Here is a 241705-nt window from a genome sequence, read left to right as displayed (position 1 = left end):
CTCCTGCGCCCTGGAGATCACCGTGCGAGCTCAGTGAACCCAGTTCCTGTTCAGAACCCACCGTTGTGATCCCCATCCTCTTCCCTGCTGTCTTTTTCTGGGGTGTTAGGACGTGGGGTGTGGCACGCCATCCAATCTCCCGAGCGCTCACAATTGCTTCATCGTAAATTCTACCCCAGACTTGGGGACGTTCTTCTCACCTGCGCTCCAAAGCCCTTGCAGGGCTCGCCAGGAAAATGTGTTGAGCAACCGCGCCACCTAGCTCACTCTCTGCCCCCTCTCCAACAATTAGGGAGAGTAGGGACAAAAAGGGCTGCGGGAGAGGCAACTGGACAGAGAAGTATTTAAAGGTGGACTTGTTGCCCGTAGTTTTTCAGTGTGTCTTGTTTAGTGGTTCAGGCTGCATTAACAGGGATTTGCCACGCTCTGGATGAGGAAACTCAATGTTTTGGGCTGTCCTCTTGTTGTAGTAGCTGATCACTTTAAAATGGTAGATTTTTGAGGGAAGTTAGATGTCATAAGTCATTTTTGGATTTAAAAAATCATGTGTCACAATAAAGGACTCTTATGTCCAACTTGTAGCTGTCAGTTTAATAATGTTTGCAGAATTTTGGTACATTTATCAAGTTAGGCTAACCAAAAGGACTTTGGTATTTGTCTTGGGTTTTAAAGTGTGGTTCGTTCAGAGACTACCAGATTCAACATCATTCTAATTCAGTAAAAACACAAATTCTTGGGCCCCTCTTCAGGATACTGATTCAGAAATGGGAGGGGGTGAAGAGATTTATGTTTTAACAAGTGACACTCCAGTTTGAGAATTGCTGCTCTGTGTGTATTCAAACTGGTGGTTAAATTACGCTCATCCAGGATAGGCCGGCACTCTATAAAGCCGGAGGTGCTATTGCTATTTGTCACCCCCAAAGTACCAGTGCTATATAGTTTGTCATACTAACACACTAAAACCAAACTCTCCATATGCTTGTGCAAAGTAGAATCTATGTTCTGAGCGGTCACTTGGAATGCCAAATGCAGACCTGAGGGGACCCTGGTAAAAAATACAGAAGAAAAGCTTAGGGTGTCTCGATGCCCACTGTACCGAAAACATCAGGATTTCCTTAGTTTTTTTAGGTGTATTCATGTTTTTGTTGGGAAATAAATTGTTCCAGACTAATAACTCATAGAAGACAGAAAAGCTAATTTGAGTATGTCATTACAGTTCCAAATTTGCCAAATAGTTCTAAAAGAAATGAAAATTGTAAAAAATTATGGTATCAGCTTACACAACCACAAAAACAAGTACAAAAAATTACGCACCACATTGGTGTTGTAGTAAGTGTGCCTGGTCTGTAATCCATTTGATAAAGCAGTGCCTGAATCATTCATCCCAAAATACCATTTCCATCAGGTCATTCCCTTTCTTAAAATCTTTTCAACTACTCCCTATGGCTACTTAAGAAATTCTAAAATCTGTGCATAGCATCTGAAGTCATCTAAAATATGCGTTCACACACTGGTAATCCCAGCACTCAGGAGGCTGAGGCAAGAGCATTGCTTGAGTTGGAGCCCAGCCTGGATTACACAGTGAGTTCAAGGCCAGCCTGAACTACTGAGACACTGTCTCAAAAACAAAACCAAACCCCAAAAATAAAAAACTCCCCAAATATGCATCAACTCATTTTTGCCCATACAGCTTTCTTCTGAAATGCCTTTCCGATACTGACAGTTGTTAAGTCCTACTTATTTTTCAAGCCTCAGTGTCTCCTTTTGTTCATCCTTTTCAATTCCCAGGTAGAATTAATTGTGTATTCTCAGCACTCGAGTTTCACTTTTATTAACAACTTTTTATTCACAGATTTATTGATTTAGTTGTGTCTCTTACTGATTGTAGCATTCTGGACAGGAATTGTGTAGGACTAGTTTTCATTCTAGGGCATAATACCTTGGACTTGGCAAATATGCGATATTTATGGTGTTACTGATTCTAGGAAGGGAGATATTTAAATAGCAAAATCCATGTAGCTTCATGGAATAGCACTTGCGTTGTATGCGCAAAGCCCTGGCTTGATCCCCAACGTCACAAAAACAAAAACCTTCAACCTAAAGAATATAGATTGGAATCCAAGAAGGAATTTCCTGGCATAGGTTTTTTTTGGAATAGGTTTTTATTTTTTTTTGGGGGGGGTAGTAAACTTTAAACAAAGATTTTAGCCATATGTAAATGATGGCAATATACCTGGTAACTTTTTAACCTTTTATGTTTCCTTGAGAATGACTGTTTCTTGGCAACTAGATACTGTATAAAATTTTGTCTGATTACTGCCTACTTATCACTTAAGCTCTTCAATGCTGCCCTGACTAAAAAATAATAAAATGTGCGTCCATGAGAATTCTCAGACCCAAGAGGTTTAAAAATGTGAATCCGGGAAGGTCTTCCTTAGTCCTGCTCTCTCACCTGTAGGGTGTTTATGGGCGGAATTTCTTGGTCATGATCTTTCCCTCTTCTGTCTTCAACCCCAAAGGGAAGCTAATGACCCTTGAACAAGTTTCTTGTTTGTTATACCTGAAACTCTAGAAGGCATAAGATACTTTATTTACCTTTGTGTTCCTGGTAAAATGCATGACAAAATAGTTACTGAGGGAATTCATCAATTATTTCTATATACGTAAAACTCCTGGGTGTTGGAAGCAACTTCCAGTGATTATCAAAAAACCAGGCCGATTGCTCATCTGCAAGTTAGAAAATACCTTATAGGTCATTGTCCATAAGTGCCTCCTGGGTACTGAATCTATATTCTGATGGGCCTTCAGAAAGCTAATAAAAAGACACTGATAGTACACTGAAATCTTGTTCAGCTTTTCTCCCCGGCCTTTGTGTCCAGCTTTCCTCACCTGTGAAAACAGAATAATAACAGTACCCATCTTGAATGGCTATACTGAAGATTGTACAGCTTAGTACCTGTAAAACTCTGGGAACAGTGTCTAGTGTTTCTGTAAGCATTCAGTGAGCATGAACAATTATTTCTGCTACTCAAGATCTCTACTTCTGCCAAAGATGAGGGAGAAAAATCAAGAGCACACAAATCTAAGTGGTTTATCTTTTATTCATACAAACAGTACATACACAAGACTGTATATTGTTTGAAGACTGAAATAATTTTCTAGTGTAACAACTCTGTAACAAAATTTAACTAAATGTAACATTTATGAAAATATAAATCTCTGATTGGGTAATTCTTCCCAACAATACAAAGTTTACATAAAAACATTCCATATGAGCTATCAGTTGCAAACAAGTTAGGAAAAATCATTCAAGTCACTTGTTATACTCTATTGGCTTTTACATAGAACATTCACACACTACATTTAATCCATCTAGGAATTTAATTCTTAGAAATGTATGGCATGTAGGTCCAACTGATAACGATAGAAATAAGAATATGTTGCCTGAAGAGCTAAAAAGCATTGAATCATACAAGCCACTTGGAGTGATTCTTACATAGGTCGGAGCTCTCTCTGAGCAATCACCCCGCTGGCTGGTAGCTAAACCAGGAGGAACATACTGAGAAAAGTCTTTTAACTGTGCAGTGGGGTGTTTATATCTGAATCACATCTTTGAATAGTTACACATTAAACTGCTTTCTAAAATGAAGTACAATTGATTTGGATTCTCTATATGCTATATCACTTTTTTTTCCCATTAGCATCAGCAGTCAAAATGTCACTGTGTTTTTCTTACATTATCCCAAATATCCCTAACAGGGCTATAGCAGAACCTATCACTACCTTTATTTTGCAGTTCACAAAAACAATACGCTGGTGAGGTTAAAGAGGTGGCAGGGACATACTAATTCATGGCAGAACTGGACCAAAAATAGTTCCCTCATTTTTCTTATTAAAGTGATGCCACTTTCAAAGAAAACCAAACCAAACCACAACTAGAAAACTCCATGAAAAGTTATTCAAGGACAATGCCATGTGGAAAATACTAAAGGAAGAAAATCACTTTTACTTTCTGAGTTGTAATATTTTCTTTTAAATAGATAAAGTAGGGTTTAAAAAATATTTGACATCATTTCTTCTGCTTTTGCTTTGAAATAGGTAAGACTATAAAAGTCCAGAAGAGTCCTCAGCCTGGAAGTGTAACAGATAAGGAAGCATACATACAGTGCAGCGAAGTAAGAAAGTGATTACAAACAGGGACGATAAAGAACCTTTGGACATCGTTAAGATTTATGGAATATTTTAGCACAAAGACAGGCATATTCAGTTTGTCCCAGAGTATTTGGTTATCTATCTGCGTGTTACACAGGAAAAAAGAGAGATGAGAGTAAGGCAAATGTCATCAGTATTTCTGAGATGGCATGTTAAGAAAACTTGCTTTCTATTAAGAGATACTTCAGGGATTTAGGAAATAATTTATGCTTCCATACAACTGACTGAATAGTACATGTTTTTTATTAGTACAATGATAGAAACGACCAGGTGTTTTGACCAAATTTGTAATGCCCATTCTGTAATTCTTCTTTACACTCAGCACAAATACGCATTTCAAAAAAGATGTGAAAAAATTGTGGTTTCTTATTAAATGTGTTCTTCTGCAGCCCCAGAAATAAAAAAGTTTAAAAATCATATATTCCATGATACAGAAACCCTTGCATGCAACTCTTGCAACTGTACTTTAATGAAGATTGACTCTCCATGTTCGGTAGCCCTATGATAGCAGTAGTTCTTGTCCAGTCCAGTTTACGGTCTCACATTTCATGTCGTGTCTCTTGGGAACCTGGGAATATATCTGGATATTTTTGTTACATGGTTTTGCACCGTTAGACCTTTCCTCTGCAGACTAGGTTTACACAGTTGTCAGGATCAGGAAATGTAAAGAGAGATTAAGGCTGTGTTTTAACTTATCACACAATCATTTGGAGTCAAGCAGCAGTTTGTCTCCATGACTTCAACTGTTTTTTTGTAGAACTAATTCCAATCTAAATCGTATACATGTAACTGTAGCCTCGCTCATCCGAACTAAGAAAATCAACTATACTGCTTCTTATCACACAGCTAATTTTAAAACTTTTATCCTCTCTCTTCTAGGTGAAATAGCCATTTATATACCACTTCGCAAATTCTCTGACAAAAAGACTGCACTCAAAACTAATCTCACATTTCTGTCTGTTTCACGAACATGTTAATAAAACACTGCAATTCCAGCATCTTTGCTGTCTTCTAAACAAATGAGTACTTTATCATTTGTGATCCAGAAGACATACTTTATTTGTTCCTTATGTATGTGGATCACATGTTTCCACTGATCAGGGTAGACATTTTGTCAGTTATCAGGGGTGTAGCTGTGGCCCCTGGATTCGAGGGCAGAGCATATCCTGTCATAGCAAGAGTTGTGTTTCTTTGAGGGTGTTGCTTCACTGGACTCTGAAGAGTCACTCACTGTGATAGGGCTGTCTCTTGCGAAGACTTCAGTGGACTCTCTCCATAAGCAATCTATAGACACTTTAAAACTGTAACTGTTAGATTTTGGCCTGGATGTCTGGGCTGCACTGTTGAAAATCTGTCTGCTGTTTGAAGTGGCAATCTTAATTTTCAGTGCAGCATCTACACGGTCCACTACTGTGTATATCCCTATACTCCCATCGTCAAATCCCACAATGATGTTCAGGTGCCTCTGAGAGAGTGCAAGGAAAGTTGGTGTTTTGTACAGGGAACAAGCACCAATATTTTTGCCATCTGCCAGCCTCATTACAATTAAGCTGGATATTGCACCATTTTCGTCCTCCTCCTCCCCATTTCGGAAACAAATATATACCAGGTAGCGACCATCACGAGACAACCTCTGCCGCCAGATGACCCCAGAGGCATGAACTACCCGTAATTTACCACTGTGTAAATCCAGCACATTGATATTTTCATCTCCCCTAGATATAATGCCTAGCTTTCCATTGGGAGAAATTTCAAAATCCTCTAGATTTTTCAAAAAGTTGTTTGGGAGTTGCACGCGTCGACAGATCACCTCATCTGTCAGGTTCCAGATGTTCACAGTCTCAGCTGATGTGATAAACACGATGATGTCGGGACAGTCAGGGATCAACTTAAAATTCACAATGGTGGTACCATCTTCGCAGCAAAATTTCTTGGTGATACTTCCTGTCCAGAGACTGACTGCCAATACTTTGCTTTTAGTCATCCCCACCACGAAGGTGTTTGCCGAGGTAATGAAGGCATTCTGCAAAGTGGTTAGGATGTTGCAGACCCTGTGGCCTGTGGCTAGTCTCCAAACCCTGGAGGCATTTTCCTCACAGAGGGAAACCACAAACTGGTCATTGTGTGTAATCAGCAGCTGAGAGATTCTCTGCCCATTGATTCGGAAGAGGTTTTCCCCGCTGCTGGTGTGCCAGACATACTGGCTGCTTTTGTCATCTGATGTCACCATTATGTCTCCAGCAGATGTTAACACACAGTGTTCAACTATTCCTTCGTGCTTAAATACTGCTTCGATGAACCCACTGCTGAAGTTCCACTTATGAACACAATCGGAGCCATCAAGTGAGTAAATTATTTCCCCTCTGGCAGGCAACACCAGGCTTTGGATGGGTTTTCCAGTCTTATCTATGTTGGACATAGCTGTGATTATATCTATATCCCAAATAGAAAGAACACCACTAGTTGATAAAGACAGTAACATATTGTGGTGACTGGATTTCACCAACTTAACTATAGTACCTGAGATTTCCTGTAGGCTTGCCATGCATTGCCCTGTGTCCCGCCTCCAGAAAAACACGGCTGGGGTGTTCTCCATGGTAGCTATGATGCAGTCTCCATTTTTTGACAGCACAGCAGATATAAAGCGTTCGTTGTGCTTGGCTCTGAACTTTTCAGCCACCTTCCACATGCGAGTATCTAAGAGCTCAATGCTGAGAGCCTTACAGATCAGAATTGCACTCTGGTCCTCTGAAAGTTCTATGGTGACCACCTCGCTGTCTTCTCTTCGGCAGTCAAAGTCATCAGTCAGCTGGGGATTGGAAATGTCTTCAGTATTCCAGATTGAAAGACTTCCCTCACTATCTACCACTACCATCTCCTGAGCTGTATCCAAAATAAGAAGAAACTTCACAAACCCTCCTGAAAACTCAGATGTTACCGTACATAACTTTTCTCCACTCCCTAAATGAAATATAGTGGTAGTGTTCAGGTACTGTCCACAGAAAGCATACACCCCATCTAGAGTGCACTGGACACAGGTCACTTCATACCAGCAGTGGAACTGGTAAAGGGGCCATCCATAGAGCAGATCAATGACAGTGACATCTTTGCTGGCCTCGAGCCATGCAAGGGCATGGTTGACCGACAGTGTAAATCCATTGATGTAGGTAGAGCTGCCTCCATGCTTGGTCCCTTTGATTTCTACTTCAGAAAGCAGGCAAGAATTGACATTATCATAAATCAACAAGGTGTTATTTGTTGTAGCCACCACAAGGTACTTTTCGTCACTTGTGAGCTTCATGCCTAGGATGACAGACTGGGCTGTAGTAATTTGCCTGAGGAGTTGGCGAGTTTCTACATCCCATGTGCTGATGGAACCATTTTCTAAAGCTGTGAGGACAGTACTAGGGTTACGGGTGGGCAGAATCTCTGTGACATGCAGGTGACTGGATGATAAGGGAAGACGTTCGGGACTGTACGTCACATCCATGGATGAATGAAGTGGCACAATGGAGCAATACTTGGGCCCATCTTTGTCACATTCTAAAAGAAGGTGTCTAAGTTTGGGCAGGGAACTTACAACAGGCAGCAGTCTTTGCTGCAGCTCTGCTGACAGGGAGCTGGGAAATGCAATGACCTTGTTTTTGATGCTGCGGAGGGTGCTGGCCAGGAACTTCAGCTCCTTCTCTTGCGAATAATTATAAGCCAGCTCGATGTCTGAAAGCACTTTGTCAAACTGGCCAATTTTGATCATGGTATAAAGCCAGCTGAAGTTCATGATGATGCCATAAAGCAGGTCATCAGTTTTTCCACACCTTGTCAAGTGGTGCAAAAGCTCCGACATTTTCCGGTGATTGACGAAAAAGATGTCAGGCTCCAGCGGATTACATTGGAAAACCCAGGGCTGGTCTGGGGCCTGCCTGTCAAAGGAGGCCTGTTCCATGAAGTGCTTTTCTTCCTCAAGTAGGCTTCTACTTTCCAAGTCAAGGCAGCCATTCAAGTAGGCATCTTCAAGGCAGAAAGCTTTCCTCCTCCCCCCTGACCAGACCCCCAGAAAATAATCTGCCAGGATGGTGTGCATTTCTCGCAGGTCACCATCGTGCTGCAGATACAACTTCTGGGCTATAAGCTGCAGGTGTCTGTTGGCCCAGACCAGGAGTGTGACATTCTTCACATGTCTTTCTATTAAGCATCCTGTGAGAGCCTCCTTGAGCCTTGCGATGTACAGGTAAGGGACTCTCAGGGGGTTGCTGGGCCTGTTGTTTTCATTGAGTTCGTTCATGACACTGTTGTCTAGGGCTAACACGTCCTCCAGTTCCATTTCACTCAAACCCACTTTGGCCATGGTGATGTAACCAAGAGCCCTGGAGACCAGTTTCTGACCACACTTCTTCTCCAGGGACCAGAATAACTGCTCTATACTTTCATGAACGGTGACACAGAGCGAGGATTCATCAACGTCTTTGTGAGATCGCCAATGTCTCACCTCCCTGAAGGTCAGGTTCACAAACATTGGCAGCGTGCACTTGGAGAAGGCGTTGTTCACATAAATCTGCTGGCCTGATGTGACCTTCCTTTTGACGCGCAGCAGCTGGTGTTTGAGGACCTGGCTGCACATCTTCCTGTCCCGGGGAATCAGCTCGATGTAGTTGTCTTCTTCATGGCTAAGGCACCTGAGTTTCTGCAGGATCCCGTGTTTGTTGGGCAGTGTGGAGAGGACTATCCGCACGAAGCGGGGAAGGTGAGCTGGGAGCCACCAGAGCTTCCTGGCATCATCATTCTCTGAGAGCTGCTCTAGGGCATCGAATATTATTACCAGAGGTCTCTGCAGTGAAGACTCATTCAAAAGGTTTATGAATAAGTCACGGAGGTCATGGATCTTCTTAGGGTAGCTTTGAACCAGACACCGGTAGTTAACTGCCAGTTGCTCACAAACACTTAGAAGTAGAGTTCTAAGGTCCGTACTCGTGTCTGTCATTCCAAGAAACCTCACCACTATTACTGGGTCAGATTCTGGTCCCGTGTCCTCATGCAGCCAGCCGTAAGCCTAAAATATACAAGCAGAGTTTAGAACAGGGCTATGAATTCACACGGTCATAATCCAACATTACCTCTTTACAGAATGGTCCAAAGACCTCTGGTAACACCTACCATGAGGAAAGCAGCCAAGAACCAAGAAACAGAAAGACCCTCTGGGAAGGCCAAAGAGGTGCCAGTAAGCTTGTGCCCTAAAAACTACAGGTGACATCCTGAGGTAGTAAAATAGTAATGAGTATTATCTGAATGTAAGGAAACATTTAGCTCATAGTCTAAAAATTGGTAAGTATTCCATAAATCTGTAAATCGGAATATCTAATGTGGTCAGTTTTTCATCATCAAATCTCTATTTCTTAGCCCAGTCATGGCACACAGTAAGCACTTAGTGTTTAACGGCTGAGTTAAGTAACGATTTATAAGCTAGATTGAGTTAAATATTTTCATTAATCAAGAGCACATAATGCCATATATAGCTGATCAATTTTCTAGTTAATTAGAAAGCAAAAAAATTTCAGTATTAAAATTATAGTTAATATAATTTTTATAATTCAGACATTTTTGTGGTGCTATCGAGTCATGATTATGATTATTATTTTTCTTATAAAATCTTCACAGTGATGGTGAAGAGACCTTTTTTAGAGCGTGTGATTTGCAACAATGGTTTGATGTATTAGCATGAAGTCATCTGTCCTCATATTATCTCTCTGAAAGACAGATGTGATTACAATGCTATTTAATAAAAGGGGAAACAGAGGACTGGGCTGGATAAAGGACTTGTTCTGAGTTTAACAGTCACCATGAGACAAAGGTGGAGTAGAAATCATATCTCATTTTCATTTTCATGCACTTTTTTTTCTTTTTTAAACCGTGGAGTTAGAGATAAGATATATAATATATAAAGGATATACTAAATTTAGTACTTTTTCTGTCAAAAAGTCACAGATGAGAAGGTATATGATCAAATGAGTATTTTTAAGAAGATAGTCTTTTAGCAATCCTAGGAATTTAAGAAGAAAAGATACTTTTTAGAAAAGAAAGTATTTTATACATCAGGAAGTAAATTTATTAAATTGTATTCCTGCAGAGAGTGTTCATGTTAAGAAATAAATGAGAAGATTATTGGATGTCAATTTCATAATGAGCTATTAAGAAAAATAAGCATTTTGTTGGTGTTTACCCCCAACCTTGGAAGCTGGTTTCAAGAAAGATAATCTTGTCATGCCACAACTGTTCATTGGTGGCAAATCAGAAACAAAAGTTTGTTCCTACACTGATTGATCATGGTGATTATATGCATCCTCCCCTCTCTGGCCCATCCCAGGCTGCTGCATGTGTGATGTCTGTGGAGAACAGCCCTACACTCGTGAGCTGGCATGCGTAGAAATGCGAGTAACACAAGAGACAAACACATGTCTGTCTGTGTCCTTACAAGGGACACCATGTCACAGGAGAATGGAAGTTATTCTTGATGGCAGGCCAATGATTCCCCTAGAAGGGAGGCAAGCAGGGTGTAGGAGGGGACCTAGAATCAGGTGAGGTTCCTTGAACAACCAGAACCCTGGACTGTGGATAGAGGTAGGTAATTGGACAAAATATCCAGAGGGCAGGGAACTCAGAAAGTTATTTCCCAAGTTGATCGACTTTGTGCTGCTAGCACACTCTGTCCTGCAGGAACTACTTCTCTGCACAGGCAAATACGTACATCCCATGTAATCCCTCCAGAGCATGGTAGGTCACATGGAGATGCATCATATGGACACTCACTTGGTCAAATTAACAATATTTGTTCCTTCTGGCTAGTCCACAATGAGAAAAGCCCTGGAGTGAGGGTGAAATAGCACGTGTGAATACTGACTCATTCAAGTTCAGTTCTCTTGTATCACTTATGGTGTCACCATCAGGCTTGCGTGGAATAATCCTAAAGTTCAAAGATACACACACCAGTGTGCAGCAGCACACACACATATAGACACAATTTATTCTGATGTAATGTGATTCCTAAGTACAAGCTTACTGCCTCAGTTGGTCCTTAACTAAAGATGGGGCCGTATTTTATAACACAAGAATAAATACCAACTGGGCTTGACATGCTGAGATGTGGTAAATTAGCACACTTAAGGGCTTTTGAAGGGCAAGTGTGATATACCTGGTTTTCACCTATAAGCTTATTTGGAACCTAATCCTCACCACAAGGTATAACGGAGCTGTTCCTATTTTTGTCCTCACAATGACCAATTGGAGAGTGTGTAGGATATGACAGATTACAAAAATGTAGAGTTAAAGAAAATTGTTCATAGGAGAGTAACTACAGAATAATAATGTGAAGATTCTGAATTAATGCTAGAATAACAGAAACCAGCATACCAGGAGTTATCAGGAAGTTAAAAATGAAGCCAGTTCAGCTCAGCATAGGTGGAGGAGGCAAAATAATAGGTATCATCTTCCAAAGTAAGGTTCCAGACCTTCATGCAGGACTGGAAAAGGAGGTTCTGAAGACCAGTTTAGTGGAGACTGGAGATGAGGATGCCAAGGGTCCTATTTCTCACTGCTTCATCTCAGAAGGGGAGGTCAGAATGATGCCCACCCTTCACTTCTAGCCCAGGGGGAGGGGCTTCAGTGGACTCCTTTCAAAGTGTCTTCTAAAGCCTGGGGGACACAGACACCTGAGAAACATGAAGGTCATGTGGCAGGCTGGCTGGCTGCTCCAATGCACAAGTGAAGCAGAGCTGGTGTCCTGGGCCTGGCCTGTAGGTTTCTCACGGTGGCTCCTATGTAACTAATCTAGGCCATCAGCACAAGAGAGACAAGGGTCTCTGCTTGCTTGCTGTCCTTTCTAGTTCCTGTCTAAGAAGCGTGCCGGGCTGTGGGGAGGATCTTAGCAGAAAGGCATTGGAAGTGTGTTGCTGGTTGTCTAGGAGCTGGGGAAGTAAAAGAGCTAGAAAAAAAATGCACTGTCTTGTAGTGAGAGGTGTTCCATGGGGCTTGGGTGGGATTTTCAAGAGGGGAAGAATGTCCAGAAAACCATGAAAATGCCTCAGAAGAGATGGGAGGTGGCTTTCAACCCTGCATAAGGACATGGAATTCAGAGCTCAGTTCACAATAATACTGGTCATGTAAGAACTTTCTGATCACTTTCCCTTCTCTACAACCCCTACTCTACAAACTGATAGGATCATCAGCATGGTACAGGTTAGGAGAGGAGGAAAGAAAGTGCTACGTGGACAAAGAAAGAAGCTGGCCAGGTTCCCATTACTATTGTTGGTGCCCGGCTTACGGCAGGCCTCAGCTGGGGGCAGAAATGCAGACGGAAGTTTTAATTATCACCTTAGACTGAAATAGCTATCAGAAACAGACAGAAGGCTAGTCTCCTTGAGAGGGATGAGAAGAGGTCTTGGGATCTGTCCTAGTTTTGATTTAATTTGGGTGGAGGAACTAACTATACAACAGGAGTTAGAACAGTAAGAGAAAAAAAAACTAAGTGGATTTATAGCTGTACCTACGAGTATTGTTCTCCTAATATAGCTACTATGGCAAGGAAAAAGAAACACAAAAGTATTCATTCCAAAGAATAATAATAATAATCCAAGTAGTAAACACAGAAAATGGAAATGAGTTGGATCAATTTATTCTTTTCTCCTAAGAAAGAGATTTTGCAAATAATTGTAAATGGGAAAGAGCAGACTTTTACCTTCTTTGCTACTTCGGCTAGCAGAAGGGTCTTTCCAGTGCATGGTCCTCCATATATGATAAGAGGGTTGATGTGCCCCGTCTTGCTTGGAAGGATGTACTTATGCACAATGTTCAGCGCTTCACATTTGTATTCATAGAATGAGGCGTATGTTTTACAGAGCGATGAATGCTGAAGGATCTCATCATAGAGTGTATCAGTTTCTGTATCAAAATTCTGTTGTACCGTTGCCTGAATTATATCAATCATGTCCTCATAAAATTGCTTACCAAGTCCTTCTATGTAATGATTTTCTATTTCTTGGGAATAGCCCAGTTTCATGTCACAATGAGTAACAGATGTGTACACTCTCAGATTAGATGATGCAACTATGGTAGGAATAAATTCATCCCTGAGTTTGATCAGCTTCTCTTGAGCTTCTGGGTCACGAATAATCCTTGGTTCTGTTCCAGTTATATCCATGTATTTGCCCATCTCTGGGATTTTCACAAAGCGCTCAATGTTAGCGATTTTCCTAATGTAGCAAACACACTTCTTTAGGAAAGCAGGGGTCTGCTTGCCAAGAGCAAAGTCAAACTCATCCTCAATAGCTGGAAGAGAGTAAGACAAGGAGTTGATTGCCACAAGCAAAGGAGCAATGTACTTGCTATCCCAATACACAGTTCTCAGTCACTGGTGGTAGGCCATTTTGCATATAAACTCTACTGGAGTAATCGCTTTTCTTTTATTCCCTCAGTAATGGGGATCAAACCCTTAAGGGCCTTGTGCATGCCAGGCAAGTGACGGATCACTGAGCTACATCACCAGCCCTTAAAATAATTTCTGAATTTTTAAATTTCTGATTTGTCTTTTCTTAAACAGCCCGGAAGCCAGAAGAATGGATTTTTTTGTAAGATTAATTCCCTCCCTAATGGAAGGAAGAGGTCAAACACCAGCATAAGAGAAAAAGCATGCAAGTTACACTTGATACTTTTAAGTTGTGTGTTACTCTCCCTCTTATTTTAGCTGTTCTAAGAGTGAAAAAAGAGCAGGGTCCAATTTGGACCAGGAAAGAAAAAGGAAGAGGCTGAATTACAACAGCCCTTTTGCTTATACCTCTTTATTTATAATTTGGCTTCTCCATTTTGCTTGAGGTATATTGTACCCGGAACCCTATATGTTCAAATATAAATATAAAAGCATATTTTAAAACAAAATATAAACTGAATGCGGTGGTACATGCCTATAATCCCAGCATCCAGAAGGCTGAGGTAGGAAGATTGTAAGTTTGGGACCAGCCTGGGCTACCTAGTGAGACTCTGTTCAAAAAAACAACAGCAACAACATTTTCTGAATACTGATTGAACTGAATTACCTGTGTCACTGTTAAATTCTGTAACATTCATCAGAAAAGGCACAGAAAAATAACCAGGCACAGAGTGTTATTTCTTCTAAATTAAGCCCTATGTGGCTTCAACAATATGCTTACACACAGGGAAATTTACATTATAAATCATTTGAGGCCCCTGAAGAACATTAAAGCCAGGATAAAATCATCATTCTATAGGGGAAAAAAAGAACTAAACACATGGGAATGAACTTTAAAGCGAGCAGTCTTTCCAAACTGGCTGCTGCCCTCCCTCCTTTCCTGTCCCTTTCTTCTTCCCTTCATTCAGTTGGTCTTCACTGAATGCAGACCCTGTGCCAGCATACTTCTGGTTGCTTAGGATACAATGGAGAGACAAAAAAGACGATTCTGAGGGAAGAGGCAGTCTGGATCACCACAGACTGAATATCTGTGATTCCCCTGCAAAACTGTGCTGTAATCTATATCCCCAGATACTAATCCAAGTGGGGCCCTTGCTAGGTGATGACATCATGGAGGTGGGTCCTTCATAAATGAGGTCAGTGCCCGTATAAAAGAGGCCTCAGGGACCTCCCTGTCTCTCCCTGTGAGGAGGCAGTGAAGACACATCATCTATCAACCAGGAAGTGGAACCTCCCCAGACATCAAACATGCAGGTGCCTTAGTCTTTAACTTCCAGCCTTTAAAAATTCCAGTTGTTAACAAGCAGCAGTTTATGGTGTTCATTTAGGGCAGCCCCAGAGAAGTAACATATGGAGTTCAGTGGAGGATGATGGATATCACTCCTAGATTCCCACAAATATTATGATTGTCCTTAGTTCTGCAGCAGGGGAGAACATGGTGCAAGAGAGCAAACAGAGGAGACTCCTGGTTGGGATCTGATGGAAGCAAGGTGGGGAGAGGGCTCTGAATACACAGGGCTGGTCTGGCAAGAAACTTAATTCATATCAATGTAATAATGGCCACAACTCCAATGTCAAGCAAAGCCCAAAATATACACATATCTATTCAATGAAGTCATTATTAAGGAAGGTATTAAAAATGGCTTTTAGTAGAACATGTAATATAACCCATAAAAATTTCTTAGTCAAGTGAAAAAGCTATGTTTATAGCCAACAGTGCTCAGTAAGTTGTGCCATGCACATCAGTATATTTTATGTGATTTTTTTTTTTTTTTGGTACCAGGGATCAAACTCGGGTCCTTGCGCTTGCGCAGTAGGCAGCAAAATCACTGAGCTAAATCCCCGGCCCGCATCAGTATATTTGATAAGGGGTTTTTATCAGGCAAGCTAAGAAGGCTTTACCAGGGCTTATACAACATGTGTCTACCTTTCTTTTTATAGACGAATAAGTATTTGTTATGAGGTAATGACAGATGAGAGAAATATGGACATAACGAGCTAGTGCAGAAAGCAACTTCAGTCCACCTCTTTTCCAGTAATCTGGAAGCACACTGGATTTGCTGATTGCCTCATTCTCCAATGGCCAGGGAGAGAAAGGAAGAGGCAAACTGTGTATCTGGCCACGATGCTTGATGGTCAGAGACAGATGGTGCCACTGGGACTCCCAGCAAACGACTCAACTGTAGTCTCACATGTGTCAATCAGGAGTGTGGGAACATAAAAAGAGACAGAGATGAATTAGAAGAGTCCATCTAAGCTTGGCTTGGGGTGAGGGGAAAGAAGCTTTACACAGAGTGCCTAGAATGATTCACATTTAGTAAATGAACCTGACTGAGTGATACGATGTCGTTAACTCTATATAGTGATGTTTGGAGGTGAGGTGCATCCTCATGATTTGGGGGACTTGTCATAACTGCGGCTACAGTTTGGATCTGGAACATTCTTCAACGGCCAAGGTGTTAAAGACTTCCTCCCACGGGGGTGTTGTTGGGATGTGGTGAAAGGTGGCAGAGTATGGCCTGGTGGGAAGTTTTAAGTCATTAGGGCTTGCTTTCAAATGGAACAGTGGGAGCCCCCTGTTCCTCTTTCTCTCTTTTGTTCCTGGCCATGAGGTGAACTGTTTTGCCACTTGCTGTCACCAGGATGTGCTGCCTCAGCACGGACCCAAAAGCAATGGGACCAACTGATCATGCACTGAAAGCTCCATAACCGTGAGACAACATAATTCTTTTGTCTCCTTAAGTTTATGACCTCAAGTGTTTGGTACAGTATCAGAAGACTAATGCAATTCTTGATATTTTTGTATAAATATTACAATTTCCCCCTCCCCTTACTAAAACAGTACATTTATTTACTGTCTTTGTACTTTCCTTAATATATAGCAGTTTAGTAAGTCACAGCACCTGATGAAGGTAACACTGGGGACAGATTTCTGGCCCTGCTATCATCTATGCGATATTACTCTATTGTTTCCAAAGCCACTCGACTTTGACATCCACAGATGGGTACCAGTTTCAAGTCTCATCTATTTCTCTTCTCCTATTGTTTAAACAGGAAAAACCAGAAGAAAAATTGTATTCAAATGAAAAATAATGTACTTTTATAGTTCTTTCTCCGGTTCTAATTTTCAAGATTTCTGAAACTATTGAATACATCTATTTGAAACAGTTGGCACTTCAACAATTTTGATTATGATACAAATTTGACCTAATCTCAAAATAAATTTGAAATGCACAAGAAATAAAATAATCACGAGTATGTATATTTTTAGGAAATGCAATTCCAAGGGGGAGAATAGTCAATTTGCAGTAGTTCATATGAATGATTAATCTTTGCATGGCTCTCCATGTGGACAAGTTCTTTGAATGGATAAAATTACGGGAAAGTGCTTGCCAATGAAGTACTTGCACACTTGTCTGTATGACTGTAAGAGGATGCCTTCCTCAGATGGGTGTTTTTTACGGAAAAAACAGTAAAGCTTTGCTCTGAGCACTTTTCAAATCCAGTATATTTTTAGAACAAGGTTGTTTTATCCTTCAAAAAGATGAAGAACCAAGGCCTGGAAAATGGATCAAAAGGTACCAAGCGAAGAAGGATAACGATGATCCTGTATATTCTAAAGATATATGCTACTTATTTCTGACAATTTTAGTGTTTTTAGGGAGATAAAATAATGTGCAGCTTTTGATAACTTCTTTTTGGAATATGCCAAAATAATGGAAATACATGTGAGCATGGTTCAAGTACATTTATGTTTTTACAATGCTTTGCCACATCATTCAAAAAGCTAACCTGAGAATGCATCTACTGTTGTTTCCCCTCAATAATCCTTTGCTATCAACTTTCAAAATAAATGCTATACTGCACGCCTGACTGCTTGTGTTACTTGTTCTCTAGAAACTGTGACTCCTTCAGGTCTGTGGTTTTCTCTGCAACTTCTAATACGAAGCTTCCTCTCCAAGGCTGAGAAAGGCTGACAAGTGAGTCTCTGCTCAGAAGCTGGGGAAATTCTTGTGTTAATGTTAAAGCACCTCCTGCCACTCTTTGCTCACACCCTCCCATGTCATCTAGAATACAAGATGAAGTTCTCTTCTGATGGCCTTTACTCACCTTAATGCCTCATCATCTTTCCCTCCCTGAACCTGGCTACCTGTACTTTCTTCCTCTCCTGGAATTGGCTAAGCACAGTCCAGTCTCAGTGACCTTGAATCTGTTGGTCTGACTGGAAATCTCTACCCCAGACAGGCAAGGCCTAGCCAGCTCTGATTCCCTCTGCCATTCAGCTCAAAGATCATCTCCTTATTGCCCACCCAGATCCCAGCATTCTTCAACAGTCACTATAATCTATTACTGTGCTTTATTTTATTCAGACTACTTATCATTTCTGAAGTGATCTTGTTCATTTACTGGTTGACTTGACTATCATTTATTTTCCCCCACCAAAAAAAAAGTCCCAGGAGAGCACAGAGATCTCGCTTTTTTATTCACTGTCCTCTCCCAGTGCTTGGCACAAAGTAGGTCATTGATGCGTGGTGGGCACCTGGGTGAATGAATGAACAGCTCACTGAAGAAACAGGGTAGAATCTGGTCTGTCATATCCAGCCACTTCTGACTTGTTTTAGAATCATAATCCCCAGAGAAGCCTTCAAGTTAAGGCTTTTCTATGAGCTGAAACAAGGGAACACTTGCTTCCTCAGGACATGGAAACGTTTAGAAAAATTAGATTTGCCAGGCAGTAAATGAGATTAAATTTATAGAACCCTAAAAGGGAAGCAGTGAACTCATCTATTATTTGTCTATTCCTTAGTTTACTGAGGATGTGTGAAAATTACCTGAGAACAGGTACCTCTTAGCTTGGTTGTGTTTCATTTTACCCTTTTCATGTAACAGTTTGACCGCAGCCTTAAATATCATCTTAATCTCATCTGATATCTCTTGCCATGGCTTCTCATTTTCAGCGTTGGCAGGAGGCTGTGTCTATGAAAAGGTAAAAGTGAGCAGTCAGTTATAAAGTCATCAAAGAAAATACAGTATTTAAGAGGAAGAGAATTCCTATTATTTGAGGCCTACTGTGTGCTGATATGATAGCAGGTGCTCTATGGTGTCTCATTTTGTCCCTCTAATCCTGACCCTAACCACCTGAAACATTCTGAAATAAACCTCTTCTGTTTTACATTGCAGCTGTCAGGTATTTTATCCCTTTGATGGGGGAGTGACTAATTGTTTTTAGTTGCTTTTGCCTCACTGGTTTTGATAATCTACCAGAAAATAAAATGAGAGGCCTGCCTACCAGAAAAGAAACATTTATATAGTCTTGATGATAACTGTATTCATACATTCATTTATACAACAACAAATTATGCAGAAATAGCATTTGGGGTTTGGGGAATAATTTACATTTCCCTCAAGGATTACAGAGATAAATGAAGATGGAACAAATAAGGCCAATTAAATAGGAACACATGAGCAAGTGCCTCCCCCCAACCACTGTGCAAACCAGTGTCTTGAGCTTTCACACTCTTTGCTCTCTACATTGACTCCTAGTATATTCAACTGGGGAATGGTTTGAGCTCACCCTAATATATCTCTCCAGAGAAATAATATTTTTATAGACAACTATTTTGAACAATTCATGTGAGGAGAAGAAAAAAATTAAGAATACTGATGTGGTTTCACACTGCACAGAGCACATGCTTTATTTTGACTATGTGAAAGACAAATAAATACACAAGATTCTGAAACGAGGACCTGGTGCCAACCAATTACTCTTGCCCTCTTGAAGCTGCTGAGGGGCTGACTGTATCAAGAATGCTGTCTTTTAGAAGAAGGATAGATATTTATGGATTTTAATCTCTCTAAACATTCTATGCAACAAATTCTTCTTCACTTCCTCCTTCATTCGGTTTTAGGGTATACATAGTAGATACACCTGGGAACCAAGTTGGAGGGAAAGCAACAATAATGTTTCCATCATATTTAGCCATGAATCAATCTCACAGCATGACTCAATGTAAGATACAAGAACATAAATTAATTGTTTGAAACATTTAAGGAGACATATCAAATTTTAAAAAGAGACCATAAAATAGCTAGGTAGATTTTAAAAAGGATTATTCCCTACAAAATACCCCCTAAAAAACCACAATAAATAAAACCACACACAAAACCATTTACAAAATAAAAATTCTAACTGTTGAATTTGGAAACTCACTGTATGGACAGAGTATATACACTTAAAAAGTGTTGGTGAACTGGAAAAACACTTGAGATAATCTGGAAAATAGCACACATAGTAAGGATACTGATAATATAGAAGATAATGGAGGAATGTGAAGGACAGACTGAGACTGTCTCATGTACATCTAATTAAAGAGCAAAAAGGAAAGAAAACAGGAGAGGAGAAACATTTGATAAGATGGGGGCTAAAAGTTTTGGAAACTCATAGAATATGTGAATTCACAGAGAGAAGCATGACATGCTAATCAGAGTAAATAAAAACATTGTTTAGAAAAATGAGCCAAATAATAATATTTCAGATAAATAAATACTGAGACAGTTTATCCTTGTAGGCTTTTATTAGTAGGATTTCGAAAAGATATACTTCAGGAAAAAGGAAAATGACCCTAGAAAGCAAGTCAGAGATGCTAAAAAGAGGTGAACCAAAAATGCGGAAGTTTCTTAGCTTTAGACTTAACTTTCATAAACATGTTAAAGTATATAATGCAATGTTTTGATATATGTATACACTGTGAAATGATTACCACTGTCAAGCTAGCTGACAAATTCATCACCTCATATAGTTACTTTTTGTGTGGTAAGAACACTTAAGATATACTTACTTATCTCATAACCAGAAGTTTGTGCCCTTAGACCAACACCTCTCCATTTCTTCACACCTCAACCTTGAGTAAACACTTCTTTACTATTACCCTGAGTTAAACTGCTCTAGAGTCTACATAGAAGTGAGATCGTATAGTCTCTGTCATTCTGTGTTTGGCTTATTACACTTAGCAAAATGTTTTCTGGGTTAATTCACACTGTTACTAATGCTAGGATTTTCTTCTTTTTAAAGTGTAAACAATGTTCCATTGTGTGTGTGTGGGGATGCGTGTGCACGTGTGCATCACTGTGAGTACTGCTGCAATGAACATGGGCATGCAGATGCATGTTCGAAGTGGTGATTTCATTTCCCTTGCATGTATACCCACAGTGGGACTGCTGTGTCAGAAGGTAGCTGTCACCAAACAGCCTTTCAAGCCCTGAAAACAACCCATTCTGCAAAACACTGTTCTGTTTCAGACCAGATACCCACCTAGCCTGCGACAAAGACATCCAGGACTTCAGTGGATGCTGTAAAACCACACACAGTATGGACGTGGACAAAACTTCTGTCAGTCCTAAGGACATCCTGCTGGCCTGCTGTTCACTCATTACCTTCTCATAAAGCACACTGGCCAGTGCTGTCTTGGTCTGCTCCATGTGACCCAAACTGAAACTGGCCCGTGTAAGGATTAAAAGGGAGCAGTTACACGTGTCCTGGGTGGATCCAACCCCTTCCCCAGAAAAAGTCATGATGAATCCTTCTGCTCATTAACAAATATCCTTTCCTTTCTCCCCTTTCTCTTATAGGGACCTGCATCCTTTGTTCAAGTGGAAAGTTATTTGTGAGAATTATTCCCGCCCCCCACTTTTCCTTCTGTGGACAAATAAAATTTCCTTTTTCTGTATAATCAACTCTGTTTTGTTATTGGTTTCACAATTCGGAGAAGGAGAAAGGATGCTATTTGGGTCAGAAATTCGTACAGTTCAATTTTACTCTCTGTGTGAGTGAAGGAGTGTGTGTGTGTGCGAATGTGTGGGCATATGTGTGGTGCTGGGCATTGAACCCAAGGCCTTGTGATTGCTAGGTAAACACTCTACCACTGAGCTGCATCTCTAGCCCGTTCCTCCCCCGCCCTTTTTTGGAGGAACTGCTGTACTGTTTGCTGTGGTGGCTGCACGAATTTATCATCCCACTTCCTTACCAACATTTACCTTTTGACTTTGAGGGTGGATTTGATTTTCATTTCCTCAATGATTAGTGTGGATCTAGTTGTTAAAACAAAATTTAGCAGCTATCGCAGAGCAGACTTCCCATCTACTGTATGTCTTTTCAGGAAGAAACCTAACCCTGGATGACAGGGGTAGTTTAGAGAGATGGAGAGAAGGGGGCTTACTGCATTTTTATTGCTTCTCAGCATTTCCGATTTGGGTCTGAGGTAATAAGCTGCTGGCACGGAGTTCTCATCCCGACAGTACCACTCTTCCAGTAACTTGGTCTCCAACTTTGCCTCTATGGCAGCATCCAAAATCATTTCAAACTCTGAGGCTTCAACTTCTCCGGGAATTCGGATGTTTCCATATTTTTCACCTAATAGTCCCTGTGTATGACCAAGAAAGTTCAGTTTAGTGTATCACCAAGAAAGTTCATTTCTGCGCTCACATTATGTGATCACTCAATAAATAATAAGAAATGTGGCTGTGCTGGCTTTCTCTTTTAATCACAGTGGATACTTGATTTCATAAGTAAAATGAGATCAGTTATAATTATAACAAATTATTCAACATATTGATAAACTTGTGTCTCACCAGAAAATGTAAATACAGAATTTTTGTAGCAATTTTACTTTCTCAAATGTTATGTGACACAACGAAAGCTATGCTATACTGAGATTTGTTTGTTACAAATAAAAATGACATGCTGGATCTTACAAAATATTAAACATGTAAAGCTTAAAAGATTGCTCTTGCAAAAGTTGATGATATGGAGCTCAGTGAGGTGGTACAGTCCCAGCACTCAGAAGGGTGAGGCAGGAGGATCTGGAGTTCAAAGCTAGCCTGGGCTATATAGCAAGATCTTGTCTCAAAAAGGGGGAATGGAGAGGAGAGGGAGTAACAGCATTTCAAGTTCCAGATTCACACAGGTACAAGGGCAGAAGTGTGCTATCACTGAATAAGTGTCACTACTAACCCTACTGACAACTGAAAACAAAAGTATAAACAAGATAGCATATATTAAATTGGCAGCCCCACAAACAAACAAATTCAAAAACCACTCTCTCAGTGCTACATGGAAGTATGAAAAGATAACTGTATACTGTTTGTGGGCATGTGAAATGATCCAGTATTTTCTGTACAGGGTATTCTAGCAATACCCTAAGAGCTTCACAAATCTATATAAATTTTGACTTGGCAGTTTTTCTTCTGAAAATTTGACTTTAGAAAATAATAAGAATGTGAATGTGAATGAAGATTTATGGAATATTTTTGCTAATCCTGCTTGAGCAGGAAAAAAAATGATATGACAACTTAAGTGCATGGCAAAGGGGAACATTTGAATAATTATGATTCATTCATTTAAATGATGTACCAAATTAGTTTTTAGAACTACGATGACTTGGAAAGATGCTTGTAAAGTATTATAAAGCAAAAAGGGTAACTTACATAGCACTCCATATGATTCCAATGATTTATATAGAGAGAATATTTATATATGTAGACACCAAAATACATATACATGAGAAATTTTATAAGAACACAGAGCAAGGTTATTAACAGCGATGCATCCAAGACAGTTCTACATGTTTGCTTAAGCCAGAGGTTCTCAAATGTGTTCTGAGACCAGTAGCAAGTGCTATACCTTGGACTTGTTAGACATGCAAATCTCAGGTTCCAGCCCAGAGGCCCTACATCAGACACTTCCACTATGGAGCTGAGTGGTCTGCTTCAGCAAGCCAGCCAGTTGGCTGAACTTCTAGTTCAGTTTTACTGGCTTATCTACTAGTACCTGGTATACCAATTATTCTTAAACCTTTTATATAGTAGAAACAAGGAGGGAACACAAACTGAAGCATTCAAGGCAATTCTGCCTCCTTTATAGTCAGTGTAAGAAGCTTTCTGTTTAATCTGTGGGCTTCTTTCTTCCTATTGATTTCTACCTTTAATGTAAACAGTTAAGATTCGTGTAGCTACTGGCATATGAATTGCTGTTTTGGTGTTCCTAATGGGCAGTTCTTACTACTTCTATTGCCTATAGTTTCCATATCACAGTGTTCTTTTCATCTGATAGAGACAAGTGAGAAAATAAGAATTCTGTCCAAATAAAATTAATGACCTAAACTCTACTGCCAGATGGAAAGTCCCATGAGGGTAGGCCAGAGCTCTTTACTCCTAGCATATAGACAGTAAAAACCTATTTGTTTAGGAAGTGAATGAACCAATACAGAAAAAGAAATCATTAAAGCTTGTTTTATTCTTTCCTGAAGCTTTTTCTTATATCCAAACATAATAGTTCAGCTCTCAAGAGGCACAGCTACCATGTAGGAAGGGGCTGGTTTGTCAGCAAAATGCCCTTCAGTCCATATTCTTGAAGCAGGCACTGTGTAAACACATCTCTGGTGGGCCTTTGCCCTCTCCAGCTCCTTTACATATGAGCCATTGCATCTGACTCACAGTGACTGTGCTCAATGGAATGCACCATTCCAAGCTCAGGACAGCTCAGCACCAGTCTCAACCAGAAGGCAGGACGTAGATAAACACTGTTCTCTTTGGCTACAAAATTCCCTTAGGAAGGGACCTGCATGGAGGCTCTTCACTTTATTAATATCCATTATTTTAACACACGATACCAAGGTTTTATGGACAGTTCTTTTTCGTGATAAGAGTATTAGCATGCCAACTTATTGTAGTAGTCTGAAGGCCAATGAAAACTACTTCTTTTAATCTGCATCAACTTTGGGCTATTTTTGATGACAGGCTGTATGTAAGAAAAATTATGTGTTTTAACTTGTTTCGCAACTTTTAATAGTTCCTTTGCCAAACAAGCAGTTATGATCGTCCATTTTACCACCGACACAAAGAGATGATCTTTTTAAGGTAACTTACCTAGTGATTATTCTATTACTTTTGGCTAATTCTGGATAAGAATTGTCAGTCTGTCAGTCAGGACTGCATGTCACAAGGAGTGAGGTTTTGATGTTGGGATGAGTCATTTAGAAATCGCATATAGGCAAGATAGGGAATAAAAGGATGTCCAACCAGCAGGCACCAAAGAAATTCAAACAGGCAAACAGATGTAGTTTAGTCCTGGGTGGAGGAGCAGGTAGGTAGGAAAAACATTAAATATGGGATTTAGAATTTGACAAATCTCCACCTCTCTAGAAGGCGGTGCAGTCCAGAAGTATCATGGAATCAGCTACTATGGTGCAAGGCAAGACCAGCTGGATTTTGGGCATGAAGTGGGGAAGTGGACAACATAATGACTAGCGTGATAAGATCTTGTCTCAGGGCAGAACCACCATCATTGTACTAGCAAGGTACTAACTTTTGATTCTTTATCTTCTTTTTGCTCTGAATAAAGTCTGTCCCCGACACTAGGGTGGTGTCAAATTTATAAATCAGTTTCTAAAATGTACCCCCTCCATTGTCTGTACTTCCATCATCCAGGATGCTTGTTAAAATGTAGGTTCCTAGGACCTTTCTCAGATCTGAAGAACAAAGCAGGCAGGGAAGCCCAGGAACTTGCATTTAAAAATGAAGTTCCAAATCAATCTAGAATTTGATATCCACTAATAAAGGCAGTGAATCCATTGCCCACAGTCTCATGAATAATGATTAGCAAGCAATGAAGAGGTAGAGCTGGGAATGTAGCAGATCATTACAAAAATCGAAAGCTATTTAAAAATAATTATTTCTTTGAGTAGAACACTTGGCACCAAATACTATAATTAGTTGATCAATATAGTAAGGGCAAATGTTCCTTAAAGATTACTAAAGAAGAAAAAATATCCTTATTCAATTCAAACAACAAATATATATAGAGTGCCTACTATATATAAAGTGGTGTAGAACTCTAGAAAAGTAATAATGTGCTGTATAAGTTTAAAGTTACTTATTGGATTGTTCTCCCTTCATCTTTTTCTTCTCTCTATTGATTCTTCCTTTAGGTGGAAGGCTCATAAATCATGAATTAGTTATTTTTTAGGAGTCCAAGACAGGATTCTACCTTCATCTTATCTTCTGATTTGAGAAACAGCAAAAGAAATTTGCTATCAGTTTTTGAGGAAGCCTTTTTGGGGTTCTTTGTGAGTACAGTTCTAATGTCACACTTAAATTGTTCGTAACATACAACTATTTACAAATATTGGTGAAAGCTGGAGAGAGTCAATTTAGAGAGTACCAGCCAACTCAGTTGCAAAGTCCAGCTCATGTGGTCAATGGGTCAGAGGAGGGGTACAGAGAGGAGACTAAGGCCAAGGGGCCAGCAGGAAGACTCTAGATTGCAAGATGCAGTTCACTGTTGTTTCCTAAGTAGATGATTTCCTAGCTCTGCATCCATGGAAAGTATCTGTGAATGACCTTCCAACAGTTAAAAAAACAGAGCAAGAAGACAGACTCTTCTTTCCACTGGCACTTTCACCAATGAAGGACAGACAGATTTTCCACATCCTTCTGACCCCAGTATTCCAGAGATGTTTTCTATTTAGTTTAACCAACCTTTCCAGTATTTTATTAGCATATGCTGGCAGTACATAATGTTTACATCCTTTTTGTAGAGTCGGTATGGTGCATAACACAAAGGAATTCTTTTTCGTCTTCTTTCCCGTCCCTCGCTCCATCCTTTGATCCCTTTCCCCTTGGAGAAAGATCTATCTCCTCACTTCCTATTATCTTTTATTTTGATGTTTATTTATAATTTAAATTTCTTATATAACAGAAACTGTGTGATATTTAAGCTTGTTTGTTCGATTTATTTCACTTAACATTATGGTCTCAAGGTATACCCATTTCCTACAAATGACTCAAGTTTATCTTTCTTTATGGCAAAGTAGTATTCTATTGCATGTAAATATCACATTTTCTTTTATTTATTCATCTGTTGATGAGCATAGAGGCTGCTTCCAAGATTTAGCTATTATGAACTGTGCTGCTATAAATGTGGACCTTGAGCACTTGTTGGGAGGTTCTAGCAGAGTAGTGCAGCTACTTATATAACCTTGACCGAGGAAATGGTCCTCCTCTATCTGGGGTCATCCTCTTCAACCCAGTGGCACAGCTTCGGGAGAGACACCATGGAGCAGCGAGGGAGGAAGGGGACCCCTGCCTCACCAGCCGGATCAGCAGAGTCAACACCGCGATCAATCGAGTGACTAATGTCACAGCCAGATCGCCCTCACATCCAACATGGATACACAGGTATTACTGTAATATGATGTCTTTAACTCTTGAGGGAAGGTACCTAGAAGGGGAATAGCTGCGTCAAATGGAATTTCTAGTTTTTATTTTTCTGAGGTATCTCCCTACTGATTTCCATAGTGATAGTACTAGTTTACATTCCCGTCAACACTGTAGAAGTGTTCCTTTTCTCTCCACAGCCTTGCCAGCATTTGTTATTTGACTCCTTGATGATGGCCACTCTTTCTGGGGTAAAATGTAATCTGTTTTGTTTTAATTTGCATTCCTCTAATGGCCAGCTATGTTGAGCATTTCATCATGGTTTATTGTCCAGCTGTACTACTGTGAATTAATTATTCATTTTACTTACCCATTTTTGATTGAGCCCTTTTAGGGGACCTAATTTTTTTGAGTTCTTTATATATTCTAGACATTAGTCTTCTGCCAAATAGTTGTCAATTTTTTTCCCATTCTGTACGTTTTCTTTTTTTTTTTGTACCGGGGATCGAACTCGGGTCCTTGCACTTGCACAGCAGGCAGTGAAACCACTGAGCTAAATCCCCGTCCATGTACGTTTTCTTTTCACTCTGTTAGTTGCTTCTTTTGCTGTGTAGAAGCTTTTAAATTTGATATTATCCCATTTGCTATTCTTGGTACTATGTCTTGTGCAACCCGTTTGCCAGTTTATAGTGGAAAATTTGGCGAGGATCTGAAGGATTACATTCAGTTTTGCATCTAGGACCACTTTTATTAGCTAAGCCATTGATTAATCTGCCAGGGACCCTAGACAGAAGAAATACATATGTCCAAGATAATTTTCAACTTTTTACTGAATTGCTTGAACATATTGTCCACACATATATGGGTAAAAACTTATGAGATTGTGCCTGTCTGTAGAAAAACTATTTAAATTTGCCCATTCTTAAACACAGAAAGTATATCAAGTGGTAAGCAACAAACCATTTTAGTGTTCAAATACAATCTAGAGAGTTACATCTACAGGACTGAAAAGTCTAAGGACAACATTTTAATACTTTTATCTGTAGCTTCTATATGTACAACTATAGCATAAGAAATACTTCTTGATGCTTTGGCTCTAGATGAGATGGCAACCGTACAACACTGTAAATGCATAAAATGCTACTGAATTTCACCGCAATTAAAAAAAAAAGAAAATGCTTTCTGAACAACCAAGCTCTTCAAAACTAGGAGCTCAAATGTAACATATTTTATTTTCCCCTCCTCTTTTCTTCTTTATATGCCAATAATGGATACATTTAAGCCTCTGCTTTCAAAAGCTTAGAGATAACATTTTCGTTCCCAATTGAGTTTTCTTTTCCATTGGGCAAATACTGATTTTTCTCCCCGCTCTGCTCATTATGTGCAGTTAGATCTGCCAGGGCTTGCAACTCAGAACCTTTGGGGTCTGATAATATGTGGCTTTTATTGTAGTAAATAGTAGAGAGGAACTGAAGTATTCTTGAAGGTGCTAGTGAGCTCAGTGCTTCAGGTGAGATAGCAGCGGAGGGGCTATCTGGGACTGTGGTGGAAAGTGTGCTCTGAAGGGAGCTGGGCAGGTGCTCCTGGGCTGTTCTTCCCCACCTGTCACTCCTGGGGACAGCTAGAAGGGAAAATAATGATCTCCACCCACGAGGAACTGCTGTAAGGGACCAAAGCTCACACCCAGCCCAATCACCAAAACAAGGCAGGTGTGATTATGGCTCCCACTCAAAGACTTTCCCTTTTATTTATGAAAGTAAAATCCACATCTTATGCGTAATGTTCCCTCATTGGTGATCTCATTTAACACCTGAGAGTCTGTGAACTAGGGAAGATCTGCTAAAGAGGACCCAGACGCTCACAGACTGGCTCAACTGGTTCACCCAAGACCACTTCTCTGAGAAGACATAGTAGTAGTAGTGCATAAATGAGACTTTTAATTCAATAACCTCATTCTTTTTAGTTTCCCTTAGAGTGCTACTCTCCCTTATCAGAGTGCTGCTTTGGATGGCTCGTTTGCTTATGATGTCTCTTCCAACCAGTGCCACCTGTGCAGCTGCGCATTGCAGAACTCTAGGGGGAGCGAGTCACAGGACAATGGCACATTCCATATTATGCCACTGGATGTGGGTATTCTCATACTCCAATTTAATGGGTGGAGAGACAGAGGCAGTTATGATATATTCCCTGGGGCTCACAGACAGTGCTCATATTCAGAGCTCTACTGTGCAGTGTGAAAAACCAAAACCAAATCCTATCAAAGAGGAAGTGGGAGGGGTAGGGGAAAGGAAAGAAGGGAACAGAATTAATGAGAAAATGAAAAAATGGAAACAAAGTCTTTGTAAATAGGGAGGGATGGAGGGGTTGAAGGGAGGGCAGGGGAATGAAGGAAAAATAAGAACCAAGAGAGATTATGCAAAGGTGCAAATTTCCAATGATGAATGTCATTATATTGTATACCTAAAACGCACCAATAAAATTAATTTAAAAAAAGAGGCAGCTGCACTATATTTACACACTTAAGATTTTTTTTCAATATTTTGGAAGTCGGAAAGTACCTTCATGCCCATTTAAATTTTAAATAGGAATAAAGTATTTTATTTCCAAGTAAATTACAACTCAATCAACTTTTTTCAAGTGTCACAAGAAGAAAGAGTAAATAGGTGGTTAATTTTATATGTCAACTTGACTGGATCACAGGGTGCCCAGGTATTGGGCTAACCATTATCTCACAGTGTTATGGGAGGTATTTGTGGATGAGATTAGTATCTGAACGGGTTGACTGAATAAAGCAGTCTAGGGGTGGAGCCTCCCTCCTTTGAGAGCCAGAACAGAACACAATGGCAAAGGAAGGGAGAATTTGTTCACTTTGCCCAAATGCAGAGCTGAGGCATCACCTTCCCCTGCCCAGGTCCAGACCTTGTGCAGCTGGGTGTTCCTGGTTCTCAGGCCTTCAGATTGAGCCTGGAATTATACTCCCAGCTTTGAGCCTCCAGCTCATGGAAGCAAGACTGTGGGACTTCTCAGGCACCATAATCACATGAGCTAGTTCCTTATACTAAATCATACACACACACACACACACACACACACACACACTCATGATTCTAGTTTTCTGGACAACTCTAATATAGAGTTGATGAGAAAATGACAATAAATCAAGATACAATAATGATAAGTGACTAAAACCTCATCTGTTAGAACTAAAAGTGTCCATATTAAGGATAATCTAGATAAGTTCTTTTAAAGAGGTCTGGTTTTGGTGCCAACAGACATCAGGGTAAGATATTTAGAAAACTGTTCATCTGTCAATTATTAGAGATATGTTCTTGTATGTAGGTTGCCAAGAATGGACATTAGCAGATATATTTAGCATATAAAGTTAAGCATTTTTCATTTCAAAGCATTCGATTGTCCAGATTTTCATGATGGACTCGATAGTTACAATAATTATTTACTGGCATCTGTATATGGGCAAAAAAGATCTATTTCTCACAATTTCTACACAGCATGCCTGTGTTTCACATACCACAGAAGTGAGTCTTTGAAGCATACAGAGACCAAAGGATACACTCATGCACACAGATGCTTAATCCAGAGACAAATAAAGCGTATTTTGAGGTTAGTAGAAGGCAGCATTAGTAATGACATTGCTAAGTTCTTTTTGTTCTCTGAGTGTCAGCTTTTATATTTGTTAATGAAGAAAAAACTGCACCTTCATATACTTATCTGCCCACATGTCTGCTCTGGTTTATTGTAAGAATCCAATTATCTAATTATTATGAGTGAAAGCACTCTGTGAAGTGTAAAGCACTTGGCACTGGATAGGGTATCACTAATTAAACATCATTTGTAGAGAAACATACTTCTTGACATATATATACACATAACAGAAATACGTACTGGGAGGTACAGCTGGATAGGCAGAAAAAGGAAAGAAATATTTCTCTACTGAAAGCACAATTGGAATAGAAAGGAGAAAATGCACAGGCCGTTGCTTAGAGGTGTATGAAGGTGAGAAGGTAAATAGTCAGACAAAGAAAACCTTGTCTCCCTACTCTTCGGGGGGGGCGGGCAAAGGAGGCATCTGAGGACTAAGCTAGGTGAACTGCACTAGTAGCTGGAGCCACAGCAACAGGTGTGTGGTGTGACCCTCCCAGATCTCAGCAACAGCACAGGGAGGATGCCAGGGGCACATAATCCACATACAAGCCAGGTGTGGTGGCAGAGGCCCGTAATCCCAGCACTCTGTGAGACCTAGGCAGGAAGATCACAAGTTGGAGCCCAGTATGGGCAACGTAGTAAATTTACTGAGACACTATCCCCCAAAAAGTTTGTGTTATAGTCTCTGTGCTAATAACTGTTTGCAGGAATTGACTTAAATGAAATTCTTCTAGAAAAGAAAGACTAGCATTGCTGTAGAGTGCAGTATGTCCCCCCAAAATTTATATGTTAAAGCCCTACTCCCCCATGGAAATTGGGCCTTTGAGGAGGTGACAAAGGGTAAATGAGTGCATAAGAGTGGAGTCCAGATCTGATGAAAAGATACACCAGTGCCATCTCTGTCATGTGTGAACACAGGGAGAAGTAGCTGTCCACAGCCAGGAAGGCAGCCCTCACCACACCCTTGCCAGGACAGTACCCCGACAGCCTCCTTATCTGTCAGAAAGTAAATCTCTACACCAGTCTCTAGTCTTTGGTCATAGCATTGCAGGCTGAGGAATACAGGTATAAAGATGAACACAATGCATCGGATTTTACCAACATAAGATCAGGTGTGTTTGGCAATTGTCATAAATTGATGGAATAAAATCAAAGATGAAATAATTTACCAATTCATTTAATGTAACAAATAACTAAATCGATGCTTCAATTAAGTTTCTTTGAGAGCTGACAATTCTCAGCTTTCCCATAATCACATTATATCTTCTTTCTTGAAAATGACATTCATGATTTAATTATGGCTATAAAACTTACATACTTAAACCCACTGCTGAACTACTTGTATCAATAAATTTGCTACTTTTTAACTTTTGCAACTTGATTCTGCCTGTAAGGAAGTTTCATTACCTGGAAAATCCTGAACACAACCATTATTCTTTAGAAACATTGGAACAAAGGCAGCAGCCATAACTTAATTTAGATCAGTTTCTGCAGGAGACAGCAGTACTGATTATGCCCAAAGCATGCTGTAAGCAGTGCAGGGTGTAAAGAGTTAACCCCACAATTGGCTTGTTTTGAGAAGTGAGTCCAGCAGAAGCCTGAATGCTGAGGTCAGAGTCAGAGTAACTCTCACCCAAATTCCATTACCACAATTAAAACCTTCTTACTAGAAGGATGATGTTCTAATTACAACCATATATTTTGTCTATTCTGTTCCTAATTCAAGAATGCTTTCTCTTGTCTTTTATGAAGCTTGCTTACATTAATTTCCATAGTAACTGCATGACTGTGCATCCTCACATGTAGTACCTTGGTCGTAGCTCACCTTTACCTCAATTGATTACTAAAAAAATCAGTGGCTTGGACTGGCCAGCACTTTTGTTGGTTGTACTGGCATTGGTCAACCTGGTGCCCTGCTTTCTGTCTAAGTTCTGTCTTTTAGTTCTTTTTCCTCAGGCCTGTGCTGTACACTGGGCTAAAGACTGGAGCCTACTGTAGAAGTTTCTGGTAATGTTTCAGTGCTCCATAGTAATTCACTTAGATCTTGTAGTTAACTCAGATCTGTTCCAAAGTACAGACTACAACCTTAACACTTGGCCCACTGCCTTATAAAACTGAGAATTGCAAAGTGTGTAAAAACTACTGAAATCCTAAAATGCTACAGAAATAATTCTCTGACAAAGTGAATACAGAAGAGCAACAGAGTTTTTTGAGGAGTAATGAATAGAGTTTTGGACATATTAGAAATGAGGTGTCTGCCTGTATTCCTGTGCTGCATGTCCATGAAGAAATTAAAAATATGGAGCTGCAGGTCAAAAAAGAAATAATTTGGCTGGAAAAGTAGTCATTCATTCAACCAGCACTGAGCATCTAACCTACTTTCGAAATGAAACCATTTCAGTCCACTCAAGGCTATCCTAGTTTGAACACTGAAAATCTAGGAACTTTCTCAGTCCATGGTAAGCTGGGATTAACAAGACCATAAAGATCTCTGTTTCTGTTGGATTTTCATTTTAACAGAACACACAGATACCCATGTAGATTAGTTAGTTCGCAGGGGAATTATGGCATGGAAGCAGGACTGAATGCCACCAACCCCTTTGGTGTGGTCACTGGAGTCAGGGAGGAGTAGAAGAATAGTCTCATAGAAGTCAAGAGAGAAGAGAATGATAAATGCAAAACACTGATACAGAATTGTTACAAAGCAATTCAAATATGGGCATATGACATAAACGGAATATATACAAACAGAAAAAAGCCAGTAAGCATGAAAGATAATAATGCTCAACTCTATTCACAACCAACAACCATAAATGAAAACACAAGTGGCCCTGCTGCAGACAGGCAGGTCTGCCCATGCCCTACAGAGGTCCTGAGTCGCACAGAACACGCCAAATCAGCCTGCTGCACACAGGAAGGTCTGTGCACGCCCTAGCGAGGTCCTGAGTTGCAAGGAAGACACCGAATCACCCCGCTGCAGACAGGCAGCTACCTGGTTTCACACTACAAAGTTGCAGAGGACACCAGACAACCAGACCAAGGTACTGAGTCCTGCTGTTCCCGGCCCAGAGGTAGGGGCTTCTGAGCCACCATCCCACTGCTACTGGTCCAGAGGAAGGGGCTTCCCGGTCACCATCCCTCACGCTGCTCCCAGTCCACAGGAAAGGGCTTTTGGGTCACCATCCCTACCGCTGCTCCCGGCCCCTGGCCCACCTCACCCAGCTCAGAGGAGGTAATCCGTGCAGGCGCTAACCGTCCCCTGCCCCAGTCGAAATGAGAAAACACATAAATAAGTCTCAAAACCAGATTTCCAGATCACCTACAGCAACCCCAAAGGGAAATGAGATGGAACACTCTGATACTCAACCACCTGGACCCACTGAACTGGCAACAAAAGGGGATCTGGAAAAAATGAAATCAGAAATAATTTCTCAGATAACAGGAGAAATTGTGCCCCTAGTGCAAGACATGATTAATAAATCTAGAGAGGAGCTCAGGAACATGATTGAATCCCAACATAAGAAACAAATGGAATCCATAAAACAGATGCAAACAGATTTCCAGGACATGAAAAACTCCACTGAAAGTCTACACAGCAGAATGAGCCAATATGAGGACAGAATTTCAGATATAGAAGATAAGATTGCAATTAGTGACCAGGAAAAGAAAAATTGCTTCAAAATTATAAGGGAACATGAGAAATCAATCCAGCAGCTGCTAGATGATGCAAAAAAGAATAACATAAGACTGATTGGGCTCAATGAAGAAACAGGAGAGAGTGCAGATGACATAAAAAATCTCTTCACAGAAATAATGGCAGAAAACTTCCCAAGCAGGGGAAAAGAGCGTGACATACAGATAAGTGAGGCATATAGGACTCCAAATAGCCTTGATCAAAAAAAATCTACACATAGGCATATAATTGTTAAGATTCCAGAAACACAACAGAAGAACAAAGTTCTCCAAGCAGTCAGAGAAAAGAAACAAATCACATACAAAGGAAAGCCCATCAGAATCACAGCAGACTTCTCAACACAAACCATCAAGGCAAGAAGAGCTTGGAGTGACATAGTCCAAGCCCTAAAAGAAAACAGCCTCCAACCCAGATTGATGGATCCTGCAAAACTATCTTTCAAAATGGATGGAGAAATAAGATACTTTCATGACAAAGAGCACCTTAGGAACTTCGTGAATACCAAACCAGCAATCCAAAGAATTTTACACAGTATCCTAGGAACAGACATTGTGGATCACAACCCCAGGAAGCAAAGCAGAATGAACCCATCTGGCATGACATGAAACTAAATGTAAAGGGGGAGAACCCAACAAAAAGAAGAAGTCATAGTAATGACAAGTCAATACGTTTCAGTTATAACCATCAACGTTAATGGTCTCAATTCACCAATCAAAAGAAATAGACTGGCAGAATGGGTCAAGAAGCAAAATCCAACAATATGCTGCATATAAGAAACACACTTAATTCAAAAGGAAACTCATAGACTGAAAGTTAAAGGGTAGAAAACAATACTCCATGTGACAGGAACCCGAAAAAAAGCAGGAGTAGCTATCCTCTTGGCAGATCAAGTAGATTTCAAACCAACACTGATTAAGAGACACGAAGAAGGACACTACATCCTCGTAAAGGGAAGAATCCAAGAGGAAGAGATGACAATCATAAATATCTATGCAACAAACACTAGTGCATCCAACTATATAAAACAAATACTAACGGACATGAAAAGTCATATATGCACTAATACAATTGTACTGGGGGACCTCAACACCCCACTGTCACAAATAGATAGATCAACTAGACAAAAAATAAGTAATGAAATACTAGAACTCAATCGAACTCTTGAACAAATGAACTTAACAGATGTTTACAGAGTCTTCCACCCCACAAAATCAGAATACACATTCTTCTCAGCTGCACATGGGTCATTCTCAAAAATAGACTACATATTCACACATAGAACATGTTTAAGTTAAGTGCAAAGGAATTGAAGTTATCCCCTGTATATTATCAGACCATAGTGCGATGAAACTGGAGATGCAGAGCAAAAGAAACTGGAAAAATATCATAAACACGTGGAAATTGAACAACACACTTCTGAGTAACCAATGGGTCACAGAGGAAATTAAAGAAGAAATCAGACAGTTCCTTCAATTAAATGACAATGACAATACAAAATATCGGAATCTATGGGACACAATGAAAGCAGTCTTATGAGGGAAATTCATAGCAGTGAATACGCATATTAGGAAAACAGAAGGAGCCCAATTAAACAACCTGATGCTGAACCTCAAACTTCTAGAAAAAGAAGAGCAGGACAATCCCAGAGCTCATACAAGGGAGGAAATTATAAAGATCAGAGGAGAAATCAATGCAATGGAGACTAAGAGAACGATACAAAAAAATCAATGAAGCCAAGAGTTGGTTCTTCGAAAGAATCAACAAAATTGACAAACCTTTAGCCAACCTTGTCAGAAAAAGGAAAGAAAAGGTCCAAATCCATGCAATTAGGAATGAAAAGGGTGAAATGACAACAGACCCAGCAGAAATCCAGAGGATCATCAATACCTACTTCCAGAACCTATACGCCAATAAGATGGACAACACAGAAGAAATGGATAGATTCCTAGATACATATGAATTTTCAAAGTTGAACAAAGACCTAAAAATTCTGAACAACCCAATATCAAGCAATGAAATTGAAAATGTAATTAAAAACTTAACAACTAAGAAAAGCCCGGGCCCTCATGGCTTCACTGCTGAATTCTACAAGACATTTAGAGAGGAAATGCTCCCACTACTGTTTAAACTCTTCAGTGAAATTGAAAGGGAAGCAATACTCCCAAATTCATTCCTGGAAGCAAGCATCACCTTGATCCCAAAGCAGAGAAAGATCCAACAAAAAAAGAGAACTATAGGACAATCTCACTAATGAACATAGATGCAAAAATCCTTAATAAGATAATGGCAAACAGAATGCAGAAGATCATCAAGAAGATCATACACCCTGATCAAGTGGGATTCATCCCAGGGATGCAGGGATGGTTCAATATACGAAAATCAATCAATGTAATACACTATATCAATAGAGCCAAGGACAAAACCATATGATTCTCTCCATAGACGCAGAAAAAGCATTTGACAAAATCCAACATGCATTTATGATAAAAACCCTCCAAAAATTGGAATAGATGGTCTCTACCTCAAACTGATAGTAGCCGTCTATGAAATTCCACTTCACTCCAGAAAGAATGGCTGCTATCATGAAATCAACCGATAACAAATGCTGGCAGGGGTGTGAGGAAAGAGGAACCCTGCTCCACTGCTGGTGGGAGTGTAGACTGGTGCAACCACTGTGGAAATCAGTATGGAGATACCTCAAAGAACAAGGACTGGAAGTCCCATTTGACCCAGCTATTCCACTGCTGGGGATCTTCCCCAAAGAATTAAAAGAATCATACCACAGTGATATAGTGCATCCATGTTCATAGCAGCACAGTTTGTGATAGCTAAAACTTGGAAACAGCCCAAATGCCAATCAACTGGAGACTGGATCAAGGAAATGTGGTATTTTAAAAAAATGGAGTACTACTCAGCCATAAAATATGAGAAGTTAGAGACATTTATAGCTAAGTGGATGCACATTGAGGCAATACTCTTAAGTGAAATAAATAGGTCACACATGTATAAATACCGAATAGTTTCTCTGGTGTGAGAAACTGAAAGTGTAAATATGGACTAAATGTATAATAGGTAATGTGAAATAGGAAGAAAAGGGACAAATGGGAAGGAAGTGGGAGGGCTAGGGGAAAGGATAGAAGGGAATGGGATTAATATGTGAAAATGGAAAAATAGGAACAAAATCTTTGTAAATAGGGAGGACTGGAGGGATTGAAGGGAGGGCTGGGCAAGGGTGAAAAATAAGAACCAAGAGAGACTATGTAAAGGTGCAAATTTCCAATGATGAATGTCATTATATGATATACGTAAAATGTATCAATGTTTAAAATGAATAATTGATAATGCAAAATAGGAAGAAAAGGTCCAAAGGGGTAAGGGTAGTGGGAGGGTCAGGGGAAAGGAAAGAAGGGAAAGCAAAAATGCTGAGAGATGGAAAAAATGGAAAGAAAGTCTTTGTAAATAAGGAAGGGTGGAGGAGGTGAAGGGAGGGCTAGGAATGGGGAAAACATAAGAGCCAAGATGCGTTATGTAAAGGTACAATACCCAATGAGAAATGTAATTGTGTTGTATACCTACAAGGTACCAATAAAAGGATTTAATTAAAAAAAAAAAAGAAAAACCAACAGCCAATATCATACTAAATGGTCAAAAACTGAAATCCTTCACACTCAAATCAGGAACAAGACAAGGATGTCCACTATCATCACTCTTGTTCAATATAGTTCTGGAAACATTAGCCACGGCAATTAGACAAGAGAAAGAAATAAAAGGAATAAAGATAGGAAATGAAGAAGTCAAACTGTCATTATTTGCAGTTGATATGATACTCTATATATATAACACCCCAAGAACTCCACCAAAAGTCTTCTAGCCTTAATAACCAAATTCAGTCAAGTAGCTGGTTACAAGGTCAACACACAAAAATCAATAGCTTTCCTCTACACCAATGACAGACTCACTGAGAGAGAAATAGGGCAAATAATTCCTTTCACAATAGCATCCAAAAATCTGAAATACCTAGGAACCAACCTAACGAAAGAAATCAAAGACCTCTTCTCTGAAAACTATGGCACTCTGAAAAGAGAGATTGAAGATGATATCAGAAAATGGATAGACATCCCCTGCTCCTGGGTAGGAAGGATTAATATAGTGAAAATGGCCATACTTCCAAAACTGCTATACAGATTTAATGCAGTTCCAATTGAGATCCCAGCAGCATACTTCATGGACCTTGAGAAAACAATCCAAAAATTCATTTGGAACAAGAAGTGACCCAGAATAGCAAAAGCAATTCTAGGTAACAGAGACATGGCAGGGGGTATCACAATCCCCAACCTGCAACTATACTACAAAGCTACTGTGACAAAAACAGCATGGTACCGGCAAAGAAACAGACTTGAGGACCAGTGGAACAGATTAGAAGATGCAGAAACAGTGCCAGACACACTCAGGCATCTCATCTTCAATAAAGGAGCCAAACACCCTCACTGGAGGAAAGATAGCCTCTTTAATAAATGGTGCTGGAAAAATTGGGCTTCAGCTTCCCAAAGATAAAAACTAGACCTGTATCTCTCACCATGCACTAAACTAAAATCAAAATGGATTAAAGATCTAAATATTAAAATAGAAACTCTGAACCAGTTGGAACAGAGGTTAGGTAGAACCCTTGAAGACATTGGTGTAGGAAAAGATTTTATGAACAAAACCTCAGTTGCCCGTGAACTAGCACAATCAACAAATGGGATCTCTTCTTATTAAAAGGCTTCTGCACAGCAAGAGAAACCACCAGCAGTGTGAAGAGACAACCCACAATGTGGGAAAAAATCTTCACCTGCTCTTCCTCAGACAAAGGTCTACTATCTCGAATCTATAAAGAACTTAAAACGATCAGACCTCCCAAATTTAAAGACCCAATCCGAAAATGGGCATCTGAAATGAACAGACATTTCTCAGACAAAGAAGTAGAAATAGCAAATAAATACATGAAAAATGGTTCAACATCACTGGTCATTCGAGAGATGCAAATGAAAACAACGCTGAGATTCCACTTCACTCCAGAAAGAATGGCTGCTATTATGAAATCAACCGATAACAAATGCTGGTGGGGCTGTGGGGAAAGAGGAAACCTGTTCCACTGCTGGTGGGAGTGTAGACTGGTGCAACCACTGTGGAAATCAGTATGGAGATACCTCAAAGAACAAGGACTGGAAGTCCCATTTGACCCTGTTTTCCCCTGCTGGGGATCTTCCCCAAAGAATTAAAAGAATCATACTACAGTGATACAGTGCGCCCATGTTCATAGCAGCACAGTTTGTGATAGCTAAAACTTGGAAACAGCCCAAATGCCCATCAACTGGAGACTGGATAAAGAAAATGTGGTTTTTTAATAAAATGGAGTACTACTCAGCCATAAAATATGAGAAGTTAGAGACATATATAGCTAAGTGGATGCACATTGAGGTGATACTCTTAAGTGAAATAAATAGAACACACATGTATAAATACCAAATAGTTTCTCTGGTGTGAGAAACTGAAAGTGTAAATAAGGACTAAATGTATAATAGGTAATGTGAAATAGGAAGAAAAGGGTCAAAGGGGAAGGAAGTGGGAGGGCTAGGGGAAAGGATAGAAGGGAATGGGATTAATATGAGAAAATGGAAAAATAGGAACAAAATCTTTGTAAGCAGGGAGGAATGGAGGGGTTGAAGGCAGGGCTGGGCAAGGGTGAAAAATAAGAACCAAGAGAGACTATGTAAAGGTGCAAATTTCCAATGATGAATGTCATTATATTGTGTACCTAAAATGCACCAATGATTAGAATGAATAATCGATAATCCCAAATAGGAAGAAAAGGTCCAAAGGAGTAGGGGTAGTGGGAGGGGCAGTGGAAAGGAAAGAAGGGAAAGGAAAAATGATGAGAAATGGAAAAAATGGAAATAAAGTCTTTGTAAACAGGAAAGGGTGGAGGGCATGAAGGGAGGGCTAGGAATGGGGAAAAAATAAGAACCAAGATGCATTATGTAAAGGTACAATTCCCAATGAGAAATGTAATTGTGCTGTATACCTACAATGTACCAATAAAAGAATTTAATTAAAAAAACACAAGGCTGCAAGAGTAGCTTTAGATGGATAAAAAACTGAATAAATAGTACACAACGTTTTCATATACCATACTCTTCTCATAACTTTTCCTATTTTTAACATCTTGCATTAGTACTGTGCATTAATTGTAATTAATTTGTCAATGTTAAAGATCCAATGTTTTTATGAACTAAAGCTCACAGTAGTTTATGAAGATTTCCTTAACTTTTACTTAATGTTCCTCTCCCGTCCCAGGATACTATGCAGTATAGCACATTACATTTGCTTGTCATTTTTCCCATACTCCTCTTGGCTGTGACATTTTCTATTTTTTTCCCCCAGTACTGAGAATGGAATTCAGGACATTGCATTTGTCAGGCAGTCATGGCGCCACTGAACTAAATCCCTGGCCTTCTATTTTTTTTTTTTATAACTTTGTTGGTTTTGAAAGTAGTGGTCACATAATTTGTAGGATGCTCTTCTACTAGAATTTGCCTAATATTTTTCTCATTATTAAACTAGAGTTACTGGTTTGGGGGAGGAAGATTACAGAGGTAAAGTGGCATTTTCATCCTATCAGAGGTACTTAGCATCAACATAAATTTATGAGTGTTGATATTGATCTTGTTCACCTGGCTGACTCAGTATGGGCTGGCTTTCTCTGCTCTAAATTATTTCACTTTCTTCCCTAGCCCTCCATTTTCATACTGGGCTCACTGGCAGGAAGTCATTATGTACAGAACACACTTAAGGGGTGGGAGCTATCGCTCCTCTTTTAGGGCAAAGTATCTGTATTATTACATAATGTACATTCTTTAGTTATTCTGCACAAGAGATTTGTCTCTTCCCTCCCTTTTATTAACTTAATCACTTCTTTGTATTAGCATGGATATTCTTTTTATGTGGTAGGCTATCATTCCAACTTTACTTTGTTGGGCCGGGGATTTAGTTCAGTGGTTTCCCCACCTGCTGCGCAAAAGCAAGGACCCAAGTTGGATCCATGGTACCAAAAAAAAAGCCCCCCAAAACCCCAATTCTACTTTGTTTTTGGTGGCCAAATTATCCTAGCTTTAATTGCTGAGAACTCTTTCATTTTGCTCCTATCTCGTTGTTCTTGCCAATGCATCTTTTATTGTAACAAGTTTTTTAAACAAGCATAAATATTCACAGCACCTTTCCCTTTTATATTAAATTAAACATGAATTCTTCATAAACAAATGAGTCTAACTCAGTCCCACTACATCATACATCATTCTGTTCTCAGCTTCTTGCTGATCTTCATATTTCAATTCCAGTGGAGCAAAACCTGGATCCCACTCTCTGCCCTTTAGTCGTTTACTTTATGTACATGTGTATGACAGTATGAGAACTGCTAGCCTCTGCCTCACTGGGAAATGATTTTTACCAATAGGAGTGCGGTATTTATGTGGGGTTCTTTTTGCTTTTAGTTTTCCAGACTCTATTCATTTCCAACAGATCCCTTTAAAATAAAATACAGGACATAAAACACATACAAAGTTGAATTTATTTTTGACCTGCAAATCCAGGTTTACTCCTTTCCCCAGATGCAACTATTTTTTTTTTGGTACCAGGGATCAAACTTGGGTCCTTGAGCTTGCACAGCAGGCGGCGAAACCACTGAGCTAAATCCCTGGCCCCAGATGCAACTATTTTTATAAATTTGTCATATAACTTTCAGTCTATCTGTATATTCCATATATACAAATATAAATCTGCATGTTTTCTATTTTAAAATTAATATAGATTACATATGGGTCATCCATGCACTTTGTTTCCATTCTTTTATTTTTGGTTGCCATGATTCTATATTGATAAATTTGGATTTAATTTATTCCTTTGTATAGCTGTTGTATTCCATCCTAAGAATATTCCCACATTTTATCAATTTTCTTACCTGATGAATACTTAGATTCTTCCAAGTTCTTTTCTTCCTGAATCAAAAATAACATACTAACTATCCCATCATTAAGTCACTAATTATTTAGAGCACTGTACAATGACATCAATTTAAAATATATAAATCTTAAGCTCAGATCTGTCTTCTAAAGCCATATTTAAAGACATGGAATTCCAGTGCCTGTGAACCCTGGTTCGTCCATTTCTGGCTGGTATACCCTGCAGTGCTCTGGGCCCACAGGAGGCTCTCACTGCTCATCCTGTACAGATCTGCCATGGTCAGTGCATCTAAGGGTTCTTTTAAATGTGTGTGTGTGTGTGCGTGTGTGTGTGTAGATCCCGCTGGGCCCTTTCAAAAGCCTTACAAAAAGCTGAACGCATTTAACTTGATCCACAGTTCCAAGGCCAACTTCTTTTCAACTGAGGACAGAGTAGATGGACTTTGGAGGAAGCTTGGCGTGTGCACCTCTGAATGAAGGGAAAGGGGGCTTGCTAAGTGTTAATCAATGATGACACAGTTTTAATAGGCACCCATTACTATGGCCTTGGCTCATAAAGATGTACTGTGAGTTACAAGTAATCCCTTTAGTATATACCTAGTCTTTAATTGTAATTTCACATTTATAAGTTCTGGATGTTGGCATTTTTATCCATTTATAAGTAAAAACTCATTTATTTATGACCAAAAGTATTATGGCATATATCTGGATGTTTCCCCAAAACTTCATGAGCTTATAGGTATGGATTTGGGGAGGTGATTGGATAATGGGTGTGAGATACTGGATTAGTCCACTGATTGGTTTAGCATAGTGCTGGGTGTGGATGATGGATTTACTGAAGAGGAAAGACCCACCTGGGTGTGGGTAGCACAATCTATAGGCTTGTAGCCTGGATAGGATAAAAAGGGAAAGGAGGAATCTGGGCTGCTTCCTACCTTCTATACCATAGACTGTTTCTCTTCTACCACGCCTATCTGCTATGCTACATTGCCTTGGAGCCAGTTGACTATGGACTGAAACCTCTACAAACTGTGAGCTAAAATAAATCTTTCCTCTTTTAACTTGTGGGTGCTGGGTATTTTTTCCCAGCAATGAGAAAGTAAGACCAGCAGCTTTTCCACATCAAGGGAAATATTTACTTCTATACCATCCACTCATTTGAACTGTGTAACAATGTTGTGACTTACTGTTTCCACTTTAAACTGAGAAACCCTAGGATCAAAACCAAATTTTGTCTAAGAACCTACAGCTGGTTCAAGATGCACCCAGATGCTGAGTCAGGTAATTCCAAAATCCATGCTTTTTTCTCCCAAGGCAGGCTTTCTTTAGGGAAGCTTCCAAATAGCCAGTGAATCCCTTTAGGCACCTCAATAGAAAAAAAATGCCTAAACTGTCTTCCATAGTCCCATTTAACTCCAACATAGGATACTGGTTAACATTTATTAATGAGGCAGTAGTGAGAGTAGTTAAGCGCACAACTCTCTGCTGTGTGATCTCAGGTGAGTTGCTTAACCTCTTCATGATCCAGTCCCCTTTCTGTGTAGCTTACAACAGTGTCAAGCTCTGTAGGTTGACATGTGGATAAATAACATCAATATAAATAAGAGAACGAAATGGTAACTCACACATAAATGCTCTATAAATGGTAACACTTTATAATTTATTGTGTGAGTTGATCCAATTCTTTGGAATTTTTTTTTATTCTTTAAATGTCAAGCTGTGAGATGTCATTTTTCCTGCTGTCACTGTATCCACTTCCAGCATTCTTCCTTTATTAGATCAAATGCAGAATGAGAAACTCAAAATGCAAACTTATAAATCAGTATGTTAAGTAAGTCTAAATGACACCTGAGGAGGTAAGATTCATGGCTTCAGGATAGTTTTGTTACAGTTAGTTCTGGAGTATAAAGGTAATTTACTCTTATTTCTCAGTGTTGGGTTTTTATTTTTTGAAGGGCTGGTGGAGGCTACTGGAAGGCTGATCTCCAGTTGAGGAAAGTGTCATGTGAAGAAGCCTGGTGCAAGCAGAGATCATTTCTTTAAAAAATTATTATCAGGAAAACTTTCAAATGTATCCCAAAGCAGAGAAACTAGCATAAGAAGCCCTTAGATACATACTGCCAACAATTATCATCATCTGGATAATCTCATCATTCATATTTAGAAACACTGTCATTTGACAAAAATATTTCTGTGTGAATTTTTAACCCAAAAATGTTTGACATTATCATGATATCACTATACTCAGCAGAACTGAGTGTAACCTCTTAATTTAATCTCACATTCAGTCCATATTTAGATTTTCTCCGTTGCTTCAACCATTTCTTTATCAGTTGGTTTGAACTAAGGTCCAGACAAAGCCTATGCATTGGATTAGTTTTGTATACCTTTTAAATTTATTTTATGTTCAACCCCCTGCCCCCACCCCATGTGACTGAGTGGCTACTGGAAGGCAGACTATTGGTCCAGTAAACCAGTGGTTTTCAAAGTAGTATGGTCCCTCAACCAGCCACTGCAGTATTTCCTGGGAATTGTTAGAAATACAAGTTTTCTTCTTAGGCTCCAACCAATCCTACTGAGGCAGAAGCTTTGGCAGTGGGGCTCAGTGGTTTTTTGTTTGTTTTATTTTTGTGACACTGAATACTGAACTCAGGGCATTCACACTGAGCTACAACCTCAGCTCTTTTCATTATTTTTATTTTGAGACAGGGTCTCAGTAAGTTGCCAAGTTGCCCAGGCTGGCCTCAAACTCATGATCATTCTACCCCAGTCTCCTAGAGTGCTGGGACTACAGTTGTGCACAACCCGGCCTGTCTAGTTTTCTGCTGTAGTAAGACCTCCAAGGGACCTTGATTTGGCACCACTGTTGCTGACTATCCTGTAGAGTAGCAGACTTGGCTGACTGCCACCTCCTTTTGCTACTTTCCTGCTCCAATTAGCCTCTGTCCTTCCTGTAAGCTGGCAGTTAGGTTGAGAACCTTCAGTGTGTTCAGGTTAAATTTTGTTTAGGCAAGAATTCTTCACAGATGGCCTTGTCCCTTTTTCCTGGTTAGTAATGTGGAGACTGACACCCAGGGGCCTGTTTTACCCAATGGTTTTACTATCTATTGACGATTACTGCCTAGGCCAGTGATGGCAAATCTTTTAGAGCTTTCAGTGATAACAAATAGCCAACTGCAGCATGCAGCCATGGGTTTGCCACCACTGGCCTACTCCTATTATCTCCTTGGAGATTGCAAGATGATGACTTTCTAATAGCGTTCATTCTGCATTTATTAATCATTTTCACCTTTTTTTTTTTTTTTTTGCTGCTGTTGTTATTGCTTATTGTGAGACCATGAAAGCCTCCATGGCAGATTCACAGTATAAAAGCAGCAGGAATCAATGTGAAGTTGTGTTTACATATTTTAAAAAGCCTTTAGAAAAATTTTGACAACCTCTATGAAAAACTCTGAGTGGCTTAGAAATTACTCATTTAATTAGTACAGAAATTACAATTGAACAATTTTTGTTGGGAGCAATGCTACATAATTCTAGGGATAAATCATTTGGTTAGCCTAGTTCTCTTGCCTACAGCCCAGCTACAGAATAACTCCAGTTTGGCCTCCGGTCACAACTGAGATTTCAGTGATCCAGTGATGCTGTGATTCTCCAGGACAAGAAACATCCTGGGAGAACAAACATCTGCTCAGTTCCTCATTGTTCTTGGACTGATTAACATCTTGTTTGCCGGAGATGTACTGAACTCTCTGCAAGCCTTCCGTTACACCTTGTTTATCCCAATATGAACTATTGAACTCTCTGCAAGTCATCTGTTACATTTGTTTCTCCCGATGTACTGAATAAAAGGTGTGGTAAGCTGGGGGCTTTTGTCTTTGCCACCCAGAGCAGCACTGATCAGACCCAAAGCTCAGCTTCTTCTCGGTCTCATTTTTCTACCTTTCCTGTAATTCGCCGTGTGCTGCCGTGGCTCGCAGGAGACCAGGACTAACTACAGAGGTTCTGGTAACGTCCCCTTCCCCTGTCCCCTACAAATTTTGAATCTGGGTTCTGGTTTTGAGTCACTCACTGTCTTATTTGTGTGCCTATGTTAAGTCAAACAATTTGGTCTACAAAGATCTATTCATTAGATTTGTCTCTACATGCCTGGGTCCCCTTTATCATGCCAAAACTATCACATATTCATACCTATCTTAAGGGGATGTTAAAATAGACTGTCATGAAATATGACAGAGCACTTTGGAACAATTATAAAAATGTGTTCCTTAGATGTGTTTCTCTAATCTGAGGTAGAGCAATGCTTCTCAAACTGTTTTGACTGAGATCCTCAGTAAGAAATGCATTTGGTAAGTGACCCTGTTCAAATGCATGCATACCTATGTGTGTACACTCACACCCCACACCCCTACACGCATGCGCGTTAGAAATAGAAAGTCTTAAGTCTCCACAGCAGATCTATAGAATCAAGAGTGGGTCCAATGATTTGTTCTACCAAATAATTGTCAACTGTGTTGCATGCCACTCATTCTGATATCTCCAGTTTTATTTCATCTTACCCAGTAAAATTTGGTGGTGGCAAATGGCTAGACATAGAATGACTGCTTCATCCACTATTAGACTCCAATACATATGTTTAAAATGTGTAATCCTGCAAAGAAAAGGTTCTTTGTTACAGAGCTATTGTCCAAAGGTTTGGTTCTTATAATTTGGTCCCCTTTAGCAGGTGTTCCTGATCTCAAGTACACTGCTAACTGTAGTGCAAGGTGGTGCTATTATAAAATCATACAATGAGTTTCCAGAGAAGGGTGCCATTGATTGGAAGTACAGGGACAGGGAAAGGCTACACACCAAGAAGAGGAATTTATTCATCATTTAAGATAAAAAGAAGGTACAATAAATGGAGGTCAAGATCATTTCCCTTTCTGGGGTCATAGGCTGAATGAGAAAGAAAAGGAGGCTATGGGATAGGCAAGCAGGCAAGGGTCAGTAAGAGCTCACAGACTTCAAAGAAGATGGAACTAGGCAGAAGTTTAGGAATGAAGAAGAGAGCAAAACTTGAACTGGCCACTTCTGGACAAAAAAGAATTTAAATGAGCAAATTAAGAGTAGGGATTGCAAAGGACCTTTTAAATGAAGACAGCAGCCAAGAAAATGCTCATAGTTATGCATGAGAAGTGGTGCTTATAAGAGCCTACTACCTGAAATCTGGAAATAACAACAACAAAGCTTCTATTTCATCAACAATAACACGCAATGAGCATGTCTTGTGACTCCTACAAGTTAGGTGTTATTGCTCCCAAGGCTGAGAAGGTCTAACTATCTTGGTCTAGCAGCAGGTATGTGGCAGAATGGGGATCTGAGCTCAAGTGTGCAGAAGGTTGAAGTCCACAGTCTTATCCACTATGCTGTAGAGCATCACTGGGAGATAGCTTAGGTTGAGAGCCAGTATGCGATGGAATGTAATGCGATTTAAGGGAAGAGTAGTTCCAGTAGGAAATGACTGAGGAATGTGGACCTAATTATACAGACCTGTTTTTATGACTCAGTCAACTACATAATGTCAACTGTTACTGTAGTTTGTGAATGAAAATCTGATTACGAGTATTAAGTATCATTCTTATTAGGATCCACATTCTGGAATGAGTCTAAAAGGACTTCAAGTTCTGCAAACTGCACATAACCTGAAGCCTATCTCTTTTATGCCCCAGGACATAATATCTGTCCATAGGAGTGTTTTACAAGTTGGATCCCCTCTCCAGGTGTGTATACTGGAGAAACAAGCACAGAGAGACTGGTCTCAGCTATCAAAGATGAGCAATGGCCTCTAGCTCTGCCCTAGAGAGTATTTTAGTTTTCAAATGGGTATGAATGTTACAGAAGTCACCTCCAGTGGGAAAATAGAATTGACCTCTGGGTGTCTGTTTTCCCCTATAAAAAGTCCCTGCTTATAGTTGGGTAGATTGCCAGATGCCCCCAGATCTTCACATATGTGACTACTTTAATTCTTTTTCTTTCAGCTCCATGTTACCTCCTCAGTTGGTCCCTTTCTGACCAATGCCTTCAATGACCTATTATAAACCTTTCATTGTTTCTCTGATCCCTATCACCGACTAAAAATGACTATTCTAAAACTTACTTTCTTGTTCATTATCTGCTTCTCTTCTGCCATAAGCTCCAAGAATAGAAGGGTCATTGCTTGTAAGTATTCTCATGCCTCTAACAGTACTGGACACATAAAAAAATATTGGATGAAGAGAGGGGAGCCCTTGGGAATAACATGCAGTGAGTCTGGCAGTCTTCCCAGTACCTTTTCTTCTGGTAGACTTTGTTCTTTGTGACTCGATGGAAAGATTAGGATGAGGGGAATTGCCTAGCTTGGCCAGGAGCTTAATTACCTAGGTTGAGACCTCCCAGACATCAAGAATTCCTCACAGCATTCGAAGTCTTATATACTTAGCAGTTCATCAACCTCAGCAACTAGTAGATTTTATATAACAGAAGTTGATATAAGGTAATGGTGAGGGTTAAAACAACAAAATCTTATATTTGGTAGAGACCTCACATAGAATATACTACTGACCCTTCATTTTACAGATTAGGAAATTGAGTCTTCCCCAAAAGGCTACATGATTTGACAGAAGTCAGGAAGCTGGGTTTGTGGGGAACGGCCTGGACTAAAACTTGGAATTTCTAATTCCACCCTAAATTTTATATATATATATATATATATATGTCTTTTTTATATGATAATTTCCAATAAGAATTTAATTCATCAACAGTAAAATTCTAGATATGAGTGAAATACACTGCGCTGAATGTTGCATAAAATGTCTAACGAAAATGAATTAACCTCCTTTTGTTCACTATAATACCTCTGTGATTATTCATTTGGTTAACAGCACACAATTTAATTCAGTGCTTCAACATTTAATTTTGGTAGCTCACCATGTTTGAAACTTGGAATGATTTAAAAAATGAAAAGGACACTGTCCCTGATCTCAGGCACGAACAGCTACTTCTCATGAAAGGTAGCCCCATGACAAAAGTGTAAGATGGGTACACGGAGGTGGGCCACAATTTGAACTGCAGTGGAGGGGAAGGCAGTGCTTTAAGGACAAGAATTTCAACAAGCAGAAAAAGACAAAGCAGATGGGAAGATGGCAAGAGTCGAAGTTTAGAGGCCTGGAAATGGGCACAATGCTTGACAAACCAGAGAAGCATCTATGGACAGCCTGGAAAGGAAAGTACAAAACCATGAGATAAATATGGAGGATGCTGAGACTCATATTAAGTTTTCTTTCTAATTCTTTTTGTATGTTCTCCTTTTTTGAGGATAATCAGATAAGTCTTTTACCAAGACAATTCTGGTATAAAATTCTGGGAAGAAAGAAGCTGTGGTTGGAGGGACTAGTAAATACCCACATAAGAGAAGATAAGGGTCTGAACCCTGGGAGGTTCCCAAAGAAAGGAAATGAGAGTGATGGATGAGAAAGACTGCATGGATTTGAAATCATGTAGAAACACTAGGGGACAGGGAGAGGTTGAAAGTACAAGAGGCAAAGAGATACCTGCCAGAGATCTGGGGTCAGATGAGGCTGAAGTGGTATCTTTGGAGAGTACCTTTTCTTGCCGAAACTGTCACCAAACTGGGCTAAATGGAAGTGAGGACACATGCTCAAGAGGAGATGAGCAGGATTGGTTAAGGTGTTCATGGCAGATGTCCTCTGATCTCAGTGAAGAGGAAAATAAGACTTTCTGGCTGCTGTGGTTTGTTTTCACCAAAACTCATGCTGAGGCCTGGTATCCAAACTGATGGTGTTGAGAGTTGGTGGGTCCTTGAAGAGGCGTTTTCAGCCACGGGGCACCACTCAACAAAGAGACTGATGCCCATGCTGCAGGAGTGAGGTAGGTCTCTTGAGACTGGAGTAGTTACTATAAGAGTAGTTTGTTATACAGCAAGGCCATCCCATGTTTGGTCTTTTTGCACAATACAACTTCTGCTTCTCTGCCATGTGACAATGCAGCCGGGGGGACCCTCATCAGACACCAGCACAAAGCTGTCTGGGCTTCCCAGCCACCAGAACTGCATTGGAGAAGTGAGAAAAGAGTTAAGAAGTAGTCATTCGGGGCTCTTCCAGGAGACATGGCCCCAATGAATGCGTAGCTTATTGAGTTACCTTATCCATATATATATATTTTCAATATGTGTGTTAGCCTCATTTATTCTGCATGACAAGTATCAGTGCCTTGGACAAAATGACCATATAGCATCAATTAATGGTAGTACAGGTCACTGAATTCTTTATTTTTTATTTGCCAACTACAACCCACTTAAGTCCATATTTAAGCACAACTATGGGAGCCATAAAAAAGCTACAATTCTTTGAGAATGGCTGAGTTTTCCAACTCTCATTTCAAGAAATGCGAATTAAGTGAGATTAAAATGTATGCATTTTCCATTTTGTTTATGATGCATTACAGTCACAATAAAAGTAAAATACTACATCATGACTGCCATAAAATCCCCATTTGTTGCCCACTTGTCAAGAAGAGGTACACAAGGAAATTAGTCACAAAGTTGAAGAATTTGAGGTTTCTTAGCTGACTTTCTAAACCCTGGCAAGAATCAGGAATATTTTTATTTAAAAAATGGTCCTTCTAAATGAATTGATGGTAACTGGGAACTCTGTATCATTTGAGGGAGAAAATAAATGCCACAACTTCAATTTTCTCACTATGGATGGGCAATTCCTCCCCACTGCAGTTTGGTCTACAGCCACAGGCAAATGGAAAAATATGTATGGAATGAGCCTGATACCCCAAAACACAACTCAGACAGGTAATTTTGTTTTATTTTCCCGCTGAAAGACTGCTAGGGAAATTGAGTTGTTAGCTCTGGGGTTCTTCATTACTTAAGATGTACAGGACAGACAGCAACACATTTGAACACTAACACTAGGGATATTAGAGGGAATGGAAAGGCAAACAAATAAGGGGTTTTACAAGAAGCAATTTACCCATGTGTATCTGTTCAGATTCAGACTATTTCTAAGGTTGTTGAAGCCTTAAATTTTGAGATGCTTGAGGATACAGAGTCTGCAATCTCGCTTAGCTCCAGTTACTTGGTACTTACTGAATTAGAAACTGTAAGAGCAAAGAAATGCTCAAAGCTTGAGAAAGGCCAACTAGCCAAATGAAAGGCAAATGGAAGGCTGCATCAGAATCACCTGTAGAACTAGTCACAGCACTGATCTCTACTCCTACCATCTCGTGAGATTTTGCTTCTCTGGTTCAGTGATAGGAGCAGGGAATCTACATTTCTAAGGTTACAATCCTATGTAAAAGCATGGAGCCTAGGCCTTAATGAAAGAGTAAGAGAATTAAGTTATCCTGGAGAAAGACAAGAGACACTATATTACCACTCTAAGGGGTTGGATGCCAAATCACTTCCCATCAATAATAGGAAGAAGTAGAGAAAGTGGCCTTAATTAGCAAGGAGGTACACTTGAAGGTTAGGCACAGAGAAATATTTGACTATCAAATTAAATGAGGAATTTCAAAAATAAGAGATCTCAAAGGGGAATCCATCATTTTAATTTAAAATATGAAGTAACTTTAAGATTTGTAGTTAATAAAATAAGTGAATTTGCAAGAAACAAAATCAACTTAAAATATTTATGTTAACCAAACTATTTGGAATTAAAAAAAATAGAATCTGGCCTTAATACACTCATAATGGGGCCACAATGCACATGTCTTGCTGCCTGGTGGCTCAGGCAACATGGGACAATCCCTTTGGGTGGTACAAGCTTCCTGATGGGAGAGTCTTGCAACTGTGGTTCAAGCTGGCTAGCATGTGTTAAGGAGTTCCTGCTGGATGAATCCAGGCCTTTTCCTACTCTAGTCCTTGGAGCCAGAGGCTTAATCAGACAGTCCCATGGCCTTAGCTACCTATGAAATGAAAATTAGACTGGCTGTTCTTGTGTGACAAACTATCTCAGTCTTTCTTGAGGGAGCTGTGTAGGAAACTTACACAGAAAAGAAATAGAAAAGCTTCACTTCTCATTGACCTTCAAATGTGGAAGTCATCTGCACTGTCTCTGGAAGTAGAATTGAAAACAAATCATCTTTTACTTTTTGTAAAGAGGTAATAAATATTTGCAAAATATGAGTCTTGTATTAGTCACTTTCTCATTACTGGGATTCCTAACACTTGCAATTTAAATGGAAAGGTTTATTTTGGCTCATGGTTTCAGATGGTTCAGTCTATTCATAGTTGGCTAGCCCCAAGGCAGAAACAACATGGTAGAAGGGCATGGGGAAGGAAAGCTGTTCAACCCCAGCCAGGAAGCAAAGAGAGAGAAGGGAGAAGCCAGAAACAAGAATATACCCTTTCAGGTCACAGGGATCCACCTCCAATCACCTCCACCTCCCAACAGCACATTCACTTACTAACTCATCAATGGGTTAATCCCCTGACTACTATAGCACCCTCATGATCCATTTCCCTTCCAAATCTCACAGATAAACACATGAGGCTTTTGGGGGCTAGTTTATATCTAAACCATAACAAGTCTATTTATAAAGACTAATGCTCAGGCAAGGTGTTCTTTTTGAAGAGCAAAGAACTGTGGCAAAGAACATAGGCATTGAAAGTAGACTTCTGGGACTTAAAGCCCACCCCTGCCATCTGAAGTGTGGCCCTGAATGAGTCAGTTAACCTTTGTGTCCCAGCTCTCACCAATAAAATGGGTTTATTATTGTACCAACCTCTCAAAACTTGTAAGGATTAGTTAGTGTTTTGGATGGAGTGCTTTGAACAAGATCTGGTCAATAGCAAGCATTCAGTAAATGTTAGCCATTTTAATTAGAGATAGTGGTGATAAAATTGTGCAACCCACTCAATTAAGGAGTTAAATGGTACAATCACAGGTGCCATGCTTCTGGGCAATGGGAGATCTATTTTCAATTTGGAATTAATTTGGAAGATATGCTTCCAGCAAATGAATGCTTATGATGAGATCCTTCAGTGATCATAATGTGGCTGATTCAGAACTCACAGAGAGTAGACAGAGAACAACAGAAACACGCAGTATGGGGGCGGGGTGAAGGGAGGGAGGGAAGGAGAGAGAGAATACTGTTCCTAGAGTAACCAGTTGCTAGAGGCAAGCATTTGGCAAAGAGTACTAGGGAAACACAATTTCTTTGAAAAACATCTAATGAAAATACTGTACTTACAATGAGCTTTATTCAAGTATGAACAGACTCTAAGAATGTGGGAAGTTGGTAATAAGAATTCTGAAGTCACTCTTACTCCAGAATGGGCTACTTTCTGGCAAGTACAATATGGGCACACAATAGAACACCAAGTCTGGCTGACATTAGAGAAAATTTGTAGTTGACTATGATAGATCCAATTTCCTACTCGGGGGAAGACAGTTCGGAAACTCATATTGCAATCAGATGGACAGTGCATGTGGGTGCATAAAATTCTCATTTCATCATATGATTTATTGTGATTTATTTATCCAGTTCTGAGTCGAAGATGTATCCCAGGTACTGATATTAGATGTTTCTGATGGATGAAATACATTGATACTGGAGATAAATAATGGTGTATACAGCGAACAAAGAAAATTTGACATAAGCCCGTGCAGAACTGAAGTGTCAGACAGGGCTGCATTAGTTAGAGTTCTCTAGAGAAACAAAAAATAGGACATGTTCATTTGTGTATTTTAAAACATCTCAAAAAGAAATTGGCTCATGTGATTGTGGGACAATCCACATTGGCTTTTGCAAAGCCGAAATCTGCAGGGAAGGCTGATAGGCTAGAAAACCAGGGAAAGCTGAAGTTGCAGCTTGAATGTGAATGCATCTTGAGAAAAAATTCCTTCTTCCTCAGGGGACCTGAGTCTTTCTTCCTTTAAGGCCTTCAAATGATTGGATGATGCCCACCTACCTTATGGAAGGTAACTTGTTTTACTTGAAGTCTACTGATTTAATCTACTCTAAAAAATACTTCATAACAACATGTAGATTATTGTTTGGGCAAATACCTGGGTATTCCAGCCTAGCCAATTTGACACATAAAATTAGCTACCACAGGGGCTCTTCCTTAAGCCCTAAGAATTTTCACTGAAATCCAAAGCAAATGAAATAAGTCTTTGAAACATGGTAAAGAGGAGCTTCTAGGAACACTTACTCCACCAAATAAAAAGTGGCTACTCTATTTTTGAGGTTCTTGTCTCCCTTACGTATCTTCAACTTGCTTAACTGAAGACTGGAGTGTGGAAAGAGATTTGCTGGGAGGAAATGGAAGACTTGGTTTGCTTTTTCCTTTCCTGAGATTGACTGATTCTTCCCTATCCCCATCACTATCAAGGGAAGACAGTTCTGTCTGATGGAGGAGATCACATTTCATAGTCTGTTGACCTCAAGGAGCTTATGGAGTCCTTGGAAGTGAACACAGAGCGCAACACACTTAAGAGATTTCTTGAGTAAATCCAAGATGTGGCCCCAGTAGCTTTTAAAGGCTTGCAAGTCTGAAGATGGATTCCCACTTCCTTCTTAAGAGTGTTGCCAGTGAAGATAGGGTAAGCACAGAGCAGCCGGTGCTTTCAGAGACTGGCAGGAGAAGGATGTAGGAATTCCCCATGGAATAATTTAGCCAAACAGCTGTGACAAATTATCCAGGTTCTGGGCATTTGGATGGAACTTCACCTAAGGAGGCCTGCCTTTCAGGGCGGGGACTTCCCACCTAGTAGGAGGAAATGAGGTAGACTGCAGGGACAGGAGTGGAGTTGGAACGGAAGTCCCCAGAGGACAATCAGATATCGTTTGTGTCAAGACAGAGACTCCCACAGAGAGCCTCCTCATAATGAGCAACACAAAAAGCCTGGATTCCTCGCTAGACATGATGGAATCCAAGATGACAAGCACAGAGGACCAAGATTTTCTTAGGGTTTGTTCCCTTTCCTCAATTTCTTCTACTTTGACCGGAAGGACCCAGAAGCGGTATTTTTGTTGTTGTTGTTGTTCTTTTATTGGTACATTTTAGGTATACAATTCATTTACATTTATCATTGGGTGCTTGTACCTGTACATGATGTATCTTGGTTCTTATTTTTTCCTCATTACCTGTGCGCCCTTCACCCCCTCCGCCCTTCCCCATTTACATAGATTTCATTTCCTTTTTTTTCTTTTCTCATAGTTTTTCCTTTCCCTCTTTTCCTTTCCCCTTCCCCTCCCTTCACTGCTTTGTCTTTGGACCTTTTTTCCTATTTCAAATTATCAATTATTCATTTTAATCATTTTAACCCTTGTTTACACTATCAGTTTCTCACACTAGAGAAACTATTTGGTATTTACATATGTGTGTCCTATTTATTTCAGTTAAAAGTATGGCCTTGATATGCATTCATTTAGCTATAAATGACTTTAGTTTTTCATTCTTTATGGCTGAGTAGTACTCCGTTTTATAAAAAAAACACATTTTCTTTATCCAGTTTCCAGCTGATGGGCACTTGGGTTGCTTCCAAGCTTTAGCTATTACAAACTGTGCTGCTATGAACATGGGTGCGCATATATCACTGCGGTATGATTCTTTTAATTCTTTTGGGAAGATACCCAGCAGAGGAATAGCTGGGTCAAATGGGACTTCCAGTCCTAGTTCTTTGAGGTATCTCCATACTGACTTCCACAGCGGTGGCACCAGTCTGCACTTCCACCAACAATGGAGAAGGGTTCCTTTCTCCCCACAACCCCACCAGTATTTATTATTTGTTGATTTCTTTTTTCTTTTTTTTTTGTATTAAATTCTTTTATTGGTATACTGTAGGTATACAACACAATTACATTTCTCATTGGGAATTGTACCTTTATATAATGCATCTTGGTTCTTATTTTTTCCCCGTTCCTAGCCCTCCCTTCACGCCCTCCACCCTTTCCTATTTAAATAGACTTTATTTCTATTTTTTCCATTTCTCATCATTTTTCCTTTCCCTTCTTTCCTTTCCCCTGCCCCTCCCACTACCCCTACCCCTTTGGACCTTTTCTTCCTATTTTACATTATTGATTATTCATTCTAATCATTGGTACATTTTAGGTATACAATATAATGACATTCATCATTGGAAATTTGCACCTTTACATAGTCTCTCTTGGTTCTTATTTTTCACCCTTGCCCAGCCCTCCCTTCAATCCCTCCAGTCCTCCCTATTTACAAAGATTTTGTTCCTATTTTTCCATTTCTCATATTAATCCCATTCCCTTCTATCCTTGCCCCTAGCCCTCCCACTTCCTTCCCCTTTGACCCTTTTCTTCCTATTTCACATTACCTATTATACATTTAGTCCTTATTTACACTTTCAGTTTCTCACACCAGAGAAACTATTCGGTATTTACACACGTGTGTCCTATTTATTTCACTTAAGAATATTGCCTCAATGTGCATCTATTTAGCTATAAATGTCTCTAATTTCTCATTTTTTATGGCTGAGTAGTACTCCATTTTATAAAAAAGCCACATTTTCTTCATCCAGTCTCCAGTTGATGGGCATTTGGGCTGTTTCCAAGTTTTAGCTATCACAAACTGTGCTGCTATGAACATGGGTGCACATATATCATTGTGGTATGACTCTTTTAATTCTTTGGGGAAGATCCCCAGCAGTGGAATAGTGCGGTCAAATGGGACTTCCATTCCTAGTTCTTTGAGGTATCTCCATGCTGATTTCCACAGTGGTTGCACCAGTCTACACTCCCACCAGCAGTGGAGCAGGGTTCCTCTTTCCCCACAGCCCTGCCAGCATTTGTTATTGGTTGATTTCATGATAGCAGCCATTCTTTCTGGAGTGAAGTGGAATCTCAGCATTGTTTTCATTTGCATCTCTCGAATGACCAGTGATGTTGAACATTTTTTCATGTATTTATTTGCTATTTCTACTTCTTTGTCTGAGAAATGTCTGTTCATTTCAGATGCCCATTTTCGGATTGGGTCTTTAAATTTGGGAGGTCTGATCTTTTTAAGTTCTTTATCAATTCGAGATAGTAGACCTTTGTCTGAGGAAGAGCAGGTGAAGATTTTTTCCCACATTGTGGATTGTCTCTTCACACTGCTGGTGGTTTCTCTTGCTGTGCAGAAGCTTTTTAATAAGAAGAGATCCCATTTGTTGATTGTTTGTGCTAGTTCACGGGCAACTGAGGTTTTGTTCATAAAATCTTTTCCTACATTGATGTCTTCAAGGGTTCTACCTAACCTCTGTTCCAACTGGTTCAGAGTTTCTATTTTAATATTTAGATCTTTAATCCGTTTTGATTTTAGTTTAGTGCATGGTGAGAGATACAGGTCTAGTTTTAATCTTTAGCAAGTTGAAGCCCAATTTTTCCAGCACCATTTATTAAAGAGGCTATCTTTCCTCCAGTGAGGGTATTTGGCTCCTTTGTCGAAGATGAGATGGCTGAGTGTGTCTGGAGTTGTTTCTGCATCTTCTAATCTGTTCCACTGGTCCTCAAGTCTGTTTCTTTGCCAGTACCATGCTGTTTTTATCACAGTAGTTTTGTAGAACAGTTGCAGGTTGGGGATTGTGATACCCCCTGCCATGTCTCTGTTACCTAGAACTGCTTTTGCTCTTCTGGGTCTCTTCTTGCTCCAAATGAATTTTTGGATAGTTTTCTCGAGGTCTATGAAGTATGCTGCTGGGATCTCAATTGGAACTGCATTAAATCTGTATAGCAGTTTTGGAAGTATGGCCATTTTCACTCTGTTAATCCTTCCTACCCAGGAGCAGGGGATGTCTGTCCATTTTCTGATGTCATCTTCAATCTCTCTTTTCAGAGTGCCATAGTTTTCAGAGAAGAGGTCTATGATTTCTTTCGTTAGGATGATTCCTAGCTATTTCAGTTTTTTGGATGCTATTGTGAAAGAAATTATTTGCCCTATTTCTCTCTCAGTGAGTCTGTCATTCGTGTAGAGGAAAGCTATTGATTTTTGTGTGTTGACCTTGTAACCAGCTACTTGATTGAATTTGGTTATTAAGTCTAGAAGACTTTTGGTGGAGTTCTTGGGGTGTTATATATATAGAGTATCATATCAACTGCAAATAATGACAGTTTGACTTCTTCATTTCCTATCTTTATTCCTTTTATTTCTTTCTCTTGTCTAATTGCCGTGGCTAATGTTTTCAGAACTATATTGAACAAGAGTGGTGATAGTGGCCATCCTTGTCTTGTTCCTGATTTGAGTGTGAAGGATTTCAGTTTTTGACCATTTAGTATGATATTGGCTGTTGGTTTTTCATAGATGGCTTCTATCAGTTTGAGGTAGAGACCATCTATTCCAATTTTTTTGAGGGTTTTTATCATAAATGCATGTTGGATTTTGTCAAATGCTTTTTCTGCGTCTATGGAGAGAATCATATGGTTTTTGTCCTTGGCTCTATTGATATAGTGTATTACATTAATTGATTTTCGTATATTGAACCATCCCTGCATCCCTGGGATGAATCCCACTTGATCAGGGTGTATGATCTTCTTGATGATCTTCTGCATTCTGTTTGCCATTATCTTATTAAGGATTTTTGCATCTATGTTCATTAGTGAGATTGGCCTATAGTTCTCTTTTTCAGTTGGGTCTTTCTCTGCTTTGGGGATCAAGGTGATGCTTGCTTCCAGCCATGAATTTGGGAGTACTGCTTCCCTTTCAATTTCACTGGAGAGTTTAAACATTAGTGGCAGCAGTTCCTCTCTAAATGTCTTGTAGAATTCAGTAGTGAAGCCATCAGGGCCTGGGCTTTTCTTAGTTGATAAGTTTTTAATTACATTTTCAATTTCATTGCTTGATATTGGGTTGTTCAAATTTTTAGGTCTTCTTCGTTCAACTTTGGTAATTCATATGTATCTAGGAATCTATTCATTTCTTCTGTGTTGTCCATCTTATTGGTGTATAGGTTCTGGAAGTAGGTATTAATGATCCTCTGGATTTCTTCTGGGTCTGTTGTAGTTTCACCCTTTTCATTCCTAATTCCATGGATTTGGGCCTTTTCTTTCCTTTTTCTGACAAGGTTGGCTAAGGATTTGTCAATTTTATTGATTCTTTTGAAGAACCAACTCTTGGCTTCATTGATTTTTTGTATTATTCTCTTAGTCTCCATTGCATTGATTTCTCCTCTGACCTTTATAATTTCCTCCCTTGTATGAGCTCTGGGGTTGTCCTGCTCTTCTTTTTCTAGAAGCTTGAGGTGCAGCATCAGGTTGTTTAATTGTGCTCATTCTGTTTTCCTAATATGCATGTTCACTGCTATGAATTTCCCTCGTAAGACTGCTTTCATTGTGTCCCATAGATTCCGATATGTTGTATTGTCATTGTCATTTAATTGAAGGAACTGTCTGATTTCTTCTTTAATTTCCTCTGTGACCCATAGGTCATTCAGAAGTGTGTTGTTCAATTTCCACGTGTTTATGAAGTTTTTGGAGTTTCTTTTGCTATGGATCTTCAGTTTCATCGCACTATGGTCTGATAATATACAGGAGATAACTTCAATTCTTCGCACTTACTTAAACATGTTCTATGTGTGAGTATGTGGTCTATTTTTGAGAATGACCCATGTGCAGCTGAGAAGAATGTGTATTCTGATTTTGTGGGGTGGAAGACTCTGTAAACATCTGTTAAGTTCATTTGTTCAAGAGTTCGATTGAGTTCTAGTATTTCATTACTTATTTTTTGTCTGGTTGATCTATCTATTTGTGACAGTGGGGTGTTGAGGTCCCCCAGTACAATTGTATTAGTGCATATATGACTTTTCATGTCTGTTAGTATTTGTTTTATATAGTTGGGTGCACTAGTGTTTGTTGCATAGATATTTATGATTGTCATCTCTTCCTCTTGGATTCTTCCCTTTACAAGGATGTAGTGTCCTTCTTCATGTCTCTTAATCAGTGTTGGTTTGAAATCTACTTGATCTGCCAAGAGGATAGCTACTCCCTTTTTTTCTGGTTCCTGTCACATGGAGTATTGTTTTCCACCCTTTAACTTTCAGTCTATGAGTTTCCTTTTGAATGAAGTGTGTTTCTTGTATGTAGCATATTGTTGGATTTTGCTTCTTGACCCATTCTGCCAGTCTATTTCTTTTGATTGGTGAATTGAGACCATTAATGTTGATGGTTATAACTGAAGTGTACTGAGTTGTCATTGCCATGACTTTTTCTTTTTGTTGGGTTCTTCCTCTTTATATTTAATTTCATGTCATGCCAGATGGGTTCATTCTGCTTTGCTTCCTGGGGTTGTGATCCTCAATGTCTGTTCCTAGGATATTGTGTAAAATTCTTTGGAGTGCTGGTTTGGTATTCACGAAGTTCCTAAGGTTCTGTTTGTCATGAAAATATCTTATTTCTCCATCCATTTTGAAAGATAGTTTTGCAGGGTCCATCAATCTGGGTTGGAGGCTGTTTTCTTTTAGGGCTTGGAACATGTCACTCCAAGCTCTTCTTGCCTTGATGGTTTGTGTTGAGAAGTCTGCTGTGATTCTGATGGGCTTTCCTTTGTATGTGATTTGTTTCTTTTCTCTGACTGCTTGGAGAACTTTGTTCTTCTGTTCAGTTTCTGGAATCTTAACAATTATATGCCTATGTGTAGGTTTGTTTTGATCAAGGCTATTTGGAGTCCTATATGCCTCACTTATCTGTATGTCAAGCTCTTTTCCCCTGCTTGGGAAGTTTTCTGCCATTATTTCTGTGAAGAGATTTTTTATGTCATCTGCACTCTCTCCTGTTTCTTCATTGAGCCCAATCAGTCTTATGTTATTCTTTTTTGCATCATCTAGCAGCTGCTGGATTGATTTCTCATGTTCCCTAATAATTTTGAAGCAATTTTTCTTTTCCTGGTCACTAATTGCAATCTTACCTTCTATATGTGAAATTCTGTCCTCACATTGGCTCATTCTGCTGTGTAGACTTTCAATGGAGTTTTTCATGTCCTAGAAATCTATTTGCATCTGTTTTATGGATTCCATTTGTTTCCTATGTTGGGATTCCATCATGTTCCTGAGCTCCTCTCTAATTTTATTTATCATGTCTTGTACTAGGGGCACAATTTCTCCTGTTATGTGAGAAATTATTTCTGATTTCATTTTTTCCAGATGCCCTTTTGTTGCCAGTTCAGTGGGTCCAGGTGGTTGAGTATCAGAGTGTTCCATCTCATTTCCCTTTGGGGTTGCTGTAGATGATCTGGAAGTCTGGTTTTGAGACTTATTTACGTGTTTTCTCATTTTGACTGGGGCAGGGGGCTGTTAGCACCTGCACGGATTACCTCCTCTGAGCTGGGTGAGGTGGGCCAGGGGCCGCGAGCAGCGGTAGGGATGGTGACCCAAAAGCCCTTTCCTGTGGGCTGGGAGCAGCCGGAGGGATGGTGGCTAGGAAACCCCTTCCTCTGTACCAGGAGCAGTGGGATGGTGGCTCAGAAGCCCCTCCCTCTGGGCCAGGAGTGGTGGGAGGCATGGTGGCCTGGAAGGCCCTTCCTCTGGGCCAGGAGCAGCGGGACAGAAGGTGGGCCAAAAGCCCTTTCCTCTTGGCTAGGAGCAGTGGGAGGGATGGTGAACGGGAAGCCCCTTCCTCTGGACCAGGAACAGTGGGACGATGGCTCAGAAGCCCCTACCTCTGGGCCGGGAACAGTGGGACTCAGTACCTTGGTCTGGTGTCCTCTGTGTCTGTAGTGTGGAATCAGGTGGCTGCCTGTCTGCAGTGGGGTGATTCGGTGTCTTCCGGGCGACTCAGGACCTCGGTAGGGCATGCACAGACCTGTCTGTCTGCAGCGGGCTGATTCGGCGTGTTTTGTGCGACTCAGGACCTAGATAGAGCATGGGCAGACCTGCCTGTCTGCAGTGGGGTGATTCGGTGTCTTCCAAGCCTGTTGATTTTTTGGTAGTAGCCATTCTTTCTGGGGTGAGGTGGACCTCAGGGTTGTTTTCATCTGCATCTCTCGAATGACCAGTGATGTTGAATATTTTTTAATATATTTGTTTGCTCCTTTTACTTCTTTGTCTGAGAAATGTCTGCTCATTTCAGATGCCCATTTTTGAATTGGGTCTTTGAATTTGGGGGGCTCTTTTTTTTTCAATTCTTTATATATTCCAGATAGTAGTTCTTTGTCTGAGGTACAGCTGATAAAATTTTTTTCCCATATTGTAGGCTGTCTGTTAGCTCTGTTGGTGGTTTCTTTTGCAGTGCAGAAGCTTTTTAATAAGATGAGATCCCAGTTGTTGATTCTTTCTGCTAGTTCTCGTGCTGCTGAGGTTTTGTTCATGAAGCCTTTTCCTATGCCAATGTCTTCAAGAGTTCTACCTAACTTATCTTCCAGCAAGTTTAGTGCTTCTGTCTTAATATTTATATCTTTAATCCACTACGATCTTAGTTTAGTGCATGGTGATAGGTATGGGTCTAGTTTTAATCTTTGGCAGGCTGAAATCCAGTTTTTCCAACACCATTTATTAAATAGGCTATCTTTTCTCCAATGATGGTGGTTGGCTCCTCTATCAAAATGAGGTGGCTGAACATGTCTGGAGTTGTTTCTGCATCTTCTAATTTATTCCACTGATCCTCAGGTCTGTTCCTTTGCCAGTACCATGCTGATTTTATCACAGTAGCTTTGTAGTATAGTTTCAAGTTGGGGATTGTGATACCCCCAGCCATGTCTCTGTTGCTTAGAATTGCTTTAGCTATCTAGGTCTTTTATGGTTCCAAATGAATTTTTGGATTGTTTTCTCTAGTTCTGTGAAGTATATTGTTGGAATTTCAATCAGCATTGCATTAAATCTATATAATAGTTTCTGAAGTATGGCCATTTTCACTATATTGGTTCCTCCTACTCAGGAGCAAGGGATGTCTTTCCATTTTCTTGTATCCTCTTTGATCTCTTTTTCAGAGTGCTGTAGTTTTCAGTGTAGAGGTCTTTTGCTTCCTTTGTTAGATTGATTCCTAGATATCTCATTTTTTGGATGCTGTTGTAAAAGGAATTGTTTCCCTAATTTCTCTCTCAGTGAGTCTGCTATTTGTGTACAAGAAGGCTATTGTTTTTTGAGTGTTGACCTTGTATCCAGCTACTCTACTGAATCTGTCAATTAAGTCTAGAAGTCTTCTGGCGGAGTTTTTTGGGTCTTCTACCTAAAGTATCATATCATCAGCAAATAATGACAGTTTAACTTCTTCTTTTCCTGTCTTTATTCCTTTTATTTCTTTGTCTTTTCTAATTGCTGTGGCTAATGTTTCCAGAACTATATTGAACAGGAGTGGTGATAGTGGGCATCCTTGTCTTGTTCCTGATTTTAGTGTGAAAGTTTTCAGTTTCTGACCATTTAGTATGATGTTGGCTGTTGGTTTTTCATAGATAGCCTTAATCAGGTTTTGATAAAGACCTTCTATTCCAATTTTCTGTAGGGTTTTTATTATGAATGGGTGCTGGATTTTGTCCAATGCTTTTTGTGCATCTATTGAGATGATCATATGGTTTTTGTCCTTGACTCTGTTAATATGGTGTATTACATTTATTGATTTACGCATGTTGAACCATCCTTGCATCCTTGGGATAAATCTGACTTGGTCAGGGTGTATGATCTTCTTGATGACCCTCTGTATTCTGTCAGTATCTTGTTGAGGATTTTTCCATCTATGTTCATTAGGAAGATTGGCCTGTAGTTCTCTTTTTGGGTTGGGTCTTTCCTTGGTTTTGGAATCAAAGTAACACTTGCAGAAGCAGTATTTTGAGGGACAGAGGGCTTGACATGTGGTGGTGGGCCAAGGAGGAGCAGCACAGAACTGACCAGGACCCTTCCCTGACAGCTGAGAGCTTGGAGTAAGCAGAACAAGACTCTTTAAACTAGATTTGAGGATGATACTTTCATTTAGACAGGCTTGGACTTCTTAATACTTGAAAGTGGATCCTGATAGTGGCTGTCTGAGTCAGCTCCCAGGGCATTTTTATAGGCAGTGATACTACAAAACAACAACAATCAAATTCTTTTTTCTTACGCAACCTCAATTTAGTTCTGCTTCTTCAATTTGGTATGTATGCAAAATTTAAAAGACTGCTCCAACCAAATTTTGTGTTTTCCCTCACTGCTCTGGTTAATCATACACTTAGGAGTCCCTTGTGAACTTTCATGGGTTTTGTCACAATATCTCTATCTACTGAAGACCAAGACAATGGTGAAGTTCTCATGAATTTAAGTAAAACCTTTTGAGACAGAAGCAAGGTCAAACTTGGGTATGTTCTGAGTAAAGGAGCCAATTAACAGAGACATTTGAATTCCCATGTACATGGTTATGTCTCTTGAAATCACCAGTTCAAAAACTTCCTGTTCCTAGGGTTAGACCAGCTTTCAGGTGAATGACAGAGACAAATGGATTTGTGATGACTGAGAACATACATACTACTAGTATGATGACTAAGTGTCGTCCTCTTTAAACTATATGGGGAGAATCTACCCCTCTCAGTTTATTACCTAACTTATAATTATTCTCAGTAAATGCCTTTCTGGTGATCACTTGCACAGAGTTAATTTTTCAGATTGCATGAATCAGTAACTCTATATCTAGTATCTATTCTGAGCTAACCTAGTGTTAACTAACTTTACTATCTCCCTTGTAGTGCACCATGGTCTCACCTTATTGAGACTTCTTATATAACAAAAGGGAATAGATAAGGAAAATACCAATGGGGGAGGATCTCAGAATGAAAACAGATGCTAAACAGGTAATAATGAAGTGAGCTTATACATTTACTTTAAGCGCTTAGTGCTTATGTTAAGGGCTGCAAAATATTAGGTAGATTAGAACTACAAAGGCTTCTGCATTCACATTTCTAGTCCCAATTTAATTTTTCTTTTTCCTTAGAGGCTGTCTGAAGAGAAAAATACATTTGGAAGACTATTCCTTTTACAATTCTTTACCAAAGTAAAGCATTATTTTTCAAATATTAATTTTCAAAGTTTACCCTTCTTTCCCCATTGGGGGACCAATCAAGAATCAGACCAGTACAAGAACCTTGAGGCATGAATCTAGGCCTTAAGGAGCAGGGAGTTTTGGTAGGAGGAAGGGATGTTGACTAAAATGAAAACCACAGAAGTAAAAGCTGATAAAGCCTGTCATATCATGAGCTGTGAAGACTGTAGACAGAGAGAAGTCAGGAAGCCAGGAATTCCAAAGTCAAGCCTGCAGAGTGCTAGCTGTGCTACAGAGTTCAGCTAATTCATTTTAAAAGAAAGACTAAAGTAGTGGCCCCTACTAGGAGATTCAAGAGTCCATTATGTTGTTTGCAGTAGTATTTGCATCCAGTTTTGCAATTTTTTTTATACGCCTGGACTATCATTTCTGGAAAATTTAAAATTATACTGATTAAAGATTTCCTCCACTTTTTAATCACATGTTTAGACATTTCATTTCATGACAACATAGAGACCAGGAAATAATGAAGAGAGATGATTTAAAAAATGATTGAAAATCCTGGAGACCCTCTTCCAAAAAGTTGCTTTGAGGGTCATCAACTACTTCTCTTGTATAATTTCTGACAGAAAAATAGCAGGATGAAAGACTCAACAAATGATGATTTTTCATAGCATGAAAGAGAGTTTTCTCTGAATCTCACCTTTTATTTTATTATAATCATGGTCAGAGTTTTCTTTTCTTCATGTTTCCTGCTAGCCTAAAGTGGGGCCTTTGTTTTCTAAGAAAAGAGCCCAACCTTCTGGAATTGGCCTCTCTGCTTGCGCCTTTTCATTTCCTATGGCTGCCTGGGTCAGAGCCAAGGCTTTCAGAGCAGGGAATCCAATGCCTGCCTGCTCCAGCCTGCTGTTCACTTGAGGATGGCTGGAAATGATTTCATGACACAGTGAGAGAGGGGTCAAGAGAATTCTGATGAGTCCACAAGGTTCACAGACATCTTGGGGAGAAAGATAGACTTCCTTGGGACTTGAAAATTCTCCAAGAGCAAGACTACTTCATCTAGTTGTAAGACTTGAGAAGGGTCAGACAACTCTGACTGGTGAAGACAGTGCTAAGGTGAATAAATTGCCACCTGTAGAGGTGTTTACAGAGTGTCCTGGTGAACACAGGGTTCTGAAGAAGCAATTTGAAAAAGCCACTATCAAGCTGTATGAAGCTGAGATGTCGCAGTGCAGGGAGGTACACTGCAGGCTGTTCCTAGCACACTTCTAACCATCTCCTCTTGGCCTAAGTACCTAGACTCCAAAATTTCCTTACACCATCTGCATCCAAAATTTTCAGGAGGAGGGGTGGACTGATCCCCAGGAGACATTTCTTGGTTGTTTCATATGGGGGCAGTGGTTGAGGGGTGCTATTGGTATTCAGGGCTGCTAAATATCCTACAGTGCACCAAACAGTTCCTCAACAAGAATTATGTAGCCTAAAAGGTCAATAGAATGCAAAATTTCATCTGCATGATCCAGCTTAAGCTACTGAATGATTATGTTTTATTATGCTATAGTCTTCAGTTTTTATGGGAGCTTGTTAGACTCAAGCCTATGCAATACTATTAGGTATATGGTGTATGGGATTCCTTTTGTTTCTATTTATTCGTATTTTAAAGTACTAAATGAACACTTGTGCAGAACAGTGTAATCGTCTTAATTATCTCTCAAATTCAGCGAAGGGAAGCAGCCTCCTATAGCTGAGGGCAGAAGGAAAGGAGACCCTGTAGGGTAAATGGAGCCACCTTGGCAAGGCCTCCATCCGTTGGTTTCCTCATCTGACGAGCAGGACGGGGTTTAGGTCCGGTGCCTTTTGGGCTCTGACATTCAACAGGTAAGAAATGCTAGTAGGGAAACCCGTGTTTCCACTTCTTCCTCTTTCTCCCACTCACCAAAACACCTCCTCAGAGATTCTCGTTTTCCATTACAAAAGGTGTTGACTCTATTTTAAATAAGATCATTATTCACTTTCTTTCAAGCTTTTATTTATATCTAAATGCTTCCATTGCTCCCTAAAGATCATCATCTTGGATCTGTTCATGACCCTAAACATACCCACCACACCAATACATGTATATTATCCTATCAGCTGCATGTGGCGCCTTTACATATGATTGATATGCTTTACACATGTGCTCAAGGATACAGCACATGACCCCCAATGCATGCTTGAAAACGAGCTTACAGATGCTATGGTTTTTTATATATATATATATATATATATATATATATATACACACACACACACACACATATATATAGTTTAATTTATGCATTAGGCACAGTAAGAGGTTAATGATAATAAAATACAACAATAAAATTACATGAATATGTTCTCTTTCTTGAAAGGATCAAGACAAATATTAATATTTTCCAACCAGAGTTGACTGCAGGTAACCAAACTCCCAGGAAAGTGCAACTGTAAGGGAGGTCTATGGTACCTTCTAGCTGCTCTGTTTTTTATGACCTTATCATCCTAAAACTGTGTCTTTGTTCTCAGCAGACAGCAGAGTTCTTGTGTATGGGAACCATGTCACTAATTAATCATCACAATTTTGGGGTGTGGAATTTCTGATGAACTGCCACAAGTGCAGGCATTACCAACCCCCACACGGTTTCTGAGTGAAAAAGAAATGTCAAGATAAAATTATCTTATTGTGTTCAGAAATCTAGTAGTAAGTGCTCCCAAACTGTTTGTTAAAACAAAACAAAAAATCAGTGATGTTGACATACATCATCTAATTTTAATTAACTCTGTAAATTAAAATTTAACAGTCCCACAAAATTATTTTTTTGAAATCTAAAAAAGCAACTTACCAGACTGGGGAAACAGATTAGACCAACATTATATATTCTCCATTTTGTCTCTGCTTCCCCTTGAAAAAGCTCTCCAAAAACTGAAATGAAATATTTAGTGACCCTGTAGCAGGTTCTGAAATATCCACCAAAGGACTTGAAGAAGATTTCCTGCTGATCACCAGTATGATGACTGGCAAATCATTTAAATTCTTCCGATCTCAGTTCTCTCATGTATAAAGATGGTCAGAGAAGTGACCATCACCTCTAAGGTCTTTTCTGGCTCTCAGGTTTGATGGCTTTAAGACTGTAAGTTCCACCCTGAGTTGCACAGAGGACCACCTGAGTATGTTTTGAAACTCATGATGCTCAGAGTAAATAAATCAGAATCTCTGGGGGGAGCGGTGTACAAAACAGCAGTCGTTCCTAAAGTTCCTCAGGAAACTGCACTTAAATACAATTAAATACAGTGTTCATCCCTACTTCCCATAAACCAAAATTCCTAAAACAGTGACTTCCTGAATGTTTCAAAAATTGCCCACTATCAGGAAGAACATTTTATATTGTGTCCAACTATATACTCATCAATACAATTTAATATTTTAATGAAGTCATTTTGTGGAAAGTAATTGTCAAATTTTATTAAAAAATTCACATACACTCTGATACAGTCTCTCTGTACTATATTATGTTTATGTTATAATACAGATATATCTATATATATGTCTGTATACACTTAATTTCAGCACCCACAGTTTGAGAAACGCTGCTCTGGTCACAAGTAGGTCCTACCATCTGGCCACTAGGTGGAGACCTCACATTTAAAGAACCAAAAGAGGCATTCTAGAGTCCAAAGTCTGTACAACAAATTAGAACTGAATATGTGTATGATTAAATATTAATTTTATATGTGGAAAAAAGTTATTTTATAGGAAAAGGAGCATGGCCTTTGGAAAATAATATTTATAAAAATAACAGCTGACAAGGAGGAAGGGGGAGACACTGTTGGGGATCTCTGCTGACTGCACCATACCTGACCAGGTAGGTATTCCATCTCTTTGCAAAGTAAAGACACAGACCCAGAATGCCTTGGTGGCATGAGCAGCACTCAGTACCTGGCAACCCTTGTCACTGTGGAGCCAGTACATGGGAGGGATGGGTTTGAAATCTAATCACCAAATACCAAAGAGGCAGAAACAGAAGTTAAGTCCACTGCTTCTAGTTATGATAAAATATAAATGTTTAGGGCCAGGGATTTAGCTCAGTGGTCCCGCTATCTGCCTCGCAAGTGCAAGGTCCTGAGTTCGATCCCCGGTACCAAAATAAATTAATAAAATAAATGCTTAAAGTTCATTATATTAATATATGTTAACTCTGTACAAAGTGGAAACACATTGGAATTTTTCTCTTTCCCATGAATTTAGGCTTCAAAGTACAAACATTTAAAGGAAAAAAGAAATTAACAGAAGGGAGAAGTGGGGCAGCCTGAGGCTGGGGCTCTGCTAAGAATAGTCTGGTTTTTTTTGGAAATACAAGGATTCCGTTGAGGGTTTCAATACAGGAAGGACATAATGGGGCTTCCACAGGGCCAGTCCTTCACTTCTGCCCGCTCTGGGGGCAAATACCTTCCTCAGAGAGGTCTGTCTTGATCATTTGTAACAGCATCACCATCCTTCTTCCCCTGTGTGGTTTTGCTCTTTCACTGGTGTTTATCATTAGCAAATATTTGGTTATATATCCTTTTATTTACTGACTCAGACTCTTTGTAAATACATGTAGACCCCTAACAGAATTTAGCAAGTCAGTAGTCCATATCAGAGGCAAGTGGGGCATTATACTTCATGTGTACAGAATTTCTTTTTGGGATGATGCAAATATTTTTGAAATAGCTGGTGGTGCTGATTGCACATCAGTGTGAATGTAATTAATGTCACTAAATTGTACAATGACTAAAATGGCAAATTTTATTATATATTATGTCACATAAATTCTCATATATTATCATAATATAAAAGTCAGAATGCTCTAAAAAAAGAAGTGGTCAATCCAAACCTGCAGAGCAACTTAAAAACAAACAAACAAACAAGCCAGCCACCTCCTGCTGAGAGTTATATACCAAGCACTTCTAGAAATTCAGGAAGTGAATCCTCATGGCAATCCATAAGGAAGAAAATATTATTGGTTTATTTACAGATAAAGAAAATAAAATGGCTTTAGCAACTTGTCCAAGGTTATTGAATTGGTAAGCAGCAGAAGCAAGATTTCAACCTGACACATTCTCATTTGGTAACTATTTGCTGCAAGAATAAATATTTCAAAGGGGTCACTCTGGTTGCTGCCTGGCGAAGAAACTAGAGGGAACGAGGATCTGTGAGGAACAGAAAGGAAGTCTAGAATCGAAGGTGAAAGATGGAGAAGGTGGTGGCAGTGTAGATAAGCAGGTTTATATAAATTTAAGAGATAGAGAAAACAGGACAAGCTGATGAATCTGTTTTGCAGTATTGGAGATGAGTATTCCAAGAGTGCACTATCCACAATGGCATTCATTAGATCCATACTGCTGCTGGGCACTTGAAATGTGGCTAGTAAGAGATGAAAGGATACTACTGAATGCAGCATACATTGTAGATTTTAAGGACTTGGTATACAAAAAGGCAAAATATCTCAATTTCTATACTGATGTAGAAATGTGATTTTTTGGGGGGATTGAAAAAGGTATACTATTAAATTAATTCCATCTTTTTCTTTTTACCTCTAGAAAGTACTAAGATGAACATATATGGCTCATTTCTGCTGAATGGTGCTGATCCAGAATAATGTAATAGTTTCTTACTTAAATAGTGTAATTATTGTCAGGGCATTTACTGAACAGGAAAAAATAAGATGGATAAGGAAAAGGTTTCTACTCTGGACATACAGAGTCTGAGATGTTTGTTAAATACTGAAGCTGACACGAGGGGCTCAGAGCAGAGGCCAAGTTGGAACTACACATTTAGAGGACATCAGCTCAGGATTTAACACAGGACAGTGGCGACAAACCTATGGCACGTGTACTGCAAATCATCTGTTTATGTCACTGAAAGCTCTAAAAGGCTCTCCATCACTGGCATAGGAGAATCCTCTGGGGAGTCTCCATTTAGGGGACATAAACATCAGGACTAAATAAACTCTGGGACACTCCAGCAATCAGATTTAGGGCAGAAATAAAGGCCAGATATTTCAGAAACCACACTACATTTCTTTGTTCAATTTGCTAGCTAGGAAAATCCCTATAAACTTACTATATTTTCATGTTAATATATTTTTCCTTCATATGTTTTTAGTTTTTTTTGTGAACTGCAGTTTATTTTAATGCACACTTAGGATTGGTTTTTTATTCTTCTAGACAACATTAGCAGAGTTAAGCTTCAGAAATCCCTGGAAAGCTTTCTTTATACAGAAATAACAAAACTCAGTACGACGAACAAGTATCGTAGATAAATCTCACAAATCCCTAAATATCCAACATCAAGAGAAGAAACAAAGCCTGTCTTGAGCTCTCATGTGGCAACATCTCCATGGCAACCTCTTTGGTGGGACAAGGCTCAGAGGGAGATGTGCGTTTTTAGATATTTTAAAAACTTAATTTAATCCCTAAACTATTGCTTTCTGGAATTCAGCTTTAGGCATACCGAATGGAGGTGCAGTTAAGAGTGCTCACCCTGGGTTCAGGCACATGTGGGTTAATGAGTGTATGGAGGCCCTGGCATGTGGTGAGCACTTTGTCATCATTACTTCTTTTGATATTGTTAATAATAACAGAAATCTCTCCCAGAAAACCCATGTCCATTAATTTCTATATTTTAAGTGTGTATGTCATAACATTTCGCCAAACCCCTTTCTTTGTTTCCCATGCTTATCCTCATGATGTAGGTTATGATTTGTTGGTAGGTATGACTCTTCACTTAGTATTATGGTAGGATTCCTTCTTTTTATTATTTTTTATTGGTACATGGTTTTAGTATATTATGATTACATTCACCATGTGGTATTGGTACATGTACATGAGATTCTTCCATTCTTTTTAACCCCTCCCCTCTCCCTGAAGCTCAGTACTCAGAGGACTTGGTACATGTACACAGTCCTTCACCCCCCCTTTAAATCTCTGTTCTCTTCCCTCCCTCTCCACTTCTTCTGTCTTTCTGTTCCCTTCCCATATGCCGAAGATCCATTTTGCTATTTCCTACTCTCTATTCTTCATTTTGGGAATTTTCTTTCTGCTCCTGAGTTTTACGTACAGAAAGACACTTTCTGAAGTAGTACAGTACTTCTGGTTTCTCACTCTTCAAGGCTTTGAGAGATGGAGCTGAGCATCTATTTTTGGTATCTACCTGCGGACAGATGGGACATATTCTGCTCTACTCTTCAGAGCAGCACACTTCATAGACAGGACCCTTTCCAGGATGCCTGAGGCTGTCCAGCTAAGGACAGGCAAGTGAGAGTTTCGAACTTTTAGTAAATCCACTGTCTTGAAGAGTTCTAACAGCTAGTGCCACAGAAAAGGTGAGTTTCTTAATTGTCATTGTCTGATGTCTATGTTTCTCTCTCTGGATCAAAACTTAGCGAGGGGAAAGAGTGATATTAACTGAGCCCTTTACATTATCAACACCTAGTGCATTCATCTGATAACGTAGAGTAGAGAGGCTTTTAGTGGACTCTTCAGGTTGTGGGCAGGGGTCATGGGTTTCCACCTGGGTAGGTGGCATATATCTACACCGTGCTATGTCTTTGGGCCTTACTGTTGGCTTTTGACTGGAGAGGCTGAGGAGGCTTTGGAGTTTGGCAAACGTGTCCTGTAGGATTCCTACTCTTACTGTGGCTGGCTTTATCTACTGGTGAATAGCCTTTTTGTACAGGCAAGATGTAGGTTGGCTGTAGTTATGAGCCTTGGAAGATAGAAAAGACTCAGGAAAACCACATAAAATCCTCAAAGAATTTCTAGGTGAGATTACAGGTGACAGAGCTATTGCAGGTGACACACAAACTTCTTCCTATGCCCCAAGAGATCTGCCTGAGAAATTTAAGAGATAAAAATTTTAAGAAAAGGCAATGACAAGATGAGATACATTATATGTGAACAGAAAGGGCAACAATGGGTCAAGTCTAAGTCTAGGTTGGATGCTATTCTGATGGGAGAATATGACTTAGGTGAACTCTCTAATTAAGAGACAGATGCATCTTATCCAAGAACTAGTCTCTGGGTTATCAGGAACTGAATATTTCTCATCACAGAAGACCCAAGATGATGAAATATAAAGAGATTCCAGGAAATCAATTATTTGGGTTATAAATTCAAAAAGAGGGCCCGTAATTTAGTTAATGGAACCAGTCCCATATGCATTAGCAAAGGAAATAAATCAAGTTAAGGATTAGGTTTAGCTGTCGGAAATGTCCCAGAGTCTTCCTAAAAGACTGTGACTACAGAGAAAGATTTCACACAGAAATGGTCCTTAGCTTTCATCAGTCACAAGCTGAGGGAAGGCAGTGTGGTAAGGGGAACATGGTTAGAGACACGACTCTGTGTAGGCTTCCGAGACAGCACCTAGGGCCATTATCCACTTGGAACAAATTTTTGATTCAGTGAAAAATTTTTTCACAGAGCAGCACTGGAGTGCTAGAAACACGGGCTCCAGGAGAAAAGAGAATGAAGAGGTATGAATATCTCACAAAAGCGAGATAATTTTCAACTTCAATCATTTTGAAATTTGACTAAACTGCTCTGTACTTTCTTGGAACACTTAAACTCCTGATTTCTCCTTGTGTAAAAGTGGGATGAGATTTATATTCAAATGTATGTTTATAGCATTAGCATTTCATTATTGTAACAGATACTGTCACTTAATCTTATTACAGAACCTCTCCATAAGGCTGTTGGTCAGTGTGGCTGCACACGATCTTGGGTGGGAGACAGAATATCGATTGAATTTCAGATTTAGTTACAGAGCAGCTTTGGTATTAATAACTGTATATTTCCATCCTGTTTGGAGCTTTCTGGGAACAAAGTAAACACTGTTGAGCTATAGTTCAGGGAGGATACCAAACAAGCAGTAATTGGTACTGGGGGCATGGTTTCACAAAATTGAGGGTAGCCCTGTCTGACACATGTCAATCTCCTGTGCCGAGCAGGGCAGCCTTCTACCAGGATGACCTGCAATTTCAATGGGTGAACCTGATGAAGCTGAGAGAACACATCATGGGATGTTAAATGGGATTCCTACATTCTGCTTGAGTATTTTTGTTCTTCGGAGGAACTTGGTTAGAGCAATTTGCCTGGCTTCTCCCCAACTACATTCATTTCCTCCGCGGAAGGAGCAGTCATTTATCCAAGTGGTGATGTGGAAGAAAGGATAGCATCTTGAGCCATTCAGCCGCAAGCTCTCTTGCTCTCTCTTTCTCCCTCCCTCCCTCCCTCTCTCCCTCTGTCTGTTTGCAGAAAGTATCCACGCTGCTCAAACACTTCACAGGGCACATTTTAGGCCTCTCAGGTGGGGGTAAATCATTCTCTCTTGAAAGATTTAATGCTCTTGCTTGATGTTGGACCTACGCCATTTTCTTCAACAGCTTTTATTTTTTATCATGGGAAGAAATCATTTAAATCTCCATCTACCTGATTTCTACAGCCACCTCTCAGCTGATTCTGAACCTAAGCAGGGGAAAGAAGGGTATTTATTACTTTGCTAAGCCTCTTCTAACTCTTGAGCTCCATCCAGACCTGGGGAAATGTCTATCTGAGCTAGTTTGTGGGAATGGATGCAGAATGTTGACAAAAGTTTCGAATTCCACCTGCCTGGACTCATATTCTAACCCTATCATTTACTGGCTTGAGAGTTTTTTTAAAGCTCCAAAAATTATCATTTATAAAATTGGGATAATGTAGTATCTACCACATACAAGTTTTGGTGAAATAAAATGAGATAATGTAAGCTATTTATAAAACCTACTTTTTTGGCTTCCTGTCTTCCTGTCCATGGTTCTTTTTCTTTCCCCCAGGACTTCTGATTGAATGCAGGACCGGATTCCCAATGAGTTACTTCCAGCCCATTTTTATTTTAAGATAGGGTCTCTCTGAGTCACTAAATTGTCCAGGCTGGGCTCAAATGTGCCATCCTCCTGCTTTAGCTCCTCAGGGTGCTGGGATTAAGGGCAGACACTATCATACCTGGCTCTATCCACTATTTCTTAGTATAGAGTTTTTAGTAGTAATAATCATATCTAGTGCTTATTTAATGCATACTATGAACAAGGCCCTATGCTAAGCAACTGAAACACAGAATCTCATTTGAACTTTATAAAACCAGTGTAGGAGGTACTAATCTTCCAATTTTATAAACAAAGTAATTAAAGACTAAGAGATGTTTAAAATTTTGTCCAGGATGATACTTCACATGAACAATGGAGTAGAAATTGAACCCCATCGGTCAAATTCCAGAGCTCATATTCTTAAATAATATTTATTCTCCCCAAAATGACATCTACTATTTATTGGCTACCTTTTATGTGTCTGGCATATATTAGGGGCTTTGTCTAATAAATCCCCCCCAATCCTATGTAGCTTAAGGGCAGAAATGTTAAATAGATGTGGTTTTAAATTCCAACTCCACAATTTTCTAGTCCAGCCAACTTGAGAAATTTAGCTAATCTCTCTGAATCTCAATTTTTCATCTTTAAATTGGGATAATAATACTTACACCTCACAGATTTGCCATAAGGATTTACTGAGAGAATACTTAGCACTTGGGCCACTGAGAGCAATTAATGAAATACACCAAGTTTTACTTCTGTTTTATAGATGAATGACAGCCTAAATAAAACTCAATTAGCCCACAAGTGGCAGAGCCAAGATGAAATCCTGTTTAATCAAATGAAAACAGCTTGCTTTTTCGTTCATGCTAATCCTGTTTCAAGTAATCTTGGTCTCTCTAGTCTACTCTTCCTTTATACTATTCAGTTCCTGGGAAGAACACATTTCTTCTTTACCACTCTGAAAGATATCAAGGGGCCAAGCAATAGATTTTTAGTTGTGTTCCATGGAACTCCTTTAGGGCTTCTGGGAGTGGATCAGAAACAGGTACACGTGGGAGAGAAGACTGCACACCCCATCTACCTGGCCTCGCTCACGCAATTCTGCCTTTGTATCATACAGAGAATATAGAAGCTTTAATTTAACGAAAGTATTTCTTGGCAAAACAAAATCAAACAAAACTTCCCTTGAGAGCCACAGGCTTGTAGTCAGGGCTGGGGGTTGAGATTACTTCATCATTTACTCGTGTACAGGATTTGTAAATGTAATACATTTATTAATGTTTTATTTCATTATTTGCTCATGTACTCTTACCTCATGGTTCTGTCTCAGTTTACCCAAATGAACAGAGTAACAAATCCTTAATATCTCCTGGGACTATTAAGAGGCTTATGTAATAAAATGCATGAAATGTGCTTTGCAAACCACAAATGCATGGAACAAATGAATGGAACTTGAAGTTAGACTGTCAGGGTTGGAATTCTGGTTTCTGTGCTTACTGCTTGACTGACAAGTTATTCAGCGTCTCTGTGTTTCAGTTTGTCTTATGAAATGGAGACAAGGGTACTATCCTCATCATGCTGTTAGGTGACATCATCAGGGTGGGGACCCCGTGACACCATCAGTGGTTTTATAAAAGGAAGAGAGTTTCAAGCCGACACACATTTGCTCTGCTTGTCTTACGATGCCCTCTGCTATATTATGATGAAGAAAGCCCTGGCCAGGTGCTGAGCAGACGCCACTGACATCCTCTTGGGCTTTCCAGCATCCAGAACTACGAGTCAAACACATGTTTATTCTTTGTACATTACTTGGGTCTCAGGTATTTTTATAAAATGGTCTAAAAGGACTAAATGGTTTAAACCATGTAAGCACTGCCATGTAAGAGTTTATTGCAGCTATTCTTATGCTTAAAATTCACTGGCTATGCTAGCGCTGCTCATCACAGTTCTTCCTGCAAAAAGCTTGTGCAACAGCCAAGAAACGCTGCCCTTTCTTCTCTGAGCCTTAAATACAACCATAAACTGGGCACATTTGTGAACTCTGTCACGTGGTTTTCCACTGAATGATGCAGACAACCAAAATGAAAGAGTGTTTTTCTGGAGGGTAGGATGAGATAGAAAGCCCAGAGGAAATCAAATTATCAAGCAGCTGCCAAACTTCATCTTTCCTTCATACAATAACCTGAAAATCCAGCTATAAAATGTGAACTGAAAAAACTAAGATGGGGTAGGCAGCTTTCTAACCTCAAAACAAGTAAAATCAAACTATCAGTCTTATTGTTTCTAATTATAAAGCTATAAAACAAATGTTTGCTCTCAAAGCCACTGTTAAACACAAGTCCTTGTGAATGTCAGCAAAGAGCCCGATTCTTTAAATTCCTTGATTTTAAAAGAAATCAGTTGTTGAGCCCAGCATTACAGAAAGCAGTTTTCTTATTTTTATTATTTATAAAATTACATGCAGAGAGGACATATGGGGGGTATACTGAAATAAGCACTTTTCTAAGAGACTCCAAATTATGAGTTCCTCTGACTCAAAGGTCACTCGAAAAAAAAAATATTCAGGGAAATAAAACAAAATACAAGAGCCAGAAAAAGGTAACTGCATAACAGGTCAGGAAATTGTCCTAAGATTCTGGCAAAATCAGGCTAGAATTTGGCTGGCATGGGGCAGGGGAAAATGGAGTCACCTTTAAGGTCCTTGAAATTGTGGACCACAGTCCAAAAGGAGAGGCAACCACATGGACTGTCCTGGTGGTCACTTGCTTAGCAGTGAGCCTCACTGATATTGTATTATTATTGAGGGAGTTGTCTTGTTTTTCCTTTGAGAAAGCTTAGATAATAAAAAGGAACTTAAACTTGTCCATAGAGATGACTGTTTCCTAAGTCCTACATTTCAATGGAGACATCATTATAGAAAAGCATAACGATAGGCCACTTAAAATTCTCCAAACAAAGTCACATGATTAGTGTTTTATGAAATGGGTGTTAACAGAGCTGTGGCACAAACATAGGCCTATGAGTTAGAGAGGGCGGGTTGGGGTACAGGAAGGATAGAGAGAGCCATAGAATATATATTTTCTCAACCATCATAACACAACTAGGCTTCTATGTTTATGTTTTTATTATAAAATGATGTTCTAGCCAGACCTTGGTGGCCCATGCCTATAAAACCAGTAATTTGGGAGGCTGAGGCAGGAGGGTCGTAAGGTCAAGCTCAGCCTATGCAACTTAGAGATTTAGTGAAACCCTGTCTCAAAATGTGAAGGTCCTAGGTTTAATCCCCAATCCTACAGAAAGAAAGTTCTAGCCAAAAATGTTTTGGGTAAGTATTTTTTTTCTCCTGAGCTTTTATAACTTTGGCTTGATAGTGAAAATAACTGTTTAAATAGGTGACATTTGCAGGTCTTCATAAAATCTTACCAGAAAATTTCACTTTTTGTTTTAATACAGAAAAGACTGGGATGTATTTTTGAAAACATTTGTGTTCCATTTCAATGGAAAGAGGAGGAAGAAAGGACGGGAGCACATCTCCATTTGCCAAAGCCCATGCTGTGGGTCCTCCTTCTCTGCTCATCAAACCACACTGCTGTTGGGGTGCTGGGTACTCCTGAACCTGCCCTGGACTCTGCCTGTGTGACACTGGCTGGCACCCTAAGCAATGTGCGCATCAAACAATTAAAACCCTAAAAGCTGCCTTTGAGAAACTACATTTGAGTATTTCTATTTTAAAAATTCTGAAATAAGAAAATAGGCAAAATTCTCCAACAGGAAAATGCCATAATGTTGTCGAGGCTAGCTAAAGAAAATCATATTTTATATCATAAAAATGTCCTTCGGAAGTTGAGCAATTTTACATTAAGTCCGGTACAGTGGGTAGACAGTCCTAATACATATCGAGCTTTAGTTTAGGGACTAGGGACAGAGGACAAAGGTGACTGCTCTTTTGAGATTTCATGATCTATTGTGGAAGAATGGTAAGTGCACTGAGAACTCTATTCTCAGTCTAAGTGGAGCTCTAAGTGACAGAAAATCATGGAACAGCGTTTAAAAGTACTTACTATATGGAGGCTCTATTTGTGCACTAACCATTTCACATGCATCCCCATTTAATACGGATAATAAACTAATGAAGTATTATGACCATCCTCATTTAAATATAAGGATGCTGAGGCTCAGGCTCAGTGAGATCAAAGTTTGTGGGATCAGGAAGAACCTAGATTTCTGTGAGTAATTTTTCATGTCAATCTTCATGTTGAGAACAATATACCAATATAGTGACTGACTTTCTACTTCTAAAAAGTTCAACACATTCATCTTATTCCAGAGCCTCTGATGAAAAAAGTGAGTGTTCTCAACCATTAGCCCTGCTGTTTTGTCTGAGGCAGGAATTAATAGGTAAATTATAAAATAAATTTCAATAGCTAATAAATGTATAGAAATGTTTTAAAACATTACAGGTAGCCAAAGACATAAAATAAAGATACTCCCTTTTCACTAATCGAATTTACAAAAGCTTTAAATAATGATACTATTGAAAAAGAGCTGTTGAGTTTACTATGAAATAGATAGTTATTTTTTTAAGTAGGAGCACAAATTGCAAAATATTTTTGGAAAACAGGTAGAAACATCAAAATCAAGACTGGTTCACAAATATTTATAACCTTCCAAGGTAGGGGGCAGAACAACTGAGCTAAATCCCCAGCCCCGACAAATATTTACAACCTTTAACCTAGTAATTTTGCATCTCAGAATTCCTCTTCAAAGATCTCAGAATTCAATCCCAGAATTTATCTCAGAATTCAATCCACAGGAAGGGTTGAAGGGATGCAAGAGGAACGGGGAAAAAAAAGATTTAAGATATATTATGTACAGGTACAAATTCTCAACGATGCATGTGATCATTATGTGTGATAAACATGTACCAATAAAAAATAAAAAAAGTTAGGCAATTTAAATTGATATGAAAATATTAAATGTATTATTTATGCTAAGGAATCAGAAATGATCTACGTATTTAAGAATAAGGCAATGTTTAGCATATACAACAGTTACTTTATATGCTAGAACATTACACAATTGTGAAAATCATGATTTCAAAGCATTATATATAACTTGATAATATAATACTGGGGAAAAGTTCTGTAAAGAAAGCTTAACACAACAGTTTAAGGGAGCAAATTCTTGAATAGGATCATCTAGGTTTATAGCTCATAGGTGGCTATTTGCTGGGCAGCCTTGGGCAGGTAACTTAACCTTTCTCTGAATCAATCTCATCACAATGACGAGGGGGACTACAACAGGCTTATCTATGGCATAAGATTCTTCACAAAACGAAGTGAAAACATGCAGATGAGCACTTGGTGCAGGGCCTGGCTCATGTTTAAAATATAAGTTAAAATATTAATGGTGATCATCTATGGGTGGTGAGATTATGGGTGGTTTATATGTATATATGCTTCCTTTTCTGTCATCTGCAAGTTCTATTTCTCAAAAAGTAAGCATTAATATTATAGCAAGCATGCCTATAGTAATCACAAAGCTGGTTATTAACATACAACATTCCTGAGGTACTGAGAGAATTCTGCTAGATTTACAGAATTTATCTATAGGTTTTGAATGTTATTAAATACCATTTTAAAGATTAACGTTAGTTAAGATTAGTATATTTTTCTCATTGATTTACTTATTGATTGACTCTGTTTTTCTGAGACAGGGTTTCACTACATTGCCCAGGTTGTTCTCAAATTCTAGAGCTGAAGCAATCCTACTACCTCAGCCTCTTGAATTTCTGGGACTAGAGGCTGGGTCACCATGCCAATTTTACAGATAAATCTTTCTTACGATTCTGGGGTAAATCCTAAATATTGCAGACACTATTTTAATCTGTTTTTAATTTAGCTTCATAATTACTTTGTAAAGAACATTTAAATCTGTATTCAAATTGAGAAGGGGCATGGTTGTTTTGTGTGTTCAATTCAGTTTGGAAGTTGGGATATGCTAACTTAGAAAACAAACAAGAAGGTTTGTACTTTTTTGTCTATCCTTATAGTGGAAAATTTCATTTGAAATGGGAATATGTCCCTTGAAAACCTTGAAGAATACACAAGTAAAAGTACCTTGCCTACTTTTGGAAGTCAAAAGGGAGCTAATATTTAAAAGTTATGTTTTGGTAAACTTTCTTTTTATATAACTAACAATTTATCCAAATTTTCTTGAATCTACTTTGATGATTAATATTTCTCAGGAAAGCATTTATATCATTTAGCTTAGAAACTTTCTCAGTGTAGAATTTTATATAATACTTTGTCATAATTTTTGTTTTCTTACTTATGATGTAAATGTTTTAAATCCTATGAATGTCTCAGATATATGGTACTTAATGTTCTGTATTAGTGGCTTTGTTATTATTTCTGTATCTGTAGCTAGGTAACATTTTTTAATTCCTAATTTTGGTTCTACAGCTTTTCCATATTTTGTTACACTATTCAAAGATGTTTGTATTGCTAGTAAAATCACTTCCCCATATTTTTTCCCTCCGATTATCTTTGATTAATTGCCTCAGACCTTCATGCTTTCCTGCTTTCTCTGAAAATGTCTGCAAATCTATAGTTGGATTTCCATTCTCAGTCTTCTATTTTTCCCTTTTATTTTTCATTTCTTTCTTTCTTTTTTTGGAACTGGGGATCGAACTTGAGTCCTTGCGCTTGCGCAGCAGGTGGCGAAACCACTGAGCTAAAGCCCCGGCCCAATTTTTCATTTCTTTCTACATATGAAGAAACCATCTCATGTTTATTTTCAGTATCACTGACTTCACTTTTACTGAATGAAATTCTTTGTCTTCCTTGTAATATATCCATTCCTGCCTAGCCTCTCTGGCCTTTGGACTTTAGGACCTATGCCAGTGGCCACCCGGTCCTCAGATCTTACTATCAGCATCCCACAGTCTCTAGCATCCTGTTATGGAACTTCTTAGCTCCTATAGCTGCACAAAACAGTTCTGCTAATAAATCCAGTCTCCTTGCTCTCACTGCTCCCCCATTAGTTTGGTCTCTCTGGAGAGCACCAATTAATGCCATCTACTATTTACTGTGCCTGTCTTTATACAATGGTCTGTTCTCTTACATGGGTTTCAGTCTCTAAGAAATCTTGTGCATGTTACTGAGAAGCCAACATGTTTCCTCAGGCTTTTTGTTTCCCATTGCAACTAGTTTTGAGATCCATTACTTTCAAAATGCATGTTTTTAACCTGTAAAATATTTCCCAAAAGTTTTAGATATAAACTGATCTTTGGCTTCCTCTTTTGTCCTGATATCTGTCCATTTAGGTGTTGGTCAGCTCTTTTCCATCTGTTGCTGGAGGCCAAATCAATGCCTTTACTCTCAATTCAGAAACCAGAGTCTTTTGAGCTGCATCTTTCATCAACTGCTGCTGCTAATTCTCTAAATTTCTTCAGTGATGGGTCATTTGAATATTCAGAATCTCAGAATACAGTGCTATTAAGGTTATTTCCAACCAGCAACTGGTTCATTTGGTTTGGTTCACTCAAGCCAAATCATAGTAAGCTAGCAAATCTGTATTATGTTCCTTGTTTATGGTGAATTGCCATCCTAAATTTGCACTGACTGAGTGTTCACAACCCTTTTAGAAAACTGTATGCACATCAATGGAGAACCGCTCAGTGTGCCTCATGACACTGACCTGCATGGATGTTCATACAAAGGGTAGGAAGTAGTCAGAAGGAAGCATGCCCCATGAAGTACTTGAGGAAATGTTTAAAGACATGAAATTGTCAAGACCAGGAACCTCAAAGTCAGTCTGCCTGTCTTTGAATCCCAGCTGTGTACCTGTTTCTTTACTGTAAAATGGATGTAAGATAGTAGCACTTAATCTCATTAATGCTGTTATCAGGATACATAAATCCCTACATATAAAATGCAGAATAGTGCCTACCACATAAATAATGTCAAGTAAGTGATTGTTATTACTATGATTTATTGTCCACAGTTTGTGAATCTTAATTTAACTCATGTCTTATAACTAGATCAATTTCTTCCTTGATTGAGTCTTGGTTTTAGCACTGTAAATTTTGTCTTGTATCATCACAGTTCGATATGAATCTAGGAGAGACTGCTGCGGACAGATTAGTCAGAGGGCATTTACAATATAAGCCTGTATCCTTTAATTCACCTCTTCCCCAAGGACTATAGGGACGATGGCTTTTATAGGACAGAAAGAAAGATGAACTAATCATTCCCAGGAATTAACTGAGCTTTTGTCCTGCACAGCACACTGGCATACTGGCATACATGCTTTAAGGTAGAGAGCACAAGATCTGGAAGAACAAAAGTATGAATCAGAACTAGGGGAAAGATGGAAGTCAGGAATGCTATTTTTTGACCTTGATATGTAAGAGATGATGACATACCAGATAGGTGAGTTACTAGTAGATGTCTATGCTCCCAAGGGAATTTGTGACTCACTGATTAAGAGAATTCTGTAGGTTAAAATGAATACATATTAATTCAGGGAAAACAAATGCTGCATGCAGATAAATTAAGAAGCAATGTGATGAAGTAGTTAATATATAAATCATGGCTCTAGGCTACAGGTCCATGTCTCCTATTGCTCTTTACCAGCTGTGCATCCTGACAAGAGTCAAGAAGCCTCTTTTCACCTAAGTTACCTTATCTGTACAGTGGTTATAACAATAGTAGCTTCCTCATAGATCACTGAGAGGACTAAATGAATTAATCTACATAAAGTATCATCATACAGCCTCAGTAAATGTTCCACCAGTGTTTGTTTATACAAATCCTCAAATCCCTGCATATGAGAAGCCAGACATTTTAAAATATAGTGAAATAGATAATAAATATATTAAGTAAAGTGAGATACTAGTAAAAAGATATTTAAATTTCCAAGTATCCAGACAAACTTATTTTAATTTCATCATACAGTGATTTGAAGATTTCGTACTAGCACATTTTTAAATATAAGAATGATACTACTAATTAATGGCCTTATTAAAATATACTGTAGTTCAAAAGCAGAAATAATTTTTTGATCCTCTAAATTTTACTATCATTCTTTTTTCACACTTTCTGAATGTTATCACTACGTATTCAGCTCTGCTTCACTGTGAAAGAAAACCGTTAAAAAAAAGTTTTGTCATTGTAAGATTTCATTTTTTTTGCCTTAGGATAATGTTTAAGGAAAAATTATTCAGTGTTGAAAGGAAAAATTAGATATAATCTGAATACATATTTTAACATTTTCTCCAGAGGAATAGAAAAGTAGAAGACATTAAATTCAGTCGATTGGTTTGTGATGCCAAAAAAGAGAACTGAGTGAGACACTCAAAGTGAGAAAAGGGAAGCCTCTTGCCCTTCCTTTCCGGAGAAACTTCAAGAGATTTAATTTGAATAGAGCAGAAGTCATTATCATACAACTGATAAAAATTAACAGGAACAGCGTTCTGCTTTTCCGAACTTCATTAAAGAAATTGTTTAGCAGTCCATTTTGTTCATCTACTAGAGGAAAATTAGAACGAAAGTAAAAATGTATTTATTGATTAAAATATAAAACTTATTTGGGGCAAATGTATGTAGGGAAGTATAGTGGTCCAGGTGGGGGTACCAGGCTCGGTGAGGGTCCCACAGTAAAGAGACGTGGACAAAAGCAAACACTACCTAAATTTAACCTGTAGGCTTACTCATTCGAGATTACATACTTAAAAAACTAAGTAAAACTAAGGCTAGCCCGAGCAACTTATAACCATAGGTTAGTCGCATTATTCTTCCTGTCTTGAAGAAATGAGGTACAGAGATGGGCCGGGTGACTAATACAGATTCTTTTAAAGCATATCTCCTCTGCTACATTTTGGAAATAGTTCAGTCCAGTACTTCACTGAAATTGTTACAGACAATTAAGATACAACTGCTTCCCTACTGCTGGTTAATCAGGGTCACCTCTGTATTTATAATTGATTCAAGTGGGAGACCAATTAATATCCATTTCATAGGGATGTAATTCAGTGCTGCTCCCAAATGCTTTGTCAGCCATGTCTTCCAAGGCTGGGTAAAAATCTATAAGCCTGGTCTCATTCTTGGGCAAGAAAATAATTTTATAGTTAAGGGAAAGTGCATGAAGAAATACATTTTAAGTTACGTATAATATTGCTGGTGGTATATGCATATTTTATTCTAGCCCAGAAACAGTAATCTTACGTATATGTTTAAAAAACTTGTAGCACTCATTACAAACAATACATGTTGTGTAACAATAGACAGTGTGAAATGCTAAACTAAAAAATAGCAGATTTTCTCTTCATCAAAATCAACAGTTAAACCTATTTCCTCTTCCACAATCAGAGATATCATGTATAAATTTAAAAATATGGAAAAATGTAAGTTGCCTTATACTCTTTCAGATTCACAAAATGGCTAAGCAGGTGGCTTCACAACGTGACAGAGCAAAGCTGGAAAAGAGTGAGCAGCAATGATAAGCATAACATTAGAACTGCACATCCAGTGCATGTGCTAAAGAAGGAAGGAAGAACAGGAAGACAAAAGCAAACTCCTGGTAATTTTGGAGCTCCTATGGACAGCTAAGGAGAAAGAAAGTTCTGTGAAGTTGGGAAGATCCACAAGGCTGCCCCAGCGCTGTACATATTTCCTGGGAGAATGCCTGCTCTGAGCTCCCCCCTCCAGCATTTTCTTCACATTTAACCCATGATATACCCGTACAAAATTATACCTTCCCTGAAGCCTTAAATTAGCAGAATGAACTACTAAGAGAAGTGCTCATAGAATTTTGGTAGTTCACACTGATTTTGTGATTGAACTTGCTCCTTATTCACTCTTAATTGCTGACTTCACTCTCATACTTCCCCAAAAGAAGATAATTATAAAGAAAACGTTGAGATTAGGAGTAATGATGAATATTATACATTTTTGCTTGTTAATGTAGACTTTATTTTCAGCAAATAGTTGTGCTATGAATTTTCAATTGTAGCTTGCTCTATCACACACATTTCAATGGATATATTCCAGCATTTCTGATGGTGGTATGGGAAAGCCATATGCAGGCTATTAGCACAGTCACCTTGACTCATCCCTCTTCCTCAACTCCAAGCTCAAATGGTCAACATCATCTCATCAGGTCTCTCTCTGTAATGTTTCTCATCTCTGCCTTCCTACTACCTTTCACATGTCTCATGATACCAGCTAGATTCCCTCCCTCCAGCCTCTTCACCCCACAGCCTTCAGAGTGGCAAATCTGAATGAATGTCCTCCTCACTGCTAACGATTTTAAGCTGAAACTGTCTTATAAGGTCTGGTCCCAAACTACATTTCTAGCCTCATGTTCCACAGTGCTCTGGCACTGACCCTGTGTTCTAACCACATCCAGAAATTGCAGGCCTCTCATCTCTCATGCCCCAGATCTCAAGTTGGAAAGTTCTTAGTCCTTCTAGTCGGAATGCAAACATCACTTCCTCTGGAAATCTTTTCCAATCCCCAGAATAGGCAATTTTCTTTCCCTATTTGGCTTCCACAGCACTTGTCTAACACTACATTACCCATTTATTGAACTACATCATATCTGATGGCACACCTCTCTTTTTCTCTCTGCCTCTCCATTTAAGGGTACTTAAGAGAACAGAAATAGTATGTTATTTACCTTTAGCTCCGAGAACTTAGCACAGTCTTATGTAAAGCAAGAACTATACATAAGATTTCCTTGTTGTGTTTTATTGAACAATCTGAAATATGCATTTCTAGAACCATATTGAGACTTTAGATTTGTTGACCCGGACCATGTATTGAGAGTAGGTATTAGAGAAATGCAGGGGAAAAAGCTAAGAAATCTTTATGCTATTTTTACAATTTGCATTTATAGCATTTCCCAGCACAAGTTTTGACACCTTTGTTTCTCTGTCCAGGGATATCAGATTTTTAAGCCCAAGCTATCGTGGGATTTAATAGTTGATGTGAGCAATCTTAATAAAGCCTTGGGCAATACAGCTTCATTTCCCACCACAGAAAAAGTATGCTGCATACTAGACTAGTGATTATTTTATCTGTACATGAAAGAATGCCACAAAAAATAAAAACAAGACATTATGATACACTTCCTATGTATATGTGGAGAAGAAGTGGTAGACTGACAGAAAAGGTCTTGGATTCTAGATCTCACCATTGCTTCTAATTAAACAATTTAGGGACTTGTAGTAGGAAGAGAATGTGGGCTTTGGAATTAAGATTCCAAGTTGGGAATCTTGGCTGTATCCTTACTAGTTGTCACTTCAGTCAAATTACAGAAACCACTTAAGTATCAGAATCTTTATTGGCTGGAAAAATAACTGCCTCAAGTGGTTGGTATACAATATAATATGTAAAGAGCACTCAGCACAATACCTAGCATATCTTAGGAGTGCAGGAAACATTATTTTTCTTCACATTTTTGGATCTTTGTGTTTACCTGTGTAAAATCAAGAGTTTAGGCTATATAGTTACTAGATGCTCTAAATGCTATTAAGCCTTTTTCTTTGAAAACATGAATATTGGGAGTTCCTTGAAATATTTTGAAATTTGTTACATTTTGATGAATATATCTTTTCTTCTTTAAATCTTCGATTCAGTTTCATCCTTGAGAGCAGATAAAGATTTTACTCTAAAATTCAGCGAATTTACTACCTAGTGAAATAACAGGGACCAAATATTTTACAAAGCTTAAACATAGATGTAATAATGGATTAAACCCTTTACTATTTGACTCTCTAAATCAAATCTTAATACTTTTTATATTTAGACTATCGCCAGCATTTTGAGAGGAAAAACTGTCCAATATCACATACTCAGTTTGAACAGAAACCTTTCATTCTAATTTATAACTTAAATCATAGTTTAATAATTTCTCATGTTGTATAATCCTATGTAGTTTACAAAACCCTCTCATATACATTATCACATTTGATTTCCACAACCAACCTTTGACTCAAAATTTACTCCTAGTTTACTGTTATTATCTCCTCATATCCTCATCTCATACCCTAATGGATATGGCAAAGCACAGTGATGTTAGTGACTTAACTGTCAGGATAAGGGCTCTGACCCAGGTTGTAAAATAAAAATTCTGGGCTTCCCCACTGGGTTTCTTCCCTCCACACATTATACAAATGCTGTTCTCCCGTAGTAGAGATGAAGTACATTTTACTCCTCATAAATTAATCCTCTAAGAGAGCACCTTGTCCTTTTTGTGACCAAAAATGTGTGAAAATGTCTCTCCAGGGTTGGTAGCACAGCCTGCATGCCAAGAGACTTTAGGCCATATACAAAATGATAATTTTTAGGAATAAAGTTGAAAAATGTCAAGCACTTAATGTATTACTTAAATTCAAGTTCCCTCTGGGCCTCACTCCTTGGATATTCAAAATAAAAGGTTTGTCTAGTCCTGAATTTATTTATATATCACATAAAGGTTAATATCTGTGAAGATATAGAAGTATTTTTGTTCAGTAACGATGAATTTTCTTGCCAAAGGCTTTTGCATCACAGAAAGTAACATGCCAAGCTCTGCCTCCCACAGAGGTCATTGTAATTTCTGGGAATGTCGAAAGGGAGCATTGGGCAAGGAAACTGGAGCTCCACAGTGACACACACACACACACACACACACACACACACACACACACACATGTTGTTACCATAGTTACAACAGGAAAGGCCATGAAAGATGTACTTCTTCCTATAAGCAGTGTGACAAGCCTTTTGACTTAGGGTCACTGCAGTGAATAATCCTAGTTGTATCTTCAGGGTTTCCTTGTGGCTGCCCTGAGTTTAAACATGTAGTAGACGAGCACAAGGAGGGATAAATGATTTTTTTATGCTCAGAAAAGTTGTTGCTGATGTTCTATCAGTTAACCTTTTCTCCAAGAATCTCCAAAAACTTGCAGAGACTTTAACTTACTCATTGTCCCACCAGAAAAATACTGGAATTAACAGCTGACTCATTTTAGCTTAGAAATGACATTCCAGAGGGTTGTTAAAGGGGGAGAATGTCTCTTGCGCTCCTGAATTGCTTAAATTGGATTAAGATGGGACCATTATAATTAAGGTAATTGAGATGCTCCAGGACCTACTCAACAGTATTTTATACTTCCTAGATCTGGTCTTTGCAGTATGATGGAATCTATGCTGGGATATCTTCTACAGTACTCTACCAGAGTGGTTTGCAGAAGATAGCTTTGTTGGTGATGCATTTGCTACAATCTGAGCTGGGGGATTAAATCTTTAAATCATTTCATTATTTGATAGATAATAATATTCAGAAGAAGCAACTAATTCTTATTGTGGGTTACTGTATTTGACACACTACAAATATGCCTCGTAATTTCTTTTGATCTTCAGAATGACTCCATAAGGCTGATATCAGTTATCACCTCACCTCTATCTTACAGATAAGGAAACTAAGGCTTACAAGAGTGAAGGGACTCTTCCAGTGCCCCATAACTATGAGGGATGTGTGACCCCAAAACCTGAAAGAAAGCTATAACCCTCAACCCCTTCACCCGCAGCTGAAATCTGCTTCCTTGTAATTTCCATCCATTGGTCCTAGTTCTTTCTATCCTGAAGATCTAGAAAATACCTTAATTCTTCTTTCACTACTAACTCTTTGAATTTTTTTTTCAGAGCACGGGACATTTTTGTTAGATGTTCACTCTCTAACCCCACTATGTGTTTCTTCTGTGTGTGTGTCATTACAAAGCTCTCCAAAGGTCTATCTACTCTGCCACGTCTTGCACCCAGCAAACGAAGTAGTCTTTAAAATACATATCTGGTCACTTTAGACCTCTGCTCAGCACATTTCTGTGTCTTCCCCTGTCACACAGAGCAAAAGTGCAATCTTTATGGTCAACTTTAAGCTTACACAATTGCATTAATGAAATGATCTTTCTAAAATCAATGTTTCCCAATTACGTAGAGTTATAACAATAAAGAATTCTTTCTCTTAAAAAAAAGGATTCAAGCTCCGTGATGTGTCCTCTACACTTGTACCTCTGCTCACTGGTCCAAGCTGCCTGCTTGCTGTTCCCTCATCCTACCAAGCAACTGCCTGCCCCACTCCCGCGGAAGGCTCTGACCTGCAATACCTGCCTGATTCTTTTCCGCCTGTCTCTCCATATCCCCTTCAAAGTCATCTTATCCATGAGGCTTTCTCTAACTACCGTATTGAAAAGAGCAAATCTCTTCCCTCGTTGATATTCTCTTTCCTTTCTTGATTTTCCTCCATAGCACTTATTACTCTCTGACTTATTTTTTATTTCCTCTTTTGTTATTTTTTGCTGTCTGCCCTCTTCCTCAGTGCAGAAAAGAATGTAAGCTCAGTGGCACCATGCCTGCCTGGCAAGCACAAGGTCCTGAGTTTGATCCCTGGTACTGGGGACAAAAAAAAAAGAATGTAAGCTCTCCGGGGGCAAAAATTTGATCTCCTAAGTCAGTTTTAAGGTTGAATAAAAAACTAGTCCACAAAATGACAGTTTCACATGGTTCACCTTACCATACCTTGAGTATTAAGAGCATCCCCTGGCATACACAGAGCTCTCATGCACTTTAGCTTCTTTGTAAGAACTTTATCATCAGCTGGTCAGTTTTCTGAGATCATCTATGACTGCAGGACTTCCTAACCCTATATGGAGCTGAGTATAGACAGATATGAATATCAGTATTCAAAATTCTTTTGTCAATTTACCTTATCTAGTTTTAAATGTGCAACACAGCATTTTATTCCTATCACTGACGCCTAGTAATCACTGAGCTGCAGAGCATCCTCTGCTGCAAGGGGAAATGTCCCAGTGGATTAGTAAGATCTGCTTGGATTCAAGGTAAGGCTTGCTTTCTTTTTTTGGTATATGTGCTGCTGAAGTGAGCACAAGGCTTTCTTTCTTAAACGAAGTTAAGGCAGTGATTTTACACCATCACCTGCCATCAAATGACCCACTTACCTTACTATCATTGTGCTTACACAGTGAGCATTCTTCAGAAAAGAATACTGAACTAATAATAATGTTCTATTTGAAACATCTCTGTTGACTTGTAGCTTATAATGAGCCTCTAGCTGAAGATCACTGCAGAAACAAACTCTTTCACAGGGCACCATTTCCTACTGGCAGATTCGATATTGTGTATTTAGTTTGCTTTGACAGTGTTTCAGCCACTGTGTTAAAAAGATGCCAGAAATTCTAATGTTGAGAGACAGACACACAATGATGGAATACACTGTACAACAGGACAAGGAAAACTAGGTTAATTACTACAGGACTGAAACTGTAATCCTTCTTGCTGATCACAAGGTGTAGAAATTGTTGTCAAACCCAAGTCATCCCTTTGATTAACATTTCAAATTATTCACTGTTACTTTGCAGCACTTCTTGTGAGAAGCTGAAGAAGGTTTTGTTCTCACATATTGAGGGCACAGAGACAATTTGAATTTTTAAAAACAGATGTAAAAAGTCTTTTCTGCTTATTATAAAAGTCCTTAAAAAGTCACAAATCAGCAAGAATTCTCACATTCATCTACAATTTAATATAAAGCATTAGTTTTTTTATACCCACAACAAAACATGGACCTGCAGAGGTTTTCAAGCAATCTTCCAGCAGCTTCATACGTGTCTTCTGGAGCCCAGGATTGTCCCATTCTTCTTCATCAACTCCCCAGTACAGATCTATGACCTGGGAACAAATGGACACGGTATCATTAATTCTCCTACAGGAAAGTTAAATTTACCTGTGGGCTTGATTCTTATTTGGGATGTCAAGCTAATGTGACTTTTAACTTTTCTCTGCAGCATGCTTTCCCTTTGAGAGGGAAAATGAGTTTTAAGATCCATATGAAGACACATTTTTTCATTTCATGAGCAGCTGGGAATGAACATTATGATTTCTTATTTTGTTTTGGATTATACTGTTCACATGGGTCCAGAGAAAAGAAATGCTAGAAGCTGAAGGCTTTGCAGTGCAGGCTTTCATTATATGAAAATGATAATAGTATGTCAAGAAAAAGAATATACCTGAGATAAGCTTACCACATTATATGTGACAAATAAATTACAGTGTAAAATATTACTTTGTGTCCTAATATGCGAAAGGAAAATAACAATTGGCTTTAACATTTACTGAGTTGAAGTTAAACATCTGCAGTTCTTGAAAGTGAAACCTAAAAAATCCGTTAATATCATGCTTTATCTCAGGGGACAGATATTTTGGTTATATCTGTTTTCTCTGTAAGCCGTTTGGCTTTCATCGATATATATCTAAAAAAAGCCATGTATTGGAAAACAATGAAATCTGTGCCTTACTGGGAAATGAGGATAATAGGATCCTCTCTCTAGTGACTTCAAAGACTCCTTAGGAAGGGCCTAGAAGTCTATAAAATCTTTTACAAACATGCTCTTTGAAAAGTGCTACAGAGAGCAGTATGGGTTTTAGTCCCTTTATTCAACTCCTATCTGCATAAAGTAAATGTTTCTAATTGTAGCTTTGAAGATTTCTTCTTTTCTTTCCATTTTTCTCACAGACAGGAACATGCAGTTCCCCCTCCTCACTTGCTGTTTGCATGTCAAGCCCAATGCCAAATACGGTGGGACTTCCTGTTCTACTTCCTGTGCCACTTCCTGTGTGGTACATATGGAAAGCTGGAGTCAGGCCAGGTTCTTCTCCCTACCCTGTCAAATGTCCATAGAGGAGGCTATATCATGTGGAGCTTTGTCTGGGAGAAGTAACTGGCTGAGCCAGTTGGATGCTACAGAGGCCCAGGCTTGTTCAGAGGCGGCCACTGAAATCAAACCTGCTCCTCATTTGCAGGTCTTCTGTTGGCTGGGTGGAGGCCAGAGCACCACACAGCCTCTTAGTTTCAGATTCTTCTGGGGCTGCCACCAGGGATCACACTCCACTTCTGTAGGATTTAGAAAAGTGCTGCCTTTGAAGCAATTTTATATCTAGCCACCAGAAAACTGTTATAAACATACTCAAAATCTTTATTAAGAAGGCATTTTTGGCCATCTGCCAATAAAATGTCGAAATAAAAGTTGACTGTCACGTGAATCGCTGTGCAATGTACAATCTAAACATCCTACCCAGAGCCTTGTCTCTGTCTTTCTGGTTGACTCTGTTGGATGTTATATCATGCTCTGTACAATGACATTTTAATGACAGATCACAGTATGATGGTCCCATACAACGTTATAACCCAGGAACATCACAGCCATGTTAGTTTGTATAAGTATATACTATGACGATCAAACAATGACAAAATCACCAAACAACATATTTCTCAGGACATATCTTGTTAAGCAGTGTATTACTGTTGACAAATGTCTTAGTTAAAACAAATGAAGAAAAAATAAATGGTAAATATGAAGATTAACAACAAAAACTATAAATAGCTACTTGCTCTCCTCAGCTTCATTAAAAACAAACAATAACTACATATATAATTACATATATAAAAATAATCTTTCAGTAGCTTACTGGAATTAAGTTAGTATGAATCATAAGTGGGTTTGGATGAATAAAAATGTATACACCCTAAAGTAACTACTAAGAAATTAACCGAAAATAATACGAGAAAATCATTACAGGAATTAAAATGTTACTCTAGAAAATATTCACTTAATCCAAAAACAAAGTAATAGAGAATAAAAGGAACACAAAAGACATGAGACATAGATAAGAGTAAAATGGCAGATGTAAATCCAATTATATCAATAATACTATTACAGGTGAATGGTTTAAATAATGCAGTCAAAGTCAAAGACTGTCAGTCTGGATAAAAAGAAGATTCAACTTAATGTTGTGCAGAGAAGACTATTTTATTTATTTAACTATTTTTCATACCAGGAATTGAACTCAGGGCTTTGCACTTGCCAGACAGGCGCTGCACTGCTGAGCTACATCCCCAGTGAGAAGACTATTTTAAATTTAAATAAATAGATTGAAAGTAAAAGGATGGAGAAAAACGTGTCCTGTAAATAGGAACCATAAGAAAGCCAGAATGGTAACACAAAGATCAGACAAATCAGATCATAAAAGCTAAATGTATCTTTAAATAGAAAGTGATAATATTATATAATAATAATCATCCAAACGGATCAATACCACCTATAGGAGTCTTTTGGGGTTTTCTGGTTCTGTCCTGGAGATTGGACCCGGGGACCTTCTACTAGTAAGCTATATTATTTATTTATTTATTTATTTACTTTATTTTGAGAAAGGGTTTTAGAAAATCACTAAGTTCCCTAAGCTGGGATTGAACTTGCAATCATCCTGTGTCAGTTTCCCAGAGTTCTGGGATTACAGGCATGTGGCACCATGCCCGGCTTGGGCATCTTTTGTAATACTTTTTGATCTATTACTACTGCCCTCTTCCAGGCCTTCATAACTGAATGTTTCACTTCAATAGCTTTGTTTAAATATTCTCTGCCTCTAGCTTTTCTCCATTAAACTGTCCTTTCTATATTTCTTTCTGGGCAGAAAAATGATGAAAAATGATAAAATCAAGCAGCCATGAAGACAAGGAAGAAATAAATGTAACATCAAGTATGTGCAACACAAAGCATCATTTTGGGTGAACAGATATTCCATATATCCACATAATCAATAAGTGACAAGAAACACTTGTAACCTAAAGTGCTGAACAAGACCAGATTTATTATATACTTTAAAAAATTAAGTTTAGCTTTTAGCCTAATGTCCAGGCACTGGAGACACTGGAATCTAATTTATTATTTGTTGGAAGACTAACTTGTTGAGAGCACATTTTATGTGCCTTTACTTATTTCATCATTTAAGTATAAAGGCTCTCGAAAGTAATTTGATTTTATCTTTTTTACTTAAAACCATCTCATTTGTTTAAAAAATTTCTTAGGGAAGCTAATTTATCATGCTTATTATAATGTGTTGAATTGATCCGAAGGCAAAAATCCAGCAAATAAAGCCCTAACATACATTACTCCTTGCATTAAGATGTAATCATTTAAATGGTAAGATTACATAACAAGAAAGCAACTTGTTAGAAACAAAACAAAAAAGAAGGCCCTCAAGTCTAAATTCATAATGGCCTTTACACTATCATTTTTGTGGAATGAGCCTTAGAACATAAATATTTTCCAAAATGTTTTCTTTCTAAATAGCTTACAACATAGGACACCACTAATGCTAAATAGTTTTTTTTTTGAGCCAGGGTCTTGCTGTGTAGACCAGACTAGCCTTAGGCTGGCTTCAAACTCAGGGTGATCCTCTTGCCTCAACCTTCTAAATACTGAGATTACATCACCACCACACCTGGTGACTGATGAGTATATTTTAAAACAAATCCAGTACTGACAGGGAGGCTGTTCTAAGTTATTACAATGGAAGGCTATATACTCACTACACTGGCTCTGTCACTGCTTTCCCCTCCAGGAATAATCTTTCGTACTTTAAAAAAACCCTGTCACTTTTTAGTTTAAGTTAGTCTGGATTAAAAAATGGTATTTCTGCAGCCTTCCTGCCCTTTCCACATAAAAAACATGGCTTTTAAAAGATCTCTTTTTCAAGAAATAAGATGTATTCCTAAAAGGACTAACACCTTCCATCAATAAAAATATCCAAAAGGACACAAAAGGGGTTGAGAAATTTTTGAACAGCACTAATGCTGTGTTAAGGGCACAGCTTTCAAAGGTCACAGTGGTGAAGACAACACTCACTAGAATTTGTTTTAGCATTTGCTTCCCACTTCCAGAATGGTCATCCCACAGGAGAAAGTAAGGAGGAAGAGTCTGAAGCTCAGGCTGGCTTTACGTGATACTGTTTACCAATAGTAAGCTATGGTGTACAAGTGTGGCGATTGTCTCTGCAGAGAATGGCTTGCCCCAGATGCACTGGTTACAAGACAGGCTCCAGACCCAGATCACCCATGGGTGCACTTTTACTAGAACTATTGTGAATACTGACTGTATGTCACCTGCAATTATTTTCTTGGTCATTAGTTGAATGACTAAGAGTTATAGGGAAACATGACCAAATTAGTCAATTCTATTTTAAAAAAAAACACTTAGGTCCTAAATCAAACCCACTGAGACCACTGGGTGGGCCTAGGGATCAGATGTGATCACCAGAAAGAAAGAGTCCAACAATATGAGGTTAGATGATGATTCATCCAAAGCTTCATGAAGGAGATTCATGGCTCAGACCTGACCCCTGTCCTGAGAGATTTGGTCTCCTGAGATCCCTGACGATTCCCTGTGGCCAGGAAGAACTCCTCTGTGAAGTAAGGAGGAAACTCTGACTATCAGAGCTGCTGTGTTTCTGTGCCAAGTGAGCTGCATAAAGGAAATTTAACCAGGCTGGAAGTGGGTTCCAGCTCTCCTCAGTGGCAGATCACCTGACCACAAACAAACAATATCCCTAAGTGAAAACTCCAAAGTTGGCTTGTCCTGCCTGTCCCTGGGATTTCCATAACCAGTGTATCTGAAGGTATTTCCAAGTGTGCACGTATCTATATAATCACTGCAGCTGCGCAAATTATCTTCTTGCTTGCATTCTTGCCTCCCTTAGTCCATGAACCATACTGAAGGCAGAGAGGTCTTTCTAAAAATTCCAATCTGACCACTGTGGCAAAGATTTCTTTTTACTCAGCAAGACACTGCAAAGAGCAACTTATTTACTCCTTAAGTTTATGAAACTATTTTACAGCATGTTCTCTGTTTACCTTCCTAATATTCTCAAGATCACATTTAGAATGCATGGCTTGATTTATGAGCTTTGCTGTGATCTGGTCCTTGTTTGACTCCCCAACCTCATTTCATATCACATTCTTCCTCAGTGTTCATGCTCTGGATGTGAACACTTTCATGTGTGTGTGTGTGTGTGTGTGTGTGTGTGTGTATACGACATATATACATATGGAAGTATATGCTGAAACATATACTTACAAACACGTGTATACATACACACATGAATACATACACATGTGCATATATCAATTTTCACCAATGTGTGGATGAGCAGTAGTTATTAAGTACATGTACAGGAGCCAAACTACCTTAGCTCAAATACTGACTCTACCACTTGCATGTAGGGGGATCTTTGGAAGTTATCCACTTTTGTATTTCCAAGTTTCCTCACCTAATAAAATGAGGAAGATGAAGTTCATCTCCAAAGTTCATAGCAAGGATTAAACAAATTAATGTGCAGGGAGCATCTAGAACAATGGTGGAGAATATGTGTCATACATTCCGCACCGGGTTGTTCCTATAATTGATAGTTCTAAAAGGTCTGGCATCACTGATTTCGAATGAATGGCTGACACATAGTAAGTTGTAGAAAGTTAAAGCTCTCTTCCAAATCATTTTATGAAAATTGTTCCTTCTGCTTGGAGTAGCTTTTTTGTTCACTACCCCTGCCACCAACCCATCCTACAGGGTTCTGTTTAGATGGTGGTTCTTCTGAAGACTTTTATGATGACCCCAGATGGCTGGTTTCCCCCAGCCCCTATTCTACATCCCTTGAGCACGCTGCATGTCCTTGGCAGAAGCCTCACTCTGGTCCCTGTGGTTTATGATTGTGTGCTCTGTAAGCTCCATGAGGGCAGAGACTATTTCAACACTGTGGCTCCACTGGACCCATAACTGTCTGGTGCAAAGTAGAAGCTCAGTAAGTGCCCATGAAGAAATGAATAAAGCTCAGGGGAACAAACACCCACATCTACCCCTGGATATCTGGGGTAGATGTCCCTGAGGAGGTAACATACATGTTCAGCCTAGAAGGATATCTCCCTAGGACAGTGTTCTCCAGAGAGGCTAAGATAGTCTTCCTAATACACAGAACAATGTTGCAAAGACAGAAATGTGACACAGATATGCTGTACAGATTGAAGTCATAATATCATACATTTTGGAAGGTGGAGGGAAACTTAAAGATTAGGTTCAAGAAATGCTTTACTTTATAGATGAGAACACTGGAGTTAACTTTCTCAAGGATCTATATCGAATTATTGACAAACCTCTTAAACTGTGCTCTTTTTAATCAATGCAGACTTGTTAAAAGGCCCCCTTCCCATAAAAAATAAGAACAAGGACAGGAAAAAATAGCTCTAACATGTTCCAAATTTGAGAAATACTTTTGTGATGACTCTTCAACTTACATGCCCCATGAAAATTGAGACTTTTTCTTATTCTGTTTATTGAAGGGCTAATCTTTTTGGATGATTTCCACTATTGAGGGCAATCACCCACAATTTAGCAGAAATTAATGCTCAGTAAAGTATAAATCCTCCCGTAAATTTTGAAGCTTCCCACAATATTGCCACCCTAACTACATTTAGGAGAAGGATTAGGAAGAAGATTGTTTATGGATACAAAATAAAAGAGAAATACTAATACTGTCTTCTAAGATTCCCAGAAGAGCTACCCAGGCCTACAGAAATGGAGAGTTAATATTCACAAACTGGAACCCTGAAGTTAAACTATGGCACAAATACTTACCTTGCCCTCTTAGCCTGTTATCATCTCTATCTTCCTCCCTCCCCCCTTTATAAGCTGGCTCACTCACATGGATGAGAGATGAATGCTGTAACATGTTTGTAACACTTTCAAAGAATAACAATTTGACAGGCCTGTCTAGCCTCTGACAGAGCACTGAAATGTAAAGTGACTACACAGACTGGAGCCCTGGCCTGAGTAAGATGATGATGTGATTCAACGAAGAGATGTGCAATCCCTGCAGAAAGAAGCATCCATCTGATTAACAGAAAAACGAGAAAGGGGTGGTTGGCTGACAATGTGGAGAGAAGACCAAGGGCCTTGCAACAAATCCTGTCTGTTACAAAGCCATTCCTGTAACTTAATGGGAAGGTGCATTTTGAGATTCCTGAGAAGGAATATAGTTGGGAAATAAACAAATGTGTAACAGATGAGGTGAAGGGGCTTGATGGAACAAGAAGGCTGTGGTAAAAGAAGCATGAAACGGTAGAAGAAAAGCAGTAGGTAAGACTGATGATGGACTTTTGTGTGACAGGAAGTAATGGTCAATTCATTAATCATTAGGAAGGCCAAGCTAATATGACTCATACAATTTAATTTTACCTACAACTTTGATGTGCATAGAGAATGTAGCTTATTTTGTCTACAGCTGGTTTAGACTCCTGCCCAAGTCTCCATTCTCTGATCAGCAAGATATAGTGAACTTCTAGTTTTATTCCACTTAAGGCTTGGTTCAGAATGTTGTTGTCATGGACCCTTTATTTAGTGCTTATTCTCTCCTGGACCCTTTAGTGCCTTTAGATGTCAAGTCTCTAAAAAGACATGTTTTCCCCATTTTCCTGCTTCTTTTCCCTAAGATTACATCCAGTGACCTTATATCCTGAAAGGGGGAATGGAATTCCTGGGCACAGCCCCACATGACGCCAACTTCCTGCCTGGTTGCTGGCAGTCAGGGCCTGGTGAGAGGTGGTTTGACCCATTGACTGGCCTTTCCTGGGTTTGACCATGGGCTGGTGGGCTGGAGCTGATCCAGACCAATCTCTCTGCATGGATGAAGAGCTCTGAGCCTTTGGTCCAAGCTTAATCCAGTTTATTCTGGATGGGACCTTTTCTGGGCTCCTCTCTTCTTACTACGGGGCTAAAGTGGCTCTCAGCTCAGCATATGTGACACACAGATACCTAGGGAAGCTTCAGTGTTAAAACTCATGGTCTCCTGATGCCACAATGTAATGTGGCCGCTTGAGGGAGGAGGAGTCTTTGTCAGGACGTTTCTTTCTGGAGTCCTGTGCAGACAGCAGAGGCAAGCTGCCTTCAATGTTCCATATCTTCCTGCTTATTTTCACTTATCTAAGGCATCTGTGCCCTTCTGAAGCAAAGCTCAGAGGCAGGAAATGGGGCAGCAGATCTGTTGAACTCTGCCTCCCTGTCTCCTCCAATTCACGTAGAAACAAGTGGGGTAGGTTCACACACTGTACCCTTTTCTCTGCATATTATATCTCTAGGAGCAGAGGCCTACAGGACTAGCTGAAGTGTCAAAGAAATGACTAAAATAATCTAGAAAGATCTCTCAAGCTCATAGACTTATGCCATGGTTTGAATATATCCCCCCAAATTCATGCGTTGGAAACTTAAGTTTCCAATTTGACAGCTTTGGGAGGTAAGGCTTTTGTTTAGTTTTTTGGTAGTTTATGAAGGCTCTGCTTTCACGAATGAGTTAATGATACTCTAAAAAGGGACAGGGGGAGTTTGCCCTTTTTGCCCGTGCACTGTTCTCTCCAGAGGACGCAGTGTTTGTGGTGCCATGTTGGAAACAGACTGACCCTCACCAGGCACCAAACCTGTTGGCACCTTGATGTTGAACTTTCCAACCTTGAGAATGGAAAGAAAACAAAGTTTCTGTTCTTTCATAAATTTTCAGTCTCAGATATTCTGTTACAACAGCAAAGATGGACAACAAGCCCCAGTCTTCTAGATTTTGTCTTGCTGCATGATCCCGTCTTACAGGACAACCTATAAATATTTCCTGAATATTCTGTATCAAATTCCTTCTATATCAGACATTAAACACCCCTCAGACATATGATGGCCTGGAATTACCAGAGCAAAAACCTTTTGTTATATTTAGAAAGTCAAAACTAGAATATACATGAGGAATATCATCATTCTAGATTCTTGATAATGAAAACTACCTAAAAAGATGAAATGCAAAAAAAAAAATCTAACATTGGTTGAGTCCCATCCATGTGTCAGGCACTTTGTGTCATCCCATTTAATTCTTACAACAAACCTGGAAGATAATTGCTAACCTATTCATTTTACACAGGAATCATCTATATATGAAAGAGGTAAAGAAACGTGTCCACAGTCGTAGGACTGGCAATCTGCAGGTTCAGGACTGAGCCCTAGAATACTCATATATAACCAAGAGACCCATACTGTTCCTATTATATGATGCAAGTGATCTAATATGTTTCATTGTACTGAATCTAAAATAGCATCAGTGCAGATTGCTCCCATATTCTACGTATCAGTAAAAAAGAAATGCAAGGCCTACTACATAGTGCCACATCATTTATTCATAAGATGAATCCTAATTTTAGAGGTGTAAGAAAATGTGAAAATCCATGCATGTTAGAATCAATGAAATCTACTAAGTACTGTTTCAAGGAAGACTGAGCGGCTGTGTACAGGAAAAAAAAACAGCAAGGGAGGATGAGATCAGAAAAAGTCTGTCACAGCCATTCAGCTATTAAGAAACAGGTCTGAGCAAAGATAGAGACTTATGAAATGGAAAGAAAAAATGTATTTCTAAGAAATACTGCGGCAGAAGAATGGATAGGAACAACAGCAGCTTGGCTCTCAGCTGTAAAGGGTGGAAGAATGGACTGTGGGGCGAGAGTTGAGAGTCTTCAAAACTAGGCAACAGTAGCAGTTGGGAAACCAGGAAAAGGGAGAGAGCGATGAGTTCTCTTTCAGATATGTTAACACTCAAAAGCTAGACTTATCCTCATACAACTCTGGAGGAGAGAGAGCTGGAGGTGCGAACACAGGGTGACTTTGTACGGACAAGGATTTAAGGAGATAATGTTCTGACTGTGAGCCTGAGAGGGAGAAAACCAAGAGCACAGGCTGGACCTGTGCTGCCACAGGCAAAATGGAGAGCTGGGGACTTACTGAAGAAGACAGGACCACACCCAGACCCAAAGGGTTCAAGGCACCTCTGCCCAGGACACGCATCCATCCTTCTGGTGCCTCTGGATGGCATCACAATGTCATTCTGAAGAGAAAGCAGGTGTGGGCAAGATCTTCTACAAGCAGAAGCTGGTTTGTCAAACTTCCCTACACACCTGGGAAGAAAGCCTGGCTTGGCAGAGGAGGAAAAGGGCTGCAGCTGGCATGAGAGAGGATTCTCTTTGGGAGACCTAGTCATCACACTTAATTGCAGAGGCATATGGGGAAAATTATTTTGGAAAACATGTTTAGCAAACGTGCAAAAGGTAACAAATGGCATCCACTAAGACAAGGGCTATTAATTTAAGGTTTAGAAATAAGAGCAGTTGCAGTTTCCATCATGTGCTTCTCTTGATTCCATATCATGCCAAATATAAAAACAGCAAGCAACTGAATTGCTGAACTGGTTGAAGTTTTAGTTTTCTTGCCTCACATGAGGGCCACTGAGTTGTGATTCCACAGTATTTTTGACAGATGCATTAACTATTTCAAGTTATGCACCCTATTAACACAATGTCTAAAAATGGTCAAACAAAAGAAAAATTTACTAGTTTAACAGGTGGAAAAATTATTTACTGTAATTTTTTATATGTACAGATGAGTTTCCTTTCCACAGCTCCTCTAGCTAAGGTATCCACTGCTCTCAGCCAGATGCCTGTCACTGGGCAGTCAGGCCGTGATCTTTCAGGATGATGTGATGCAAATCCTGCTGCCATCTACACTCACACATGATTTAGTCTGGGATGTGCTGGCCATGTGCAGTGATGGAGCCCCAGAAATGAAGCCAGCCCAAACTGGGATGGGCTATGAGTATAAACTACACACCGGACTCTGAAACACAGGATGAACCCAGGAAGTAAAATACTTCATTAATATCATTAACTTTAGTACATGTTTTGGACATATTGGCTAAAAAAATATTAAATTTTATCTGTTTTCTTTTACTTTTAAAATGTGATTAGTAGGAAATTTTAAATTGTATATATTTGTATATATATATACATATATAATATATATATAGGTTCTATTTTTGACTGATCTTATATTTCCTTAGAATAATTCCTATCTAGTTTCTCAGCTTCTATATCTTATTCATTTAATCAATAAATTCAGTTCAATCAACTATGTATGACAGCCACCCAGTCATGAATCACCAGCGTATGTGTCTAGTGTAAGCCAGGTACTATAAAACATGCTGGTCATATGAAGATATAATAATACAATTGCTTACTTCTAAAAGGTCTCAATTAATGGTACAGAGATGTTTAAAAAGTAATCAAAGCAAATTAATGTGCTATTAAAAATTAGGAACAAAGCACTATGGAATCTCAAAGAAGAATGGTCACTATTTATTGAAGAATGACTATTTTTTCTATTCATTTGCCTGGTGGTGGGAGGGGGGATTTAAGTGGATTTAAAGGGACCATGAGTATGAAGACTCAGGGTAAAGGAAGAACATATTTGGGAAATGAATATATTCTGCAAGGCTAGAAAATATTGTCAGTGGAGGAGGGTGACCCACAGACTTCAAAGGTAGGCAGGGGTGGAAAAGAGAAACTTGCATGCCATGCTATGAGGTGTCCAATGTAGATGAAAATGTAGAGTGTAGATGAAAGAGTCATATTTGTATTTCAAAAAGGTCACTGGAGTCATGCTGTGAGTGATGTTGTGAGTAGGTAAAGAGCATAGGTCTCAGGGAGGAGAAGGAAATGGTGAAGGCAAACAGGGTGTCTGTACCAATAGTCAAGATGACAATAATACAAGCTTGAACAAATGCCAGAGATTGGAGAAATATTTGAAGAGGCTGAACTGGCAGGTCTGTGGGATTTGCTTGGTGTTACCGGTGAAGAAAATGAAAGTTTATGAACTTTCTAAGGGGAGGAAAGGCAGACATTATAGTAGATGTCCAAAAAATAAGCCAGCTATCCAAAGGGATCTTCAAGAGTGAACCCATGCTGACTGGCTGGCCTCAAATGGCTTTTACACTGGAGATGCCCTAAGAGCCCAGATCAGTTAAATACTCCCTTCAGAGACCGCTACCTTACCTAGGTTTATTTGTGGCCAACTTGTCTTCCTTGTTCTTTCTTTCTATCCTTTTCACTATAGCTGAGGCATTCAGGGAACACTGGCAAATCAAATTCCACATTGTTTAAATGCCATGTTTTTCTGAAGCCATGTGTAATCTTTGTCTTGAGAGAGCTTGGTGATTTTTCCATCTCTGAGCTATCACTCTCTACAGATCACATGCTATTTAACTGAGTTCACATAATCAGCATGGTGCATTTTCATTAATTCTGCTAGTTTAAATGAAAAAAAAATGAAGGCAATTCTACAAAATATCCTGCCAAATGGGCACATAGATAAAGGTATGTGGACTTGTTTAAAATGTAACTCCATATTCTAGTAATCTAATTCAGTAAAGATTTTCCAGAAGGGTTTACTACGTGCCAGCTACTTGTTTGACCACTGGGCTAAGCTGAATCTGACAATTAAAGTACTTAAACATATTGGGGAAATGCATTCCTATCCACATGACATATTCTCTCCACTGCTCACACTAAGCCTGCCATGGTTACTTCTCATTTCTACCTTTCCTCCCACTTGAATTCTACTCACAGGACCTGAGTGAGTCTCTTAAAGGTAAGTCATATCATGGCACTCTTTCTGCTTAGTAAAATTTTTATGTCCTTAACAACTCCAATGACCTGACTTTGACTGACATCTCTAATTACCTCCCTTACTTAACTCAGACTTGGCTACTTTACTGTTTTCTAGAATGTTCTAAGCCCACTTCCACCTCAGACTCTGTTTCTTGCTTCCTATGCCTGCTCTCCTTCACTTGACACCACTGCGATTTGCTCTGTCACTGTCTTTAGATTGCTGCTCAAAGGACATCAAGTCCTTTACTGACCACCTGACATTCTCTGTCCCACCTTACCCTGCTTTACTTTCATACAAGCATTTGTTCAATACAATACGTACTACTGCTGGAATTTACCTGTTTGTAATTTGCCTGTTTAACAATATTGGAAACTCCTCATAAGGAAGATCTGTGTGTTTGCTTCTGTTTTTCCAGCACCAAAATGCTGATGGGCATGTGGTCAGTGCTCAACACATGCTTTTTGAATACATTAATATTAGTTATGCATAGAGTTTAGGGGAACAACAAGAAGGGTACATGACATGTCCTGGAAAGAAGAGGGGAAATCAGAAGAGTTTTTAAGGAGGTAATATTTGGGCTGAATTTTCATTCATTTTTTTAAGGAAGAAATTTATTCATTCAACAAATTTCTGTGGACTCCTATGTACTTGGCACTATTCTATGCTTCTATTCTTGCAGAACTTTCAGTCTAATGGGATTAAAAAGAAGAAGCAAGCAAATGCATAAGTAAACAACAAAAAAACCTTACACACATGCAATGCAAGTAGCTAGACTAGTACAAGGTCAATGAGAGCAACAAAGTGGTGGTTTTACATTGAGGCATCAAGGAAGCATTTCTAGAAGGAACATTTCAATGGGGGCCCAAGGGACAAAAAGAAAGCAGCCACACGAAGATAAAGGGTTTGTATAAGTCAGGTTTGGTGGTGTGCGCCTATAAGCCCAACTACTTGCGAGACTGAGGCAGGAAAATAGCAACTTTTAACCCAGCCTGAGCAACTTGCAAGACTTGTTTCAACATATAAATGAATGAATGAATGAATGAACAGGCTGGTGATGTAGCTCAGGGTTTTCTAGGCTCAATCCTTGATACCATACACATAGAAAAAGTATATGTGGTAGCGATTATTCCTGACACACAGCATAAGCAGGGCAAAATTCCTAAGTGGAAAAGCCTAGACTATTCTGAGGGCCAAAAGCGACACTGTAGCTTGAGGGCAGTGGACAAGGAGGAGAGTACCACAACATGAGACCACACAGGAGAAGTCTACAGAGGGGTAGGCTCCAGAAGGCAAAGCAGGGAAAAGCCAGATGGGAAAACACTGCAGATGGAGAGAACAGCATAAGCAAAGGCAAGCAGGCGTAAAATAGATTGGTATGCTGATTACCTCAGAAATTTATTTTTACTTAGGTTCGATGCACAACCAAAGATAGAATCTGGAATACTGTGGGGTTAACTGGCTTCCCAGGAAGCTTTTGGCATCACATTTTGTTGCACTTGAGGAAAGAGAACTATCTTTCTGGAAAACATATCCTTAGAGAGAATATCTATAATTAATCTACCATAACAAGTACACTAAAATGTTCATCCTTAGAGGGCTCAGGTACATCTGAGCTCCTGTGAAACTTACCACTGGTAATCAAATGCAACTCTGCGCATTTTACTCTGAGCACCACCTCAGACATGTACGCTGTTACCAACCCTGGTTTAGACACTGCAGTGGAAGATGAGCAGGTTCACTCACTCTGGGACTCAGTTCCATATCTTCAGTGCCCCCTGCCATTGCTACAGCTGTCCAGCAACTTAGACACTGCATCAGTGCACCTGCCTGGAATGATTCTTACCATCTATTTATTTTACCAGCTTTGCTGTTCACAGTTTTCTTTTAGTTGTCTGTCTTTACCTGTGCCACCTCTAATTTCAAAAAGATATTTTTCATTTCTATCCGCTCAGCTAATCCTAGTCAGTACCATGTTTTATGGAGGCAGCTCTGTAGCTCAACAACTTCCTCCTTCTCCAGATAAAAATGATGCAAACCAAACAAACTCAAAGATGGGATTAACATGCTTGAATGCATTTCTTCTCCTTTGGTAACTGCATCCTCAAGGAGTGGCCAAGTCTTTCGGAATCTTAACAGATCTAAAGCTTTGTGACAATTGGAATCCTGTTATCAGTAGAACCAGATTCCTCAGAGAAGGTAGCGCTGAACTCATGACAAGGAATTTAATTTAGGTTCACAATTTATCAAATAAATAGTGGCTTATGGGTAACTATTTGATGTGTGTGTTTTAATGGCCAGCCACTGAATGACATTATGTGTTGAGACTGAAGCTGCTTTAGGCATCACATCAGACATCATGAGGTACAGCAAATACATTTACCCCATGAGGCAACAAATCGAGAGTGAGATTTTCTTCCACTAACAATGGCGCATTTTGCAATCTTGCACCACAAACCTCTGCTGCATATTCACCCCATGACAAGGTGAATGTGTCATTGAAAGGTTATTCAAGAGTCAAGAATTTCATTGTAAATGAGGTTGAACAATTCTGAGTAAATAATATTATCTGTTGCAGAGCCATTTACTTTTTTGAGTTTTGGATGTACAAAATGCATATAATGCTCTCCAGTACTTTTATATCAGGTGGTAAACTCAATCATGTATAAAAATGCCAGACTTCATGAACTTCAGCAATGATGTGTGTAGTTACTGCCTTTGAAAGGCTGATATGTGCTCACACATACGTACACATGATTATTTTTGGTAAATGGTAAAGTCCTGAAATGCTCAGAAAAAAGGATATTCGACAATGAATAAAAACTGAAAAGGCACAGCACACAGAAGGCCAGGACTTGCCAGGCTGCTGAAAGGAAATACTTTGAAAAGGTGGTCCTGATTTTAGATGCAAAACATTCCTAAAGACCACACCTTAAACACTCTCTTAAAATAGAAATTGTCAAAAAAACTAAACAAATACATTTGGAAGAAAAAGACGAGCCAGTATCAGGCAGGGTCCAAGAACCACAGCATAGAAGTATAAAACATCAACATTGAGAAAATATTTTATTTCAGTTTTCCAGTGTTTCTTTTTATTCATGCTTAAAGAAATGAAATATTTTATGGCTTAAAACTTATCTTCTATAACACTCAAGTTGTTAACAAGAAAGCCTTACTTATTCAGCTGACATAATTAAAAATTAGATTAGTATTAGAGTTACCTGAAATTCCAATCCGTAGTTTTCTCTACAGAATTCTCTCAGTTTAGGATACACATTTTCTCTTAGTGCCTGTCTTTCTGCTCCTGTATCTATAACAGAAAAGCAAACATATAGAAAGTGAGTATTACCCACACAAATATTTCTGGAAAAAGCCTGGACACTTAAATATTAATCAAGCTGGGGTTTGGCTGCTGGGATTATTCCACAGAAATCCACACAAGAAACCCACAGCATGGATAAGACCCCACAGATCAGGTTTGTGTGTTCCAGTGGCGCTGTGAACTCAGCATGGATTCTTTATGCCCACACAGGAGTTCATCTCAAACTCTGAAACAGTCCTGACCACACTGACTTTAGAGGAGGTATAAAGACACAGTGGAAGGCTATCAGGTGTTTTGGCTCCGTGAAGCATAAAAATTGCAACATACACTTGTTGACTGATTTAGTTATTGACTTACAAAAAATATCCAGACAGTATCATTATTTTCTAGAGTATTTAGAAATAATGAGATATTTACAAAACTCAGCACAGCATCCATGCAATCAGATCATCATTAGGGCAGACAAATTGTGGAAGCAAACATCAAAAAATCGCAGATCTCACCCCCTGTAAATTGAATGGGCCAAACGGTTTATTCAATACAGTAACATCTCCAACTTTGAGCTTAGGGATTTCATGCTAAATCAGAGAAAGGAACTGTTTTACACAAGCCACACCGTGTAAAGCTTCCAAAATAAAATATTTTTATTCCATCATTAAATAACACAAGAAGAAACAGAGAACCTGAAACCGGAACAGTAACAGAATTAACACCCATGTTTTTAATCTTGAACATTTTGCACAGAAAGGGATTCCATGACCTCCTGCGCTGAACAACAAGATTCTCGTGTGTCGGTGATGATACTCTAATATTCTTGGAGCCAACAGAGGTTGTTCCTTGCCCAACAACTTCAGTGAAACATGAGAAATATAATTTTCAAAAATTAGGTTAATATATCTCATGAAAATATCATTTTCTAAGTGCAATTCAATCCCAGCTATAGCTATGAAACTCCTGCATACCACATTTATAATAAAGGTAACAATTTATACGAATTTCCTTGTTATTCGCAAGCACATCTGTCTATGAAGAGTTGGCCATATGCTGTGTTGACCTACTCTACTTTCCTATTGTTCTCAAGCCTATTTTGAGAAGCAAACAACCACTCAGGAGAGTCTGAAATGCAACTGGCAGCCTGGCAGAGGGGCAGGATCCAGTGTTTACATGGGAATGAAAGAGTTAGAGACACAGAAGGTCATCAGATTACCCTGTGACCTAATAATAGGTCTTCCTCCACCTTAGATCCAAAGTGATCTGAGTCCACAGGGAAAGCAGGAGGAGAAAGGTAAGCAGGGGTCTGGAGTGTCATGGCACTGTCAGAGGCAGCATAGTAAGCTTTTATATAATTTATGTAATCTTGGGATCAGATGTCCATCCTCACTCACCTCATTTTAAAAGCTGAAGACATTAACTTCACAGTAAAGCTGATAATAGTCAATCTCTCTAAGAGACGTTAGCAGATTTTTTAAAACCCTAATAACAAAAAAAAGTCATTTAAAAATGAATACTACCATTTATAGAAATTGGAAGTATATTAAACAGGGATTAGTGTTATGAAATTCCAAAAAATTAGTATCTTATACATGAAGTAATTATAGAATGACATAAGGAACAGGAATTTGTTTCTTTTAAAATTTGTTATTGTAATTCTTAGTACTGGGTAGTAAAACCTGAGGTACAACAGTAAGGAGGAAAAGACAGAAGTATAGTACCCAATTAATGACATTTACTCAGTGCTTTCTATAGTCTTGTACTGTTCTAAGCACATCGATGTGTATGTTCTTAAGTCATATCTGATGACAACCCTATAAAATAGATGAAATTATTACTCTTTTTTTTTTTTTTTTGCAATACCAGAGATTGAACTCAGAACCTTGTGCTTGCAAGGCTGGCGTGGTGCCACTGAGCTAAATCCCGGGACCACTCTTTTTTTTTCTTTAATTAAAGGAAATTGAGGGTTAGAGGGGTCAAGAAACTTGTCCCAGATCATATGGACAAAGTTGGAGAACTCAGGCAGCCATGTGACGGACTGCTTTGCTTGGCCGCTGAAACACGCCACTGTGGAGTCAACCCCTAAAATCAATCAGTACAATAAGCCCATGTGACAGCAAAGGATTTGGGAGTCCTGAGTGTGTGAAATTTAAAAAAAAACTGAGTTAGAGATGGGACATAGTTCATCTGTAGAGAACCTGCCTAGCAGGTGAAGGAAGTCCTAGGTTCAATTCCTAGTATCACAAAAACACAAAACAAAACAAACAAATGATAGAAACTTGAGGATTCTTTTCTGTTATACACCCTTCAACAGCTATTAAGTTCTCTCACTGAACTTCTACACAAAGCCTGAATTAAGCTACCTCTCTCACCTCTGTTACAGGACCCAAGCCAGATGCCCCTCTCACTTGGGCCCTGCCCCGATTTCATGCTTGACTCTGAGTTCACTCAACAGGAAGCATTCTGGCAAATCTTTTCAAAAGGTAAGCCACAGCACATCACTGCTTTCTTTCAGACACTCATGGGATGTGGAGTGAAATCCACACTCCTTTCATGGAACGTTCTCCTTCTCTTCTCTCCAAGCTCATCTCCTACCCTTGTCCCTGTTCATGTCACCCCACTAGCACTGGGCTCAAGGTGAATCTTGCACTGCACTCTGCTCATGGGACTTTGCTTTCCCACTGTCTTCCTCCTTGAATGCTTGGTCCGGTGGTCTGTTCACAGGGTCTCTTTTCACATGAATGTCAGCTGCAATCCCAGGCCTTCCCTGAGTGTTTTAGCTATAGGAGTCACCGAACCACTGTCTACTTCCTTCTTTTAATGTTTGCACACTACTTATCACTATTGTTATTTATATACTGTCTCCTCCATGAAAATGTGAGCTAATAGAAGTTGGAACCTCCTTTTATCTCATTCACTGCTGCCTTCCTAATGATTAGTCATGTACAGTCAATGAGGGAATGAAAAATTCTATACCTGTGACAAAAGCGAGCTGGTGGGCAACGGTATGTTCCAATTACCTTTAGAATCAGAAGGGCTTCTTATGTTACAATTAGTCAATGAATGGTTTTTAAAGCAAGGCTATAGAATTCTGGAAAAAAATGGAGGGGTTGAGAAATTAGGTGTCATGAGGTAAACGAATGAATTGAAATACTGATTTTTATCCTGGTCTATGTGTCTCTGGCAGAATATGAATACAGTTTTGTCAAGTTATTTTGAACCTTTCTAAATACGTGAAGGAAGCACATGAACATATCTGATAGCATTCTGTGCTCTTATAAAAATGACTCAGATTTTCCTGTATTTGTATTAATATACAATGATGGGCTCTGGAAATGGAAAAGTAATTAGGATAGGATGGATTATGATAGGCGACAGATAAGCTGGCTTCATTAAATAAGAAAACCTTGATTCATACCAACAGCAAATCCGGATGGTTGGCAATTAAAGCATTTGAATGTCATGAACGGGAAACATTAGCTCATAGAACTTCACACATAAGGAGGAACCTCTTCAAGTGCGGAGCAGACAGGGTGCGTCATCATTTAGCTTTTATACACATGGTCATTACCTCAGTGCTTTGAAATAGTACATTAACACTTTGGCTGCACTCTTTGGTTTTAAAGAGTTGCTTTAGATTCCTTAGTGATTCTGCAGTTAATGAAGCTCTCTGTGCAGCTTCTGAATTATCCTGAGGAAGTACATTAGTTGGAGAGAATTATTAATCTAAAACATTATCCTTCAAACATCTTAATTTTGCTTCACAAAGGGTTTAGATTAATTCCAAATATTTATTAAAAATAAAAGAAAGTTGAAATGACCATGCTGGATAGGAACCTCATATAGCTCTTGCCTCACTCAAACTTAAAGCCATGGATGTTAAAGCCAATTTTCTAACCCTCTCAGCAGCGTAGAAGATCCATTTAAAATATAACAGGCATATCCTGCTAAAACTGCTATTCTAGCCTGGTCTCCCAGGTTTCTGTACATTTGCTCTTTCCTGGATTTTGTCTCCTTCCCTAGCTCCTCAGCTAGTGATTCATGTGGATACCTATCTGGTTCTTTTGGTTATTTAGATTAATTTCTTGTTTTTCAGCTTCCCCAAATGCTTCCTCTCCATGGACATCTGATAAATCCTCTCTATCTATCCAGTAAGCCACACTCCTTATTTCAGTGTCAGCAAATCTTGTCAAATTTATGTTATAAATATCTTTTGAGTTTAACCAACCTGCTTGGCATTCACCTTCTCAAATTTGAAGAAGTAGAAGTCTCCTGTTTTACCTGTTATCTGTTCTTCAGAATCAGTCTGGGGACTACAGAGCTCCTGGAGGTAAATTCTAAGACAAATCAAAAGTAAAAACTAATTTGGCCACTGAAGATCTTGCCAGCCTCTGGTGGTCCAGATGATAAAGGCCAGAATGATCAGCAGTTGTAAATACATCCACTTAAGTTCCACCTTCTACTGCTGTCAGCTGTGTGTCTTCTAAAGTCTGAGTCTTAAAATGATACTTGATCCCAAGCTTTGCCCTCCTTGCTTTCCATACTGAGGCTCCTAGCTACTACATCTCTTTTGACTTGCTAACTCCTAGCCTCTCTGTTGCAATTATAGGCAGTGTGCTTTGTGAACCCTTGCTGGGAAAGGCATGTCATGTCTAGGTCACCACACAACATTATGTCCACCTTGTATAACATCACATCTATTGTTGTTATGATTTATATCCGGATTCCACTCAAAGCCTCATGTGTTCAGAGGCAGGGCTTGTGGAAAGTGACTGGATTATGGGTCTCTATACTCACTTATGGATTAGTTAGCTGATGAGTTTATAGATAAATGTGGGGTTAGGAGGTAGGATCTGGTTGGAACAAACAGGTAACTGAGGGCGTAGCCTGACAGGGTGTGTCCTGCTTCCTGGCTGTCCTGAGGTGGGCAGCTTTTCTCCACCAGACCCTTCCACCAGGCCACTTTTTCCTGGAACCAGCTGATCATGCAAGGACCAAAACCTCTAAAAAACATGAACCAAAATAAACCTCTCCTCTGTTCAGTTGTAGGTCTCCGGTATTTTGTCCCAGTGACAAGAAAAACGATTAAGACAATTATAACTTTTTATATTAATTACTTTGAGTTTGTCTTCCCCACCAGACTGTGAATTCATGCAAAGTAGACTTTCTCATAAATCTTTACATCACAGAAATTAATGCACAGTGTAGAACATAAATAATACTTAATAAATGAATGAGCAAATAGATGCTATTATAGTTGAAACATTAATTAAACCAAACTAAAAATGTTGTCTACAAAAAGTTAATGTAAATGAAAATCCAATATCGTTTCCAAGTAATAGTTGATTATGTGGCAACGTTAGTATTCATGTGTGAATCCAGTTACAAAATATGTGATGGAGTAAGAGACTGTGAGAGCTTAGTGGGTCCTTTTCCAATATGGTTTAGATCTAAAATGTTCCCTAAAATCCTCACGCGTGTGGAAGGTAATTAGATCATGGATCCATCACTGAATGTGCTATTAGGTGTTGGGGTCTGTCTGGCAGAGCTGGGTCACTGGGGGTATGATATGGGAGGGTACATCTCCCTCCCTGGCTCCTCCCCTCACTCTCTGCATCCAGCCAAAATGAGGTAACCAGCTTTCCTCTTCCAGAGCCTTCCACCATGCAATTTTTGCCTTAAGCCAGCAGACTATGGAGTGAAAATGTGAGCTAAAATAAATCTCTCCTCCTATTAGTTGAAGGTGTCAGGTATTTTGTCACAGAGATGAGAAAATGACTGACACATCTCATCAATAAGGAATAATCAGACTCATCAATATTGTCAAAATAACCATTTTAATGTTCTGTTTATCAACCAAAGACTAAATGGATAAAACAAACTGAGAAGAGATGACTCTTGAAAAATATTAGAACTTTGGATAAAAGCAGAGAGTCTGTGGGATTCTGGCTTTGGCTTTTTCCATCCTCCTTTAATAAGAAATCCCTACCCGCACTTCTCTCTGACCCCAGCTCAAAGAAAAGCAATCTGTGAACATGTGACCACCAAAATCTTCATTGTTAAACAAGGCTTACTTGATTAGGACTTAAATTTGAAAGAACTCCATTAGTAGCAGCGGTGATCTCAGAGACAGACAAATGGACAAGCCCAATGGCTCACCTAGCCTGTGGCTTCATCTAAATTTAACAAGATCAAGGAAATAAATAGCCATGGACAACCTTAGCTGCAAATTTCTGGCTAATGGGAAGGTTACACACTAACATGAGAGTGACTAGAACCTGACATTGGGCACATTTACATGGGCATCTGGAACCTTGAGAAAACTTGGTAGGAAGTAAAGGTTGGAATAGATGCAGACACTGTCTAATCTTGCAATGCGTTACCCAACCCTCACAGATCCACAGGCAGAGAGTAGAAACCTTACTTCCTTCAGGTGTCTGAGAAGAAATTCTGGCAATCATTGACTGATCCTAGGGTATGAAAATTGTCTCTGAGTGGGTTCAGATTTTGGAAAGTCATCTGCAAACCAAATCAAGGAAATTATGTTTAAAGAATGAACAGATTTCCCAGACACCTGTGAAACAGCAACTATACTGACATGAATATACCTGTGTGCATGAATGTGTGTGTAGAAAGCCTCATGAGGAGAGAAAAAATAAAAATAAGAAAATTTTGAAGAAACAGTTCCTAAATTTAAAAGATTATATCTATAAGAATTTTTAAAAACACAAATAGGATAAATAGAAGAAGACCTGTATTGGGACACATTCTGGATAAACTGTTGAAACCAAGATAAAGAGAAGAGTGAATTATTACACAGAGAGGAATGACAACACACTTCATGGCTACCTTCTCATCAAAAATGAGTGGAGGCAGAAGGCACAGGGCTACCACAGTCCAAGTACTGAAAAAAGTCAACCAATATTTCTATATCCACAAAGCTTCTTTTTTAAAAAAAGGGAAAATAAAAACATTACCAGATTTAAGAAGACAGAGAAGTTGTTACTTGCATATCTGCAGTGCAGAATATAATAAATAATTTCAAGCTTAGAGGAAATAACAGATACCAATATAGATACTAATATAAATGTAAAGGATTATATAAATTGCAATCCTTTTGGGTAAGTGTCTGTCAGAGGGTGATGTACTGAAAAGACTTGGTGTCCAGCTGATGGCGTGTGGAAACTTTAAAGAATAAAACTTGGTGAGAGGTCGTCCACCAGTGAGGATGTTTTTTAATGGGGAGAAGGGCTCCTGTTGGTCCTTTCATTTGGTTTCCTGGCTCCTAATGTGAGCAGTTTGCTCCACCATGCACTCCTCCCACGATTCACTGCTTCGTGGAGGCCCAAAGCAGGAAACCACTCCATAAAGGACTAGAATGTTCACAACTGTCAATCAAAATAACCTCTGACTCTTTATAAATTAATTGCCTGGGTGTTTCATTACGGTACTGTTAAGCAGATCAACACAGTGTGCAACAATATGCTGCTTATAAGAGACACACTTTAGGTTAAAAAACACAAACAGGTTGAAAGGAAAAATGGATAGAAAAAGATCCAGCATGCAGTAACCAAAAGCAGATTGTATATATTGCTATCAGACAAACTAGGCTTTAAGGAGTACTTCCAGAGGAAAAAAGACCTATCAGATAGCAATTATAATGTATACACATTAATAAACCCTTAAAATATATAATGTAGAAGTTGATAAAATTAAAAGCAGAAATAAATATACCAACAATACCTTGGTAACTCCAATAGCCTATTCATAATAACTGATGAAAAACTAAACAGAAAGTCAATGAGTATATAGAAAACTTGAAGAACAATTTCCCTGATGTTTTGGAAATAATTTGACTTGATTTGTGTAGAAAAAATCCATTCAAAGACAGCAGAATCCACATTCTTTTCTAGTGCTTATGGAATATTTCCCATTGTAGACCATGTGCTAGACCACAAACAAGTCTCATAAGTTTAACATGATTAAATCCAACTATAAGGGAATTGAAAGTATCCAAAATATTTGAAATTGAACAAGATAGTACTCAGACACTAATATGCTAATACACTTCTAAATACTTAACGTTTTTATCCATACATCAAGAAAGAATGTGCAAAAGAAAATGTTTTGAATGGAATGAAATGAAACACATCTCAATAACTATGGAATGAAGGTAAAGCAGTGGTTAGAAATAAAAACTCTATCTTAAACACCCAGAGGAGTCTAAAATCAGTAATATAAGACTCCATATTAAGAAACTAGGGTCTGAGGATTTAGTTCAGTGGTGCCACCGCCTGCCTCATAAGCGCAAGGTCTCGAGTTCGATCCCCGATACCAAAAAAAAAAAGAAAGAAAGAAACTAGGAATGTGAAAGCAAACTGAATTCAAAGTATGCTGAAGGAAGAAAATAAGGAGGATTTAAGTGCAAATCAATAAAATTTAAAAAAGAAAAACATCAAAATTAAAGCCAAACGTTATTTCTTTGAAATAATAATAAATTATAAGCTATTAGGTTCACCAAGAAAAGAAGAAGACAGACATGGTAACAAATTCATGAAGGCTGGGATTTAACACAGTGGTTCTGCTGCCTGTCTCTCAAGTGCAAGGTCCTGAGTTCGATCCCTGGTTCCAAAAAAAGAAAAAAAATTCATGACTGAAAAGAAGCTATAACGACTACTGTAGAAATTAAAAAACTATAAGGTTTTACTTTGAACAATAACTATTTTTAACAAATTAGATAACTCAGATGAAATAAATTCCTAGATACACACACATACAATAACACTGACTCAAGAAGAAAAAGACAATCTGAACATATCTACAACAAATTTAAAAATTAATTTATTTTAAAATCTCATGAAGGAAATCTGACCCTCAGAGGGCAAAGTGGTAGATTATATAAACAATGAAAGAATCCTTTACAAATCCTTTCAGAAAATAGAATACTTCTCAACTTTTTCTGTACGTCTCTCATACTGAACCTTAAGCCAGACAAAGGCATCAAAGGAAAATAACACAAAACAAAACAAGAGGTACAGACCAACACATTCCTCATAAACATAGTGGTAACATTTTCTTCACAAAATATTAATAGACTGAGATCAGATCACACACACTATAATCACATAGGTCTCATTACAGGCATATAAGGTTTGAAAATATTCAAAAATCAATGTAATCTACTATAGTAAAATAAAAACATTCATATGATCATTTAATAAATGGAGAAAAAATGATGAGATTTAATAGTATTAAGAAAAAATGCAGCAAGAAGGAATAAAAAGGAACTTCTTCAAGCTGATAAAGGCATCTACAAGAAACCCTAGAACTGGCACCATGCTTGATAGTGTAAAGAGTAAACATTTCCCCCCTGTGATCAGGAACACTTCCTTCACACTTCAACATTCTACTGGAAGCGCTGGTCAGTGTAATAAAGAAAAAGTATAAATTTATTATCTTTCATATCATCAGTTTATCCAACTACTTAAACAATTTCCAGAAGGAATGCAACTGTTTTATTTCTATACTTTAATACATATCAGAGGGGAAAGTAAGTTATGAAAGACAATGGTGATTTTTGTTTATGTTAATATTGAGAAAATGAAATCTGCACAAAAGTGATATAAACTATTGAAAATGTGGCAGTATTTAACATTTGTCTTTCAAACCTGTTGTATAGCTGGAATCAAACTAAGCAATGCACAGAAGCCAAAGGGACAGGGAAGACTGGAATCCTGGAATGTCGAAGATCTCTGAAGGCAGGTTTTGTTTACATTTCATTAGACCCTGGGAACCTAAATATCATTTTGTCAAGGTGCATAGTAGGTGAAAGACAATGCATTGGACCCTGTGGTAAGGGATAACAGGATGGTAACTGATTTTATTTACACAGAAGCCTTATAACAGGCTATGGCTTCAAAGAGGTGTATCTTCAGTGTGAGGGTAAGGGGAAATAAATCTTCACCAACAAGAAAACATGATGCCATAGCACATGCATTAGGCAGAATAAGAAACAACCTCCACAATATCTGTAATCACAAGCCACAAGAGACTTGTAGGTTTACAGGAAGCACTTACTATACCTGTAGGTCTGACCCATGTCAGGCCTTAAGATTTATGCTGAATTCATAATTTATGATGTTTAAACACTAAATATAAATTATATTACATTTTAAACTTATCTTAAAATACTTGTGGTAATGACCCCTGATGTCTGTGAAGTTAACTTTCTATTAATGACTTCCTGAGTTGCAGCAAACTAAAAGTTCCAAGGAATATGAACACACACACACACACACACACACACGCATGCACACCAATAAATGCACAAGGAAACAAGGCACCAAAAGCACCACCTGAAAAGCAAAAGGCTTTCCCACAAAATTAAAAATGATGAATTTATCTGGAATAAAAGCAAATAATTTGTTTAAAAGAGTAAAAGCAGGCATTGAACACAAAATTAAAGAAACTAAGATAATGAACCAGATTTGAAAAAGAAACTGATACACCTTAAAAAGTGAGTTAACTAGTAGAAAAAATAAATGAACTCTTGGACATAGCAAAACAACTTATTACAACTTATCATATGAAGACCAAGAAATAAAAAATATAAGAGTTAGGAAACAGGTATAATATATACAATCTACTGTATATCTAGAAGCATGGATTAGTGAAAGGAAGAAAGAAATCATGGATAAATATTTCTCAGGTCTGTTGAAAGATACTGATCTTCAGATTCAGGAAAGCCAATAAATTGCAGGCAGAACAGATAGAAATAATTGCACACAAATATGGAAATTCTATTTTATGGTGAAAATGAAGAACCTCCAAACAATTAGCTGATAAAAATAGCCAGAGAAAGAGGCTGATTATATAACATAATGACAGTTATGCTTTCAGCTGACTTGTACTTTAGGATGTCAAAACCGAGATACTTCTGGAAAACATAAGTTATTCAATATTAAAAGAGCACATTCTAGATACAAGGCATTTTTGAGGCACAAATTGGAATTTTAGAGAAGCTATGACCTGAAAAGAATTTAGATGAAAAGTCTGAATTTGATGAAATGGTAGAGTATGATAAATAGGATTATAGAAATACACAAAAGCAAACATTTTGTATGGCAGATTCAACAAAGAGAAACTGGACTGGAGGGACTGCCTTCAAATAAGGATAGCAAATCTACATGAGGTAAGGAGAGCTCATCACAGCAGGAGAGGAGAGTGCCAATGAGAGACATTTCAAGGGAAATAGAGAGATAAAATATAAAAGAAAGGGCAGGCATAATATGGTTCCTAAGGAGAGCTTTCCGTTAGACAACTGAATGGTTAAGTACGAGCTTAGAAAATGCACATACTGTCTAACTCATCTGGATTAAATCACAGAAAACTTTTCAGTAAAACGTGGCTGCACTTCTCTCAACATCTTATCAGTGATTAAAATTTTTTTAAATAAAATAACTATTTCCTCTTATAACCTATAGGTATTATGTGGGCAAGTAGCACCATTACGGTGTTTTCCTGTTGAGTACAAACAATTCAGACAACATTAAATCAAACAAGGTCACTCCATGATGGTGATGGCATATAACAAAAAAACAGGCTTGCTCCATAATCACATTTAGACAAAGCAGAAACAAAAATACTATCCAGACACAAACTCTGAGAAACATCCCCCTCTGCAGAATAGTATGACCTTATCAAATGCATTTATTTTGCTCCATTCCTTCCCCTCCTTGATAACAAATCGTTAACATAAAGAGTCACAAAATTCTCCATTTTCTGATAGCACCCAATCTACAACAAAACATTTCCATTTAACCTCTCCAAAAAAATTAAATGTAAAAACCAATGTTCTCACACTGAGATGCCCACACTTCTTCAAGACATGCTCTCTTCCTCACTGAAGTGAAACAAAACTAAGATTGATCAGCCACTGTTGTATCCTGGGGTCTCTGGCTGGAGGATATCAAAGACTCTATATAGAAAAATTAGGCAGAAACCATTTGAACCAAGTGAACAATTAGCATTACCAGAACCAATATCTGATCCCTTCTGAGAAACAAGGCACTGGGAAGAACACAGCATCATATTTGTAATATTCCTGACAAAAAGCATCATCTAAATCTAATAATGAAGAAACATCAAAACACACTAAGGATATTATAAAAAATAAGTGCTGTATGTTTCTCAAAATCATCAATTTTGACAAAGAAAAAGACTGAGAAACCATAGCTCCTTTATAACGGCAAGAGAGACATGACAGCTGAGTGTAACACACGGTCCAAAATGACTGGGATGACTCTTACACCCTAGTAAGATGAACAGATGAGGTAACACTGAATTAACCTTAGTTTCCTGATTTTGATAATCATATTTTACTTATGTAAGATAATATCATTATTTCTACAAGATACACATTGAATCATTTAGTTGCAAAGAATATACATATGCAACTAAATGATTCAATGTGTATGTTATATGTTAAGATTATTTATAATGCATATGTGATATGATACACTAGATGGGGGACAAAACAAACATAAAATGCTAACCCTTGGGGAGTTTCGGTGAAGGGTATATGGAAATTCTTACTATCCTTGCAATTACTCTGTAAGTGTGAAATTACATTTAATTCTTACGAATTAGAACACATGTTCTACATAGTTCTTATAAACACTGAATTAGCAAAAAATGAAACGTTGCTCCTGGAGAAAATACAAGGAGAGGATCCCATGAGCCTGTGTTCACAACATTTTCATCAGTCAATAATAGTATTATTTTATTTTTTGTGTTTCTGTGTAATGGAAACATTTAATGTGAACTATTCATTAACACTGGCCAACAGCATTATAATTCATGACCAAATAAAACTTATCTCGTACATTTACAGTCTACTTAAAGAACATCATAGTCCTCTCTCAGGAGCCCTGACAGCACTCCAGCACACTATGCTCAGGGACATTTGAAGTGAAATCACTGCCATAAAATAAACAAAAAATGAAAAACGTACATTAAATAGATGGAAAAAGAACCCTGGCTTATAGCATGATAATGGAGACAAGAAGCAGAACATGACTTGGTTCGACCTCAGCTGGGAGTATGAGCATTGGGTCACTCTATGCATACTAGTGAGTAGCCCTGAAAACACCATGAGTACTAATTTTGGTTTTAGAAAAATTTTTAGCAAATGGACAAATTTACAAATATGGAATCTAGTAAAAATAGAGATTATTTCCCTTCTCCACTGTTTGTGAGAGTGCAGACTGGTGAAACCATTGTGGAAATCAGTGTGGAGATTCCTAAAAAAATTAGGATTATGTCCCATTTGACCCAGCTATCCTCTTCTGGGTATCTTTCCAAATATATGCGCTATATGTTTATAGTGACATAGTTTGTAACAGCTATATCTTGGAAACAACCCAAATGCCCATCAACCGATGAATGGATAAAGAAGATACCGTTTTTCTATACAATGGAGCACTACTCAACCATAAAGAAGGATAAATTTGAGACATTTATAGCTAAATGGCTGCACTTTGAAGCTATACTCTTAAGAAAAAATAAACCAGACACACATGTAAATATTGCATTGTCTCTCTGGTGTAAGAAATTGAAAATGTAAATAGGGAAAATGTATAACAGATAATGTGAAATAAAAAATCACTCAAGAGGGGAGAGGGGGAAAGGAAGGAAGGAAAAAGAAAAGAAATGAGAAAAGAAGGAAAAAATGGAAACAGGCTTTTGTAAATAGGGAAGGGGAAGAGAGGTTGAAGGGAAGGGAGGAGAAGGGGAAAAAAAGGAATCAAGATACATCATGCAAAGGTACAAATTCCCTATGATAAATACGATCATTATGTAAATCTAAATTGTACCAATAAAATTAAAAATGACTAAAAACAGACTATTTAAATAAACAGCTAAATATATTTTCTATCAAGAAGACTAGAAAAATGGTAGTAAAACAAAATGAATTGTGGTCAATGGGTATACTATTTAACTCAAGATATTATAGATTTGACAGCTTGACTCAGAAACGCCATAGAGATGTCTGGAAATCAAGGAGTTGATGACAGCCAAATCAGAACAGGAGAAGTTATGCGAATCACTGGTAACATAGCAGGTATTTGAACTCTGCAAAAGGAAAGCCAGATTTTGTGGCTAAACCATAACGCATATAAGGACTAAGCAATTATAAGGAAGAAAGGGAGAATCAAAGCTGCTGTACCAGGAATGGGCCACAGTGAAACCTGTCTTCATTTTGGCATAGATTATCAAGACATATACTAAACTAAAAGTAACATCTGAAAGTTACAATGAGACAAGTTTAACTTACAATGACAGGAAAATTTGACTCATTATGAGCTTTCCATGCGGACTCATTAAGAGCTTCTATGAGATTTGACATTCATAGAAGTATTCAAGTAAGGGTTTCAGGATCATTTACTTGAATCAAAGCATCTAGAATGTGCTTTGGACGATCTTTCTAAACCTGTCTGGTTCAGGTGTTCTATGCCTAATTTTTTGCTGACTCTCTTTTTTAGTGTCTGAAAAAATGATTTTTGTATGTATTACTAGTCATGAAGCAGATCTGGTGTTATCCTTAAACATAGTCAAACCTATTATGTCAGTCAGTTTTCTATCACCACAACAAAATACCTGTGCATAACAATTTAAAGGGGAGGTTTATTTTGGTTCATGGTATAAGGAATCAGTCCATGGTTTCTTGGCTCCCTTGTTTCTGGACTGGCGATGAGGCTGAGCATCATAACAAGGGTGTGGTAGAAGGAAGCTGCCCACCTCATGACAGTCAGCGGTCAGAGAAGAAAAATGCCAGCAAGGAAGGGGGTAGGAACAAAATACACTCTTCAAAGCCATTCTTCCGGAGACCAACTTCATACGATTAGTCCTCATCTCTTAGCTTGTTAAGCTATTAATTGATCAATGGATTAACCCATTGATGAAATTAAGAGTCCTCATGATCCAATCACTTTCCAAAAACTTCTATCTGAACAATGCTACAAGCCTTCAATACATGGGACATTTCACGTTTAAACCATTACACCCATCAAAATAAGCATTTACCCCCCAAATTTTGCATACACAATAACCACAGTCCCTTCTACTGGACTATTTAGAACACAAAAAGGAAGGGAAAAGCCAAATTGCCTCTACAAATGTTTTCACCTTTTCTCTTTGTTTGGTGTTGTAATCTTACTGATGAGCACCAGGTGGGATGGACACTTGGGATGTGATGCACCTTCTTGGCTGCTCCAATGTCAAACTGTCTCATAGTCTTACCAGGCCAAGAAATAAGAAATTGGGACTTATAGATAAGGGGCTTATAAAAACACAGTCTTGGGAATTCCATACTAGATTATGGTCTTTGGTACCAAGGATTTCTCTGAAATAACCCATAACCAACTGCCAATTAGTGGCACATCAGAGATGAAAATATCAAGAGAATAACACTTATCCTCAAACCACCGTGTACATATTTTTCCAGTGGCATAAGGAGGTTCAAGTCATGTTAGAGACTGTCAGAACAAAATTGGAAATTCTCACTTTCTATATCAACTCTGTTATCCCTCCCATTGCGTATCCTCACCTGGCCACACAGCAAGTTCTCATCTCCATTAAGGGTGTGTGAGGTGGAGGCTCCTGGTGGCTGGAGGATTCCTTTGACTTGTGTTCTGCCATTTACCTACACCTATGTAATTGTGCTTTTGATGAATTTACAAGGGGACAAATGTTCAGTAATATCAAATAATAAGGACTAAAGCTCTGATTTTCTGAGGTCCAATTTTTTTTTTATTAATTTTCTTGACAGATTTTAGGTGTACAATATGATGACATTTGTCATTGGGAATCTGTACCTTTACATGATGTATCTTGGTTATTTTTTTCCCCATTCTCCTGCACTCCCATCATTCCCACCACTCCTCCCTATTTACAAAGACTTTGTTTCCATTTGTTCCTTTTCTCACATTTATTCCTTTCCTTTCTTTCTCTTACCCCTTTTAAATCCCCTTCCCCTTTGGAACTTTTCTTCCTATTTCACATTATTTATTATACATTTTGATCCTTATTTACAATTTCAGTTTCTCACATCAGAGAAACTATTCAGTATTTACACATGTGTGTCCTATTTATTTCACTTAAGAGTATGGACTCAATGTGCATCCATTTAATTATAAATGTCTCTAGTTTATCATTCTTTATGGCTGAGTAGTACTCCATTGTATTAAAAAGAAACACATTTTCTTTATCCAGTCTCCAGTTGATGGACATTTGGGCTGTTTCCAAGTTTTAGCTATTACAAACTGTGCCACTGTAAACATGGGTGCACATATTGTCACTGTGGTATGATTCTTTTCATTCTTTTTGGAAGATATCCAGCAGAGGAATAGCTGGGTCAAATGACCTCTAATCATAGGTTTTTGGGTATCTCCATACTTAATTCCACAGTGGTTGCAACAGTCTACACTACCACCAACAATGGAGAAGTGTTCCTTTTTCCCCACAATCCTGCCAGAATTTGTTATGGGTTGATTTCTTGATAGCAGCCATTCTTTCTGGAATGAGGTGGAAGCTCAGCTTTGTTTTCATTTGGATCTCTCAAATGACCAGTGATATTGAACTTTTTTTCATGTGTTTATTTGCTATTACTGCTTCTTTGTGTGTGAAACGTCTGTTCATTTCAGGTGCCAATTTTTGGATTGGGTCTTTAAATTTGAGAGGTCTGACTTTTTAAGTTTTTTATGTATTCTAGATAGTAGACCTTTTTCTGAGGAACAAACAGCTGGTAAAATATTTCCCCACATCGTGCATTGTCTCTTCATGCTGCTGGTGTTTTCTCTTTCTGTATAGAAGCTTTTTAATAAGATGAAATTTCAGTTGTTGATTTTTTTGTGCTAGTTCACCTGCAACTGAGGTTTTGTTCATGATATCTTTTCCCACACCAACGTCTTCAAGAGTTCTACCTAGCCTCTCTTCCAGCCAGTTTAATATTTTTATCTTTAATCCACTTTGATTTTAGTTTAATGCATGGTGAGAGACATAGGTCTAGTTTTAATCTTTGGCAAGTTGAAACCCAATTTTTCCAGCACCATTTATTAAACAGGCTATATTACCCCCAGTGAGGGTGTTTAGCTTCTTTGTCAAAGATGAGTTGGCTGAGTATGTCTGGAGTTGTTTCTGCATCTTCTAGTTTGTTCCACTGATCTTCAAGTCTGTTTCTTTGACAGTACCATGCCATTTTTATCACAATAGCTTTGTAGGATAGTTTCAAATTGGGGACTGTGATACTCTCTACCTTGTCTCTGTTCCCCAGAATTGCTTTTGCTATTCTAGGTCTCTTCTTGTTCCAAATGAATTTCTGGATTGTTTTCTCAAGTTCTGTGAAGTATACTGTTGGAATTTCAATTGGGATTGAATTGAATCTATATAATAATTTTGGAAGTATGGTCAATTTCACTATGATGGTTCTTCCTAGCCAGAAACAAAGAATGTCATTCCATTTTCTGATGTTCTCTTCGATATCTTCTTTCAGAGTGCTATAGTTTTGAGAGTAGAGGTTTTTGATTTCTTTTGTTAGGTCAATTCCTAGGTATTTCCTAGGAATTCATTCATAGGGTTTTTTTTTTATGCTATTGTTAAAGGAGTTGTTTCTCCTGTTCTTCTCTCAGTGAGTCTGTTGTTCCTGTACAGGGAGGCTATTGATTTTTGTGTGTTGACCTTGTATCCAGCTATTCTACTGAATTTGGTAATTAAGTCTAGAAGACTTTTGTTGGAGTTCTTGGGGTCTTCTATATAGAGTTTCATATCATTTGCAAATAATTACAATTTGACTTCATTTCCTATCTTTATTCTTTTTATTTCTTTCTCTTGTCTAATTGCTGTGGCTAATGTTTCTAGAATTATATTGAAGAGGAGTGGTGATAGTGGACATCCTTGTCTTGTTCCTGATTTAGTGTGAAGGATTTCAGTTTTTGACCATTTAGTATGATACTGGGTGTTGGTTTTTCATAGAGGGCTTTTATCAGATTGAGACAGAGACTATCTATTCCAATTTTCTGTAGGTTTTTTTTTTTATCATGAATGGCACTGGATTTTGGCGAATTTTTTTCTGCATCTATTGAGATGATCATAGGGTTCTTGTCATTGGCTCTGTTAATATACTGTATTACATTGATTGATTTGCGTATATTAAACCATCCCTGCATCCCTGGGATGAATCCCACTTGGTCAGGCTGCATTATTTTTTGATGATCTTCTGAATTCTGTTTGCCAGTATCTTTTTGAGGATTTTTGCATCTGTGTTCATTAGGGAGATTGGCCTCTAGTTCTCTGTTTCCACTGGGTCTTTCTGTGCTTTTGGAATCAAGGTGATGTTTGCATCCAGGAATGAATTTGGGAGTATTGCTTCCCTTTCTATTTCATTGAAGAGTTTAAAGAGTAGTGGCAATAGTTCTTCTCTAAATGTTTTGCAGAATTCAGTAGTAAATCCATCAGGACCTGACCTTTTCTTCACTGGTAAGTTTTAATTAGGTTTCCAATTTCATTGATTGATAATGGGTTGTTTAGAATTTTTAGGTCTTCATGCAACTTTGGTAATTCATATTTATGTAGAACTGCCCTTCTCTTCTGTGTTTTCCATCTTATTGGCATATAGGTTCTCCAAGTAGGTACTGATGATCCTCTAGATTTCTGCTGGGTCTGTTGTAATTTTACCATTTTCTTTGCAAATCACATGGATTTGAGCCTTTTGCTTCCTGTCATTATAAGGCTGGCTAAGGGTTTGTCAATTTTCTTTATTCTTTCAAAGAACAAACTCTTTGCTTCATCGCTTTTTTGTACTGTTCTCTTAGTCTCCATTGCATTGATTTCAGCTCCAATCTTTATAATTTCCTCCCTTATATAAGCTTTGGGTTTGTCTTGCTCTGCTTTTTCTAGAAGACTGAGTTTCAGCATTAGGTTGTTTAATTGAGCTTGTACCATTTTCCTAATGTGAGTACTCACTGCTATAAATTTCCCTTGTAAGACTTCTTTCATTTTGTTCCATAGATTCCAATATGTTGTACTGGCATTGTCATTTAATTGTAGAAACTTTCTGATCTCTTCTTTAATTTCTGTGACTCATTGGTTGTTCAGAAGTGTGTTGTTCAATTTCCATGTGCTTATGAAATTCTTATGGTTTCTTTTACTATGGAATTCCAATTTCATTGCACTATGATCTGATAACATACAGGAGATAACTTCAATTCCTCTGCATTACTAAATATGTTCCATGAGCAAGTATGTGGTCTATTTTGCAGAACGACCCATGTGCAGTTGAAAAGAATGTGTATTCTGATTTTGTGGGGTGGAACACTGTAAACATGTTAAGTCCATTTGTTTAAGAGTTTGGCTGAGTTCTAGCATTTCATTGTTTATTGTCTAGTTGATATATCTATTTGTGACAGTGTGATATTGAGGTACCCCACTACTACTGTATTAGTGTATATTTGATTTTTCATGTCTGTTAATATTTGTTTTATATAGTTGGGCTCACTACTATTTGGTGCATATATATTTATGGTTGTCATCTGTTCTTCTTGGATTTTTCGCTTTACAAGGATGTAGTGGCCTTCTTTGTCTCTCTTAATTAGTGTTGGTCTGAAATCCATTTGATCTGCAAATAGGATAGCTACTCCTGCTTTTTTACGAATTCCTGTCATGCGGAGTATTGCTTTCCATCCTTTAACTTTCAGTCTATGCATTTCTTTTTGAATTGTGTTTCTTATGTGCAGAATATTGTTGGATCCTGATTCTTTACCCATTCTGCCAGTCTCTTTCTTTTGATTGGTGAATTGAGACCACTAATGTTGATGGTATAATTTATTATGTATTGACTTCATTGTCATGACTCTTTCCTGTTGTTGGATTCTCCACTTTTGTGTTTAATTTCTTTGTGTCTTGCCTGATGGATTCATTCTGGTGAGCTTTGTGGGGTTGTGACCCTTATTGCCTTTTTGTAGGATACTGTTTAAAATTTTTTGGAGTGCTGATTTGATATTCATGAAGTTCCTCAGATGTTCATCATAAAAGTATCTTATACTCCATCGATTTTGAAAGATAGTTTTGCAGGGTACATCAGTCTGGCTTGGAGGTTGTTTTCCTTCCGGGCTTGAAATATTTCACTCCAGGCTCTCCTTGACTTAAGGGTTTGTGTTGAGAAGTCTGCTGTGATTCTGATGGGCTTTCCTTTTTATGTGATTTGTTTCTTTTCTGTAACTGATTGTTGTAGTTTGTTCTTCTCTTGGGTTTCTGCAATCTTGACTATTATATGGCTAGGTATAGATTTTTTTGATCATGGCTAGTTGGTTTCTTACATGCTTCATTTATCTGTTTGTGAAATTCTTTTTCCCTGCTTAGGAAGTTTTCTACCATTACTTCTGTGAACAGTTTTTTTTTTTTATGTCATTTTCACTCCCTCGTGATTCTTCATTGACTTGGATCAGTCTTATGTTATTCTTCTTTGCATCGTCTAGCAGCTGCTAGATTGATTTATCATGGTCCCTTACTATTTTTAGAAGTCTTTTTTTTTTTCCTGGTCATTTGTTGCAATCTTGATTTCTATATCTGATAGTCTGTCCTCACATTGGCTCATTCTGCTGCATAAACTATCAGTGGAGTTTTTAATCTCCTGCATATTTGTTTGCATCTGCTTTATGGATTCTATTTGTTTCCTATGCTGAGATTCCACCATGTTTCTCAGTGCTTCTATTTTTTTACCTGTCTCTTCTCTAGAGTTATTAATCATGTCTTTCACTATGGACACATTCTCTGTTGTTATCTGAGAAATTATTTCTTCTTTTTTTTTTGGTACCGGGGATTGAACTTGGGTCCTTGCGCTTGTGCAGCAGGCAGCGAGAGAAATTATTTCTTGTTTTATTTTTTCCAGCTCCTCTTCCTTTGCCAGTTCAGGGAGTCCAGGTGGTTGAGTATCAGACTTCAATTTCCTTGCCCCTTGAGGTTGCCTTTGGTGATCTGAGAGTCTGGTTTTGAGTCTTGCTTACATGTCTTCTCATTTCAACAGATGCAGTCTGATGCACCTTTTTTGAAGTGACTCTTAGCTTGCCCAGTGGGCTTCAATTCTCAGCAAGCCTTGCAGAGGCCTTCTCTCTGCTGCTCACCATTGGGCCAATTCCTGGGTTCAGATTGATGGCTTTCTGGATCCCTGCACTGTGCTGTTACCCATGCAGGTGTCTGGCTGAGGCCTGCATTCCTGCACATGCGTTTTCCAAGTGGGACTTTGACTGGAGCCTGTGCACCCAAGATGCTGTTGTTAGGCAGGCTTCTGGCTAGGGTCTGTGCACACTTACAGATGGTATCTAGGTGGTCAACTGGATCTCCGATTTTTTTTTAATGTAGTGTCCTAGGCTTCACATTTGTTAAGTATTAAATAGTACTACATGGTTTGCAACAGCTGGTAAAAATAACAGCAGTTGAAGGCTTATTCCACAATAAAAATGAAGCACTTCGAGACTTTAACATTGTCAGTAGAAGCAAATATTCATTCTTTATATAAATTCATTTCATTATACACTATCAATATAATTCTCCAAATAAAAACAGAATCTAGTATCTGGTTATAAAATAATCCTCAAAATGTACAAATCATGTAGATATGAACTTTAAACAGTTAATATAATGTACTGTATACCACCAGAGAAGAAAGTAATTAATCGATTTTGGCAACATGTGAAATATCAAACTGGTAAACATTCCTATCTTATAATTAATATTTTCCAATGAGCTGGAAAAGTAGACTATATTGTAGTTGTCATTCTTGTTCTTACAAAATTATTCCTGATTAAGACACTAATAGTTTTAAAAATAATTTCTGTAACACCTGCTTTTGGGAACAAACATAGTTTTGATTTGTTAGATATGACTAATGAATCATATTATTAGCATGTATACATCCCATACTTGTCACATTAAAAAGATTTGTCTTAGGAGATACAGAGTATCAGTGGATAGGGTAGGGGTGGATTTCTTATATCCTCTGTAAGTACCCTGCAGCAAGGCAGTCAGCATCCAATGGAAAAATAGTGACACAAATACATATATAGTGAGAGTATGTGGTATTAAGTTACTTTTTAATGGAGAAAGAGAAAGATTGAGTTTGAGACAGATTTTCCAACTAATTCCATGTGAAAATTGAAGGAGATAAAAAAATCAACAAATACTTGTTCAAACAAACTATTTTGTTTACAAATTAAGTTCCCATGCTAGCCCACTGACAACTGACTGGACATGGACTAGTTGCTGAAATTTTCAAAACATAGATTTAGTTTGTTTAATAGGTATAGATATTTTAGAGAATGCAGTTTGGATTTCCCAGTACCTCATAATACCTATGTCTCGGAAACCTGGAGTTGGAGTTGAGCTGGATAAATTTTTAGGGCTGCTAGACAAAATACATTAGATTGGGTGATTTAGAAAAAATAAAAATGTTAGAGACACTAGAAACTTATTTCTCACAGTTCTGGAAGGTGGACAGTTCAAGCTTAAGGGGCCAGCAGATTCGGTGTCCAGTAAAAGGTCATTCTGTGCTTCAATGGACAGCACCACTTAGCACAGGCTCACTTGGCAGAAGAGGTCAAAGGGCTGAGGGTGCTCCTTTCACTAATTCCATTATGACAGCATCTGAATGACTTAGTCACCTGTTAACAGCCCCAACTCTTAATACTCTCACATGGGTGATTAAGTTTCAACAGGACTTTGGTGGTGGAGGGCAGATTCACTGACCTTAGTTCCCTGCATGGATCTTTGGAGCAGCTCGGATTTTCACTTGGCAATGCACTTCCCAAGGGAATGAACATCCTAAGGGGAGAATTCATAACATGTTCTAAGGGCAAGGCTCTTGGAACTACCTGAAGATTGATAAGTCTAGTTTTAGCAGCATTTGAAAAACATCTAATGCTGTGTGACCATATTGTGATAACCGACTAAAGTGCTCTTCTGGAGGAGTTTCTGGGTCTGAGGTGTCTCCTCACATTCAGATGGTATTTCCTGTATTTTCAAGTAATGGCCTAAAGTGTAAAAGGAGGTTAAAAGTGTAACTTAATTCCAGGTATACGATGATGGCTCCTGGACTTTAACATTTTGGAGTAAGTTTAAACACTTTGATCACTAAATATTTATGAATGGTCTGATCACTAAAAAAATGAGTTATCTTAGTTCAGTCACACCATATAAAGAATACTGATCCAGTTTTACACAAAAGAAGACAGAAAAACAAAACAGAATTCTTACTAAAGCTATCTTTTCACTAACACATTTATGAATAATACATTACTATTATTAGTATGAAATTCTAACTACTACTCACAGCCTTTAGCTGTAAAGGTTTCCTTTTAATCCATTAAAAGATATTTTCACTTTACTTTTCCCCAAAGTATCAATAGTGAATGTTATAAAAATACTTTAGCATTTACTTTAAAATAAAATATTCAACACTCAATGCTTTCATGGAACATTTTTCCTTAAAAATCCATTATGCTAAAAGTAAATATCTTCTGGAGCCCAATAGATTGATGTAATTAAAATTAAATTTAAAAAAAAAGTAATGGATATTATATCAGCAATGGCATGGAATTCAGTGCAGCAGCTCAATCATTGTGGATTTTTTCCTATATAATCTTATCTGGGATGAATAAAGTGTTTTATGCGAAGGTTTTTTTTTTGAAGTCTCACAACAATCTTCAGACTGGACTATATGTTTTGTTATGGTTATTTAATCATTTTATTACAAATTATTAAACAATGCAAGAAAATCCAAAAGCTACATAAGGAAGAACTTGGCCACATTTATTTTTAAAATCCTGAACTGACAATTCATGATGCCCTCCTGTGAGTGTGGTGGGCTGTATGTCCTGGACTGATTTCAAGTCTCTGATAGTGAAGGCTACAACTGGACCATTGGTGGAAGGATCCCTGTAATTTCTTTTAGGTTTATTCTCAGGAATTCTAGACTAGACAGAGCTGCATATTTGAAGAAGTCCTGTCAAACTAAAACCTTATGCTATCATTCCTTAAGTCTAGTACAACCCCAACTTTAGGTTAAATTCAAAAAGCTAATCTAAAAAGTCATTAATCTGAGGAGTGAAGAGGATAATGGCTCAACCCATCAACCACTTTTTAATTCTCAAGAAAAATGCTTAGGAATCTGCTTCGCTTAGCCCATCGTCTTTCCAGCCTTCACTTTTATCACTCCCCTCCTCAATTTCTGTGTTTTACTGCCATTGTTTCAATATGCCATCCATTTCCTCCTTGTCTCCACATGTCTGTACCTGACTCCAGCATGTCCTCCTACCCTACTCTAAGCTTGACCTTTAGAATAAGTTGAAAGGCAATTTCTGCCAAGAAACCATCTATGCCCTCCCAACAGGCCTACAGAACCTCCATGAAACTGTACTTCTGCTTAGTAATCTTCCATTAAGGGACAAGCAAGGGACATTGCCTTCACCTCTACTCTGCAGATTTTCAGGACAGCAACCATGCTGTCTTATTTAGAGCAGAATCCCCATTTCTGGCACAGGGCCAGCCACGTAGTATGGCTCAATATTTTCAAACACAATAAATGAATAATAGTTATTGATTTATATACAATCTACTATATCGAGACATACATAATGTTCTAGTCATTTTGGTATCCCCAAGTCTAGCCTAGTACCCAGTCAATAGTAAGCCCTTAATAAATATTGGCTAAATTTGCTTTTGAAATGGTCTGCATAACTAGCTTCCTAAGGACAAATCTGTATGAAGATATTTGGGGGCCTCTATGTCCTTAGCTTACCTGGCAGTTGGGAGAAAGAACTTTGAGGATGATTGGATTATTAGGGAGAAAGACTATGAGTCATTAGAAGAGAGCCCCAGAAAGTTACACCAATGTAAAAATGGAAAATATTATTGGTCATTTGACCATTAGGCAGGGTAGCTACCCTTGGTCAAATCAAACAACAATTCTGGAGAAAAAAGTTTACAGATTACTCCGTGCTTGAAATTAATTTATGTTGAAAAAAATTGAACAGTGTTTGTCTCTAGAGGTAAGGATAGGACCTAACTTGGAAAAAAGGGTGATGAGAATGCTCTATAATGGAGGTCTGGGTCATAATGATATAGGTATTTGATAAACACATCAAATGTACATTCAGGATGAATACATTTTACTGTACATACATTTTACCTCAAAAGATACACAGAGAACTACAAACAAATATTGTACTCTAATGAAATGCACACTGGAATGTTATCTGGAGTGTACTGATGACTGCAATTTACTTTGAAATGTATGCAAGAAGGGACAGATGGAAAGCTAAACATATTAGTCACATTCCCATCACTGGGACACCATACACAATTTAAAGGAAGAAGTCTAGTTTGGCTCAGAGTTTCCATGAATTGCCTGGCTCTAAGGCAGACATATCACAGTAGAAGGGCATGGCAGAGCAAAGCTACTTAGTTCAGAGCAGGTGGGAAGACAGCAGGGGAAGAAACGCAGCAAAGAAGCAGTCAAGGACCATATATATAGAACCGAAGGTCTAGCATTCATGACCTACCCAAACATATACAGAAATGTGCTTCCCTAATCCCCTGAGGATTTCTTAATCCAGTCAAGTTGACACATCATGATTAACAGTCACAATAAAGCACACATGCAAAATGTTAATTGTAGACTCTAGATGGTGAGTTATGTATTTGTTATTCTTTCAGTATTCTAGGATGTTCAAAAATCTTCATTACAAAGCACTACAAAAAAATGAACAGAGAAAAAGAAAAAGGTTGATTTGCCTCATTTAGATTCAAGCACATTAGCATTCAAAAGCTAACAACTGAGTTGTGCCAGTATCTATTCAGTAAGCATTTATAGAATTCATAGTATGTACAGAAGTTGTTTTCAACACAATAAAGAAAATGGACTGAAGTTTAGATCTCTTGGAGTACATATTTTTATAATGATTTTAAGAGGGCTTCCTCCAAACATGGGGAAAAAGGTGTTGAGGGAAAGGGGCTTACTAGCAGACAAAGAGGCTACACTATACTAGTTTCAGGACCAAAACCATCCTGGAAGGGAATAATATACTGTGGGGCATTAAATGGATTAATGCATTGTGCACCAGAATGAGGAGTAAGCCACTTAAAATACCAACACGTTCAGCTGAGATCATTTTTATGCATGGTGTTGAATTAACATGCTTTCCAAAGCAGAAAGAATCGGTGTCTTTGATCTTCTTCTTCTTTTTTTTTTTTTGTTAAATTCTTTTATTGGTACATTTTAGGTATACAATACAATTACATTTCTCATTGGGAATTGTACCTTTACATAATGCATCTTGGTTCTTATTTTTTCCCCATTCCTAGCCCTCCCTTCACCCCCTCCACCCTTCCCTATTTACAAAGATTTTATTTCCATTTTTTTCCATTTCTCAGCATTTTTCCTTTCCCTTCTTTCCTTTCCCCTGCCCCTCCCACTATCCGTACCCCTTGGGACCTTTTCTTCCTATTTTGCATTATCGATTATTCATTCCAATCATTGGTACATTTTAGGTACACAATATAATGACATTTATCATTGGAAATTTGCACCTTTACATAATCTCTCATGGTTCTTATTTTTCGCCCTTGCCGAGCCCTCCCTTCAACACCTCCATTCCTCCCTATTTACAAAGATTTTGTTCCTATTTTTCCATTTTCTCATATTAATCCCATTCCCTTCTATCCTTTCCCCTAGCCCTCCCACTTCTGCCCCTTTGCCCCTTTTTTTCCTATTTCACAATACCTATTATACATTTTAGTCCTTATTTACACTTTCAGTTTCTCACACCAGAGAAACTATTTGGTATTTATATATGTGTGTCCTGTTTATTTCACTTAAGAGTATGGACTCAATGTGCATCCACTTAGCTATAAATGTCTCTAATTTCTCATTTTTTATGGCTGAGTAGTACTCCATTTTTAAAACAACCACATTTTCTTTATCCAGTCTCCAGTTGATGGGCATTTGGGCTGTTTCCAAGTTTTAGCTATCACAAACTGTGCTACTATGAACATAGGAGCACATAAATCACTGTAGTATGATTCTTTTAATTCTCTGGGGAAGATTCCCAGCAGTGGAATAGCGGGGTCAAATGGGACTTCCAGTCCTAGATCTTTGAGGTATCTCCATACTGATTTCCACAGTGATTGCACCAGCCTACACTCCCACCAGCAGTGGAGAAGGGTTCCTCTTTCCCCACAGCCCCACCAGCATTTGTTATTGGTTGATTTCATGATAGCAGCCATTCTTTCTGGAGGTGGAATCTCAGCATTGTCTTCATTTGCATCTCTTGAATGACCAGTGATGTTGAACATTTTTTCATGTATTTATTTGCTATTTCTACTTCTTTGTCTGAGAAATGTCTGTTCATTTCAGATGCCCATTTTTGGACTGGGTCTTTAAATTTGGGAGGTCTGATCTTTTTAAGTTCTTTATAGATTCAAGATAGTAGACCTTTCACTGAGGAGAAGCAGGTGAAGATTTTTTCCCACATTGTGGGTTGTCTCTTCACACTGCTGGTGGTTTCTCTTGCTGTGATGAAGCTTTGTAATAAGAAGAGACCCCACTTGTTGACTGTTTGTGCTAGTTCACAGGCAACTGAGGTTTTGTTCATAAAATCTTTTCCTACACTGATGTCTTCAAGAGTTCTATGTAACCTCTGTTCCAACTGGTTCAGAGTTTCTATTTTAATATTTAAATCTTTACTCCATTTTGATTTTATTTTAGTGCATGGCAAGAGATATAGGTCTAGGTTTAATCTTTGGCAAGTTGAAAGCCAATTTTTCCAACACCATTTATTAAAGAGGCTATCTTTCCTCCAGTGAGGGTGTTTGGCTCCTTTGTTGAAGATGAGATGGCTGAGTGTGTCTGGAGTTGTTTCTGCATCTTCTAATCTGTTCCACTGATCCTCAGGTCTGTTTCTTTGCCAGTACCATGCTGTTTTTATCACAGTAGCTTTGTAGTGTAGTTGCAGGTTGGGGATTGTGATACCCCCTGCCATGTCTCTGTTACCAAGAATTGCTTTTGCTATTCTGGGTCTCTTGTTGTTCCAAATGAATTTTTGGACTGTTTTCTCAAGGTCCATGAAGTATGCTGCTGGGATCTCAACTGCAATTGCATTAAATCTACATAGTGGTTTTGGAAGTATGGCCATTTTCACTCTATTAATCCTTCCTACCCAGGAGCAGGGGATGTCTGTCCATTTTCTGATATCATCTTCAATCTCTCTTTTCAGAGTGCCATAGTTTTCAGAGAAGAGGTCTTTGATTTCTTTCATTAGGATGATTCCTAGGTATTTCAGTTTTTTGGATGCTGTTGTGAAAGGAAATATTTGCTCTATTTCTCTTCTCAGTGAGTCTGTCATTCATGTAGAGGAAAGCTATTGATTGTTGTGTGTTGACCCTGTAACCAGCTACTTGACTGAATTTGGTTATTAAGTCTAGAAGACTTTTGGTGGAGTTCTTGGGGTGTTCTATATAGAGTATCATGTCATCTGCAAATAATGACAATTTGACTTCTTCATTTCCTAACTTTATTCCTTTTATTTCTTTCTCTTGTCTAATTGCCGTGGCTAATATTTCCAAAACTATATTGAACAAGAGTGGTGACAGTGGACATCCTTGTCTTGTTCCTGATTTTGGTGTGAAGTATTTCAGTTTTTGACCACTTAGTATGATACTGGCTGTTGGTTTTTCATAGATGGCTTCTATCAGTTTGAGGCAGAGACCATCTATTCCAATTTTTTGTAGGGTTTTTACCATAAATGCATGTTGGATTTTGTCAAATGCTTTTTCTGTGTCTATGGAGAAAATCATATGGTTTTTATCCTTGGCTCTATTGATATAGTGTATTACATTGATTGATTTGCATATGTTGAACCATCCCTGCATCCCTGGGATGAATTCCACTTGATCAGGGTGTATGATCTTCTTGATGATCTTCTGCATTCTATTTGCCAGTATCTTATTAAGGATTTTTGCATCTATGTTCATTAGTGAGATTGGCCTATAGTTCTCCTTTTCAACTGGGTCTTTCTCTGCTTTGGGGATCAAGGTGATGCTTGCTTCCAGGAAGGAATTTGGGAGTATTGCTTCCCTTTGAATTTCATTGAAGAGTTTAAACAGTAGTGGCAGCAGTTCCTCTCTAAATGTCTTATAGAATTCAGCAGTGAAGCCATAAGGGCCCGAGCTTTTCTTAGTTGATAAGTTTTTAATTATGTTTTCAATTTCATTGGTTGATATTTGGTTGTTTACAATTTTTAGGTCTTCTTCATTCAACTTTGGTAATTCATATGTATCTAGGAATCTGTCCATTTCTTCTGTGTTTTCCCTCTTATTGGTGTGTAGGTTCTGGAAGTAGGTCTTGATGATCCTCTGGATTTCTTCTGGGTCTGTTGTAATTTCACCCTTTTCATTCTTAATTACATGGATTTGGGCCTTTTCTTTCCTTTTTCTGACAAGGTTGGCTAAGGGTCTGTCAATTTTGTTAATTCTTCTGAAGAACCAACTCTTGGCTTCATTGATTTTTTTTGTATCATTCTCTTAGTCTCCATTGCATTGATTTCTCCTCTGATCTTTACAATTTCCTCCCTTGTATGAGCTTTGGGGTTGTCCTGCTCTTCTTCGTCTAGAAGCTTGAGGTTCAGCATCAGGTTGTTTAATTGGGCTCGTTCTGTTTTCCTAATATGCGTATTCACTGCTATGAATTTCCCTCATAAGACTGCTTTCATTGTGTCCCATAGATTCCGATATGTTGTATTGTCGTTGTCATTTAATTGAAGGAACTGACTGATTTCTTCTTTAATTTCCTCTGTGACCCATTGGTTATTCAGAAGTGTGTTGTTCAATTTCCAAGTGTTTATGAAATTTTTGGAGTTTCTTTTGCTATGGATCTCCAATTTCATCACACTATGGTCTGATAATATACAGGGGATAACTTCAGTTCCTTTGCACTTAACTTGAACATGTTCTATGTGTGAGTATGTGGTCTATTTTTGAGAATGACCCATGTGCAGCTGAGAAGAATGTGTATTCTGATTTTGTGGGGTGGAAGACTCTGTAAACATCTGTTAAGTTCATTTGTTCAAGAGTTCGACTGAGTTCTAGTATTTCAGTACTTATTTTTTGTCTAGTTGATCTATTTGTGACAGTGTGGTGTTGACATCCCCCACTACAATTGTATTAGTGCATATATGACTTTTCATGTCCATTATTATTTGTTTTATATAGTTGGCTGCACCAGTGTTTGGTGCATAGATATTTATGATTGTCATCTCTTCCTCTTGGATTCTTCCCTTTACAAGGATGAAGTGTCCTTCTTCATCTCTCTTAATCAGTGTTGGTTTGAAATCTACTTGATCTGTGAAGAGGATAGCTACTCCTGCTTTTTTTTCTGGTTCCCGTCGCATGCAGTATTGTTTTCCACGCTTTAACTTTCAGTCTATGAGTTTCCTTTTGAATTAAGTGTGTTTCTTGTATGCAGCATATTGTTGGATTTTGCTTCTTGACCCATTCTGCCAGTCTGTTTCTTTTGATTGGTGAATTGAGACCATTAACATAGATGGTTATAACTGAAACATACTGACTTGTCATTGCCATGACTTTTTCTTTTTGTTGGGTTCTCCCCCTTTACATTTAATTTCTTGTCATGCCAGATGGGTTCATTCTGCTTTGCTTCCTGGGGTTGTGATCCTCAATGTCTGTTCCTAGGATACTGTTTAAAATGTTTTGGAGTGATGATTTGGTATTCATGAAGTTCCTCAGATGTTCATCATAAAAGTATTTTATTACTCCATCGATTTTGAAAGATAGTTTTGCAGAGTACACTAGTCTGGCTTGGAGGTTGTTTTCCTTCCGGGCTTGAAATACTTCACTCCAGGCTCTCCTTGACTTAAGGGCTTGTGTTGAGAAGTCTGCTGTGATTCTGATGGGCTTTCCTTTGTATGTGATTTCTTTCTTTTCTCTAACTGCTTGTAGAACTTTGTTCTTCTGTTGAGTTTCTGGAATCTTAACAATTATATGCCTATGTGTAGGTTTGTTTTGATCAAGGCTATTTGGAGTCCTATATGCCTCACTTATCTGTATGTCAAGCTCTTTTCCCCTGCTTGGGAAGTTTTCTGCCATTACTTCTGTGAAGAGATTTTTTATGTCATCTCCACTCTTTGTTTCTTCATTGACTCCAATCAGTCTTATGTTATTCTTCTTTGCATCATCTAGCAGCTGCTGGATTGATTTCTCATGTTCCCTTATAATTTTGCAGCAATTTTTCTTTTCCTGGTCATTAATTGCCATCTTATCTTCTATATATGAAATTCTGTCCTCACATTGGCTCATTCTGCTATGTAGACTTTCAATGGAGTTTTTCATGTCCTGGAAATCTATTTGCATCTGTTTCATGGATTCCATTTGTTTCCTATGTTGGGATTCCATCATGTTCCTGAGTTCCTCTCTAGATTTATTAATCATGTCTTGCACTAGGGGCACAATTTCTCTTGTTATCTGAGAAATTATTTCTGATTTCATTTTTTCCAGATCCCCTTTTGTTGCCAGTTCATTGGGTCCAGGTGTTTGAGTGTCAGTGTGTTCCATGTCATTTCCCTTTGGGATTGCTAGAAGTGATCTGGAAGTCTGGTTTTGAGACTTATTTACATGTTTTCTCATTTTGACTGGGGGTCGGCGGGGTGCTGTTGGCACCCACGAGGATCACCTCCTCTGTGCTGGGAGAGGTGGGACAGGTGCTGGGAGCAGCAGTAGGGATGGTGGCCCAGAAGCCCCTTCCTCTGGGCTGGGAGCGGCGGGACAGAAGGCGGCCCAAAAGCCCTTTCCTCTGGGCTGGGGGTAGCGGGAGGGTTGACCAGGAAGCCCCTTCCTCTGGAGCAGAAGCCGTAGGATGACAGCTCAGAAGCCCCTAATTCTGGGCCGGGAGCAGCGGGAGGGATGGTGGGCAGGAAGCCCCTTCCTCCGGACCAAGAGCAGTGGGATGGAGGCTCAGAAGCCCCTTCCTCTGGGCCGGGAGTGGCGGGACTCAGTACCGTGGTCTGGTGTCCTCTGTGTCTTTGTAGTGTGGAACCAGGTGGCTGCCTGCCTGCGGTGGGCTGATTTGGAGTGTTCTGCATGACTCACGACCTTGGTAGGGCGTCCCTGTCTTTGATCTTCTTAACTCATGCTTCAGTCTGCTCTGCTAGAATGAATCATCTCCAATACACAGAACACCTCTAAAGTTGTAACTTCTTAAGACTAAACTACCCTATATACAAATTCATGCCCTGCTCCCTGTAGGGAAGGAGAGAGAGTGGTGGTCAGGATTTTTACTGCATGAACACTGACTTATTTCTTTAAAAAAAAAATCTGAAGCATATGTTGGAACATTTGTTAAATTTGGGTGGTGTATTTTCTGTATGTTTAAACTACTGCAAAATATAAAATTTCCAGACCAAAAAACGCTAATCGACTATTATGAGAGTACTAGTGATATCAATTAACAAAAGTCTACACAGATTTTTCTGGAATGTACCTAAGGGGGAAAGAAGGAGAAAAATGAATATGAAATGCAATTATCAAAAGTAATAATATACCTGCTAAATAAAATTGCTCTTCATAGACTTATTCAGAAATGTATTTCTTCATGCAAAACAATACGGTGGAAAAAATGAGTGAAATGATCCCACTTTTTCAGAAAATAATACTCATTAGTATTATAATTGCTGACATGTAATAATATTTTTATTTACTTTATTAAATCAATAAATTGCTGACTTTTAAAAATGTCAATTCTGTGCAAATACGAGATCCAAATATATTTCAAATGAGAGTTGCTGCTGCTCCTGACTTGTGGAAAAAACTTAAGTTATATGAAAATTTCAAATATATATCATTTCAGGCTAGATTATCATTTGGCGTAGCAAAACTTGAATACTTCAATCTTGTTGGAGTATTTGTCCCAAAACTCAAATAATATTTAGGTACCACCTTGGTTAAGTGATTCATTATGAAAATCTGACAACTCCAGGGTTCAAAAAGGAAATGAGGTAAAACTAAAATACTAGATGTAACTCATACGTTGAATTAACATAAGCATAATATAAGAATTAATTACTAATGATTCAGCATGAACTATAGCCATTTTTTCCTAGAGTTGTTTTATTTAACTAACAAGTGATTCCTCCAATGTAACCACGACTATTCTTATTTGTAACTAAAATAATTAGGGCTCAGTAAATCTGTTCAAAATCAAACAACTGTCAACTACTCAGGTGTATTATTCATCATTGTGCAATAAATGCAAATGGCCACCTCATCACTACTTCTGCTTTTCTGCAGTCCCTGCCACTTGCGCATCTGGACACTCACTGGTAGAGGAGGCAGAAGAGACTGAAGCCTGAATTCTCTCCCAAAATGTAACCACTAAACCTCCATGGAAATAATAGTTTGCTGATTAAATTTCTGCACATGCTGTCCTGAAATATTAATACATAAATTAGGCTGACAATTAGAAACACTATAAATAACATGTTTAATTTGATAGCTTGGCTACTATAATAAATTTAATAACTATTTTTCTTGCTATATTCATTTTCACCCTGGGGTTAAGTGACACTGGCTAAAGTGCTTCTGGAACAAGAAGCATTTGCAGAAGTAAAGTATGAAATTAATTTTCCTTGCACTGGCTTTAGTCCTGTTGATATAAAGGAACCACATAAAACATTTCACACTAGAAAATATCCTATCTTTTTATACTGATTTTTATCTTAACAATGTCATTAAACTAGTCAAACTGTGTGAGAATACAAGCAGTAAATATTCATAGTCAACATTTAAGACCCAATCAGGAGCTGCTTCAGGTACCTTTACATACACTGGTTTTCCAAATCTTATAATTATGTGAAGGATGTATCCTGATCTCCATTTTATCCATCAGGAAACTCAAAATTACTAAGTAATCTGCTCAAGTGCATACAAATTGCTACTGGTCAATCTTGGCTTAACCCAGGCTACCTACTCCATAGACCAAGTACTTTCCACTGCTCCCAACAATGATTCGAATTCTTTACCCCTTCTGTCTCATGCAATTATCTGTGCATATGTATGCTGCAATGCAAACGGGGCCTCTGTCTGATAGATTTCCCTCCCTTTAAAATGGCTGCTATATATAATGGGAGCCTTCTCCTTCCCATAATGCCCCATTTCCCGCCACAAGGTCCCCTTCTTCCCACAATCCACTGCATTCCCACCTAAACCTAGCCCCCAAAATGGCTTCTCCCACCAAAAGACAACCTTCTTCCCAACATGTCCATCTTCCCGCCAAAAGAGTAATCTGATACTTGCTCCCTCCTTGGAAACTAGCGATGTCACAAGTTTGTCCAATCCCTTTTGCTTCACAAACCCTCCAATCCTTCACTGTCACATAGCCCAATCCCCCCAACCTGTATAAAGGTGCTCCAGTCCCTGCCACACTGCTGCACTCCTTTGTTCAGAGGCAGCCCAGCAGCTTGTCCCTTCTCCTTAATAAAAGCTTGTTGTGGTACTGTTCTGGTCTTGGCTTTTGGCTCTTTTAACTGACACTGTCTAGTTAATATCCAAGTCAGTGTCTTCTGAAAGTACTTTTATGCTCAGGGTTGCGCAGACCCTATTCACTGTTAATGCAGTAAGGCAAGAAAAAACGAATATACTTTCTCCAAGCCGACTCAGGCACTGGGGGAAAATGGGACCCAGCAGGCATTTGGGTGATATTTCAACTCCAGGCTGTCTTGGGAATGTCATCATCACAACTTTTATTGTTAGCAAACGTGCTAAATGAAGATGAAGTGCTGAAACTTGTCCTAGATAATATACAACAGTACATAAAAATGACTAACTTCAACAATCATAAGTTATATTCTTTTTACAGATGGCAATAAAAGTTTATTTAAAAATAATTATTATGCATTTTTAAATGATACTCTGATGTTTTATCATACCTGTTCAGTCAACTAAACTCAGAAAATTATTCTCTTTAGATTTCTATGGCAGTATCTTTAAACAACTTGCCTAACAAATATGGTTTAAGGTTAGTTAATGCCATGATTCTCACACCAAGCTGCTTCCAAATCCTCATATGCATCTGAAGAGTCTTCAAAAATCAGTGTGAAATTCTTTTTAGTATAAATTTGAGACCAAAGTAACTTTAAAAAACTACAACCATTTGAATAGTGTAGATACTGACACTATTAACCTACCCTATATTATGAGCATCAGATGAATTCTGTGTACATAAAATTTTTAGTAAAATATTATTACTATAAACCTTTGCATAAAGTTTTTCAACATAATGATATGAAGACAAAATATATAGACTCATATTAGAACTCCAAGAAGTGTCAAAACATTACAAACAAAACATAATTAAGAATAGTTTAAATAGCCCAAATGAAGCCAAAGGGAACATGTTTTCTCAAATAAAGTAATTAAATGTTAGAGAAAAGACTCCTCCATGTGGGCAATTAGTTAATATAATAAAACTGGAATTTGTAAAAATAATTCTAATTATTTTTCATTTGATTCCTGGGTACTTATAAAAATTATAAATCAGGATTGCTGTATTGTTCTTTCCCATAGAATAGACATTTATATATTACCTCTTTCTCTCTCTATAGATATATATAGATAGATAGATAGATATGTATAGATATATACATGTGCATGTATACACACACACACACACACACTTATTTACTATAAATATATTATTGGGCATTACCAGAAGGCCTTAGAGACAAGCCAACTTCAAAATTCGTAAGAATGGTAGGATATTTATTTACAAATATGTTCTGGCAACTTTAATGTTTTTCCTAACAATTCCAGAGCTATGCAAGAACAGCCAAATGTTACTTAATTACAAGAACACATGTCAGAGATAATTTAGATTAAAAAATGAAAAAAGCCTATTTCCTTAAAAGTCACATAGTGTTCTGCAAAGTTCCCCAGAATGGTAGTCATGATCTAAATTCATGTTCTGCCAATAACTACTGTGGCTTGATGTAGGCTTTAGTTCCTCACCGATAAAAATAATGGTGGGGGAAAGCCAAAGGGGTTACAGGGGAGGAAAGATTGTTAAAAATGTATAGTATGCAAGGTTATTTACAGTTCTACCTATCCTTAGACATGGAAATAAGAAACTGGATTGAAGCTGGGAGAAGTACATCACTGGGAAAATAATGGCAGTGTTACTTCCAAAGACAAAGGGCAAAGCGCCCCAGGGGTCATCCCATTTTTGCGCACTACTCTCTCAGGACCCAGACCAAAACTTGGTCCTATAACCTAAGTTCTCAATACTACATTGTTTCTATATGAGTCCCATTTATAAAATGTAAGGTCCAATTCTTCAGAAAAACTATACAAGTCGTAAGACTTATGTACACTGCTGAGTCTTACACTGGTAAATGTCAAATCACTCTGACTACATGCCAGGCTCTTAGACAAATGTAAAACACCTAAGGTCAAAATTTCAATAACCATGGTAGTAATATAATTGTACTTTTGCTATTTACTAAAACATTGACCATTACAATTGTCATAGGGTAGAACTAAAATCTTCCACTATGTTAAGAGCTCTTAGGTGACATATACCAACAAACTAAATTTCTGAACTATAAAAGCACACTCATGAGAACATTATTATGGTATCAAAAAGGTAGGATGGCAGCCAGGGATTTAGCTTAGTGGTGCTGCTGCCTGCCTCGAAAGCTCAAGGTCCTGAGTACAATCCCCAGTACCCACCCCAAAAAAGGTAGGATGGTCTTCCTACTGAATTTTTCCAAAAGCCATACATATTGAGCCTAATATTCCTTCATATTTAAATAAAACAAATCGCTGTATATTTATATTACCAATACAAATTCTGATAATTATATTTTTGATGGGAGGAGGGTTTTTTATTGATTACAGAAAAATGGCTATGAGGTAAGTTCAGTAGAAATATGCTATAATTATTGAAAATTAATACAGCTAGTGACTTGGAGCAGAGTTAGGGAGGACAAGATGTGAGTTCTAACCCTATCATGCACCAGCCCGATGACCTTGAGTAAGTTACTAAACTGCTTTGAGCTTCAATTTCCTCATCAGTAAAACAGGGTTAATGACTGGGTAATCCTAGTAATATGTAAATTATTTAAAAATCATGCAAGGTCCTGTGCAATTGTTCAACAATACCTATTATGATATATTATTCACATTTATCAGTTAGCCATGTGCAGCACAATGCTGTTTTGGTCAAAGATGATCACATAGAAGAAAGTGGTCTCCAAAGATTAAAGTAAAGTTGAAATATTCCTATTATCTAGTGATATTATGGCCACTGTAATATTGCTGTAGGTAACGTATTATTCACATGTTGTGATGATGCAGGCATAAACAAACCTACTGTGCCATAAGTCCAATAACAGCATAGCAATACAATTACATACAGTACAGAATAGTTAAAAATGATAACAACTGATTATGCTACTGGTTTAGATATTTGATACATTATCTGTCATTATTTTAGAATGCACTCCTACTCATAAAAGAGTTTACTGCAAACCATTAAAAAAAAATGGCATCAGCTTCATATATCTTGTGTTAATGCGTTACTGATTGCATGATGGTCTCTTGTCTGTGACTAAATCTCACATTGTGTACGTATGATGAGTAAGTATAGCAATGAAATTCCTAAAATCTCGTTTCTCAGAATCTATCCTTTTGTTGACACACATAGTTTATTCCTCACAACTTTAAAAGAGGAACTCTGATCTAACTTTGACAGCTGTGGAAATAAGAGCATTGAGAGGTTAACTTTTCCAAAGATATGCATAGTGGATCTATCCATGATCTTTAGTAAAGGGTATGCAAGCAGAACTCCAGGACAGGGGAGCTAATTCCAAAACACTTTACATAGTGATATGCTATGCAAATATGCCAAGCCTAATGGCTGGAGCCAAACAACAAACCAACAAATAGTGACTAAGTATGATGGAACTGCACTTGAGTATTTTCATAACTCACACTATACAAGGATTCTGACTGACTGGATGGTCAATGGTTTGACTTACTGAATTACTGATGTATAGCAGGAAAGAGCTTATTATTTCTACAACCAAAAATTGCATTCACTGTGTGAGAAACAGCATCAAAAAGAGTTAAGAGTCCTGATATGTTTTCCTAAGCACCTAAGTTTCTTCAAGTCTGGGAAGTGAAACAATCTCAGGGGAGAAAAAAACAGTTACTCTCCATTTTATCCTGTACCAATGATAAAACACAGCTATAATGTAATCAGTTTATACATTTTTTTTCAATTTAAGCAAAATCCATACCCTATATTTAAGGTTGTCTTGAGAGATGTTTGATTTTAATTTTTAACAGCTTTCCATTTAAAGAGCTATTGTTTTATGAGAGTATGGCATTAGTTTTAAATTAAGCTGTTTCTCATTATTGAACACTAAAATTTTATGTATAGTTGGCATAAAATATTGGCTGAGGTAGGCAAAATTATACTCATTGTACTAAGGAGAAATTTGAAAGATAGTGTACATATGGAAAGACCAATCTATTTCTTCTAGGAAACTGTAAATATTGTAGAGGCCTTACTATGCTATATTCAGCCAGATTATCTAGATTTAGATACCAGGGTGTTACTAGATTTGGATAAGGGATGGAATTTAAATTATTTGTAATATTTATATCCATAAACTAGTTTAAAATAAAATGTTTTCTTAGTAAGCCTGATGGTTAAAATGTTAGACAATAAATATATAGAAGGAAATATATATTGATCTATGTTATTTCTAACATTGCTCCTATTTTTAAACAATGATGTCATTATACATCCTGTGTAGTGATACAGGGTACCCAGTTCAAAATGTTTGTAAAGATTTCATATGAGACTTGAGAGAATCATTATGCCATGATTTCAACCTCTTTACAGTATAGGCAGTCATTAGGACTGGAAGGCTTGCATTGGGTAAAAGGGATTCCATAAGTGATTAATACAACACTAGGACACAGTAACACCTACTTATATGACAGCTATTATGATCATAAAAAATACTTCCCTTCCCACACTTTTTCTTTGCTTGATTCAGAGATAGGAAGTGGGTTAAAGGCTAAACTGCCTAGCTCAAATACCACCTCTACAACTTATGGTGTGACCTTGGACATGTTAAATTATCTGTGTTTCAGCTTTCTCATACTAAGATGAGGGAGATAACATGATGAATATCATCAGTTTAGTAGGAGGTAAAATGATGTAACAGATATAATGTGCTTAAAGAGATGGGTCTCAGTCCTCTTTTTCCTTACCATTGTCTGTCTGCTCTAGTCTTGCTTAACAGGTCTATTCGTGGGCTGGGGATTTAGCTTAGTGGTTGCAGCACCTGCCTTGCAAGTGCAAGGTCCCGAGTTCAATCCCCAGTTCAAAAAAAAAAGAGGTCCATTCATACGCAGTTTAAGATGTCTTTTTTTCCTCTTCCATTCTACGAGGATCTTCAAGGATCTTGAATGCTGGAAATAAGTGTTCTATCAACTTTATATTACTTAGTTGAAGGAAAATCTTTGACCCAGAGCAACTCTTCACAAATGTATAGTTCTTAACTTGGTCCATAAACACTTTGTATGGTTTAAAAACAAGGGGACCACAAATTGTCCTATAAGGACAAATACTGGGTAAGGTACTGGGGAAAGAGGCCTGTAGTTTAAAAAAAAAAACAAACAACTTAGGTGAGAGTTGTACAATGGACACTGCTGCTTTTCCCTTTTATGTGTCTGCTTAATTTTGTTGTGTTGTTTTAACGGACCATAAGAATTTTTAAAAGTAGTGTTCTAACATGGCATGTGGGTCTGCTTTCTTCCATTTGCACTTTCAGATCCACCCTGTTCCTCTCCATCTGCTCTTTGCAACAGACAGGAAGCTGATCTGCACAAACTAAAACAATGACTAGTTGCCTGGCTTCCTGGGATGCAGGGGACACTGAACTACAGCATGGGACCATGGGAGAAAGGGAAGAGAGGTTATGGTCTTTATTCCCTGTGGTCCTATCCTGTAGGGTCACCTCAGGCTTATTATGCTACGTCCCCTCAGGGGGCCTTCTCTTTATGGTTTGGTAAATACTTTTTCTTCTGAGTCTATTGGACCTGTGGTGTTATCAGCCGCTTATTATTAGCACTATCCTATATGTTACTACTATGCAATTTCTTTCCATTTTTGCACAACTTTTTTGACAGTCTTCTTTCATAAGCCCTCCAGAATTAACCTCCTTTGAGTGTGCCCTGTATTTCCGGCTAGAGCCCTGGCTTATGCAGTCCTCTGGATGTATAAAGGTAGATCCATAAAAGCAAATTCTGTGTTTCCTTTGGCTACTAGCAGCTCAGCAGCTCTTCTCCTATTTTATGCCCAGATGTGACCCAAATGCTTTCCCCTCACCCTGATAAAATTCTCTATGAATTCCGAAGTGATAAAGGCTTCTCTATTTATTATTTTTCTCCTCCAGGGAACTTTTTAAAAAGAAAAGATATCTGTTATAACCTAGGGATAATTTCCTATTTCTTATTTTTATACTTTCAATTGTGTTTTATACTTTTTGGAAGCATCATTTCACTCAATTGCATTCCACTGTATATCTTTAAATATAGCTGCAGGTTACAGTATATGCTACATATAAAATAGTACATTTTTCAGAAGAAATTTTTCTTTGTATTTACCCATTTTTCAGTGAGTAAGAATAAAATCAGAAACAGGCCATAGACAAGAAATATAAGGTAAAATATTTCCAAGATAACGCAGATAGAACAAGAGATGCTTCTACTTGAGTATCACTGTATATTTTCTGCAACATAGTCCACGTATTACAGCAACCTCAACACACATTCAGGAATAACTGACTGATGCTCACTAACAATGAAATTCTGTCTCATTTGTGAAGATTTCACTGTGGAATTGAGACATAAGCAGAAAATTAGTATGTTAATTTTGTTTTCTTTTGGAGATCTCGTCATATCGTCACGCAACTCTTTTTGTTGTTCACAAATCAATCCTTTTTTTCGGTGAAGGGGATTTTTCTGTCAAAGGCTCTGGTCTCTATTCATTTTGATTTCCAAATGGATTAATATTTCAAAGGAAGGCAAACAACTGAAATATGGAGCAAGATATTTGTAAAGTGATAACCCTGCCACAAACAGATTTAAATTTCAAAAAAGCTTACCAGAAATTCTACATCTTTTTTATTTAAAAGGTTATGGTGCGTTATTCATCAGTCAGGTGTATTTCTCTACCTTATACTTATCTTCACCTTCTTTTGAGTTCTATCTTCTCTTTTGTGGTGACTGTTCTGAGTGGTGTGCAAAAAACCAAATGCAGTGGAAGGGTGTGGATACTTATATTCAGCCAGTTTTGTTCTGTTTTGCCTCAACATCCAGTAGAACTGACAGAGTCAGAAATTTCCAGACAGTTGAGGAAGCTGCACTGAACAAACTGATGGGATACTCTTCTCTGTTTGCGGGAGGGGCTATAAAGCCAATTGTACATAATAAGGGGGGTGAAGATGGTAGTAAAGTCAGGAAATAGTCTCAATGTTTATTTGCAGGTGGTCTGTGATTTGGGAAACAGATCACCTCTCCATTGCCAGGTCCACTGTACTGATAAATGGTCAAGGAAGTGAGTTCTGGTTTCCACGAAGATTTAGGGGATGGCAAAATATTCAAACTCCTCACAAAGACAGCAATGAATTTCAGGATCCATTAAATTGTCATTGCCTGATATGTCATATTTCAGCCATTTTCTCACATGTGAAGAAAAATTTTACTCAAAATTATTTGTATCTCCCCCACCATCTCTGTTGGCCAGCACAGCTGTTGTGGCAAGGTAGGTTTTGAGGAGAGAATTCTATATGTTACATTTAAAGGGGCTCACTTGGCTTGGAACAGTTGATGAGAACCATTCTGACAGGTGTATTTGGTGCAAATGATGATCTCAATAATGGACAAATGCAAAGGACCAATGGTTCTTGCCTAGAATTGCTATCATAGTTGGAAAAAGTATGATTATGGCTGACAGAACATGTAGAGAATACCAAACACATACTCAAGCTCTTTATACACTCCAAACTAAACTAAAGGTTATGCAAATATACAAGAAAGACCTTGACAGGCTCATATAAAGTGGAAGTTGGAGAAGAATGTAAAATAGTTAGAGCTTTGAATTCATTGCTCACTCCACAACAGAGTTACTGATAGAGATAGAGAAGTTACTGTCCAGGTGAATGAGTACAATCTCTAACCATCAAGCTACACAGACATGAGAAGACCCTAGGAAACCAAACCTAAAAGATGCAAGAAAACACTTCTATTTATTCTTTTTATTCTACAAATGTATAGAGTTAACAGTAGAATCCACACTAGAATATTACAGGGGTAACATATTAGCTTAGGCAAATTACTAAACAATAAAACAAAAAGTGGAAACAATAATATTTCTCAGGGAAAAGTGTCAAACTATAAAATTGCTACAATGTATTATGGAGTGGCCAGTTTTCAACAAAGAATAATGTATGACCCACTGAATGAAATAGGAGAAACTCTGAAACATATTCAAGAAAGAGTAGCCAAGTAGAAACTGTCACTGATATTATCTATATAATATTACTGATATTATAGAAAAGATGTTGAGGACTGAGGATTTAGCTCAGTGGTTCTGGCGCCTGCCTTGCAAGCGCAAGGTCCCGAGTTCGATCCCCAGTACCAAAAAAAAAAAAAAAAAGATGTCAAAGATTACATTATGAATATGTTGGAGAAGTGAAGGAAACCATATTTAAAGAATTACAATATAAAACAGGTGTGGTGGCACATCCTGGTAATCCTATGACTCTTGAAGGCCAAGGCAGAAAGATTTTTGAGTTCCAACCCAGCCTCGGCAACTTAAGAACTTATGAAAAGCCTGTCTCAAAATAAGTAGCAGTAACAATAATAATAACAATAATGAGGTAGGGGTGTAGCCCAGTGCAAAGGGCCTACATTCAATCCCCAGCCTCACAAAAATTTTAAGAAGTATGATAAAAATGAGAACTACATTCCACATGGCTTCAGGAGTATAGTTTTTCAGCCATTTAATGAAGAGATCATGTCACTCTTGCACACATATTTTTAAACGCAGAGGTTACAGAAACACTCAGCCTATTTTATGAGACTGGCAATACTCTTATACCAAACCCAGAAAAATATATAACAAGAAAACAGATTCTTCATGAGAACAGACACAGGATCCTTAAAATATTAGCAAATCCAATCTAGCAATGTAGAAAAAGGTAAAATATCACTACTAAGACAGGTTGTTTTAATATTTGAAAATCAAAAATACAATTCACCATAGTAACAGAATCAAGCAAGAAATAAACGCTCTGTTTATCAAGTTATACAGCATATGTTTTTGATACAATTCAAACTCACTTATAATAAACATCCTCAAAATATTAGGACCAAAAAGGAACATTCTCAGTCTGATAACAGGAAACTATAAAAAACTAAAACCCTTTAGCTAATAACATTCTTTGTAGTGAAACAATGGATATTTTCCTTCTAAGTTTGGAAACAAATATCTGTTTTTACCACTTTTCTTCAACAACTTATTTTGGAACACAATAGGCTAGTGAAATGAGACAAGAAATAGAAATAAAATCCATAATGACCCAAAAGGCAGATATATAACTTTTTAGTTCTAAATAGCATGACTGTGTATCTACAGATGCTAAGGAATTTAAAGAAGAATTACTAGGACCCAGAAGTGATTTTAGTAAAATCACAGGCCATAGAAGGACAATATAAAAACAATCCACTGTATTTCTACATACAGGCTGTAAACAACTCAAAAATGACAAAAAATAATCCCACTTAAAAGAGTAAACAAAATTTAAAATACTTAGGAAATGATTTAATAATAGACATGCAAGACCTCTTGACCATGATCTACAATGCACTGCTGAGATGTCCATATGTATGGACTAGCAGACTTAATATTGTCAGGCTGTTGATTATTCCCAAATTCATCATCAGATTCAATGGAAACACAATCAAAATTCCAGCAGATGATTTTATAGGTATTGACAGATGTAAATTTTTACATAGAAATTTAAAAAAACTTAAATATCCGAAAGAATCTTTAAGAAGGAAAAAAAGTAGTTGGAAGAGTTATGATGCCTGATCTCAAGACCTTACAGAAAGCTAAAGTAAGTGACCAGGGGACAGGATAGAGGTCAGAAACAGATTCACACCAGTTCAGTGAACAGATATCCAGCCAAGCTTGTGAAGCAATTAAATAGGCAAAAAGAAAGTCTCTTCATCAAACAGCACAGGGACAGCTGGACAAATGTGTAGAAAATTAATCTCAATCTCTGCCCCATACACAAACTCCATCTCAGAGTCAAAAGTAAAAGCCAAAATTATATAGTTTTTAGAAGAAAGCATAAGAGAGTAATCACTAATTTGGAATAGGGAAATATTTCTCTGGACACAGAATTACAGAAAAAATAAAGACCCGATAAACTAGAGTTCAAAGTTTTAAAATGTTCTCCAAAAAAAGACATCATTTAAAAAGTGAAAGGGGTATGTTCTAAACTATGAGAAAATATTAGTGCATATATGGGATAAAGAACTTGTATCCATAAAATATGAATAGTCCTACTAATCAATAATAAAAGACCAATGATTCAATTAAAAATGAGTTATTTGAATGAAATGTCACAAAATGACATAAGAATGGTCAAAAAGCACACAAAAAGATGCCCAGTATCAGTACACAGAGATGCAAATTAAAGCCTCCATGAGATACAACTTCACTCTCACTAGAAATATGACGTAAAACATTTTATGGTTTACATATGATGAATCCCTCATATATTGCTGATGGGAATATAAAATGGTACAACCCATTTCAAAAACCAGCAATTCATAAAGTTAAACATCTACCTCCGAGGGAGAAGTTTTACTACTAGATATTTAATCAACAAATGAAAAGTATCGAGAGTCTTATGTTCATAGCGGCTTAATTAAGAACAAACCCTGGAAACCTAAAAGTCCATCAAAAAGTAATATATAAACAATTTGTGAGCTATTAATGAAGAAAATAGTACTCAGCAAGAAAAAAATAAATTACGGATAAAAATGAACTACTGATACCCACACAATAATGGCAAAGCTCCAAAATCTGCCAAAAGACAGCACCCAGAGGCAATGTATTCACTGCATGATCTTCTCTGAATGAAGTGCAAAAATACAACTAATTGGCAGAGGGGTGCTTATGCAGGATGAAGATTGACAGGTGAGGAGCGCCTGGCTAGTTTCTGGAGTAATGAAAGTGATCTATAGCTTCATAAGGATGTTGTTACCCAAGAAAATACATTGTTAAAACTCATCAAATTGTACCTTTAAGATCTGTAAATTTCACTGAATGCAAAAATAGTGTTAGCTATAAGACTATGGACTAACCTTCTTCTTTCTTTAATAATTTAAACATCAGTCTTGCACTGCTCCCTAATATAAAGTACAAGCAACCACTGAGAACAGATGAGCAGAGACAAGCACCTGGATGTTCTGAGTCAAAAAAACTCTTAACTGTGTCATTTGTAATATGTTCAATGTTCATTTAAAAATCTGTTTATGCTTGGACACAATATGTTCTTCACTGTAGACAAAGATCCATACTATCATGTTTAATTCTTACAAAACCATCGCTGCACACATAGTAATACTAATAAAAACAAGTGTCTTAATGATAGAGGAATTTTCCAAAGATTAAAAAGCCACTGCTGTAGGCAGTCTGTAATTCCCTCCAACTGACCTTAGATGCCTAAAAATGTACTTTGATTAATTACTGGAAATATATCCTGAAGATTTATTTCTTTTTGTCAAACGTCCTTTAGCAATTACGCATTTGCCTCTTCTGCCTGATTTACTGTACCTTACTTTCCTGTCTTTAGTCTCTCCCGCCTCATTATCCCACCATGCATAGGGCTGCCAGAGTAATTTTCTTAAAACATCAATTTCCTCATGCCAATGCTTATTTCCTTGAAATATTTTCAAATAGCTTTTAAGGTTCTTAGCAATTACAGGAGGCAACACTAAGAGCAATAAGTGATTTTAATGCATAAATGTGCCATATTTCAATCTACAAATCTTCCAATTTGTAATTGCCTTATCAACATTCAAGCACGTATCACCAATAGCACTGCATATTGTGGGTTCCTTCTGGCAGGGCACTGTCCATGGTGCTGAAAATCTATAAATAAAAATGGCAGACCCCTAGTTCTTTATTAGTTAACAATGAATTCAGAAAGAAGGAATACATATTAGATATTCAGAAGGAATAAAGTGAAAAACCTGTGGTCAAACATCAATTTTTAAACAGTAATTATCTTAGCTCATTCAGGATGGTTTCTGGCAGGAGGTAGACCTTAAGCCAGAACCTGAACACTTCACAGGTTTTGATGAGCAGTGGGCAAAATGAAGAACATTTGAGGAGAGAAAAAGAAAACACAAAGGAGTATATGAGCATATGGTGTAAGGAAGCAATCAGTTAGCTGGTTGGATGTGCCAAACTATGGAAGATTTGGTATAGCAGGCTCTTGAACTCAGATTTTATCCCATGGTGGGGTGGGGAGAGGGGGTAAGGCATGGCATTTAGATGTTTCTGCACTTAGACGGAAAATATGTAGATTTTTTTCAAGTAAAAGCTATCTTCCCCACACAGAAGATTCCTACATGAAATGACAGTCCATAGAAGCAGGTAAGGGCAGTAGTAGTAGAAAAGTAAGGTTTGAGGAATGAAGATTGGGAGGTAGGAACAGTAATTCTGTAACACCAGGTTCAACGGTCTTTCAGAAATCTAATCTCATGCAATTTAAATTTTCTCTTTCTGTGTTTGTTTCCCTCAACGTAAAGTCCCTGGATGTAGACCCAGTTAATATTAATTGTTATAGTTGTATTAATTATTTTTAAATATGTTGTAATAATATTAACTGATATTAACTCCTGGCACATGGCTTGTATGCATATTTTTGTTTGTTTCCAAGAACACATTAAAGTCAAGAGGCATTTCAGGACTCAGATTACAGAATTTTTATAATTTCAAATTTTCAGCCCATAACTTTAGTAATCTATAGACCATGGCTAGCTGCATTATTGGAGGAAAGTCTCTCAGTTTAAGGGTCACAGCCTTGTCATATAGACATCACCCTAGATGGGGAAGAGGCACATCAACAAATGCATAGAACTCTTCAAAGTCTGCATCAGAGGTGATGGATAGCCTTGTGCTCTAACAGATAGGTTCTTATAAAATCTTCAAAGCTGTGAGTTCTGATGGCATTGATACGGCCAGGGTGGTGCTATTCTCCAGTTGCCCCTCATCACTCTGTTCTTTCAGCTCTTTTACCACCCTCTTTGCATCAGTAAGTTCCTTAGTATGAGTCATAGTCCTTGGTTTGCATAAATAGTCATAGGAAACTCCCAATAAGTAATTAAGTGAATGAATGACTGAATCACTACAAGATATGGGAAAACTGCTATCCTAATATGGCAATTTTTAATTAACATGAACTTGAAATATGTATGACTTCTATAAATAATGTCATAGAAGAAGTCCCAGAACAAAGACTGTTTTACCTAGTCAACACTTTTTGGTTTTTCCATATTTCTTTTATTTCCATGTGAACTTTGTAATACCCATTATCTTTGCAGTGTTTTTTTAACCGAAAGTCAACTCATCTCTCAGCCTCAGTTTAAGCTACAAAATTTTTCAAGTCTTCACAATCCACAGTGCACTTAATTTCTCTCAATTTTAGCGCTTATTTTAATTAACCTTGAGCTGCCTCCAAGGTATTATTTTTCAACCCCCATTTAACACATTTCTTACACATTACGATGAGTACTGCACAGTACAAGTTGCTGGGTGGGTGCAATATGGTGAATTTAGAAAGATACAAACACTTCCTTTAAGGAGTCAGTGTGTCAATGCAAGGCAACAAAGCAAAATGTAATGTCATGAAAGAACACAGAAGATCAAATAAAGATGGTATAACGATATAAATTCCAACATAAATAAAATATAATAGTTTGAAAACACAGTGGTTTACACCTATAGCAATTTTTCTGTCCAACACTCCTCTCTCCTTGCTGTTAAAAGATTTCTCTGATTTCCCATCTGTAGCTTCAGTACATGATCATCTTGCCATAGTGATTGGTAAGGATTAGGCATGTGACCTCACCTAAGCCAATCAGATGTTTCTGAGGCCACATTTATCATTTATCCCCTACCTTGCCCTTATGCCCTCTCCAGCCTTCATTCAACTGAGTTTGACTGGGGTTTCTGTCATCTGCAAACAAAATGTCTAGGCTATTTGGCAAAGTGGATTCATGAACAAAGGCAGAGAAGAAAGGGTAGGATCATGGCCAGAACGAATGAATCTAGAGGTCATTCTTGAGTTGGGGAGACTATGCTGGATTATATGGAAGGATCTGATATAATAACCAGGGTCCTTATGAGAAGGAAAAGGGGTTAGCGTGAAAATAAGATATATGGCCATGAAAACAGAACTAAAGTGAAGGAGATGTGATGGTAGGAGCAGAAATCAGGGAGGAGGGAGGAAGGGGGAGGGCAAGGGAAAAGGGAGGGGGAGAGGGAGGGAGGGGACAGGAGGAGGGAGGGAGAGAGAGGGAGAGAGAGGGAGAGAGGGAGAGACAGAGACAGAGAGAGACAGAGACAGAGAGAGAGAATATATATCATGTGTTGGATATGAAGATGAATGAAGTGGCTGTGAGCTAAGCAATGCAGGCAGATTCTAGAAGATGGAAAAGACAAAGACACAGATCCTCTTCTAGATCCTCAAGAGGGAAGACAGGTCTGTCATGATCTTCACTCTAACCCAGTATAGCTAAGTTCAGATTTGTGTTCTCCAGAACTGTACAATACCTTTGGGTTGTACCAAGCCACAGAATTTGTGACAATCTGTTAGAGAAAGAATAGGGAATAGATGAAAATGTTTCATTCATTGGTTTGCCTTTTAACCTTTATGTGTCAATGTCACTAACTATTCTATAAGTTCCTGATATGAATCACATATCTCACACTCACACTTCTGTGTATCTTTACACAGGAACTCCCTAAAGTGGGGTCCATTAAATCTTGTCATTGCATATCACCCTACTAGAAGTACGGTCATGTGCCACATAATGACTGCTATGTTGTGGATGCAATCTGTCCAACAAAGGTTCATATTTTAGAAGCCTGATCCTTTGTGTGGTGATGATAAGAGGTGTGAGAACTTTAAGAAATGGTGCCCACCCAGAGGTCACCAGATCTTGCTGAAGGCACTGCCCTTGGAAGGGAAGAAGAGAGTTCCAGTGGGACACTGAGTTAGTTCTTGCCAGGATGAGTTATTATGAAACAGACTTCCCTCCATGCTATGGCTTCTGGCCTCACAGTGTGATTGCTGTCTCCCCTGCATGCTCCCACCATGAGGCCACCCCCTATGATGTGATGTAGTCAGGGAATCCTCACTCGAGCCAGTACACTGCAAGTTGAACTTTCAGCCTCCAAACCTGTGATCTAAAATAAACCACTTCTCTGTATATACTACCCAAACCTCAGGTATTTCATTACAGTATCAGACAACAGACTAATACAGTGAACTTTGGGCCACTGATGGACTGTGGTGATCCCACAAAATTACATGGCCTAGTGACACTGTGATCACCTTGGTTTTTGTTAATCATACTATTATCATATTCACACAAAGATAAAATCATTGAATGACACCCTTTTCAGAACATACCTCTGTTGTTGAGTGATATGACTGTATACTGTTTAATAACTACACCTTCAAGTCGTTTTATTAAAAATTTATTCATATTATCATTACTACCATAAAACACTCTTTTTTCTCACCTACCCTTTTTTGGGGGAGGAGATGGCAGAAAAATTTGCTGTCAAGCCACAGAATGGGAAGGAATTGGGCTTGAGAGACAATAATTTATTCTGATCTACTTTTCACAGAGCTTAAACTTGTTACAATTTGAGCATTAAATGTCTGGGAGATCTGCTTTATTCATTGTTCTCTACCCGGTCTGCAGTAAGAACCCCCCAGCATATTCTGGTTTTTTTTTTTTTTTTTTTGGTACCTGGGATCAAACTCTGGACCTTGTGTTTGCATGGCAGGCGCCAGAACCACTGAGCTAAATCACGGCCCCCTCCCCCCAGCATATTCTGATAACATAAGTGTATGGCAGAAAAATATTCCAAAGGCAAAGACTTGACATTTTATTTACCATACAGATGTTGTTTTGATTAGAAAATGGTGTTGTGTTAAAATATTTTAAAATACACTATTTACATGTAAATATTATCAGTCTTTTATAAAACTTAAATAGCAAATTAAGTATTTTGTATGTGCATAGACTATAACTACATTAGTGAAAAAATTAAATACTGCTTTGCCTCTGATTTTTTATCTTACAGAATAAAGCCTCATTTTTACATTTTACTTTTGATCTTTTATGTCTGGTGATCTGTCAGGAGCATTTGTTTCTATTTGATTCTATGTAGCAGGGAATTTCATAGTGTTGTATAGCCTTAACAGCTTTCAGACACAGACTTAAATATCTGTTTGACATATGGACAAACCCAGATATAAATATATTAACCTCCTGGGGCAAAAATCTCCAGAACATCAACTTTACTGGACCTTCAATAAAATGACCTATTTAGGAAAAAGGTCATCTTGTTATCCAAAACAACTAAAATGTTAAATAAAAACAACTTCAGGGGGAAGGGGACAGAGAAATCTCATTTTATTTATGGGAGATAAATTTACCAAAATAACATATTCTTTGAAAGTAATACAAATTATTCTGAAGAGCTAGGGACATACAAAGTTTATTCCAGTTATTAACCTTTAGCAACCCATTCAAATCCTTCATGTCTCCCTAATATGTAGGAAGGAAGGGATTTTAAAATCACTCATCCATTTGAATTCATCCAGGCACTAAATTAAGCTGACAGTTATCTGTTTAAATTGGGAGCTGATAGATTGAAGGAGCTTGGGTCCCAAATTTCCTTTCATTTGAATGGATCAGCTGGTTCAACCTGGAACAAATGGAACACTACTCACTGCTTTGGTCCCCTTCTTTGGAATCTCAATCTCAATAACTATCAGATACAATCTTAGTGTTCTCTTTAATTGCTACCTTGGTTCAAGCTTTCCTGGAAAGTATAATTTATCTTACTGTTTACAGGCACTCACTGGATGGTTAGGGAATAAAGATAACAGCCATTTACTTTTGATGGTCATTGTAAGCTCTATTGCTAAAGTTATTTCTTCCTTTTTCTTTTCTCAATCAACCAAGTCTTGTTCTAGCTCACAGATGTTAAGGAAGATGTCCCAGTGACACCACTACAAAGTATTAGAGCCCAGATACAAAATGTAGTAACTTTTTGATCTGGAGCCAAGATACACAATCTTTGCTGTTGCTGATTTTTTATTTATTTATTTATTTTTTTGGTACCGGGGATCAAACTCGGGTCTTCGCACTTGCGAGGCAGGGGGCAGAACCACTGAGCTAAATCCCCAGCCCTGTTGCTGATGTTTTGAAACCCTATGTGACCCATGCTCCCTGAGAGGCCAGACCAGAACAGACAAAGGAAGGTGTTGGCCAGCTCCAGGAATGCAATACATATTCATGAATAGATGAATGCATGGTTTAAAAAAGCACCACTATGACTCTTGGTCACTGTGGTCACCTGCCAAGAAACACAGACCTATATGTTCTTTTTGTGAATCATACATTTCCTGTTGGAATGGCAGGTTCTAATACATAAAAGTGCCCTGGGATCCCAGCAGTTTAAAAGCCTATATAGGACAGGAGATTTAGCTCAGTGGTTCCACCACCTGCCTCAAAAGCACAAGGTCCTGAGTTTGACCCCCGGTAACAAACAAAAAAACCTATACCACACAGTCTCATCTGCCTCTGATAAGGCTCACATCATGGCTGCTGTAAGGCTGCAAGATGCCCTAGGTGACGTTCACCTAAGACTCTGATGTTGTTCCTCACTCACCTCATAGCTGCTTTCTTCCCTCTCACTAAGACAGATTTAATAGTACTGGTGCTCCTTGACCTACCAACTTCATAATAGCCTCCCAAATTGTTTTTGTCTTAGTGTCCTCTCTCAAGTAGGATTTTTAGGTTTCCCAGGACCTTTGGTTATGAGACATAGCAGGGAATCCACCTAGAGCTATACCAAACATCATCCTAAGACATCTTCTAGAATCCAGTGGTCAAGACTGACTCCATCCCCTGCCACCTGAGAGAGGATTTTTTGTCCACCCAGGTCACATGTGAACAGATGTCTTTTTTCTTTCTTGTTATGTCTTATTCTCCAGGCTTGGGCCACTTTGCCACTTGCTACCCCTAAGTATTCAATTAGCATATACCTTATACAATTCCATATTTTTTCCTAAGGTCTTGGAAGTTGGGGGGATGCAGGTTTCTCTTCACATTTTATCATCCTACTAGAACACTGCTTGGGCTGCTGAATTTCTGGAGAAAGAGGAGAAAGAATACAAGGGAAAGGAGAGAAAGGAGAAAGAAGAGAGTGGGAGGAAGGGAGAGAGAGAAGAGAGAGAGGAGAGAGAGAGAGAGAGAGAGAGACCCAGAGCAGATTCAACAAACCTACCAGAACATATACAACCCAGTGAATGTTGTCACAACCTTTTTTCCAATATTGGCTAATCATCAAGGAAATGCAAATCAAAACCTGAATAAGATATCACAGTATAGGTTAGGCTGACTGTTATCAAAACACAATGATAACAAATGTTGGTGGGGATGTTGAGAAAAGAGAAACTGCACAGTGTGAGTAGGAATATAAATTGGTAAAGCCATTATTGAATCTTCTTAGAATCACTTTTAAAATTGAATCAGTGTAGCTAGGCATGGTGGCACACACCTGTAATCACAACACTTGAGAGGGTGAGGCACGAGGATCACTGTGAGTCAAAGGTCAGGCTGAATTACATATTAAGCCTCTGTCTCAACAAATAGACAAAACATTGAATCAAGAATGAATCTACTCCCCAAATACATAGTGAAAATCTTTGTCCTGTACAGAGAAAGTAGCCCTCTGGAGCTAAGTCTAATAATTATGGTTAGATAACATGCTGTCCCCACACAGCCTGACCTCTGCAGCTTCCTGACCTCTTTTCTTGTTATGGCTGATGCTTGGCAGACATGCACAAGTACATGAACATTTATAGATGGCATCTGTCCTCCCTGGCTGGTGTCCACCACACGGGGCATTAGATTTTGAAAATCACTCTTGTCTCCACTTACTCTCCAACACACTGACCTTACTGCTTTCTGGACACCACAGGCACACTCTGCTACAGGGCTTTTGCACTTACTAATTTCTTTGGTGGAAATGTTTATCCTCTACCAGCTTGGTTCCCTTCTTCACCTTTAGTCTCTCTATTCAAGTGTTATACCCTCAAACAGACCTCCTCTCGCTCTTCAGTAACTGGGACAAACTTCCCATTACTATTTGTTCTTACCTTGCTTCATTTTCCTTCACCATATTTACCAGTACTTTCACAAACTTTACTAGTATTGTATTTTAATTAATTCTTATGTATTTTCATTATAGTATTTCATCAGAGTATGAACACAATGAGAGTAGGGCCTATATGTATATTTAATAAGTTATTAAACATAACTGTTTACTAGAGTTAAATTCTATTATCATCATGGCCTCAAATCTAAAAATTGACACATAATAATTTTATATATTTATAGAGCACAATGTGACGACTTTATACGTGTATAGTGTATAATACTTAAATTAGTGCTAGGATGATAATGGTCAAATCATTTCCATCTCCTCAAACATTTATTACTTCATGGTGCTGTTAACCTTCAAGATCCTCTCTTCTTTTCATTTTGAAATATATACTGAACAGTGTCCTGCACATAGCAAACCCTCAGTAAATATTTGCTAAATGACTTGTGAATCTGATTAAAAATGGAGTTTGACTATAAAGGAAGAAAAAGTGGCTATTTTCATGGCTTAGAACTTACTTTTGTTTTTTTTGGTACCGGGGATCCCGGGATCGAACTCAGGTCCTTGTGCTTGCAGAGCAGGCGGCAAAACTACTGAGCTTAATCTCCGGCTCCTAGAACTTACTTTTGATGGTAAATTTTCAAAAGTACTTTGAATAATTATAATAAATGGCCTCTTAAGATGTCAACCTTGATAGACAGTTGGAAATAAACATTCTGTCACAATGTAAACAAACAGAAAATAAATGTTTCCTAACTGTATCATCATGTCATACATCTTTCCCTTTTCCTATTGAGTGGGCCACAAACGCAACAGTAGCAGATGAGTGTTTTTAAAATGTTTGTTGTCTTAGTCACTTTCTCAACACTGAGACACAGTACCCAACATCAGCATTTAGGGAAAAGAGGTTTATTTTGGCTCACATTTACAGTCCACAGCCAGCTGGCTCCAAGGCAGAAAACTGCATAGAAGGGCATAGTGAAGGGAAAGCTGCTCATGTTATGGTGGCCAGGAAGGAGAGACCACAGGGAGAAGCCAAAGAGGGAGATATACCTTTTCAGGTCAAGGTCCCAGTGACCTGCCTCTTCAAACAGGTTCTACATGTTCTGCCTCTAAGCACATGAGGCTCCTAGGGGACATCTACATAGACAGTAAGTCTGTGACTTACAAACAAGATCTGTTTCAGGAGAACTTCTGTAAGTGGGGTTTGTTTGTAAGTCTAGAAAATGAGTTGTACACAGTATACCTGTAAAAGTTTGCAATTCAAATGTTTGTAAGTCTGGGACTTACAACTTTCCACCCCTGGCCCTCAAAGTCTCACTTGCATGACTTTAGGCAAAATACACTTAGTCTATTTCTAAGAGTCACCAAGGTCTGAAAAGTTTTAGAATTGCCGAAAAGTTCTCTGAGACTCAAAGCAAACTCTTAGCTGTGACATTTTGTAAAAAATCAGAAAGTTAAATATTGGTTAGATACAGTGGCATGGGGTAAACATTCCCATTACATGTGGGAGAAAGAAGATAGAAAAGAATGTGACCAAAGCAAGATGAAAACCCAGAGGGCAAATATTAAATCTTTTAGCTCTGTGTCCAGCACCTGGGGAAAGTGGTGGTAAAAAGCTGTAAACACCAAGGGGTTTATGCAGCCAATTTTTGGCTGGTTGCACTGCACACAGCTTTTCTCTTGGGGTGGCTCTGCTCACTGCCTGTGGTTTTCCTCAGGGGATGTTCCAGGTTTCTGGCATTTCCAACTTCCTAGTGTTTCCACTGCACTTTTGCCTTTTCTTTCACAGATTTTTCACTGCCCTCTCAGGGGCACACTGCCTGGGCCTGGCCTTCCAGAACTTCTGAAATCTGAATGGAAGCCTCCTTGACTCCACAAATCATGTATTCTGCATGTATGTAAAATCAGCACCACACGGATGATGCCAAGGTCGGCCAACACCTTGATCAGTAGTCGAGCCCCCTTGGATTATGACTGTGGAAGTCTCTAAGTGCTGGATGGCTGGGCTCCAGGAAACTCTTTCCTGTCTATCCTTTAATGAGTTGGGTCTTCTGGGTCTCTCTTTTCAAAGCAGTCTTTCATTTTTGCAGTAAAAAAGGCAAGGTCTTTCTGGGATTCCCTTGCAGTATCTTTCCTCTTGTCCTGATTAAAAGAACTTGGATTCTTTTTTTTTTTTTTTTTTTAACAGTAGCAAAGTTTATTGATGTAGGAAAAAGTAAATGCAAAGGGTAAGGGAAAAACTGGCTCTGCTGAGTAAGGTTGGGGCATGTAAAAGAGAGGAAAAAATACAAATAAAATAAAAGTACGTCCTGGAAGACACAGAGTGGGATACCATCAAGAAAACCACAATAGTGGCCTCTTCCTGGCTTCTGTGTCCTTTTATTCATTTTATACATCACAGGAATCCATAAGAACTCCACATATGGGGTACTGGGAATTGATACGTGTGTTTTTTGGGTTCTTTTTAATAGTAATTTTTTGAGCAACTGAAGTGTCCTGGGCCAAAATTTTAAAGTCCAATTTTACAGATGCTTCATTTCTAGCTACCAGCAAAATTTTTCAAATTATTCAACTTGGCTTTTTGCTTCTCCTTCTCAGTGTAAATCTTGCTAAAAGCAGAAGGAGAACCTATGCCACAGCCTGATCTTTGGGCTGTTTTGAAATTTCTTCCATCAGATTAGTCTGCTGCCCTTAATTCCTGTCTCCTGCAAAGTTTCAGGACATGAGCAAAATGTAGAGAAATTTTCTGCCAGCATTTAACATACTTGGTCTGAAGTCTAACTGCTGGTAGAGTCCTTTTTCCCAAATGAAAGCTTCTGAGCCTGGTCAGTACTGTCTACATTTCTATAAGCATTCTGGTCTTCAGAAATCTGACCATAATCTCTCATCAAGATTGGTTCACAGCATTCTACGGCTTAACTAGCTAGAATCCTCATACTTTTCCAAATCCCTCCTATGAACTAGTTCCAAAGGCTTCCAAACCATATGGTCATACACAGTCACAGCAATGACCCTACTTTTCTGGTACTAAAATCTTTCTCATTGTTGAGACACAATTCCTGACACCTGAACTTAAAAGAGGAAAGGTTTATTTTGGCTCACATTTACAGCCCATATTTAGCTGACACCAAGGCAGAAAACAGCATAGCAGCGGGGCATAGTGAATGAAAAGCTGCATACCTTATGGTGGCCAGGGAGCAGAGTGCAAAGAGAGGAGCCAAAGAGGGAGACATATCTTTCCCAGTCATGCCCCCAGTGACTCACTTTTTCCAACCTGGTCCCACCTCCCAGCAGCAAGTCAGCTTTGGTGTCCCCATGATCTTATCACCTCCCGCAAACCCTGTGTCTAAGCATATAAGCTTCTTAGGGAACATCTAGATATAAACCATATCAATGGTCATTTGTTTGAGCCAGTTTTGATGTCTCCTCTTTACTAACTAAGCTGTTAGCATCTCCTACATAAGGAAACAATAGAGCTAATAACAATGGTAACAATTCTAGCTAACACTTAATGAAAATACATTGTACCAAGCATGTGTTATTGCACAAGCTTTAAGTCATTTAACTCTCATAAAATCATGGAATATTTTCAATTTTACAGATAAGAAAATTAAGGATTCAAGAAATTAGGTGACTTGTTTTAGGCCACCAAGTCAGAAAATGGCCCAAATCAAGGTCCCAAACCCTGTGTTTCCAAACTGAGTCTGGACTTTAACTGATATGATTCTCTAGTCTGAGTGTCCATGTATTTTACTGTACCCACAATGAACTACACTACCCAATTCAGGGTAGAGATTCAAACACTTCTATTTGGAAGTTCATATCAATCACCTTACCTCAAATTCCAGTGACTTAAAAATCAACCCAAAGTTCTCATTCATAGGGCTAAACTCTTCTGTACTTATTGTATCTTATTCATACTTTTCAGGTTATTTTTATTTTTAAGAGGGATAAATATATTTATTAGGCAGAATTTAAAGAGTACACAATCAAAGAAATAGAGAGGGGGCCCTCAAAAGTGAGAGTCACTACCTTCCAGTTTTAATAAGGAATATTTGGAGAAGTGTTTTTACATCCTGGAGATGTTTTCTACTAACTTTATTGGAGTTCTTGCTATGCTGGCAGTGCTTTCTCATCCATTCCAATGATTAACCTCTGAGGGAGGGAGAACAGGTGACATTATTGCTACTTTTCAGATAATGAAGTAGATGTGTTCCAAAGTAAGGAAAAGAGCCAGAACCTACCCTTCTTCCTCTCCATGAAAATAAAGTATAATGGCTTGGCCAGGGAGTTTCAGACAAACAAATTAATGTCATATTGCAGTTGTAGGAGGCCACAAAGATTCTGTTTTTCAAACACTTCATTCTGAAGATGTAAGACAAAAATCTCAAGAGTCAATGCCTATGGTTACAGAGCTACCATCCAAATAGAACACAGAAGCCACTCTTTTTATTAACATATGCTGTTAGAAAACAAGAAGAAAAGTGCTATAGGACAAAAAGTAAGAAAAAACCACTCCAATCTCTCCAACTTTTAAATGGCTATTATCTAAACTTGACTGTGTGCTTTAAGTGGAATACAAAATGAAACTTTCCATAAAAAATAATTTTACAGAGAGTGGCACAGTTCCTAACCAGAGCTGAAAATCATACTATGAGTCCATAATACTAGCAGTATTTTCTTCCCATTGTTTTTTGTGAGAAATTGATAGAAATCGAAGATTTCAGAGCTACTGTCAAATTTTTTAGATACCTCATCCCTAACCCCTATTTCATTGGCTAGTACAAACCATCATTCTCCTTCCACTCTTCTCTCTCTCTTGGGCAATGTAGAATATGGTGTGCTACACTATGGAGAGTGACTAGCTTGGGTCTCTGTCCTCCTGGTGTAGGAAATGTCAGGCTGGGTCTCTATGATCTTTGCAGGAGGATCGAGCTGTACTCTGGGTAATGCCCTATTGGTCTGGTGCAGAGGGACATACCTATACAGGCATGAAGAACTACAGTTGTGAACTACAGTTGGTACAGGTGGTACCAGGATTTACAGGGATACCTGAGAATCAGGTCAGTGGGAGAATCTTTCATCCCATTCCTGCCTTTTCCTTTTATCTAATGGCTTTTAAAAATTTAACAAGCAGGCTAGAGAGAGAGGTCCCAGGCCCCTGGGAGCCCCACTCCATCCAACCTGCATCATGCACAATCTCAGGGACCAGCCTGCAGGTCCCCCACCCTGCCTCTGGCCTCCTGGTAGTGCCACTACTTGGTTACCCACTACAAAGACAAAGGGGATACCAGACCACCATACTTAGTAAGTTGGAGGGATCATCACCTCCTATCAGAACCTAGACTATCTTCTGGGGAAGGGAAGATAGAACCTGCAGTACAATCATGCAGAATTCAACCCTACAGGAGGACAGGGAGCTCAACTTGGGACTTGCCGCCAGAAATGTGCCAGAATCCCACGGGTCTGTGACTGGCTTGCTGAGACTCACTGACTTATATCTGCACACTGCTGTCCACATTGTCTACTGTGACAGCAGAGACATACCCTGAAGGAGGTCCTTCATTTTCATTTTTATTTTTTGTTATTTTCAAAATTATTATTATTGGGTTTTTTGCTCTTATTTTTAATTGTTTTCCTAATCTTTTCAAATTTTTATTTTTTTCTTCCTTTTTTCTTTCTTTTCTCTTTCCTTTTTCTCTCTCTCACACTCGCTCTCTGGCTATCCCACATTGTTCTTCATCTCCTTTTTTGTTCCTATTCTAGCCCTAATTCAGATTTCTTTTTTTCTTTTATTCTCTTTTTCCTTCTCTTGCCTGTGTCTTCTGGCCTCACTGATAACCTTCCCCTATCCTTCTATCTATTTATCCCTCCCTCCCCAACTCCTTCTAACTCTCCATTCAGAAGGGGAAAGTTGCTATATTGAAGAGTTTATTCACTATAAACATATGTAGGTTTGGTCCTCAATTTTGATTTAATCCACACAGTTAAAGGTGATAGATTAATAACTACCACAAATTATTGTTTTCTAAGATGTACCTGATACTATCATGTTGCTGATTGTACCACTTGGACTAAGGTGTTGTGATTGATCTAATCAGTTGTGCTGCCTGGTATAATGAAAATGAGCGAGCCACAGAGTCATTAGAGACTCAAAACCTAAAGACAAGCTATATCTGGAAGACACCTCTGAGAAGCAATCATTCCAGAAGGGTTCTAATTACAAGCAACAAAGATACTTACAATAAGCAATTTTGAAGTATCAACCCAGGAATTAAACCAAGGTCAGTACCAAAAACAAAAATGAGAAGACATTTAAGCAAGGCACAAACTCAGACTTCCACCCCACCAAAAGCAAATTCTGGAGGAAACGAGATGGAAAAGTCTGATAATCAACCACCTGGACACCCTGAACTGATAGCACAAGGAAGTAACAAAACAGATGAGTGAGGATCTAGAAAAAGTCAAAGCAGAAATAATCTCCCAGATAACTACAGAGATGGTAAGCAGAGTGAAAGACATGATTAGAGGCTCTAGAACACAAACACATAAAATAATAGATGAGCTCAGAAACATGCTGGAAGCCATGAATGCCCAGCATAAGAAAGAAATGGAACCGACGAAACATATTCAAACAGATATTCAGGAGATTAAAAACTCCACTGAAAGTATGTACAGCGGATTAAGGGAATTTGAAGATAGAATACCAGATATAGAAGACAGGATTGCAGTTAAGGACCATGAAAACAGAGATTTATTCAAAATAGTAAGGGACCACATGAAATCAAGACAGCAGCTGCTAGATGATGCAAAGAAGAATAACATAAGACTGATAGGAGTCCATGAAAAAACAGGAGAAAGTACAATTAACATTAAAAAAAATGTTCCCAGAAGTAATAGTTGAAAACTTCCCAGACAGAGGTAGAGAATTGGACATACAGATAAGTGAGGCACACAGAACTTCAACTAGCCATGATAAAAAAAAAATCTAAACCTAGACATATAATAGTTAAGATCCCAGAATCCCAACAGAAGAATAAAATCCTACAAGCAGTTAGAGAAAAGAAATAAATCACCTACAAAGGAAAGCCCATCAGAATCACAGCAGACTTCTCAACACAAACCCTCAAGTCAAGGAGAGCCTGGAGTGAAGTATTTCAAGCCCTAAAAGAAAATAACTTCCAACCTAGACTGTTGTATCCTGCAAAATTATCTTTCAAAATCGATGGGGAAATTAAGATCCTTCCATGACAAAGAACACCTGAGAAATATCATGAACACCAACCAGCAGTCCAAGCAATTGTAAACACTATCCTAGAAAAAGACAATGAAGGTCACAACTCCATGAGGCCCAACAGAGGGAAGCCACCAGGCAAGGTAAGAAACTAAAGGGAAAGGGGGAAAAATAAGAAATAAAAGAGCTAACAAAAGTAAAACATCATGACAAGGTTGAGTCAATATCTATCAATTATAACCATCAATATTAATGGCCTAAATTCACAAATCAAAAGAAACAGACTGACAGAATGGATTAAGAGGCAAAATTCAACAATATGCTGTATATAAGAAACACACTTAACTCAAAAAGAAATTCATAGACTGAAAGTAAAAGGATGGAAAACAGTTCTCCATGCCACAGGAACCCAGAAAAAAGCAGGGGTAGCAATTTTATTTGCAGACAAAGTAGATTTCAAACCAAAACTAATTAAGAGAGACAAAGATGGTCACTACATCCTTGTGAAGGGAACAATCCAAGAGGAACAGAAGACAATCATAAATATATATGCACCAAATATGAATGCCCCCAACTATACAAAACAAATATTAGTGGACATGAAAACCAAATAAGCACTACTACAATTGTAGTGGGGGACCTCAATACCCCACTATCACAAATAGACAGATCATCTAGACAAAAAATTAACAACGAAATTCTAGAACTGAACCAAGCTATTGAACAAATGGACTTAACAGATGTTTAGAGTGTTCCACCCTACAAAATCAGAATATACATTCTTTCGGCTGCACACAGGTCATTCTCCAAAATAGACCACATGCTAGCTCATAGGACATGTCTAAGTAAGTGCAAAAGAATGGAAGTTACCCCCTGTATATTATCAGACCATAGTGCAATAAAATTGGAGATCAATAACATAAGAAACCGCAAAACCCCTACAAACACATGGAAACTGAATAACACCCTCCTGAACAACCAATGGGTCACAGAAGAAATTAGAGAAGAAATTAGACAGTTTCTACAAGTAAATGATAATGCTGGTACAACACACAGGAATCTATGGGACATAATGAAAGCAGTTCTATGAGGGAAATTCATGGCAGTGAATGTCCATATTAGGAAAACAGAGAAAACTGAAATAACCTAATGCAGAACTTCAAGCTCTGAGAAAAAGAACAGCATAACAAACCCAAAGCTCATACAAGAGAGGAAATTATAAAGATCAGAGCAGAAATCAATGCAACGGAGACTAAGACAATGATACAAAAAAAAATCAATGAATCAAAGAGTTGGTTTTTTGAAAGAATAAAGAAAATTGATAAACCAATCTTATCAAAAAAGGAAAGGCTCAAATCCATGCAACTAAGAACAAAAAAGGTGAAGTCACAACAGACCCAGCAGAAATCCAGAGGATCGTCAATACCTACTTTGAGAACCTGTACTCTAATAAAATGGAAAACACAGAAGAAATGGACAGATTCATAGATACATACAAATTGCCAAAGTTAAATGAAGAAGATTTAGAAATTCTAAACACCTCAATTACAATGACTGAAACTGAAAATGTAATAAAAAATTTACCAACAAGGAAAAGCCCAGGTCCTGATGGCTTCACTGCTGAATTCTACAAGACCTTTAAAGAAGAACTATCACCATTACTCTTTAAACTCATCAAGGAAATTGAAAGGGAAGCAACGCTTCCAAATTCATTCCTGGAAGCAAGTGTTACTTTGATTCCAAAACTAGGGAAAGACCCAACCAAAAAAAAGAGCACGACAAGCCAATCTTCCCAATGAACATAGATGCAAAAATCCTCAACATGTTACAGGCAAACCGAATACAGAAGGTCATCAAGATCATACACCCTGACCAAGTCAGATTTATCCCAGGGATGCAAGGATGTTTCAACATACATAAATCAATAAATGTAATACACTATAATAATAGAGTCAAGGATAAAAACCATATGATCATCTCAAGAGAGGCAGAAAAGGCATTTGACAAAATCCAACATCCATTCATGATAAAAACCCTACAGAAAATTGGAATAGAAGGTCTTTATCTCAACCTGATTAAGGCTATCTATGAAAAACCAACAAGCAACATCATACTAAATGGTCAAAAACTGAAAACTTTCATGTTTAAATCAAGAACAAGACAAGGATGCCCACTATCACCACTCCTGTTCAGTATAGTTTTTGAAACATTAGGCACAGTAATTAGAAAACAGAAAGAAATAAAATGAATGAAGATAGGAAAGGATGAAGTTAAACTGTCACTATTTGCTGATGATATGATACTTTACATAGAAGACCCAAAAAACTCGGCCAAAAGACTTTTAGACTTAATTGACAGATTCAGTAGAGTAGCTGGATACAAGGTCAACACAAAAAACGGTAGCCTTCTTCTACACAAATAACAGACTCACTGAGAGAGAGATTAGGGAAACAATTCCTTTTACAATACCATCCAAAAAAAAAGAAATATCTAGGAATCAATCTAACAAAGGAAGCAAAAGACCTCTACACTGAAAACTACAGCACTCTGAAAAAGGAGATGAAAGAGGATATAGGAAAGCGGAAAGACATCCCTTGTTCCTGGTTAGGAAGAACCAATATAGTGAAAATGGGCATAATTTCAAAACTACTATATAGATTTAATGCAATACTAATTGAAATTCCAACAATATACTTCACAGAACTAGAGAAAACAATCCAAAAATTCATTTGGAACGAGATGAGACCTAGAAGAGTAATAGCAATTCTAAGCAACAGAGACATGGCGGGGGGTATCAATCCCTGACTTGAAACTATACTACAAAGCTATTATGATAAAACAGCATGGTACTGGCAAAAAAAAAAAAACAGACCTGAGGATCAGTGGAATAGATTTGAAGATGCAGAAAGAACTCCAGACATACTCAGGCACCTAATCTTTGACAGAGGAGCCAACCACCCTCATTGGAGGAAATATAGCCTATTTAATAAATGGTGTGGGAAAAACTGGATTTCAACCTGCCAAAGATTAAAACTAGACCCATACCTATCACCATGCACTAAACTAAGATTGAAGTGGATTAAAGATATAAATATTAAGACAGAAACACTAAACTTGCTGGAAGATAAGTTAGGTAGAACTCTTGAAGACATTGGCATAGGAAAAGACTTCATGAACAAAACCTCAGTAGCATGGGAACTAGCACAAAGAATCAGCAATTGGGATCTCATCTTATTAAATAAAGCTTCTGCACTGAAAGAGACAGAGCTAAGAGACAATGTACAATGTGGAAAAAAAACTTTAGCAGCTATACCTCAGACAAAGGACTACTATCTAGAATATATAAAGAACTGAAAAAAATGAGACCCCCCCAAATTCAAAGACCCAATTCAAAAATAGGCATCTGAAATGAACAGACATTTCTCAGACAAAGAAGTAAAAGCAGCCAATAAATATATGAAAAAATGTTCAACATCACTGGTCATTCTAGAGATGCAGATGAAAACAGCACTGAGATTCCACTTCACCCCAGAAAGAATGGATGCTATCAAGAAATCAACCAATAAAAAATGCTGGCGGGGGTGTGGGGAGAAAGGAACCCTTCTCCATTGTTGGTGGGAGTGCAGACTGGTGCAACCCCTGTGGAAATCAGTATGGAGCTACCTCAAAGAACTAGGATTAGAGGTCCCATTTGACCCAGTTATTCCCCTGCTGTGTATCTTCCTAAAAGAATTGAAAGAATCATACCACAGCAATATATGTGCACCCATGTTTATAGCACCACAATTTGTAATTGCGAAAGCTGGGAAACAGCCCAAGTGCCCATCAACTGAAAACTGAATAAAGAAGATGTGTTGTTTTTTTTTAATAAAATGGAGTACTATTCAGCCATAAAGAATGAGAAACTAGAGACATTTATAGCTAAATGGATGCATATTGAGGCCATACTCTTAACTGAAATAAATAGGACACACATGTAAATACCGAATAGTTTCTCTAGTGTGAGAAACTGAAAAATGTAAATAAGGATTAAAATGATTAAAACAAATAATTGATAATTTGAAATTGGAAGAAAAGGTCCAAAGGTGTAGGGGTGGTGGGAGGGGAAAGGGAAAGGAAAGAAGGGAAAGGAAAAATTATGAGAAAAGAAAAAAATGGAAATGAAGTCTATGTAAATAGGGAAGGGTGGAGGGGGTGAAGGGCGCACAGGTAATGGGGAAAAAATAAGAACCAAGATACATCATGTACAGGTACAAGCACTCAATGATAAATGTAAATGTATTGCATACCTAAAATGTACCAATAAAAGAATTTAAGAAAACAAATTTAACAAGTATTTCTTAGGCATCTATTTAATGTATGAAATATCAGTTAATTATACCATAACCCAATGATTAAATATTAGCTCATATGGCAGTTTAAGTCTTATGTATTTGGAAAAGTTTTAAGCATGGAACAATGAAACAAATGCACTGGACATCTGGCCATGGAGGCTGACAGAGAAGAAATTTACATACATACATCTGAAGTGAAAAAGTGCTCAGAGGGGGAACGGTGTGTCTACACCTCCACTGGAGTGCCCTCTGCATGGTCACCTTCGATCTTACTGATGACATCAATAAATGTTAAATCTTTTTTTTTTCCCCTTTGACAGAGTTGTGATAAATTTTCCAAAAGGAAAAATGTTAGAAAAAATTACAAATTTGGACAATAATCATAGAAGCCAAAGAAAGAGTGTTAGTTTTTTTTAAAAAATCTCAATAAAAGAACCAAAAGAATTTGGCTAAATAAACCTCGGATTTCCTTTTCTTCACAAAAGCATCGTGGGTACATGCAGGAAAGCAGGTCATGGTCTTTCTCTGTGTGCTAACACCTAGAACCCTGTCTCTCTGCTGTCAGAAGAGCTGCACTATGCCAATTTCTAATCCTTTTCAAGTAGCACCAAGCCCCAAACTCAATCACATAAACGATTTACGCTTCAAAACTCCCAGATGCCTGGGCCTTCCTCCCTCATTTCATTCTACTCTTTCATTTACAAGGTGGAATTGATGAACAAATGACTGATCAACCCTTTCCAGATTCATAGTCCACCTGTTCTAGCCCACAGACTCACCTCTTTCTTGTCCTCCTCCAGCTCCAAATATCCACATCATAATACAGGTTTATAGGATCCACTGTAGGCATACCATTTACATTTACCAGGTAAATGGTCAACTTACATTAAGAGTTGATCAGGTCATTCTACAATGGAAATCATTTGAAATTAACATAGTTTTTGATCTATGTATGAGATTTGCATTGCAACTTCCTAGACAACAGGGGGTGCTTTATCACCCACTGTTTTTTTGACATAAAGAATGGGCACTACATAGACTTTCTAGATCATCTGTGTCAAGCCATTCATGCACTGAAATCTAAAAGATTAACAGAAGCCAGAAAAATGGAATAGGAACCTTTATCTGGGCTTGAAGCAACATTAAGGGAATTCTTTATGTGTGAAAGAAATTATGACTTTTAGTATAAAAGTTTAGCACATCTAACACTGGAAAGTGGAAGTGCTTTTTATTCTGTCATTTTATTGAACTCTGCTTGATACGTATCACTTCAAAAAGAGCTGGATTTTTTTGTCAGATAACTTTTTTGAAAATGACTTATTAGTTTCTGCACTATTAGAAATATACCTTGTTAACCTTAATACCTAAAAGCTTCAGCTGAATTGATAGATATGTCTTAAACCATTTTTTAATATATGATGTTTTATCTTGTCTCTTCTAGCTAAAAGCATACATGATTGCATGGGAGCATAATTTGGCAATAATGATCCATTTCATGGCATAATTAAAAGGAAAAAGTTATTCAAGCAATTCTCATTTCTGTGTAGTTCATAAAACTATTTCCTGGAGCTTTTATCACGATCAGACCTATATTGTGAGTCCTTGCTATTTTTCACAAAGTGCCTTAGGTGCTATGCACATCATATCATTTCTTTTTCACAACAGCCTCGTGAAGTTGTTACAATTATCCCCAATTTTCCAAAAAGAAATGAAGCTGGATAAAACTACTTTACCTAGGTTTATCATAAATCTTGGAATTCAAACCCTGTTCTTACCCCCAAATTGTTTTATTAGCCAGTACACCCTTTGTTTGTTTTGTTTTATTCATTTCATTAATCTATTACTATATAACAAACTCAAGCTAGTGGCTTAAAATAACTACCATCATTTTCTGCTTGAATCTGCAGCTTGGTCAGGGTTTGGCAGGAGGGCTAGTCTCTGCTCCATAAAGCATTAGGCATCTAGGACAGCTCAACTAGGGGTGGAGATCCACTTCCAAGACAGCTCATTTTCCTTGTGTACAAGGTGGAACTGGCTATTGCACCTCTTCAAGGGGTCTCTTCATGGAGTGGCTGGGTTCTAAGAGCAATTATGTCAAAAGACAAATTGCAAGTGACCAATTTCGAAGAGCCTAGTTCTAGAAAATGGGTTGTGCCACCTCTGTATTCTCTTGGCCAATATAGTCACAAAATCCAAATTTCAAAGAAGTCATTGATGAAACCTAGTTGTGTTCCCAGGACCTTGCACTGGCTAGGCTAGTATTCATCTGGCATTGAGCTATAACCCCAGACTGAGCCCGCTTCTTAATAAGAGTACCCAAAACCTTGAGGGCCATATAGGAAGACTAATATCTTAAAAGATTTCTTGTTCAATGGTAATTTCTTCAAATTGTGTGACTTCCTAAGAATGGTTTCATCTCTCATGACTGAAGATAACAGCTCCAACCCACAGCTTCTTAAGAGGAGTAAAGCTCTGGCTCCTTTTAATTTTTCCCACATACTTCTTGTACTGTTACTACAACTGCTTCTGTACAAAGATGCTAGTTTGGATGTGGTTTGTGAGTGCCCCCAATGGGTCACATGTTGGAAGCCTGGTCCCCGATGTGGTGATGGCTGAAGGTGGTGGAACCTTTAAAAGGTGGGGACTACTGGGGAATAATTAGGTCACTGGGGCTATCACCTTTGGAACAGATGAATACAGTTTTCATGGGCCCTATTAGTTCCCATGATAATGTGTTATTATATAAAGAGCAAGCCTGACCCCCGAATCTCTCTGGATTCCTATCTTGCCCTGTGGTCTCTCCCTCTTGCACAAGCTCCTATCATGATTCCATCTGCCATATCTGGTAACAAACAAATGCTTGTGTGAGCTAAATAAACCCCATTTCTTTACAAATTCCATAGCCTGGGGATATTTTATTATAGGAACATAAAAAAAGACTAAAATAATAAGTCATTTAAGCTTATGAATAAAGTACCTGGGCTTAAAAGGGACTTTTTGTTTTCATGTCCTCATTTTCAATATTCTTAGAATAGTTTCATTCTTTAAAGCATTTTAGCTTTTGATATCTTTGGTTAACTTTCTCTCCTTTTTGCATGTGACCTCATTAGGTTCTATATCCCATTTTAATTAGAGTTTTTTAGAATATCATCAACTAAGTATGTCCTTTTCTGCAGTTACTCTTTGCTTAGCAACAAACTGGCACACAAGTTCGACTCAATGCAAGATTTTCAGTCTACTTAACAGTTTCAACAAAATTTTCTCCCTTTAAGAAAGCTGTGATTGTAGCAGTCCTGCCATTTGACCAAGAAATTTCTTACCAGTTATTTCTTGGGCAATTTTTAAAATTTCAACACTGAATTTTCCTCTCTGCTTTAACCAAATGAAACAAAACAAAAGCTTTCTCCCTCTTTGTTGTTCCCATTGCCCTATCCCTCCCACAAATATATTGCACAAATTGGGATACGTACCACCCCACTCGACAGTCTACACAGGAAGTTACTAATCAGCCTACACTCTTTTTTCCTTATCCTTCCCTACAGAGCACTCCAAGGCAGCCTCTACTGATTCAGAAATGAGGCTTTCCCTGACTTCTTGGAAATACAGTATTCCCTCTCTCTGGAACATTTAATTATTGTATATAATTAAATTTTTCTCATCTTTCAAATATTGCTCTAAATTCCTTCTTCTTATTAAATACTTCCTGCTTCCTACCCCCTGTATCCCTTCTCTGATATGCCTGGAACCACACCTTGTGCCACCTGTAATGGTGGCTGTTACCATTCCCTGAGGCCAGTAACAATCTTGGCCAGGAAGGGCACAGTATTAGTCCTCTCCCAGTCCATTGTCTCAGGAGCACATTATTCAGGTAGCAGTTCTGGCCTTTGGTGCTGATCCTGAGAGCAGATTTACATACTGTCCAGTGCCTCAGTCCTCCTTTATGAGTAGGGTCCAGGGTCCTTTTGTGTTCACCAGATGTCTTCTGCTTCCCTATGTGCCCCCACATGGCCCACTTCAGAATCAGACTCTTGTGCCCAAGACCTTCATGCTCTGCACCCGCTCAGAACTCGCTTCATGTTACGATTTAAAAAAAAGTTATCTGAGTAATTACTAATCTTCTGTAATCCTTGTATCTGTGGCCTAGGGCTTTTAACAAATTCTGATCTTAGTTTCTAAGTGCTGGTCTGAGTAAAATCTGCAGTTATTCATCTGACATTTAGGGAAGATAAACAACTTCCAGTATATGTTTGCTCACTTGACGATAGCCTTTTAGGTCTGATTGGACTTTCTGGTAACATTTGACTTGTTTTCAAAAACTATGCCTTCTAGGGCTGGGATGTAGCTTAGTGGTGCTGAGCCTGCCTGGCAAGCACAAAGTCCAGAGTTCGATTCAAGTACCAAAATAAAAAACCTGTGCCTTCTTTTGGACCTGGACTTGTTTTTATCCCCTGCAGATGGGGCACTTCTCCAGGGGCCAGCCCATAGAAGACAGATCATTTGATAGATCCAACCCATCTTGGTCTTTCCCCTTGGATAAATCTGAACATGGGACTGGGACATCAGATACAATAATGTGATTCCTGTCAGTCTTTGCCTGTAAACATGCCTTTCACAAATGCAGTGCTTATGTTTTTGTATAGTGGTATTTGTCCTACATCATAGGTAAAGTCTAAAGAATGAAGGTGGCAGTACATTTCTCTTCCTTTGTAACTATCCATACCAATAAACTAAAAGGCTGCAGACACATAGTGGAAATCTAATAAATACTGCAGCTAAAGCTTAGGGTAAAATACGAAGGAAATACCCTCAGTGGCAAGAACCTATCTGAATCACACTGTAAGTAATGACACCAATGATGGTGAACCTTTATAGCTTTCAATGATACAAACAGCTCACTGCAGCATGTGTCCCATAGGTTCGCCACCACTGTAACATACCATGTTAAGCATGATGAAAGATACTCTTTCAATTTTGTTTCTGAGTTAAATTACATAATTACTCTGTGACTAAGACACTGTCCTCTGTGCTTTGCTTTTGGAGTGAGCCATGTCAGATTCTTTGAAATATTTTGGGTTTAAAATGAGATTTCAAGGACGTATTTTATTAGAAAGGGGTATTATTATTCTCTTTGAATTGCATTCAAAGCTGCAGTTTTTTCATCTTTTTATTAAATTTCTATCACATAATTCCTTTTTCCAATTATATATTCACCAACACACTTTTAATTTGTGGAATGAGTCTTGTTTGGCCTCAACAAAAGTTGTGATGGAAAGGAAAGCTTTGAAGAAGTGATACAAGTGTGTCTTTAAGCTAACATTACTACACTTTCTTTTAGGTTGATTTTACACAGTAACTCAGCATCTGTGTCACTTTTAAGTCACCACTATGTCTCTCATTTACTTAAATCATATGATCAAAATTTAAAAGCATGTTTTTGAGTTGAAAAGAACTTAAAACTGGCTAGTTTATGATACTGGGTTTATGTTTGTAAACAGACAATTTGCTATGCTTGAATACTCTTATTACAGCTCTTCCACAGCTGTAGACTTGAGTCCATGCAATGTCTACAGGGCAAAGCTGGTTTCTTGTTGACATTTTCTTACTGTATCAGTGTAATACATATTGTCATGTCCTTCCTTGCCAGATGTTTCTGAACAAAATGGAATTTTTTTCAGTTTTTATGGTATTTTCAGTTTTACTGGTATTCCCAGCTGATTAAAAAAAACCTTAGGCTTATATCCAATTACCTTCTGTTACTCTATAATTTTCCCCATTTGTCATTTTTAAAAATGCTTGAGAGTTCTTATTTTTTTGTTTTTATTTTTCATTTATCTATGACTACATATCAATTCATCTCAAAATTTAGTGGTTTAAAAAACTTATTTCTGGAGACATGAGATTCTATTCCAAAGGCTATTCTAGGCACTTATTTACAAAAATATTCTGATATTTGTGTATAGTTCCTTAGATTACTATCCTTAATACCTTATAGCTCATTTGTCTTCTCTTCTTCATGCTAGATATTTTGCTGGGATGTAATTTGTACTATTTAATACCAAATGTCTAACTTAAATTACAAGGTAAGGATTTTATTGTTAATGGGTGTTTTCATTTTGTTTTATTTTTATAGAGTATTAGGGATCAAACCCAGAGGCACTCTACCACCGAGCTTACATCTCCAGCCATTTTTATTTTTTTTAATTTTGGGATAGGGTCTCACAAAATTGTCCAGGCTGTGCTTGAACTTACAATCCTCCTTCCTCAGCCTCCCAAGTAGCTTTCACTGGGAATACAGGCATGTGCCAATGAAATGAGTAAACAGTGAGTGCAGGACATTTACAGCCCCTATCTGGAAATTTCTCCTCAAACAAGTCTCCTAGACTCTGCTTACCATTTCACTTAACTTTCCTAGAAATGGAAAGCTTGAAAAAAAAAATCAGGCAAGCTTGGCCCACCTGCTCACTGCCCCCCTTTGGCAAGCGACCTGCACCCAGATTTACTACCTCATGGAGCAGGTCACATGATGAAGGTCTCATGAGCTCCCCCACTGCCACTGAGTGGTAAGAGAAATGTAGAATTCTGCTATTTGGTATTAGGAAGCGCAAAAGTCTTCTCTATTTCTTTATCTGATCGCTTATATCCAAACACATTGGTCTTTTTTCAGAAATGATTAACTAGTTCAGAACTTATGAGGAAGAGAAGGGGGCTACTAAGTTTTTCTCAGTCTTTATGAAATACAAGAGTAATAACAAGTAATTTTTTCCCTCCCGGTACCAGGCACTGAACTCAGGACCTTGTGCTTGGGAGGCAAGGAGGGCACCACTGAGCTAAATCCCCGTCCCAACAAGTAATTATTAACACTTGTTGAGTCCTTGTGTGTCAAGGTCTCTGTACAATATACTTCTCATGTGTCAGATCTCGTCTGTGACAAAGAGAGGTCAAATAAATTGCCCAGTATAAGAGGGGGTTATGGTAGTTTTCAAAGTTGACCACCATTAATTCCGACCTTCCAGGCATGCACACACCTTGGCTGACACTAATAAGGTCTAGCTTTTTGCGCCTTGAATCTAGGCCAGCCCATTACGTACACTGATGAATGAATGTAGTAAAAATGACATTCTAGGACAGGGATGGTGAATCTTTTAGAGCTTTCAATGATAACAAACAGCCCGCTGCGGCACACTAACCATAGGTTCACATCCACTGTTCTAGAACTTCCAAACCTCAGCTATAAGAGGCCTGGAAGCCAAACCCTGCATTATGAATCCTAGACAGGAATTCTGAAAGGAGATAGAAAAAGAGAGGGAAAGGCAGAGACAAAGGGAAAGGAAGAGGGAGAAGAGAGACCTAGATGCTCACGAAGGAGCACTGAAGGGCAGACATACAAATAAACCTTCTTGGGCCATCCAGCCCAGTCAGGCAAATGAGGATTCCAGTCAGTGCCCAGTGAGAGAAAAGTACCACCTGGCCAAGTCTTGCCAAATTCCCAACCCCGGAAGTATGGAAAATGCTAAGTCATTGCTTTAAGCCATTAAATTCTGGGATGGCTAGAGAAATAGCAACAGATAACTGAAACAGAAATAATATACAATCCTACAGATATCTTTTAAAATGGCAGATGAACTCATCACTATGGTATAACAAGAATGGTAAAAGTTCTGTAGATGATTTATTAAACAAGAAAGCCAGATTCTATTTATACATATTGTATCTCTACGGTCCAAGTCATGACATTAAGTGTCATCTCACAATATCATCCTGTATTTCTTCAAAGAGATAAAAGCTCTTTGCAGAATAATAAAGACTATTTCTATTCCCTGTGGAGATCTCATCATCACTTTGCCTCATATTTGATTATCATGGAGAATAGTTTCCACACCCTGGTAGCCCTCCCAACTCCTAACGCTGACCCTGAGCTGGCTTATACAACTCGCCTTGGTGTTCTTTGAATGTTCTACATATATCATCATGTATGATTTTTATATAAACTCCATAGGAACAGAGACCTGTCTGTTTTGACTGCTGTATTCTCAGTACCTGAACAGCATTCCATGTGCAGGATTTCCTGGTTGAAGGAGTGCACATCATGTGTCTGCTTCTTCTGAGGCTGGATACCGTTTCTCGGTGTTGAAGATCCATTACCCCTTCTTTCTATCTCTTTTTTTGTAGTGTAAGGGATGAAAGCTTAGAAAGTACTAAATGTGCTTGTTGCCAGGGTACAACTCTAATTCTGGATTTGCCAAGAGGATGCACTGGCATGAGATCTGGAGGGCAAAGGCAACTGAGAAGTTCCTCTACCACCAGTCATGGCTGCTAATGTGAGTTTCAGCAAATGTGAGTTTCTGCACAGGTTGCCAGCTATCCAATACAAAATGATACTGGCAGTAGCTTTTATAGCTGCCTGCCCTCTGGGTGGCAGCTTTGGTAATGTGACCTAAATGCCTACTGACTTTCTCTCCTTCAACCTTTACAGTGATTTCTGGAGACACCTAACTCCACTAGAAATCTAAAGTAGTTTCCGTCTTACTGCTGAATTCTAACTAATATGTCTCTATTGACTGCATGCCTGGAATAAACATACTTGCATGGCACCTGGATCTAGTGGAAAATAATAAGCATAATGGTAAACACAGCAAATATTTAATGTATCCTATGTGCCCAGCATTGCTTTCTAAGTGCTCTATGTCTGTTAGCTTAGTCAAGAATCCTGTGCGCAGGTGCTTTGTTTTCTTTTACAAGTTAGGAAACAGAACAAATAGGTTCAGCAACTTGCTCAAGAAATAGTGCATTAAATAGTAGATTGAGGATTTAAACCCACGAAGTCTGATTGCCAATTCTACAAATATACCTAATACTTTCTTCTGCCTGAATAATATCTGCTTAAGGATCCTGAAGATACAACCACTAGAGTTTCATAACTCATTAATTCTAAATATTCTATGCACATTTACCATGAAATAGTAACTTGGTAATTCTCCTTTAAGATTCTTAAATTTTAACAGTGTTCTTGGGGTATCAAGACAACTGTATTTGTATATACATACATACACGTACCTGTATTTTTGGCTGTTTTTCCTTGACTACTCATAAAGACAATAAAAAATAGCGAGTCAAGGAAATAATTAGGATAGTAGGAAAGGTAAAAAAAGTAATGATGGGAAACACTGAGAGGTTTCATGTGAATTTCCTGAGCCAGATCTTTCTGCCTGTTGCCCGGGAATGCAAGCTAAAGCAATCAGCCACTGGTGCAGCCACTAAACACGAGGGCACAGATCATGGGAAACATGTTGTCTCTGCTGTGGCTTCCATAAAAACAGAGAACAATGTTTTCTAGCAAGACATCAGAAGATGTAGTCATACAAATGAAAGAAAATGGGACCAGTTTGAACATCTGGTCATCAACATTGTGGGCACAAGCGTGTAATTCTCAAAGATGACCAGTGCAGGAGAGTGGGCAGAAAAACGCACAAAGATAAATGTTGGGGTTTCTTTCTCTCCACTCCAGATGTCTTTTTACACACAGAGAAGGGAATGCATCTGGGCAGGCGATGTTGCCATGTACTTCTCAGGGAAAGAGAAAGGTCTTCATCTGATAGCTGCAGTTGGAAGGAAACTCTGAGCACAACAGCCCAGGCCCTTCTTTCTCTGTTGCACAGAAACTTGCCATTCTTCTTTGTGTCTCCACGTCTTAGGCTTTAAAAGGATCAACGCTGTTTGTGGGTGGGGAGACAGAGAGCCCAGGCTCCATCCATTGCTGACAGTATCTGGAAGGGCAAGTCTGTGTAATTCTGGGTCTGGAACTGGAAAACTCATATGCAGAGTTAAGAACACATTCTCCAGTAAAAGTCCACATCCTTTTCCTGAAATTCCTGAATCCAGCAAGGTTTGAAAATCAAAGGCTGTCCTCAGTCGGTCCCAGAACAAAACCTAAAGTGACCTGTGTCACTTGTAGCCAAACCTGACCTTTGCTAATATAAAGCTACTTATAATCTTTATCCACTTGGAGCTTTTCTTTGTGATAAAATAACCAGTAGCCACAGGTGCCTATTTAATTTTCAATCTATTAAAAATAAAATTCAAAATTCAGATTCTTAGTCATACTAGTTAATGCTCAATAGCCATATGACCTTGTCACCATGTCAGATAAAGACACTTCCATAATTGTACAAAATTCCCCAGGACACTAACTACAATTAAGTCATGCCTCTCTATAGACATATATTTAACATGAGGTGTTAACTGTGACCTCACATATTAAAAAGTAATATAAGATTTTCCCCCAAAGTCTAAAAAAATAGAGACGGAGAGAATTCCAAAATTAAATCTGTCCTGAGGATTATACATACGAACTGAGGCAGGTCCACAATCCTTTATCATTTCCAAAAACAATATTTTAGTTTTCCTCCAGCACTAAGACTTTACCTTATCCTAAAGTGGATTATAATAGAGCCTGGGAAGAGAAGGATCCTCAAACTCCACTTCTCCTCTCCATATATCTGGACTATTTAATCAGAATGGAGGATCTTACATGTTTTAAAATCATTTTCCCAAGAAGGTATAAGTGATGTTCTGGCAGAGAGACAGTGACTAAATGACTAGAAGCCTTCCAAGGATTATAAAGGTGCTACAGATGTTGGGCGGGAGGTGGAACTAGATCAAGTTCAAAGCTCATCTATTTATGCAAATCTGGGTTAATGCTATTGTTCCCCACAAGGATTCATCTCCAGTGTCTTTCCGTGGAAAGGACTCATCAGTTGTAGATACACTTTTGGACAACAATGTGTCTACTAGAGTTCAGCACATTCTAAAATTTCCTTGAATGCCCCTAGGGCTGCTTCTCACTAGCAGCAAGTGGGTCAGAGCAGTCCTGTGCCCTTCCAGCTGTCCATACTCTGCTAACTTGACAGTCAGAAGATGTTGTAGAGCATTTATCCAATGTCTGTGTCATATTCTTTTGACAATGTGGGTGTGAGATATTTACAGGAATCTGGCAGGTGCCTAGACTAGTCCGAGCATCAAAACAGGTGTTTTGATTATCCCACAAGTTCTACCGTGTTTCACTCTGTTATATGAATAGTGTAACTTCATACAATCTTAGTTGTCTTATCTGTAGTACAGGGGAACACCCCTTGGTTCACTACTCTGACAGGATGGGAGATGAAAATTAGGATATTAAATGAGTTAATACAGGAGAATCTAATTTTCCACTCTGAAGACATGTGTTACTTTCGTTACGGGTAGGGAAATTCCATGCAAGCCTTTGAAGCAATACCTATTAAATACAATAATCCTAAGCAAGAGCCTTGCTAGATTCTTGAAGTATTGCTGTGGCTGCAACACAAAACAGCTTTTATTTAGAACATAAATTGGATTTCTGCTTGTAAAGGAAAGCATGAGATAATGTCCTTTGTCTTAATTTGACAGTGGAGAGGCTCTTCAGTACTGGCCAAGAATCTAATATTGGATCATACCAAAACACGACCATTTGCTTCTCAATTGCATCCACAAAGATCCTACAACAAAGTGCTGCCTTTCATGGATTCTAAGGATTCACAGTCAAATCATTAAAAATGCTCATCTATGTTTCTTTAATATGCCCTTGGCTGTCCAATTTGGGTAAAATGTGAGCCTTTTAAAATCAATATGGAAACTGTCCAGCAAAAACAGACATCAAAATCATGATTGCCACATCCCTTCTATTTGCTCTCCAGGATTGATATATGCTAAATCCTTTATTTCAAGAAAGTAAGGAATCTGAAGAACAACAATACTGTCAGACATAAAAAATAATTTAATCTTGAATATTAATTCAATATTAAACCAACATTAATGCATTATTTTAATCCTAGAAATTGCAAATTCAAAGCAAGAAAAATTGATATTAACAATTTTCACTGTTTTAAAAGCAGTTACTGCTTTGCATCAGCAGTCTAAATGGTTTTTATAAGACTTTTTAAAACCCCTGGTAATGAAAGGTTCAACACTAAACATTTTCTAACAAACACAGGTTTCTTTAAACTCTCAAATTAGGGTGCATATCTTCATAGTTATTTAATCCAGATTTAAGTAAAAATTCTGGAACACATATTTGAGATATGATTCCTGAAAAGAGTACCACATTTTCCTAAATTTTCTGTGAAACTGAACTATAAACTGATAAATGAGCAGTCATTCTTTCTCACAAAATATGCATTCCTTCTAATATTAATTAATTATTTTAACTAATTATGTTACCTATTTTCTCATTCTTATTTCACAACGAAAACTTTGCTTGAACCTTCTAATACTGCCATTTTTGGCAAACAATAATTTTCTAGAAAGTTACTGTTGTTGGTCCTCACTGTTTTTCACAAGTAACCAGAGCCTTGAGTTTTCAAGAGGATCCTGTCCAGTGATTATCTAATGTAAGCTATTTTCTTTTTCATTAGATCCAAGGCTTGTTAGAGTGCAGAAAAAAGTTAATTCTGGAATCTCTCACAAGTGAGCCTCCTAAAACCCAGTTTCTAGAAAATAGGAATTCCAGCAGTTTGGTCCAGCCCCAGTCAAATACATCCTTCCTTTATTTCTCCCTCCTAGTGGAAATCAAAGTTAACATTTAGGACTGAGAACTGAAAAGCAGTGCTGAGCAAGAATGTGACCACCCAACTCTCGGCCACTAATTGTGAAAGCAATAAATCAACAAGTTTTCATTGAGCATGGACCAGGTGGTTGGCTTTAAGCAGGAACATGGTTAGGTAGGCCAGGTTCTAGACTAAGAAGATCAAGCCCAGGGATCCAGCCCAGGAGATGAGCTCATCTTCAATGCTGCATCGCAAAATGACAGACCGCGGGCTAGGCCGGTCCCGCACACCAGAGTGTGTCCCTATGACCTCTACAGCCCTGTGGTTCTCGTGGTCTGTTTGGTCGCCCAAGGCAGAGGCTACTATCTTATACTCCAGAGGCCAGGTTGAAGGAGCCCCGGGCTCATCTCGCCTGGTCAAAAACAAGTGGCAAAAGGAGGAAACCTCCATTCAGGAAGTCGCCCCGGAGCGAGAGCCAGAGGAACTACTACAGTACTTGCCTTTGAGATAACCCGATAAAAGCAAAGGAAAGGAAACAAACAGAGTGGCGGCGGCAGAGGCAGGGGGAACGCCTGGTATGGTAATGCCTCGGTGTTTCCTGGCTTGACCCGGGAAAAGAACGAGTGCCCCATAGTCAGTCTGGCGGCGAGCGGACGAGTGAAGAGAGAATCAAAGTAATTAGAATTAAATTCCCACGCGCTCGGGGCTTTCAGAGCCTTAGCTGGAGGAAGGGAGCGCAGGGGACACGGTGTGCTTGGACTCCCTCCGGGGGGTCAGGCAGAAAGACGGACAGACACGCAGACCCGAGCCAAGGACTCACCTTCAGGGTTGGCGCTGATGAAGACCCGCACGCTGCGGCCGGCGGGCACGAGGTGAGAAGGGAGGGCCGTGAGGTTTCCGGAGAAAGCCGCGCGCCGGAGCGCAGAGTCCCGGGGACAGGGCAGCTTGGTGCCCGCGCCGGCCGGCCACATCGCCCTCTGGGAGGAACAGCCGCTGCGGCCACCTCCTCCTGCTGCCCGGGTTCCTGCCCGCGGCTCCGCGGAACGGCGAGGTCGACGTCCGCAGGCGGCGCGGCTCAGAGCCGCTCCGAGCCCGAGGCGCAGCCCGCGAGCTCCGTGGCGCACGCCGGCCACCCGCGGAGAGCCGCCATCCGGCCCTCGGGCCCCTGTCGCCCCCCACTCTTGCCGCTCCGGGGCGACTGCTTTGGCGGGCAGCCTGGGCTCAGAGCAGCGGCCGAGAGGTCAGCGTGGCGGCAGCTAAGCGCGCGGCGCCAGTTTGCGCCCGGAAGAGCCCGCGCTGGGGGCTGAGCCCGCGGCCATGTCCCCGCCCGCGTCCTCGGTGGGAGGAGGGGGCCGCCGGGCGCGGGGATGAGGGCGAGGGAGCGGACCAAACTTTGGGAGAAGGCGGCGAGTTGGGCTGGACCCGCCTCCCGCGCAGCGCGGAAATGACCGCAGCTCAGAGGAGGCTGGGGTTGGATACCGGGGTCTCTGGAGCCTCGCGTGCTCCCGGGAAAATGAGTCTAGTGCTCTGCCTCCTTGTTGGAGGACAAGAAATCAATTAGATGAGATTCCTGCCAGTCCTCCTCCAAGTCTACTAAAGGTCAGAGAAGCCCTGAGCATTTTCGGTGAATCCATGCGTGCAGTCTGCGCGCCTTTCTTTCCCCAAGTGCAGGGAATCGGGCCTCAAAGTTGGACGCACACACCCCAGAGGCCCGACCTCGAGGGTCCGGGGCTTCGAATCTCCGACTGTCTCGGGGCGGGATGCGGTTGCCCAGCCTCTCCTGGAGCAGGTGGCCGTGTCTTGCTGCTGCACTCGCTCCCCCACTTGGAATTTATAGCCAAGCGGCGACGCTCACGTGCTCCTCGCCGCGTGGTCGCAGACCTTTCCCGGGAGCGGATCTCCGTGGGGGGGGCGGGGGGGCGGGGGCTCTCTCCAGCTTCTAAGGCTGCCTGGGATCCTTCCTGCTCCTGCCCAGTATTCCCTGGCTGTTCCGCCCTCCTGCCGCGAGGATGCTGGGAGCCCCGGGTGACCAGGAGCGCTGGGGTCGGGTGTGGACTTCGCGGAGCGGCCCCTCACCCCTGCGCAGTGTCCCGCAAAGTGCGAGCGGCCACATATTGGGCGGTGGCTCCAGAAATGGAGTTGGTCTGGGGGCTCGGGTTCTTGTTTGTGCTTCAGCTGTTTTTTATGGCTGGGTTCCACCCGACGCTGATCGGTTGAGCACCGGACTATGCTTCCTTTGTCTAGGTTCTGAGGCGGCTGGCACCGGGGTCTGGTACACGTCCCGGCTACTGCCGGGAGATGCAAAGGGAGCCAGAGGTGAATTTGCCCTCTCTGGACGCTACCCGGCCCTCAGGAAAATCCTGCATAACCAGAAGAGGAAAGGAAAACTTTGTCAAATAAAAGTGATAGTGTTGTGGAGAAGGAGGGAGAAGGTAATGTTTAGAGACTTAACTGAGTTTGGGCTCCAAACCTGATATTCTGAGCTTTGGGGCAGGAATACCTATGTTTTAGAGAGGATGAATAACTTTGGGAAATCTTTGAGATGGGCAGGCGGTACATTAGTGTGCCAGCAGCTTAGCTGGGATCTGTGTCTTCTCCCCTAAGGGCTCCTAGTCAAGGCAGCCCCTGGCATCCTCAGGGCCTGCACTTCCTCTCGCCCCTGCTGGTGGCACTGAAGTCCCGTACACTGCTGTTTATTTTGTTAATCCACCCCACACCCAACACAGACATTCTAGGGTAACCTCTTGGGAGGAAATGGCTATCAAGGTTTTTAAGGCTGCTTCTCCACTTCTGAAAATTAGAGAGCAGTTCTTTGTGATAATTTGCTGCAATCCATAAAGAAGCCCTGAACATACCCACCTATTTGTTTAGTATGTTCAGTTCAGTGAATTATCTTCTCTCCAGACTCATTATTCCAAGGTAGGGATGCTTTCCCAGAGGAATGGGATCAGAGATTCCCCTTAGAAGGTCTGGAACAGATTATGAATATACAATACCTATTCCAGTGTTAGCCTTTATGAAAATGCAGCATCTATTACAGAGGAAAGGAGCCAGGACCACACTGTGCCTGATTTCAATATTGTTTATAAAAGATGGAAAAGAAGTTGCCAGATTGTCAGGGACCTGCCTGACTTCTTCCCCTACCCTCAATTACTTATTTATGTTTCTGGTCTTACAAATGGGATTCGTATTTGTGTCTTCTGACCTTTGCTTTAGATCTCAAAGTGTTGCATTTTCTTTGGATGACTTTGGAATTTTTGGCAGCCTCTATAACCTAATTAACTGCTCCAGACAGGCCAAAGTCTAGCATCTGCCATTGTCACTGCAGACCGAGGCTGCAGAGGAAAGAGGATTTCACATTGTCTGTGGGACCGTGCTTCAAAAAGCTCTCTACAAATCAGACTTGGTGCAGGTAAGGTGGGCTGATGTCTTTGGGGTATCAGGGAGGTTTCTACCTAAGGATGCCCCATTACTCACGTCCTCCTACACACACACACACACACACACACACACACACACACACAGACACCTTCTACACTATCTTGTAACATCTAAATCCTAAAACCAGAGATTCATTTCTTAGCATGCAAATGTCATAAGGGAGGGATCACCCATGGTGATAGGACTTTATTATGAATTCCCATAATTTCCCAACTTGAGGAATCCCTTGATTAATTGATCAATCGATCTATTACTAGATAGATAGAAGAAATAAGGGACATTATTTTGAAAGGCAGGCCCAGATTTTGTAGTCTATTTTTGTATCTTTCTAAGACATCTAAACATTTTCTCCTCTTCAGTAAATATCAAAAATGTTACATTATTATTAGATTTTTATTACATTATTACATTTTGCACATGAGAAAACTAATGCTCAACAAAGTAAAATGACATGTACAAGGTCATATGATTAACTATTAGTAGACCCAGGATCCAGTTATTAATGCCCCTGTTCCACTGCTTTTTGCAACATGCCATCTCCATTTTTAAATAGTGCCCAGGTTTTGCCCTGGCTGCCATCTTTGGAATTTGAACAGTTGCTCCTCAAGGCCTGTTGCTGCAGGTGTGGAAAGTAGGTGTCATTTTTACTTTCTAGATAGGAAGGAAAGGTAGTGGCTACATGATCCCAAAGGACTTGACTCTTCCAAATTCTTCATTTCCTTCTGTTCCTGTACTTGCCTCATGAGACCAAAGGGAAACCCGTACTATTCCAGAATGAGCTGGAGAATTTAAAGAATCTAGAAATGGGACAAAAAAAATACATGAAAAATGAGCCTGGGCCCAAGCTTGTGGCCTAGAACAGGCATTCCTTTTCCATTCTCTAACCCGCCTCTAGTTGTCAGCTAGAGGACCACAGAGAGGTGTCCTATGCTTATGAAACAGTGGTTCCACCTCTCTGCAAAACAGGGCTGTGCAAAGGCAAAAATACTGGTAGGTTCATTCCACTTATTGAGCTGGAAGAGCCTTGTGATCCTGGATCTTGACCTCCCTTGATAAATAAGTGATGTTCCTTCCACAAATGGTAATTTTATCAATGAAAAGGAAGAAAGACTAATATGTGACATCGACATCCTGAGCATCTCCTGTATGCTAAATACTGTGTTAAGCTCTGATAAACATCTTATTTAATTTCATTGCATCCAGGGTCTGGGCCCAGCACCTCCTATCTCCTACTATGTCCATTCTTGGGCATTGCTTTCCTTGTATACCTTTTTATTTTGGTACCGGGGATCGAACTCGGGTCCTTGCGCTTGCTGGACAGGCAGTGGAACCACTGAGCTAAATCCCCGGCCCTCCTTGTGTACCTTTTTAAAAAATGTATCCATGTTGTCTCTTGCAATAGATGTGCACATTGCTTGTTACAGTCCATCATACACAAATGTACTTCACCTTTTCCTTGCTGTATTGGCTGGTGATTTTCCCCAGCTGCAGGCTGTGTCACATGTCTAGTTCCTTCTGCTTGTGTGATAGGCATGGTGATGGAAAAGCACACAGCCAGAGCCTCTGTGACTAACTCTGACTTGCAGAAGACTGATCACCCAACCTGTGTGCACCCGCGTGTACACTCACAGTTGTATACATCACATATTGTGGCCAGCAGACTGCTGGATCACTGTTCTATATTTGTGCTATTGTGGGTTGGACAATTTTAAATAGAAGCCCTAGTGTTATTAAGAGAACCAAATTAACACATCGCACCACTCTCTCTAGCTCAGGGAATCATGCCAATGAAGCCAGTGATGTGTGGTTTGTGTTTTCCAAACTTGAGGAAGAATATCAGATATCATCCTTCATTTATGCTCCCAGTGGCTTTCCGATTTGGGTTGTAAATATTTGAATCTACTTTGCTAATGTGAGAAATGGTTACACATGGTCACTCAAGCCAAGATTCCACTTCCCATAGTTCCACCTCAATATATGAGATAGACCATCAAGAACCCACTTACTTGTTTACAAAATGGAAATTTTCAGTCTGTGTGTGAATTTGTCAGCTTAACAATTTGCCAACAGAGATTGTTGACTCAGAGGTGTCTGCACCATGATAGAACTCACAGCAGCTTGGTTTTAAATAAAGTTACACCTTTCGAGAAGCGCTATCTGATGTTTTCGTGACTCAGAAACTCTAACTTTATATCCACCCCCTTCCAGATCTGTTTGATGTATTTTTGACCAGTTTCCCCCTTACAACCTTCTAAACATGTTGCAAGGAGAGCATTCTGCATATCACACAAAGGAGAAGAAAGTAAAGTTTTAAAAAAAATTTATAGATTATTTCATATTTCTAATTTTAATGTTTTATTTTCACTTTATGATTGCCAAGTTTTACCCCCTTATGACAATCTGAAATATGTACCTTAAACCATTTTCTCTCCTGTTGCTCATCTGAGATTTATTTGGTGATCTGCTTTTTACAAAACACTTTGACACGTTACCTCATTTTGATTCTAACCCTGAGGTAGCTTCTGCTTTAACTATATGACCCCCTCCCCATTTTTTTAAAATATGAAAAGCAGCTTAGAAGATTTTAGTGGCATATCCAAGTGCACTTACATGCTAAATGAATACCAAAACTAGCTAATATATAAAGCAGATTTCTGTACACCAAGTCACACATTAGCTATACCACATGGCCACCAACATATAAAAAGACATATTTAGACACATTGATAAAATCGTTTGAGGATCTCATAAAATTTATATTGGTGGTTGGGCAAACCAAATAACATAAGGTATGAAACACTCTATTGGGATGCCTACATTAGCTACATTATCGATTTACATTAACTTTCATATATTGAGTGGAAGCAAAAATCTACATCTTTAATTAGACTAAATTTAGTTTTGTAAATGAGTGTGTTATTCAGCTTCCTGTTATTGCAACAAATACTTGAGATATGGTTTTGGGCTTTTCAGCTCAGGATTGGTTGGCCTCCTTGGTTCTGGGCCTGGGGTAAGGTTGCACACCATGATGGGGCGCACAAGGTAGAACAAGGCTACTTACCTTGTGGCCAGAACAAGGACATGAGAGAGAGAGGAAAAGACCAGCAGTCCTTTCCAGACATGCTCCCCCTGCACCTGGACCCCCCTCCATGAATATAAATTATCCCATTGCTTACATTTAGAACACCAGATGCAGAAACTGACAGGACATTTATGTTCAGTTCAAAGAAGAGAATAGGCAGCCAGTCATGATTTCTTTGAAGTGCTGAAAAACATTTACAAATCAAATGATTCAAAAACAAGTTTTAAACTCTCAACTCCTGTCACTTCATGGTAAGTATGGGAAGATATTCCACTAATATTTGGAGCAAAATTAAAATTTAGGAGACTTGTTTTGCCCTTCAAATAAATATAGTGTAGCTTTTCATTATAAAATGTTATATTAATGTAACCGTATGTTTATTTAGTATACATTTTTATAAAAATGTAATTATGTATAGTATTTTTAAACAATACATTAATTTCTGCATACATGAAGATTTGTTAATGATAAATAACCAGAACTACCATGAAATAACCAAAATTATACCGAATGTAAAAACAGAAATGGAATTGAGTTTAAAGAAAAATTGGAACTCAAATTGGGACTGTCCTTTGGAGAAAGGGCTTCTGGTTTTCCCATGTCTTATCTGACTCTCTCTCAGCATTGTGAATATTTCTTCCTCTCCGGTCTCTGCTTCCTTTTGTGAGCGCACATGCTTATCCTCACACCTATGCTCACACATAACGTTCTTTGGTATTTTAATATTCAGGATGTACCAGGGCTAACCCACAGCCCAGACCACAGGAAAAGACTGAAAAAATTCTTCTTGCAATAGAAGAGTTAGTGGAAAATAAAATAATTGAACAAACACAGTTGTGTTGGCACTGAGTAGATGTAAATGGACATACTCTTCCAGGAAGTTACCACATCCACATACAAATCAAGTTGCATGAGTTTGCTTGAGGATGTAGTAGGATACTATCTACCTACCTTTTCCCCTGTTTTCAATAAATAATTGCTATGTACATCTTATTAGTTAGAACATTGTAATGTTTGTTCCTCCACACTGACCTTTCTTTGGAAACATTTCTGTAATTCTTTCTTTTCACTTAAGTAAGTTATTGTTTCAAAATGACTTAACTACTACTTTCTAGGTTATAAGATACTCAGGGGAGTAAAACGAAATGGGCTGTAGTAAAAATCGAGTTCTGCCCCTTTCTCTAAATAATTGTGTTAATAAATATGTGACAATAAAATATACTGAACATAAGCCAATGTGTGGCTAAACTATCCTTTGAAATCAAGTTCTGTATTTGTATATATGATATAGATTTTTAAAAATAAGAAATCACAAACCTGTTATTTGCAGAATTCTTGGTTGAAAACAAAACTGTAGCTGGTTAACTTAAGAATACAAGCAACTTACTGGAAATTATTGACTAGTAACACTGTTGAGATAGCTGGAGATCCACGCTTAGAAAATTGGAAGAGACCAGAGGAGGTCAGATGATTGGGTCCAGTGAAATAGCATGACAGGAACAGACCATTAAGATACCCTTCATGCTGTTGTTATTAAATCCTGAGAACTGCAGTGCACCTCTGCCAACACCTGCACTGCTTATCGGATTACACCACAGTTCCACTGCCTCTGGGTGCTAGATACCACCACCACTATTGCTGCGTGCAATTTTTTTTGTTTTGTTGTTTTTTGAGACAGGGTCTTGCTTTGTAGTACAGGCTGGCCTCGAACTCTCAGAGCTCCTCCTGCCTCAGCCTCCTCAATGCTGGGATTATAGTTGTGCACCCCCACACCCAACTGCCGCATTCAGTTTTTCACTGTGACATCTGTGCCCAGGATAACTGAGAGAAAAAATACTCCTCTTGTACCAGATTTCAGGCAGTGCAGAGTTCTGTGAACTCTGAAACCAGAAGTTTCAAAGATTAGACTGTCAAAACTTTCGTATCTCAGCCCGAGCAAATGTACAGTACACTCCCTCTACTCTCATGTGACCCAGAACATTTTGATGCCGTGAACAAAAGATGAATTGAATGCTTTTTGCATTTCTAGTAATAAGAGTAGAATGATGATCTTCCACCACTCCACAACTCAGGTGCCTGGTGAAACTCTCCTGGACTGCAACCAAGAACAAGAATGTGAGATCAAAAGGATCTTTGAAGCAGCCAAACTATATGTTATGAGGCTCACTCCTTTGGCTCCGGAGACACCCCAGAGGCTCTCTGTCAAGTTCTCTTCACAATTACTCTCCACACAAACGACCTGGGTTTTCCTGCTTAGCAAAACCACAGCAGATGAGAGACATTGAATTAGAAGAGGAAAGGCTGCTCTTAACAAATACATTGCTGGAAATGAGAAATGACTGCTCACAGCAAAGAGCCAGGAAGTGCTCCAGCAGATGTGGTAGGTATTCACACACACCCACATGTGCATACATGCACACACAGACACCCCCCCCACCCCCCCCACTCAGTGATCTAGTAACCACTTCATTTGGGGATAATCGTTCTCTATATATCTGTAATTGGGAAAGGACAGGAATAAGGAATGGATAGACCAAGAAACTGAGATATACTTTAGCATATTGCAAGTCCTTGGGGGCAGTGTTTAGTAACAAACAGATGCCAAATGAGACAGGTTGACAAATGGTGCTTGTAATATCCAGTAGTAAACATCCAGTAAGGATGTGGTGATTGCTAGCAAATCTAGTAGGCAGAGGTTCAGGTAGAATCTTGCCTGAAAGGAGAATATTGTAGTGTTAATTTACGTAAATGCCCGAAGTAGTGATGTCAACGGCAATGATGGAGACAGAAAGAAAGTAGACCTTTATTGAGTGCTCTTCATTAGACTGCATATAATTCTGTGAGCTTTAGAGACATTGATTTATTTAATGTCTATATCATTGCATGGGCAAAGGTATTATTATCCCTACTCTATGGATGTGGAGATGGAGGCAAAGTGATGTCAATTTTCTCTGTGTAGGTCATGCAGTTAGGATGTGGTGAGGCCTGGTTTTGATTCTGGCAGTTTGGCTCTGGAGTCTGGGTTTCAACCATTATGATACACTCCATCTCTAGATGCTAGGTACCATACCAATACAATTACCCAGGCAAAGAGGAGAAGCTCAAGACAAGAGAAGCTCAGGTCGCAACATGTATCTTGAAAAGAAGAAAACTAATAGTATTGAAGTGGCACTTGGAGAGCTGGCAGACAAAGGAAGAGAGCGACACTCAGGGAGTGAAGGGAAAGGCAGGTTTATTTTTGCTAGCAGGCCCACCAGAAGTCACCTTGCAGAGTCTGAGCCCCTTTCTAAGTTTGTTTTCACATTCGTCTGTTCTTTAGCCAGGACAGGGGAGCAAGCAGAATTTTACAGAAGCAGAACTTAGCAAAGGGTAGGGAGGTGGAGGTAAATGTTGTTTTTACAGTTTATCTTTAAGACACAGGAAGATAGGGAGGTACAGGCAGGTATTATTTCGGCAGTTCACCTTTAGGGCACAGTGACCTTCGTGGGTTTAGCAGGAGAGACAAGCAGTGAGACGAGGGGCAGCTTGAGACCTGTCACCCTTGAGACTGTCAGTCTCTGTTCAGCGTTGAGACTGTTACTCTCTGCTTTGTCCTTTGTTTCTTTCCATTTCATTATGAGGGTTTAATTTTTTGTCATATTCATGATTTCATATGACTTTCCATATGCCGGAGTAGATTATTACTCATTTTACAAAGGAATGATCTGAAGCTTAAAGAAGTTAAATAATATGTCTATTCTCACAGAGCTTGTAAGTGCTGAGCCTGACTCCACACTCCTGCTGCTACAAGGTTGACTTTGACGTTGAATATGCAAGTTCCTGGTACAGGAACAAAGCATCAGAATCCCTGTCCATTCATACACTGATCTACTTAATTGATTTGTTCATTTATTCATGAGCTCTACTATGCTCCCAACAGCACAAACCTAGTTTCTAGCAAGTGCTACCTACCAATGGGACTCCAAAAAGATGGTGCCTCTGTGGGCAAGGGCAAGACCAATGAAATGAAAAATCAGTCAGTTTAGAATTTTCTTAAACACAAGTAAAACCATTAAAACAAATACATGTTTGAAAGAACATTAGTTCACACTAGGAAAAAAAAAACCCATACCATGGAGTCACAATGACCAGCAACACAAGAACAAGGATTTAAAAGGGTTTGGTGAGTTCTCACTGACCATGACAGGAGGTGGGTTTTAGAGACAAACTGATAAATATAGGTTCCAGTACTGCCTTTAACACTTGTGGCCTTCTGTTAATCCATCTTGTTCCTTGAGCTGCAGTCTCCTCCTCTATGAAATGGACATAAGATGCCTGCTTTGCAGTGATGAATGGTAAACATGTTAGTATCAGTAAGAAACCTAGTGCGGTATTTGCAGTCTGTGAGGATAGTTATTGTTGGAAATGAAGGGGAACTAGGTTCAGACAGGTTTTTGATTTTAAAGCGGACCACGGAGACAAAACTATGCCAGATTTTACAAACTTTGTAGTGTTTGGTATTTTGTTTGATAAGAAATGAGTATTATTTAATAATGAAATCAAACCCAGCAAGAAAACTCTATTTCAGAAATTTGGCCCTCTCATTTTTGTGTGGTTGCAAGCAAGAGTGGCAAGACTACCAGTAGGAGCTGAGGACATTGGATTTTATTGTGTGGTCAGTTTAACCAAGGCATGAAAATTCTAGGAGTGGAATACGCTAACCCAGTGGAAAGAAAGCAGGTGAAGAAAACTGCGTTTCTAGAACTGTGGCAAAGAAGAAAAGGAGATCCCAGAATTCTGGAGGCTATCTTGAAATTTGAAAATGGAAAAACTATACAGTCCAAGATCAGAATGGAGCCAGGGACCAGGGTCACCATTTGATATGTGCTTGGAAGTCAGTAAATATTTTCTGGCTTGGAGCTGGGGCTGTGGAAGCCCGGGTAGGTGGAGTGCAAGTCTTGCTGAGACTTTAAATGTGAGCACTGGAGGAGTCTGGGAACCAGCAGCACTAACTGCTTCCTAAGTTGGACACTTGCTACTTCCTCTCTAGGCCTTTGCGAGAGCCATCCAACTGATCTGTGTCCATTCTCAAGTTTCCCAGTATAGTCTGTACAAGTACTCTCTTTCTAACATATACTTCCTATTTTCGCTTTCTGTCTTTCTTTATAAGTTTACAATAAATTTAGGTATAGAACTTAATATTATATTTTCTCATACTGAATGGCTTCATTTCTATATTTTAAAGATTATCCTCTCCAGGTCCCTCTTCCAAAAGTCTTCCATGATTTTTCCAATGAATTGAATCCATCTCCATTTTATTCTTTTTAATATTTGCATAACCTCAAAAATATCAGGAATGTGTCTCTTCCAGTTTATAATTTAGGTTCTACCAGAGCAATTAGAAAAGAAAAAAGAAAGAAAAGTCATTAACCTGCAAAACATTAGATTGTTAAATCTATATTTGTAGACAACAGGATGCAAAGAAATTGGAACGTTTGTTGCATTTTTATATTTATACACTGGGAATGTAAAATGATGTAGTTACTTTGGAAAACATTTGTGGCTTGCTCAAATTGCTAAGCCAGCTACCATCTGATCCAGCATTTTTTTCCTAGGAGAATTCCAAGAAAGATGAAAATATATACCCACATAATAGGTGTACACAAATATTTATAAGAGGGTTCATAAATGCCCCAAAGTGAAAACAGCTCAAATGTCCATCAAAAGATGAATGGATACACAAATTGTGGTATCCATAGTGTAAATAGTATAGTATAATACTATTCTGCAAAAATAGCAATTCATGACTGAGAGATGCTATAACATGGATAGCCTTAAAAATATTATATTTAATGATAGAAGCCAGTCACAAAAGACCACATACTGAATAAGCCAATTTATGTGAAATGTCCAGACTCGATAAATTTATGGAGACAGAAGTATATTAATGATTGCCCAGGGCTGGGAGGATGAGAGAAAAATAGGGAGTGACTCCTGATAGGTACAAGATTTCTCATTGATGAAATCTACTAAATGATGCTCTGATGAGTGTGCTAGGATTAGGTTTTGATGATGATTACATAACTTTGTAACATACAAAAACCATTGAACTGTACAATTTCAGCAGAAACATTTTATCAATTCTTTATTCTTTTTAAAAGAATTTATCTCAATAATGCTGTTAAAATTCACAGTGATTTAATCCAGTAAATGTTTATTTCTCATTTGTGTTTCATATACAAAGATGGTCAATATAAGGTATCTGCTCATGGCTGTTCCTCTGAGACCCTGGCTGATGGAAAATTTACTCTATCACATACTTCTTTGTTCACTAAGGTGAAACAAAGGAAAAGAATTGGCTACCGGTCCCTAAAACTTCCACATGGAAGCAATGCATATCTCTTCAACTCATGTTTCATTGACCAAAAGAAATCATGTGACCACACCCAAATTCAGAGGTAGAAAACTTTCAATTCTGCCACCTACCTGGGAGAACAGAAGAAGTGGACTATTTGTGGGGGATCCTAATAAATATAATGTTCTGTTCTGTTTCCTAGATTTTAGTTCCTGAGAACAGTGAGTCTATATTTACTCACTGCACTAGAAAAATAAACTTCCTGAAATTGCCTTTTCTTTTTCTTTGTGAATTCTGAAGAAGACAGAAGTATTTAAATGAATGAGATTTTAAGGGAAAAAGAGCCTACACACCACTCTAGAATTGTGTTTTTCTTGCAGTAAATGTTTCATGATTGTGAACTCCTTGGACAAATGAAAAAGAAATGATTAAGCAACAGTGCTGAGTAGTGAATGATCCAGAGCCCAGAGTGTGAATCGAGGGTAAGTTGTGCAGGAGTTCAAAAAAGAAATCAAAGTGAGCTGAGGTGGCAGCAGCACAGTAGTCAGTGCCCCCAACCCATATTTCCTGTATCACTGCAGATGGATCACTAAGCACTGCTGCAGTGACCCAGATGGATGGTGTGATCTGTGTCACAGTTTGTTTTCGTCTCAGATATGGCTTGGGCAGAGTCTTGCAAGCTTAATGAAGGCCGAAAAGAATAGGATGTAGAATAATTTAACCTTTCCAATCTCCACTTGCAAATCAAGATTATAAAACATAGCTATCTAACACCTTAAAGCCCTGTGATAAAAGGTGCTATTAGTATGTTGTGCAGAATCTATTAAAGAGCAAAATGGTTCTCCATGATATGAAGTTGCTGAATATACCAAAGCTATAATAGCCACTCTGAAAGTAAATCCCATTTTCTGCTGAATTCAGAATTTTCACAGACATGCCTTAATGAAGACCCCCTTCTTTCCAGCGACTCATTAGATGGTACAGTTATGCATACACTGCAGCCACTTTACATTGTGGAGAGGTTGTTAAATTAAAAGGAGGACTGAGAGAGCTTTCAAGGCATGTCTGATTCTTTCATTCTAGGTGAACTTTCAAGCAAGAGTTTACTGCTGAATTCGCTGGCAGAAATCAAAATCTTGATTTCCTTCATATTCTGATCACAGATGACTTCATTAATTTCCATACTTCAGTGAAATACCTTTTACCTTCAGAAACCTTATGTATCATTATCACCTCATTGGTTTTTATAGTGATCAGATTAACAAGACAGTGGCCACATCTTCACTACCTGGTTTGCAAGACAATTGTGAATATGGAGAGAACAGTGAGTCAGTTCTCATAAAACATTCCTCATTTAAAAAACCTCATTCAAATTTTTTTTAAAGTATTCCTTCAACTCTACCACCAGAAAGAAATGCTAAGAATTTCAGCTAAAAGCCAGAAAAAGTTGCTGCTTACCACCAGTACATGTAAATTTTAGTTTAAGTTATTTTAAAATGAGAAAAAAATAACTAAGAGACTGGGGAGCAGATTTCACTTTTGAAAACTGCACTTATGATTATAGAAAGAATAGGAGAACAAGGATCATTTGGAAACAGGAACAGTGAGCAAACCATAAGTTTAAGTGTAGATACCCTCTCTTAATTGTTATGGGTTTTGGAAGAGTATATAATGTACACTAGGAATAAATGCAAAAACATTATAAACATTCATTTTAGCGTTTTATTTATTGGAATTACACAATATTTGGTAAAGAGAAAGTACTTCATAAGGGCTTCTAGAGTTAATAACCCATACTCTCCCCAATGATCCTCAGAATATTCTCAAAATAGCAGATAGACTGTTGGGTCTATCAAAGACACATATACCTTCAGTAACACCAAGAAAATCATATATGGAGCAGAATAGTTTTAGTGCTTCCCTAGGGAACTGCAACCACTATTATTTTGAAAAAAGATCACAGCCCAGAGTTGTAAAGACAATACTAAATATTAATATCCATGAAGGATTTCTGATATATTTAGATGTATGCTTAAACGTTCATCGCTGTTCTACTCATTTCATCTGAACGATATAGCAAGAGCATTCCTGTGATATTTTGCACGATTTGACATGCATTCAGTTAACTTCAAGAATTCATTAAGCAAATGTTATCTTCTTTGCACTGTGAAGTACAGACATGTCGCAAGATACAGATTATTGGAGCAGGTACTGAGGAAAGACAGAAAAGGAGGAAAAACATAAAAATTTGAGTCCTAAAATTAACATAAAAGCAAGAACAAAATTGGTATTTACTTCATACATTGTTATTTTGTAATTCCCTTATTCCCGTCTGGCTCAATAACCTGAGAATTATAGTAAATGCAGAAAGCTCTCCATCTGTTAAATACATAGAATAAAGCCCTTAATCTTGTGGGCAAGCACACAGAGTACCAGCAATTATTACACAATTGAAATGATAAGAGATCCTATATTTAGTTAAGTATAGCTGATGTAAATTTCTGAAAGTCTCTATTATATACAGTTAAATTTAAAACTATTTTTATGGGTCTACTTTTAGTCTATTTTCCAGTGAGGTGAAAACCATTAGGCAACTGGTATGATGTTCACAAATTTATTCACAAATTAGGAAGATAATTTGCTATGCATTGCAAGTAAATGACACAGTAGGCAACGATTGTGCTACAAGTTCTGCTCACCTTTCATTGCTTGCTTTCCCACCTTATGATTTCTTTTCACATTTGTCACAGGGATGGGTTTTTAAAATGTGCAGGTAACATTAATCTAGCACCTCCCACATTTATCAGTTCAAGGGTGGACCTGTCAAAGTCCTTGCCCTTGGAAAGTAGGTGGCTGGACCTATAGTAGGTACGCTCGGGAAGTATCTGTGCTCATGTATCTTCCATATGGATCACAGAACAGAGGAAGCTAGTAAAGCTAGCTAGAATAGGGTTAAGAGCTACAATAAGTACTAGAAAGAGACAAAGAGCTAGAAGCAACAGAGGAATAAGAGAGCAAGAGAATAAAAAAGACATAGCAGACATGTGAACAAGAGACAAAAGGCAGAAAAAGTTCCAGATTGAGCTTTCATTCTCGGGTCATGGAGATTCTTGAGGTCTGCCTAAACATTGCAGCCTTTCTGCTCCATAGAAAAGTCTTTCTTCTTTATCAAAGTCTCCCTTGTTTGCATAGGTGTCTCAACTGGTTTCTGTTGTTTGAAACTGTGTTCATGCTATAACTCAAATGAGTGATCTGGTGGCTTCTCCATATTCTGGCCTCCTCGTCTCTCACATGATCCCATCTCACCCTCCACCAGCTCACATAAAAGTAGAGCCAATAACTCAGTCCTCTATCTAACTGACAGACAAGAAGCATGCCTGAAAGTCTAATTTCTCCTCTCCCCAAAGAGGAACAGCTGTGTAATACTGCCCCTGGGGATGTAGAGAGAGAAGCAGAAACTTATGGGACAGTCACCACTGGGAGAGGAAGACAGACAAGGGCAAAAGTCTCCAGTGACAGAAGACTAAGAGTAGGATGGATGGATCAATAATTTAAAAAAAAATTTTATTTTATTGGTACATTTTAGGTATATGATATAATGACATTCATCATTGGAAATTTGCACCTTTACATAGTCTCTCTTGGTTCTTATTTTTCCCCCTTCCCCTGCCCTCCCTTCAACCCCTCCATCCCTCCCTATTTACAAAGACTTTGTTTCCATTTTTTCATTTTCTCATATTAATTCCATTCCCTTCTTTTCTTTCCCTACCCCTCCCACTTCCCCTTCCCCTTTGCCCCTTTCTTCCTATTTCACATTATATATTATACATTTTAGTCCTTATTTGCACTTTCAGTTTCTCACACTAGAGAAACTATTTGGTATTTACACGTGTGTCCTGTTTATTTCACTTAAGAGTATTGCCTCAACGTGCATCCATTTAGCTATAAATGTCTCTAATTTCTCACTTTTTATGGCTGAGTAGTACTCCATTTTATTAAACAACCACAGTTTCTTTATCCAGTCTCCAGTTGATAGGCATTTGGGCTGCTTCCAAGTTTTAGCTATTACAAATTGTGCTGCTATGGACATGAGTACACATATTTCACTGTGATATAATTCTTTTAATTCTTTGGGAAAGATACACAGAAGCAGAATAGCTGGGTCAAATGGGACTTCCATTCCTAATTCTTTGAGGTATCTCCATACTGATTTCCACAGTGGTTGCACCAGTCTACACTCCCACCAGCAGTAGAGCAGTGTTCCTCTTTCCCCACAGCCCTGGCAACATTTGTTATTGGTTGATTTCATGATAGCAGCCATTCTTTCTGGAGTGAGGTGGAATTGCAGCGTTGTTTTAATTTGCATCTCTCCGATGACCAGTGATGTTGACGATAGATTTCCCTCCAATTTAGGGTGGCTGCTGTATATAATAGTTACCTTCTATCCAACATGCCCCTACTCCCACCAAAAGAGTAACCTAATACTTGGTCTCCTCCTAGCAGCTAGTGACATCACAGGCTCCTCCAGTCCCTAGCCACTACCTCACTCAAGCCCACCTCAGCTCCTATATGCCCCTATAAAAGGCACTTGCTGTCCTGGCCATATTGCTTTTGTCTCTCCTTTGTTCAAAGACAGCCAGGCAGATCTGTTCCCCTAATAAAGGCTTGTTGTGGCCTGGTCAGGTCTTGGTTTTCGGACTTTTACCTGACAGTTGAACACTTTTTCATATGTTTATTTGCGGTTTCTACTTCTTTGTCTGAGAAATGTCTGCTCATTTCAGATGCCCATTTTCAGATTGGGTCTTTGAATTTGGGAGGTCTGATGTTTTTAGGTTTTTTTATAGATTCGAGATAGTAGACCTTTGTCTGAGGAACAGCAGGTGAAGATTTTTTCCCACATTGTGGGTTGTCTCTTTACACTGTTGGTGGTTTCTCTTGCTGTGCAGAAGCTTTTAAATAAGAAGAGATGGATGGATCAATAATTTGAGCACCTCCCTGCTCATTCATTCATTTCCTGACATTCATCAGTCCTTATATCTGGTGAGTGCTCAGATTAGAGGGTAAGAGGTAGGTAACTCTTTATGGGAGGAGCAAGTAAGAGAGATTTTGCTCTTCACCAGATTGGAACTAAACAAGACCTGTGGGCTAATTTCCCTGACTGGATAGTTGAGGATCCACTGAGACAGATAACACCACTGCAAAGGAACAGCTAATACAGCCACAGTGGACAGCATCAGTCTTCACTGAGAGGGTGAAATGCAAGTGATTATCTGGATATTCAGATAATTAAAAAAGTAGATGAAAACTATTACCTAACCTATCATGACATTCAGATCAAAGTCTGTGATGAAGGATTCTCAGTGGATGCTTGTTTTCTGTTTGAGGACAAGCTCATTTAATGCCTGTCATCTGTTAGAGAGCATGCTCACTTCAGCTGAGTAGAGTCAGTTTAGCTAAAGGACAAGAGGAAACTGAATTGAAATAGGACTTTGCTTGAGGACAGAGAATGCCACTGTTATTTCAAATCTGTAGCCAAGAAAGCAAAGATCACTTAGACATCATTGGGATAATTCAAGTTTATATGTGCCCCTCTTCCATTAGGATTAGCCAGAGTCCTGGGATGCTGTATTAACAAGCAGCCTTCGCAAGTATAGGAATGTTTTAGTTAATCCTGGTGTCTTTGTATCTTTAAGAAATAGACCAGAGATGAGAGATGTGGTTCATATGCCTTGCCTTGTCTGTTTCCCTCTGCTGAACTCATCAAAAGGAAAGATGCTGAGGTTAGGGCCTAAGCAGATAATGAATTAACTGACTTTTGTTATCAACCTATAGCTACTTTTGTCATATCTTTACTCACTTGACTTTCAGCCCACCTGATAGTATAATCTCTCTTACCCATTTTCCCAGTCAATTTCTCCTGAACACTACAGCCCAGAGTACTCTGACCATGTGCTCAACACCAAGGCTACAGAAGCCCTGCCTACACTAGCCATGGAGGATGCCATCTGCTTCAGGGAAGTGGGAGATCCCATCTGCTCGAACACATGACAAGGAACTCAGATTGCAGAGAAGTGGAGCAAAGGAAAGCCTGAAATTAGGCAGGAAGTAGAAGGAATGGAGCCAGGAGCTCAGAAGTTTGGCACACAGAATAAAAAGCTTGTTAATGGTCTGGTCTCAGCTCTCTACATAGTGACACAGGAATGAGCATACACCTTATTGTAGTAGAACAAACAGAAAATAAACAGGTTGGTAAATAGATCAATAAAATAATTTAAATGTTGATAAGAACTATGATTTTTGAAAGAGGGATTTTATAAAGAGTTATTTGGGGATGTTTAATATAGATAGGGTGGTGAGGGAAGGTCTCTTGAAGGAAGTAGCCACTGATCTGAGACCCGAATGTTGAAAAGGATCTACCATATAGTGATTTGAGGGAAGAATATTTCATGTAGGGAAAATACCAAATGCAGGTAGGTATTTGGGACAAGCTTGCCTGTGTTGGAGGATCAGAGGAACTGAGGAAAACTTGGTAAGGGGAATGATGATCTTAAAGATACCTTAAAAAAAGCCTAGGCAAGGCCAGTTCCTGTAAATTCCTGTAGGTTGTAGTAAGATGTTTAGGTAGTCATTGGAAAGATTTAAACCCAGAAATTACATCATCAGATTTATGTTATAAAGAGCAGAGTCTGGCTGGTACGTGGAAATGAGCTGTTGCCAGGTGAAAGTGGAATCAGAGAGACTCCAGTCAGATTTATGGCTTGAACTAGAGATGTGAATATTTTTCTCAAATATATTCAGCTAATAAATCAAGAATAAGTGGCAAAAGGTCAGTAAGAGTATAGGAGTTGAATAGAAACACAGCATCTCCTCCTGACTCTTTTATTCTCCCTAACTTAGGATGTCAGCCCATATTGCTACTCAGTCAGGATTTTGGCACTCCAGCCCTGCCAAGAACCAAGGGAGTAAACATTTGCCATTATTTTTTGGCAGTCTAGTGCCTTTGAATATGCCTGTGTTTGACGTTTTCTACTTTCAAGTGTATGCAGATCCCAATGGATGATATTAGAAATTACTTTTTTCAAACTTTTTGCAATTATGACATAAACAGTGATGTTAAATAATAAAAACCGGAATATAAATGTGTGCTATGCTTTATATCGAGATGTCCCCAAGAGCACTATGTCTTCATAGGCTGCACTTTCAAAAGAGGATTGACTCTAGGGGCACATAGCTGACTTGCTGGCAGGATGGGGGCCTGTTCAGGAATGGGAGGGTGCTGGTGATATAGCCTGGAAGGATGTATCTCTCTTCCCGAGTCCTCCTTTCTCTCTGCTTCCTGGACACCATGGTGTGAGCAGCTTTCCTCCACCCAGACCTGCTCACCATACCACCAACCATGCAAAGACTGAAACTTCTGGAGTATGAGCCAAAATAAACCTCCCCTCCTTTAAGTTGGAGGTGTTGGGTATTTTGTCCTATTGACGAGGAAAGTGACTAAGGAAGTAATGAGACAAAAGAAGTGTGAAGAAGAAGCCCTTGTGGCAAGGACAGCCTCAGAAATGTGTGGCTTCCAAAACCAACAGAGGAGGCAGCTTTAAAAGCACATTCAGTGTTCCCAATGCCAGATATAGTGTGGGTCTCTTTGGGGGTCACTCTCCTGGGTAAGTGGAAATTATAGTTGAAGCACAAAATTCCCTAGCCTGGTTCACCATCCTTCTGGAGATGCCACAAGCTACCTAATGGGCTTGATACAGTCCAGCTTTATTTAAATGTTTAATTCTTTTTGCTGAGTACATAAAGGGCTACGTGCATCTGCTGATGAATACAATTGAAGGGTTGAAGAAGTCAGGGGAAAGAGAATCCTAATCAAAGTTAAAGGCCACAGTTTCAGAAGGTTTTCCCTTGCCCAAGCTTGCTTCCAGGCACCACAAAATTTCTCATTTTCATTATAAAACAAAACTTGAGCACTTATTGACATGCCGTGTGTAATTTTTGTAGAAAAGCAAAGTGAAATTAGTCTGTGGGCTACTAAGTGGACAGACAAAGCCTGCTGTTACTAAGAGCAATTTCTCACCCAATGCAAAAAGCAAAGTAAAACCCAGGAAACATGGTTTGGTACTCTTTCACAGAAATTATTTTTCAAATGGTTATGTTCACTCAGAACTTGGCTTCTCAGTGATGTTACCAAGGAATATGCAGTGCAGCTTCTGACTCATTGGCAATATTTGTAGGCACTTTTCCCACTACAATTGGAAATCACAAAGATTAGTGAAAAAAAAACACCAATTAACCCTTGTAAGGGAGTCTAGTGAATAATAAAAGCTTAAAATATGCTGTTAGCTCCTAATTCCCAGGGTTAAAGATAGCTGAACACTGTAAATTATAAGGGAATAGAAAAGAAATTTGAGACAGATTTTCAACAAGGTTTAAGAATATACATTTAAATATTAATATTCATTATTCATTATTTCCAAATAGATGTCTCTCAAGATAAAATTGAAAATATGTAACAAATTTGAATCTCAAATGCAGATAATGTCTTTTTAATGGATTGCTTTTTCTTTTGAATTTAAGTTCACCCTATCTAAGGGTTCAGGGTATAGAGCCCCTTAAGTCACAAAAGGAAAAAGGAAATTTTCAGCCCTTCAGTGGTCACCATTGGCCAAAGTCTTTCTCTCTGGGGTAATTTCTACTATGTCTCTGTGTGATGCCTTTTAAGAATTGAGACACATTTGTTGATGACAAGTATTTATTTTACATCTGGCTTCATAACTAGATTGTGAACAAATTTTGAAGTTTCATGAATTTATCTTCACTTTCTTGATTCCTCTACCCTAATTGTTACCAGTGCTGTGGGTACTGACATTAGTGGCTCATCTGCCAGTGGGACCAAACTTGTGATGTAATCATCCTAGGACAAAAGGACAGTATATTATTAGACAGTCTTCAGCTATTATAACAAATTCTGACATAAACAAACTTATAAAAAGAAAAGTTTTACTTTGTCTCACAGTTTTGGAATTTCTAGTACATAGTTGGATGGTTTTATTGCTTCTAAACCTGTAGTGAGGCAACACACTATGGCAGAAGCATGTGGTAGAGGAAGTTGCTCACCTCAAGGCAGCACAAAAGCCAAAGAAAGAGGAACAGGAGGGCCTGGAGTCCAAACGTCCCCTTCAAGGACATTTCTCCCAATGACCTCACTTCCCTCCACTAGGCACCACCTCCTAAATGTTCCGCCACCCCCACTACCCTAACAAGCTGGTGACCAGGCCTTTAACACATGGGTCTGCTGGAGATACTCAAGACCCAAACTATAGCAGTTGAGGAGAAAGAGGGTACTTTCTATGCAAGTGAACAATTTAATGTGAGTTCTCTGTGTCTCTAAAGCTCACTATTCCCCCATTTATGGTGTTCTTTTCAGTGAATTCTTTTATTATTTATAACAATTTATTTCAATTAATTGGTCATAGAGAGATAAAGAACTTTGGGGCTTGCCTGTGGATTAGCAAAGGCTCTGTAAATCAGTGCCTTTGTGAAAGCCCTGAAAGGTAAGAAGGATTTCAAAGGAAGAAGGTGAGTGTCCCGGCCCGCGGGTAAGTCAACGGAGACCCTAGAGGGGGAGCGAGGATGAGAGGGGACAGGGGACACGAGAGATGGAGACAAGACAGGTTTCTGATCAAGTCTCGTTTATTGCAGAAGCTGTTACAACATATATACCGTAGGGCTAGAGGAGAGGAGCAAGAGGAGGGTACTGGGGCTACTTCCTTGTTGCCGGGTAGATTTGCAGCAGGCCCGGATATGTCCGTAAAAGGCACTCAAGAGTTCTAGCGGGGGGGCAAGGCCCCCCACAGGTCCTCCCTTTAAAATTATAATTTTAGAAAGGCGTCAGGAGAGCCAAGCCTGCGGGGGCTGAGCCTGTCTTGGGTCAGAGCAACATACGTGTCTGCACCGTGCACCTTACCCGTCATCGGTTAACCAGAGAATCAAGGCTCTGGCACCTGTCTTAGGTGGCACACGAGGGCTCTCTCATTGCATGGCACGCTTGCTCAGTTGCCCGTCATTGGCTTGCCAGCCCACTCACCAGGTGGGGCGAGAACACTTCGCCACGGCAAGGACCTAATCGATGGTCCGACATTCGTCCTGGTCAGCCATTGCCAATCTATTATAGTAGACCTGTATGGGCGCTGTTTTTATTGCCTCTATCTGGGCTCTAAGAAAGGCCATGATTTTGTTATAAAGTACGGGCCCTAAAGAAATGAGCAAGAGTAGACCCAATAAGGGTCCCAGCAAAGGGAGGAGATAAGGGAGGAAACCATTGAGGCCAGTCCAGAGGGGATTTTGAGTGAATTTTTGTCGTCATCTGTTTAAATCTTCCTGAAGTTCGCGAATTTTTCCCCTGACGATCCCAGATTTGTTGGCATAAAAACAGCAATGTTCATTTAAGGCTAGACTGTGAATAAGAGAGTTAAGCTACCCTGATTAAGCTTTTGAAGATAACCAATGTGGACATGCTACAATAACATATTCAGAACTTAACCAATATGAACGTTTTGTAACAACATATTTAGTGCTTAAATATCAAGGACAACCAATACAATCAATTTATAACATATTTAGATAATATTCATTGTGATATGTCTCCCATAAGATTATATAATATAAAATTTACTAGGGGGTCCCTTTAATGAATTAAGACCAGAATAATCATTTTCTGGGTGGCCACTTCTATATTCATCAAAGGGAGTTCCCATCTATAATCGTTTTGACAAACAATTAAGAATATATATCTTTTTATTTTATAACTGTTAATTGTAATTTGATTGTTGCGTGTGGGTAACAATGCACGTCACTTTCATAAAATAAATTTCAGTGGTACTTTGATCAATTAACAACCTGGGAAGAAAAGCATGTCTTTAGTTTAATAATATTATCTATAAGTCAATTTAACAATAGGCGAATATCCTTTGAAGAGGAAGGAACATATTGAGCTCAACTGTACAAACACAAACAACAGACAATAGACAAACATATAAGACAGTGTGTAAAATTAGGGTGCACCCAAATATAACTAGCCAAATTGAATTATACTATACTCTTGATGATTATTAGATTGTAATTGTAGGTGCCATTGTTAACTGGTTAAGATTGGACAACGTCAGGTCATCGGCATCATCAGCACACCTATCAACTTGTTTTACTAGGCGTTCTGGGAGCCACCTGGCTGACTTCATTTCCTTGGAGTAAATACACACCGATCCTCAGCCCCAGATAAGTACAGGATCCGGCCCGTGCCATGAGTGGTCCAGGGGGTCTTTCCACATCACCGAGGCAAATTGTCGTTGCGTCTCTGGTTGCCAGAAACGATTGGCTGCAGATAAACCTTTGGCATCCAAATTTAAGAAGTTAAGAATAAATAGTGCATGTGATATCAGATTTCTAGGAGACCCCTTAGTAGGATACCATTCCCCCTTTTTTATTTTGTCTAAAGTAATTTTAAGTGTGAGATTAGCCCTTTTTATAATGCCTTGTCCCTGTGGATTATATGGGATTCCCGTTATATGTGTTATTGTAAATTGTTTGTAAAATTTGGAGAAGCCAGAGCTGATATAGCCAGGACCATTATCTGTTTTAATTTGTTGTGGGCAGCCAAGCACTGAGAAGGCAGTGAGGAGATGAGCAATGACGTGTTTAGTAGCTTCCCCAGATTGCAGGGTGGCAAATATGAATCCACTATATGTATTAATGTTGACATGTATATATTTAAGATTTCCAAATTTAGGGTAATGTGTGATGTCCATTTGCCATAGGGCATTTGGAATCAAGCCACGAGGATTAACTCCCAGATGAGGTGTAGGAAGGTGCAGAGTGCACGTAGGGCAGGCCTTAACAATTTGTCTAGCTTGTTTTCTAGTAAGCTTATACATAAGGCGAAGCGTGTGAGCATTAAGATGATGGAATTGGTGTGCCTTCTGTGTTTGGTCAATCGGACTGGGGGCATCAGTATTTATTGAATAGGCAAAAGCCTGAGGTCTTGTGGCTAGGTCTGTTAAGCGGTTGCCCTCTGTAAGTGGGCCGGGTAGGTTAGAGTGGGCGCGAAGGTGTCCAATGAAAAAGGATTTGGATCGTTTTCTGATTAGATCTTGTAATTGGAGGAAAAGACCACCAGTTTGAGAGGCAAGTTTGATCAGTCCACATGTTTTTAATAAGGGAACAGATTGGGCAATGTAAGCACTGTCAGTAAAGAGATTAAAAGCTCGGGCAGGAAATGCGGTAAAGACCGCTATGACTGCCTGGAGCTCGGTTAACTGGGCCGAAGAGTGGGCGGTTTGGAACTGGACAATGTTATCATCCCACACATAGGCAGCCATTCCAGTGGAAGAACCGTCTGTAAAAATGGGTAGAGCCTCTGGCAGAGGAAAGCAAGAAGTGATCTTTGGGAAAATGAAGTCATGTCTGTTGGCAAAGTCAATAAGTTTGCTGGGAGGATAGTGGTTGTCCAATAACCCTGAATAAGAAGCAAGAGCAATTGGGCAGGAATCGGTGGTTTGTATAAGCCAATCGACCTGGTCCTTAGGGTAGGGTTGGATAATGACATCAGGTTCTTTTCCAAAGTACATCTTTCCATGGTCTCTGCCCAAGATAACTAGGTCTGCAACTGCAACATAATAGGGGTAAAAGACCCGCTTAGGGGAAACTGGGAGATGAACCCACAAAAGGGGAGCGGTTTGCCAAAAGACAGCAGTGGGAGAGAGGGAGGTTTTGCAGATGATATACTGTAAAGGAGAGTTATAATCCATAAAAGTAATTGTTTGATTTTGAATGGCTTGTTCCACTGTACTGATGGCTTTGCGCCCCTCGGCAGTGAGCTGTCGAGGTGAAGTAGGGTGGTTATCACCTTGTAGGGTATCATAGAGAGGCTTCAGGTCATGTTTAGTGAGCTTTAAATAGGGCATAAGCCAATTAATGTCTCCTAGCAATTTTTGGAAGTCATTTAAAGTCTTAAGACCGTCCAGCCGCAAGGTAAGCTTTTGGGAGGAAATGTGACGTCCCTTTATCTGAAATCCAAGGTAGTTATAAGGGTCTTTTAGTTGAACCTTATCAGGGGCAATCTGGAGGCCATGAGATTCAAGTGCCCGTCGAAGGTCAGCATAACAAGCTAAAACCTCACTTCCTAATTGCCCCGCTACAAGGATATCATCCATGTAATGGATAATATACATTTGAGGCCAATTGTCTCGGGTGGATTGGAGTGCCGCGGCTACAAATGACTGGCACAGGGTGGGACTATTGGCCATGCCTTGGGGCAGAACCAGCCACTGAAAGCGCTGTATTGGGGTACAGAAATTGGTCGCTGGAAGGCTAAATGCGAAGCGTTTTTGATCAGCAGGATGTAAGGGAATGGTGAAAAAGCAATCCTTTAAATCAATAATAATCTTGTAATACCCAAGGGGAATGGCTACCGGCGAAGGGAGACCAGGTTGTAAAGCTCCCATGAGTACCATGGTTTTATTAACTGCTCTAAGATCTTGTAAGAGTCTCCATTTTTTCGACCGTTTTTTAATGACAAAAATGGGAGTATTCCAAGGGGAGTGGCTAGGAATAATATGGCCAGCATGAAGCTGTTTCTGCACCAACTGTTGAGCTGCTGACAATTTTTCCTTAGAGAGGGGCCACTGATCGACCCACACTGGATCATCTGAGAGCCAGGTAATCTTTTCAGCATGGGCCGCAGGAGTGTCAATGGCCCCTATGGAAAATGGCCTAGCCCTGCCCGAGGGGGCCGAGGGACAGGCTCAATGGGGTGAGTAAGGTTTGTAGGGTGTTTCCCCAGTCCCGTTCCTGGAATGTACCCATTTTTAAACATCTGCATAGTGACAATTTCATTGGGGCTGGAAATAATTATCCCCATTTGTGATAGTAAGTCTCTTCCCCATAGATTAATAGGTAACCCTGAAATGATATAAGGTTGAATGGTGCCCTGATTACCATCTTGGTCTCTCCAGGTCAGATCTTTGGCACTTTGTTTAGGATTTTCACTCTGACCTATACCCCCGAGATGGGTGAGGGTGTCTTTTAATGGCCATGCCTGAGGCCAATCCTCTCCCTTTATGATAGTTACATCGGCACCAGTGTCAACCAGCCCAGAAAATTGTCTCCCATCTAACCACAAGGTCACGAGAGGCTTTTGTGCTGAAAGTATCTCTGACCAGTAAACATCAGATGAGCCGAATCCCTGGCTGCCTCGGGCGTTGTTTAGAGCCTTATTAGAGGTAGAGAGAAGGGGAAGGAGTAGCAATTGAGCAAATCTTTGGCCTGATTGAATGGTATTAATAACTTTGGGAGAAGAAACCATAACTTTAATTTCCCTAGAGTAGTCATTATCTATCACTCCTGGGTAAACCAACAGCCCATTTATGGTACTACTGTTTCGGCCTATTACGAGGCCAAAAGTCTCTCTAGGTAAGGGTCCAAAGACTCCTGTGGCGAGGGCCTGGACTCCCATTTCTGGGGTCAATACTGTGTGGGTGGTGGCACTGAGGTCCAATCCGGCACTTCCTTTTGTGGCTCTGATGAGGTCTGAAATGGATTGCTGTTTATTGGAGCAAAATTGAGCGCCCCGTAAATTTGTTTGGAGTTGGGGGCCTGGGGCTGGCCCCCTTTCCCGTTTCCCGAATTCGAATCCTTAAGAGGGGGAAGGGGTCGGCCCTGGGCATCAGTTTTGGATCGGCACTCACTCGCCCAATGCCTCCCCCGATTACATCGGGGGCAGGGCCCGGGGGGCGGAGCATTGGGGCCCTGCATTTTAGTGGTCGGGCATTCTCTAGCAAAATGGCCGGTGGCCCCACACCGGAAACACTTATTGCCGACGTGGCGTTGCAAAAATTGTTTGACTGTGAAGCCTTGCATGGCGGCCGCCATGGCAAGGCCCTGTTGGTAGGCGGCCCCAATCTCAGAACAAAGGCGAATGTAGCCGGAAAGGTCAGTTTTCTTTTTATAGGGGCGGATAGCGGCCTGACAGGCGGCATTGGCGTTCTCAAAAGCAAGCTGTTTAACAAAATCTGTCCCTGTCTCCGCGCTCCCAAAAATCCGGCCTGCCGCCGTGAGAAGGCGGTGGACAAAGTCCGCAAATGGCTCGTCTGGGCCCTGCCGAATGTTAGTGAGGGAGGCACTCACGTCTCCTTTGGAGGGGAGCTTTTTCCAGGCCCTAGTGGCGGCGGTCTGAATCTGGGCATATAACCCCGCATCAAATTGTATTTGTTGGTCGTTGGCGGCGTAGGCCCCCTCCCCAAGGAGCATGTCAAGCACCCATCCATTCCCCGCCTGAGCATTGCGCCTAGCAGTTTCTCGGCAATTTTTAACATATTTAGATTTCCATAATAAATAATCACCTCCTGTAAGGGTGGCGCGGGCCAGAGTCTGCCAATCAATTGGGGTGAGCCAATTTTCTGCCACCGATTCTAAAATAGCCATGGTGTAAGGTGCAGTGGCCCCATATTGAGCTGCAGCCGTTTTAAATTTTTTAATGACCTTAAAATCAAAACCACTGTGGTGTCTTCACGCCTGTCTCTGTGCGTCAGTAGTTTTAGTTACGGGAAAGGCTTCCGCATTTTTAAGTTTCAGGGATACTCCCGACCCGGATGGCACCCTAGGGGCCGCCCCTCTAACGGGGGGTCGTGGCTTAAGTTTGTCTTCTCTACGGACATTTTTATGGGCTTTGCCTGTTCTTAAGCCTTCAAGCTGGGTAATAAGTTTTTGGTGTTCCTTTTTTAACCTTATCTGTTCTTTTAGAAATTCTATTTTGTCCCGGAGTTCCTTTTGGGGATCAACAACAGGACATGCCAGAGTGGGAGTGTCGGGGCCTGAAGAGATATAAGGAGGGGGATATCCGGAGTCGCCCCACAATGCTCCCCCCGCGGGCTCCTCCGACCCGGAGCCCTCTTGGGGCGGATCTGGGGGCGGAGGCGGGCCACGATAGGCTTGAAGGGAGGGATATAGGGGCGGAACCTTCCGCGAGGGTGGGGCTGTCCTAGAGGCGGTGGCGGAAAGCAAGGAAGCAGGGGTTCGGCGAGGCCCTGCCCTACAGGGCTTGGCAGGGTTCGTGGCCGTTTGGGGTTGGTCCGAAGGGACGTCATGTCCGTCGGGGGCGGGATCGTCGTCACTGTCAAAGGACATCAAGTCCTCTTCTTTGTCTGACAAAGAAGTCGTGGTCTCAACGGGCCTGGGCCCCGGCGCCATATTGGCCCGGGAGACTGCGTCAGAATCACTGGCGGGTGTCAGCCCCTTACCATCTCGGAGAGCTACCTCCCCAGCCTGTATAGCCTGCGCCACCAGTGGATCCCTCGCTTTATGAGAAATAATATCATTAATCAAATTCCAATATGAGAACGCCGCAATAGGGACCTTCCCGGGTCCGCAAGTGGCATAATAATCCTGGAGAGCTTCCCCCACCTTTTTCCATCTCTGTTCGTCAATGGTTCCCTCAGCAGGGAACCAGGGACAGAGATCTTTAATATAATCAAAAAATCTTAACAACTGTTTGACTGTAACCTTTACCCCTCGTGCCTGTAATGTCTTTTTGAGACCTTGCACAAACAATTCGTGCTGACTAATGCCCTGTCCCATAATCGCTGCTCAACTTACCGAGGTGCAAAAAGACGGCAGGTCCACGTCAATTGCAAGCCTCTCCCGTGTCGAGTGTGCTCTTTGTTCCTCAATCTTAATCTTAGGGCCCCTGAGCAGCGTCCTTCACTGGATCCCCCGTTCTCTGGCCGCACGTTGGGCGCCACTTGTCCCGGCCCGCGGGTAAGTCAACGGAGACCCTAGAGGGGGAGCGAGGATGAGAGGGGACAGGGGACACGAGAGATGGAGACAAGACAGGTTTCTGATCAAGTCTCGTTTATTGCAGAAGCTGTTACAACATATATACCGTAGGGCTAGAGGGGAGGAGCAAGAGGAGGGTACTGGGGCTACTTCCTTGTTGCCGGGTAGATTTGCAGCAGGCCCGGATATGTCCGTAAAAGGCACTCAAGAGTTCTAGCGGGGGGGCAAGGCCCCCCACAGGTGAGAAGGAAGCAAAGGGGAGGAAACAGAAAGATTAGTGGACTGGAGGTGGGGGAGGGAGGGTAGAGGAAGAAGGGGTTAAAAAAATGGAGATGTGTTATGTACATGTACCGACACCGCACAGTGAATGTAATCATTATGTACTACAAGCACATACTAACAAAAAAGGAGAAAAAGAATGATCAGTTTATTGTTGAAGGACTTTAGATGGATAGGTTTGTAAGTAGGGAGGATGTGTGAGAGGTGGAAGAGGTCAGCCACAGACACTGAATGTTCCAACAGTCTCCCTACGGCCTGGTCTACAGTAAATGTTCCACAAATGATGCTTTGTGTGGGCTTTCAACTTGAATGGTGAGGGTGAAAAGGAATTATTGAAAGGTATGAAAGACAAGTTAGGAGCTTTGTTTAACATGAACAATATTCGGGGTGCTTTTTTATCCCTCTTTCCAAACTTCACCTTCACCTTCACCACCTCTTTTAGTCTACCTTTTCAAACGCTGCTATTGTGTCTGAATTTGTAATCTGCATTTCATGATGTTCGACTTTACACTTGTTATTCCCCGAGAACTGTGTGCTGCCATTTACTTTTGTTGATAGGTTGCTGTTCCAAAAATTCTTTATCAAAAGATTATGAACTCCTTGAAGACGATTTCAGGAGAAACTCTTCAGGATAGCTTTCCACAGTAAATGCATTTCAGTGTTTTTGACAAATGTCTGGGCTCACTAGTGGTGACAGCCCTGGGCTAGACACTTTTATCTCAGACAGATAGGACAGCAGGAAGTAGAACATCATTTCTCTTTCTGCTCTCTGGTCAATCAGATAAGGCACACAAAGATAAGAATACCCAGTGTGGCTTGGAGCACTGATGAGATGGTATAACCTAGAGTGCTATAAATTTTAGTTGAAGCTCAGATATAGTTTGATGGCAGATAAACTTTATAAACACAATTTATACTTAGGTCCATTTTCCTCTAATCTTCACTTCCATTCTGTAAAGAGATCTTTCCATATAATGCAGCTCTGATCAGCAGAGATGTGAATTGAGTTACATGCTGCAGTGATATACTTTATGAACATTTAGTTCCAGTGTCAAACACTAAAATCATTTGTTAAGTTACTTTGGTCAGAATTTTCTATCTCAAGTTATAGGAAAAATTTGAATGTGCAAATATTATAGTTACAAGCTAGAGGAATGGTCATTGATTTTACCTTGTCACATGAAACAAAGTTGGAAACCCATTAAAATTTGATGTTACAGAATATTTATATAGAACTTTCCAGTTTACTAAGAACTTTCACATGAATCTTCTTTTTGTATCTTGCACTAATTCTGGTTGGCTATGTCAATTTCATAGGTGGAGAAATAATCTCAGAGAGTTTAAGTGACTTACCAGAAGTAGCTGAACTTATTTTTTGCATAACCAAGACTTAAACCCAAATCCATGGATCCTACATCCAGATTTTGTCAATCTGTGGTTTATCAGTGGGAAATTATTCATTTAGGCAACATGATAGGAAAATTTACAAATTACATAGATTTTTGTCTGCCCTATCTTGCAAAAGATAGTAATGGGTACAAGAAAAGAACAGCCATAGCAAACAAAATATGGAAGGAAGGATGGAAAAAGAAGGAAGAGAGACTAAAACAACTTGCAATGCAGACAGTGCCTTGAAAAGAGCAGGCAATTGTCTAATATTTCCATATACCTTCTTTTGTGTGATGCAGTGGTTAGGGGGCCACCTCAAGCCATTCTCACTTTGTATATATCAGCCAAATTCAAACACTGATGATTTCCATTCATGAGCTAATATGTTGGAAACAATAAGTGAATGTTTTTGCTTTCATTGGGTTATTCTGTAGAAAAGATGGTGACTGGCAAAACTAAGTTAATTGGAATGCTTGTAGAACTTGACTGGCAAAACTAAGTTAATTGGAATGCTTGTAGAACTATCCATCTTCTGATGGACTCTCAGAAGGACTTTCTGAGACATCAAGGGATAGTAGCAGGACACTTGGGAGAATACTCCAAGTGGGGTGCCCAGACTTAGCTATCTTGTTTACCTTCAGCCCTCCTCTGACACCTGTATGAAGGCAGACCCAGTCTTTTAACATACACCAAAAAAGAAAAATATTTTCTACTCAATAAAAAAGAGAAATGGAGCTCAATATCAGCCACTTACTAACATATCAGGCACTTAGTAATATATCAGGCAGCCTACCCACTGATTGCTAACCAGCCTCTTTCTACCGCAGTCATCTGAATAAACAATTGAACTTTTAAAATTTTGCCTCCACAACTAAAATCTTGGGTACCACTCCTCCATTAAACCTTGGTACAGTCAAGCAGGGTTTAGAAGCATGATCAGGACGCACTACCCCACTTCCTTCCGAGGTGAGGGTGCACATTCAGCAAGTACAAGGATCTGGATGAACTGACCCAAAGGCCTAAGAGAGTGAAACAGCCCACACTTGGAGCATGGGTCAAAAAGGACTCTGGTCACTTGCATAGTACTTTTTGAGCTTCCGCTTCTTCATTTATATAATGAAGACATGAGACTGGATGCTCCTTAACAATGCTTCTAGCTCTAAAACAAACAAACTTTGTGACACTTTAAATTTGTGTGCAGAGGCAGTCTTCTAGAATCCTTTGAAAACTGGTTCAGCCAGATAGTTTTTCTAGGCGCATACTTGGAAATATTTTACACACACACACACACACACACACACACACACACACAAATGAGTATATTTTCTTATTAGTTTTTTTCGTGTATGTAAATAATAAAAACTCAAATGTCACTCTTCACATAAAATAAGTACCAAACATTTATTGCTTAGGTAATTCAGTGTTCTATGACTGAAATTATCAGCCTAACTGAGGATTTGTATTTGAATAATTATTTTTAAAGCACATTTTAATTTGGTATCTATTTATATCATCATTGTTATAGATATATGTCAATATACTGTATGCTTCTTTTCATGCCAATTGCAGAAGGAATTGCTCATGACAAAATAACGTGTCCATCAGGGAGTTTTCTCCTATTTATCAGAGAGAGATGGCTTTCTATTTTTGGCATTGAGCATTCCTCCCTTCCCCCCTGCCAGAGTACAAGACAAGAAAATGATTAATGAGTAAGCTCCGTATTACTGTCAGCAGGAACCCAGCCTGCATATGGGGGAAGCCTAAATAATTGAAGGGAAGAGTTCATAGTGGTAACATAAGTTGTAACAGGTCACAGAAGCTTTATTCCTCGGCATTTCTCCAGGCTTGAGGGTCCTTTACACATTTTAAAGTGTGGTTTGCTTTGCTAATTGGTAAGCAACCCTTATGGCTCAGAGTCACAGCACAGGGCCCTGGGTTAGCTTGCAGAGGGAGGCTGGGAGGAAGAATTGCACGTTCTCCTCATTACTGAGACTTTTCTTGAAAACACTTAGAATAGAAGTTTACTTAATGGATGATAAATGACCATTTTTCACATGGGCACCTTATTTCATTTATCATTGGCTCCAGAGTGGAGAGTCACAAGTCAGAATCAAAATTACTGAACAAAAACATTGAACTGTTCTATACTTTAGGTGTGCTTGGGATTTCTTCACATCATTTTTTCTCTCTCTTCAAAGTAAAGGAGAAGATATTGTGTGGTTAGTGGATCTGGGGTAGTGCCTTATAGCTATATGAGAAAAAAGCACTCGAAAAACTGACTAAAATACTTTAATAGAGCCTGCTCATGCAATTGCATGAAACCAACAACAGATTGAACCACAGCTTCAAAACAGTGGGTGCCAGATTCCCCTGAACAGAGGTAGCATAAGAGGAAAGGGCAGATTTGTAATGACTGATAGGTGCGAGGTGGGCATTGGAGAGCTTGAGATGAAAGACCTGCCTTACACAACAGCCTTTATGTGGCCTTGCTTCCAGGTTTGGGTCTTGTTAGCTCCTTGGATATGTGTTTAATAACACTATCTCCAACAATAACTTGAAATAAGAAAGAGGTGTTTTATATCCATTAACACACACATGCAGGCACACTCACAAACATGTAGAGAATAAAGAGTTATGGACATATACAAGTGGTTGATGCTGAATTAAAGCAAGATGAAACCAAATGATGCCATTTAAAGCAAACCAAATGCAACCTAGGACAAAATACATTACTGGCTGAATGTCAAGGGAAGGAATATGATACAATAAAGGTCAGCAAAATTGCAGATATTTTGGAAACATCTTTAAATAGTGACCCTCACTCTGATATCATTTTTAAGTATAAATTCTTTAAAAAGTTTTGCTATTTCTGTAAGAGAAAATATTTACATGCTGTTTAACAATTTTAGTGAAAATAGGCATTATACTTTTAATAGATAACTAAAAATGGAAACTTTTAAAAGAGACTAATAATTCTAGAATATTTCACAAAAAATCAAGTTCTAAAGTAAAGTTGAATTGCATTAAAGATAAAAATGAAATTAATTAGATTCAATGAGACAACAGATTTTAAATGGTCCCTTTAAGGTAGAAAATAAAAGGGAGTCTATTTAGTTACAAAATCCAGAACTTATTTTAACCTACAAGAATCAATTAATATATTTGGGAAAGGAATACATTTTAGGTTGATTTCCTTATATTTTACAACCCATGTTATAATATTCTAAAAGTCAAGCCAATACAAAAAAAGCAACTTAAAAATTTTGCACACATGGAGGGGGTTAGAAAAAGTTTGCTTTTATTTTTGTTCCAATGTGTGAAGCAGGTGTGCTAAGAACGAATTCCAAGGGAGGACTCCCACTGCATTGTAGATAGCTAAGATCATCTCTATGCCAACTACCAGGAATAGGAGTCTGAACATTTCCACCCACTGCATCCTGGGCTGCAGTTTTACCAGTTGCATGAGTCTGGTGAGACGACATCCACTCACATGCAACAAGTAACATGAAACAGATGTATTACTTAGTACTTACCAATAGGCATTAAGGGACAGAAGAAGATGAAGATCCATTGTGATCCCGGCTTCCAAGGCCAGAGAAGGCTGCCTAAGGTGTGTGGGATCTTGCCTCTGCACCATTTGCATCATAGCTGAGGGCCCCAAAGGATGTATCCCTGTATGTGTTGTACATCACAGTGCCAATGTGACCACTAAGTAAAACTTTGAGAGACATTCTGCTTCCAGAGGAGGGGAAAAAATTCCAGGCTGTTCTGGGCAGGGTATTTTCTCCCTAACTCAGGATGTTATATTCCTTAGCAGGGATGGGAATGACGCTCACGCTGTTTCTAGTACCACCTCTCTGGCTCAAGCTATTGCACTTCTAGCACATTCTAGAGTTATTCTGAGAACCAAGAGCAAGAAAAAGAGAGGGGGAGAAACTGGGTCAGCGGAGGCTATTGGGAGACCATCCAGCACAAGGTAAAAGGAGATTTAAGTCCCAGTTCAGCTAAAATATATTCAAGTTGATAGTTGTAAATATAAAATATAGAGAGGAATTTCACTTAACACTTAATCTCCTGTATTTTCTATTGTTAATACATTTCCATAGTTTTTCTTACTCATTTGCTTTGTACAGGCCTAGTTAAAGATCATATCTGATATATCTAAAAATATGTGGTTTGCCAAATTAACCATTTTATCCCCAGATGGAGAACTAACCAAGAATTGTATCCACTGAATCAATGAGCCAGAGATATCCTCTTGAGCAGGACTTTGGAATCAGGCTTTACCTTTCCATTCTGAGGATTATTTAGTCTCAATTTAAGTATAAAATTTGAGGGATACAAATAACCTTTTTTACCCCAAGCAAATTATTTTTTAGATGGAAACCAATGGTTAATATAGAAAGTGCATAATTTGTTCCCTAAAGCTGGATTCATTCAACTCTAATTGCATGTCCAGATAATATTTTCTTTTCTTTCTGTGATAAACTCCAGTGATAAACCTTCACTTTTTGTTCAGGTTGCTCTGCATATTGCCACAAGACTTCTACTTAGGGTTCTATTACTGGTATCTCCAGAATTCTACTCAACACCTCTTCAATGTGTCTCTCCCCCTTAGTGGGGACAGAATGTGTATCCATCTACTGCTAATGCAGTTGTGAGCAGAGCAGGCTCTGAGGCAATTACCCACATCCAGATCTGTGCCCATCTCATATCATTTTGAGATCTTGGAAAAACTTTGTGTTTGGGATTCCTCATTGCTAGTGGGAGTGTGAACTAGTACAACAACTGTGAAAAGCAATTTGATATTGTCTTGGAAAGGTGAATTTTGCATTATCTATAACCCGTGAAGTGTTCACCCATGTAAACTAAGAGACATGTACAAGAATATTCATACATTTCATTCATGTGTTGAAAACGTCTTCAAATTTAAGATGGGAAAATATTTTCTCCTTCTCCAACCCAAAATATTCATGGCAGACATTGTCAATCCTAGCAGTCTTTCCTGCTCAGACCAGCTGTAGAATTTCATTTTTAAAAACATCTCAACTCAACCCTGCAGGCAAACATCAGTAATAAATTTAAATCTTCGAAAAGACACTTTTCTGACTTCCTGACCTCAAGATAGGGGAGTGGGGACAAAGTGTACTTGGCAGTTTATTTAAAGTAGTTTTGAATGTAGGTATTGATAAACAGATTTTCATAGGCTTATTTCCTCCTCTTTTAATATCATTTTATCCTGAAAGATAGACTAATTTCACTAGTACTTGATAGTTGCATTTTCCTTTAGCCTTGAGAACTAAGTTACATAATGATTTTAGAACAAATTATGTGACATAATTTATGACGTATAATCTTTCCATCTCCTAGTGTTTTTAACTTCTTGTCAAATGCTCAGATTTATTTTACTTTTATAATTCATATTGATCCATTACATAATACAGCTAATTTTCAGCTGTCATTCAATTTATTTTATGATGTTTTCTTTTGAGATTGTTGACACTACCTTTCTGCAAGTTGCTTTTGCCTCTTTTGTATATAGCAAGCAATGGAAAACAAAAGTTTAATAGGATATGGGGGTGGGTTATATTAACTTTCAGTAGTCTTACACATGATTCCCAAAAGAGGAAGGAGAACTGCCACATTTGTATTTCTTTTTCCCAAATGTTTAAATATTATGAGCCACAGCATATATTGCAGTCTTTCCAGCAAATGAGTTTAGAAGGAAAAGCCTCAAGTCACTGAATGATAGTTTTAAGTTACTAGGGCAAGGGAACCAGTGAAGAATATGGCTGTACATATAAAATCAGAATTTTCAATGTTTGGTGTGACTGATGATCTAGGCTTTTTAGTTTTTGGATTTAAGAGACCCTGTTTAATAACAGTTGCTATAGAAACATTATAGGTACCTCGGGGTCAATTTAGTTAAAAGATATTTCCCTAAAGAAATAAAGAAAATCCCCACATCTTTAGATTAACTCTTACCAAGACCAAGCTCCTCAGCAGATTTTCTTTCAGCAACAAGGAGCAAGTATAAGGCATGGGCAACAAATTGGATTAAATAGATGCCCTTGGAGGCAGAGGCCATTTATATTTCTCCCTCAGAATAATTCATAATTCATGGGCTGTGTTTGTTTCCAAGAAAGGTTCTGATCTAAGCCTTTCAGGGGATGAATGAAGGCAGCAGGCAAAGATGCCAAATACAAAGGCCTTTTCTTTGAGTTGCCTGTCCTTGCTTTTAGGAACCTGAGCTACACTTACCAAAGCTGCTTCTTTTTAAAAAAAATTTTTAATATATATATATTTATTGGTACATTTTAGGTATAAAATACATTTACATTTATCATTGGGTGTTTGTACCAGACAGAACATGATGCATCTTAGTTTTTATTTTTTCTCCCATTATCTGTGCACCCTTCACCCCCTCCACCCTCCCCTATTTACAGAGTTTGATTCCATTTTTTTTCCTCATAAGCTTTTCTTTCCCTTCTTCCCTTTCCCCATTCGCTTCCACCATCCCCAAACCCTTGGACGTTTTCTTATTTCAAATTATCAATTATTCATTTTAATCATTTTCATCCTTATTTACACTTTCAATTTCTCACACTAGAGAAACTATTCAGTATTTACACATGTGTGTCGTATTTATTTCACTTAAGAGTATGGCCTCAATATGCATCCATTTAGCTATAAATGTCTCTAGTTTCTCATTCTTTATGGCTGAGTAGTACTCCATTTTATAAAAAAAACCCCACATCTTCTTTATCCAGTTTCCAGTCGATGGGCCCTTGGGCTGTTTCCAAGCTTTAGCTATTAGAAACTGTGCCACTATAAACATAGGTGCACATATATCGCTGTGGTATGATTCTTTTAATTCTTTGAGGAAGATTCCCAGTAGGGGAATAGCTGGGTCAAATGGGACCTCTAGTCCTAGTTCTTTGAGGTATCTCCATACTGATTTCCACTTTGTTTGCACCAATCTACATTCCCACCAACAATGGAGAAGGGTTCCTTTCTCTCCACACCCCTGCCAGCATTTGTTATTGGTTGATTTCTTGACAGCAGCCATTCTTTGTGGGGTGAGGTAGAATCTCAGTGTTGTTTTCATCTGCATCTCTCAAATGACCAGTGATGTTGAACTTTTTTCATATGTTTCTTTGCTGCTTTTACTTCTTTGTCTGAGAAATGTCTGTTCATTTCGGATGCCCATTTTTGAATTGGGTCTTTGAATTTGGGATGCTTGATTTTTTTCAGTTCTTTATATATTCTTTATAGTAGACCTTTGTCTGAGCTACACCTGCTAAATATTTCTTCCCACATTGTAGGTTGTCTCTTAGCTCTGTTGGTAGTTTCTCTTGCAGTGCAAAAGCTTTTTAATATGATGAGATCCCAGTATTAGGACAACAGAGAGAACTCAGTTAAATAACTTAATGCAGAACTTCAAGCTCCTAGGAAAAGAAGAGCAAAACAAACCCAAAGCTCGTACAAGAAAGGAAATTATAAAGATCCGAGCAGAAATCAATGCAATGGAGACTAAGAGAATGATACAAAAAAATCAATGAATCAAAGAGTAGGTTTTTTGAAAGAATAAATAAAATCAATAAACCTTTAGCCAACCTTATCAAAAAAAGGAAAGAAAAGGCTCAAATCCATGCAATTAAGAATGGAAAAGGTGAAGCCACTACAAATCCAGCAGAAATCCAGAGAATCATAAATACCTACTTTGAGAACCTGTACTCTAATAAAATGGAAAACACAGAAGAAATGGATAGATTCCTAGATACATATGAATTGCCAAAATTAAATGAAGAAGATATAGAAATTCTAAACACCCCAATAACAATGAGTGAAATTGAAAATGTAATAAAAAACTTACCAACAAAGAAAAGCCCAGGTCCTGATGGCTTCACTGCTGGATTCTACAAGACATTTAAAGAAGAACTATTGCCATTGCTCTTTAAACTCATCAAGGAAATTGAAAGTGAAACAAGGCTTCCAAATTCATTCCTGGAAGCAAGTGTTACTTTGATTCCAAAACCAGGGAAAGATCCAACCCAAAAAGAGAACTACAGACCAATCTCCCTAATGAACATAGATGCAAAAATCCTCAACAAGATACTGGCAAACAGAAAACAGAGGGTCATCAAGAAGATCATGCACCCTGACCAAGTCAGATTTATCCCAGGGATCCAAGGATGTTTCAACATCTGTAAATCAATAAATGTAATACACTATATTAACAGAGTCGAGGACAAAAACCACATGATCATCTCAATAGATGCAGAAAAAGCATTTGACAAAATCCAACACCTATTCATGATAAAAACGCTACAGAAAGTTGGAATAGAAGGTCTTTATCAAAACCTGATTAAGGCTATCTATGAAAAACCAACAGCCAACATCATATTAAATGGTCAAAAACTGAAAACTTTCATGCTAAAATCAGGAACAAGACAAGGATGCCCACTATCACCACTCCTGTTCAATATAGTTCTGGAAACATTAGGCACAGTAATTAGAAAAGAGAAAGAAATAAAAGGAATAAAGATAGGAAAGGAAGAAGTGAAACTGTCATTATTTGCTGATGATATGATACTTTACATAGAAGACCCAAAAAACTCAGTCGAAAGTCTTCTAGACCTAATTGACAGATTCAGTAGAGTAGCTGGATACAAGGTCAACACTCAAAAAACAATAGCCTTTTTATATGCAAATAGCAGACCAATTGAGAGAAAAATTCAGGAAATAATTCCTTTTACAATAGCATCTAAAAAAGTGAAATATCTAGGAATCAACCTAACAAAGGAAGCAAAAGACCTCTATACTGAAAACTACAGCACTCTGAAGAAGGAGATTGAAGAGGATATAAGAAAATGGAAAGATATCCCTTGTTCCTGGGTAGGAAGAACCAATATAGTGAAAATGGCCATACTTCCAAAACTACTATATAGATTCAATGCAATGCCAATTGAAATTCCAACAATATACTTCACAGAACTAGAGAAAACAATCCCAAAATTCATTTGGAAACAGAAGAAACTTAAAATAGCAAAAGCAATTCTAGGCAACAGAGACATGGCTAGGGGCATCACAATCCCCAACTTGAAACTATACTGCAAAGCTACTGTGATAAAAACAGCATGGTACTGGCAAAGAAACAGACCCAAAGATCAGTGGAATAGATTAGAAGATACAGAAACAACTCCAGACATACTCAGTCACCTCATCTTTGACAAAGGAGCCAACCGCCCTCATTGGAGGAAAGATAGCCTATTTAATAAATGGAGTTGGAAAAACTGGATTTCAACCTGTTAGAGTTTAAAACTAGACCCATGCCTATCACTGCTCACTAAACTAAGATCAAAGTGGATTAAAGATCTAAATATTAACTCAGAAACACTAAACTTGCTGGAAGAAAAGTTAGGTAGAACTCTTGATGATATTGGCATAGGAAAAGACTTTATGAGCTGCTTCTTTTTAAGTTAGAGCATTTGTCAACTTAGTTCACAAATGCTTGAGATATTCTTACATAGGTCTACAAATTGGGGGAAGAAGAAAAGCAGACTCAGTGTGCAGATTCTTAGAAGTACAGAGCTCAAGGGTTCCTGAAATTAAGCTTCTCCCACTCCAAGAGAGCACAATATAGTAAGTGTTTGTAGAATGACAAGTTTCTCTCATCCTCTGAGGGCCAGTCTAGTTGATCTGATCATACATTGTGGTAATGCTGTGCTACTCTAAAGGTACAAAGTGATTTCTGGCTGGTGGAGAAACTAGAAGAAGTAGTGATAATTCATTTTACAAATGCTGAAATTGAGTCAGGTAAATTTTTAATGTGACCCCAAAGGTAACATGTTAGTGTAGGGTTATAACTCAGGATTATAACTGGCAGGTTCATAGCCTACATAACCAGATAGCTACTGTCCTCTCTCTCTCTCTCTCTCTCTCTCTCTCTCCTTTGTCTCTCTTCCAGCCATCTCTTCTCTTTCTTCTTCTTCCTCTTCCTCCTCCTCCTCCCCCCCTCCTCTTCCTCCTCCTCTTCCTCCTCCTCCTCCTCCTCCTCCTCCTCCTCCTCCTCCTCCTCCTCTCTCTTCTTCTTCTTCTTCTTCTTCTTCTTCTTCTTCTTCTTATTCTTCTTCTTCTTCTTCTTCTTCCATAAGAACAAGAGAATGTCTGGCTTTCCTACCCTTTTGGAGTATGAGTAAAGCCACAACTGCTCATCTATTAGATAGGACTAATAATAGCATCTACTTAAATGGTTGTTGAAGACTGAGTAGGCTATTATAGGTAAAATACCTGGCCCAATCCATGGTCCTAGCATCTTGTTAAGTATTATTATCTATCCTTATAGCTTTCACCTTGAAGAATTTCTTTCTTTACTTCTTTGGCTTCTTTTTATCTACAGTTACCAAAAACTCGCTCACTTTTCTTCACAGTTTTGATTAAACATCTATCTTTTTGTATCTCCCCTGCAGAACTTTTTTTTATAACCCTCGGTCTGTAATTGGTTATTGCTCTGTCACTGAATAGAGAGTTTTGGACAGAGAAGTTACAGGATGTGTTGTGATGATAATAAAATTACCTGGAGTTGTGAAAAAGGTATTAGAAGAGATGGGGTAGGAGTCAGGAAGACTGTACAAAAGCAATTGCAGTTGTCTGAAGAGACCAGCTTACGGAGCATGGCAGTAGGAATGTCGAGGGGGGCAGATGGAGGGGAGCTAAACTAGGAAGCAGAATCTGATTATCAAGGGTGTTTCTGGGTTTCTGGCTTGAGTAGTAGGGTCTGAAGCTACAGATCTGGAAGCCAGAGCTTCACTAGGGGTAATGCATGTACTTACATAGCTAAGAGTGCACAGGGAGCAGTACTAAGTAGAAGAATGAGATAAGAGGGCCAAGACAGATCTCTGACAAACACCAACATTTAAGAGTTGGGCAGAACAAGAAAAGTATAAAGAAAAGTGGGGTGAAGAGCCTAAGGCAGAGAGATCAAAGTGAGATAAGTGGTGAAAGCTAAGAGATACATGCCACAAAACTTAGAGTTGTATTTTATTAAGGATTATTAAGGATTATTAAGGATTTTAACATTTAACTTCTTAAAACTTCAAGAAAATAAAGAATGACTATATTTCCATTTTTTCCTTTTCTCGTAATTTTTCCTTTCCCTTCTTTCCTTTCCCCTTCCCCTCCCACTTCCACTACCCCTCTGGACCTTTTCTTCCTATTTCAAATTATAGGGAAGGATAGAGGCGGGGAAGGGAGCACAGGTAATGGGGAAAAAATAAGAACCAAGATACATCATGTACAGGTACAAGCACCCAATGATAAATGTAAACATATTGTATACCTAAAATGTACCAATAAAAGAATTTAAGCAAAAAAAGTGACTATTAAACATCTGCGGAAGTCCTCAATTTCTGAGTTTAAATATGACTAAAAGAGAAAAAAGTCACGTTGTAATAGATGTACATAAACATAAAACTAAAACTTTTAAAAGTTAAGTAAAGCAATCAAAACAAAAAGGCAAGCATCAAATTGAGGGAAATGCTTCCAAATGTTTATGTTCAGGAAAATTTTATCTTTAGAAAAAGATGGTAACATAATTCTCTGAGATCAAGAAAATTGCTATTGTCATGAATAATCCATTATTATTACTGACTGACTTCGGTCAATCTCTGGGTATATCACTTTCTTCTTCTAAAATTGAACGTGTTAGTGCATCCTTCAGCATTTTATAAAACTAAGATAAAGGATTTGATAGTGATCCGGCTAGTGGGCATTCAGTACATATCAAATCCAATTCTCTAAATGAAAGTATGATCCTATGGAGCCGTTTGTCAACAATGATAGATGAGAACTGTATTGTTACAGCCTCTCCAATGAGTATCAAAATCTGGAGACTTATGGGTCAGAATTCTTGGCCCATGACCTTGAATGTTCCTAGAGCTCTCCTGGGGAGGTCTATAAAGTGGATCAAGATTACTCACCATTAATTCACTCTATAGAAATGTCAGTCAAAAGCATTCTCAAAGTTAAGTCTCCCCCCGCCCTGCATTTTCCTAAAGCTGGTGATCACTTGTCTATACTTGCATAATATATCCAATGAACATGCTGTTTGATGTTTTAAAATTTGAATTTATGGAATAATATTTGATAGCTCTTCTTAGAGAGGCCTGTGGATTGCAGGTCCTCTGCCTCTTCGCTATATGTGAGAACCAGTAGTCTAGGCCTATGCTTTAAGGATTTGCAATATGTTTTAGTAAATTCTAAATTTTTATGAGTGTGAAGATTACTCTCAATCTTTCTCAAATACCAAATGTTAAACAAAAGCATGAAAATATTTCTTACTTGAAATATCAGGAGATTTTTGTATCGGGAGATTGTTTAACCATTAAAAAATCTCAGCAACAGACACATCTTGGAAACAATGAATTACTGTATGATAAACTATGCCATCAGAGCACTTTTTGCTAAATGTCTTGTTTTATTTTTAGCTTCTGCAATATGTGTTTTATCTGCTTAGCTAAACTCTAAATCCATGCAAAGTAAGGATTATAGTTGTTCCCCATTGGGGGAACACTGATAGCGCTGAGCAGTTTTATGCACAAATATGGCTTCACTACCTTTTTGACTGTGATCAAGGAGGTACCTGTTACCTTAGCTCTCTGAGTCTTAGTTTCCTTGTCAATAAAATGTATATAAGAATACCAAACACGTGGTTTTTGTAAAGATTAAATGTGATACTGTACCTGTTAAATAGGAGTCACTCAGTAAATGTTGGATTTCTTCTTTCTTATATATTACAGAAAAATCTTGGAGGAAATAACCTCATGTCTGTTTACCTGGATTTCCTGCATATGAATAAACCATTCATTTTATGCAAATGTCAGTAACTTCTCAGCAAGCATTGCTGTTATGATACACTCATATTTAATGCATCACAGTACAGTTTATCTTTTGATTTCTTAGAAATTATGTCCCTGTGTTCTTTTTGATTAATAACATGTGATCATTAGCAAGCCTATACCACTTGATTTCCTGTCTGTAGGTGTTACAGGTGAAATCTCCTGAGCTCATTACAAATTCCATGAGTCATTTGGTTAATTCTTTCATTGATAATGTTAAATTACACTGCATAGTGAGGTATCATAATAAGAATGTGAATCCAATAGGGTCTGGATAAATGAGTGGTTTCGCGTGTCTAGACAGGGGCTGTTAGGGGGCACTAACAGATGGTGAGCCAGGTTCCTTGACATCTAATGCACCAAATGTTTATTTTAGCACAAAGTAATTCAGTATTCAGTTTTCCTTTATTGGGTGATATCATTCCACTTGGATTTCTGACCCCATTTTTTGCTTTTAAACACATCAAGTCTCATTTAATGACTTTAGATTACACGTATTTTATACCTGATTCTGGGGTCAGCATTGTGTTGACAGAAAAACCCTTTACTCCCATTGTGCCTTCACCCAAGATGGAAATTATTGATGTTCAGAGTATGCCGTTAGCATTTATAAAGTTGCTGGTGTGTGCTTTGTTCTATTTTCTCAAAATACTGTGATACCAGTGTTTGATGTGTGGATTAGGGGGAAGGGAGGAAAGCCCTGTTCGTGATATTTCAAGACTGGTGACTTGTACTTGTCAATTTGCATCAGTTTCAAAAATTCTAATGTATCGTTCCAATATTGTCTTTTCCACAGCCAGATTCCCTCTAATGCTACTAAGATAAAAGTCCACTACAATGTAGGACTCACAATAGCAAAGAGTTTGTGTGTATTTTGCACATGTGTGCAAAACATGCCTGCCACATGCTAAGCATTTGATGAAAAATTGTTGAAGGAACAAGATCTAAAAATAAAAGAGAGGTAAAGGTTCTTTAACAGACTGTTTATCCCATACACATTTATTCTTGTTCTACTGCACTTGTTTTTACCAAAGAGAAAAGAATTTTAAAATACATCTAGAGATGAGAGAGGGTGCAGGACCATGTCTTTCTGCTGTTGGCTGGAAGAATGAGTCTTCCTCTGTGGATGGAACACAAGGGGTAGGAGGTCATGGTGCCTCATGGGCCACACTGCTTTCCTCGGTACTGTGAGGAAACCTGTGCGGCTGCTTCCCTGTGAGGCGTCTCTCAGGAGCTTCTTAGCCCCTTGCTGCGATGCAGTCCAGTGTGTGAAATTAGTGTGAATCCTGCTTGTGGTAGTCTTTGCTTTCCTTTATTTCTCCACACATCTCTGAGATTCTCCGTACATCTCTGATCTCTGGGCCTCCTTCCATCCTTGCACAAATAGCTTTCTGGAGAGGATTTCCTCTCCAGAAATTTTCTTAGACATCCTCCTAGTGTAACATATATTGAACTAAAACAAAAAATTTCCCTACATAAGATTCAGTTATATACAAAGACAAAAATAGCATGGTGTAAGATTTCAAGGGATTTATGATGCACAAATCTTAGTTTCACTTCTCTAAACTTCTCTAAAATTTATAGACTTACCTAAATTTATGTAAAAAGCAAGCTCACATTTGTAAGCATGATCTTCCACATATTTCTGAAGTGAAAGTGTAGTCATTTTGTTTTATTCATTTGTTTATTTTTGTTTTTTTGAGACAAGGTTTCACTATGTAGTTCAGGCTGGCCTAGAACTCGCAGTGATCCTCCTGCTTCAGCTTCCAGAGTGCTGGGATTACTAGTGTGCTTCATTATGCCTGGCTCTAGTATAGTCACTTTAAAGTAAGGCATGGAGAAAAGATAAGGCTTCCACTAAGTTCGTCCTAAAACTCTCTGCCACCCGGGGTAATGTTAGAAAGGTATGTCTTTAAAACATAGTTTCCTCATCTATGTAATGAATGGAATAATAATCCTTGAAATTAAATTAGTTAAATGAATGAAATATTTGCTATATGAATAAGAATTGATATTCATGATTTAGTGACTCATAAAAGCTTTTGTTCTGGGAAGAATATGGTAGAGTATACTGAGGGCTCATTGGTCTGAGACAGAAGATATAAGCACTTTTAGACTTCTACCCAAACATCTATTACTCAGAGTTCTAATTTTCCTTTGAAAATTCAAAGTTCTCTTATGTGCTTGGAGTCAGTGAATTCCATCCCAGTATCAAAGATACTTCCCATTAATGAGCTGTTGGAAAGACTGAATGAGTTTGTATATGCATAGCACCTGACATAATGCCTACCTGGCATTTAGTAACTGCTGTTGTTGCTATTATTATATAAACCTACATTTTGTTTATGATAAATTGTAAAATATTTCAACATAACAAATCATTGAAATAAATGACATTATGATATTTTTAATCATAAATCATCTTAGTTACTTTATCTTGTTGCTGAGACAAAATACCCAACACCCAAAGTTAAAGGGGAAAAGTGTATTTAGCTCACAGTTTGTAGAGTTTCAGTCCATAATTGGCTGGCTCCAAGGCAGAGTGGCACATGGCAGAGGGGTGTCGCAGAAGAGAAACCCAGTTCACGGCACCCGCACTGTAGCAAAAGCAACAAGGGCACCTTAACAGCATCTTTCTGCCCCTCTTATCTTATCCTAAATGCCATGATTAGGACAATAGCAAACCAACCAGTGTACTGTTTTAGTAATCACGTGACCTTAATCCCAGCATCATACTCTCTAGATTCAGCCACCTCTGAAAAAGCCAGCTATGTCTGCATGAGGCTTTGGGGGGACATCTAGACCCAAACCATAACATAAACTTGATAACCTATCTTCTCATTTATGAGCTTATTCAACCAAGTAGCCAGTCAGTTTTTATGATGTAGCTGGTCCATGTACTGCTTTAGTTACAGTAGTGTACAAAGGCAAAGAGAACATGGGTGATGTTTTCCTGAAACTTATAAAACATTTTTCTCATTCCAGATTTTCAATTATATGAAGGGTCAAGACTACCATACTTGGTGCAAATGAATTTATTTTTGTAGTATTGTTGGAGCAATTACCTATTTTGCCAATTTATGATGTAATTGAATATAACTGGACAATTTGATGTCTTATATTCTGTAAGATTTCTCCGCCATCTCCTTATATTCCAGGGACTCATAAGGAGGGAGGTAGGAGAGAATAAAAGGGAGATCTCATGTAAGTTCTGTTGTTTAAGGGACCTTTTATAAATTGAGGCATATAAGAAACACCAAATTTCATTGTTTTCAATTTCATCACGTGCTTTCACAAAAACATTCTTCAGCCCCTGTGGGAAAATCTGTTTGGTTTTTATACTTTATTTTATGGAATAGTATATAAAAGTAATAGTGAACTTGGCTTTCTGGATCACAGTTGCATGTTTGAGAGGAAGAAAATCTGAGAAAATCTGTAAGAAAATGTAAGAAAGTCTCTCACAGTGAAGGCTGTATATATCTTTTCTTTCTTCCTAATTATCTTTATTTATTCTAATTCTCCTGTGTAATTTATTGGAGAAGGGCAGGATTTTAGGCATATGTAATTACCCAAGATATTGCTGAAATTTTAAAAATATATAAGATGGGGGCTATGAAACATATAAAGCTTGGATAATCTTCATGTTCTGTGATTCTGAAATAAACACCGTGGGCACTTGTTCCCTCTGCTTGGATGGACCTCTTTCCCAGTTCCTTTTCCTGGCAAGCTGTTGTTCAGTCATTCAACACTCAGCTCAAACATCATGTTTCACAGTCTTCTCCCATCCTCTCTGGTCTCCCTAGTGTAAGTATTTGTCTTCAAAACCACATCTGTACTTTGGAGGCATTATTGGTACTACTCTGGTCTCATTTCACTGTTAAATTGATCTAGATTTGTTTCCAGATTATGCAGTTTTGGAAGACAGGGTTCGTGCTCCACTTCTCATAATTGTAGATATTGTGCACAGTATGTTGCCTTTCCAGAGTTGGGGCTCAGTAAATTTTTGCAGAATGAAAGAATATGTATTACCTTTCTGTATTAGTCAGCTTTCTTGTTGCTAGAAAAAATTACCCAACACCCACAATTTAAAGGAGGAGAAGTGTATTTGCTTTACAGTTTTAGAGGGTTCAGTCCATGGTTAGTTGGCTCCAAGGCTGGAACGTCATGGCAGAAGGACTTGGCAGAGGAAAGCTGCTTAGTTCATGGAAGCTAGAAAGCAGAGGGGAACAGAGCCAGAGAAGAATTTGCTAGGGACAAGATATAGTATTTGAGTACATGCCTCCATGACCCAGGCAGGTATACCCAGAAGTGTTTATTAATCCCCTAGATGACTCCCAAGCTAATTAAACTGACAATTAATCTTAACCATCACACCTTCCATGACTTGATCAGGCTTTGAAATTACATGGAATTTAGACAGTGTGTGTCTGAGGCTCAGGCATGTGAAAGCTATAGCTTCTGAGGATAGTAATTAGTGGCTTGGTGGATGGGCTCAATCATTCTGTTAATCTTTTTGGCAAAATCTTTCATTCTGTGATGCTGTTCCTGAGTCCTGAGCAGTGGATATATAGTAATTCATACAAAACCAGAGCATGTGTATATATTTTCATATGATATAGTATTTTATCATACAAAATATCTTCCTTAACACTGTATTTGAAATTTGGTTTTGTGAGCTATTAGATTTGAAAAATCTGCCCTTAGGCACATCCTGAAAAGATCTAATTTTCTTCCTAATTTGTACATAGTTACAAATTGGCACCACCCAAACTTCCTTTCCTATGTCGTTTTTTACTTGAGAGTAGGAAGCTGAAAGATCTCCCCAGGTCTCCCTGCAGCTTGTGTTGACCACAACACACATTTTCAGATAATGAGATTAAGTTAAACTTTTTCAAAGAGGGCCTTTATTATAGTCTGGATGCATGTGTACCCCTCATACTTGTATACTGAAATCGTAAGTTACAACATGCTAGTATTAGGAAGTGAGCCTTTAAGAGATAATTAGATCATGGGATGGACCTTTTAGAAATGGGATTGGTGCTTATAGAAAAATAAATGAGACAGAGAGATAGATGGGGGGGGAGAGAGAGAGAGAGAGAGAGAGAGAGAGAGAGAGAGAGAGAGAGAGAGGATTTCTTTTTCCCATATGAAAGTGCAGTGAGAAAACAGTCATCTTCAAAGCCAAAAAAAAAAAAAAAAAAAAAAAAAAAGTCCTTGTGAGACACCAATGCTGTTAGCACCTTGATCTTGGAGTGCTCAGACTATAAAACTGTAAGAAATAAATCTTTGTTGTTTAAACCAGTCAGTATTTGGCTTTCTGTTCTGTTCCTGACTGCTTCCTTTCCCAGAATAAAAACAGCCTGGTCTCTTCTTTCTGCTGGAACATGGATGTAGGAGAAGGAGCCATTGATCCCATGAAGAATAATCCCAGAACCAGAGATAGTGGAGTTGGAAAACAGAAGATTGGGTGTTGAAAGACATCTTGGAACCTTTCTACCATCCCTGGATTGCCCTACTTCTCCCTTGCTATGATGTAAACCAAAAAGGCCTTTTCCTTGTTTAAGCCATTGTAGTGCAGCTGCTGTACCTCTCAGCCCATAGCAAACACAACTGATGCAACATGTTCCAACAGGACAGACTAGTTTAGGCATTTATTTCTTGTTCATGGTGGATCGGACAGAATTTTAGGCCAATCTCTAAGGAGCTGGAATTGAGGTATTAGCTCAGCATTTCCAGGGGCTGAGCTGTTATGACAACTGTTCCTATGGTCACTCTTGATAGTGGAAGAAAGGGCCAAAGATAAGAGCAAGCATAATAAAATATTCTGAACAGAAGTGACACATTTCATGTTGACACATATTTCATTATCCAAGCCAAATTTTCTGATGAGGACTTGCCTCAGTATGTAATGAACAACATCTTTCTATTCCTGGAAAGACGAGCCTGGAAATATTAGTGAGCAGTACTCATTTCTGTGGTATATGTTGGAGATCATTATGTCAGTTGAAAACGAAAGGAAAAGATGTTACAGAAAATAATGCCCAGACCGAAATGTTAGGATGGCTTGCTAAAATAATTGTGCAAAAACAAACTCTTCTAGTTCTAGTAAATAATGCAACCCCTCATTTTTCTCATATGGTATTTTTTCCAGAGTAGTGCTTTGCTAGCAATTGGCATAGAAAAAGGTGTGATGGACACAGGAGAGACATGACACAGTACTGCCTATAGACATCCTCATTCACCCCTGGTAATTTTCCATGAACACACTGATTTTTCTCTTCTAAACTTTGAATCTGCTGTGAGTCTAAAGATGAAGGAGGAAGAAATGCTGCTGATCTGTAATTACTCAGGACACTTTCCAGCTGCCCTCTCAGCAGGTCCTTCTGGGTAACTTGTTTTCTCATGATTGTAACTCCAGTAAAGTGATTTTTAAAAGTCCCTGGGAGTTTGGTAAATAGAATTGAGTTGAAGCATGATTCAGGGCTTTTATGGGCCTCTCATATGGACTTGGTGCAGAGTTGATGGCATGCAAGAGGATAAGTGGCTCCAAATGTGGAGGTCCCAGCCTATAAAATGCGCCTTTCTGTGTGTAGCACTCTATGGTGTTAGCATGGACATTCAGTGAATGTGATAAGGAGGTGTGGAAGAGTGTGGCAAAAACAGGGTTAGATCTGTAATGTTTTGTGCTGTAATGATCTGTAGAGTCACATGCTCTGTTCTAGCTCTGATACTTTCTAGGTGGGGGGCCTAGTTGCCTTCTTCCCTTACTTCCTTCTCTGCAGGGAAAATAAAAGTAGTCTCAACTTCTTCAGGATCAGAATGAATTTCTTAAAATTTCTCTAAAAATTCATCTTTTAAACTGTATTTTACTTTATTAAAATATTTTGGACTATTAATTGTGTTATGTGAACTTGACTAAATTAAGAAACACCTAGAAAATTAGTAAAACACACAAACACATTTCTGGTATTCTTCCAAGTGTTTCCAGAGGTGATCGACATTTAGGCCAGCACCCTAATGGTGGGAAATCTTATGCAATAGTTACGCAGCCAGCTGGCATTGAAGGGGAAGGAGAAAGTTGGCCTGGATTTGAAAAGCTCCATTCTACTTGAACAAGTGGGGGTTTTGCTACAGTCGTTGCTCTGGATATCAAACTCCAGTTTCTTCAGTGTTTCTTTTTTTTAAATTAATTTTATTGATACATTTAAGGTATACAATATAATGAGCTTCATCATTGGAAATTTGCACCTTTACATAATCCATCTTGGTTCTTATTTTTTCCCCATTCCTCTGCCCTCCCTTCAACCCCTCCAGCCCCCCTATCTACAAAGATTTTTTTTCCCATTTTTTTCTTTTTCCCATATTAATTCCATTCCTTTCTTTCTTTCCCCTACCCCTCCCAGTTCTCCTTCCCCTTTGCATGCCAGTAATTCTTGTGGGGGCTTCCAGGCATTCAGTGTTTTACTGGAACATCATTCTTGGTCCTTCCTGTTCTGTGGCTTCTAGCTTCTTGCACTGAAAAGCTACTTGATCCTCCAACTGTACAGTGGACAGCTGGCCATTGTACACTCTCCTGCCTCTGATCCTATAAGCCTACCTAATAAATCCCCTTGCATAATCACACACAGACACACACACACACACACACACACACACACAGAGTTTTTTTATTCTGTTTCTCTACAGGACACTATTACAAGATTTTACCAAAAAATCCAGTCTTTCTCTTAGAAATCATTAGAAAGCTATGTGCTAAAGACTAATGTTCTAATTTATTTTGCCTTTTAGCAGGATTTCCAAACCTTGGGTTAGAATGCAGGGAGAAAATAATTAAACTCAACTTGCTCTGTCTTTTGGAGGTTAGGCTCTCTGGTGTCAAGAAAAAGTTATGAATTCAGGCCAGACTGGGACATCAGGGAGATATAGATGAAAACTGTTGGCTAGGCAGAATGGATACCAGAAGGGAAGATTTCTTGAATACCTCAAATGTGTTTGTGATAAGTTCTGGCTATCTCCAAATGCAATATTACATATTGGGCTATGTATATTATGTTCAGATTATGACTGTGGTTCCCACTTTTTTGGCAGCCAGAACTAGTTTCCTGGAAATTTTCCCATGGACAGGGATGGGGTGGGGTGGTGGTTTCAATTGCATTACAGGCTGTAAACACAGATGAAGATTCACTCACTTACCCACTACTTAACTCCTACTATGCAGCCAGGTTTCTAACAGGCCATAGACTGGCACAGGTCCCTGGCCCAGGGGCTGGGGATTTGTAGAATTTAAAGAAGGCAAGGGAGTAGAGAAAGAAGAGTTGGAAGGTGATATAGGATGACAATATCAATAATAATTACAATTAAGTAGTAAGCTGTGATAACACACCAATGATCACAAAGATAGCTAATATATATTTAGGACTTACTATATGTTGGGCATTTTGATGGTTTAAGTGTGATTTGCATGAGTCCCTCAAACAATTTATTTAGAGGTGGGGCCTTTGGGAATTGATTATGATTTGATGACATCATCAAAGTGGAGCCCTTCCTCCCCATGGTTGAATACTGGTGGCTTTATAAGAAGGGGGAGAGAGATCAAAAGAAACACACACACATATACTCCCTGTCTCTTGCTGTGTGATGCCCTTCCCCACCTCAGGACTCTGTCAGTAAGAAGGCTATCACCAGAATTGCCCCCCAGATCCTCAATCAGAGCCATGAGCCAAAATCAACCACATTTCTTAGAAACTTACCTAGTCTGTCATATTGTGTTATTAGCAACAGAAAAGACTGAGTGTTATACTGAGTTATACTGTGCTTATACTGAGTGTTAGTATACCGAGTGCTTTATCATTGGTGTCTCAATTAATCTTCAAAATAACCCTGTGTCACAGTTCCTATCACTATTCACTCTTCACAGACAAGGAAATTGCAGCTTCTTAAGTTTCAGTAATTTCTCCAAGGAAATAAGGAAATAAATGGTCAAGTCATGGTTTGACCCCAACTCTGTTCATTATGAATTCCTTTTCTCTACATACCCTTATTGACTTTTTTTGCTATACTGTCTCCATGTTAATGAGGTTACAACAGCATTTTGACTTCTAAAAAGAGTTGCAGCCATCAGGCGTCAGAGAGCAAAGGAATGAAGCTGAAACAGTTTAGGGAATACAAAGATACTGGAAGTTTAACTAGATTATGTACAGAAGATGAATTCACCAAGTGCTGTTGCTGGTTTACTCCATCAACATAGCAGCTTCTCTAGCTCTTTTTTTGTCCAGATTTCTTTATATTTTGTTTGGCTACTTTGGCTGATAATGAGTTTCACTACCATGTACAATATAATGAACTGAGACATAATTCTCTGCCTCTTGTATATGTGATTTAAAAAGTGATGAAACATGAGATCAGAAATTGATGATATTTGAGAAATAGAATGGCAAAGTTGGCCCTTCTCTATTATCTTGAAAGGTGCTGAGAGACAATGGGTATAATATCTTTAAGCTGATATCCACGTACTCAATGACAGAGTAATATCATGGTCAAAAAATAATGTTTCAGCACCTAAAAGTAATTTCAAAGCAATCTAAGTCTTTTATTTTATTCTTATATTTCCCACACATCATGATTTTTAGAGTCTCCACTGGATCCTAAGTAGTTCTGATTTCCTGTGCCATCATCCACTGCCTTCGTTTATGATGGTCTTCCTGTATTTACTTCATAACTCCCCCCAAGACTTCTAGATACATATATATGTCCTTCCCCTCTTAACCATTTTTCTGCATCACAAATCTCTCTTTTTTTTTTTTTTTTTTTGGACCAGGGATCAAACTTGGGTCCTTGCACTTGCGCAGCAGGAGGCGAAACCACTGAGCTAAATCCCTGGCCAAATCTCCCTTCTAATGGTAGAGGACACAGAGAGAGTAAGAGGGCCAAGGTTGAATCCTCATCAGCAGGTTGTATAGGAGGCAGACTGGAAAATCTCTTATATTAATAACTTTGGCCCTATTCCATAAGCATTTGCTGACCACCAACACTGTAAGTAGGGGTTGGAGGGAGGGATAAGGTAGGTAGAGCAGCTGCTTTTCACATATGGTGTAGAAAGCATTGTAGCTGCACTGGGAGATCAGTGTACCATCTTTGACATCCAAGCTCCCAGTTGCTGATTATCCAGAGAGTCATGAAAGGCTATTAGTTTAAATTTAATTTTGCACTGGAGAATGCGTTTAATGTAGGCAGGCTCACCAAATCAGCCCTCAATCATGTTCAAATGTTTACTGAGGGACATGTTTGGCCTCTAGAAGTAATTTGTAGTCAGTAGTCCAGAAAGGAGAACTCCCAGTAGAATAAACAAAAGTTTCTTTCTCCTATACAAAAAATGTATTATTGCTTCATGCCAAAGAGCTACCATTTATAAGCATATCTCACTCCGGTTCCTTAACCTTAGCACTACCACAATCTTGTTCAATGCAGAAGGCAAATGCTTATTAATTTGAGGCCAGGTGGAAATTTTGATAGATTTTTGCCATTATGCACAACAGAAGCACTGTTTGAAAAACATAATTGGTGCTTAGCAAATTGAATGCATGATTTGGTTGCACTATTTTCCTGCTCAGGCTTAGCATATCATTTCAACTGTAGTGTAGTTGCAAAAGTTATATGTCATCTAAAAATTTTAAGGTAAAAACTTACAGATAGTTCTAAAGTTATACATATAATTTAAAAGGGGATATGATATATATTTTGGAAGAGGAGCTTATTGGTAGGGTATAAGATTTATACTATAGGAGTGGAAAACAAGAAAAATAGGTTGACTTCATTTATTTTCTCATTATATAAATAGAGAGTTATGCACAAGCTGATCTAGAGGATAGTGGTCCATTAAATAGCAGGATTCATATGTTGGTTGAGATATTGTAATCATATATATGCCTAAATTTATGGCATAAGTGGCAGAAATAATAATTGAGTAATAAAGGAGACCATACATGACTACAGTGCCAGAGTAGCCAGAAACCTCCCTGTGACCAATAGTAGTCCAATAATCTCTCCATAAATGCTTTTATCTTTGTCCCCAATGTGTAGGTAAAAAGGAGAAATTTGCATTTTATGTTTGAGGCGTCAATTGATATTTTAGGTCGACTGTCTATTTCTTCTCATTAGTAAAAATGTATCTCAGATTTGTTGAGGATACATTGCTGACCCGTGAGGAATAAATTCTTGAGCCTTTCTTGGGGGTAAATAGATCTGTCTGACTAAGTTCTGGGCAATGAGATATAATCAAATGTGACGTGCAATTTCCAGACAATAGCGTATAAGTGAAAAAGCATACATGGATTTCTTGCCTCTCTCTTGTTTTCTGACAAATATTTGGCCACCACACATTGGCATTTTAAACCAAATATTGAAATACCACACCACCAGTTGTTAAATAGCTGCTGCCCTGAGCTCCTAAGAGCACTCTATACTCAAGCCTTGGCTTTGTGGTGCACCCCTAGGGATCTAGGAGTTCTTTAGATGTAGCAGCCAGATTGTCTCCAGGGCCCTGACTTATGCTACAACTGGCTTCTGTTCTGATTCATCAAGCCTAGCCCTAATTAGTTTTGAAATATTTTGAATATCAACCCTGGAGGCATATGTACAAATTATAGATTATTTCAAAGATAGAAGCAGAGCAAGAGGAAAAGAGAAGGGAGAACAAATGTGAGACATAGTTTGAACATAAAGTATAGGGCACTTGATAGCTACTTAGATGTGAAAGTTAAGAAGAGGAAGAGTTCAAATAATCTGGTGTGTTTATGTTAGTAGACAGGTGGGAACATCACTGGTAAGGAGTACAAGTTGTGCA

At 38.8% G+C, this 241705-nt stretch overlaps 1 protein-coding gene and 1 long non-coding RNA gene across 7 annotated transcripts; one reads left to right on the top strand and one right to left on the bottom strand.

The window, feature by feature from the left end:
- Positions 1-3083: 3083 nt before the first annotated feature.
- On the bottom strand, positions 3084-186908 carry Nwd2 (NACHT and WD repeat domain containing 2). Of its 6 annotated transcripts, none has more exons than XM_004867675.4 (7): positions 186436-186908; positions 107710-107798; positions 91695-91811; positions 21901-22104; positions 18517-18661; positions 12938-13527; positions 3084-9259 (listed from the first exon to the last, which is right to left on the bottom strand). In XM_004867675.4, exons 1-7 carry the CDS (start codon positions 186584-186586, stop codon positions 5327-5329), a joined length of 5229 nt encoding a protein of 1742 aa, XP_004867732.1. In that variant the 5' UTR covers positions 186587-186908; the 3' UTR covers positions 3084-5326. The 6 variants fall into 6 exon arrangements, with proteins under 6 accessions (XP_004867732.1, XP_087043565.1, XP_021102342.1 ...); XM_087187439.1 differs by lacking the exon at positions 186436-186908 and adding an exon at positions 130599-131200; XM_021246683.2 differs by lacking the exon at positions 186436-186908 and adding an exon at positions 130599-131200 and having other exon boundaries at positions 91709-91811.
- A 51-nt stretch (positions 186909-186959) lies between these two features.
- On the top strand, positions 186960-197321 carry LOC147825101 (uncharacterized). Its single transcript, XR_015441328.1, has 4 exons — positions 186960-187214; positions 187860-188047; positions 188832-189027; positions 194211-197321. It is a non-coding gene; the product is annotated as an uncharacterized LOC147825101 (long non-coding RNA).
- Positions 197322-241705: the final 44384 nt, after the last annotated feature.

The sequence above is a fragment of the Heterocephalus glaber genome, unplaced genomic scaffold (genome assembly GCF_053883595.1).
Source record: "Heterocephalus glaber isolate CG9 unplaced genomic scaffold, H.glaber_assembly_v1.0 deba00001509, whole genome shotgun sequence".
Classification (NCBI taxonomy): domain Eukaryota; kingdom Metazoa; phylum Chordata; class Mammalia; order Rodentia; family Bathyergidae; genus Heterocephalus; species Heterocephalus glaber.
Note: the sequence above shows the minus strand (reverse complement) of the source record. Positions and strands in the feature narration are given on the sequence as shown.

Coding starts and splice junctions, on each gene's coding strand:
- Nwd2 (XM_004867675.4), bottom strand. CDS start 186,586: ATGTGGCCGGCCGGCGCGGGCACCAAGCTGCCCTGTCCCCGGGACTCT. Junction 91,812..107,709: donor ACTACGGATTGGAATTTCAG/GTAACTCTAATA, acceptor ATTTGTTCCCAG/GTCATAGATCTGTACTGGGG. Junction 22,105..91,694: donor CTGCAGGTCCATGTTTTGTT/GTGGGTATAAAA, acceptor GGTCATACACAG/GGACTATTAGGTGAAAAATA.